The sequence below is a fragment of the Dama dama genome, chromosome 1 (genome assembly GCF_033118175.1).
Source record: "Dama dama isolate Ldn47 chromosome 1, ASM3311817v1, whole genome shotgun sequence".
In the NCBI taxonomy this organism is placed as follows: domain Eukaryota; kingdom Metazoa; phylum Chordata; class Mammalia; order Artiodactyla; family Cervidae; genus Dama; species Dama dama.
Window position 1 is genome coordinate 16,904,030 of NC_083681.1, and position 288,358 is coordinate 17,192,387.

General features: G+C 45.0%; 1 protein-coding gene and 1 pseudogene across 5 annotated transcripts; one reads left to right on the forward strand and one right to left on the reverse strand.

Moving 5' to 3' along the window:
- The first annotated feature begins 2,186 nt into the window (after nt 1-2,186).
- On the forward strand, nt 2,187-2,284 carry LOC133064974 (U6atac minor spliceosomal RNA; annotated as a pseudogene).
- Nucleotides 2,285-74,258: 71,974 nt separating this feature from the next.
- On the reverse strand, nt 74,259-224,019 carry AMOTL1 (angiomotin like 1). Of its 5 annotated transcripts, none has more exons than XM_061143902.1 (13): nt 223,893-224,019; nt 163,655-163,801; nt 158,954-159,887; nt 141,013-141,310; nt 133,670-133,814; nt 132,400-132,489; nt 107,058-107,203; nt 102,022-102,171; nt 96,111-96,301; nt 90,662-90,787; nt 89,410-89,636; nt 81,800-82,075; nt 74,259-80,211 (listed from the first exon to the last, which is right to left on the reverse strand). In XM_061143902.1, exons 1-13 carry the CDS (start codon nt 223,987-223,989, stop codon nt 80,105-80,107), a joined length of 2,934 nt encoding a protein of 977 aa, XP_060999885.1. In that variant the 5' UTR covers nt 223,990-224,019; the 3' UTR covers nt 74,259-80,104. The 5 variants fall into 5 exon arrangements, with proteins under 5 accessions (XP_060999885.1, XP_060999890.1, XP_060999898.1 ...); XM_061143907.1 differs by lacking the exon at nt 223,893-224,019 and adding an exon at nt 195,725-195,870; XM_061143915.1 differs by lacking the exon at nt 223,893-224,019 and adding an exon at nt 195,743-195,868.
- Between the last annotated feature and the right edge of the window lie 64,339 nt (nt 224,020-288,358).

The following is a 288,358-nucleotide window of genomic DNA, read 5'->3' on the forward strand; positions in this document are numbered from 1 at the left end:
TGACTTCAAACAAGCCCCAGTGGGAGAAAAAGCTGTGGATGAGGAGAAAACTGAGATAACAGAAGTGGCAAAGCTCACAGAACATCGACTCGCGAGCCCAGGCGGTGGGCCTGCAGACCAGGCTCCCTACCTCCCTCCAGCCCCGGGAGAGCTGCTCCCTTGCCACCTTCCTATTTAAAGCCTTCGACAAGCAGTAAGGAAAATGCTGGAAAATCAGCTCTGTCAAGATAGCTACAGAAAATGGAAAACGTATAGTCATAAACCTAATAGGAAATGTGGGTAATATTCCACTGCAGGGCATTAATAAAATACAATACATGTAGCAAAACATATGTTCCTGGGTGGGATGACTCAATAAGGGAAGATGTAAGTTCTTCAACCCCTAAAAAACTTTATGAAATTTCAGAAGGTTGGGATATTTTTCATGGATATTCTGACCAAATTGCCTAACATTTTTCTGTTAAAATAAGTTTGTAAGAATAGCCAGGAAAAAATTCTGGCAAGGAAACATAGTGAGAGGGATTTTCTCCACCAGTTAAAAACAAAATGTACAAAGAAACCAAAACAGAAAGAGACATATGTACCCCAATGTTCACTGCAACACTATTTACAATAGCTAGGACACGGAAGCAACCTAGATGTCCATCCACAGATGAATGGATAAGGAAGCTGTGGTACATACACAGAATGAAATACTACTCAGTCATAAAAAGGAATGCATTTGAGTCAGTTCTAATGAGGTGGATGAACCTAGAGCCTATTATACAAAGTAAGTCAGAAACAGAAAAGCAAATATCATGTATTAATGCATATATATGGAATCTAGAAGGAGGGTACTGATGAACCTGTTCGCAGAGCAGCAATGGAGATGCAGACAGAGAAGAGATTTACGGACAGGGGTGGGGGAGAAGAGGGAGAGGGAGAGATGAATGGAGAGTAGCTTGGAGGCACACACACTAACATATGCAAACAGCCAGTCAACGGGAATTTGCCGTATGACCCGGGGAACTCAAACGGGTGATAACCTAGAGGGGTGGGGATGGGCGGCAGGTGGAAGGGAGACTCAAGAGGGAGGGGACATATGTACACTTAATGGTTAATTCATGTTGATGTATGACAGAAATCAAACCAATATTGTACAGCAATCATCAATTAATTAAAAAAAGAAAAAAATTTTAATGTATTAGAAATTTACAAAAATTAGTGTGGTGCTAGCAACAGAAAAGAGAGATGGGAAAAAATGGAACATAAAAAGTCTGAACACAAATGAGGTACATAGAATAATTTTGTAGATAAGAAAAATCTTAACAAGAAAATCAATGGAGTCATTTGCAGCAATATGGACGGACCTAGAGATCATCAGTACTAAGTGAAATAATTCAGAGAAATACAAATATCATATAACATGATATCACATATGTGGAATCTAAAAACAAGATACAAATGAACTTATTTACAAAAGAGAAATAGACTCACAGACATAGAAATATTTAGGATTACTTAAGGGGAAAGAGTAGGGGAGGGATAAATTAGGAGTTTGGGATTAGCATATACACACTACAATATATAAAATAGATAACCAACAAAGACCTCCTGTATAGCACAGGGAGCCATACTCAATATCCCGTAATAGATAAGAATTTGAAAAAGAATAGATACATATATATGTATTAATATAACTGAATCACTTTGCTATATACCTGAAACTAACACAACACTGTAAATCAACTATTCTTCACAAAAAAATCAATGAAGAATGAACTATTCAGTAAATGGTGTCAGTAAAGTTAATGAGTAAGTTAGGTAGAAAATACATGCTAGTGTCAAACACAAGGCCAGAGGAAGACAGACACATTCAGCCAGTAAAGAAAGAAGCCCATTTTAGATTCAGATAATTTAGTACTTTCAAAGTCAGTGGAAGGAAGTAGCCAAGGGTGCAAGCCCTCTGGGCCCCTTGTGCAGGAAAACCGTGAAAACAAAGGAACCAGGTGATGGCAACTCTAAAGCCAGCCACCCTGGTGCAGAGAAGCAACTCAGCCAGCCGCATTTTGTTTCACAGCTTCCAGCTGTGCTACGGGGAGGTGAGGCGGAAAGCCTCAGGCCTCATCAGAACTTGGCCAGGGGAAGCACCCCTTAAAAGACTGAGAATCAAGTGATAAATAACCCAGTAAAAATTCAGGCTCCCAGTGTTGTATGAAAGGAGAGAAGGTTAGCACTCCCCTTGACAAGGATGGAAGAGGCTCTTGGGCCTGACAACACAAAATTCAGGCTCCCAAGACTTCCTGCCAGGCTACAGATCAGCTGCATTTAAGACTTGCCCAGGTGTCTTAATGGAGGGAAGACATGTGCTGTCCTGGGGGCCAGCACGGATCTGTTCCCCTATAGCTACTTCACAAGTCCTCCAGAATAAAGTTCACATGGTTTAAAGATTTAAAGGAAAAAACTAAATCAATGTACTGGTGAAAAATATAGCTAAAATACATGTTTGAGTTGAGATGGACTTTCTATGAATGACATTGAAAGCAGGAAACATTTTGTAAAAAGCTGAATTAATTACTTAAAAAGATTTGGTAGCTCAAAGAACTTAAAATGCCAATATTATGATTGCATTTTCTTACTTAGCAATTTTGTTTTCTTAGAGTTTCATAGTGAGTTTCTTTTCTTCTCCATCGTCTTCATTTTTTAAAAATATTTCATTATATGACATAAGCAGTCAAGTTCTCTTTCTCTTTCCCAGAGCCTTCCAGATGGAGTAGTAGGCCCACCATGAGTGTAATTATAGGTCAGCTTTTCATTCTTTCCCGCATAGAATCCCCTATTTTCAGTGTCCCACGTCTACTTCCTTCTTAATTTGTGCCCCCCTTTTTTTTCATGGAGTACATCCTGAAATAACTTCCTTGGAAAGGATGAGTGAGGGGTAGCATAGCTGAGTCCCTTATGTAGACATCTAACTTTAACCTACCCACCTCACCCTCTCCCCCCGCCACACACACACACACACACAAACACTCAATTGATAGTTTTCCTGCTGTTGTTCAGTCACTAATTCATGTCCGACTCTTTGCGACCCCATGGACTGCAGCACGCCAGGCCTCCCTGTCCTTCACTATCTCCCAAAGTTTGCTTAAGCTCATGTCCATCGAGTCGGTGATGCCATCCAACCATCTCGTCCTCTGTTGCTCCCTTCTAGCTTCAATCTTTCCCAGCATCTGGGTCTTTTCCAATGAGTCAGTTTTTCTTATCAGGTAGCCAAAGTATTGAGAAGTGTGGTTTGAAACAAACTTCTCTTAGAATTTAAATGCTTTGTTCCATGTTCTTCTAAATTTCAGTCTTCTTGAAAATGTTGATGCCAATCATTTTTGTGTTCTTTTATACATGTCCTAGTTTTGGTTTTGTTTTGAATCTCTGCAGTCTCTTGGGATATTCTGGTTTTTTTTTTTCTGTTCCAAAATTCCCCAGTGATATAGCTAGCTGTGTGTCTATCACTACTTATTATGTTTGATTCTCAGTGAGTCCTTTGGCGATTCACAGCCTACAGCTCTAGTAAAATATCTCATCCCTCTGAAAATGCGTTTTCTCCACTTCCTCTATTCTTCTTGTTCAGAATTCCAACTCCTTGGTAAACTAACATTTCTGTCCTTCATTTTTTCTCATAATTTGGTCTCTGTCTTTTTGTTATACCTTCTAGGGCATTTCCTACTATTTATGTTTCAATTATTTCACTGACATTTTTATTTTTTTGCTTAATTTTGGAAATCATGTCCTAGATTTTCAAGATGTCTTTTTATTCTCTGAACTTTCCTTCTATATCTTCATGATTCTCAGCCTTGGCTGCACATTAGAGCTTACCTGGGACCTTTGAACACCACTGATGAGCAATGCTCCATCCAGTTAAATCAAGAGCCTAGGGGTTAACTCCCAGGCAGCCATATTTTTCAAAGCTCTCCAGTAGATACCGATTTTTGTCCTAGTTTGGGGAACATTGCATTATCTTGTTTCCATCTTGACCTAAACTCTTTTTCACCAATATCATATTAATATTAAATATTACATAGTTAATTACCTATTTATCTATTTATTCTATACTATCTACTCATAGATAATCCTTGCCCCGTATTTAACAGGTATAACTCTCAGGCAATAGTCTCAGGCATACAAATATATAAATAGCCATAATTCAATTTAATTTCTATTTCCAGCCTCTTGTTCAGGTTGAAGAAACTCAAACCGAATGGACTAAATTTATTTCAGTTCCAGGTTTAGACGTGAAGTATCTATTGAATCTCCCTTGGGTTACTTACAAAGGAAAGGAAAGAAATGCGTCTGGTCACTCTTTTTAAACCAAGGTACCTCTTGAATAAATTACTAGATGTCAAAATGAAGTGACATCAGCAATATTTTGCCTTTCCTCTCAGCCTTCTTTATGCTAAGAAACAGATGTCATTGGTTCGGATAACACACATATATCAATGCATATATCCTGTCTTTTTAAAAAGTTCTTTTGTGCCTTTGTCTTATCCCTTCTTAGACTGGATTTTTTCCTCTTAAAAGGAGGAACTTCATGTTTTGCATTTAAAGTCTCTAGTACAATGTTTCCCATGTAACAATTATTTTTTCTACACTGAATGCTGTCTTTTTGACAGGCTAGGCCCTGGGACCCTCTATTGAAGTGCTGCAATACTTGAATCTGAACAAATGTCTCCTCGAGCAACAAAATACAAAGAAACTGTAAGGGACAGAAAATAATTGTGTGCACGCACGGTTGGGGTGAATCTGGACAACAAGGTATAAAGAGACCAAAAAGTCCAGCTGCCACTTCAGAAGAGTAGGGAGCCAAAGCAATGTACTACACATGCCCCCTGCATACACCACCACTTAAAGTGGTGGGCAGACCACTTAAACCATCTCTCTAGTCTGACCTGTGGACACATCCCTACCTTCATCCCAAATAAGGAACCAACTCAGCCCCTCTCAGGGAGCAAGCTAACAAGGAACCTGTCACTTGTTCTTGAACCCCTCCTCCTGCAGCAGGGGCCCCAGTAAAGTCTTGCCTGAATGTCGTGCTAGCCTTTGATTAATTTCTACTGATTAAGGAGGCAAAGAACGCTGATCAGTAACATTTGGTACAGGTGTCAGTATGGATGTTCATAAGCTAGTCAGTCTGTGCTCAAAGTAGCTATAATAACATGATTTTAAAGTCAAGCACACACACCCATAGGCACACACAGACACACTTTCTCATAGACACATACACACACACACTCTTTTTTTTCCCCAACCAGTTCCAAACTTACTGCATGACGCTTCTACAAGCTTCCCAGGTAGCTCAGCGGTGAAGAATCCACCTACCAAGCAGTAGACCCATCCCTGGATTGGAAAGATCCCCTGAAGAAGGAAATGGCAACCCACTCCAGGATACTTGCCTGAGAAATCCCATGGACAGAGGAGCCTGCAGACTACAATCCAAGGATCACAGGAGTCAGACATGACTGAACGACTAAACAACAATGGCAACAGCATCCCAATTGCTTTTCCATGGTCCGGGAGGGGGCGTGCTGTCATGGCTGTATCAACTGCTCCCTAAGAAAGGGCAGTGAGAAGGGACTCCCCAGATGCCAGGATAGAAGATGAGGTTGTCTTTGGCAAGGTGGGAAACCAAACTCAGATCTCTGCCTTTTCCTCCTGTGATTCAGGAGGCTCTGGTATTTATACCATATTTTTCAGAATAGTGAGGAAAAGGTACCCTATTATGTTCAGTTCAGTCGCTCAGTCATGTCCGACTCTTTGCGACCCTGTGGACTACAGCACGCCAGGCTTCCCTGTCCATCACCAACTCCCAGAGCTTGCTCAAACTCATGTCTGTCGAGTTGGTAATGCCATCCAACCATCTCATCCTCTGTCATCCCCTTCTCCTCCTGCCTTCAGTCTTTCCCAGCATCAGGGTCTTTTCAAATGAGTCTGTTCTTTGCATCAGGTGGCCAAAGTGTTGGGAGTTTCAGCTTCAGCATCAGTTCTTCCAATGAAAATTCAGAACTGATTTCCTTTAGGATGGACTGGTTGGATCTCCTTGCAGTCCAAGGGACTCTCAAGAGTCTTCTCCAACACCACAGTTCAAAAGCATCAATTCGTTGGTGCTCGGCTTTCTTTATAGTCCAACTCTCACATCCATACATGACTACTGGAAAAACCATAGCTTTGACTAGACAGACCTTTGCTGGCAAAGTAATGTCTCTGCTTTTTAACATGCTGTCTACTTTTATTAGCCCTATTATGTTGTTGCTAGTCACTCAGTCGTGTACGACTGTTTGTGACCCCATGGACTGTAGCCTGCCCGGCTCCTCTGTCCATGGGAGTCTCCAGGCAAGAATACTGGAGTGGGTTGCCATTTCCTTCTGTAATAGTGTTCTCTTATGTTAGCACACTGCTAAACAAATATGCTAGGTTCTAAATATATTCTTAACCCACAACGAGGCATCCTTCAAGTTGATTTATGAGTTAAACCCCAGCATAGCTTGGCCAGAGCTAGATTTGTGTGGGATATCTAGGTTCACAGAGAAGTTCAAGGGCTTCCAGGTGGTACTAGTGATAAAGAACCCACCTGACAATGCAGAAGACATAAGGGATGCAGGTTCAATCCCTGGGTGGGGAAGATTCCCCTAGAAGAGGGCATGGCAATCCAATCTAGCATTCTTGCCTGAAGAATCCCATGGACAGAGGAGCCTGGCAGGCTACAGTCCATGGGGTCACAAAGAATCAGACACCACTGACGTGACTTAGGACGCAAGTACTCAGAGAAGCCCAAAAAATCTTGTAGATTGCCGTTTCTGACCTTGAGAGACTGTTCTAACGTCAGGGGTGAAATTTTATTGCTACTATATTATCTCATTCATACTATAATGAAGGAATCTAAGTGATTTGTTCCCAAAAAACAGTGCTGTAATAAATTTAGGGGAGTTGAGCAGGGCTCTACTGAAGACATTTGGGCAGTTGCTCCAAAGTTATTATGAGCCCTCACAGTGCAGGATAACGGAGGTATGGGCATCAGACCCTGACTGACGCTGCCTTATTGTCCCCTGGCTGCTTCCGTTTTTGAGAGTGCCTTACTTGGACGCTTCTTGGTATGGTCTCCCAGAGGGCTGACCGCTCATCCTTCCTTCCATTTCATAGTCACCTCTATATAAGCCTCTCCTGCCTATTGCCCTTAGCAGCCTCCTCCACCCTTAACACTCTGAGGAAGACTCACACAGAATAGCAAAGGCACAGTCCCCTGAGTTTTGAGAGTTCTGCAGCTGATGGATCATGGTGGTGTGGAGCTGTGTACAGATGGAACGGAGTTGCTCCACTGGGTTACACTCTTTCAGGAAGCCACAGTACGGCTTTATGTGGCTGATCCCCACAACCCCGTCTCTGGGTCGTCTATTTCCGTCTATTTCCCACCATCTACATGTACTTCCCAAGCTTCAGTTCTTTGTTTCCAATCATCTGCTGAGCAGTCAACCAGAATCTCACATTCAACAGACATATCCACCCCAGCACCCCGCCTTCTGCCAACATCATGGCTTTGGGCAGTGCTGCCATTTCTTCATTAATTTCTGTGGCATTTAAATGATATGCATGTAAAAAGCCTAAATGTTCGCCAAATGTTAGTTCTCTCTCCCTCCTTCCCTTCCTTGATTTCTTCTCTCTTTTTGGAGGAAGAGAAATTTCAGTTTAGGGGGAACAATCTCACAAAGTTGCCAAAGACAACACACTCACCCTTAAAAGTAGAAAAGCCAAGCTCCAGAGTCTCAGGAGGAAAGTGACACTCAGAGTTGATACATTTTACTGCCCTTTATTGACCAAGATTCAAGGAAGAGGTGAGATGAGCCGGGTGTGAGGAAGGAAGGAACTGGGTTCATCCTGGCGGTCCTGTCACCAGCTACAAGGGGGCTCCGGTCCAGAGTTCATTGGAACTGATGATGCCCCTTAGGAAACTGGTGAGGCTGTAGAAGACAGGGTTGTTTGAGGCTGTCTAAATCAGAGGAGGAAAAATAAAAATCAAACTCCTTCTCTTGAGTTTTAGTTTTCTTCCCCTTGAACATCACCAAAGGCTGCAGGCCCATCTGTCAGCCCCTGATGAACCACATCTGTCCTCCCATTATCTCCTGAGCTGGGTCATTGGAAAAATCTCATAAAACTTGTGAGGACAGAACATAACCATTTAATAGGCTGTCAGAAGCCCTAGAGCACCAGGGCCCAGCAGCATACCGGGAAAACTGGAAGATCACTCTTGGAGGGCCGGGAGAGGGGGGAGGTGGGAGGGGGCTGTTTGTGGCTTTGAAGTGGAAAAGAAAGAGAAAAAAGATATGTGGGAAATAGAGCTAGAATATGTTTTGCTTATAATAAATAGTGAGGCAGTGCTTTTAGAGGGTGTGTCTAAAAACTCCTTAAAACTGAGCACCTATTGTATGTAAGATGCTGTTCTAAATTTGGAGATTCAAAGGTGTTCAAGACCAGGGCTGGTCTTCTGACCCAGCTGTCTATCTGCCTGGAGTCAGACAGAGGCAGGCTCCAATCAGAGCTCCACTACTTACTTGACTTTGGTTGAGCTGTTTCATTTCCCTGAGTCTCAGTTTGCTGATCTGCAAAATGGGAGTGATGGTCCCATTTGGGAACAATAAGACGTAACATGCGTAAATCTCTTTGCATCCTGCCTGGTGCCTGGAAAATGAACAACATACCTCAGTTCTCTCCTGCCCCGCCCCAACTCCCCCTTCCCTTCCCACCAACAAGTTGTCTACTTACCTTACTGCTGTGCTCCCAGGGCCCAGAGGAGTACTTACTGGCACTCAGAGAAGGTGGGCATGGTGGGTTGTCCAAAGCTGCACTTTGGGAGAAATAAATGAACATGTTCAGAGGAGAACAAGAGAAAAGAAGAAAAATGGGGAACAGAAACTGCTGAAAGAATCCCACATTTAGTCAAGAGAAAAGAAGAGGTAGGGCTTGGTTAGAAGGACAGGAAGCCTGTGTTTATTAGTCTAGATGGCTGTTGTGTGGATGGGGAGGGAGCCTTGATGGTTGCAGACCAAGGCACAGATTTCAGCATGGTGAGAGAGCCAGTGGGGTAAGGGGTGAGTTGGAGGGTGGCGGGTGGAGTTATGAGGAGGGGGGCGTAGGTGCTGCAGGATGGTGAAGAGGAGAAATGACCTTTAACTTTTACCCCTTCCAGCACAGAAGACTCCGATTGTGAGAATCCTACTCTATTAGAAACGGTTACTCAATATCTTGTAATAACCTATAATGGAAAAGAATCTAAAAAGAATCTAAAAAAGAATCTAAAAGAATCTAGCATGTGCTAAGTTGCTTTAATCGTATCTTACTCTGTGCGACCCTATGAACTACTTTAGGGTGGGATTCTCTAGGCAAGAAGTGGCCTGGCCCTCCTCCAGGGGATCTTCCCGACCCAAGGATCGAACCTGCGTCTTGTGTGTCTCCTGCGTGGGCAGACATGTTCTTTATCACTGGTGCCACCAATGCGACTTTGTCATTCACGATGACGATAACCACCGCTTACCTCAGCCCCTGTGTTGGTCTGCTTGTCTGCTGGTAGCTTCTCAGAGGTTCCAGAAGCCCCCCTGCTTCCAGCCCTCGCTCACACGGTCCCTCTTCCCTCGAGGGCCACCTCCCTCCTCCCAAACTGTCTTTCCAAGTCATGCCCGTCCCTCATGGTCCAGCTTGCATCTATCAGGAAGCTTTCCAGACCCCCACAGGGGCAAAAGGCATGTTCCTGACCCTCTGTCCACAGCATTTTCTTTTTAGGTGCATTAGAGATCTCCAGGGCTAACTCCCTCCCACCCTAGATTAGGAGCTTTGGGCTCTCACAGAAGCTTAGTGTTACTTATTCTCACTTCCTGACCCCCTCAAAGTTAATGGATGCTCAATATTTGACTTTTAATTGCCTGAATAAGGCAAGTAACTATACATTATCCTCTCCCCTTTAAAAACAATCAAACAAAAGAAAATGAGAAAGCAAAACCAAAAGTCTGGCTTGCCTGAATTTCTGTTTGTCTACTTCATAACCTCTTCATATTCTGGGTCGATAAAAAAGAGCTATTACTGACCAAAAAAAAAAAAAAAATGTACAGACTCAAAGCTGGAAATTATATTTTGTTCAGTGGCTTTACTGACGACTGTAGCCTGGGATGTCAGCCTCTCACATCACTCTGAGGGACTGTTTCAAAGACGTAAGGGAGGAGCAAGGATATATAGGAGCTTTTGCAAAAGTAAAAAGCAACAACAAAACCCCGGGTAGTAAAGCAAGAAAAGATTCCTACTAATGACACATACTCAAAAAGACAGACGTCTCAAGGTCATGAATCTAGCACTTTTCTGTGTAGGGGGAGGTGCAAGAGTCTGGGCATTTAAAAATCATTCTTTTGAGATGCATCTTAACTACCTAGGGCCAGTATCCTGTTATATTCCATCCCTCAGGGTGCGCCATGGGGTGGCGGCAGGCACCGCATTGGCGGATGGCTGATGGCCAGACAGCCTGTATTTTCTGAAATGGCAGGGGACAGCCTTTGCCCACACTGTGCAACTGTTAACTGCTTAGATTGACTGCCAGGCAGTGCTTCCTTCCTAGTCTTACATCCCCAAATATCACCTTTACTCATTTGTTCACTGTAACCCTGACGAATCTCCAGCAGTGAGGATCACAGTTTTATGTATTTGGGTTCAAGTTCTAGTCCCAGCACATAATAACAGGGTGACCTTCAGTAAGAGAATCGACCTAGGGGACTGTGCCCAGGTTTTCCTCTGTCCCACAGAGGGATGACAAACTCGCTCCCAGGATGAAGTGAGAATCCAATACAATGCCAAGTGCTTTACGAGTGTTGGGAGCTAGTATCGTTAGTATTTGGTGCAATCGTCCCTTCCATGTTGGTACCAAGCAGAGCCGTGTGGGGCTCCTGGGCACAAAAGCCTTTCTGTGTCTCCCATTTCTCTGATTACAGGAAACAGGCTTCTTTCAGCCTCTATGACCTTCCCAGTGTTCCAAGTTCCAACTGGCAGAGTCAAGCAGTTGTTAATTAGGGAAGGAAGAGGCTGCAAGACCAGGGAGAAAAACAGTCTAGAGAAACAATGGTGCTGCCTTGGGGCAAAGTCCTGGTTTCCCATCAAGGGATACACACGACAGTCTCTGAGCTGTTTTGCAGATATGGAAACCCCACCAGGTGGGAGAAGTTATTGGTTAAAAAGGACTTGCTGTTCCTGAGCACAGAGACCCCAGACCAGTTGGAAATAGGATGGCGAATGCGGATTCCCACTTACCTCCCGATCCACGCATCAGAAGAAAGCCCCTGAACTGATCAAGCCTCCTTTGAACCCTTACTATAAAACTTCTCCAGGCGGGGGTGGGGACAGACAGTTTGGAGGGCCTTAGCTTTCTGTGACCCCCTTTGCCTGGCAAAGCAATGAAGCTATTCTTTTTGACTTCACCCAAAACTCTGTCTCAGAGATTTAATTCAGGTACAGACTTGCTTCAGTGTCAGACATCACGCTAAGCATATGCTTGGAAAAGGGCAGAGGTCTACCGAGCCCACGGGCCGTGACACCTGAACAGGAGCTCAGAAAGGAACACTGGGGCTGCTCCCTCCCCACACCCTGTGCCTGCTATCTCTACGAAGCTCGCTTCCTCTCCTGGGATGTCTTGTTCTGAAAAAAGAGAGAAAAGCCTTGTGTCCTGCGAAGCCAAAGCATCATTTTAACTCCCTCTTTCATGTACTTTAGTCCTTACCGAAAAGAAGGAACTGTCCGTTTCCCACTGCGGAAGCCTGAAGGGAGATTAATAGCAATAATAGTTCATGTGGAGATAATGCTCCGTGAAAAATACCCCTCCGTTCTAATTCCTTCATTTCAGAGAGACGGGGCCTGAGAGGCAGTGAAATGGATATGACGATGGCATTCTTGGAGAGATACAGAAATAACTCAATGGCCCCAGATTCCTGTCACTTTCCTTACATGAGTTCTCCATCAAACGGCTTGTTGCAGGAAGGGGGACCCCTTCCGGGGCCTGAGATGGGCTCTTGTCTAACACTTAGACATAACTGATCTGAGGAGACACACGTCCTGACAAAGCAGGACACTGTTAGGAAGGGGAGGTTGGGCGGAGGGCCGCAGGGTGAGGGGAGCCCAGGAGGACTGCGTGGCCGCGAGACTTGTGTCTTGGGTTTTACGCTGATGGTGTCAGTTTCAGGATCCTCACTAAGCAATCGCTCTCAGGGTCCTTCCTGGTGGCACGCATCCCTCGGCCAAGACGGATTCCGGCGAGAAGGGTTCTGGGAGGCTGCTAGGATGTGCGGTGTCTGGTGTCCCTTTTGACCTTTCCGAATTCTTGCAAAGCTTGTCAGCTCTGCGTCTCTCACCAGGACCTCCGGGTTGTAAGACAACTCATGCAGGTGGTTACTACGATGCCTGGTGAGGGTGGGTGGTTTTGGAGTGTTGCCCCCCACAAATTTGCTTTCCTCAAGCCAGATTCTTAGTGATGATTAAGCCAGGCCTGAAATTTGAGCCCACAGCACAACCATGCCTTTCCGTATGCCTGATCTTATTTGAATTAATGGCTTAGATATTCTCTGCCCCTTCCTGGCTGGGCGAGCCCAGGAAAGGCACCAGGCGATGCTCGGCCATCCCCCAGAGGAAGGGAGTAGCAAGGAGACTTTGGCTGTCTAGTCCCTGGCATAGGTAGGTCCTGGCAGCTGAAGAAGCAGTGCCTCTTCTGGAAGAAGTGGGTTGGTTTTACCTGACAGACTTCGTGAGTCCTGCTGAGGCCAAGAGCCACTCTTAGCTGGGTCACTAGGGAGTTCCGAGGTGGTCTGTGCAGACCCCTGTGCCCCACCTGCTTCCGCCTTTCATCTGCCGGTCACTCACCAGCCCTATTTTTCCTTGTCCTGGAGTCCCTCTACCCCTTTTTCCCCTTGGGGGTCATATGTATTTTTGTAAGCACTACCCAGCTTTTCTAGGAAAGAGAGGAAATTATAAATACATTTCAGAAATCATAGGATGTCTTGGGTTGTTTCTTAACGGTCTCTTGTATATCCATTTAAACACAAGTAGATTATAGTCAAAACAAGAGAAGGGTGGTATAGATTGAATATTCGTGGTCCTCCAAAAGCCATATGTTGACAACTGTCAACATGTCTTAATACGCAATGTGATGTATTAGGGGTGGGGCCTTTGGGAGGTAATTAAATTATGAGGGTAGAGCCTTCATGAATGGGATTAGCACCCATTCATTAAGAAGAGGAGTGAGAATGGATACACATATATGTATGGCTGAGTCTCTTTACTGTCCATCTGAAACTATCACAACATTGTTAACTGTCTATCTTTCAATCTAAATTAAAAAGGTTTTTAAAAGGAAAGCATGAAAAAAATTTTTCAAAACATTATTTGTATTGTTTTTATGATAATTATTACAATATTCATTATATTCATCATAATTTTGTATACACCTTGGCTCCCTTAAATAAAATCTCAACTCTTTTTTTTATAGCAAAGGGACTCACCATTACATATACATGTATCCATTCTCCTTAAAACTCCCCTCCTATCCAGGCTGCCACATAACACTGAACAGGGCTCACCGAGCTCTACAGGAGGACCTTGTTGATTATCCATTTTATTTTTATTTTTTTAAACATTTATTTATTTATTTGACTGCATTGGTTTTCTAACTTTATTTCTAACTGGATGATAATTGCTTTACAATGCTGTATGTGTTTCTGTCATATATCAACATGAAATAGCCATAGAGTTTTCCATTTTAAATATAGTAGTGTGTACCTGTCAATACCAAACTCCCTAACTATCCCTTCCCCCCATTCTTTCCACATGGCAACTGTAAGTTCATTCTCTAAGTCTGTGGCTTTTGTAATTAAGTCCATTAGTATCATTTCTTTTTAAGTCCCACACGTAAGGGGTTGCATATGCTCTTTCTCCTTCTTTGTCTGACTTCACTGAGTGACACTCTCTAAGTCCATCCATGTTGCTGCAAATGGCCTTATTTCATTCTTTTTAATGGCTGAGGAATATTCCATTGTGTATATGTGCCACATCTTCTTTATCCATTCCTCTGTCAATGGCCATTTAGATTGCTTCCGTGTCTTGCTTATTGTAAACAGTGCTGCACTGAACGTTGGGGGTGTGTGCATCCTTTTGGACCATGTTTTTCTCCAGGTGGATGCCCAGGAGTGGGATTGCAGGGTCTGATGGTAACTTTATGTTTTAGTTTCTTAAGGGGCCTCTGTACTATTCTCCACAGTGACTGCACCGATTTGAATTTCCACCAACAGTGTAGGAGGGTTCCCTTCTCTCCATACCCTCTCCAGCATGTATTCATCATAATTTTGTATACACTTTGTATCTCCTAGGTAAAAATCTCAACTCTTAAGAAAAGGAAGAGGAATGAGAGAGATGATCTCAGGGCCATGTGAGGGTGGAGCAAGAAGGTCGCTGTGGCAAATGAGGAAGAGGGTTCTTGCTAGCTGTTGTTGCAAACAAGCAAGACGGTGCTCACTGAATCTGCCAGCATCTTGATCTCAGACTTCCCAGCTTCCAGGCCTTTGAGAAATAAATCTGTGCTGTTTAAGCCATATTACTTAGGGTATTTTGTTATAGCCATCCACACAGGCTAACAGAGTCATTTTCCCCCGCTTTTCTTTTACTTCTTTCATTGTGTCAGCTTGGATCCTCTTAGAAGTAAACGCCAAGACAGAATCAGACAGGTAAGAGATTTATTGGGGGGAGCACCTGTGAAGGATAAAGGGGCAGAGGAGCAGGAGTGAGAGGGGTGGGCCGTCAGCCCCTGAGGCTGGAAAGACACCTGGGGAAGGACAGCGGGACGGCAGGAGCTCTGCGTGAGAGCGGAGGGTCTCAGCCAGGCCGATGGGGAGCCCCACTGAAATATTCTCCACTGGCATGGACCGGGGACGTCAGGCTGCGGTACTCATGCTTAGTTTCTGGCTGTGAACAGCCCGGAGAGAGCATGGCCTCAGCCTGAGTGCTTGGGAAGATCTAAGTATGTAGCAGCTGGAGGCTGTTCCCCAAAGACCCTGTTCCAAGGAGGTTCTCTTGAAGGGAGATCCGAGCAGCACCGCTGAGTGGCTGCCTCACCCACAGTGTCCAGCTGACTCACACCAGGAGCTCAGCGTGCTAACTCAGAAGTTTCTCAAAGCTGTGTCCATGTTTCACACCTTCCAGCTCCAGTTCCACATCAATACACAGCTGTTTTGCATACTCCTCTCTAAGAAATTATGTCCCATTTTCTTAGGACTTTGATGCCCTCTCCAGGAAATGACTGTCACAGGAGAGTGGTCAGGGGTGTAGGTTCTGGTGCCAGATTGCCTGGGCCCATAGCCTGGGAACCCCTCACCTACTAGCTGTGCGAACTGGAACAAAGTACTGAACTTTGTACCTCAATTTCCTCATTTACTGAATTATGACAGGACTAATACCTATCTCACGGGGTTGTGAAAAATGCTACCTGTGAAGCTCTTAAAACAGACCTTTGGAAATAATAAATTCTCAAACAATATTAATTAACAACTGAGAATATGATTTGCATATGAATGTGAATAGTATATGAATGTGTCCCCCCAAATTCTTATGTTGAAATCTAATCCCCAAAGTGACAGTATTAGAAGGAGGGGCCTTTAGGAAGCCATTAGCTCATGAGGCAGTTGTGGTTGAGTGACCAAGTCATGTCCAACTCTTTGTGACCCCATGGACTACAGCACACCAGGCTTCCCTGTCCTTCACTGTCTCCTGGAGTTTGCTCAAACTCATGTCCATTGAATTGGTGATGCTATCCAACCATGTCATCCTCTGTGGCCCCCTTCTCCTCTTTCCCAGCATCAGGGTCTTTTCCAATGGCTCTTTGTATCAGCTGGCCAAAGTATTGGAGTTTCAGCCTCAGCATCAGTCCTTCCGATGAATATTCAGGGTTGATTTCCTTCTGTTATGTGAGGACACAACCAGAATTCTGCAACCATGATCATGCTGGCACCCTGGTCTTGGGCCTTTTAGCCTCTAGAACTGGGAGAAGTAAATTTCATTTATTTATAAGCCACCCAGTCTATGGTATTTTGTTACAGCAGTCTGGATGGACTAAGACCACGCATAATTAAAAACAAATACATTCTCAATCAAAATTAATATATTAACATGGTCTGTGTTTCCTTAACAATTTTGTCTTTCAATTTGTCCTACTTGAAACTCCTCATAGGCATTTCAAACAGACTGGCAGAAGGCTTTCAGGAACCCTTCACATCATTTCACATAGTTTGCTATCATCTGTCTGACTTTGGAATCAGACATAAAGTGGTTAGCTTAAAGCTTAACATATAATAAGCACTGGAAATGGGGGAGCTATTTCTACCATGAGCACCATTCAAGGTAGTCTCTGCCTTAAATTTTCTTTTCTTTTACCCAGCAATTATTGAGTATCTGTGGGTGTCAGGCATGGTGAAAAATACCAGGGAATCAAAGACAGAATCCCTGTCTTTGATCAAAGACAGATTAGTCAGACAGATCTTGCCCTCCACAAAACCAAACTCTAAGTGAAGAGAAGTTAGAGGCACAAAAAGTAACTAGAATAAAGGATAGAAAAGCATGAGAATTTTAGCAGACAGCTGGATAAAGAGCAGAAAGAGAGAGACACTGCTTCCACCTGGGCACAGAAGAAACATTCTGGAAAAGTAGATCCTTCACCTGGTTTATAAATGCTACAACCTAGACCCACAGTGCCTGGAAATGAGCTAAAGAGCAGGAAAATGATGAACTTTGTACTTTCTGTCTGCTGTAGCCTATCCTTAGGGAGACCATATATGTCTTCAGGGAGAGATGCTTTACAGGGACCAGCTGCCTCTCAAATTGTATTAGAAATATAAATGGCAGAACTACACAGTGAAGCAGAAATAACAGCAATGAGAGCTTCAAGCCTGTCATCTGCTCCCTTTAAGCATTCTATAATGAATGCTCACCTCAGTGCCTTTCTGGAATTCTGGGAAGACACATCCCAGCCCTTTTCTTTCTCCTGTTTCAGGTCATTAGCAGAGTTGTCGGCTTAGGTGCCAGCACCCTGTTGAGGATGGTGACTGCACCCTGCAGGGGAATTGTCGCCTTTCTCCAGTTCAGCCTGAATTCCATGTTACTCTTTTTTAAAAAAAAATTACTATTATTATTTTGCCTGTGCTTTGTGGCATGCGGAATTTTAGTTCCTTGACTAGGGATTGAACCCATGTCACCTGCATTGGGAGCACAGAGTCTTAACCACTGGACTGCCAGGGAAGTCCCCCATATTACTCTTTTGATTGGTTCACATTCTGCCTTCACAACCTCCACCTCACGCATGTCCCCTACTCGGCTTCTCCTAAGATAAATGCAACCCATGGTCTCACATCACTTGTGTTTCTGCTCCTCCAGGCCTCCTCTGGGAGACTGCCATGGCTGAGATTTCCAGTAAGACGGGTTGGTCACTGGTCACATTTCAATTGCCCCAATTTGGGGTCCATTTTGTGGAACGGTGGGAAACTCCAGGTTGGTTTCACCACCCCATGTTTAATAACCATGAAGGACATGGGACTGACCAGGTGATCTCACTTAGGCCACCCGAATTGATGATGGCCATTCTGATTCTAAAGTAGGAGAAAGAATTCCTTGGCAATCCAGTGGTTAGGACTCTGTGCTTCCACTGCTGAGGGCACAGATTTGATCCCAGATTGGGGAACCAAGATGCAGCAAGCTGCATGGGGAGGCCAAAACAAAAAACACACAAAACCCCCAAACTCCCTAAGTGTGTGTGTCTATTTCTGTTTTGTAAATACGTTCATTTATACCATTTTTTAAGATTCTGCACATAAGCAACATCATATGATACTTCTCTTTCTCTGTCTGACTTACTTCACTCAGTATGACAATCTCTAGGTCCATCCAGGTTGCTGCAAATGGCATCATTTCATTCTTTTTAATGGCTGGGTAATATCCCATCATATATATTTATATGTGATGCATATATACATACAAACATATATATACATGGGCCACATCTTCTGTATCCATCCTTCTGTAGCTGGACATTTAGATTGCTCCCTTGTCTTGGCTTCTGTAAGCAATGTTGTGGTGAACACTGGGGGGCATACATCCCTTGGGACCATGTTTTTCTCCAGTATGTGCCCAGGAGTGGGGTTGCAGGGTCATATGGTAGCTCTATTTTTAGTTTCTTAAGGAACCTCCATACTGTCTCGGTAGTGACTGCGCCAATTTACATTCCCACCAACAATGTAGGAGGGCTTCCTTCTCCCCAGAATTTATTTATTGTGAATTTTTTGATGATGGCCATCCTGACTGCTGTGAGGTGATATCTCACTGTAGTTTTGATTTGCAGTTCTCTAATAATTAGCGACGTTGAACATCTTTTCATATGCCACTCTGCATATGTATGTCTTCTGTGTGTCATCTGTATGTCTTCTGATTTAAAATGGATAAACAACAAAGACCTACTGTACATACACCACAGGGAACTCTGCTCAATGTTCTGTAACAAGCTACCTGGGAAAAGAATTTGAAAAAGAGTAGATCCATGTGTATACCTGAAACCAGGACAACATTGTAAATCGACTATACTTCAATATAAAATAAAAAGTTAATAAAACAAACAAAAAATAAAGCAGCAGAAATGCAGGGAAGCATGTGGTGTCACATGAGGCAAGAGGAGTTTCTGGATTTCTGGCACTCTTGCCCGGAGGTCCCTTTCATTGAGATGGGGAGCCTGGGGGAGGAGTTGATGGGGAAAGGGGAGGGCAGGGGAAAGAAAAGTTGAGTTTTGGAAAGTCCAAGAAGTCTTTTAAATCATCCAAGGGGAGTTGTAGGGTAGACAGGTTTGTTTCTGAATGTGGAGTTCTGAAGCACTGTTGAGCTTAGAGGTATACATGGAGAGAAATGTGAGAACCTTTACGATGTAGGTGTTATTTAAATCTGTGGGACTGAATACTGTCACCAAGGAAGTAAATGTTTATAGAGAACAGAAGAAGAGCTCTAGAAACTTCCAAAGGTTGGGAGTCAGGGAGGAGATGAAAACCCAGCAGAGAGGAGATGAGGCTGAAGAAGGAGCCGTCAGTCCAGTGAGGCAGGAACCATCTAGGAGAATTTGCCCTGGAAGCCACTGAAGGAAGCATTTCGAGTGAAAGGAATGATCAGTCAGGCCAGCTGGCTGATGTCAAGTGAGGGGAGTACTGAGAACTGATGGTTGGATTTAGCAAGACGTAAGTTATTGGTGACCTTGACGAGAGCAGTTTCAGGCAAGGTTGCCCTGACTTCTGGGCCCATTTTCCCTCTGCTTTCTCTCCCCGAGCCTCACTCTCAGCCTCAAGTGCCTGCGAAGTCCTTTGCCCCTGCCCTGATCTTCTGTCTTCAGACACTGCAGAGACTCTTCACCTTTTAGGGTCAGGAACTCAGTGAAAAACCTATCTAAATATGCAATCATCTTCCACATACACATACAATTATGTATTATAAATTCAGGGGTTCACAGACTCCCTAATCCCTGATCCCAGGGTCAGAACAACTTAAGATAGTATACTCTAATGAGTTTCCTTTGGGGCTTCCCTGGTGGCTCAGATGGTAAAGAATCTGCCCACGTGGGGAGACCCGGGTTCAATCCCTGGGTCAGGAAGATCGCCTGGAGAAGGGAATGGCAACCCACTCCAGTATTCTTGCCTGGGAAATCCCATGAAGAGAGGAGCCTGGTGGGCTATAGTCCACAGGGTCACAAAGAGTTGGATACGACCAAGTGACTTTCACTTTCACTTTTTTTCAACGAGTTTCCTTTAGCTCTGGCCACACAGAGGTCTTGAAACCTCAGTTTGTCCATCCCAGGCCCAAACCCCTCTTTAGATTTTTATTCAAATCAGAGACAATGAGAGCTAAGAACGAATGTTTTTATTACAAGCTCCTGGGGAAGCAAATTTAGGACAAACACAAGTAGACATTTATTACAAGCTCTTGGGGAAGCAGATTTAGGACAAACACAAGTAGACATGGTAACCAATTCAAGTAGGTATTGAATGGTATGATTTCACCTATATTCATGCCATCTTAGCTCTGCTTTAGATCTGATCTCATCTGGTAGTTTCCATAGGTGGTCAGGCTAGGGACAGCCACATCCTCTTCATTGAGGATCATAAACTCAACATCTGTGAGAACTGGGCACATAATGACATAAGCTGAAATGCATGGGAAAGACCCAAGAGACAGGGTCTATGGTGAACAGGGAAAGTGGGGACTACATGGTAGGTTTCAAAAAGAGAAGCTGAGGGCTTCCCTGGTGGTCCAGTGGTTAAGACGTCATGCTCCCAATGCAGGGGACCCAGGTTCAATCCCTGCTCAGGGAATTAGATCCCACATGCCACAGCTAAAGATCCCATGTGCTGCAAAGAAGATCGAATATCCCACAGGCTGCAAACTAAGACCCAGAGCAGTCAAAAAAAATAAAAAGGAACAGATGATAATCTCTGGCAAATATTGACATATGAGAATTTCAGCTCATATTGCTGAAATTTTTCAAGATAATGGAAAATATCTTGATTTTTCAAGATAATCTGTAGACCTGATTCCTATGCAGTCAAAATAAACTGGAAAATATGGTCTATAGAAGCTAGGCCATGTCCGAGAGAGAATTAAATTATGTTTATAGATGAGTTTTGGTGTAGAATCTACTTCTTTAGTTCACTGCGACAGATTGTGTTTTCCAAAAATTACCAAAGTCATATTTCCAGTCCCACACAGTTTCCAGGATATTGCCAGTTGTATTAAGTGAACCTGGAACCCAGGCTGGTCTTTGTAGCTGGCTCCACAGCAGACATTTGGACGTATGACTTCCACCACCGAATCATGCAAAGCAATGTGGTTTCCACATGGGTCTCTCTCTCTCTCCTAGGATGCTCACCCTGGGAACCAGCCCTCAGGCTGTGAGTAAAATCCCAGGCCAACCTAGCAGAGGTCTCATTTCCAGAAGTGAACAGGCATCAACCACCCAACAAGTAGGAGAACAAACCTTCAAATGACTTAAGCCCTGAGCCTTGAGGCATCCAGCTGAGGCCATCAAGGAGCAACGACCAGCCGTTCCTGCTACGCCTTGTTCAAATTCCTGACCCTCAGATTCTGTGAGCACAGTTGCTTCACGTCATTAAGTTGGAGTGATTTCTTAGTCTGCCTCAGTAACTGAGTTTTCATTTATAAATATGGAAGTGCTTTAGCAAATCCACCTGAGGAATACACCTTTTAGAAAAATGCTTTCTCTCTGGAGTCTTTTATTTTTTAAGACTTTTTTAAAAAAAAAAATGAAGGACAGTTGATTTACAAGGTTGTATTAATTTTTGTTGTACAACAAAGTGCTTCAACTGTACATATATATATACATACTTTTTCATATTCTTTTCCCTTATGGTTTATCACAGGATATTGAATATAGTTCCCTGATACAGTAGGACCTTGTTGTTTATCCATCCTACATATAATCGGCTGCATCTGCTCATCCCAAGCTCCTACTCTATCCCTCCCCAGCCCCACCCCCTACTCCCTCGGCAACCCGTCTTTTCTCTATGTCTATGAGTGTTTCGTAGGTATAGTCATTTGTGCCATATTTTATATTCTACATGCAAGTGATATCATACGGTTATTTGTCTTCTGCTCTCTGACTTACTTCACTTAGTATGATCAGCTCTAGGGAGTCTTTTTTCAATTTTGATGTCCTTTAGGATTCATGCGCTCCTATAATTCAGACCTTGGGGATCAGGAACTCTAGGAATGGACCCACAGTCTGTATCTGAACAAGGCCCTCCGCCGATTCTGATGCTTGTTCAAGCTTGCGACTGATCCAGAACACTCGTAACGAGGTATTAAAGAGTTACACGGAAATGGCGAGAAGGAGCGTGGAAAGTGAGGCCGTGAGGCTATCTGGTGTTCCTGAAGTAAAGCTCTGGGGGACCATGAAGAGTGGCAGGGGCTGAGGGCTGCAGGAGGAAGGAAAGGCCTGGAGGGGCCGGGCTGGAGCTGACCGTAAAGCTTTCAAGGAGCCCTCAGCTCGGACGTGGCCACTCTGCGGGCTCACTTCAGCGAGACTTGTACAGTCCCTCCGAGTCCACAGCAACCCTGATTTTCCAATGAAACACCACGTGGAGTTGTGTCCAAGAGCGCCGGACGAGCAGCTCCGGCCGAGGGGCAGGGTTGCCCAGGCACTCTGCCTCCGTCCCTGTGGTATCCCTTGAGCTACTTGCAGAAACCACACAGTCAGCTTCCTTGTAGCTGTGATTCTCTAAAGCTATGAACAGGGCGCTTGGTCACGCCTTAGGGCTGAGCTCAGCGGAGGCCACTAACCTTGCCAGGAGCGCGTGGAAGCGTGTTGACAGGGCCGGGCTGCTGCTAAACCCATGTGCGCCTGCAGGGGGCGCCAGCGCACAGGGCCCAGGAGGCCTGGTCCCACCGGGAAGCCGGGTGGGGGTCGGACACCAGGCCAGCCCCACGTGGCTGCGAGGCGCAGGCCGGTGAGGGGAGCGGGAGGACAAAAGCCAAGGGTCAGTCTCCCCCAGGAGGCAGGAGCTGACCCGGACACAGACTCCAGAATAACCACGGGTGCTGGGTCAGCTGGGACAGTTTCTCCAGACAGCCCTCCGTGGGGTGGGTCTTTGGGGGGAACGTCATATCCCTGTTGGCTCAGATGGTTAAGAATCCGCCCGAAATGAGGGAGGCCTGGGTTCGATCCCTGGGTGGGGAAGATCCCCTGGAGGAAGGCATGGCAACCCACTCCAGTATTCTTGCCTGGAGAATTCCACGGACAGAGGGGCCTGGTGGGCTACAGTCCATGGGGCTTCAAAGAGTCAGACATGACTGAGCGATGAAGCACGCACATACACACACACACACACACACACACACACACACACACACACAGAGTTTAGAAAACTAGCCATGATTCTTGATCCTCAGAGAGTTCAGTCCCTCTTACCAAGACATTTTGTTGCTGTTATGAGATGCATCACAGTTACACACCATGATGTTATTTACCCTTCCCCCTTTGCCCTTTCTGGAAACCCTTTCCCTCCCTGAAGATTCCTATCAGGCATTTCCTCTTCCTGGAAGTCCTCCTGATTGCCCTCCCCTACCCTCCTTTCCTGCTGCATGCATTTCTGCTGTGTTACATTGCTTGTGGACTTGTTGCGTTAGACTGAGAACCCTTGGGGACCGGCTCCGTGCATTCAGTGAAAGCCAGCCCCTCTCTACTGCATAACAGACGCTTGTAAATCCCTTCTGAATGACTGCCTCAGTCATCGTCAAGCCCAGCTGACAGTGGTGGTCAGCACAGTGGCCTGGGCTCAGGGTGGCAGGGCAACGGGACATCACACCTGCCGGAGGTGGGGGGCAGCCGTCACATCCACGGGTAGCCTCTGGTTTCCCTCCTTCCTGCTCCAAGAGAGCAGCTGGTGAGACAGGGAAGGCACAGATCCAGAGCCCAGGAAGGTGCAGCATCCCGCTGGTGGTAAACATCACTGCTAACACCATGGGACTGAAGTCAGTTTCACTGGCCCCCAGACCCAGAAGAGAGAATCCTTTTGGCTACAGATTTGCTGGTGACTCTAGAGTTTTCTGCCCAGTTGCTTTCTGTTCTGGCTAATTTGAAGCTCCTTCTCACTGCCCAGGCTCTTAAGGAGGGTTGGTGAAAATCAGATGCTATTGATTAATTTGACTAGGTGGGCTCTTTGCCTTTTTTCCTACATATCCTGGGAGAGATAGTTTCCATCCATAGGATGGATGCTTATCTGAGCTGAGACGAAATGCTTTCTCTTTTATCTGGATATATATTATGGGGGCTTTGCTCTGCATTCAAAAATGAATTAATGTCCACAATGGGGTTTTGTTTTTAAAGCTGGCATTTTTAATATTAACTAAAATGTTCTCAGTAAAGTCCAAGTAATTAATTTGGATGAAAGACAAGTCTCCTCACCCAGGAAGGAGCAGGGCAGTCAAGGACTATTATGGACTGACTCTTTGTATCCCCCCAAATTGAATTGAATTTCTCAGTCTTCCCAATGGCAAGCACCAAGGAGAGGCCATATAAGGACACAGCAAGAAGCCTCTACAAGCCGGGAGCGGGCTCCTCACTAGGAACTAAGTCAGCCAGCACCTTGATCTTCCTTTTCCCAGCCTCTAAAGCTGTAAGAAAATTCATTTTTGTTTAAGCCACCAGACTACAGTAACTTTTGTTCTGCAGTCCCCCAAAAGCAAAAGTGTTAGTTACTCAGTCATGTCTGACTCTTTGGGACCCCATGGACTGTAGTCCGCCAGGCTCCTCTGTCCATGGACTTCTCCGGGGAAGAATATTGGAGTGGGGTGCCATTCCCTTCTCCAGGGGACCTTCCTGACCCAGAGATCAAACCCATGTCTCACGCATTGCAGGCAGAGCCTAAGCTGTGTGAGAAAAGGACAAAGATGGGAGGAAAACAGAGAAGGCTGGAGCCAGGTCCCAGCTCTGAAGCTATCTTCCCCCAATTTTCCCCCAGGGCTTGTGTGAAACCAGGCTCTCTTAGCAGATGTAGCAGGCTGGTTGCTACGGCAACGAGGCTGTAGCTGGGGTGATGCCTGGGCACAGACTCCCTCATCCTTGCCACAGGACCGCCTGCTAACCAGGATTGTCATGTGCTAGGCACACTGTGGCATTCAGACCTACACTCAACCTCAAGTGTCCCCACAGTCCACCCCTCACCAGCAACCCACTCCATACCCCCACGGTGGAACCACCCAGAGCCATGCTCTCTCGGAGCTTTTTGAGCCAAGGAGCAAATAGTATGTGTGTTTGGGAGAAGTATGAGGTCAAAGAGATTGTGCACGAAATTGGCAACTTTCAACTCCTGCCTTTGCTCCCCACCATGGAGCTGGCCAGTGGTTTGTAGGGAGGCTGATAACCTTGAATGTGGCTTTGGCATGTTGCTGGAAGCCAACAGCTGTTCCAAGGGAAAGACAAGTGTCCCTCTCTGTCACCACAAGGCCATACCCTGCACTTCAACCCTGCTACCTGGCCAGATCCCCCCATCAAGGCAGAGAGGAAGGTGGGCCAGAAAGGTTGTGACCATATTTACTTTAAAGAGAAAAGGTTTATGCAACCCCAGTTAACCGTAGTCAAAGCTGTGATTCTTTAAGTAGTCATGTATGGATGTGAGATAGACCATAAAGAAGGCTGAGTGCTGAAGAATTGTTGCTTTTGAACTGTGATGCTGGATAAGACTCTTGAGAGTCCCTTGGACTGCAAGGAGATCAAACCAGTCCATCCTAAAAGAAATCAACCCTGATTATTCATTGGAAGGACTGATGCTGAAGCTGAAGCTCCAATACTTTGGCCACCTGTTGAGAAGAGACAACCCATTGGAAAAGACCCTGATGCTGGGAAAGATTGAGGGCAGAAGGAGAAGGGGGCAACAGAGGATGACATGGTTGGATGGCATCACCAACTCAATGGACATGAATTTAAGTAAACTCCAGGAGACAAGCCCAGTTTATTAAAAAAGAGTTCTAATCCATAGTAGACATTGAGTTCATGCAAAATCTGTCAGAGAGAGTCCCTTGTGCCAGATGCTCCTTGCAAAACAAGCAGCAGATTCTTACCCCATCTCCTGGAGCTGGCCTGCTCCATGCTGAGCTCTCCAGGGAGTCAAAGGTTCTGGGGGCAGGGGAGCAGATGGTGACCCAGACTTGAGGTTCAGGCAAGGAATTTCTTGTTTTCTTGTCCCAAGGGGCTTTCTTTTCCCCGCTGAGACCCGGGTCAGAAGAAACTAGGTCAAATACCAGCAAGAAAGGCAATTTTCAGTAGAGAAAAGGGAAATTCAGACAAAAATATGCTTTCTAGAGCTCAGATCACCTGGTTTGGAGAACTTCAGGGTCCACTTGAGGAAGCCCTGTGTTCTGTTTGAAAGAGGACTAGACCAAGACCCAGGAGAGTGAGCTGTGGTTCTGCTATTACACCTCCCAGCTGTGCAACCCTAGATTAGACAAGTCACTTCACCCCCAAGGACACAGCCTCCCCATCTATGAAACAGCAACAGGCACTGTTCTGCCTGTTTCACACAACAGTCAGAATATGATCAAGTGAGAGAAACTGTGCAGGGGTTCCTTGCGCACATGAGTCATGAACAAAACAGACTTTTCAAGCACTTTGGGAATCCCTCAAAGAAAACATGTGAAAAACAGACAGTAGTAAGTCCACAGCAGGAAGTGAGGGCCACTCCCTGGGCAGGCGCTGGCCGTATCGCCCAGGGATCAGTCTGGCCTCACTGTTCTGTTCATGGGTTCATGCTCAACCAGTTCAGTCCTATCTGACTCTCTGCGAACCCATGGACTATAGCCTGCCAGGCTCCCCTGTCCAGGATTCTCCAGGCAAGAATACTGGAGTGGGTTGTCATGCCCTCCTCCAGAGGATCTTCCCTACCCAGGGATTGAACCCAAAACTCCTGAGTGTCCTGAATTTCAGGCAGATTTTTTTTTTTTTTTTTTTTTTTACCGCTGAGCCACCATGGAAGCCCTGTTCATGCTGGTCCCCAGGTCTGGAGTCACTGACTTGCAACTCCATAGGGAATATGCATCAGTCTCCTCATGGGAGCTAATTTATTGGGCCAAGTCAAGTCAACAGCTCTTCATACTATGGACACGATCGGTAGAGCTGGATTTGGGGCAGAATTGAATGGAAAGGTTCTGTGTCAGCCAAGAAGTCTCAGCTGACAGTCCTGGGCTGAAAGCCAGGCACCTGGTAGGTGAAGCTTCAGATATAAAAGTGATTATTCTAAAAGTGCACCATGTGGAAGAGACCGCTGGCCACTACTGGCCTAAGAACAACAGCTATTGATATTTTTGGTATTTGCTATACAAAGTTCTTTACAAATACTACCTTCTTCAGTTCCCTGAAACCCTTATAAAGTAGCTATTGTCATTTTACCTATGAGAAAACCAGAGCTCAGAGAGGTTAAGTAACTTGTCCAAAGTCACACAGGAGAAAGAGCTGAAATTCAAATGAAGGTACACCTAAGATACCTAAGACTAAGCTCTTAACCATATGCCACTCTGTAGTGGGCCTCAGATTAAGCTGCAAGTCCGGTTGACACATGGGATTCCGGGCCCTACATCAGAAGTATTGGGCTCAGGAGGTCCAGAGAGGATCTGAGATTTCTAAGGATCTGTATTTCTAACAGGTCCCCAGGTGCCGCTGCTGGTGCCAGGGAACAGCGGGAGAGAACTGTGCGCTTTACCAGCCGCCTCTCACACAGCTGGGAGACCTGCAGCCTGCCTGGGGCCAGGCAAGGGAAGGAGCACCTGGTGAGTGTACTGGACCCGCCTGTCCTTCACACCCTTCCTAGAAGCGAGTTTCTGCATGCGGGCGCCTCCCCTAAGCTACCAACAGCAAACACAGGGCCTCTTATGTTTCTAGATATAAGCCCCAAAGAATTGATGCTTTTGAACTGTGGTGTTGGAGAAGACTCTTGAGAGTCCCCTGGACTGCAAGGAGATCCAACCAGTCCATCCTAAAGGAGATCAGTCCTGGGTGTTCATTGGAAGGACTGATGCTGAAGCTGAAACTCCTATACTTTGGCCACCTGATGCGAAGAGCTGACTCATTTGAAAAGACCCTGATGCTCAGAAAGATTGAAGGCAGGAGGAGAAGGGGACGACAGAGGATGAGATGGTTGTATGGCATCACCGATTCAACGGGCATGAGTTTGAGTAAACTCTGGGAGTTGGTTGATGGACAGGGAGGCCTGGCGTGCTGCAGTCCATGGGGTCGCAAAGAGTCGGGCATGGCTGAGCAGCTGAACTGAACTATGTTTCTAAACAATTATTTGCCAGCTTTCACTCAGTTCCTTACTCACCCGATTTCACGATCTATTCAAAACAGTCATCAGCCTTAGAAGCGCCAGCACGTGCAAGGGTCTCTTACAGAATCTCAGAATGGGAAGGGACCTCCTACTGCGTCCTGGGTGGTAACAGACCCAGCACAAGTGGCGTCAGCGATCCCCGCAGCAGTGTGTCCAGCTTCGGTAGAGGGCAGTTCTTGAGCCTGGAGAAGCGTTTCTTTAGAGGCTCTTTCCTATCCTGTTGATTTGTGGGCCATCCTCCGGGGGTTCACATCAAGCTTGTTCACCCCTCCCCCATCCACACATGCTTGATTTCCTGACTTAGCCTCCCATAGCGGGTTAAAGGTTGACCCCCCAAAACATATATCTGAGTTCTAACCCCTGCATAAGGGTCATAGATACAGGACTGTAGTCAAAACCAAGCCTGCATAAAAAGTGGCAAAGATGAGCTTTTCCTATTTTTCAGTTTTCTGAAATACCAATTGACATCAAGTGACATAGTATGGTCTTCAGAAACATACACACACACGTGCACACACACACACACTCCTATAGGACTTCCCCACTGATCCTGGGTCTTCATTGCTCTCATCCTGCCATCACCAGAGAAGCCCCATGACACAGTGGGCAGGCCATTCAACCCCAGCTCACGTCTCTGCCTCGTCACCGTTGAGCTGCTCCCTACTGTAGTCCTTTCCTGTGGCCGCACCTAGACCTGGTCATTACCTGGAACTCTTCTACAAAAGAAACATGACCGCCCCTAGCGGTCAAAACCACACAGTGAGTTCTCATCCCTCCTTCATCCTCCCGGAACTCCCCTTTCTTGTTTCAAGAACATTTTACCTGTTCTTGAAAGTGAAAGTGTGAGTCGCTCGGTCATGTCTGACTCTGCAACACCATGGACTGTAGTCTGCCAGGCTCCTCTGTCCACGGGAGCATCCAGGTAAGAATACTGGGGTGGGTTGCCATTTCTTTCTCCCAGGATCTTCACAAGCCAGGGATCTGTTCTTGGACCTTATCAGATCTCCCCGTCCACGGTTCCTTTATTCTCCTCACTGCTCATCTGTCAGCCCATCTTCACATCCTCCCCTCTGCACTGACCCCGTGGACCATCACTGAATTTCTTGTTACACTCCCAACTCCTTTATCTCCTTGACATTATTTTTGCACTCACTCAGCAAAATTGCAATGCTAGCTGATTTCAGCCCACCTGGTTTCTCCTGTCTTCTTCTCAAACTTCAAAACATGGCAAAAAACCATCATACTCTTCTGCAGACTGAAGTCATTGCTGGTGAATCCAAGATCTCTGAATTCAGTGGCTCTGGTGGTAAAGAATCCGCCTGCCAGTGCAGGAGACATAAGAGACGTGGGTTTGATCCCTGGGTCAGGAAGATCACCTGGAGAAGGAATTGGCAACCCATTCCAATATTCTTGCCTGGAAAATCCCATGGATAGAAGAGTCTGGCAGGCTACAATCCATGGGGCCACAAAGAGTCAGACATGACTGAATGACTAAGCATTCAGCACTCAAGCTTTTTGCAGGTCCCTAGTCATCAGCCCAGTTCCAAGCCACAGCCATTACAGCCAAGACATTGGGGCAAATGAACAAGGTCATCCCTTATTCTGGGCTAGGCAGAGCTTAGGGCTGGGTGCAGGACTGTGAGAGCGGTGGAGGAAAGTCTTTGCAACCTGCACTTCTTCTGCCTTTCTTGGTTCTTTCTATAGCTGCTCTGGAACTTTCCTCCAGCCATGATTTCTACTGCACAATTTTGCCTTTACCTGACAAAGTAAAGTCAATAAAGAGGGATCGCCACAATTTTTATGGTCCTCATTCTTCTCAAAAATAAACTTCTGCTCATTAAGACAATTCCTTCACTTCGTGTTTTATTCCACTCCTCCTTTCTTTTCCTTTAATCATCCTTCTCACCCTTTCAATTTCCATCCCCATCTTTTCACCAGGATTTAAATATGCTCCAGCCCTCGCATTAAAACAAACAAATTTAAAAAAATTTTAAAAAATTAAATAAAAAAATAAAACAAACAAATTCTCTGCCAGTCTTATGTTCAACCTACCCACTGCTCTCTTGCTCTTTTTACCTTCAGCTGGTACAAGTTATAGTATGAATCTTTTCAGACAAGAAAAGAATAGTACAGAGTTCACCTGTGTACCCTATTCACCCAGATTCAAGATTTTGTCATATTTCCAGCCAGATTTCTTGAAAGAGTGGTTGATGTTTACATCACACTCCATCTGTAATCCCTGAGGTCTGGGTCTCTCTCTCTCACCCACCCCAGTGAAATCTCTCTCTTAACTATTTCCATTGATCTGATGGTTGAATCTAGTGAACACTTTTCAGTTTGTAGCTTCCTGCTGATCACTGTGCCCTTTGGTTTTTCTTCCTTGCTTGCTTACGTGTTCTGCTTTCTCCTGTCCCTTAAGTATCCCACTGGGTTTCTTCTGTTTTGTGTTATAAATGGGGGCAGAGGCGGGGGGGGGAGGGTGTTTTGTGCCCCTGATTTGTTTTCAACAAAATAACCTTTTTTTGGTAGTTGATTTATAATATTATGTTAGTTTCAGATATGTATATATATATATATATAATATATATAACTGAATCACTTTGATGATTATATATGTGTGTGTATATATATATATATATATATATATATATGGCTCAGATGGTAAAGAGATCTTAAAGGTGGTAAAGATCTTAAGGACATGGGAATACCAGACCACCTGACCTGCCTCCTGAGAAACCTATATACAGGTCAGGAAGCAACAGTTAGAACTGGACATGGAACAACAGACTGGTTCCAAATCGGGAAAATAGTACTTCAAGGCTGTATATTGTCACCTGCTTATTTAACTTATATGCAGAGTATATCATGAGAAACCCTGGGCTGGATGAAGCACAAGCTGGAGTCAAGATTGCTAGGAGAAATATCAATAACCTCAGATATGCAGATGACATCGCCCTTATGGCAGAAAGTGAAGAGGAACTAAAAAGCCTCTTGATGAAAGTGAAAGAGGAGAGTGAAAAAGTTGGCTTAAAACTCAACGTTCAGAAAACTAAGATCATGGCATCTGGTCCCATCACCTCATGGGAAATAGATGGGGAGACAGTGGAAACAGTGTCAGACTTCATTTTTGGGGGGACTCCAAAATCACCGCAGATGGTGATTGCAGCCATGAAATTAAGACGCTTGCTCCTTGGAAGAAAAGTTATGGCCAACCTAGACAGCATATTTAAAAAACAGAGACATTACTTTGCCAACAAAGGTCTGTCTAGTCAAAGCTGTGGTTTTTCCAGTAGTCAGGTATGGATGTGAGAATTGGATTATAAAGAAAGGTGAGTGCTGAAGAATTGATGCTTTTGAACTGTGGTGTTAGAGAAGACTCTTGAGAGTCCCTGGGACAGAAAGGAGATCCAACCAGTCCATCCTAAAGAAAATCAGTCCTGAATATTCATTGAAAAGGTTGACGCTGAAGCCGAAACTCCAATACTATGGCCACCTGATGAGAAGAACTGACTCATTTGAAAAGATCCTGAGGCTGGGAAAGACTGAAGGTGGGAGGAGAAGGGGATGACAGAGGATGAGATGGCTGGATGGCATGGACATGAGCTTGAGCAAGCTCTGGGAGTTGGTGAAGGACAGGGAAGCCTGGTGTGCCGCAGTCCATGGGGTCACTAAGAGTCAGACATGACTGAGTGACTAAACAACAACAATATTCTACAACATGGGAAAAAAGAATATGCATATATATTCTTTTTCAAATTATTTTCCCTTATAAGTTTTTATAAGATATTGAGTATAGTTCTCCATGCCATACAGTAGGTCCTTGTTGTTCATCTGTTTTATACATAGTAATGTGTATATGTTAATCCCAAACTCCTAATTTATCCCTGCCCCCAATCTTTTTGGTTTTTGAAAACATATATTTTTTTTTTTTTAATTTTTCGATGGTGGTTGGTGGTGGTTTAGTCACTAAGTCATGTCTGACTCTTGTGACCCCGTGGACTGTATCCTGCCAGGCTCCTCTGTCCATGGGATTTCCCAGGCAGGAATACTGGAGTGGGTTGCCATTCCTTTCTCCAGGGTATCTTCCCACCTCAGGAACTGAACCCGGGCCTCCTACATTGCAGGCAGATTCTTTACCAATAACTATGGCTTTATTTGGGCATGTAACTAATATTTTGAAAAGCTTAAATTAAAAATTTCATAGAATTTTTGTGTTGTGTTATTTCAGAGATAGCAAAATGCAACCATTCCCTTTCACTCTTATGTAAAGAAATCGGAGTTCACAGGGATGGAGAGATCCCAGGGTAACATACGTAATGGCGGTGCTGTTGGAACCTATCTTTAGCTGCTTCTTTCTCACTTTTCACTTGAGCCTTTCCTGACAAACATCCCAAAATTGTTTTTAAAACCTCTTTCCCTTGTTTCTAGAGCTCCTATGCCCCTGAATTGCACTTACCTGGCCAATTATTACCATTCTCTAATTTCTTAAGGTCAGGGACCCTATTTTTATTGATGTATTCCCAGAACCCAGCTTAGTTCTGAGTTCAAAGTAGGGCCCAATAAAACTGTGTGGCATGAATGTTCTCCAACCCTTAAACACCAATGTCAGTATAACAGGCCAGTGACCACCCCCACATCACTTCCCTCTTTCTTGTTTACAGATGACCCCAGCTTGGCTATGAGGAGGAGCAAACAGAAACAACCCCCAATTATCCTTGCTAATTGGGGCATGAATAGGGAAAATTCCAGAGAGTTCCCAAAGCCTCATTTAAGTCCAGAATTGCAAAGCCTCTGAAAATAGTAAAAGCCATGCATGCCAGAAGTATGGATTTGTGATCCAGACATTTCTGCTGTCCCTGTTCGCTCAGTTATGCTAAGACCTGCAGGCAGGGAGGAAGAGGAGGCAGTGAAGACAGATTTTCCACAAACCCCCAGGAGCTGAATGGTATTATTTCATGGCATGAATTTTGAGACGAAGAGAAGTCCCTTTGAGGCCCATGGACCTGGTCTCAGGTCAGCTGGTCTCTATAAGGCCAGGGGGTATGGGTCACCATTCCACCAACCTGTTAAATTGCCATATTTTCCCCTCTGCAGATCTCTGCTATCTCCATCTGATGTTAGAGACCCCTGATCATCCTGGTGGATATAAAACTGGGGACCACATGGGAAATTACTGATTCACAACACATAATAAAACTAGTTGTATTTACTGAATACCTAATACATGCCAGGCCCTGAAACAGGCTCTCTGCTCAGTCCTCCAACTAGCCAGTAAAGCGAGCTCACACGCATAGTTGCTTCAGTCATGTCCAACACTCTTTGCAACGCTATGGACTGCAGCCCGCCAGGCTCCTCTGTCCAAGGGATCCTCCAGGGGATCTTCCCGACCCAGGGATCAAACCTGAGTCTCTTACATCTCCTGCATTGGCAGGTGGGTTCTTTACCACTAACACTACCTGGGAAATCCAGCCAGCAAAGCAGCTGTTCCTAATAGCAATGGCACCTCCAACAACCCAAATCATCCTCAACCCTCAATACAGCTGGTGTGCCGTTTCTGAAAGCAACTCTCCTTGGCATCATCTTGTTTGACTTTTACAAAATGCCATCATCTCGGCACAGGGCCTTGTTTCCAATTGGTAAAGAGAAAAACTGAGCCCTAGGCAGCATCTCATCTGGGATCACACAGATGATGGAGTCTGATATGCACCTCCCTGCGCTGTCTGCATCCCAAGTTTGGGTTCCCTTTGCGAGGCAGCTTCCCAGAGGGTGTTTGTCCCCCAAAGCCACAAGGCTGTGCTGACCCACATGGCTTCCTATATGGAAGAAAGAAGCCTGGGATGATTTTATTTCTGTTACTGAGGAGCTCTATGCAATGCAAACTCTCTGAGCTTCTGTTTCTTCATCTGCAAACTGGGGCTGGTAATACCTGCCCCGCCTGGCTGCTTTGTGGTGTTTTGAAAGTATCAGAAGAGATGAGGTAAGGGAAAGCATTTCAAAAGAGAGACAAGTGCCCAGGAGTGTTGTTTTATTAGGGACACAGTGTTCCGAGGAACACCGAATTCCTTTGCTTGTAAAGATTTTAAGGTGACCTTTAAAGCAGCCAGCTGGGTTCTTAGTTCACGGTAGTTTAGACCATTTGAATTCAGAGGTTTTGAAAGTGCAGATGAATCCAGAGAGAAATATTTGCAGGCGCAGTTCCCAGAAACGGAGGGGAGAAACCAGAGCTCCCAGCAGGGGTGGGGCTGGGGTTCAGGAAGCAGGCCCCGACCGGCTCTGCCACTAGATTCTCATCCTCGGATAGGGAGACCCTTGCCACTCCAGGGGCTTTTTCCCACAGTGACTTTCCACTTCCTCCTGCGGGGGCAGGGGCTTCCTCAGCCCCTCCATCCTGGCCTGGGTGTGGGGAGGAAGCCGGAGGGTCTGTGTGAGGAGTGCCCGCCTGCGGGGAGGGGGCGTGGGAGAGGGGAGAGAGGGACTCTCACTGCCGATGATCTTCCCCCGTATCATTCCACCGTGTTCCCTTTATCTCATGTCATCTGTTATACACAAAGGCCGTAGGAGGGAGATAGGCCAGTTTCCCTTTGAGAAATGAGGAGATGGAGGGTTGGGTGTAATCTGAGAAGGATGCCACAGCTCTGCAGTGGAGGAGCTGGATTTAGAACACAAGTCACAGTCACAGCCATTGCTTTCTCCCGAGGCACCTTCTGCATGTTCCGCTCACGGACGTGCAAACCCAGCACTGCACGTGGCCTGGCGGGTAACTCGCTGAACGTGAAGGCGCATGCTCCGTGCCCCAAGCCCTGTGCTTACCTCTTCGATCGTTTTCCTAATTGCGTTCTAGTTGATTTACAATGTCGCGTCCATTTCCGCTGTCCAGCACAGTGATTTAGACGTATGTATACATCCACTCTCTTTCATGTTCTTTTCCTTTGCGCTTCATCGGAGAATGTTGAACATAGCTCCCTTCGCAGTAAGTCCCCTACCTGCAAATCTGCAGACTTTCAGAGACCGTGAACATGCGTTCACAGGTTCAGTCACGTAAGTCAGTTCTATCTGAGGAGGCACTGTTAGCTTTGGAGACACAGGACCCGAATGTAGAACTGTACATGAAGCTTGCCGCAGCCATTCAGAATGCAGTCCAGGGTTACTGTGTCATCTACAACGAGAAATAAAGGAACCAGCACCCAAACATCACTGGATCATTTATTTAAGAAGGTAGATAGAATCGACTCCAGCAAGGGACCAGAGCTGTGGCATCAACGTCAGGCGTGAGTGAAATGATAGCTTTTCCTTGGTCTCCTTTTGATGACGATCCTTCAGCTCTGCCATCTCCCACCCCTTCTCCCTCCTCCAGCCTGTAACTCTTCTCGATTGTTCACTCGATGCCAGCCCCTGGATGCCAGTTGTTGTGCTGTGCTACTGTACTTTTCAAGATACTGTACTATAAGATTAAAAATGTTTTTTTTTAATCTATTATTCATGTGAAAAGAATTATAAACCTGTTACAATACAGTACTACATAGCTGAGTTAGTTGAGTACCTAGGCTAACTTTGTCAGGGTGTGTGTGTGTTCAGGCAAGAACAGAGGAGTGGGTTGCCATTTCCTACTCCAGGACATCTTCCCGGCCCAGGGACCAAACCCACGGCATCTCCTGCATCTTCTGCATTGGCAGGTGGATTCTTTACTGTGCCATCTGGGAAGCCCCTAACTTCATTGGCCTTATGAACAAACTGGACTTACATGGGTATTCTTGATGAGGAACTCATTCATATGTAGGGGATTTATTGTACCTCTTCAGTCTTACCCTCTGGCTCCCCTGTTTTGAATATCTGGCACAGCCACAAAATCCCCAGACACCCCAAATATGCCTGCTTGTCTTTTTCGCAAGGTCCCCTCAGTCTGCAACTCCCCTCCAGCCTGCCTCCTACAGCTCACCACATCACTGTACCACATGCCAAGGGCCTGTCAACTCCCTACCGTTAAAAGATAAACTGAGGCCTATTAAACAGCACCAAACCAGCAGTGGTTAGGAGTGCTCCAACAATAGCAGGGTAGAGACTTTTACAGGGAAAAGAGGGAAGCAAAACAAGGACTTTTTTAAAAAAAATTTTTTTTTCTTTTTTTTTTTTTGTCTCTCTTTTTTTTTTTTTTATTAGTTGGAGGCTAATTACTTCACAACATTTCAGTGGGTTTTGTCATACATTGATATGAATCAGCCATAGATTTACACGTATTCCCCATCCCAATCCCCCCTCCCACCTCCCTCTCCACCCGATTATTTACTTGTTTTTGGCTGCACTGGGTCTTCCTTACTGCCTGCAGGCTTTTCCTAGTTATAGTCCACAGGCTTCTCTTACTGCAGAGGCTGGGCTCTAGGCATGTGGGCTCAGTGTGATAGTTGTGGCTCAAGGGCTACAGACCACAGACTCAGCAGTTGGGGATCACTGGCTTAGTTGCTCCACAGCATGTGGAATCTTTCTGGAGGGAACCCATGTCCTCTGCATTGGCAGGCAGATTCCTAACCACGGGACCACCCGGGAAGTCCAGCAAGGACATCATTGATTGGTTATAGCTTAAAGTCCAGTTCTCTCTGATTAGCTGTCCTTGGGTTTTGATTTTGTAACCTTGAAGCCTCTACAAGCTTAGATTTTGGCTTGCTTATGTAGGCAACCATGACATTAGAGCCACTTAGGTCTAATAGCCTCAGGGGTTAATTAATTTAACATGACTCATCTTTTAAGACATAGCTCAAGTGTTGCTACCTCCTTGATGCCTTTCTTTATCCCAACCATCCATCCAAAGGTGGCATTAATCTTCCTCCTTCGAGCTCCCCACTGTGATGTGTACAGATTTCCACTACAGTATGAATAATATTTTATTGTCCTTTTTTTTACAGGTCTATCCCCCCCACCCATCAGATTACAAGCCCTTTAGAACAGGGACCATCTATTCATTTTGGACTTTTCACAACTTTTCATAGTGCCTGGGACTTAGTAAATGCTATTTTAATTTTAAAACAGGTGTTAGTGCACAAATACTATACTAATATGTTGCCATTATAAACATTCTAAGCAATAAAGATTATGAGCAATAAAAATCATGAGAGTCCTCCTTGACCCCAGTTCAATCTCTCTGCTCTTCCCAGAATAATCAGTGTATTAGTGCATCCTTTCAGGCCTTTTTCTATGCCCTTACATATCTGCAAACATGGAGAAATACACAGTTTTGAGAAGGTAAATAAAAATAAGATTATACCAGCAATTATTTTACATTTTTTTCTCATTTAGAAACATATTCCAGAGCGTCCCTCATGGTCCAGTGGTTAAGAATCTGCCTGCCAACTCAGGGGACACTAGTTCAATCCCTGGTCCAGGAAGGTTCCATGTGCCACGGAGCAACTAACCACGGTACCGCGCCACAGCTATGGAGCCTTCAAGCTACAGCCCATGCTCTGCAGCAAGAGAAGCCACTGCAGTGAGGACCCTGCTCCCCACGCAACCAGAGAGTAGTCCCTGATCCCAACAACTAGAGAAAGCCCGTGCATAGCCAAAAGTAACTTAAAAATAAATAAAATTATAAAAATAAATAAGTAAAATTATAGTCCAGACATCTTAACAACTCGATATGCATTAATCTATCCATTCTGTTTTAACTGCCAGTATTTTGCAATATAATTGTACCACACTTGATTTAGCTAGTTCTTTATTAGTGGACATTTATATGTTTTCCAATATTTACTACAATGAATATCCCAGGACTTACCTCTCAGAGTACATGATTGAGTATTTCTCTATGTCAGTAGCTCTCAACCAAACTATATAGGGCTCACCTGGGGAGCTTTTAAAAAATGAATATAGTTGCAAACATCCTCAACAAAATATTAGCAGATCAAATCAAACAATGTATTAAAAAACTGGTTGAACATTCTAAAATCAACTAATATAATCATATCAGTATAAGCAGGAAAAGCATTTGGCAAAATCCGATACCCATTCATGATAAAAAGTTTCAGAAAAGTAGGTATAGAGAGGGAAGCCTCTTCAACTTGACAAGGAATATCTGCCATATTGTAAATCAACTATTCTATTTTTTAAATTTAATAAAAAAGAATATCTACCAAAAATTTGGGCTTCTCACTTGGCAAAGAATCTGCCTGCCAATGCAGGAGATGCAGGATTGACCCCTGGGTTAGGAAGATGCCCTGGAGAAGGGAATGGCAACCTGATCCACTATTCTTGCCTGGAGAATTCCATGGATAGAGGAGGCTGACAGGCTACAGTCCATGGAGTCACAAAGTCAGACATGACTGAGCACGCACACAACAAAAATCTATAGCTGATATCATACCTGATGGTGAGAAACCAGATGCTTTCTCTCCGTGACCAAGAACAGGGCAAGGTTGTGCCCTCTCACCCCTCCTTTCAACATTGTCCTGGAAGTCCTGGAATCAACCAAAAAACTCCTAAAACTAATAAAATGACCATAGCAAGCATGCAGGACATATAGTTAATTGCTTTCCTATATACCTGCTAATGAACAATTGGAATTTAAAATAAAAAACACAACACCGTCTACATTAGGTTCCTCAAAATAGAAATACTTAGTGATAAATCAAACAAAATTTCTATAAGGTCTATACAAGGAAAACTATGAAACACTGACGATAGAAGTAAAAGAACTAAATAAATGGACACATATTCCATGTTTATGAATAGGAAGACTCAAATATGTTACAAAGTCAGTTCTACCCAGCTCAATCTATAGGTTCAGTGGAATCGAAATCAGAATCTCAGCAAGTGATTTGTGGTTTGTTGTTCAGTGCCTCAGTCTTATCTAACTCTTTTGTGACCCCATGGTCTGAGGCCCCCCAGGGTCCTCTGTCCAAGGGATTCTCCAGGCAGGAATACTGGAGTGGGTAGCCAGCCACTCCCTTCTCCAGGAGATCTTCCCAACCCAGGGACTCCTGCATTAGCAGGGACTCCTGCATTAGCAAGTGGATTCTTTACTACTGAGCCACCAGGGAAGCCCTCAATGAACAATGCTAAAGTTATTACTAACAGGCTAAAGACTGAGAATATCTAACACAGCACTGAGGAAGAACGAAATAGGAGGACTGATACTACTTGATTTTAAGGTTCAGCTACAGTAATCAAGACAGTGCCGTACTGGTGAAAGAACAGACAAATAGATCAATGGAATGGAACAGAGAGTCCAGATAGAGACCACACAGATATGGTCAACCGCTGTCGAATAAAGAGCAAAGCAAGTTCAGTGGGGGAAGGATAGTCTTTTGAGCAAATGATAGTGGACTAACTAGATAGCCACATGCAATGTAGTGATACATAGACTTTACATCTTTCACAAAAATTAACTCAAAATGGAACATAGACTTATAAAACACAGAACTATAAAACTTCTAGAAGATAATAGAAGAGAAAATGTAAATGATCTTGCATTTGGCAATAGCTTTTTAGATACAACACCAAAAGCACAATCCATGAAAGAAAAATCTGGTAAGTTGGACTTTTCATTAAAGTTTTTAAAATTTCTCTGCAAATGACACTATTGAGGGAATGAAAAGACAAGCACAGACAGAGAAAATCTCAGCAAAACGCATATCTGATAAAGGACTGTCAACAAAATACACAAAGAACTCTTAAAACTTAACAATGAGAAAACAACTTAATTTTAAAATGGTCCAAAATTTTGAATGGACAGCTTGCCAGTGAAGACATACATATGGCACATAAACATGAATAACTGCTCAACATTAGATGTTGTCAGTGGCTTGCAAATTAAAACAAGATACTCCTGCAGACCTATTAGAATGGCTTAAATCCAAAGCAATGGCAACAGCAGATGCTTGTAAGAATGGGGGTACCACAGAAACTTTTGTTCATTGCTGATGGAAAGGCAAAAGGGTGCAGCCATCTTGGAAGACAACTTGGCAGTTTCTCACAAAGCTAAACATAAGCACGCCTTATGATCCAGAAATCATCAGGCTCCAAATATTTACCGAAATGAGTTGAAAACTTATGTCCACACAAGAACTGCACATGAATATTTATAGCCGCTTTAAACTTGGAAGCAACCAAGATGTCCTTCAATAGGTGAATAGTGTGGCATATCTGTATAATGGAATATAAGGCAGCCATAAAAAGAAAGGTGTTATCAAGCCATGAAAACCCACGGAGGAACCTTAAGTGCTAAGTGACAGAAGAAACCAATCTGAAAAGTCGATACATCATCTGATTCCAGCGTTATGGCATTGTCACCGCCACCGCCATCATCATTGTGTGTGCATCCCCCCACCACGTCCAGAAAGTACCTTCATACCAGGGGTCTGAAGTGACCCTCGCCACAAGGGCCTCACAGAGCAGGTGGGGCAGAGGTCCTGATCACAGGGCGCAGATGGGGAAGCTGTGCTTGGGAGCTTGCCCTGCCTGAGTCACACAGCTGGAAACAGCATCACATCTTTTCATCCTAAAGCTAATACCTTAGTTCCTCCAGTCCAGCCTCCTGGGCCTTGATGGACCTTGGAACACAGTGCTGGGGGTGGGGCAGGGGGATGGGGTGTGTAACTATGGGACTTGATGTGTCACTGTGGAGAGGAGTGTGGAAGAGGGGGTTCTGACAAGTTCATTCAGTGGCCCTTGCTCTTTCTGGGCTCTGGACCAGCTCTTTCCTCCCTCAGTCCCTCCCCATATCTTTCTCTGTTGCAGGCATTGACACTCACAGCACGCAGAGCGCTGGCAGCCAAGTGCTTATTATTTATTCATTGGAAGTACATCAGCTGGTCCCTCCTCCATCTGCCTGGAGGAAGCAGGTCAAAAGGTGCCAATTAATGCCCTATATATCCCAGGGCTGGATTCACTGGCTACAGAGATGCCCACTTGCAGAAAGCAAAAAGAGGACATTTTTTTTTAGATAGAAGAGTGGCCCTGAAATATCCATAGATGAATGCAACAGAGATTTGCTGAGGAGTGGGTACAGAGGGGTGGGAAATGGGAAAGAAGTGAGTGAATCTCTAGCTTCTGGTCACCATGACAATGACGGCATCTTAAAAGAAGCATAACTGATCGTTGTAAGTAGAAGGGGTTTTTGTTTGTCTGTCTTGTTTTAATTTCTTCCCTAATGCTGAAATAAATGAAAGGAAAGGTGAGTCTACACCTCATCTAGGCATAGAGTGTTGGGGACAAATGTGGATCTGAGCCTGGAAGTCCCTTATTTAGTCACCCTGACTCAGAACATCCTTTAGCTTGTTGGTGGGAACCATAAGAACCCATGCTTCAAGTGACTATGGTCGGGGGACAGGCAATGGCTTTTTTCAGAAGAACTGATAGGGCTTACCCTCCAGCAAGGAAGATGGGTACTGTTCACAGTAATGAACAGTACAGCAGCTCTAAGAGACCTGTAGTAGGCTGAGTGATGACCCCCTAAGAATGTCCATGCCCCAATCCCTGGAATTTATTAATATGTTAGCTTGGCAAAAAGTACTAAGCAGGTGTAAGTTCAGAATCTTAAAACTGGAGAGATTATCATTGTCCTGGTGACCCAATATAATTGTAGGATCATTTTAAGAGGAAGTAGAAGGGTATGTGTTAGAGAAGATGAATGCAGGTAGACCCGGGTTCGATCCCTGGGTCTGATCCTGGGATCAGGATGGAATGGCAACCCACTCCAGTATTCTTGCCTGGGAAATCCCATGGACAGAGGAGCCTGGTTGGCTAGAGTCCATGGTGTTGCAAAGAGCTGGACACAACTGAGTAACTAGCATTTTCACTTTCACAGGAGGATAAGATGTAACAATGGAAATGGAGGAAAATACAGAAATATGACAACAGAAGCAGGGACCACAAGCCAAGGTATGCAAACAACTTCTAGAAACTGGAAAAGGCAAGAAAAACAGACTCTTTCCTAGAGTCTCCAGAAGGAGGCAGCTCTTACAACACCTTGATTTTAGACTTCCAACCTCCAGAACGATAAAAGGATAAATGTGTGACGATTTAAGCCACTAAGCTTGAGGTCATTTGCTACAGCAGCATTGGGGAAATCATGAAGGACTGATCAATAAGGGCAGCAACCATTGTTATAAAAGCAAAAGGGCCAGAAAGCAAGGGCCCATCAGTGAATGAACAGATTCTTCAAACCTCTGTGCGCCTGGCATCTGAAAACAGGGCAAGCCCCGTGGAATGGCTAAAGTATATTAGATCAGGGAAAGAAGGACGCCCAAGAGTAGAGAAAGGGGCTGGCCCTCAAGAGAAGCAGGCAGTGTTGAGAAGAACCGCAGCACAGGGCCCACCCTTCTTTTCCACATAATCGCCGGGATTGGAGGGGGAGGAGGTGGGGAAGGGAAACAAGAACTTCAGGTTTTTGACAGCATCAGCTATGGTCAGGAGTGTCAAGTATTATAACTTTCCTAGCTCATGCAAACAATTGGAGAAGGAAAACAGAACACGTAAGGAGGTAACTGTGGTCAGTACTCACCAGCAAATCCAATCAATGATCTACTTTGTTACATTCTTGATTTTAATGTGATTTGAAACTGTCTATGCACATATATGTATCTGCCTTGTATCTCTGGAATCTCTCTTCCACATGCACAGGTCTCTCCTGGTTCAGGCCATCACTATCTGCCATCTGGGTTACCATAACAACCTCTAACTGACCCTCCTGCCTCCTCTCTTTCTGCTTTCAAATCCAACCTCTGCATGCTTTCCACAACGCCAATCATACTCTATCACCTCCTGAATAAAGCCTTTACATGGCTTCCCATTGCCCTTAGGATAAAAGCCCAAATCCTTCACTTCTCAAGACTAAACGCTAGTGGGTTCAGGTAGGACTTGCCAGCACGGTATCAGGGCACAGAGCCTGGTAGACACCTAATGGGTATCAATAGGGGGCTTCTCCAGTGGCTCAGTGGTAAGGTAAAGAATCCACCTGCAAGGCAGGAGCTGCAAGAGATGCAGGTTCAATCGCTAGGTTGGGAGGATAGCCCGGAGGAGAGCGTGGCAACCCACTCCAGTATTCTTGCCTGGAGAATCCCATGGACAGAGAAGCCTGGCAAACTACAGTCCATAGGGTTGCAAAGAGTTGGACATGACTGAAGTGACTTAGCATGCGCACACACGTATCAATAGGGGGCCTTGTAAGAACTTCAGTGACTCATCTTTTTTACTTCCTTTTTCAGACTACTCCAGCCATACTATGTCTCTCAATTCCTTGAGAGATCTATTTCTCCTCCAGGTCTTTGTATACACCCTTCCCCATTTCCTGGGTCTCCCATCCCTTCTCCCTTATGTTGCAATGTCCTACTCATTCTTGGGGCTCATTCTTGGGGATTTAGTTTAAACATCCCCTATTCTCGGAGACCTGCCCTGCTCTCTAGGCTAAGTCCTTGTAGTACAGATTCTTGCAGTATCTTGAGCTTCCTCTCACATGACACTAATTATACTTTACTTGTTTGATGATCATAGACTTTATGCTTAATGACAGGTCTTCTCAACCTCATCACTGTTGACATTTTTAGCCTGATAATTCTTTGTTGTGGGTGCTCCCTATGTATTGTAGGATGTTGATAGCAACCCCCTCCCAAATCATGATAATCAAAAATGTCTGCAGACACTGCCAAATATCCCCTGGTGGGAGGGAAATTGCCTCACTTCGAGAGCCTCTGCTCTATGAAAGTAGGGTCTACAACTTTCTTGATGACTTAGGCACTTCTGATGTTTAGCAAAGTACCTGGGCCGTAGCAAGCACTAAGAGGTACCTTAAAAACGGGACTTCCTACTGTTGGTGGGGCAAGTGGCTGGGTTGCGCATGTCTGGATCTGCACTCGCTCCCTGCATTGTCTGTTTCTGGATCACCCTTATCATCCAGACTCCATGCGGGGAAATATCAGGACACGGCAGCGATGACTTCCTTGAGTCATGGTGGATCTGCTGCCATAGAAGTTTTAGGCTCGGGACACTCACAGAGTCACTGTCTTCGCAATGCCGATGCTGTCAGCTGCCCCGACTTCAACTGTTCTGACTCTTGCCATTCCTCTTTGCAACTGCGCAGAGTCACACATTAAAAGGGAATGTTGGAGATGACTGTAACCATCCTACTACCTTCTCCCATGCCTGGATCAAAACAAGTGCTCCATAAATATTTATGGAATGAATGAATAATGCTTCTGAAAACCACCTCTTACTAAATGCCTAGAAATATGCTCATCCAAAGTGTCTGCTGCAGCGGCAGTGGGAGAGGTTGCCACTGCCCCATTTTCCAAGAGCCTTTGTTCTTTCGTGGACATCAAAACTGTTCTTAATGCAGTAGCTGGAGCAAAAAAAAAAAAAAAAAAAATCAAAAACACCACACATGTTCCTTTCAATACTTTGTCCCCTCTTTTCAATTTAACTGTTTTATCTTCACTGCATGAATATTTCAAATGAGGCTTGAAAACTGGGAAGACCCATAAAAGCAGAATTGCTACTGTTTCATGTGGAGTAATAAGTTATTCAAGGTTTAAAACAAAAAGAACCTGACCGCTGCCCTGGTCCTAATGTTCCCTAGATATAACTATCTTTAAATGGGTTCAGTGTAGCAAAATTGCATTGGAAAGCAACAAAGAGAAACATAAGATCAAGAATTCTTTTGAGAGGCTCACTGAGACAGTTCCATGGCTAGGAGTCCCTTATTCCTAGGGGCAGCAAACCTCAGTTACACCATTGAAACAGTGGGACAGGAAGAAGGGCTCAGGTTTCAGGCCTTTTTTTTTTTTTTTTTTTTTTTGCTGTAGCTGAAGATCATCAGAATTAAAAAAGAAAAATTATTCAGAATAAAATAAAAGTGCACATGCCCCATCTGCCTGACTAATCACTCTATGATATAAGGGCCACAGGGGTCCCTCTAAAAAATCCAGCTTGGTTCCTGGAACACCACTCTCTTCTGGTTTTCCTTCTACCATTTTGGTTTTCCCTTCTCTGTCTCCCCTGAAGGCTGACCTTCCTCATTCTATCCTCCCATGGAGCTCCTCAAGGCTTCAGCCTAAGTCCTTTCAGTACAGACTCCACGTGATCTCCCCCGACAACCTCAAACATATTTACAGGTTTAATTCCCACCTATGACCAGGATATTTACTTCTCTAGCCCAGGTATCTCCTCTGACTTCCAGATGCATTCATTCAGTTGCTTCCTTGATGTCTTAAATGCCATTTCAGTGGCGTTTCAAACTCAGTTCAAAATGAACACGTGATCTTTACTTTTTTGCACTGTCACTTGTGTTGGCCAATGGCCCTGCCAGCTGTCTGGCTGCACAAGCCAGATTCAACTGTCCTCTCTAACACAGTCCTCCTCCTCCAGCCCCATGTCTATCACCGAGTTTTCCTTCCATCTCCATCATTACTACTCAGGAACAAGTGACCACAACATTACCTCGATTATTACAACAGCCTTTCAACAGATTTCCATGGACCTTTCGGTTCTTCCAAATAATTCCAGTCCACTGAATTGCAGATCTAAGTAGCTCCCCACTCCCAACAACTTTAAAAAGTCAATGGCTTTTCCCAGGAGTCCCAAACTCTCCTGAAGATAAAGATCACCTGGAAAATCTTTGAAAACAGTTTTCAGGGGCCCAATACAGATCTATTGAGTTAGAATTTCCAGAAGAGATGTCTAGTAGTCTGGTTACTAAACAACAATTTCAGTGATTCTTATCCATTGGGAAAAAATTTTAATTCCCCACAGAAGCTGTAAAGTGTCTCCGTTTTACGAACGCTCTCTCCTCCCCTTCTTTAGTACTGCCTTTCACATCTACCTGCAAGCCTTCAAAACTGGACACATTTATTCCTTCTTGGGGCTGGGGGTGGAAGGAGAAGTCAGCACCCGGGATACAACTGAACCAGACTTCTCTGGGTTTCTAGAACTCTCCAGAGAGCTTGTCCTTCTGCCCTCACTCTCCCGTACTCCTGTATGAAATACAGAGCTGACCAATGCAGAGATGACCTTCCCACCAACTAGAGCTGTATCTTTTCCCCTACTGCTCCTCCTCAGCTCGACCACCCTTTCTTTTTGGCTCAGAGAGTTCAGTTCAGATGCCTCTCTCCTTGCCTTCCCGGTCGAGGGGCTGGAGTGACTTTTAAGAGAGCTCTGTAGAGCTTTCTTCCCTTTGGGGTACTGGCTGAGTGAGGAAATATCTTAAGAGACCACCCCTCTGTTGGGATATGAAAGTGAGTGTTAGTAACTCTTTTTTGACCCCATGAACTGTAGCCCACCAGGCTCCACTGTCCATGGAATTTTCTAGGCAAGAATACTGTAGTAGGAAGCCATTCCCTTCTCCAGGGGATCTTCCCAACCCAGGGACAGAACCCAGGTCTCCTGCATTGCAGGCAGATTCTTTACCATCTGAGCCATCAGGCATGTGGTTGGGGTGGAGCCCAAGGAAGTGGCTTCCCCCAGTGAAAAGAGGATGGTAAGATGGGACTGGTCCTGGGGGCAGAAGGATTTATGCAAGAAGGAGACAACCTGTACTGCCTGTAAGATTTGGTGAGATTCTGGCATCTTTGTACCTTCCCTGTCTTTACTCCTTCTAATGTCTAGCCTAGTGTGTGGGATTAAGCCTGGGATTCAAACCACCTAGGTTTGACTCTCAGCTCAGCCACTTACTAGTAGGGTGACGTCACACAAGTTATTTAACTCTTCTACACCTCCATTTCCTTATCTGTAAAATGGGGATATTGATGCATATACCACAAAGTTGTGAAGAGTAACTATGTTATACTCAGAACATGTGAAACAGTGACTAGCCTAGATGAAGAGCTAAGATTTCATTATTTCTGTTATTGCACCTGTATTCCCATGACTAGCAATAATTATCAAGGGCATCAACAGAAGAGACGCCGGGGTCCACTGAGGCTCCACCGTGTCTATCTTGCCTAGGGGCAAAGAGTGTGAGGAGCAGAGAACATGGCCAGGGGACTAGTCTGAGGAGACTAGTCAGAGAAAGATGAGGCCCTGGAGTGGCCAGGAGGAAGAGGAGACCCAGGTTAAGCAGAAGTCTGGGGGTCAGTGAAGGTCTCTGAGATAAAGGGGTTCAGAGTGCGAGCCTTAGAATCTTTCAGATCTGCACTCAAATGCCTGAATGGATATGGATGGACTGTGCCTCAGGTTTTTTTTTTTTTTTAAATATATAATGGAAATAATATTAGTATATACTAAATACTGTGGAAATAAAGACCACCCAGATTGGAACATACGGAGGCCATTATTCAGTTTTCTATAACAAGGGCCAGCCACCATCAGCTGGGCTTGGTAAAGAATCAAATGCAGGCAGGGGAGTTAGAAGGTCTGTCAGGGGTAGAAGAGAAGGCTTCAGGTGAGCGCTGACTGGAGGCTGTTGGCCCCGGGAAGCTGGAGGCGGGCTAAGGAAGCAGATCCTCTTCTGTGATTGGTTAGGGTGGAACATTTGCCTTTCTCTGATTGGATCAGAGTTGGAGGTGGAAGCTGTCAGTTACTAAGTTCTAACTATTTCGGGCTCTTTTGCTACTGGGGTTGTGGTTTGGCCTCTGGGGCTGGTTGCTGTAGAGTTCTATCTCCAGATAGGGTCAAGTGATTGTTTGTTTATTCAGCCTCTCAATATTAACTTCTGTTTATAATTATCAACGACCAATTCTACTCAAATGACTAAAGTGCTTAGCAGAATGCTTGGCACATTAGTGTTTAAGCAATCTTGGGAAAAGGAAAACATGGTGAAATGAGTTATTGAGAACATACAGCTAGGAACCACATAAATCAAACATTGTGAAATCAAGCTTAGTGTGTTTCACATTGGAGAGGTGGATGGGCTGGACAAAATGCTTTTCTAGCTCTAAGATTCAAGGATGCCAAAGGGAACATGTGTGCCTCATTGCATGAGCCTTTATTTGATTGTCGACATTGCCCAGTGGAGAAAAGCCTATTCATGTCTGCACTCACCCCCTCCTACAGCACCCAGCTCCTAGCAGACACTCAGGGAGCATCACCGCCACACTTAACCCTTGACCAGCTTGGGCTGCGCTCTGTCTCACCTTTTTACTTGCAGAAGGAAGCTTGGTCCTGCCAAGAACAACCTAAATGACACTGGACAAGTCATGGCTCCATTTGAGTTTCCTTCTCTGTGATGTGGGAATAGTGATTCCAGCTCACTCAACTCCACGGGGCTTGTAATGAGGATGCAGTGAATCAGTGTGCCTGAGAGCACTTTGTACACTGTCAGGAGGGGCTGGATTATTAATGTGTATTCCTTGTCCTTCTCTGTGCTCTCTTAGACTGAATTCCCAGCATGCTACCTCTCTGACCAGGAAGTGAGGCTCTGGGAAGAGAGGATCAGGGAAGGCCAATTCTGAGAATGACATGAAAGACATCAATGAGGTTGAGGTCGTGGGTGTGATAGGCTCAGGAGCCAGTTAACTCCCCCACAAACGGGACTTCAGTCATAAACAAACATGGTAGAAACCCAGGAAACTTAGCGACGGGCAGGGCCTCACTTTCAAGTCCTCCAAGCCAGGCCCCAGCCAGGGCAAGGTCATGTATCCAGGCATCCCGACAGGTGGCCCCAGGCTACCCTGGGAGCACCTCTCCTGATGGGGAGCCCCAGCCCCTTCTCTTTCAGGGGTGTTCTGGTTATCTAAAAACTCCTGCTTAGGGCGTAGTCAAGACTGTTTCTCTCTTAGGCCATGCTCGGGCCACCGTGTCTGGAGTGGCCCAGGTTGAGTACATGTTCCTCACTGCATGGCAGTCCTTCCAGTGTTTCTGAACAATTGTCCTTATCTTTAACGTCAGCTGAAGAGGAATGCTTACACGGCACCAGCCTGGAGCTGCTGCATGTGGGAAGGTTGCCCAGGCCTGGCCAGGTTCCCCATGGAGGGAATCTAGTTTAAGCTCAAAGCTCATCTGGTCTAGAACAGTTACACTTCCTGACCCAAAGCAAAGGAACAATCACACATTGAGAGGGAGCCATTATCCTACCATGAGCAGAAATCAAGAGCTTTATGCAAAGGGCATAGAAAGAAATAAATCTCCTTAGAACATAGATCATATTTGCCACAAAATGTGAACTCTAATCAGTAACAAACGCAACACTTTTCAACATTTTAGTAATAAGCACTCTGTTACAGAGAAACAGCTGCTCAGAGCATGCTAGTGGGGGCAAGAATAGGGCAGAATAGGCCCATGAAGAGATGTTCAACATTGCTAATTAATAGAGAAATGCAAATCAAAACTGCAATGAGATATCACCTCACACAAGTCAGAATGGGCATCGTCAAAAAATCTACAAACAATAAATGCTGAAGAGGGTGTGGAGAAAAGGGAACCCTCCTACACTGCTGGTGAAATGTAAATTGGCACCATCACTATGGAGAACAGTATGAGAGTTTCTTAGAAAAATTAAAAATACTGGAGAAAACCATAATTCAAAAAGATCCATGTACCCCATGTTCATTGCAGCGCTATTAACAATAGCCAGAACATGGAAGCAGCCTAACTGCCCACTGAAGGAGGAATGGATAAAGAAGATGTGGTGTGTGTGTATATATATATATATAAATTATGGGAGTGGGGTGGTTTTTGTGAAGGGGAGAAGTGTGGCAGAGAAACGTGTAGATTAAAAGAGACTTAAAAACATATCACCCAAACACAGTGAGTAGACCTTGCTTGGATCCTCATTTACCCCAGTGGTAAAAAATTAACATCTATTACATTCTGAGACAAATGAAAGTGTGATATTTCATTTGATATCAAGAAACCTTGAAGTTTCTTCAGGTGACATTAGTACTGTGGTTTTATTTTTTTATTCTTTTGAAAATGTTATTAAAGTATAATTGATTTACAATGTATTAATTTCTGCTACACAGCAAGAAATACATATATACATATGTATCAGTTATACATATATATTCTTTTTCACATTCCTTTCCACTATAATTTTTAACACAGGATATTGAACATAGTTCCTTGTGCTATGCAGCAGGATCTTGTTGTTATCCATCCTATATATAATAGTTTGCATCTGTTAATCCCAAAGTCCCAATCCTTCCCTCCCCCACCACCCTTCTCTTTGGCAACCACATGTTCTCTATCTGTGAGTTTGTTTCTTACATGTGTTCATTTATGTTGTATTTTAGGTTCCACATATAAGAGATATCATACAGTATTTATCTTTCTCTTTCTGACTCTCTTCACTTAGTATGGTAATCTCTAGGTCCATCCATGTTACTGTGAATGGCAGTATTTCATTTTTTATGGCCAAGTAATATTCCATTTTTATCTGTACCACATCTTCTTTATCCATTCCTCTGTTGATGGATATATGTTGTTTCCATGTCTTGTAAATGGTGCTGCTATGAACACAAGGGAGCATGTATCTTTTCCAATCATAGTTTTGTCTGGGTACGTGCCCAGGAGTGGAATTTCCAGATCATATGGCAACTCTACTTTTACCCTTTGGAGTAACCTCCATACCGTTTTCCATGGTTTTATTATTTTTTTTTAAAATATCCTTATCTTTTAGGGGTATATCCTGAAATATTTACGGATTAAAGTACATAATGCCTGGAATTTGCTTCAAAATGATATGAGAAAGGGGAAATTAATGAGGATACGGGCTGTGAATGCAGCCGTGTGGAGTAGCTGGACCTCTCTCAAAAGTGCAATGGTGGAAGGCGCCAGGCCTTCCCAAGGCTCGGGAGGCCTCCGTCTCCTCCTCAGAAGGAGCCACGGGCCGGTCCCCGCACCGGATGGAGTGAGCCATCCTTCTCAGGAGCGCCCTTCTCGGGGGGCCTTCCCTGGAACCCCTCCCTCTCCCAGGAGGGGCTCAGGCCTCACGCCTGGGAGCCCCACGCACCCTCATCTGCCAGCCCACCCTCCGGAGCAGAGGTCAGGGCAGACTCCCATGTAAGCGCACCTCCACGGCCCTTAGGATGCAGTCCAGACCCCAGGGAGGCGCCCCGAGGCCCTGCGCCCTTTGCCGTCGCCTGCCTGCACGCCGGCCCTCCCGCCTCACCTGGCCCGGTTCAGCTCCTGACCCTGTGCTTCCTCTGAACGGCCACACACGCCGTTCCCTCCACCTGCTCCCACCGCCCGCCCAGCTCACATTTGTACCCGGGGTTTGTCCTTCCCGTCTTTTGGTTTGCATGTTACCTGTTCTAGGGTTTGCATGTTACCTGTTCTAGGAAGCCTCCTCCCCAGGCAGCCACGAGGCCGGCAGACCCGGATCCGCCTTCCGGGAGGCTCCTGCTGTCATCCAGGCCGCTGCGCGGGGCTGGGGAGGGGGCAGGCCCAGCAGTGTCAGCCCCACCAGGGACCCCGTGACAGGCTGCCTTCTCTCCAGAGCCCCCCACCCGGCCAGCCGCGGCTTGCTGAGGCGACATCGCAGTTCAGTTTCTTCCCTGGCCCCATCCTGCCTCCTCACCTTTCTTTCCCAGGAGTTGACGCCATGCAACATCCCACACCCCAAACTCCATCTCAGCATCCTCATCCCAAGAATCCAGCCTGCCATCCCGCCCCTAGCCCACACCTCTGCTGATCCCGACTCTGGGTAAACACCTCTTCTAGCTCATCAGAGCAACACCCACCCTCATCCCATTCTTTCAGGCCACCCCTCCCTGCAGCATAATTGTCCATGTAAGAGTCTTTAGCCTCTGCTGGATCAGAAGCTCCGTCTTGCAGGCTCACCTTGCTGCATTCCCAGACCTAATACAATTCCCAGTACTTACATTCAGTCAACTCACAGAAACCCCAGAGAGGAGCGAATTGGAAATCAGTATGAGAATCCCACTGTTCATGAAATGCATAAATGACTCCCCCCGCCCCCCTGCCTTTTTTGAGATTTTGCACTGTGGTCTAGAAAGCCATTGTTAATGAAATGAAAGCATCCACATTTCAGAGCCATGAGAGACTTTAGAGAAGAAGCACCATTTTTAAAAAATAGGTGGATTATTAAGAGAACCATGAAAGATGAGTTATGCAATGGACATAGCTATCCTTTGGATCTATTAATAAAGAACTTTGTCACCTGGGCAAGACACTTGAAGACACTGTCCTATAGATAGGTTCAAAGAAAAGTTTTAAAAATACTCATAAAGGCTGAGCAGTGGGTGGGAACTGACCTCCCCTGGGATGTGGAGGGCCTGAGGAGTGGCGCAGGTATGCTAAGTCTTCCTTAACATTTATGGGGCTCTCTGGGGCCATTTTAGACCCATTTTTCAAAAGGAATCTGCAGTCAGAAAGAGGCTGCCTGGATTCTCTTGCTGAGTAGCTGCAGGGTCATCAGAACACAGAGAAAAAACTCCTCTTCTCTCTTTCCCATGCCCTACAAGCAGATGAGCCAAGTCTCCACAGAACAAAATGAGTAATAAGAATATCTGGCCTGTGCTGACTGCTTCATATGCACCAGGCCTGTGCTGTGAGTTCGATGGTGGTTGTCTGAGTAAGCAGCCTGCAGGTTGCCAGCAGCAAACCTGGGAGACAAATGTTATCCCCAACCAGACGGCAGAAGCTGAAACTGAGAGACGAAGATGCCCAAAGTTTGTGGGAACATCAAAATCAAGGTTTGAATCCAGGGCTCTTTGATCCCATATCCCATCACCTGAGCCACCGATGACATCACCTCACCAAGATGGTGCCTGTCATAGGGACCGACTGTGCCGCCCTCTGGGGGAGAGGAGGTCCCCGAGGGCAGAGGGGCAGCTGCTTCACTAGGCTTATGCTCTGCTGTGTCGGCAAAGACCCAGTTTATAAAGGCCCAGAGCCCACCTTGTAACTGCCTTTCTGAAATGTGCTAAATGTATGAAAAGTTCTGGGACCAGATCCAGCATGGGGGTGGTGGGGTGGAGGCATGGCGGTGAGGGTGGTTTTCATACACCACGAAGCAATTCTCCAAACACCAGCTGGGTGTCCTACAATTTAACCCAATTCTGACTGTTTCAGATTCCAGTCTAAAGGCTGCATCTCCTATGAGACTGCCACCCACTCTCCACCTACTGAAGATGCCAGTGGCAAGCCCAAGCACCTACAGACTGGAACTTTCACAGGCGTGTTTAATCTGCTAGAGTGAACTTTAGATGCCAGACACAAGTCCAGATTGTTACCTATGCTTCTCATCAACTGGCTATAAACTGGAAGTTGCCACAACCCTGTTTTTGAGTTCTATTAGTTTGGTAGAGCAGTTCATGCATGCGTGTGTGCTAAGTTGCTTCAGTTATATCTGGCTCTTTGTGACCCCAAGGACTGTAGCCCACCAATCTCCTCTGTTCATGGGCAAGAATACCAGAGGGTGTGTTGCCATTTCCTCCTGCAAGGGATCTTCCTGACCCAGGGATCAAATCCGCCTCTCTTATGTCACCTGCATTAGCAGGCGAGTTCTTTACCGTAGCATCACCTGGGAAGCCTAGAGCAGCTCCTAGAACTCAGGAATCCTGTTTACTTACTAGATTACCAATTTATCTCAAAGGATATTAAAGGATACAAATCAATAGTCAGATTAAAAGATAGATAGGGTGAAGTCATGAACAAAGGAGCTTCTGTCCTCATGGAGTTTGGAGCCTGGCATGGGAACTATTGCCATCCTAACTAGATTAAATATTCTGCTCCCTGAACATGTATGTTTTTCCATAGGTTTGCTTTCATTTCTTTCAGGAGTGTTTTATAGTTTTCAGTGTACAAGTCTTATAATAATCTTGTTATATTTATTCCAAAATATTTTCATCTTTTGGATGCTTTATAAATGGAATTGCATTGTTAATTTCACTTTCAGACTATTCATTGCTAGTGTATAGAAATGAGACTAATTTTTCATAGATTTATTTTCTATCCTGCATATTAGTAAACTTATTTATTGGTTCTAATTTTTTTCTTTTTCCTGCTATTGCTGTGAACTCTTCTGGATGTTCAGTATACATGATTATGTTATCTGTGAATAAAAATTTTACTTTTTTCTTTTCAACTTGGATGCATTTCATTTCTTTTTCTTGTCTGATTGCCCTGGCTAGAACTTCCAATACAACATTGAATAGAAGTGATGAGATGAGAGCAGACATCCTCGTTTTGTTCCTGAACTTGAAGGAAAGGTATTTAATCTTTCACCATTAAGTATGATGTTAGCTGTGGGTTTTTGGTAATTGCCCTTATCAGGTTGAGAAACTTTCCTTTCTATTCCTATTTTATTATGTTTTTATCATGAAAGAGTGATGCATTTGTCAAATGCTTTTTCTCCATATATTAAGATGATGATTTTTTATCTTTTATTCTATTAATATGGTTTATTACACTAATTGCTTTTGGAATTTGAACCGATCTTATATCCCGGAGAAGGGAATGGCTACCCACTCCTGTATTCTTGCTTGGAGAATTTCATGGAAAGAGGCAGACTTCAGTCCGTGGGGTTGCAAAGAGTCAGATACAAGTGAGAGACTTTCACCTCACTACATCCTGGGATAAATTAATTATGATATATAATCCCTTTTATATGTTGCTGGGATTAGTTTTTTTATTATTTTGTTGAGGATTCTGGCTTTATATTCACAGTGAATATTAGTCTGTAGTTTTCTTTTTTGTAACGGCATTGTCTGGTTGTGGTATCAGGGTAATATTGGCCTCATGGAATGAGTTGGAAAGTGTTCCCTCCTGTTCTGTTTTTGGTGGGGGGAGGGTGGAAAGAGGTTGTGGAAAATTGGCATTAATTACTTTTTTAAGCTTTTGATAGAATTCTCAGAGAAACCAGGTTTTCAGTATATTCACAGAGTTGTGCAACCATTGCAGCATTCTAATTTTAGAGCATTTCTGTCATCCCAAAGAGAAGCCCTGTGCCCATTAGCAGCAACTCTTCCTTTTTCCCAGCCCGAGGCAACTAGTGCCCTACTTTTTGTCCCTATAGATTTACCTATTCTGAATATTTTATACAAATGAAATCATGCAAAAATATGGCATTTATGACCAATCTCCTTTACTGAGCATATTGCTATCAAGTTTCACCATCCTTGTATTAATACTTCATTCATTTTAATTACTGAATAACATTGCTGTATAGATATACTAAATATAGATATACTATACTATATTTTGTTCACCGTCAAATGTGAGACATGTGGGTCATTTCCACTTTGGGTTACCATGAGTAATTTAGCTATAAACATTTGTGTACAAGTTTTTGTGTGAGTTAGCAGTTTTTTTTTAATACAATTTAAAAATTTCATCCAGCACTTTGTTTTTGTCAACTGAACTGCCAGAAACAGAAATCAAGTTGTGCTTTTTCCCACTCAATTTGTGCTGCCTTTTTAGCCCTTGCCCTGAAAAGCATTTGGTGTCCCAGCATAAAGAGAATCTCCAGCAGCCATAACTGAGGGCTTTATGCAGGGGAATGCAGGAAATCCGCCCATCCATAAATACCACTCATTAATTAACAGTTCTGAGCCTCTACTATGTATGGTCCAAGCCCTGTATGAGAGGCTGAAGATGCAAGAGAGTATGAGACAAATCTGGCTCCTACCTCAGAGCACTTTCATTTTAACAGAAAACAAACCAGCCAACTGCAATACAACTTGCTAAGTGCATGAAAAGGGAAGAACAGGGGGCTACGGGAGGGGATAGGAGGACTCAGACCGCGTGTTGAGAGGGCAGGAAGATCTTCCCGGAGGCAACAGGAGCCACCTCAGTTGTGTGTTTGTGAGGCAGGAGGTTGACAGGCGAATAAAACTTCCTTGCACTGTTCACAGCCTCTTATCCAGAGACCCTGATGCAGAAACATATTTGCACAACCCAGGCCCGCCTCCTGGTAGGACGATGAGCTTAGTACTGTGCTTGGCCGAGACATAGCAGGTTCTCTCTGTGTGTGCACTGTGTATTTGTGTGGGACACACGCACACACAAAATGAACGAGTCCATGCCAAAGTGAACTATGTCCCCCAGGGTGACTGTGATCCCGGCGTCTTCCTAGGCTTACAGACTGCTGCATGAAAAATTTCTCCTTCAAGGGCCGAGCAGAAATGGGGAATGTGAAGTTTGTTCTTCAGTTCTCTAGGCTGCAAGACTGTCCCACAGAACTTTCTGTGATGATAGAAATGTTCTAGATCTGTGCTCTGTAATACGGTAGCCATGAGCCACACGTGGCTACTGATCACTTGAGATGTAGCCAGTGTGACTGAAGCACTGAATTTTTAAAAATTTTAATCAGTTTAAATTTAAGTAGTTCCATGTGGCTAGACAGCATACAGAACTACCTTAACGTTTATTTATGGATGCAGTTTTCACCTCCTTCTCCTTTACTGTCTCTTTTGATCCTCACAATGATTTTATGAGCAGCACACACCAGAAGTCATTAATCTCATTTTACAGATAAGAAAACTGAGGCTAAACTGAGGCTAAAGAGTTGCCCCTGCTAAAGACTGAGGTTGGCCTGGAGGCCTGGGCTCTTGAACAATCTGAGAGACAGAGAGGCTCTCGCCCTCTAGACATCAGAAGATGACCAGGAAACCCAAATAATATCTCACCTCATTGCTATGACTGTTTAAAGAGTGAGGCAGGTGCTGGAAGCCAGCATGGGGCTGGCAGAACTTTCAAGTCCCCATCTTAAGAGAATGGTGGCCTTTTCCATGGTGAACCACTAGAGGGGTTCAGAGCAGCAAGTTCCGATAACAGGTCATCTCCTTTATTCTAGACTTTTCAAAAGTAGAACAGATGGTCAACTTCTTGGTGATATTTCCATGTCATATGTAGGAACTGGCTCCCAAATATCTTTTCCTGAGATCCAAACGCATTGATTAGATTCAGGTTTTTTTTTTCTTTTTGGCCTAAAGTTATTTAGAAGCAACTTCCCTGGTGGCTTAGAGGGTAAAGCGTCTACCTGCAATGCGGGAGACCTGGGTTCGACCCCTGGATTAGGAAGATTCCCCTGGAGAAGGAAATGGCAACCCACTCCAGTACTCTTGCCTGGAAAATCCCATGGAAGGAGGAGCCTGGTAGGCTACAGTCCATGGGATCACAAAGAGTCAGACACGACTGAGTGACTTCATTTCACTTTTCCAAAGAATCATTGTTGTTGTTCAGTCACTAAGTCATGTCTTACTCTTTCTGACCCCATGAACTTCAGCACACCAGGCTTCCCTGTTCTTCACCATCTCCCAGAGTTTGCTCAAACTCATGTCCATTGAGAATCATTGAGGCTTACCAATCATTCTCTGAAAGTAGATTGAATAGGAGAAAGAATAGGAAAGCAATGAGTGGGGTAGAGTTTAGGGGAGGAACTGGTCACTGAGAAAGTAGGAGCAGAGGAAACTGATGGCAAACCTCAATGACTAACCCAGCTCGTCTCCCAGTGTGGAAAGAAAACACACGAGGCCTTAAAAGGATTCCCATATCCCCCTGTGGCTGGTGGGGAGGCTGGGGGGGCGGTTGCAAGTCCTCCTGGGACAAGACCCCAGCTTCTGATTTTGAGTATTTCCATCTTATTCCAAGAAGCAAAACTCTCCCTCTGGGTCTTAGGCAACAGCTCTTTCTTGTTTCCCCACTTAAACTTGAGAACAAGTTAGACAAGGGGGCCACACGGACTCCATTCTATCAGAAACCAAGCTTTCGTGAGCCCAGTGACCTGCCCAAGGTCACTCAGCTGGTAAATGGCAGAACCAGTGTAGAACCAGGACTGTGTGACTTGGCCTGACCAGTACGGCTGTATCGGTTGGGCACTAGTCAATTGCAGGAAATGGATGCATTTAGGCACCTCCCTAGATATACATGTTTACAATCATAGGTTTCCAGCAAATGTGCAAATGTTAATCAAAAGTCTTGAGGGGGGATGCCTTTGTCTAATTTGCTAAAGGGGCCATTCGATCTTTCAGCATGCCTGGCATGGCTGCAGTCACTGCTTTATGAGGAAGTGGAACCATGATGGGTGGTTCCAGGAGCCCAGAAGATCAGCCTCCAGGGCTGGTCCTGCTCAGCTGGCTCCTTCGTGTACCTCTGCTCACCCTAATTCTATGAGGGTCTATGTTAACTTACTGAATCCCACCCAGGCCTTTGGGTAGATATAGAGGCTGGAGGTCAGTGCAAGATGCCCTTCAGTGAGGAAGAATTTGCTAATAATAATAATAATTGAAAATAGACAAGAAATAAAAAGAGAAATAAAGGAAAGAAAGAAGGAAGGAGGAAAGAAAGAAAGAATGAAAAAGAAAGAAAGAATGAAAAAGAAAAACCCATTTCTTCTTTTTTTAAGATTTTTTTTAATATGGACCATTCTTAAAGTCTTTACTGAATTTATTACAATATTGCTTCTGTTTTATGCTTTGCTTTCTGTCCACGAAGCATGTGGGATCTTAGCCCCCGACTAAAGATTGAACTCACATCCCCTGCATTGGAAGGTGGAGTCTTAACCACTGGACCACCAGGAAGTCCCACCCATTCCTTTTTGACCAGGAAAGTAACAGAAACACTCCCAAGGAGCTTGGAATGTGGAGGCAGCCAGACTGTGGCCAATATCTGCCTCCATCACCTACTAGCTGGCTGACAGATAGTAGGTCCCTTACCTTCTCTGAACCTCCGTTTCTTTATCTGTCAATGGTAGATAGGGAAGGGTCACACTTTTTCAAAAGGTGTGAGGATTCAATGAAATAAGGCACACAGAGGGCTTGGCATGGTGCCCAGCAGTGTCTGGGCCTCATAAGTTTCAGCTACCACCTTGGCTCGTGCATATCAGATCAGCAGTCAAGGTTGTGGACTTGGAGGGCTGTGGGCTAGGAATGTGGACGTCACGGACCCAGAGCCAAGAAACCCTCGGCCATCCTGGTTGACCTGGAGGAGACTGGGAATCTGGGAAGTCCCACCCCAAATTCATCCAGGAAAGTTGTTGAGAGGGATGACCTCTCCTGGGTATGCCAAGAATGCAAGGCCCTGACTGTTCTTTATGTAGACCAGTTTTCAGGGTTGTATTTGCTGCAAGCCCCCTTGAGGGTCAGGGTAATGTCTCCCTCTGGACAAAGAGGAGGCTTGCTTACCAGGCTCTCTGAAAGCATGGCTGCCTCAAGCTCAGTGATCTCCAGCTTTGATGCAAGGCCACTGCACGGCCCGCATCCACCTGGACCCAGCTGCATGGTCCTGTGTGAAGTCATCCCTGGTGGCCAGGGGACATGGGAAATGCCAACATGATTCTCATGCTGCTTTCTGTGCTGTGAATAGCAAAATCATTTGTCTCTGACTCAGGGGTGCCATGCCTTCTGCCAGCCTCCCTGGAACAGTAACAGGCTAGCTTATTACCTGGGAAGTGGGGCAAAACCCCAGACCCAGATGGGAGGGTTGGGAGCCTTCTGTTTGGGAGGAAGGACTATGGAGATTTGTCATTTAATAATTCTTTAATTTTTAATTTTTTCATTGAAATACACTTGATTTACAATATTATATTAATTTTAGGTATACAGTAAAGCAATTCTCTCTATATTTACATGTACACATATATGCTTTTTCAGATGATTTTTCATTATAGGTTGTTACAAGATATTGAATACAATTCCCTGTGCTATACAGTACATCCCTATTATTTATCTATTTTGCATATAGTGGTAAGTATCTGTTAATCCCAAACTCCTAATTTATCTCCCTCCCCCAACCACTTTCCCCTTTGGGAATCATAAATTTGTTTCTATATCCTTGAGTTTGTGTCTGTTTTGTAAATAAATTCATTTGTATTTTTTTAGATTCCACATAAAAGTGATATCATATGACATTTTATCAGTACTTCGCTCAGTATGATAATCTCTAGGTCTATCCATGTTGCTACAAATGGTATTATTTCATTCCATTCTTTTCATGGCTGAGAAATATTCCTCTGTGTGTGTGTGTGTGTATACCACATCTTATTGATCCATTCATCTGTCAATACAGCATATGAAAGCTCTATTTTTAGTTTGGTTTTTTTTTTTTTGGTGTGGTTTTATTTTTTATTGGAGCCTAAGTGCTTTACAATACTGTGTTATTTTCTGCTGTACAGTGAAGGGAATCAGCTCTATGTATATACATATCTCCTCCCGCTTGGCCAGCTCACCCACCTCCCTGCTTCCCACCCACGTAGGTGATCGCAGACACTGAACTGAGCTCCCTGCTTTATATCAGTTTCCCTCTAGCTGTCTATTTTACATGTTAGTGGATATATGTCAGGCTTCCCCAGTGGCTCAATGGCAAAGAACCTGCCTGCCAATGCAGGAGATGTAAGAGACACGGGTTCAATCCCTGGGTCTGAAGATCCCCTGAAATAGGGCATGGCAATCCACTCCAGTACTCTTGCCTGGAGAATCCCATGGAAAGACGAGCTTGGTGGGCTGCAGTCTATGGGGTTGCAAAGAGTTGGACACGACTGAGGCGACTTAGCACACACACAGGTATATGTGTCTATCCTAATCTCCCAGTTTTTCCCAACTTCCCCCTCTCCTCTGTGTTTACACTTGTCCTCTATGTATGCGTCTCTGTTCTTTCCTGGAGGTAGGTTCATCTGTACCATTTTTCTAGATTCCACATGCATCCGTTAATGTATAAATAAGATATTTGTTTTTCTTTTTCTGACTTACTCCATTCTGTATGACAGACTACAGGTCCATCCACATAACAAATGAACTAATTTCGTTCCTTGTTATGACTAATATTCCATTGCATATATGTACCGCGTCTTCTTTATCCACTCATCTGCCTGGACATCTGGGTTGCTTCCCTGTCCTGATGTAAACAGTGCTGCGATGAGTGTGGGGGCACATGAATAATGGTTTTCTCAGGGTTTATGCCCAGTAGTGGCATTGCTGCTGTAGTGGCATATGGTAGCTCTCTTTTTAATTTTTTAGGGAACCTCCACACTGTTTTCTATGGTGGCTACACCAATTTACATTCCTACCAATAGTGGGAATGTCCACAGCCTCTCCAGGATTTATAGAAATTCTTGAAGCTGCATCTGATTATCCAACACACTAGGGGCAGAAGAACACACTGAACTTGTATGGACACACCTGCCCCTCCCACAAATATCCCCTTTGGCATCAGCATGGTCCTGGACAGTGCCTCATGACTCAGGAGGCAAGTGAGTTGCCTGGGAGGCTGGCCACCCTGGCCCATTGCTGGCTGTGTCCCAGATGGCGCCGCTGGGCTTGGGGAGGGAATGGAGTGAGCCTGCAACTCTTTATTGATTCTGGAGTGTGCAGACTGTCCTGCCTCCTAGGAAAGGTCTGAGGCTGAGTGGCTCGACTTCCAAGAGATTTCCAAATTCTACGTCACTGATCTTAAGCATTATTAAAGAAGAGCTGAAACTGGGAATTTGAAATCACAAACATCAAAGGTCTCCTAGTTTTGTTTTATGAACCATTCTCTGTGTGTACTTTGCTGCTAGCCGCCTGGAATCCTTGTGGGAAAGATGAAAGATAAAAACAAGTAAGCAAACAAATGTCAGAAAGCTCACAATCAGATCTCTTGTGGGAGACGCTGGCCAACTTCAAAGGAGGTGAGAGATGGGAGGGATGGAGATTTTGAGAACATGAAAGTGACGTGCTTTGTGAAAGCTGTGTGTAAACAGAAGTTTTGTAAAACTCCCACTTGAAATGCACGGTGGGGTGGAAGGGATCATTCCTCATCTCGGGACTCAGGGGCCTGTGTCTGCTGTCAAGAAGGTGGAAATGTAAGGTATAGCTATAGTCTTTAATGCTGATTCTTGCTTTTCAAAAAGGAAAGGAGAAAAGGGCAGATTTAGCTGACAAGGAAGCCTGCAGAGTTGATATCATAGAAAGACGGGAAGCATTCTCATATTTGAAACTGTCAGAGGTCTGACAATGGGGGTGCACAGTGAAGACACCCCGAGGTCTGGTTTTGAGGTGTTTGGAAGGATGCCACGCTCTGGATTCTCCCTCAAGGTGGGTGTGGGGGGCAAGCTGCCTGGGCTGACCCAGGAGGCTTCCTGTGCCTACCTTTCTTGGGACCCTGAGTGATGGGTGACTGCAGGGACACAAGTCACCAGCTTGGGCAAGAGGAGAGATGATTTGGCACCTCACCGAGTCACCAGAAGGACAGGAGCACAGCGGGGCTGGGACAGCAGGAACGAAGGACAGGAACCCAGCTGGGAGGCGCGCAGCCTCTTCTCTCTGCTATGATCTCTCAACTCTGCTTCCAGACCACTGGGCACCTGTCCACCAGACCCCAGCTCTGCCAGCAGAGAAGGACTGCAGCCTGGCTTGAGCTGAAAAGGTTGCTGCAGAGTGCCGGGGAGGACTGTGGGCTTCACCACCAGAGAGCTTTCTTTCTTCTTAAAAGCAAAAGTGGGTTGGGCCAAGAATGGAGGACACAGGTGGTAAGATGCTGACAATTATTGGTGGCTTCATCTGTAGCTCATCCATAGCTCCTTTGCTAACCCGAAGCGCAGGAGCCTGAATCTAGGGTCTCCGGCCCATAGGGGATACAGTTGTGTGGGCCCTGACTCAGGGCATCGGTCACACCTCTGTGTTTGGGGCCAGCTCTCTGCACTTTCCAGCGTCTATGAAGCTGCACAACGTCTGCAAACTGCTCTCCTCCTCCGCTGTCTCATTGGTTGGCTTATCCCTTGCATCTGGCTGGACAGATCGACTCCATCTCCACCCCAACAAGGCCAGTAAAACCAGCTGCTTCCTGGACTCCTGCGGAAAACAATGCATGACCCTGGACCATGAGAACTCACCAAGCAGCCCTTGGCACCGGCCTGCACACTAAGAACAATAGCTGGCATCTCTCACGTGCTTTCTCCTGGCCAAGGTCTGCACCGGCTACTACCCGGGGTGTCTTATACTTCTGATGGGAACCTTATGAGAAAGAGACTGTATTCACATGTTACAGGTGAGGATGCTGGGGTACTGGGAGGCTGAGTGACGGGCCCAGGCTCACAGCTAGTAAACAGTGGGGCTGGTTTCCACTCGACCGATCTGACTCCAGAGACGGGCCTTCCTGACCACTCCATGGCCGATGGTGCCATTGAGAGGGGAGGCTATCACTTTATTTACTCACGTCATCGTGTTGCTGGATGGCAAAGGGATTCATACCAAGGAGGTGGGAAGTCCCTTGGGGGTGATGTCCTCTCTGCACAACGTTAATGAATGATTTGACACCCAATAACAGCAACAATAATAATACCTGGGAATATTAAATTACTTAATGCACAGTGCCCGGCCCTTGAAAAGTGACACTGGTCAGCTCCGCCTCCTTGGTGGCTGCCCTGACGACATGGGACGCGCCTGTCACCTGGCACCCATGACGCAGACACAGTCCGAATCCGACTGGTCCTATTCAGCTCATCAATCACCTGCCCTTCTTCCTGGTGGAAGCGTTCTGGAGCAGAACAATGACTCTGAAGTCTATCTTCATGCTCTCCTTCCCGTGGCTGAAGCTGAAGCAGGGAGCGCACACGGGGCCTTGGGGCCATTAGATTCGCAAGCAGAATCCAGCTCCGTCCCTTCTTGGTGTATGATTTCGGGCAGACCTCTTAACATCTTCAAGCCTCAATTTCCTGATATATAAAATGGGCAGGATTTGGGTAGAGGGGAGAGGAAGGTGAGAAAATGTATGTAAAACTTCAGGATACTGGGTCGGGCAGGTGCCTAGTGAGACAGACTTTCTTTTCCAAAAGAGTCATGGTAATAGACAGATCTCCAGGCACTTGTGGGCTTCTAGAAGCTTGCCATTTCCACTTGAAGACATCAAGTCTACCCTGCCCCCCACCTGCCCTTGAACCCTGGCAGATTCTTGTAAATGCCTGACAAATAGTTGTGGCAGAGAGATGCTGTGTGACATCTGGGGCCAGGTCATAAAAGGCAGAATGTCTTCTCTCTGGTCCCCTCTTCTCATGTGCAATTGACACTCAAAACTACTAGGTCAAAGGTCCATTCACCCTGAGGTCCACCCATCCTGCATGCTGGAAAGAACCTTGGAGAGACCACAGTGGGAGATGCCTCTGGACTCCCCACTCTTGTAGCCTCTATGCTTTTGAGCCACGCCAGCTGAGCCAAGAAGAGCCAAGCAGAACTACTCCCACCCCTACCCTAAGTCCTTCCCAAATTGCAAAGTTTTGAGCAAAATAAACCGTTGTTTTATGCCACTAAGTTTGAGAGTAATTGTGACATGGCCATAGAAATGGAAACACCCAGCGTCTTTACTGTCCCTTTATCACTGTGAGGACTTAATGCAGCCCTTGGTTACTTTCTTACAACATAGCATCAATGGGATCCCAGCATATAGCTTTGCCAGCTCCCAACACCGATGACCACAGGACCAAAGCCAGTGTCTTTGGCAAAGCAGACCACTTGTTTCATCCCCACTGGCCCCTGCAGCCCAGAGCCACAGTGTCCAGAGCACACCTGCCTCTGTGCCCGCTGCCCCTTTGCCCTGACCTCAGCCTTGTCTCATTTTTCTCACTCATCCACATTCCACTCACGCGTCACCTGCCTTTCTGTTTTCCTGCTCTTTCAAACCAACAGAACAATCTGTACAACCCGTGAGTTTGATGTTCATTATACGTGGTATTGTGGTCCCCTCTGGTCTTTTCACCCAGACTATGAGCATGGGGTGTGGGGTGCGGAGATCAGGTATAGCATCTTGTTTATCTTTGCATCCTTCCTCTAATGCAATAAGGGTTCAGTTTAGTTCAGGGCAGTTCAGTCGCTCAGTCATGTCTGACTCTTTGCAACCCCATGGACTGCAGCACGTCAGGTTTCCCTGTCCATCACCAACACTGGGAGCTTGCTCAAACTCATGTCCATTGAGTCAGTGATGCCATCCAATTATCTCATCCTCTGTCGCCCCCTTCTCCTGCCTTCAATCTCCCCCAGCATCAGGGTCTTTTTCCAGTGAGTCAGTTCTTTGCATCAGGTGGCCAAAGTATTGGAGCTTCAGCATCAGTCCTTCTAACGAATAGTCAAGGTTGATTTCCTTTAGGATGGACTGGTTGGATCTCCTTGCACTCCAAGGGACTCTCAAGAGTCTTCTCTAGCACCACAGTTCAAAAGCAGCAATTCTTCAGCACTCAGCTTTCTTCATGGTCCAACTCTCACATCCATACATGACTACTGGAAAAACCATAGCCTTGACTAGACGGACCTTTGTCGGCAAAGTAATGTCTCTGCTTTTAAACATGCTGTTTAGGTTGATCCAAGAATGAAGTATCTTTTAATTTCATGGCTTCAGTCACCATCTACAATGATTTTGGAGCCCAAGAAAATAAAGTCTGTTGCTGTTTCCCCACCTATTTGCCATGAAGTGATGGGACTGGATGCCATGATCTTCATTTTTTGAATGTTGAGTTTTAAGTCAACTTTTTCACTCTCCTTTTACTTTCATCAAGAGGCTCTTCAGGTCCTCTTCACTTTCTGCCATAAGGGTGGTGTCATCTGCATATCTGAGGTTATTGATATTTCTCCTGGCAATCTTGATTCCAGGCTGTGCTTCATCCCGTCCGGCATTTTGCATGATGTACTCTGCATATAAGTTAAGTAAGCAGGGTGACAATAAATAGCCTTGACGTACTCCTTTTCCTATTCCAGTTTGTTATGTCCAGTTCTAACTGTTTCTTCTTGACCTGCATACAGATTTCTCAGGAGGCAGGTAGGGTGGTCTGGTATTCTCATCTCCTGAAGAATTTTTCAGTTTGCTGTGATCCACACAGTCAAAGGCTTTGGCATAGTCAGTGAAGCAAAAGTAGATGTCTTTCTGGAACTCTCTTGCTTTTTTGATGACCCAACAGATGTTGGCAATTTGATCTCTGGATCCTCTGCCTTTTCTAAATCCAGCTTGAACATCTGGAAGTTCTCAGCTCAAGTACTGTTGAAGCCTGGCTTGGACAATTTTGAGCATTACTTGCTAGTGTGTGAGATGAGCGCAATTGTGCAGTAGTTTGAGCATTCTTTGACATTGCCTTTCTTTGGGATTGGAGTGAAAACTGACCTTTTCCTGTCCTGTGGCCACTGCTGAGTTTTCCAAATTTGCTGGCATATTGAGTGCAGCACTATCAAAGCTTCATCTTTTAGGATTTAAAATAGCTCAGTTGGAATTCCATCACCTCCTCTAGCTTTGTTTGTGGAGATGCGTTCTAAGGCCCACTTGACTTCAGACTCCCGGATGTCTGGCTCTTGGTGAGTGATCACACCATCATGGTTATCTGGGTCACTAAGATCTGTTTTGTATAGTTCTTTTGTGTATTCTTGCCACCTTTTCTTAAAATCTGTTCTGTTGGGTCTATACTGTTTAAGCGTGCTTCTCAGTATGAATCATGAGGGTTTTTTTTTTTTTTTTTTTTAATACTCTAAACTAGGTGTTTTCGGCTTGTTTTCTACAATTAGCGTATTTGGCTGCTTTGAGTCCTAGTCACGGCATGCGGGATCTGCATTGTGCCGTGTGGCTCTTTCATTGTGTGCAGACTCTGGTTGTGGCGCACAGGCTTAGTTGCTCTGTGGCATGTAGGGTCCTAGCTCCCCGACCAGGGATCCAATCTGTGTCCTCTGCATAGGCTTCACTGCTCTGTGGCATGTAGGGTCCTACCTCCCCGACCAGGGATCCGATCTGTGTCTTCTGCATTGCAAGGTGGATCTTAAGCACTGGCCCACCAGAGAAGTCCCAAATCATGAGCTATTGTGATGATTTGGGACTCAGTCTGCTACTTGTGGTCCCCGCCAGACTGTCATGGGAGGCGCCACTCCAGCTCTGTTTCTCAAATACAAAGGGGCCCTGCACCTGCCATCAGCTCTCTCATCCCTGGGACAGGCCTGTTATCTGTTTGCACATCCTGTCTTGCTGTAGGGTCATGCCCATCTCAGCTCTGCTATAAGGCCATAGGTTTTGAGGCTGTCAAAGGAACAGTCCTCAAGCATTGTCTGCTGTGTTCCCACGATCCTGGACCCCAGTCTCCTGGATCTGACACTGGGAGAAATCCCAACCTCCGAGCCTGGAAGGATGTCTCTGTGAAATCTCTTGGCTCTTTAGACACGTGAGTTACACGTGACGCTCTTCTTGGGTGATGCCCTGATCGATCCACTCCACACCCATCACATCTCCATTTATTGCTCCCAGGCAGGAAAGTGTGCAGAGGTCTGAAAAGCCCCGATGCCCACGCAGCATCAGCACAGATGGCTCCATCTGCCCCAAAAAGCGCTAAACGGGCTGTGGAAGGGCCCAGTTCTGACTCAGCTGGCACTTCACCATGGCCTTGGGAAGGTGCCCCAGTTCTGTTCTCGTTCTCCCAGCTGTGTAACAAGGAATCACATGGCCATCCCTAGGCAGCTTTAATAGCATATAACCAAATAGCAATAGGGGGTTCCCTGGTGGCTTAATTGGTAAAGAACCCGCCTATCAGTGCGGGAGATACAAATTACGCAGGTTCAGTCCCTGGGCCAGACGACCCACTGGCGACATAGCACCCTGCTCCAGGTATTCTTGCCTGGGAAATTCCATGGACAGAGGAGTCTGGCGGGCTACAGTCCTTGGAGTCACAAAGAGTTGGACTTGACTGAGTGTGCATGCACTCCACTCCAAATGGCAATAAAAGACATACTTAGGTTCATTTTGCACAGAGTGGGAATGTTACTAAGTAGAGATTTCACATTTATCAGCTACTCATTGGCTGTCTGGTATTACTCTACAAAAAGCAAAGGTGGATGCTGTTTGTTACCAGAAGCTCTAATGCAAAGGGCTCTCCTCCAGCTCACTGTGATGGCCTTGATTGAGAGACACAGAGGACTGAGCAATTGGTGGCTCTGCCCTTTCCGCTGTGTTTATTACTGAGGTATGACGTCAGCTGCACTGTCGGGACAGCCTGAGTGCATGAATTCACTGGGAAAGGAGAGCAGTGATCAGACAGCAGGAAGAAACGGGAAAGGGAATTTTGTATTTTTTAAGATATAAACTATTGACTTATAATTTAAAAATTATTACTATTTGGCAGCAGTGCATGACCAAATGTGGGATTTTAGTTTCCCAACCAGGGATCAAGCTCAGACCCCAGGCAATGAAAGCATGGAATTGCAACTACTGAACTGCCAGGGAATTCCCAAACATATATTTTTTTTTAATTTTAAATAAAGACAGTGCTTATGGCTATTGGCTCCAACTACCTCCCTTCCAGGTGAAATGAAATTGAGAAAGTAAATAGGGAAGTGAGAGGGGAGGGCAGGGAGCACGCCTGGCTCCTCCCCTCCGTGGCTCTCCCGGCTCCTCCCACTTCCTGGCTCTCCCGGCTCCTCCACCTCCGTGGCTCTGTTGGAGAGGCTGGGACAGGACAGCTGATGGGCCCTGCTGGTGGCCATGAAGCTTGCAGACACAGGAGAAGGGGGAAGAGAAAGAGAATCTGAACGATGGACAGATGTATATGTATAACTGAATTACTTTGCTGTACCCCCGAAACTGGAAGGACTGATGCTGAAGCTGAAACCCCAATACTTTGGCCACCTCATGCGATGCACTCATGCCATTGGAAAAGACCCTGATGCTGGGAGGGATTGGGGGCAGGAGGAGAAGGGGACGACAGAGGGTGAGATGGCTGGATGGCGTCACCGACTCGATGGACATGAGTTTGAGTAAACTCCGGGAGGTGGTGATGGACAGGGAGGCCTGGCGTGCTGCAGTCCATGGGGTCGCAAAGAGCTGAATACAACTGAGCGACTGAACTGAACTGAACTGAACACCTGAAACTAAAACGACACTGTAAATCAACTGTATCCAACATAAAATTAAAAAATTTACCCCCCACTCCCCAAAAATAGAAGAGGGAAAAGATGCAGCCCCAGCTGGGGATGGCAGTAGCTGGCTGGGAAATCAGCCAAATCCTTGCTTCCCAATTGCCAAGGGTGATGGGGTCTTAACAGGTCTGTCCAGGAAAGCTGGTTTACACACCCCAACAACGATGTGCAGGGAGCAATGTATTTCTTGTACCCAGAATCTCAGTTAGACTTACAGGCAGAGGCTGCCTGATATAAGGGAAGATTTTGACTTGTAGGCACCCAAGCCTAGGCTCAAATGCCACCCTGACACTTATCTGGGTAAGTGTGGACCCTGGTTACTTGCAGAAGCTCTCTGAATCCCCCCTTACTTGCTATTCTGAGGCCCCAGTGCAGTGACTGATAAATAAAATGCTCACCCAGAGAAGGTGATCAGTTCACCTCAGTCTCCCCTCCTCTTCCTTCAGGAGAGGAATCGCTAGAGGAATCTCTACCTCTGGCTTCCCCTCAGGATCTGAGATGTGCTAGGTGCATAATTAATTTTCAGTAGTAGCATGATTAAGTGAGGAGTTCCCTGGTAGTGCCGTGGTCAAGAATCCCCCTGCCGATGCAGGAGACATAGGAGACATGGGTTTGATCCTTGGTTGGGAAGATCATCCGGAGAAGGAAATGACAACCTATTCCAATATTCTTGCCTGGAAAATTCCATGCACAAGAGGAGTCTGGCGGGCTATAGTCTGTGGGGTTGCGGTCAGACATAATTGAGCAACTGAGCCACACACACACACGCATGCACAATATGGTAAGTGAATCATGAACTGGGCTTCTGTTTACAGGCTATTCCTAAAGCTAAAGATTTGAAAAATCTGATATACACTTTACAAAATGAAAGAGCCAGGGGCAAGACAGGAATCAATGTCATCAACATCACTGGACAAAGTCAGACTGGGCTCATGTTGAGCTGGGTTACGCCAGGAAAATGTTTTTCTCGGGGCCAAAGGCTAGGACACTGGATGGAAAATGAGCCTGTCAGAGCTGGCAGCTTTTCTGGATAGACACAGAGCAGGCCGGGCTGGGCCTGAGCCACCAGCTGGGGCCATGGCACTGTCAAGTCCTTGGGATCCCAATGTCACCAGACAGGAATCACCAACTGGGGCTTGGACGGGCACATGGAAATGTTACAAGGCCTTGGAGGAACTCGGGGGCAGCATTTGGCCAAGCCTGACACATACTGCAAGTTTGGGCCTGCTTCTTAGCTCTTAGCTCTCCCTCAACTGGAGAGGGAAATGGCAACCTACTCCAGTGTTCTTGCCTGGAGAATCCCAGGGACGGAGGAGCCTGGCAGGCTGCTGTCTATGGGGTTGCACAGAGTCTTACACGACTGATGCGACTTAACAGCAGCAGCGGCAGCCCCCTCAACTGCTGGGAAAATGCTATGGGGTAGCTGGGGGAGGGGCAATGACGGAACATAGACGTCAATAATCTCCCCTCTTCCATACAAAGGAACACTAGGCAGCCACCAAAGATGACAGGCATATACACACTGGTAGAGAAATCTGCCTGGGATCTATTAGTGAGTGAATAAAATATGTTACGTGAAATAGCATGATTGTAATTTTAAAATTAATACTTGTTCACATGTATCTGTACACCTACTTATTTGGCTGTACACAACTGTCCACAGTGGTGACTTACAGGCATTTAGAGGGGGAGGTAGCTTCTATTTTGTGCACTTCCTTATGGGATTGATTTTGTAACTAATGTGCCTGTTTTTTTCAGCACAATTTTACTCTAGCTTCCCTCTTCTGGTTTCCCTGAAAACTATCATTGAACACATGAAAGCAGCAGCTTGGGAGAACTCATATTTGGTTGAAATGTTAATTAGCATCTCCTCTGGATACAGGGTGGCATACCAGGCAGCTCAGAGGTAAAGAAACTACCTGCCAATGCTGGAGGCGCAGGAGACGAGGGTTTGATCCTTGGGTCGGGACGATCCCCTGGGGAAGGAAATGGCAACCCACTCCAGTATTCTTGCCTGGAGAATCCCATGGCCAGAGGAGAATGGCAGGCTGTACGGTCCATGGGGTCACAAAAGAATCGGACATGGCTTAGCGACTAAACAACAACAATCTGCCACTCACAAACTCTAGAATTTTGGGCAAGAGACTTAGTTCTCTGCCTCTTAGTTTTACCTCCAATGAAATGAGGATCTAGTAACAGTGTCGGCCTCAGGGTGACCATAAGAATTCAACGTCCTAAGGTAGGAGTGGGTCACAGGAGCATGTGTGGTCAGTAGCTTCAGCCTTGTCCCAGTCTTTGCAACCCCATGGACTGCAGCCCGCCCGGCTCCTCTGTCCATGGGATCCTCCAGGCAAGAATACTGGCGTGGGCTGCCATGCCCTCCTCCAGGTCACAGGAGCATGGGGTGCAGAAAAACAATAAATAAGTGTCGGCTAGTCCTCATTGCTCTGGTGTCCCTGTCAAGGATGGAGGGGGGTGAGGTGGGAGGCAGGGGCTCATGCCGTTGTCCACATGAGAGATGAGGTCTTGAGCTAAGGCTGTGAGGATGGAGACAGTGAAAGCGGGGAGACAATCTGGGAAGGTGGAGTGCGCAGGCAGGAACAGGGGAGGGAGGGGCCGGGGTGACTTGGGTTCCCAGCAGAGGTGACGGAGAGGATGCGACAGCCAGCAGAGCAGAGGGGGATGGGAAGGCGCCAGGTCTGGGGAAACCCACACAGAGGTCCATCAGGAACAGCCCATGAGTTCATTTGGCCAAGACTCAAATGTACTTCAGTTTTACATCAGCATCTCTGGACCCCGAGTTCTGGGGGCTAAGGACCTGTCTGACAAAAAAAAAAAAAAAAAAAAGAGTGGGATCCTAGCCTGAGAGTGGGTCTGTGACCACACCTAACAGTGAACGTCTTACGTCGCTCAGTCACGTCCGACTCTGCGACCCCACGGACTGTAGCCCACCAGGCTCCTCTGTCCATGGGATTCTTCAGGTAAGAATACTAGAGTGGGTTGCCATGCCCTTCTCCAGGGGATCTTCGCGACCCGGGAATCAAACCCGGGTCTCCTGCATTGCAGGCAAATTCTTTACCATATGAGCCCCCAGGTCCCTTCTCCCTGGTGCTGCCCCCTAGGTGTACCTGCATCAAAACACACTCAAGTTGCTCTGCATTAAGTCCTTACCTTATGAAGAGACCAGAGGCTTGAATTCAGTTTGTCCATCCACACAGGCCTCCCCCTGGAAATACATTTCCAAAAGAGCCTCAAAAATGCTTCCCCCGCTCCCCAACTAGCCATTTGCCTACCAATTCTCTCTAGAACTATTAAAAACAAAATCCAGAAAACCACCCAAAATAAGACCAGTTAAAGTCAAAAACCATGATGTAGTACAGGGGAGAAAGACGAGGACTTAGAGAAGTCTGCCCAGGCTAGACTGGCAGCCGGGCATGCACCGTGCTTCTCGGAAGTGCTTCCTCATCGGAAACTCTGGGGTGAAGAGGCACCCACCTCCCTCAGAGGTTGCAAAGGAGAAGCAATATTCCAAAGCCAACCCAGTAAATGTCAGGTCCTCCCTCCCTCAAACAATCAGGGGATGGAAACCAAGCAGGATTTAAGCTCTGTAGTATGTTTCCAACACAAGGACTAAGGTTCACATTGTGTGTGCTCCGTCATGTCCTACTCTTTGCAGCTTCATGGACTGTAGCCCGCCAGGCTCCTCTGTCCATGGGATTCTCCAGGCCAGAACACTGGGGTGGGTTGCCATTTCCTCCTCCAGGGGATCATCCTGATCCAGGGATTGAACCCGTGTCTCCTGCACTGCTGGGTGGATTATTTCCCACTGAGCCACCTGGGAAGCCCCAGGATTTGGCGCACTGCTGATAAACTCTGGCTACCTCCTGTGGTCAATAGATTCACTTTATTTTACTCCTAATTACCCAACTACATAGTCTGCAAGCCCTATACTCTGTCCTCACACGAAGAACTTGGGAAGAGTCACCATTTGACAGGAAGCCACATCAGATGGGAAGGGTCTCCTTCTGGGGCTCCATAAGGGGAGTTTGGAGGGAGACAGACTCGCCAAGAGAGGACATCTGCCTGCCAGGAACGCGGTGGCTAAAGGGAGCACGTGGGAGACAGGGCGGTGCCTGATAAAAGGGCACTGGAAACAGGGAAACGGCAAAAGCTCCTCTTATTTCATCATCACTGAACTCTCTATATTTTAAGAAAGGCATTTCAGAGCTCCTGGTTTATTTCTCATTTGGGACCTGCCTCCTGACAAGATGAGCCCAGGCAATCTAAAAGGCATCGCTACTATTCCCTGAGGTGCAGAGGCCCTGGCCCAGGATTCAGGACAGAGGCCAGAGCTTGCGGGCTGACTCTCTCCAGCAGCAGACACGGGGTTAGGGCAGGGAGATGGCAGAGGGGGACGCCCAGCTCAGGAGCCCCCCTCTCCTCCTCTGAGCCCCAAGGCATGCGGGTCCTCCAGCTGTGACTCCCGAAGTCACGCTGGGAGGTGGAGGCTGGGGGCTGCCCAGTTTGCCCTTTATTCTCCCGCGTCACATCTGCATGCATGCGGGGGTCCAGAGGTCCCCACAGAGAAGAGCTCCTTTGGGTGGAAGGCAGGACAGGTAAGAATGCAAGCACTCAGCCCCTACCTACATTTTATTGCAAGTGCACGGGCTCCTGGTCAGATATACCTGGGTTCCAATCCTGCCATGTTTCACACGTGACTTGCCCGAGGTTTTTGAGCCTCAGTTTCCTTGTCTTTAAAATGGGGCCAACCAGGTTGCTGTTTAGACTGAAGGCAGGAATGCGTGCAGGCCACAACAGCCATCACTGCAGACTAGAGGGGGGCCCCGCGCTCTCCCCACACTCACACTGAGGAAGCCTTTGCCAAGCCTGGGTTGGGGGGTGGGCTGGGCAGGCAAGAGAGGCTTCCGCTAAAAGACAAAGGACTAGAGAACAAACAGGGCGCCTCGTCCTCCCTGATAGTGTTCCCAGGCCACTGTCCCCTCGGGACGACTCTGCACCCGGGGACTCTCCCGGCATCTATTCTGAGGCCCCCACCGTTTACCACGTGACTTCTATCAAAGCCCCCCACACTTCCCATGACCCTAAGAAACTAACAAGGCAGCAACATCTGCCACGTCCGTCATGGGGTGCGGAGACATGTCTGACCCCAGCCCAGACTCAGGGCCCAGGCTACTCAGGTTAATTCCTGCGTAACGCTGGTCGCTGGCAGGCCCTGAGCCCAGGGCCGTCCAAAGGGGACGCTGAGATGCCATCCAAGTGGCCACTATCTCCTGGGCCCACGTCCCCGTGTTTCCTCTTTCCGTATTTGTCTGGAGGGGTGGGTGGTGGGTGGACGGCAAGCTCCAGTGGCCTGGATGACTCATTTCCTCCTTGGGATCAACAGCAGGAGTTCCACAAGGAGGGGTGGTGCTGGAGGGGTGCAGTGGGGGACTGGAGGCCTCTGGAAGCAAAACAGCAAGTGAGGCCGCCTCCAGAAGTAAAACGAGATGAAATTCAACCCACACTGACTGAGCGCTGGGTACATAAGTTCCTGGGAAAGGAAAAGAGCAAATGAGAGGGAAAAAAACTGTTTTGTTTTTTTTTAAATCCATTTATTATATACAATATTAAGGCACAAATTTAAGCAGCAAAGGATAGGAAAATCTTTGGCTGACCAACAGGATCAATATTTGCTGTGGGGGACATACCGTCTTCCTGAATTTCCCTGCTCTGTACACAGACCCATCCGGCCGTTACAGCTCTGGGCTCCCCGCCCCCCAGGACAGACCAGCCATACAAAGATGCCAGAATGTTACATCAGAGTCTGCTGGACAGAACGCAGCACTCGCAGCCGGCAGAAAGCGCGGTGGCACCCAGGCCAGCGGGGTTCCGGCCGAGGTGGGTGCCCGCCCCGCCCCGCCTCACAGAACATCCCAGATTCTGCTCCGCAAAAGGGGGAAAACACCTTAAATCAAAGAAAACCACTATGGGCCAGTCTGTTTACATCCCGGTTTGTAATAAATACTTACAGGTGTCTCTATGTGAACAGAATTCTAGGTAAACCACACGGAAACATACCACTGGGCAGCAGAAATTCAGGAGCTGATACAGGAGAATGCTGTATATGGACTCCATTATACTGAAAACAATACTTTAATTCTGTGAAGAAGCAAAGTTTCACGACAAAGAAACACCCCGGTTTTGGCCTAATATGACAATAACATGCACTTAAGTCTAACACGGTTTTACAGAATTCCGACTGGAGGCAGATAGATACTCATGAATGTGTGCTTACATCCGTGTGTACACAGAGGTGTGAACACGTACAAGGCGTGACAAGAGAGCAGCTTTTTAAAAAAATCCATTGGAAGTTATATGTACTAGTGATTACTGTCTTCCTTTGAAGTGGTCACCCTGAAAGGAGTCCAAAGACGCAGCATCCCCAGGAACGTCTTAGGGACTTTTTTTTTTTAAAAAAAGAAAGAGCCAAAAGGATGTAACTTACCTTCATCACCCATCTTTACTTATCCAACTGAGTCAATGACTTGGGTTTATTTCCAAACTTAAACCCATCCTCAAAGGATGACGATCCCTCATCTCTAAGGATAACCAGAGGAACATACCAGGCCCCCAAATCCATCCTCACAGAGGTGTTTACAGAATGTTTCTACTTGGATAGCACCTCAGTCATCGACAAGAGTTTCACAAGGTAGGGTGAGATGAAACACTTGGATCTTCTGGATATTAAGAAAAGAAACTCAACATACAATCTTAGAGCCACATCTCATATGTATGCACTGACAATATATACAGGTCTTTTTTTTTTTTTTAATGCATGTCTTTAGATACCTTTAAATTACCAAACAAGAAAAGGGGTACTACTTAAAAGTGAGAGGAAAAAAAAAAAAACTGCTTATTAGGTCCAGAAGAAATCCATTTACTGAAGTGCTAACCTTTTCATGCTCCCAGCTGATCAGCTTCTGGTAACTTCTTAATGACTCTGCCCATCTTCCATGGAGCCACACACCAGGGACACCCACTGAACAACCCTCATGGTGAATGAAGACATTCTAAACACACTGATTAATTAGCAGCAAAAAAAAAAAAAAAAAAAAAAACAGAAGAGAAAAAATAACATTTGTAAAGCCTACACCGCAGCTGCGTCGAGCTTAGGGATAAGCGGGCAGTTGTGGGCAGGATGTTCTGTGTTAAAAGACACTCTGACTCCCTCATATCAGAGCCACAGTCCTCCCTGGCTCAGGAGGAGTGTGAGATCACAGGGGGCACACAGAAGCATGCCCACCGGCGCCAGGGCACACACACTGGCTGCAGGACTTTGTTTTGGAAGACACACCTCTCTGCTCACGTGAGCTCCCTGCCTCCAAACCTTGCAACCCGCCACCTACTCTCCATGGCCTCCTGGAACCCTGCCTCTCCTGACATCTGTGTTCATACCAGGCTCTGGGACTCAGGCTGCAGTGGGGGGAGTTTCTATTGCCATCAGCTACCAAATGGAGAAGGAAACGGCCACCCACTCCAGTGTTCTTGCCTGGAGAATCCCATGGACAGAGGAGCCTGGTGGGCTACATGCAGTCCATGGGGTCGCAAGAGTCAGACATGACTTAGAGACTAAATCAGCAGCACTGCAGAGGACAAAGCAGGAGACATCTCTAATTGTCAGCACTCAGCATCACAAGGTCAAAGCCACGAGACAACAAACAGCGGGGACGGCTGACTGTTCTGCAGGGGGCATTCCGGCACGCCTGGATACCCAACCCAAGTCCTGTGTAGTCAAACGCACACATGGGTCCCAAGGAGCAAGCTCCGCAAACCAGAAAAGAGAAAGAAGGGCCCCCACTCTCTGCCTCCAACCCAAGTCCCGGGAGGGACACGGCAGCCGCAAACTGCGTGTCCGCTCGGAGCAGGCGCAGCGCGACGCCGTGGCTGGCCTCCAACCCGTGGGAAGCCGAAGACAAGCTGAGAAGACAACGTCAAGGAAAGGCTCTGCACACATTCGGAAATCAGTGCCAGAAAGCAGCAACATCGCCTGCTCCACACGGTACCCCGGGCGGCACTCGGAAACTGCCAGACGACACACTCAAGGAGGCAGGGTGACCCCGGCGGGCCGTCCCCCAGGGCCAAGGCCTTGACCCTTCACCCTGAGACAGGGCCAGGAGTTCATGATCAGACACCACACTGGGACGTTCTGCAGGAGGCCCAGCCTCTGCATTACATGCAAGTAAGAGCTTTATAAAGCAGACTTTGTGGCCCAGTGTAACAGTACACAGACTCCCATCTATAGCTGTGTTTACAGGCAGTCCTAGCAGTTCGGAGGGTTGGGGGGATGAAGAAGGGAGCTGCGTGTGTGTGCACACATGCACAGACACATAAAGGGGACGGAGCGGGTCAAGATGCAACCCCGAAAGACGCTCATCACCCCCAAGTCAGCGGCAGTCCGGCCTGCTTCTGCGCCAAGGCTGCTCTCCCAAACCCTCGGTCCAGACGCCGGTCTCTCCTGCGGAAGGGACTTGGCCTCTCTGAGCCCGTTTCCTCCTCTGTGAAATAAGGGTAAACCTGCCCCTGCTCCTATGTGGTCCGAGGATGCACCAAAAGGACCCAGCGCTTGCACACAGTTGGCACTACAAAATGGAGCAAGGATTCTTTTCCGAAAATCCCATGAGATCGTGTGGCATCAACTGCAAGAACGCACAGTGGGAGTTCAGTATCTGCTTTCTCCTAAAGGCGAGCAAGGCTTCGAGAAATCTACGGAGATGAAGAGCAGTGAGGCCCTCGCTGGGCCGGAATCTGCCATAAAAGAAGAGATTTCAAAGCTGTCAGACCCTTTTGTTGCAGAGGAGGCAGGTCAGAAGCAAAAAAGGTGGAGAGACACTACAGCACAATTGAAAAATGGTGACGTCTGTGCATTGTGAGAGTTACCAAGCCTGGCAACTCGGGAGACCGAAGAAAGCCAGTGAGCCTCGTGCCTGCGCTGCCAACGAGATGTGCTGGGGCCTAAAGACAAGGCTCTGGCTCCCACCCATTTCTGGGGGACACAGCTCACATTTGGGGTGGCCCAGATATGGACAGCAGTAGGGGGGCCCTCCTATTTCTAGATACTAATTTTTTCCACTCTCAACATTAATCAGGAGCCAAAAGGTCCTTAAGAGAGTCGGCTGCCATCAACTGAGCCTCATCACTTGTCGAAAGTGAAAGAGGAGATGGGACGGGGAGCCCTCTGCCCCCCAACTCCCACGTGTCCATACTCGCCCCGCCCCTGCACCACCCATGAGGTTCGCTGCTCCGGCGGAACCCGGGACTGCTCAGCCCCACAGAGCCGCTCTGGCTCCTCAAGCTGCACAACCCTCAGTGATGCTTAAAGTGGGTCCGCAGAAGGCAACACGCGTGACACACGAGTCCCCCACAGAGCAAGGCTTGAGGTGCATCCCTTCTGCCCCCTCTGACCAGCAGGCAGCTCTGAGAAGCTCCTGGGCAAAGCCAGCAGTTTCCTTCCCTCCACCCACACTCATCGCCCTCTTCTACCACGTGGATCTGGGGAGGCTTCACCCAGGTTACAGGGCTCCCCACAGCGGGCACTCGTGGTAAAGAACCCACCTGCCAAGGCAGGAGACATAAGAGACACAGGTTCGATCCCAGGGTGGGGAAGATCCCCGGGAGGATGGCATGGCAACCCACTCCAGCATTCTTGCCTGGAGAATCCCATGGACAGAGGAGCCTGGTGGACTATGGTCCACAGGGTTGCACAGAGTCAGACATGACTGAAGCGACTTAGCAGGCAGGCAGGCACTCAGGTTATGCTCCAAAGACCAACCCTACAAGGAGCCACCTAAGCCAACTTTCTGAAGTGAGGCGGTCTTCAGGGCCTCATTTGGGTGGGATTCGAGAAAGTCTCAGATGGTGGGCATGAGGACCCGGGGCGACAGAGCTGCTGCTCCCCTGGAGGGAGCAAATTCATCAGGACCCCACAAGGGCATCCGATGGCCTGACTAGCCTCTCTCCACTGATCCTGCACCTTCCAGGTTTGTAAAGGAAGCCGACGTCTGAGAAGTCAGATGGGAAACTGTAGAGCACAGGGAAAAGAGGGCCACGACCGCACTCATTCCTGGCTCTTTGACCTGGTGCTTCTGTCTTACTTTGGACCAGCTGCTTCGAACTAAACCCTTGAACAACCCGACCACACTGTCTCGATACTGGCCTGTTAGGTTACGAAGCAAGTCCCCAGCAGGGCAGACCCGACAGAATCTGCGTGCTCATGAACTACATCCAGAAGGGTTCAAGGGGCTGGCAGAGCAGGGGCCACAAACAGTAGCGAGTGGGACAGGGGAGATTCTAGATGCCACCAAGTCAAGTGTCCCTTGTTTCCTGGAGTGCAGTCCTGAAAGCCCGACCTCAGCGGAGCAATGAGGTGGAGACACCGAACTCCACGTAAGAGCCGATGTGAGGGTAGGAAGTTGCGGCGGCAGGAGCTTAGTGCAGGACGCCACCGTGGCCGTGAATCCTGTCTCACTGGAGCTGACCGAGTTCACTGTCAGAACGTCAGCTGCTGCAGCCCAACTCCTCCAAGGCGGAGGAAGCTGCCAGGAAGCCACCAAAAGGCTTTGTCCCACTAGTCACTGTGCATGATGACCGTTCAGATACTGCTCTGGCAAACCCCAGACCGAAGGAACACTGCCAAGGCTTAGGAAAAAAAATGAAGGAAAAAAGGGTAAAATGAAAGAGGATGAGGCAGAGACAGAGATGAACTCAGAGAAGTGAGGGGGGATGAACCCCAAGACCAGAAAGCTCCCATCCTGCTGAGAATATACTGCTCAGTGCAGAAAAGCCTAGAAGGCCCCAAACCTCCTGACAATCCAAACCAAAAGGTACAGAGGTGTAGGTGGCCTTTTAAACCTCCATCACCCTGGACATTTCTCCTCCCTGCCACACCCACATGCATTCACAGGACACATCATGGAGGGCACAGGTGATATGACGTTATGTCAAGACAGACTGCGAGATTTCTAGGAGGTTCTTCTCAAAACAAGCTAAGAGGCAAGGAGAATGGGTGTATTCCAAGGAAGATCCATGCTCAGGTTTATCTGTTTATAACCAGACCATGGGTGTACACAGACCCTTCCCGAGAGGTACATTTTTCTGTACAATGAAAAAATTTCATTTCCTATTTCTTCGTTTCCAAACCTACATGCATCTTCTCTCTTCCACCATAAGCAGTAATCCACGGCAACCTCTTCATCTTCAGTCATGTAGGTCTCCTATTTTTGTTTTAACATTTATAAAAAGTGTTCTCACTAATCGGAAATCCTTATCTGCTCAAACCATCCCTGATTTCCCATCCGCAACCTTCGTGATCTTTCTTTCTCTTTGCCATGTTTCTCACGCCTCGGTGTTCCGCTGTTAAATTCTACAGGGAGCCCAGGGTTAGATGAGAACTTCCATCATCTCCCCGTCGGGGAACTCAGGCTTGTGGAGCAAGTTGCTGACGCGGCCTTTGTGGTCAGGTGACTTTCCGTGGCCGGGAGAGTTCTCTGCCAAACAGAAGGGACATATCAGCGGCCCGTTCCCCAGGAGGACCACAGGCCTTCCCAGCTCTCTCTAAAATGGAACCACTTCATGTACCACCCGTCACCACTGGTGCACACAGGTTAGGGCCACAGAGCCCAGCTTTGGTGGACCAAAGCTAAATGCCTGGGCCTGGGATTCGGACACAGAGAACACAACCAGAACGTGATGGGAGAGGTCTGAGCGGGTAAAGGGGGTGTTAGGACTTTGTGCGGGGACCTCACCCACCCCGCTCCCCTCCTCTCCTCTAAATTATCAAGTGCCTACCATGAGGCAGGTCCCTCCCCGGTTCCCTGCCTTCTTGGCAAACGGGCATCCCAAGAATTACATCTCCAAAAATTGAAAACATTATGTGTACTTGTTTATTTTGGAAGATGAATACAGGGAAGCCTATTGAGGAAACAACTCATTTATGCCCAGGAGCCCCCACCTACTCCAAAGGATTCCTGAGCAGAGGTATCCTCACCCCATGACTAGAACAGTCCAAAGCCAAGTCTACTCTCTCCAAGGACATTTCTGGACTCATCGCAAAACTCCTCCCAAACTGTCATCTCTTAAATGTTTGAAAGCAACTCCTCAGAACTGGCCTGAGTGCTAGGCCAGTTCACCTACCTTAAATCTACCTTCTGCTTCTAACCACGAAAGACTGAATCAGTGTCTGCTTCAATCGACACTGAATCCTTAATGAGTAAACACCTTGAAGGCAACATCTCTGTACCTGATGCTCTTGATGGACCTGGTACCAGCTCCCAAACATACTGGGGGCGGGGTGGGGGGGGAGGGGGGCTGATTCCTTAACATCCCTCGAGGGTCTGTTTGCACACCTTCTGGGGAAGGGCTAGCTATTAAACATATGCTAAAAGGACAAATGCAATTTGTGTGCTCTTTTAAATAGTAATAAGTTAGGAGTCTCTACACACATTTTAGGGCTTCCCAGGTGGCGCGGGTGGTAAAGAACCTGCCTGCCAATGCAGGAGACATGAGACTGGGTCAGGAAGATCCCCCGGACAAGGAAATGGCAACCCACTCCAGCATTCTTGCCTGGAGAATTCCATGGACAGAGGAGCCTGGTGGGCTATGGTCCATGGAGTCGCAAAGGGTGGGGCACGACAGAAGCGACTTAGCACGCAAGCACACATATTTCAATTCCAGAATAATAAAGAGCCTGCAGAGTCTAGGGCGTCCCTGGTGGCTCAGTTGGTAAAAAATCTGCCTGCACTGCAGAAGACCCAGGTTCGATCCCTGGGTTGGGAAGCTCCCCTGGAGAAGAGAATGGCAGCCCACTCCAGTCTTCTTGCCTGGAGAATTCCACGGACAGAGGAGCCTGGTGGATTACAGTCCGTGGAACTGCAAAGAGTCAGACACGACTGAGCGCCTAACACTTTGCGGAGCCTACATGCATTATAGAAACCATACCATAAGATAAGCCCTAAGTGAGAGTAGGTTGGTAGCCCGGCTCCCTCCCCAGCTCAATAGAAGCCCCTCCCCGCCCCACTCCCACACAAACAGGACAGGGAGCTCTGTGGAGTGTGACAGCAGGCGGAGACCCCCTACCCAGTTTCTCTGCTGCGCCCTTGGCCGCTGGGTGCTTCAGCACGGGGCTGTTGGAAGGGGTCCCGCTGAGCCTGCTGCGCGTGGGCAGAGAGGCCACGCCGGGCCAGAAGAGCTCGGTGCTCTTGTCGGTCTGCGTGCTGCTGTCCTTGCTGCCCGTCTTGGCGTGGGCGCTGCCGGTCGACGTGCCAGGGGCTGGCGGGGACAGCGCAGCGGCAGAGGGCGTGGGCAGCACGGGGGTGGACGCGTGGTCGTGGTGCTCCTTCCCCAGCAGCAGCCCTGCGGATGGAGGAACAGCTTCTTCAGCACCAGCCCTCAAGAAGCAAGACCCATCGGCTGGGCAGGGATACAGACGCCAGCGAAGAGAACGGAAGGAAGGACGTCTGCACAATGCTGGGGCGCGGTGAACTGGAAGATCAGGACCACACACCACCTAGGTGGCGCTAGTGGTCAAGAATCCGCCCCAGTGCAGGAGACTTGGGTTTGATCCCTGGGTGGGGAAGACCCCCTGGAGGAGGGCATGGCAACGCGCTCCAGTATTCTTGCAGGGAGAATCCCATGGATGGAGGAGCCTGGCGGACTACAGTCCACAGAGTTGCAAAGAGTCAGACACGACTGAGCTTACACACACGTGTGTAATAGAGGCGGCTAGGGGAAACCTGCTGTAGAGCCCAGGGAGCCCAGGTTCGTGCTCTGTGGATGGGACGGGGGTCGCGGGGGGAGGGACTCCTCCAATGAGCGCTGAAGAATTGATGCTTTTGAACTGTGGTGTTGGAGAAGACTCTTAAGAGTCCCTTGGGCTTCAAGGAGATACAACCAGTCCGTCCTAAAGGAGATCAGTGTGTTCACTGGAAGGACCGTTGCTGAAGCAGAAACTACAATACTGTGGCCACCTGATGTGAAGAACTGACTCACTGGAAAAGATCCTGATGCTGGGAAAGACTGAAGGTGGGAGGAGAAGGGAATCACAGAGAATGAGATGGCTGGATGGCATCACTGACTCAATGGACATGAGTCTGAGTAAACTCTGGGAGCTGGTGATGGACAGGGAGGCCTGGCGTGCTGCAGTCCATGGGCTTGCAAAGAGTTGGACATGACTGAGGACTGAACTGAAATGAATACCCCAAATAAAAAGCAAAAACAAAAAACCTAGCATGGGGCAGGGGAGGAGCTGTCGCATAAACTGGTTATAATGTAACATGACAAATGATAGGATACTATTATTCTCAAGATGCTATGGAAAGAAGGGAGAAGAGGTACCTTAGAGGCAGAGTGTTGAGGGGTGGGGGCAACTCCTGCAAGGCTTTCTGGAGACGATGCTTTCTTTCCGTATGCAGCCCAGGAGGGCTAGTCCTGAGCAGTGGCGGCGTGTCTAAGAAAACCTGAAGGCTCCTCTGCTCCTAGACACAGCCCTGTTGGCCTGCTGCTCTGCTTAACAGCCCCCAGCTCCACTCCTCTCTGGGTAATGAATTGTCTCCCTAGGCCCCGGGTCAAAACAAACACGCCTCCTGGTCATGGCAACAGAGTTGTGTACAATATTCCCCAGAGAGCTCCTTGTGATGAAGAGCCATGTCCTCCAAGAGGCAGGAAGCCAGCTGGGTTCCTGGGCAGAGTTGCTCAGCCCTCTCCTCCCCACCCGCCCCAAGACCAAAGCATCCGGGGTGGGAAGAGGGTGGCCGGCTGGGCAAAAGGGAGGCGTGATGTGCCCCGTTTCCTCAATGTCTTTCTGCAAAGCTGGACAGCACAGCAACTGTTCTAATAGTGAAATACAGCCCTCGTTCAGAAAAGTGCCAGCACTCCACACCAGCCTACAGAAAGTGCAGTAGGCACACAAGTGTCCGGTCATTAACGAAGTTCACACAGTCTCCTTGCTAGGGCTATTTCAGGGTGCCCACTCATAATGCAACACAACTCAATCCAGTCTGTCTACAGGGATGCTTCTCAACATGTTCACACACATATCAATTATTTGGATATAGTTAAGATGAAGATTCAACTCAGCAGGGGACCTTGAGCTTCTGTTTCTCTAATATGCTCCCAGGAGATGCTGGTGGTGCTGGTCCACAGACCACGCCTTAAGGAGCAAGAAGCCTTGATTAGGTGCTTCCCAACCTCACTTCATATGACGTAGGTCCTGTTGCTGTCTTTTGTCTTATAGAGAAGGAAACGGCTGCTTAGTGAAATTAGCGTCTCACAGCCAAGAAGTAGCAGAAATGGCGTTTGAAGCCAGAGGTGCCCGCCTTTAAGTCCACCCTGTGTCCTTTTCCGCATCATCACCCTACCCCTGCGTGGAGAGCCAGTCTGGCAAGAGCCATCACAAAGGGATATGCTATTACCTCTGCCTCCTTCCAGAGGCCCTCAGACAAGAGACTGTGGAAACGCTGTGGGGCCCGTGCAGGAGATCTTTGGGAATTGAACGTGTGCCTCCGTCTGCAGTGGGGAGGGCTCCACTCTGTCTTGTGACATGTGGACACTGATCACAATAACGGGAGAATATGAGTGCGGAGAACACAGGAGCTCTTCCTGTAGCCGGGTCCTCCGCTCCCAGGCCCGGCACATCAAATGCTAGGGGTACGGGCACAGCCCCCAGGGAAATGCCTGCCTGGCTGGACGTCACAGACGGGCCTCTGCCAGAGAGGTTTCTGTGTGAGCTGAGCACATGCCGAGTCCCCTACCAAGTCCACCTGAGCACCACTGCTGAGGCTGTCTACACGGGGAGGGGAGCTAAGGGTCCTTGGAGGGTCTTTGAAGATCCCAGCTGCTGTCCACATGCCTCCTCTTTGAAGTGCATTTCCTTGAAGGGCAAGGGCTACAGAAGTAACCCATGGGGGGACTTCAAACGGAGATAGCGGCTGGGTGCCTGATTCCGCCCCAAGCCTGTCAGCTTCCTCCTGGAAGCTCTCATCCCCTTTGGCATGAAGCAGCCAGGCTCCTCCAATGTCCTGGGCTGACAAAAACAGGCTCTCGGCTCCACAGATAAACAAAACACACTCTGACCCAGGGAGATGCATCAAAGAAGGGCCAGGCCCCTGGGGCTGCAGAGTGCCAGGGACAAGAGCGGAGGACGTGTGACTGGGAGTGCTGCTTGTGACCCAGGCAGCTCTGTCTCATCCTCTCTGACTCAGCGAGCTGGGCCGCTGGTCCCCATCACCCCAGGAAACCGGTCCATGGCTAAGACCGCGTTTGCAGAATGCTCTTCCAAACACTGCCTGTGCAACAACAAAATACCACCAGCAGCCCCTTATGCAAGAGCACTGCTTGCAAAGTGCTTTCTCTCCAGTATCTCGTTTTATCCTTGCAATGACGCCACGGGATATAGCAGGGCAGACACCTCCAGACACCACCCAGCTTTTCTAGACACAGAAGCAGACGTGGAACAGTCCTACCACTGGCCTGGGGCAGAACCAAGTTCAGAGGCCTGAAGTCTCTAAGTTTTGCTCCCACTAAAAGTTTGTATAGTGTAAGACACTTTAACTTTCAATAATAATGATAATGATAATGATTATGATGTGAGTCAACTCATGGCTAACAGTGACTCTGGTGGGGTGGCCTTTGCTTCCACCACCAAAGTATGATTCATTATCCTTCCCACGCCTCCACTGGAGACTCCTGGACACTCACAGGCAGGTCTGGCTCAGTCTCTTGTGGGGTCACTGCTCCTTTCTCTGGCTCCTGGTGTGCACAAGGTTTTGTTTGTGCCCTCCAAGAGTCTGTTTCCCCAGTCCTGTGGAAGTGCTGTAATCAAATCCCACTGGCCTTCAAAGTCAAATTCCCTGGGGGTTCTCAGTCCCTTTGCTGGATCCCCTGGTTGGGAAATCTGGTGTGGGTCCCAGAACTTTCACAACAGTGCGAAAACTTCTTTGGTATAACTGTTCTCCAGTTTGTGGGCTGTCTGCTCGGTAGTCCCATTGTGGGGCTCACATCCCACACCTCCCAGGTCTGCTGCAGCCAGAGCCCCTGTCCCTGAGGCAGGCAACTGGTGATCCATGTCCCGCCCATCAGAGCAAGACCCCCCAGCAGATTCCCCCACAGCCAGTCTCTCCCATCAGGAAGCTTCCGCAAGCCTCTTATCCTCATCCATCAGAGGGCAGATAGAATGGAAACCACAATCACAGAAAACTAAACAAACTGATCACATGGATCACAGGCTTCTCTAACTCAATGAAACTATGCTGTGTAGGGTCACCCAAGACCGACAGGTCATGGTGAGAGTTCTGACAAAACATGGTCCACTGGAGAGTGAATGGCAAACCACTTCAGTATACTTCAGAAGAATACTGAGAAGAATCACATGAAAAGTCAAAAAGATATGACACTGAAAGATGAACTCCCCAGGTCAGTAGGTGCCCAATATGCTACTGGAGAAGACTGGAGAAATAGCTCCAGAAAGAATGAAGAGGCTGAGCCAAAGTGGAAACAATGCCTAGTTGTGGATGTGACTGGTGTTGGAAGTAAAGTCCTACGCTGTAAAGAGCAATATTGCATAGAAACCGGGAATGTTAGGTCCATGAATCAAAGTAAAATGGAAGTGGTCCAACAGGAGATGGCAACAGTAAATACTGACATTTCAGGAATCAGTGAACTAAAAAGGACCAGAATGGGTGAATTTAATTCAGATGACTATTACATCTACTACTGTGGCAAGAATCCCTTAGTAGAAATGGAGTAACCCTCATAGTCAACAAAAGAGTCTGAAATGCAGTACTTGGGTGCAATCTCAAAAACGAGACTTTTTTGGTTCATTTCCAAGGCAAGCCATTCAATGTCACAGTAATCCAAGTCTATGTCCCAACCACAAATGTCAAAGAAGCTGAAGTTGAACAGTTCTGTGAGGACCTACCAGAACTTCTAGAACTAACACCAAAAAAGATGTCCTTTTCATCATAGGGGACTGGAATGCAAAAGTAGGAAGTCAAGATACCTGGAGTAACAGGTAACTTTGGCCTTGGAGTACAAAATGAAGCAGGGCAAAGGCTAACGGAGTTTTGTCAAGACAATGCACTGGTCATAGCAAACAGCCTCTTCCAACAACACAAGAGAAGACTCGACATATGGCCATCACCAGATGGTCAATATGGAAATCAGATTGATTATATTCTTTGCAGCCAAAGATGGAGAAGCTCTATACAGTCAGCAAAAACAAGACTGGGAGCTGACTGTAGCTCAGATCATGAACTCCTTATTGTCAAATTCAGACTTAAATTGAAGAAAGAAGGGAAAACCACTAAACCATTCAGGTATGACCTAAATCAAATCCTTTACAGTGGAAGTGACAAATAGATTCAAGGGATATGATCTGATAGATAAGAGTGCCTTAAGCACTACTGACAAGGGTTTGTAACACTGTACAGGAGGTGGTGATCAAAACCATCTCCAAGAAGGAGAAATGCAAAAAGGCAAAATGGTTGTCTGAGGAGGCCTTACAAATAGCTGAGAAAAGAAGAGAAGCTAAAGGCAAAGGAGAAAGGAAAGATATATCCATTTGAATACAGAGTTCCAAAGAATAGCAAGGAGAGATAAGAAAGCCTTTCTCAGTGATCAATGCAGAGAAATAGAGGAAAAAAACAGAATGGGAAAGACTAGAGATCTCTTCAAGAAAATCAGAGATGGCAAGGGAACATTTCATGCAAAGATGGGCTCAATAAAGGACAGAAACAGTATGGACTTAACAGAAGCAGAAGATACTAAGAAGAGGTGGCAAGAATACACAGAAGAACTATACAAGAAAGATCTTAATGACCCAGATAACCACAGTGGCATGACCTCTCACCTACAGCCAGACATCTTAGACTGCCAAGTCAAGTGGGCCTTAGAAAGCATCAAGATGAATAAAGCAAGTGGAGGTGATAGAATTCCAGGTGAGAATTTTCAAATTTCAAATCCTAAAAGATGATGCTTTGAAAGTGCTGTATTCAATATGCCAGCAAAATGGAAAACTCAGCAGTGGCTATAGGATTAGTAAAGGTCAGTTTTCATTCCAATCCCACAGAAAGGTAATGCCAAAGAATGTTCAAACTACTGCACAATTGTACTCATCTCACACACTAGCAAAGCAATGCTCAAAATCCTCAAAGCTAGGTACATGAACCGAGAACTTCCAGATGTCCAAGTTGAATTTAGAAAAGGCAGAGGAACCAGATACCAAATTGCCAACATCCGCTGGATCATTGAAAAAGCAAGAGAATTCCAGAAAAACATCTACTTATGCTTCATTGACTACTTTAGTCAAAGACTAAAGCCTTTGACTGTGTGGATTACAACCAATTGTGGACAGTTCTTCAAGAGATGGGAATACCAGACCACCTGACCTGCCTCCTGAGAAATCTGTATGCAGGTCAAGAAGCAACAGCTAGAACTGGACATGGAACAATGTACTGGTTCCAAACTGGGAAAGGAGTATGTCAAGGCTGTATATTGTCACCTTGCTTATTTAACTTACATGCAGAGTACATCATGAGAAATGCAGGGCTGGATAAACCACAAGCTGGAACCAAGACTGCCAAGAGAAATATCAATAAGCTCAGATATGCAGATGACACCACCCTTATGGCAGAAAGTGAAGAGGAACTGAAGAGCCTCTTGATGAAAGAAAAAGAGGAGAGTGAAAAAGCTGGCTTAGAGCTCAACATTCAGAAAATCAAGATCATGGTATCCGGTCCCATCACTTCATGGCAAATAGATGGGGAAACAATGGAAACAGTGACAGACTTTATTTCTGGGGGCTCCAAAATCACTGCAGATGGTGATTGCAGCCATGAAATTAAAAGATGGTTGCTCCTTGGAAGAAAAGCTATGACAAGCCTAGACAGAATATTACAAAGCAGTCATATTACTTTGCCAACAAAGATCCATATAGTCAAAGCTATGGTTTTTCCAATCATCCAGTCATGTATGGATGTGAGAGTTGGACCATAAAGAAAGCTGAGCTCTGAAGAATTGATGCTTTTGAACTATGGTGCTGGAGATGACTCTTGAGAGTCTCTTGGACAACAAGGACATCAGAGCAGTCAATCCTAAAGGAAATCAGTCCTGAATACTCATTGTAAGGACTGATGCTGAGGCTGAAGCCCCAATACTTTGGCCACCTGATGGGAAAGTCTTTTCATTAGAAAAGACTCTGATGCTGGGAAGGGGAGGACAGAAAATGAGCTGGTTGGATGGTATCACTGAGTTGCTGGACATGAGTTTGAGCCAAGTTCTGGGAGATGGTGAAGGACAGGGAAGCCTGATGTGCTGCAGTCCATGGGGTCACAAAGAATCGGACACAATTGAGCAACAGAACTGAACAAATAAACTGAGACTTGGAGATTCCTGCTTTCTCAAGGGGGTCTGAACTCCATCGGCCAGCTGAGGTGCCTCAGTGTTTGTGTGACTCCTGCTCTTCAGAGGCTCACGTGAGGAGTGGAGGGACTCACCTATGTGGGGGTGGGGCTTGCCTGGGTGGAAGTCGGGCTCACTTACGGAGGGAGGGCCTTGCCTGAGGGGGTGGGGCTCATATGCAGAGGGGCAGGGCTTGCTTGGGGAGGGGCGGGGCTTGTTGAGGGGGTGGGGCTCTGCAGAGGGGCAGGGCTTGCTTGGGGAGGGGCGGGGCTTATTGAGGGTGTGGGGCTCACCTATGCTCCCCTTCCAGGTCTTCTCCTCCTTTCTCTCCTCAGCCAACTGGCTGCTGGTGAGCGAGGTCTGGCGGGAGTGAGTCCCGGTGGCTGCTGCAATGGATGGCACCGAGCGGGCAGGTCTCAGGCTGGAGGAGTCCGTCTTCCCGGCATCTTTACGGGATCGCTGCTGGAGGACCTTAATCATGGCATCCTTCTCTATGATTTTGGCATGGAGATTTTTAATACTGTGTAAGAAAACAGAACAGTCAAGATCAAAATCCATGGGATAACAGGGATATTTGCACTTCTCTCAGGACCCCACAGACTTTAACTATAATTCCAAGGACAGAGTTAACTGCCGCCTATCTTCAGTTTACAATCTCCAATTGTAGAAGACTGACCTTTTGTAGTACCTGAAAAGGGGGCACCTTCTCTGGCCCCTCAGGAGGCTCTGGGACCCCAAGGACACACTGGCAGGACCTCCTGGCCTGAAGTGTGTCTAGGAGCCTGGCAGTGGGAAGGGCATGAGGAACTACGGGGAAACACACACAAACTCAAGCCTCACGGGGTGGGCTGCTCACGAAGAGTCAATTTCCCTATTTTCTGAGGGGAAAAAAAAGTGGACAAGTTTTTTGTGAGAAGATGACGTTTTCCTCCCTGAAGGTCAAAAATGAGAATCAGAAGACACGTGAGTTCTTTTCACAACCCAGATAGTAACTTGCTGAGCTTATCAACGACTCAGCCATGCAGTCCTATTTTCACATCTGCAGAATGAGAAGCTCAGCTTCCCAGGGCTCGATGGGGAGGACTGGGGATGGGCGGCAGGCTAGCTCTGAGATGTCACAAAGCCTGCTGGAGGACTTCTTGTTTACTTCAGGAGAAAAACACATCAGCTATATAGATATTCTTTATTACTGGCTGGAATATATAAATACTGGCTCAAAAACTCTGAGACTCTGGCATATGATGTTTCCCTCTGTCCAGCTGATACTGTCCAGTAGGCTGTAGAGACAGACACCCAGAAAATACATGGGCTTCTAAATTCTTGCTCTGCATCTGACATGAAATTAGATCCCAGAAACCTCGGGCTCCAGGCCCCTTGTTAACAGGACTTTTTCCTTGGAATGTGGACTTGGAGGACTCAAGCTTAAGGCTGTCTAGAATGGGAATGGGCTGGAGATGAGTGCGCACAGCGGGCTGGTGGCCCCACCGGGCTCTCGAGGCGGGTGGCAGGCGTGGGACCCAGGGGCTGGGCACGGCCGTCCCTTACGTGTACTCCATGTCCTGACACCGCCTGGTGGCCTGCACCACCTCCTCCTCCTCCTGCCAGATGTGGGCCTCCAGCGAGCTCTCGCCATAGCTGCCGTTCCTTGAGTGGTTGACAATCGTGGTGTCCCTGGCAACACAGGACACACACACAGACTGATGTCAGTCAGTTCTCTCCCTAAACCCCTAGAACGGAGCTAGTATCTAAGGAAAATAAAATCCCAAATTCCAAATTCCCTGCCCCTTCTACCAACGACCCCGAATCATAAGTGACATGGTGCGTGCTGAATGCGGACACTGTACACTCTCAGGTTTAAGGGCCAGTGTCTACTAACGTGGGGACACTGGATAGTATCATGTCAGTTAGCATGTCCTTGCGTGTGCTCTTTCACTCCTTTCTTACTTTCTCAATCAGAGTTCAGGTTTTATTCTGTTTCTCCCCCATTTAGGAGCTATCTCAGTATTTTACAGGAAATGGGGACTCAGGAAATCCCTGAAACAGAGACTGCTCCTCCTGGACAGCAAGGCTCCGGCTGGAGTCCCCTCCACGCTTGCATTCGGCTCGCTTCTCCCGTGAGCCCCTGCCTAGGATTCAGGTCCGTTCAGCGCAACAACTGTGCTGGGCAGCAGGACACAAAAATGAAGAAGACACACCCCGTGTCCCGGGAAAGTCCAGCCGAGGGGGTGGATGAGGGGAGGGACAGACAGAGGGAGGCTGCAAAGCAGTGCAGCTGGCAGCAGATGCCTGGCTGAAAACAACCGGTCAAAGGGGACTGCTCTCCTGTCACTGGTTCTGTCAATATAATTACTCCTCACGGGGCTTCCCCGGTGCCTCAGACAGTAAAGAATCTGCCTGCGATGCACGAGACCCGGGTCTGATCCCTGGGTCAGGAAGATCCCCCGGAGGAGGGCATGGCAACCCACCCCAGTGTTCTTGCCTGGAGAATTCCACGGACAGAGGAGCCTGGCGGACACAGTCCATGGGGTCACAAAGAGTCGGACACAACCAACACTTTCTCTTTCAATGGTGATTAGTAAAGATAAGATAATTGTGTCATCTAAGTCAGGGGTCCTTAACCTTTTCGGCACTCGGGACCAGTTTCATGGAAGACGATTTGTCCACAGGGGTGGGGTGGAGTGGGAGAGGGTGGATGGCTCAGGCAATGATGTGAGTGATGGGAAGTGACAGATGAAGCTTCAGTCGCTCGGTCGGTCGGTCGCTCCTAACAGGCCACGGTACTGGTTCTCGGCCTGGGGGTTGGGGACCCCTGAATTCTAAGAGATCTAAGCATGTCTGAGGCTGAAAGGCACAATCTTAAACTAGGAAGTGAATCTTTAGTAAGAAGGGATGCAGCTTCACATCCCTGTAGCTTCACATTACAGTGTTAAAATCTTAAAGCTCTTTTCTAGAACACCTAAAAGTAGCAAAAAGGGGGGCCTTCTTGCATGTATGCAGGAGGGAGTGTTTCATCATGCCCAGACCTGGGTGAAGCACATTATCCCAGGTATCTCATGTAGCTCTCTCAGGAACTTGGGCAGTAAGCATTATTATCCTCATTTTACAGATGAACAAATGAGTGAGTTTGGAAGAGCACCCAGTTAGTGAAGGCAGATGGATTCAAATTCAGATATCTCTGACTCCAAAGTCCATGCTCAAAAAAAAAAAAAAACAAAAAACAAAGTCCATGCTCTTAACCACTTCACACTCCTGAGTGTCCCGTGTCTTTATGAAGAGGCCTCAGCAAAGGTACACGAATGATAAGATAAACCAACAAAAAGGGCACACGGGAGAATGCGGCCAAGTGCAAACTGACTAAAACAAATCAGAATTGCCTAACAGCACAGGGAGCCAGCAGAGCGCTTTACACATATTGACCCAATTATAAATTCACTCCATGGTGCTCAAAACTCATCAATACAGGGAATTAGAGCCAGAAACATTTTCAACTGATTTATTTTTAGAGAATTTACTGGAAATAGATTAAAAAAATTCATATTTATACTATCAAGAACAGGAGGTACAATTAGATGAATACAACTTAGAAAGTACACACACACAACTCTCAACAAAATATTACATTGCTTTGAAATGTTTAAAAAGTTTCAAAACTTCCCCACCCACACAAAACAGCCTAGCCTCTCAGACTTGTGATCACTGGTGCCAAAAATGCATCAAGATGGCAAAATCACACTGCCTATAAACATGAAGTATGCAGCAGTGGCTGCAAAGTCACTAAGTTAATGGCTGGGAATAGTCATTTTTGCCAGTTCTTACATAGCCATTTAGCATCTCAGCAATAAGAGCTCAGAATTTTGACCTTTCTAAAAAGTTCTTCATTTTCCTTTCCTCCCTTTTTGTTAACAGCAAAGCCATGCTAAACTATAGAGGTTTTCTTTGAAAAGAACAGTAAGATAGGAGTTACAAATACGACCTCCTCTGAACTGATTTTTCCTAAGACTGGGGGAAGCAGTGGTCAGTAGAAGGGAGGGAAGTTTCCCACAGAATTATTAGATGCTCAGTAATCACATGTAGAAGCAAAAAAAAGGGGAAGGGAGGGACGGTGGAAAGAGTCCCCATCCACCTACGAATCCATCCATCCGGGACTTTAAACAGAGCTAAGGAAGAGAGCAACAAGGCTGGGTAAATCCCACGGGATTATTGTCTGACAGCAAGAGGCGTTTCCCCTGCTCGAAGGACGACAGACGGCCAAGGCTGGGGCTCACATGGTGGGCTGGGGCTGATTGTGGGCTCTGGCTGGTTCATCTCACAACACTCCTCCACCCCCGTCCTGTGCCCTCCGAGCAATCTCATGCCCCAGACCTGTTCCATTCCCTACTTCTGACTTTACTTTCCAGTCCCATTTGTCTCCAGAACCCCTCTTTTTTTTTTTTTTTTCTTTTGATTGCTGTTTAGTTGCTAAGTCCTGTCCAACTCTTTCACAATACCATGGACTAGAGCCTACCAGGCTCTTCTGTCCACGGGATTTCCCAGGTAGGGATACTGGAGTGGGTTGGCATTTCTTTCTCCAGGGGATCTTCCTGACCCAGTGATCAAACCTGAGTTTCCTGCATTGACAGGTGGATTCTGAGCCATCAGTGAAGCCCTCCTGGGGATTCCAAGTGTGCATCTAATGTGATAAATCAAGAGTTGAGACAACAATGACCCATAACAGCCTTGGGTCATTCTTCCAAGGCAGCGCTATTGGGGTTTCGGTGTCCTCAGCCAGGGGAATACAGTCTGCTTCCTTGCACATCACCAGTCAATAACTGTAATTTCCATTTCATAAATTAGGTAATTTCTGAGTAAAGTAAGTGATGCTCAGAAAGGCCTTGTGCAGTCTCACACCTAGAGTAGGCAAAAAGCAGGCAGTGAGAGCCGTGACTGGCAGAACGCACAGCCTTGCAGGTCAGCGCAGCGAAAGTGCATGCAGGTGAGACAGAAGGGCTGAAAATGGATGTCCTGCCTGCCCACTTGGTGTTCCTTCCATCAAAACTCATGCAGAGAGACAACTCCCAGGGCAGCCACTGACAGGCAGATGTTAGACTAAACTGGCAAACAAGGCCACATCTCACCATGCAACTTTATGATGGGCTGTTCTCTGCCTCGGGATCCAGAGGTGATTTAGATATTAGCTCAGAAAACAAAGAGCTGAAGATAAAAACATTTTAGTTATGTCAAAAATCAAGAAATGTTTCCAAGGGTTTCACCAGTGTCACTCACACATTTCAAGGGCTGGCCTGAGGCTGCAACTTCCTCCAGGGCTGGAGCTGCAACTCACTAAGAGATTGATATGTATCCTGAATGCCTAGTTCTACTCCCAAAGACACACTCAGAGGGGACGCTGTGGGCTGGTTTCCCTCACAGCACAGACATACAGAATCAACACTTGAGCACTAATAAAGGATCCCCAAATAGTCACTTTCCACTTGGGTCTGCAGGTGCAAGTGTGCTGAGCGCCCAGAGGAGGCATCTGTGCCCATGTGGGTAGCACTGGTCTCTGAGTTCCTGGAGGTGCCACGGGGGCATTCAGCTAGCAATTCTCTACCTGGGTAATGAACATGACAGCCCACGCTCAGCTCATAAAGTATCTCCCCCGAACCACAGAACCACAAGGGACCTTCTCTACCTCATTCGAGAAGAAATCACACAGCCCAAGAAGTGGAGGGCTGACTAACAACAGCGTTCGCTTCTCCTGCCTGGTTCACAACCTACCATCCCCAATGGTGCAACAACAACCCTTATTTAGTCCAGTTTTATGGATGCTCCTTCAAAATCTGAGGCTCTCTGCTAAATATGCTGACTCAAATTTTTGGTAAATTCTAGACAACTCTGAATTCAATGCCCAACATAACTTATGGGCAGAAAGGAGGGTGGTGAGAATCCAGACTAGTAGAGCAGACAGCCTTGCAGGCCAGTGCAGCAGAAGTGCATGCAGGCGAGGTGCAGCAATTGAGGGAAACGACCTGCTCATTCAGACAAGGGTAGAAGCTAAGAATTATCATGTGAATTATCGAGCATTTTGACCTAATTTTTAGAGAAAGAGTAAGGCTGTGCACCCACAACAAAGGAAATAAAGCAAGAGAGGTAGTAACTGATAGCCACGGAAAACCATTTCAAACCAAGTGAAATCAGGCTTTAAGCTCAACAAATTTCAATTTGACGGGTGGGCCCACCACTTACTACCACTGTGTCTCTCTAAGCCCCAATTCTTCACCTGCAAAATGAGAATAATAATAGTCCTCACTCTCAGGGCTGTTATGAGGATTGCATGTTCTTGTCTGGCCCATGAAACATACCCACTGTTAAAAAAGAGCATAAAGTATATGATAAAGTAATGATGCTTTTTCAGTATCATTCTTCAAAGACCTCATAGTACTCTGCTGAACTGATGGACTTTAAAGTACTGAATGACTCCCACTTGCTGGGCTCTACTCTGTTTTAAATGTATTGATGTTTTCAACCACAATGAGATGAACGCCCTTGGACCTGGGTCTTCAGGCACTTATACAATGATTTCCCTGAGAAATGCTGAGAACCAGAATTGTGGAACCAAAGCAGAGGTGGTGGTGTTCAATTGCTAAATCGTGTCCAGCTCTTTGTGACCCCATTTGTCCTCATCAGGCACGCTTCCCTGTCCATCACCAACTCCTGGAGTTTACTCAAACTCATGTCCACTGAGTCAATGATGCCATCCAACCATCTCATCCTCTGTCGACCCCTCCTCCTCCTGCCCTCAATCTTTCCCAGCATCAGGGTCTTTTCCAGTGAGTCCTCCAAAGAAGAGGGATAGATTACCGAATTCATTCTCCAGAAATCTTACACCACACCTTGCTCTCCACCTAGCAGTACAGCCACTTTGCAATTATTTTTAACCGGTCCCACTCCCTGGGATGCACCCGTGAACCCCTCAGGACACCCTGCGCTTCTTTCCACTGTGTTTTCCGAGCCTCACCTCTCGGCGGCGGCGGTGGCCGCGGCACTCATGGCGAAGTGGCGGATGGCGCTCTCCTCCACGTACTTCTGCTCCCATTTGGTCATGTCAGCCTCCAGCGCCAGGATGCGCTCCTCCTTCTCCCTCACGAGTTCCATGAGCGCCGGGGCGTTGTACTCCGGCAGGCTGGCCGGCTGGCTGTTGCCGTGTTTCTGGAGAAGCAGAAGAAATAACACCTCGATGCTGAACCGCGCTGCCAAGGAGACCGCGTGTGGGCAGAGCTCCCCCGGCGAGCGGTTCACGCAGGTCCTGCGGCGCGTTTCACACGCATCCACACGCCCTTGCCTCCTCTCCAGCACAGATGACCCTAACGGGTGGATCTCCACACCAGTCAACCGCTATGTCCGGTTCCTCTAGCTCATTTAATTCTCCTGGAACTCTACCAAACGCACAATGTGATCCCAATATTGCAGACGGGAAAACTAAGCTGTTGAGGGAGCTTGAATGCACTGTTCTGTGTCTCTAAGGCCACTCTTAAGCAGGTTCAGGATTTAAATCAGAAGTCTGTCTGGCTACATCCAGCTTCACCTGTCAGGAAGTGCCTTTGTCCAAGGTCTCCCAGTTGATTTATCCCAAGAGTAAGAACTAGAAAGAAGACTGGGCCTCCGGGTCTAGGGCATTTTCTCCAGAGTTCAAGGAAGTGATTCAGCTGTTTGCTTCCCCTGAGGCTGGGAGTCAGAAGGGAGGCCCAGGAAGTGGGAGTGAGGTGCCCCGAGGCAGTGGTTCTCAACCTTTTTGGCACAGGGACTGGTTTCCTGGAAGACAGCCACAGACTGGGGGTGATGATTTTGGAATGATTCAAGCACATTACATTTGTTCATTGTGCACTTTATTTCTCTTATTATTACATCAGCTCCACCTCAGATCATCAGGCATTAGACCCCGGGGCTGCGGACCCCTGCCTTGAGGGCATGCTTGCCCAGCCTCACCACTGTCCGCTGGGAAACAGAAATTAACACCTACCCCACGTGGAAGCCAGGCAATCAAATAGGACAATAACTAGGAAAGCACTTAATACACTTTAAAGGGCTAAACAAAGTGCTACCGGAAAACCTCTGATGCAAGTTAAGCTCATTTCCCAGCCCCTTCTCTCCATCTGGGTCCATAAAAGAGCCGCCTCTCAGTTTCTATCCAAATCCCTTGTGTTGCATCTCAGGCTGGTGACCTGCTCAGGTTAAGAGCTATTTGAGCAAATACATGCATTTCAACACTCAAGTGTTCAGAGATAGCACAATCTAATGGGTAAGTATGTTGGCCAGAAAAACATACGAAGGGTCAGGCAGGCCAGCTTCTGTAGCCCGTTCAGCTATTCACCAGATATTTACTAAGCATGCACTCTGTAAAGGGGATATCACAGGGAACAATGCAGAGAAAATCTCTGCCCTCAATGTATTCACCTGGGAGAAATGTCCTAATTAGCTCCTTGATCTTGAGCTGGTCTCTCAGCTGCCCTGGACCTCATTTGCTCTTCAAGAATATTTCCCCTAGACTCCCCTTGTGGCCCAGTGGGTAGGAATCTGCCTGCCAATGCACGGGACACGGGTTCAATTCCTGGTCCTGGGAGATTCCACATGGCATGAGGCAACTAAGCCAGTGCACCACAACAATTGAGCCTGTGCTCTAGAGCCTGAGAGCCACAGCTACTGACCCCATGTATTACAGTTACTGAAGACCACGTGCCTAGAGCCTGTGCTCCGCAACGAGAAGCCATCCCAACGAGAAGCCCACGCACTGCAACCAAGAGTGGCCTTCACTCATTGCAACTAGAGAAAGTCTGTGCGCTGCAATGAAGATCCAGTGCAACCAAAGCAAAAATTTCAGTACATTTTTAAAAAAAGAATATTTCCCCTTCTCTCTTCTACTTCCTAAGACCACTTGAGCTCTGTTCAAGAAAGAGAAGATTGTGAGTTCTAAAAATTTTAATTTCCCTTCCCTTTTTACCGTTACTCTATTTCACTTTCTCCCAACTTCTAATGATGCTTGAGTACTACACTTTGCCTCCCAAAGTAGAGGGAGATGACTTCTAAAAAAGAATCTGTTCGTGGAGAGCTGCTATTTCCTGCTGGTCCTAGCGTCTTGACCTATCTTCCTCTTCCCTCTTCTCAGTCCAGCCACATTTGTCACTTTTTATTTCAGTGGCATTGGAAAAGTTGGAGCAATCTGGGCACCAAAGATGCCTGCCCTGGGCGATCAAACGACTCTGAAGGAAATGATGAGAAAAAACAGCAATGACAGTTATTCTTCCTTCATCAGTTGCCAAGTGTCAATCACTGTAAGGATTTTGTGCAGATTCTCTTATTTGTAGTTACAAGAATATGGTAAGTATAATTTATGTCCCCCATTTTAGAGACAAGGAAGTGAAGGCTCAGACAGACTACTTTTTCAATAGACAAAGGCAGGATTCAGCACTGGTCAGCCTAACCTCAGAGTCCATGGTCTGAACTGATTTACGATTCCGTGCCACTCTGCTCACCTCCAGTCTAACCATCCTTCTGGAAGGTTCCAGGGCACCCTGCAGGAGTAACGGAGCTCCTCTGGGCCTCGGTGTTGTTAGAGGGCTGGGCGGAGAGAGTCAGCAGTGTCTTGGCGTGTGTCTAAAGGCAGAGCCCTTCTGCGGGGTAGTTGATTCAAATGTGCTCTAAGTTGTTCTCTCAATGGTCCTTTCAGAATGACTCTCTATGGGGAAGGTGGGCAGTGTGACCTTATTGCTTTGTTGAAGAGAGAGATGACCGGGAGCTTTATTTCTTTTGTGTAACCTCCGTATGCCTTCTGATGGGGTCAGATAAATACTTCCTTCAGTGGCACTGGGGTGAAGGAGCTGGGTGCAGCGTGGGCTGCCCATATCCTGGGCAGGCAGATGCGTGAGCTCCTCACAGTGAATGAGGTGGAAGCGGATCAGAGTATGAGTTCCTTGGGTGACCCTGCACTCCAGAGTGGATGCTGGTAATCCCTGGTGGGGGTCAACAGAACTGTGATCGCCACACTTCTTCACAGACTCCAGGCAGGAATCGGACCAATCTATATAGTATCTGCCACATGGAACTATTAAAACCCCAAGGTGTTCTGGTGGATTTCTTTGTGACAACACTTTTGCCTTTTCTGGTTATAGAATAACATATGTGAAGTGTTGGTAAGTCGTGTCTGACTCTTTGCGACCCCATGGACTATAGCCTGCCAGGCTTCTCTGTCCATCAATTCTCCAGGCAAGAATACTGGAGTGGGTTGTCATTCCCTTCTCCAGGGGATCTTCCTGACCCAGGGATTGAACCTGGGTCTCCTGCATTGCAGGCAGATTCTTTACTGTCTGAGCCACTAGGGAGTAAGCTCACTGAGAAAATGAAGCATTAAAGGAAAAAAATTTTTTTAAATTGTCTTTTTAATGGGTAGGGAAAAGTAGGGAAACCCTCAAGTTCCTTTCACAACAGAGGAGACGGATTAACACTCTCATTAAAAAAACAACAAAACCCCCCCTGTAATATTAATGTAAAGAAGTGCTGGGCAGTTCTGCTTAAAGATTGTTTCCCCTTTCTCTGGTCTCATGTCAGCCACACACAGCTGGGGTCTGCTATCCCCTCCAAAGACAAGTCCAAACTGTAAGCTGCATAATACTTGAAGAGTCCCAATTCTGAAACTTTCATCCTCCCGGTGTGTGCATGCAAAGCTAAGTCGCTTCAGTCGTGTCCGACTCTTTGCAACCCACTGGACCCACCAGGCTCCTCTGTCCATGGGATTCTCCATGGAAGAATATTGGAGTGGGTTGCCATGCCCTCCTCCAGGGGATATTCCCAACCCAGGGATGGAACCTGCGTCTCTAACGTCTCCTGCATTGGCAGGTGGCTTCTTTACCACTAGCACCACCCAGGAAGCCCTCTGTCCTCCCCAGGTAGCCTAAATCTGGCAGCTGACTTTATGTACAGTGGGAACGTTGTGTTTGCTGGTCTAAGGAAAAAATTGATGTGACTGTGCAAGGGTCTAAGTGTGCATATGGGAACAGGCCTCTGTGGCAATAGAGATATTTCGAAATAATGTTAATTTCACATTTCTTCTGGATATATAACAAGGATAATGGAGTTGAGTCTGGTTTCTTTCTTTTTTTTTTTTTTTAAAGAAAAAGACATCGTGCAAAACTAAATGTTGTTGATAATGTACAGGAAGATATTCTTATACATTTCAGATAAGAAATTGGTACATTTACTTTGTAGAGCAATTTGGCAATATCTAGCGATGTTTAGCATATGCATTCGCTATCCAGAAATTCCATTTTTAGGTATATCCTCTTGGGAAACTCTCACATTCTTTAGCAAGGAGACATGTAAAAAGGCAGCTCATTAGAGTAGTCTATAACAGCAATACCACTGACAAAAATCCCGAGAGTAATCAGTGGGGGAGAGATGGTTGAGAATACTTAGAGGAGAGTCTGGTTTCACGGCACTCAAAATAGAAGATCCAGGGGTAAGTAATTTAACTGTAGGTGTGGGTGGCACACTAACTGGAAAGGAACATTCTTTTTTGCTCTAAGTACTGAGATGTGCCTATTCTGTCAGCCAGGAACTCATAAATACCCACCAGGTGCCGGCACAGTACCGGGCACCAGAGAGCCTACCCTTCAGTTGGGAAGCTTAAGATCTCAATAACTGAGCAACAGAGAACAGCCGAAGGGTGGCCCTGAAATGCTGGGGAATGTGGCACATGTTAGACAGATGGGAAGTCCAGAGACAGACTCACTTCCTCCTAAGAAGCCAAGTTGGTGGGGGCCAGGGTGGGCTCTTGAATTTTCTGGGCAATCTCGCCAACACCTCCATTGCCGGCCAAGTACACATGCGCAGAGGGAGCTGTGTGCGCTGCCACGAGAAAGGGCTGAACTGGCCTGAGCATGTGCTTTCAAGTGTTTTCAAGTGTTTCAACCATAACCATTACGCACTGTCCCCTAGATAATTACATGGAGCCTTGTCTCGCATTTCCCTGGTTCCAAACTTACAGCACACCCTTCACCAGCTGCACAGAGGGTTCGGCCCACAGCGCTGGCTGATGACATGCCAGGAGTCCCTGACCAGCCTGTAAAAGAATCTGGCCCAGCTGGAGGATTTCTGTCCTTGTCGAGGCCCACATGGACCCTGGGCTGGGGTGTTTTCATATGAGCTTCTTCATAGCTGCATTATAGGAACAGCTGTTACCCAGGGAAACAGGGAGCGGCAGAAGGACTAAGCACCTATGGCCAATACTAGCTTTCGGGACTGTCCTGACTCCTTTTGTCCTTGACCTCTGAAAATTCGCTGATGGTCATGTCCGCCTTATCTCACCCCCATTCTAGGTGTCCCCCACCCTGACTCCCACCATATCTACACCCTTGAAGACACTAAGAGCCTTCAGGCTGGCCTTCCTGACTTTGACACCTGATCCTCCAGCCCCTCCTCTGACACCACTGGAGGGCTCCTCCCTTGATCCTACGCGGAGAAGAAAAGAATCCACTTTCCCAACCTGAGCAAACGCCCTCCACAAACTGGCAGTTGCCTCCTGACCAGCCAGCTCCTTGGGCAGGCTCCCCCTGCTGTGCTGGACTCACCGCGTGTCTCACACCTCTCTTCTCTAGGCACTTAATTCCTCTATCCCTGATGCTTCCCGCAGAATGGCCAACAAGCTCATCTCTCCGAGTCCTACTCAAAGTTGTCTTCTGTGAAGCCGTCTATACTTGCATCCCCCTATGCCCAGCCCCCAGGGGTGACCGCTTGCTTTCTCTAAGGACCTCTGTCCCTCCAAGGGACTGGACGGCCGAGAACAGACGCTCTCACTAGCCCTGAGCTCCCAGCGCAGAGCGCAGCCCGCCGGCAGCAGGCGCCGCTCCACGCATGCGCCGCCCCGCCCCGCCCCTCACCTGCTGGGTCCGCAGGGCGTCCAGCTCCCTCTCCAGCCAGGTACGCAGCCGCCGTTCCATCTGCTCGCGCTTCTCACACGCCGACTGCAGCTGGGTCAGGGCCTGCTGCAGCTTCTCGACTTTCTCCACATATGCCTGCTTCTCTCGGAGCTGAGCAGAGTAAAAAGAAGCACGGGATTTAGACAGTGATTCTCGAAGCTGGGGTGGAGGTGAGGGCAGGGGGAGGAGAGAAGGTCAAAGTACCTGGAGATGCTTTCCTTTCCCCACTCCTATACCTAAGCCATGCTGAAACAGAAAAGATTTAGGCCAAGGCCAGCAGTTACACCTAAAACGGCTGGGATGCTCTGAACTGAAGACCCCAAGAGGGCACTGGCTTTCGGTCATTTATACAGCTCTGAGCTCAATCCTTGGTTATTGCTTAGTAATTACAGCTTGTACCGGCATTGGAAATGAGGTTAACAAAGAATTTTTAAGTGTCATGAGTAAATGATTATTCGATAATGTTACCTGAAAAATCTAGAATCAAAAGTTATATACAACATCATCACAACTATGTCTATCATCAATGTATGAAAAAAGGAAATGAAAGCATTAATTGTGTTTACCTGTATAGCAGAATAATAATTTCTCATCTTCTTTACTCTTCTGTATTTTTCAGATTTTCTATAAGTATCAATTACTACTGTAACAGAGATTGTGTCTGTATGTATATATGCATGTGTATCCATTTGTGTATAAACATTTCTTATTATAGATATTTGGAAGTAACTTTCTCCTAAAGATTTCCGAGCCCTTTACGGATGAACAGCTGACAGCCCTGGAGAGAAGGAAGGGCCTAATGAACATGCAAACCATACAATAACTGAGGAGAGGCAGATTAAGGTAAAAATGATTTATGTAAATGTCATGTCAGGTATGGATTTAGAACCATCAATCAACAGCTTCAAATTCTTACCCTCAGAGTTTGTTTTCTCCCAATTAGGTGTCTGGTCCGTGTTCATAAATTCCAGGCACATTTCTAACTTGCTGGGGATTGGTTGGGGCCAAAAATCAGACTGAGGCATTTATCTGATCTGGTCCTGGGTGAGAAGACACCAGATGCTATTTCCTGTCACTCTGCACCTCGGTGTACAGACACTTGGCAGGTGGTTCAGATCCTGAGTTCAACCCGATTGCACTGGCATTGATTAAAGTACTTGCTCCCTGTGAAGGTCGGTGTCTGACTTCAGCAGGCAGTCCTGCCGGGACCAATGCCTGTGTCCTAGCCAAAGCCACTGTGATAAAGAAAGGAGAGGCTTCTGACCTTTTGCAGGGAGTGCAGACAGCAACAGCCTTTTCCACACCTGCTCTTGGGCTCAGTTTTCCTCTGGCTTTTCATTCACTGTGACTTTGGTTGCTTGACGACCTACTGACTGCAGAAAACCCTCATCTGATAGAATATCTTGTGAGTACTGTTCATATACCACTTACCATGTCCTGGATTGTATACTGTTCTGAGTGTGTAGCCCCTAAAATACTAATATAAGTACCACAAGATCTGTCTCCCTGGGGCAGAGTGCGCAGTATGTCCCCAAGGCTTGGGACAGTACCTGCCATCCAGTTCAGTAAATATTTGTTCAATGAATGAATTAATATTAACTCTAACTAACTGCAGGATTCCTGAAGACATGGTTCTCTCTCATTCACCCTTGTAATAATCCTAAGCCCAGCAAGGAGTATGTAATGATGAGGGTGATTAGTCATAACAGTAATTAATCACCCAACATTTTGCAAGCACAGCATGCCAAGCCTTGGGCTTTATATGCAGTATCTCATTTAATCCGCCCAGTGACAGTAGAAGGTAAACTCTTACTATCTCGATTTAACAGATAAGAAAACTGAGGACTGAATAGGTTAGTGATTCACTCAAGGTCACACAGCTGAGTTACCCGTCCTGGGATCAGGATTCTAACTCACGTGGTCTGCCTTTAATGTCCAAGCACTCAAGCATTGTGGAAAGTTACAGTAAGCCCTCAGTGTGAGCCATCTGAACTGAGTTAACACCCTTCTTTCTTTTTTTTTTTTTTTTAACTGTTCCATACCAACCTTCTGTAGATTGGCAAATTATTAATACATTTGATAATTTCTAAAAGCATGTGCTTCCTCACAGTATAATCTTTCAATGTGACACAAAACATTTTTTTATTTTTCTTTTTTTTTTCATTTATTTTTATTAGTTGGAGGCTAATTACTTTACAATATTGTAGTGGTTTTTGCCATACACTGACATGAATCAGCCATGGATTGACATGTGTTCCCCATCCTGAACCCCGCTCCCACCTCCCTCCCCATCCCATCCCTCTGGGTCTTCCCAGTGCACCAGCCCCGAGCACTTGTCTCATGCATCCAGCCTGGGCTGGCGATCTGTTTCACACTTGATGATATACATGTTTCGATGCTATTCTTTCAGATCATCCCACCCTTGCCTTCTCCCATAGAGTCCAAAAGTCTCTTCTATACATCTGTGTCTCTTTTTCTGTCTTGCATATAGGATTATCATTACCATCTTTCTAAATTCCATATATATGCATTAGTATACTGTATTGAACACACTTCTTTAATAAGAACAAGGAGGGATACTGGAAGCCAGACACATGAGTCATTTTGGAGAAGTTATGTACAATCAGTCAAGCAAAGATCTTGTATAAATATAATGACAAGGGAAGATCCATAGTGGCGATTATAAAGAACCTGTCTTCAAGGAGTTCACAACTTTGGCTCTAATAGAAATATTAACAGAAAAAGGTTAAAAAATAATCATTTTTCTTCACTCCACACATGGAGATGGGCCCTTGAGAAATGATCTTAGTTATACTGATAATGCGTCCCAGCCTCCACTGCTCAAAGCAGACCTCCTGTCCTTCAGGGGTTAAGGTCACTTTCTGTAGCAAATGTTTTCCTATTCAATGAGCCGCTTGGTGGTGACAGGGAAAGCTTTGGGGCTGTTGCCTGAGATACTCATGCTAGCATTAAAACTATACATGGGGACATCCCTGGTAGTCCAGTGGTTAAGATGCCACACCTCCACTGCAGGGGGCATGCGTTTGATCCCTGGTTAGGGAACTAAGATCCCACATGACACATGGTGTGGCCAAAAAATGGGGCGGGGGGGGGGGGGGGAATTAAGTATAAGTTGCTAGGAAAAAACTGTACATAATACTTGTGGGGTTTAACAGGATAGGTCTAATGGACAAAACCCTATTGACTTAAATAAAATGGGAAAAAGTGGAAGCAGTGACAGATTTTATTTTCTTGGGCTCCAAAATCACTGCTGACTGCAGCCATGAAATTAAAAGATGCTCGCTCCTTGGAAGGAAAACTATGACAAACCTAGACAGTGTATTAAAAAGCAGAGACATCACTTTGCCAACAAAGGTCTACATAGTCAAAGCTATGGTTTTTCCAGTAGTTATGTAGATGTGAGAGTTGGACCATAAAGAAGGACAAAGAAGTGATGCTTTTGAATTGTGATGCTGCAGAAGACTCTTAAGAATCTCCTGGACTACAAGGAGATCAAACTAGTCAATCCTAAAGGAAATCAACCCTGACTATTCACTGGAAGGACTGATGCTGAAGCTCCAATACTTTGGCCACCTAATGGGAAGAGCCAATGCGCTGGGAAAGACTGATGCTAGGAAAGATTAAGGGCAGGAGGAGAAGGGGGCAGCAGAGGATGAGATGGTTAGACAGCATCACCAACTCAGTGGACAGGAATTTGAGCAAACTCTGGGAGATGGTGGAGGACAGAGGAGCCTGGTGTGTTGCAGTGCACGGAGTTGCAAAGAGTCTGACATGACATGACTGAGCAACTGAAAAACAACTACTACTGACTTAACAATCTTTGCCTTTAACTGCTTCAGGCTTGAAGTTGAAGTTTGCTGAGACACTGGAGTCACTTGGCACCAGGAGATGTTTTTGGAAGGAACAGTTTTTCATTTTCAACAAGAATAAAAGCACTTAGATTAGTAACAATACTGCATGCTGTGTGTCAAGCACCAGCTGTGTTCTGGTGGAGGGTATTTCAGTCATGTGTCTCTCTGACTTCCAGTTCCTGCTCTCCACAGCAGTCTGTTCAGCTCAGCCCCACCACACAGGGGCTTGTGCAGCCGACTCCTCTGTGCTGCGCTATCTACAGCCTGGATCCTGGAACTGGGGCCTCAGGAGTAGCCATTCTCCTTCCCTGGTCAGGCTTAAAGGAAAAGTTCTTCCCTGGTGGCTCAGATGGTAAAGAATCTGCCTGCAAGGTGAGAGGCTGGGGTTCGATCCCTGGATCGGGAAGATCCCCCTGGAGGAGGGCATGGCACTCCAGTATCCACTCCAGTATCCTTGCCTGTAGAATTCCGTGGACAGAGGAGCCTAGTGGGCTACAGTCCTTGGGGTTGCAAAGAGTCAGTCACAACTAAGAGATGAACGCTTTTACTTTCTACTTCTCAAAAGTTCACCTAAAGGCTTGATTTCATCAAAAAAGCACTAAGCCCATAATGCTTGAGCAGCATCAATATTTCCTGGACTGGAGGGGCGGGAAGGGTGGTGGTCATTGCTAACTGAGCCAACTTCTAAAAACCGGAGACAGGTTTGCAGAACACCACTCCTACCCCACCCAGTCAGAAGACTGAGCCTTTTTTATGCACGAGAGAACCCAAAGACACAACACTTGAACTGTTTTCTTAATTGAGTCTCTTTTCTCCACAAGCACCAGTGGTTCCCAGTCCTTCCATTTATTTCCAGCCCCTGGACACCTGCCAGGCAATGGGCGGCAGCCTGGGTTTATCGCTGAGATTGGGCTCTTTGCTGACGGTATTCACCACTGCCTCTCATCTTTTGCCCGACTCTGGGGTGAATCAGCTCTGTTTTCACTCATTTTTATTTGAGAGGTCGCCTACATTGCTCCCCTGGAGTTGGCTCTGGTTAGAGTTGCTGGGTTAGGAAACGGACATGGAGGCCCTTGGGGCTCTGGGCACCACCCCCTGTATCCCCCGATCCTCCCGTGGGCTCACCTCCTCTTCCAGCTTGATGACCCTGGCCTGGGCGTTGCTCAGAGCCTGGTCTAGGATCTCGATGTGTCTCCGGTGGTCCTCACTCGCGGTCCGCACAGCCGCCAACTCCATCTCTAACTTCTCCTTTTCCTTCAGGAATTCCTTGTCTAGGAGGGAGACAGAAACAAAACGAGCTCTATCAGAAAGCACTCCCCGTCTGGGCTCCCCGCCAGTCTACATCTGGCAAGGATTAGGAGTTGAAAAACATGCACAAAGTGGAGGGTGGAATTACTGCTTCTGCTTCTTGTTCATAGGGGTGCTGTGTAAGGCAAGGATTTTCTCAAAAACCACAGTTAACTCTAGATGTATTCCAGGTCACAGCTCCAGAGACAAATAGCACACACAGATCTAGTGAGTCCATATTCTCAGGGGTTCACTTCTGCACAACATTTGCTTTAAGGCTTCAAATTAACCTTGGGCCTATGATTTCCTTTTCGGCTCACAAGTTCTCCCACTTCTAACTTCTAAACCAGTGATGGAAAGGCAGGCAATACTAATGATAACACTAACACTCCCATTCACTGAAAAATAAACCCTGGTCCAGGAGGTTCAGTTTTCGCTCTGAGGCCAGGCAGCAGAGGGGAGCTTCAACCCAGGCCTCCAGTCTGTGGCTGGGTCCTCTTCCACATAACCCAGCCTCACCTTTTCTCTTGGTTCTGCTCAGGAGAGGAAAGATGAAGTGCTCTGGATGTGTGCAAACAGCCTTCCTCTCCTCCGCTGACGCTGTAACTGAGGGTGATCACCATTTCTTTGCAGGTGGCAAGCAAAGGGTGCCTCCCACTTGCCGCTTCCACCTGGCCCTCCCGTAGCCTCATCCACCGTTTGAGAAGCAGACAGGGCCCATTGTGTTATGAGGTCAGTATTATCTACTGAAAACATCTCTCCTGTTACAAAGCAATGCAGACATACCTTGGAGATACTGTGGGTTCTATTCCAGACCACCATAATAAAGCAAGTCACATAAATTTTTTTGGTTTCCCAGTGCATATAAAAGTTATGGGCTCCCCAAATGGCACTATTGGTAAGGAGCCTGCCTGCCCATGCAGGAGATGTGAGAGACGCAGATTTGATCCCTGGGTCCGGAAGATCTTAGATTATACTGTAGTCTACTAAGCACGCAATGGGCTTCCCAGTGGATAAAGAATCCTCCTGCAATGCAGGAGACACAGGTGATGCGGGTTCAATACCTGGGTTGGGAGGATCCCCTGGAGAAGGGCAGGGCAACCCAATCTGGTATTTTTGCCCGGAGAACCCCATGGACAGAAGAGCCTGTCGGGCTAAAGTCCACAGGATCCCAAAGAGTCAGACACAACTGAAGCAGCTGAGAAACAGCACGAGCGTGCAGTAATAGCACTATGACTAAAATATAATCTTCATACTGTAATTAAAATATACTTTATTGCTAAAAAGGCCAAAACAAAACAGTACTGTCAAAGATCATTGATCACGTCACCATGACATGTATGATAATAATGAAAAAGTCTGTGATATTGTGAGAATCACCAAAACATATCATACGGACTGGAGTAGACACTTTTGGAAAAATGGCACCAAGAGACTTGCTCAATGCAGGTAACTACAAACCTTTAATTTGGGAAAAAAAAAACCAAAAAGGCAACAAAACAAAGTGCAATAAAGTGAGACATGCCTGTATATTTTATTTTCAAAGTAAATTAGAATATTTAGATATGTTGATTATAATATGGAGAAACCTGAATGGACTTAATGTGTAAAATTAAGGGACTGGTTAAATAAAGTACAGTAAACCCTACAATAGATAGGATGCTGCCATTAAAACTAAATAAGAGAATATTAGCGATGAGAATCTTCATTATTGAAAAAAGGTGATGACAAAACTCTGTGCACACTCTTCCATATTTGTAGAAAATAGGGCATTTAACAGCAACAACAATAGTTACAAATTGACTTCTCCATACACGGGATTTTTAAAAGTATCTTTGATATCAATTTCTCATTTAAATGATTTCTTCTCTGCAATCACTCTCTGTGCTTTTTCATTCTTTTAACTTTACTGAGGCTTTCAATGACCAAGTCAAAGATCTCTCTTGGTAAATGTCACACAGCACCTGAAATTATGTTGGTCATTTTCAAATATCTTTTGATATTGATTTCTAACATAATTCTACAGTGATAAGAGAACAGACTCTGTACGAGTGCAATATCTTTAGACCATCAAATTTTTGCACCTTGTTTTATGTCCCTGGATATGTTCCAGTATCTCCTGATTTATAGTCTATGGGAACTTGAATAGAATTTGTATCCTACTGTTGTATGAAAAATATATAAATTTTAATTATGTAGAATTGTTTCATAGTGCTTTTCAGGCCCACTATATTCTACCTCTCTATATTCATTCTATTGGGCTTCCCTTGTGGCTTAGATGGTAAAGCATCTGCCTGCAATGCGAGAGACCCGGGTTCAATCCCTGGGTTGGGAAGATGCCCTGGAGAAGGAAATGGCAATCCACTCCAGTACTCTTGCCTGGAAAATCCTATGGATGGAGGAGCCTGGTAGGCTACAGTCCATGGGGTCGCAAAGAGTCAGACATGACTGAGCGACTTCACTTTTCACTTTCATTACTTTTGGAGAGTTTGACACTGAAACTCCAACTAAAAATCTTAATTTATCTACTTAAAAAATAATTGTAATACATAGTGGAACTATATGTAACCTTGTTCTGTATTTTCCAAGTCTCCTGTAAATGTGTTATCAACTTTCATAATTTAAAAAATAAAAAAGAGTGGAAAAAAAAAGAAATTGATTTCTCTGTGCCCACACCACTCAAATGCCCCATACTGGTCATCTAGTCCTCCTAGCAAACCAAACTGAAACACTAAGAACCAAAGTCTGAAAGCTGTACAAGCTTGTGGTTTCATTCATTCATGATTTCCTTGGATAGCCACTCATTCATTCAGCAGAGTCATCAAACATCAAGGACTGTTCTTACAGGCACTGAAGCAGTAGAAGGAATGCTGCTCGTAAGAAGAAGGGAAAATGTGGTTCTGAATATAGGGCAAAGACATTTTAGGGCTGTTTATTGTTGTTAATCTGCTCTGTTGTGCCCAACTCTTTGAGACCCCATGGACTACAACACGCCAGGCCTCCCTGTCCATCACCAACTCCTGGAGTCTACTCAAACTCATGTCCATCGAATTGGTGATGCCATCCAACCATCTCATCCTCTGTCGTCCCCTTCTCCTCCTGCCTTCAATCTTTCCCAGCATCAGGGTCTTTTCCAATGAGTCAGCTCTTCGCATCAGGTAGCCAAAGTATTGGAGTTTCAGCTTCAGCATCAGTCCTTCCAATGAATATTCAGGACTGATTTCCTTTAGGATTAACTGGTTTGATCTCCTTGTAAAGGGACTCTCAAAAGTCTTCGCCAACACCACAGTTCAAGAGCATCGATCTTTCGGCTAATACTCAGTAAACAACTCACAATTTTAAAGCCAGGAGAAATCACAGGAAATGTCCCCATCCAGTTCCGCCCCCTTTGCTTAACGCATGAGGAAAGGGAAGCCCCGGAGCGAAGGCACTTGCCCAGTGTGCCCGCCAGCTGCGGCAGAGCCAGGACAAAGGCCGGTCTCCTGATGGCTGCTGTGATGTCCTTCCTGCCTGACCGCACTGCCCTTGCCCTGTGAGCTTATGTCAAGGGAATCAGCATGCAATGGAACAGTTTTGGATGGATAGAATGAACGAACAGACTTGTAAAGACAGCACTGGCTGTGATGGCAAGAAACAATGGCGTGTCTCGGAAACAAAGTGAGGCCACCAAGATCCTGACCCTGAAGAGAGCATTACTTTTGGGCTCTCATATCCCACTGCAATGACCAACTGCCTTCTCCCTTCTCCCTTTCAGTGGCCATGAGATGTTACTTCCCAGTGCATGCAGGAGGCCTAAACAAATGGGCCAGAAGCTCCGGGCATCCCCACCCACAGCCCCGGGCAGACCAGAGCATTTCACGCCTTCTGTGCAAAATTACTGACATTTGAGCACTAGGTCCCTGGGTTGGACAACATCTGAACAGGCATGGTGCCCACTGGCCTTGTCCAGGCTCTGGAGGGCACCCAGGGGTTAGTTTCTCAGCAGGCAGACTTGGAGATGAACCACCTAAGTTCAGAGTTTCTGCCTTGTTATCAACCTAAGCTTAACAGTTTCTGTCTTTGTTGAGGGCAAAGACACATCAGGTTTGATCAAAGGCAAAGTCTAGAAGCCACAACTAGAGCTTCTTACAGTTTGCAAGTCGATGCTCACAAACACTGCTGTGTCACAATGACAACTATGACAACTCCTTAGATTTCTGGATTAATGAATACCCCTCCTCTCCCCCGCAACACATACAATTGCAGCTTGTGCTATTCCCTTGATTGGCAGTATCAAACTGTGGATATGGAACGGACTTTAGCATCTGAAAGAACTGGATTCAAATCCCAGGTTCACCACTCTCCAGCTCTGAGGCCTTGGGCGAGGTATAACCTCTTTGAGTCTCAGCACCCTCATCTATCAAACGGGAAAGATAAAAGCTACATCCCGAAATTATTGTGATGAGTCTGTTGACTAAGATGATGCAGATAAAGACTAAAAGGACAGAAATAGATAGATCTTTATCTCTTTAGGTCATTACTGACTCTGTGAGCCTAGACCACTGCCGGGCTCAGTAAACGTTGTTGAATGAATAAATGAATGAACGAATCTCTCAGTTCAGTTCAGTTCAGTCACTCAGTTGTGTCCGACTCTTTGCGACCCCAAGAATCGCAGCACGCCAGGCCTCCCTGTCCATCACCAACTCCCAGAGTTTACTCAAACTCAAGCCCATCGAGTCAGTGATGCCATCCAGCCATCTCATCCTCTGTCCTCCCCTTCTCCTCCTGCCCCCAATCCCTCCCAGCATCAGGGTCTTTTCCAATGAGTCAACTCTTCACATGAGGTGGCCAAAGTATTGGAGTTTCAGCTTCAGCATCAGTCCTTCCAATGAACACCCAGGACTGATCTCCTTCAGGATGGACTGGTTGGATCTCCTTGCAGTCCAAGGGACTCTCAAGAGTCTTCTCCAACACCACAGTTCAAAAGCATCAATTTTTCGGTGCTCAGCTTTCTTCACAGTCCAACTCTCACATCCATACATGACCACTGGAAAAATCATAGCCTTGACCAGACGGACCTTTGTTGACAAAGTAATGTCTCTGCTTTTTAATATGCTATCTAGGTTGATCATAACTTTTCTTCCAAGGAGTAAGCGTCTTTTAATTTCATGGCTGCAGTCACCATCTGCAGTGATTTTGGAGCCCCCCAAAATAAAGTCTGACACTGTTTCTACTGTCTCCCCATTTATTTCCTATAAGGTGATGGGACCAGATGCCATGATCTTAGTTTTCTGAATGTTAAGCTTTAAACCAACTTTTTCACTCTCCTCTTTCACTTTCATCAAGAGGCTTTTCAGTTCCTCTTCACTCTCTGCCATAAGGGTGGTGTCATCTGCATATCTGAGGTTATTGATATTTCTCCAGGCAATCTTGATTCCAGCTTGTGTTTCTTCCAGCCCAGTGTTTCTCATGATGTACTCTGCATATAAGTTAAATAACCAGGGTGACAATATACAGCCTTGATGTACTCCTTTTCCTATTTGGAACCAGTCTGTTGCTCCATGTCCAGTTCTAACTGTTGCTTCCTGACCTGCATACAGGTTTCTCAAGAGGCAGGTCAGGTGCTCTGGTATTCCCATCTCTTTCAGAATTTTCCACAGTTTATTATGATCCACACAGTCGAAGGCTTTGGCGTAGTCAATAAAGCAGAAATAGATGTTTTTCTGGAACTCTCTTGCTTTTTCGATGATCCAGCAGATGGTGGCAATTTGATCTCTGGTTCCTCTGCCTTTTCTAAAACCAGCTTGAACATCTGGAAGTTCTCGGTTCACGTATTGCTGAAGCCTGGCTTGGAGAATTTTGAGCATTACTTTCCTAGCGTGTGAGATGAGTGCAATTGTGTGGTAGTTTGAGCATTTTTTGGGATTGCCTTTCTTAGGGATTGGAATGAAAACTGACCTTTTCCAGTCCTGTGGCCACTGCTGAGTTTCCCAATTTGCTGGCATATTGAGTGCAGCACTTTCACAGCATCATCTTTCAGGATTTGAAACAGTTCAACTGGAATTCCATCACATCCACTAGCTTTGTTTGTAGTGATGCTTTCTAAGGCCCACTTGACTTCACATTCCAGGATGTCTGGCTCTAGGTGACTGATCACACCATTGTGATTATCTGGCTCGTGAGGATCTTTTTTGTACAGCTCTTCTGTGTATTCTTGCCACCTCTTCTTAATATCTTCTGCTTCTGTTAGGTCCATACCATTTCTGTCCTTTATCGAACCCATCTTTGCATGAAATGTTCCCTTGATATCTCTAATTTTCTTGAAGAGATCTCTAGTCTTTCCCATTCTGTTGTTCTCCTCTATTTCTTTGCATTGATTGCTGAGGAAGGCTTTCTTATCTCTCCTGGCTATTCTTTGGAACTCTGCATTCAAATGGGAATATCTTTCCTTTTCTCCTTTGCTTTTTGCTCCTCTTCTTTTCACAGCTATTTGTAAGGCCTCCTCAGACAACCATTTTGCCTTTTTGCATTTCTTTTCCATGGGGATGAATGAATCTCTACTGGGTGCCAATTTCATTGCCAACAGTACAATAAATGGCAGCTCTTGTCAGCAGTTAGCATTTGGTCTCCTTGGGATCTCCTGACAGCCTTTGCTATGCAGCGGTCCACTTCACCTCTGAAGCCACCACTCACCAGATGGCTGGTACTGACCTTGAAGGTCTCTGGCTCCCTTCTCTGCCCAGGGTCCCTGAATCTCACAGTTGGCGCATCAGGACAAAGATGTGGGTACTGGGTGGAGACTGCATTAGCTCTGGAATTCCTGGGTTCAGACATCTCTGCCCTGAGTTTGATGATCTTAAACTTCAGGCTGAAGTAATGTTAGTGTCATTCACACTGGCTCAGAACTCCTTGTCCTTTGACAGGAAGTAGTGCTCTCATTTTAAAAATAATGTCCATGACAACTCGTGTTTGTGAATGGCTACTGTGTCCCAGGAATGGTGACTTACATTATTCCCTTTAGTTATTCCGTTCGTGATCTCTCCTTTCAAATTACTCTACGAGGGAGGCATTGTTATGATTCCCATTTTCCAGTGAAGGATAAGTAACATGCCCACAGAGGTGATGCTTGTCAGTGGGAGAGCCAGAACCCTCATCACACCTCTTTAATGCATGTTCACAGGCAAAGTGCCACATGCCTCCACTGTACAAGCATGAGGGATGAAGACCCCTGGAATGACAAAACCGGAGGTGTGGGAGAGCATCATCGCTACCCAGCTCATCATGGCACAGGTTTAAGTATGTCACGGGTCATATCGTCATCTCAATATACAGCGATTGATACCACACGTGTATCTTTTTGCAAATATTAATTATCTGCTATGTGGAGGATTCAGAGTACTGGACAAAAGCATGAATCTTTTTTTTTTTTTTTTAATTAACTTTTAATGGAGCATAGTTGTCTTATAATTTTTTTTTAAACACTTAAAACTTTTTATGTTGTATTGGGGTATAGCCAGTTAGCAATGTTGTGGTAAAGAGTGAAGGAACTCAGCCATACATATATATGTATCCATTTTCCCCCAAATCCCACTCCCATCCAGGCTGCCACATAACACTGAACAGAGTTCCATGTGCTATTCAATAGGATTTTTTTGGTTATCCATTTTAAATGTAGCAGTGTATACATGACCTTCCCAAAGTCTCTAGCTATCCCTTCCTCTCCGGCAGCCGTAAGTTCGTTTTCTAAGTCTGTGAGTCTCTTTCTGTTTTGTAAATAAGCTTATCTGTATCATTTCTTTTACATTCCACATATAAGAGATACCGTATGATATTTCTTTTTCTCTGATTTGCTTCACTCAGTATGACACTGTAGGTCCATCCATGTTGCTGCAAATGGCATTATTTCATTCTTTTCAATGGCTGAGTAATATTCCATTGTAAACAGGTACCACATCTTCTTTATCCATTCCCCTGTCAATGGACACTTAGGTAAACAGTAAACAGTATTTTTACTGGTAAACAGTGCTGCAATGAACACTGGGGTGCACGTATCCTTTCAGATCATGTTTTTCTCCAGGTATAGAAGCATGAATCTAGAATCCTGTACAGTTTTGTGACTCAGAGTAAATGAACATCTTTGTGACTCAGTTTCCTTGCCTTTAAGGTAAGGATCCTACTCACCTACTCACCAACAGTACCTATTTCAACATGCATATATCAAATGTCAACTATGACATGCTATGGCTATTCTTCTTGTCCAAAAAGTGTGATAAATTCTCGGGCTACAAGGTGAGTAGGCCAGAGCACCCTGCTCTTAGTCGGGTGGGAAGAGAGGCAGGGACACAGGCAAAGGCCCTGGGACCAGCTGCTCTAAGAGATGCTGGCGCAGGTTCTATGACAACTCAGGGAGGACCCCTGCCTCAGATCCAGGGCAGGAGGAAGAGGGGGTGTCAAGGCAGTGAGCCTATGTGGTGGGGTCACTGTGCCCCTTAATCCCCTGGAGACACAGGGACGAGGTATGTCAGGGCCATCTGAAAAAGTCATCTCTTGGGAGATGCCAAGGGTGAGTCCTGTAAGTGAAACCTTCTCACAGGAAGGTCCCTCCAGTTTATTAGCGAAGGCCCTCGGGATGGAGCTCGAGAAAGACCAGCCTCACACTGAACTTCTGGTCGAGCTCCAAGGTATATACTGAGAATTCTTAGAACAGGCAAGTTGACACAAGGGAACTCATGCCCAGAATGGTCTGTTTACTCAGTGGATATGAATTACCCTCGACTGTGTGGAGTGGGGCGTTGTTTAGCCTGATGGCTCCGGTCCCATTTACACAGAGCATGCCTGCTAGCACACTGTTGACTCTGGAAACCACAGCGATGGCATGGGCTTTGTAGCTGGCCGACTTGGTACGATTCTGGCACCTTCACAGGCTGGCTCAGTTTGGACACGTGACTTCCCCTGTGCAGACTCCATCTCCTCCGATGCAACTAAGAAAACCAATTTTGCAGGAATGTTGTGAGGATTAAAACGATGACCTAGGTGGCTCTAGTGGTAAAGAACCCACGTAGGAGACATAAGAGTCATGGGTTCACTCTCTGTGTTGGGAAGATCCCTGGAGGAGGGCATGGCAACCCACTCCAGTATTCTTACCTGGAGAATCCCATGGACAGAGGAGCCTGGCAGGCTACAGTCCACAGGTCGCACAGAGTCGGCCATGACTGAGTGACTTAGCACATAAAATACCTACCGTGGGGCTTGGCACTTAACAGACACCTCACCCCACCCCTCCAGGTTGTCACAGAGCACGAGGCTGGGCATCCTGTGTTAGATAGCAGCTTTCCACTCGCTATCTATTTAACATATGGCCAATCAGTTAGTCAGTTCAGTCGCTCAGTCGTGTCCGACTCTTTGCGACCCCATGGGCTGCAGCATGTCAGGCCTCCCTGTCCATCACCAACTCTTGGAGTTTACTCAAACTCATGTCCATTGAGTTGGTGATGCCATCCAACCATCTCATCCTCTGTCGTCCCCTTCTCCTCCTGCCTTCAATCTTTCCCAGCATCAGGGTCTTTTCAAATGAGTCAGTTCTTTGTATCAGGTGACCAAAGTATTGGAGTTTCAGCTTCAGCATCAGTCCTTCCAATGAATATTCAGGACTGATTTCCTTTAGGATGGACTGGCTGGATCTCCTTGCAGTCCAAGCAACTCTCAAGAGTCTTCTCACAGCACCAACTTCAAAAGCATCAATTCTTCAGCGCTCAGCTTTCCTTATGGTCCAGCTCTCACATCCATACATGACTACTGGAAAAACCATAGCTTTCACTAGACAGACCTTTGTTAGTAAAGTAATGTCTCTGCTTTTTAATATACTGTCTAGGTTGTCATAGCTTTTCTTCCAAGGAGTAAGTGTCTTTTAATTTCATGACTGCAGTCACCATCTGCAGTGATTTTGGAGCCCCCCAAAAATAAAATCTGTCACTGTTTCCACTGTCTCCCCATCTATTTGCCATAAAGTGATGAGACTAGATGCCATGATCTTAGTTTTCTGAATGTTGAGTTTTAAGCCAGGTTTTCCACTCTCCTCTTTCACTTTCATAAAATTTAACATATGGCAGTGTATATTATATGTTTCAATGCTACTCTCTCAATTTGTCCCACCCTCTCCTTCCCCTGCTGGATCCATCAGTCTTTTCTCTATGTCTGTGTTTCTATTCCTGCCTTGTAAATAAGTTCATCAATACCATTTTTCTAGACTCCTTATATATGCATTAAAATAAAATATTTGTTTTTCTCTTTCTGACTTACTTCACTTTGTATAACAGGCTTTAGAGTCATCCATCCCACTAGAACAGACTCAAATCCGTTCCTTTTAAAGGCTGAGTAATATTCCACTGTATATATGTGCCACAACTTCTTTATTCATTCATCCATTGATGGACATCTAGGCTGCTTTCAGGTCCTGGCTATTGTAAATAGTGCTGCAATGAACACTGGGATACCTGTGTCTTTTTCATTTATGGTTCTCTCACGGTGTATCCTCAGTAGTGGGATTGCTGGGTCATATGGTAGTTTTTTTCCCCTAATTTTTTAAGGAATCTCCATACTGTTCTCCATAGTGACTGCATCAATTTACATTCCCACAGCTGTGCAAGAGGGTTCCCTTTTCTCCACAGCCTCTCCAGCATTTATTGCTTGTAGATTTTTTGGATGATGGCCATTCTGATCAGTGTGAGCAAATACCTCATTGTGGTTTTGATTTGCATTTCTCTAATAAATGTGCTGCTGGTTTTTAATGCAGAGCTCCAACTTACGGCTGGAGCTGATGAAGGGAGCAAAGCTACAACCTGACCCTTCTCAAGCAGGAATTAATTTCCTAGGCCTTTCTTTTTTAAAATTTATTTATTTTTAATTGAAGGATAATTGCTTTACAATATTGTGCTGGTTTCTGCATAACATGAATCAGCCACAGGTACACATATATTCCCTCCCTCTTAAACCTCCCTCCCACCTCCCACCCCTTCCCACCTCTCTAGGTTGTTACAGGCCTTTCTTGATATAAAGGTTTTTTGAGAAGTTTTCCCCTAAGCCCAATATAGCTGGAGGGACAGTGGACTCTGGCTACCACCAGCCTGACCAAGGGGTGACTAATTCACTAGAATGCTTGGAAGGCAAAAGAGAGGTCCCTTTCCAAATATCACATGATGTAATTTATATGTGGAATCTAAAAAAAAAAAAAGAAAGATACAAAAGAACTTATTTATAAAACAGAAATAGAGTCACAGACATAGAAAAGAAACTTATGGTTATTAAAGGGGATGGTGCTTGTGTGTGGGGAGGAGATATTAAAAAATTAGGAGTTTGGGATTAACACATACACACAACTGTGTATAAAATAGATAACCAACAAGGATGGACTGTATTGCCCAGGAATATACTCAATATCTTACAATAACCTATAATGAAAAAGAATCTGAAAAGGATGATATATATATATATATATCATATATACATATACACACACACATATATTTATGTATGTATATACATAAAGTTGAATCACTTTGCTGTACACTTGAAACTGATACAAAGTTGTAAATTAACTCTATACCCATCTATATAAAGAGACAAGTACATCTTTACCTGGAGACAGCTGTCACAGTGGCTGCTCAGACAACTCTCCACTGGAAAAATGTCTACCATGGCCCCTGTTTCGCAGGGCTAAATTCTGAGCAGCTGCATCTGCATGACAAAGCCCTTCTCATTCCCCAACCCCACTCTCCATGTGACAGGAGCAAACCTGAAGGGCCCCGGGACCCGAGCCAGGCCAAGCGAATCATCTTGTCTGGAACTGCATGAGGGGGCGCCTGGGTGAGGGGGCTGCTGACACAGACCAGCAGCCCAGCTCTGAGGCCAGGGACCACATCGCGCATGTGCCTCGGACAGAGCGCGCACACACAGAGGGCGAAGAATCAAGCAGACGGCGAGGCCATGGTGAGAAGGGAAGAGAGAAAGGGAAGTCCCCCCAAACCATCTGCCTTTGGGTTCTCACAGACAGGCCGGCCTGGGCCCCTGGCCCCTGTGAAGCGTGTCTGCACATCTCGCCTAGGGCCTCCTTCACATACAAAAGTACTAAAAAAACAAAACCAAAAAAACCCAAATCCAACAATAATAGTTCTCTTATCCAGGGCTAAAAACCTTTCTTTCTGTAAAAATAAAATCTTTCTTTTTGTAACCAAAAGGTCACTAACACACTCGCTGTTTTTTCTTTACACCTCTGTTCCCTCCTCCACCACGAAAGGACTTGGATTGCAAGGAGATCCAACCAGTCCATTCTAAAGGAAATCAGTCCTGAGTGTTCACTGAAAGGACTGGTGCTGAAGCTGAAACTCCAATACTTTGGCCACCTGATGCAAAGAACTGGCTCGCTGGAAAAGACCCTGATACTGGGAAAGATTGAAGGCAAGAGGAGAAGGGGATGACAGAGGATGAGATGGTTGGATGGCATCACCAACTCAATGGACATGAATCTGAGTAAGCTCCGGGAATTGGTGATGGACAGGGAGGCCTGGCATGCTGCAGTCCATGGGTCGCAAAGCGTCGGACACAACTGAGAGACTGAACTGAACCGATTTCTTCCTCCACCAAGAAAGGATCTGGTAGTAATGTCTCAGGACAGGCTGCCCAGGACTCATGGCACCAATTCTGGTAACTGGACACTGCTCCACCATGCTGATAAAATGGACTCCTTCTTCTGGAAAGACATCTGAATAATTATTTGCCTTATTATCCCTTCCTAAAATGTCCCCTCCTGTTTCAGGATCCTTTGGCCATATCCTGGCACCGTACCTTGTAATTCTGAGCAGACGTGGCAGAGAAGCCTATTCCAAGGGTCGGCTATGATTCACGGAATAACTGGAGAATCAGATCCACTTTCAAGTCCTTTCTACTGGGGTTATGAGAGTGGAAAGACAAGAGGAAGGTACTCCAAGTACTTCACTATAAGCCAAGCTATTTAACTTCATTCTGCCTCAAAGATATTCTCTTAATGCCCTCGGAAGCTATTTCTTCCATCTGCCCTCACTCCCTCACTCCAGTTTGAAAGCCACACTGACACATCCAGAAAATATAATCCAAACAGAGCACTGTTTACAGCAGGTAAGAGCAATCTGTTCACAAGAGGTTTATCTGATGCAAAACATCTAGAGATGATCTACCTTTAAAAGTCACACTCATTCATTCAGAAATGCAAAAGTGATAGAATACAAATATCCTCCTGGTTTGGCTTTTTGCTGTCTTTGTAAAATGGGCTGATAAAAGTTTTTCAGGTAAGGAAGCTTATTATCTCAGACCAGGCTGTTGGGCTCCCTGCCATCCTCGTACGCGCATGCGTGTTGCCATGGTTCCCGGAGACAGGGGTTCTGAGTGGGCGGCTAAATAGGTCTGTGAACAAACACAGAACACTCTAGCCGGGGTTTGTTTTAAATGGCTGAGAGTGAACTGTTTCAAAATGAATTCTGTAATAAGAAAGATTAAGGACCAAACTGTTCTGCAGAGTCCTGGGAGGAGGGGGGGCGGGGGTGGGTAGAAAAGGGATGCTGGCTCAGGTAGGAAGGAAGGGGCTCCTGACAAATGCGCCCCTGTCCTAACCAGAAACCTGTTTCGGCTTCCTGCGTTTTACACTCTGGGCTTCCAGATAAGCGTTCTTTTCTTCTTTCTTTATTTTGGCTGCACCACTCAGCATGGGGGATCTTAGTTCCTCCACCAGGGATCAAACTTGCAACCCCCTGCAATGGGAGCATGGAGTCTTAACCACTGGGCCACCAGAGAAGTCCCCAGATACAGTCTCTTTAAATAAGACCTCTGAGGTTGAAAGCCAGTAGTTCAGACATTACAAGGGAAACACAGATTTGTGGAAATGCCTGCTGTTAAAAGGTAGGGAAGACACTTGGAGAAATGAATCAATATGGGATAGTGAGGCAAAGCCTTAAGCGTGAAGGATTCATTCAGTCTTCATTGCCCAAAGCTGAAAATAGAAATTTTTCCCTTTTACAAATGGAGAAGGAAATGGCAACCCACTCCAGTACTCTTCCCTAGGAAATCCCATGGACAGAGGCGCCTGGTGGACTACAGCCCATGGGGTCGCAAAGAGGTGGACACAACTTAGCGACTCAACGGCAGCATCATGGCAGCAAGATTACTCTAACACACAAACCAGTTTCCAGGCCCACAGTGAAGCCTACACGCTGATTCCTGCAGTAAGGAGACCTCTCCTGCACACTACACTTTGAGGGGGAAAGCAGTTCTTTCATGAGTCTTGACAGTTTTCTACTTGTACTCCAGGGACAGTGGCCAACGTCTGAGTTGATCCTTCCACCTCCTGGACTTACTTTATCCTGTGTCTAAATCCTTCTATCTTTGTAGGATTTTAGGGATCTAAGATAGTAGAAATGTTTCCTATGGGAAGAAATATAAAAAGTTTAGGCAACACCTCACCGAATGAGTATTCTATTAATACACAATCAAATTCTAATGCAATCTTTAAAATGAAATTCAAAAATGATCCTTTTCAGATGCTTTTCCCTGGAAAGTAACAAACTCAAACCACAAAATCTGTTGATCTAATTGAGGAAAACAACACATTTTGGTCTTATCATACTCCATTTATCTGTTGCTCTTTAGTATCCAGAAAGTGAGTTTAATAACCCCAAAGTGCTTTTTATAGCACCCAATATAAAATATCTCAGACATGGATTTGGTAAAATATCTGAATAGCAGTAAAAGCTCTCTCAATATAACTTTTTCTAATCTAATCATTTTAGTATTGCATTTTTATTTTAGAAACAATATATTTTCAAGTATAATTCATAGATTTTTTTTTAACCTGCTTAAATATATACCCAACCTGCAAACTTACTCAGCGAAACCTTCTATATTTATACATCCATTCACCCAGTTCAGCCTCCTCATGTGCTGTTTGACCTTCCACTTTATATTTTTAACATGAAGTAAAAACGTACTGCCACTTCTGTGTCACTGCAGACAGCATAATAAATTATGCAATGCATTAAAAATGCCAGGACACATAGGGCATTTGATTTTGACTATACACCTATGCATGAATCAATTGTCAACGAAACCTGATGGCTTATACTTTCTATAATCTTCACAGAAGACCTTTTTTGCCTTCTCCTTCATACAAAAAGATAAAGAACAGACACATCTGTTTCCAAGTATGACAAAGTCTGAACCTATCAGACAATTTTGCTGCCCCTGCAGAAAACAACCACAAAGCCTGGACATAATGCAGAGACCAACGACCTGAAGGGAGTAAGATGGGAGGCAGGCAGACAGATGGCGTGGGGAGGCCTTTCCCTGCAGAGGTCAGAGCTGCACATGCTCGACCTGCACTGGGGCTGGACTGTGACCGTTGTCACGGTCCCTCACACTGTACACTTAAATGTGTGAACTTTACTGTACGAAAATATAGGTATATGGTATTTTGACTTAATTTAGGGCCTCCCCGGTGACTCAAATGGTAAAGAACCTGCCTGCAATGTTGGAGACCTGGGTGTGATCTCTGGGTCAGGAAGATCCCCTGGAGGAGGGCATGGCAACCCACTCCAGTATCCTTTCCTGGAGAATCCTATGGACAGAGGCACCCAGCAGGTGACAGTCCAAGGGTTGCAAAGAGTTGGACACGACTGAGCGACTAACACTTCACTTTCACTTCAAGGCATTACTATAATACATAATAAAACTATGCTTTCTAAACGGGACCTCTGAATGGCAGATACGGCTTAACACCAAACCCTGGGTGAGAGAAGTAGATGCTGGGGAAACTGTTCTATGTGCGAACAGAAGTGGTTTAATTTTCTGATCAGGGAGAAAGAAATGAGTCACCTGCAATTACAGATTCTCCCTTCCTTTAGCTTCTGCGAGCTCTTCCACTGTCAATTTTGTAACTTGCTTTGAGCAGATCCTTTTCTTCTTCTTTCTACCAAACCAGTCTTTGTCGGCAAGAAGCAAATTAGAAGCAGATGCAAGCTTATTTTTAATGGTCCAAGACCAAATTTTCTGGACTTAAAACACTTTGTCCCCTCAAAGTTCTTGGATTCTATTAAGATACAACCGTATATTCTGTTTCTAATTCATGAACCAAAAATAATTTCAAAAACTAATTGTAAGAAACCACACCCCAGGGTTACTTATTGTAATTTGCTTATTTTTTATTCTTATCATCCAGAGAACAAACAGTTTAATTTCATAGACATTTTGAGGAAACTTTTAAGATTCTAGGCTGGTCTCAACAATTTTCTTGTTTTAGTATCTGAGGAGATATACTGAACTAGCCAGCAAGGCTTTTTATTATAATTGGCTCAGGTTCAAACATTTTAAGAAACATAAAATGTTCATTCCAGTAGCTAGAACTCATTTAAGATCACTTGAATACACTATCATTAAGTCACAGTACTGGGCTAAATAATTTGCAGTTAAGAATTCTAGTACAAGAATTACTTATGTTTGCTTACTAAGCTAGATTCTTCTCTGGGTAAAAAATGTGAAATTTCTCATTCTCACAGAGCCAACAGAGATGACCTTCGGAGGCTGGAAAGGAAAAAAATTAAGAAAAAGGAGGTCCTTATTCTTATCATGGTCTTGCATTAAGTACTGAGGGGGCCTTGGACAAATCGTTTAATCATCTTTGGTCACAGTTTCTTCTTTAATGAAGCATGGAGGCCACGCTAAATGAGCTCTAAAATCATTGGGAATCCAACCCTGCTACCTGTCTCCAACGCCTGGTACACAGGAAGTGGCTCTCGAGAATCAGGACGCCCTGGGTCCAAAGCCTGTCTGCTCCACTTACCTGCCTGTATGGCCATGGACAAGTTCCTTAACCTTCCTGAGCCCTAGTCCCCTCATCCATTAAAGACCTGTAATACCCACCTCACAGGGCTGCTTGCAGGATGAACTGGGACTGCACGCCGACAGAGGTCAGCATGGTGCTTGGTGGACAGGAAGTGCTCAACCCGGGGTGGCCACCTTACCATTTTTGCATGATCTGAACCAGGACCTGAAGGCTAGATTATGAGGGAGCACACTTGCAACTCCACCTAAAGGTAAGCTCTGAACCATCAGATGAACAGCCTCTGAAATCAGTCACTCATAATGGCCATCAGGTGGCTTTTAACGAGCTCCAGTTCAGAGGATACACACGCCACTGATAACCAGACTCAGGCCATTCAGATACTCCTCAACCCAAGAACTGTAGACCTCACCTCACAGCAGGATGCTTATGGGAAGATTAATGGCCCTGCTGGGAGAGGGACCCCTAAGATCTTGGTACCCAGGAGACTACCACCGGTGGCTAACCAGAGGGCTATCCTGCCCAGCCCCGTTTCCACCATTAGCTAATTACGGATTCCCACTGGGCTAACAAAGGCTTGTAACTGCATTCATATGTGTCTCAGTTTATCTCATGTGAAATAACCACGTTCACCTAATTAGGAATGAAGTAAAAGATGACTTAAACCCTACCAGGAAAAGAAAATAACAATTAAATCCTGATTTATAAATTTGGACAATTAACAAAATAAGATCTAAGAAATATTTCTGAAGTTCTTTATTTTCCATCCTCCTTTTTTGTTGGGGCTTCTTCTTTCCCTTCCTCCTCCATATGCATGCATGCTAAGTCGCTTCTCCATAACCAGTGCCTAAAACAAAAGTCCACACACTATGGCCTGCAGGCCGAATCCAGCCCACAGCCACACCATCTGTCCATGGCTCATCTACAGTGACTTTCAGACCACAGGGATGGAGTTGAGTAGCTGTGGCCCCCAAGCCTAGACTTATTTACATTCTGTCCCTTTATGGAAAGAGTTTGCTGACCCACAGTCTAGAACACAGCTCAACCATAGTAGGTAGCTAATAACTGTTTTGGACAAAATGATAATGGTCATCATTTCATTCAACATCCAGTAAGTGCTTATTAAATGCTTCCAAGCACCAGGCACTGTGCCAGCTTCCGGAAACACAGTAATCTGGGACTACAATGGTGAGAATGACAGGGTCCATGCCCTCATGGTGTGGACAGTTTAGAAAGGGAAGGGAGAAGATGGTCATCCAAATGGTTCCTCATTTACAGTATGGTGAGTGTTTACAAAGGGAACAGGGGACTGGAGGGATATATAAAAGGAAGACTGGGTCCTATCTCAGGCAGCCTTCTATGAGTAACTGCCATTTAATTTGAGCTGAGACCTGAACATGGATTTCCTGGCTCTGAACTGTCAGCGAAAGTGAAGGGTCCCTGATGCCACATGAAATGCAAATGGGTTTCAGTCTGTGCTTTTTCCATCCATCCATCTAGCTATGAGTGCAAGGAACACAGATCATAGTGAAGTTTAAGACACTTGATTTTTCAACTCTCAAACAGGAATAGTAAGCAAATAATTTAAAAACCAATGACGTGAAAATCATAAGCCACGTTCACTTGTTAGAGACGACATCAACACGTGACTGAGAGACAGTTCTACCATCAGCTCTGGTTCTTCAGGCACAGAAAATCAGCCTAAATTGAATAATATTAATTTTCACACTTGGGGAGAAGATTTGATGGAATGTAAACAGACACCCTGCAGGCTGGATGCACTGTTGGTTGTCATGAAGGTTTGAAGTTTCTCAGTGCTGCCTGTCAAGGTTGATCAAGTGGTTTAAGCAGTCACACACTCTGCTTTCAAAACCTAGCAAGGCTCGGCAGGCCACACAGGCATTCCTTGGGAACATGGCCCATTTTCCCACCCTGAAAACTGGCAGGTTCTTCCAGAGAAGGTGGAGGAAGGATGCACAGGAACAGGAAGAAGCGTTGCAGAATAAACGTGTAGCCTTACAAATCCATAAATGCAAGTCTGCAGAATAAATGCATAAAGTCTTTTTTGCATTTCCTATCACTGATGAGCCCACAAAGCTCTGCTGGCTGAATTGGGAGATTCTGCTCTCCATTTCTTTAGGTATAGGGAGATTAAGTATCTAAATTCAGGTCACTGAGCATGTTAGTGAGAACCCAAGAGATGGAAGATGTGGTGACTGATCCGAGATTAGGTTGCTTGAGCTCGTGCCTATAAAACCTCTGTTTTTTAGAACTGCATTTTTAGTCCTAATAAAGCAAGGAGATCAAACCAGTCAATCCTAACGGAAACCAACCCTGAATATTCATTGGAAGGACTGATGCTGAAGCTCCAATACTTTAGCCACCTGATGCGAGGAGCTGACTCATTGGAAAAGACCCTGATGCGGGGAAAGATTGAAGGCAGAAGGAGAAGCGGACGACAGAGGATGAGATGGTTAGATGGCATCACTGACACAATGGACGTGAATCTGAGCAAACTCTGGGAGATAGTGAAGGACAGGGAAGCCTGGTGTGTTACATGGGATCGCAAGAGTAGGACATGACTGAGCGACTGAACAACAACTAAACGCAGAGGCCATCTAAAGGTCATCTCCCTAGAAGGAAAATCAGTTAATTTAGGGCAAGAAAATTTTCTCAGTTTAAGAAATGTACCTTAGCAGGCTTTCGTGGACATTCCCTTCCTCTTTGCCCAGGAGCTGATCTGTGGTGTCAGGCATGGCCTATGGACTGGTCTGTGCAAGAATATGGCCAGCTTCCCCCAAAACTTTTATACACCACTGTCAACTCTCAGCTTCAACACGACCACAGCAGAGTAAAAGAGGAGTCAGGGAACCAACTACATTTTAGTACATAGTAGTCATTTTCGTGAAAAAATACTACTATTCCTGGAAGTAGAAGGAAGATTCCCTTTACCTGGATATCTTCCTACTTGAAAAAGCAAGAAAGGAGGGGAAGGTGAAAGGCAAAAAAAAAAAAAAAAGAAAATCAAGCATTTTTAAGTTGCTTCTATTCTCATTAATAATTTCACCTAATATCTTGAAATAACTGAGCAGAATCAGAGGTAGCTCCTAACATGGGTGGGAGATACTGAGCTAAAAAGAACATTTTGATACTGATGTGCTGTGATGAAAATTTCAAGCCTGTTCTGACAAGGATTTCCCACTGTTACTCCTTCCCTCAGTAAACATTTATTGAGTGCCAGGTACATAAAGATCCAAAGGGTTTTAATGAAGGCTGGGGCTGGATGTTGACAAAGAATGCCTGTAATTCTCCCATCGAGTGGAGGAGAGTCACACTAAGAAATGGTGCCCACGGAAAACATAGGCAAAATAAGTGCTGCAGGATGGGCTTCATGCCCAGGTGGCAGCTGCAAGCACCAACGGGCCCACAGAGGAGGAGGGAACCCAGTGCATCCACACGTGACAACATCTAGCCTCTCCTTCCTGATGAAGCCTGATAGAAACCCACATCAGCATGTAATGAAACATGACGAGGACTCAGAATACGCTCCCCGTGCTCTATGTGGGTCAACAGAATTAATATTTATGTCATTGTGATTTCTGCTTTGTTTCACATAAGCCCTTAGAGGAAATACAAAAAGACGGATTTTCTTTTAGGAGATTATTTTTGCCTCTTTTATGTTATAAAAGAGACAGAAAATCAAAGTATCTAAAGTAAGACTTAAAGATAAGATGATGATTGTTAAGACAAATTGAAAATGGAAAATTATTGTTATTTTTAAAACAGTGGTCCCACACTTTTTTTTTTGGTTCATTTTTAAACCCATGAGGATTATAAAGGAAATCAAATCCTATGAATTACTCCTAACTTATTTATACCCATAACTTAATAAACAAATAAATGAATGTTCAAAAAATATTTTTTTTTCTTAGAGAGGGACATTTAACAGCCAGAATTTAACTTATATAGACTTCAGTTTAACCAAATATGCTGAACCCATGAGGCCTAAAGAATCCCAAGGCGCGGATGGGGAGAAAAGTCTCTGGCCATCCTGTAACACACATGGGTTTTATCCTGGAATAATACAAGCTGCCAGAGCTCATCAGCTCCTCCTCCACTCAAGAATATAATAAGATCTCTGCCAGTCTAGTTTCCCCACATCTAATATTTTATTTTTGGCTTTCTGACCTACTAGTATGGGCTTCCCCAATGGCTCAAGCAGTAAAGAATCCACCTGCAATGTAAGACACAGGAAATGCAGGTTCCCTCCCTGGGTCAGGAAGATCCCCTGGAGGAGGAAATGGCAACCCCCTCCAGACATACTAGTGATAGAAATTCTGCAGAGTTACTAATTTTCAGTAAGAAACAGATAACGCATTTCACTTATTGACAAGACAGAGCTAAGAACGATGACAGATATTCCTGGGGAACTTCCTTTTGTGGACAGTGGTCTATGTTTGCTCCGTGTGTGTGTGTGTGTGTGTGTGTGTGTGTGTGTGTGTGTGACAGATGAGTAAATGGGGAAACCAGGAATCTCAGTAAGTTTAAAAAGCTAAAGTAGCCAGTTTCACTCAGCCAGATCAAAAAAGAAATTGGCTAGATGCCCTGTTTTTAAGGAGTAATTTGGCTGCAAACATATTTGGAAAAACAAGTAAGTAAAACCAAAAAAGGCTTCCTAGGTGGCTCCATTGTAAAGAAACTGCCTGCCAATGCAGGAGACTCAGGTTCAATCCCTGGGTCAGGAAGACCCCCTGAAGAATGAAATGACCAACCACTCTAAGATTCTTGCCTGGGAAATTGCTACAGACCATGCACTCGCAAAGAGTTGGACACAACTGAGCGACTGAGCACACACACACACAATCAGAAAAAACACACACACAAAATTTTGAATTCCTCGAAAGAGAACAATGCAACATCACGAGGTGATAGAGAAAAACACTCCCCAGAGTCTTAAAACTCCTAAGCACTTCATTCAGAGAGATTTTTAATTCAGACAATCTCATGTCTGAGAGGAGCACAATTATCACTCTATTGAATGCTTATTTCAACTTGTAGAGCTATGTGTAACGACCCAGGCAGACCACCCAGGCCTTTCTCAGGCTCCAACAAAGAGCAGAGTTATGTCTTTAAAGGAAAACTACTCTGGGCAGCAGGGAAACTTGGAAATCAGGCCAGGAAGGACATCCCCTTCCACTGGTTGGGACTTTACAGAGGTCCTCCCCACTGCTCATATTGCAAGAATGCCTTGGGTGTTTTGGGACCTGGACTCTGAGCTTCAACTGGAACATGGAGCAAAACCGTCAAACATGTTATTCTCTATCTTCCCCTTTCCCTCTAACTTTTCCATTGGTCAAGGTGCTTGTCAGGGCCTTCCCAACTTAGCCTTAGCTCCTGGTAGGCAGGATCCAGAGACATCACTACTATTTGCTATTCAGTCAGTTTTACCTTTCTCTTAGCCGAGTATTAGAATCTCCTTGCAAGGCTTATCTGAAAAACATGGCTCCTCTTGAGTGTATACTCCGTGTTTATAACTATGATTCCTAGGCATTGAAAAGTGTTCTTATAATAGACTTTCTAAAAGACTATACAGATAATGGAACACATTAATAACTGTGAAGAGAGTGATTTGTGCCTGCCATTCTGTGCCCACGTGTGAAAAGGAAGGCCTGACAGACAGCGCCTCCCGTCACCAGCCTCCGGGCTACGTCTGCACCTTGGCCATTACAGCTGCTTACTTAGCTGTGGGCCGCAGTAGGAGATGACTCAACGCACGCAATCCTCCACTTGTTACCGAGTCCCCACGTCTCCTCCTCCTCCTCCTGCTGTTTATTGGTAAAGGATGACCATACACCCAGTGGCTCGAGTCACACTTGTTTCACTCTCTGGCATCACTCAGTTGGTCACCAAGTCCTCTCATTTGTCAACTATTGCTCTGTCTCCTACCCTCCACTACTACTTCTTAGTTCAGATACAAAATTATCTGTTAACCAGTCTCCTTGCCTCCAGATTAGTTCTTCATCAATTTCCCTTCTTTTGTGCCTCCTTAATTAGCTTCTAAAATATAAGCCTCACAAACAATGAAATCATAAACATACGTGAGGAAAACACAGGTGAAAATGCTTATAATTTTGGAGTGGAAAAAGCATTTCTAAGCATGACCTAAAACCTAGAAGGCACAAATATAATCACTTGAAAAATCTATAAGATAAAGGGCACTGTATTCAAAGATACAAAAACAACTGGGGAAAAAATATCTGCACTATATATGGCAGGAAACATGCTAATTTCCTTCATACAAAGAGTTCTTCCAACTCACTAAGAAAAAAAAAAACTATTTATAAACTTGAAATAACATCTTGAGTCCATCTCTTGGCCACTCCAGGAGAGGAAAAGCTAATGCAAATAATTATAAAGCTGGGAGGAAGGCATAAAGTGTCCTGCAAAGACTAGGTAATGAAAAATTGGTTAGCTATCAGTGTTAGCAACCCTGCTTCAAAGGCCCTGCCGAGACGCAATTACATCACACGTCAACACTGAGGCACCTTTCAGCAGTTGAAAAATGCCCCTGGACTCTCTTGTTTATACCTTTGGAACAGCAGAACATATTTGCACGGAACAAATCATTCCTTGTAAAGCTGGAAGGGCCTCTTTGCCTGCATTACTGATGCTTTAGCTTTGAGCCAGAAGGTTAAAGTTGTCGGGAATATTTCTGAACTCACACAACACCAAAACCTATTAGTCCATCAGCATAGCCTGGGCTGGGAGGCTACAGCAAATGCTCATCTGATGAAACTCACTGACTTTTCCATTTTGACCTGAACTACGTGACAAAATAATATCTCCTAACAAGAAGGCAGAGTATCAGCAGAGTGACATTGCTGACATAATGGCACAAGACTCCTTACTCTACCGAGGAATATGATCATGCAAAATTAAGGTGTCAAACCCAGAGGAATAGGGTGGGGAGGCAGATGGGTGGGAGGTTCAGGATGGGGAGGAAACATGTATACCTGGGCCGATTTATGCTGAGGTATGGCAAAAATCATCACAGTACTGTAAAGAAATTATCTTCCATTTAAAATATAAATTAATTTTTAAAAATTAAGGTGTCAAAATCCTAAGTGCTAATAGTACAGATGACTCATTTGTCAAATGGATGTTCAGATGAAATGGTAAATCCACTGCATCTATGAGTAGAAATAACTTTTGTTAGGAAAGTGAATATCTCAAGAGGCTTATATATATACAGCTTTGTATATAAGTCTGGAGCACAGGCCAATTCACCTAATGCAAAGGAATCCGATGTAAAAACTCAAGACTGTATGAGTGTCTATTTGCCAAACAGAGTTTTAAAAATGAAACTGAGACTCAAGCTGAAGTTTGATCATGAGAAAATCTGGGAAAAGGTGGAATGCAATTGTGAGTAAATTTGAGAAAAACAAAGAAGAAACATTAACCCCAATGAACAGTATTGGAAATTAGAAAATGTATCCAAGTATTTCTCAGCTTTGAAAATGTAGACCTGTATTGAGGGATCCAAGCACCAGAATACACTATCACTATACAGTGGATGGCCAGTGTTTAAACAAGACTTTTTGCTGTTAGAACTGTCTTTAGCTGTGAGCTTAACTCACAATGCTGCTGAGAATTATGACAGAGAAATGAATTCAATTTTTTAAACAGTTCCCCAAAAAAGACAGCTGGATTTTTATGTTTCTGATTTAGACAATGAATTTGTAAAAATTCAAGCCTCAAATGATGCTTTTTCAAAACCCATTTGCTTCTGTTATTTGCCTTTGGTGAAATTAATAGAGTATTTCCCAGTAAATCTAGAGGAGGAGGAAGCCATTTTATTTCTGGCTGAAATGGGATCACTGGGTTCACCATCAAGCATCACCAATGAAGACCCATGCTGGGAACATTTACATATATCATGCTGCCAGGGGCGGCCAGTTCAGAAATGCTCAACCTACACGCACACAAAACATGACAAAAGAGCGAATCCCACCACAGACCTCCTTCCTTTTCCATGAAGGATATGAAGAATTATGCCTTACTTCAGGTGGTGAATGCCAGGGAATACTGCAACAGTGCTATTTCTTAGAGGGTATTAGAAGCTGAAGGGCAGGAGGTCAGAATAAACGGTTACTGAAATACTACAATCTCGGCTTTGTCTTAGGCAGACCCAAAAGGGCCTCATCTTTGGCCCAACAGCTTATATGTCAAGTTAATAAACAAAAAGCAAGCAGCACAAATCTTACTTAAAATGAACAGGCTTCTCTCCTTAGGCCCCGAGCTTTTAAAACCACGCAGTTGGGAAAGATAAGCAAGGAGACTCACTCTGGGAAGCATAAAGCCCCTCGGCTGCCCTGTCTTCGTGTCCGTCATACTCCCGGCTGGACAGCTGTCTGTTGGCTGTCTCCAGTCGATCTGGACATAGAGAGGAGATGGTTACAAAGAAATGCATGTGGATCTAAGTCATCCTGCAACTGACAAATGACCTGGGTGCTGAGAGCTGGTAGGGAGAGCTGCCCAGGCAGGAGCCCCAAACTGAACAACTCCTGGGGAGGAACAAGATGTTCCGAAACATCAAAAGGAAAGTCTAGTGGCCATGCTGTGCCTCTATGCAATCTAATGCCAAGGGGTGCACCAGTGGCAGGCAGTTAAGAGCAGATACCTGAAAGCTCAGCAAAGTCCTCACAAAGGGCTTGAGTCCCCCTGGCCTCAAACCCAGCCCTCATCTAAACTTGACTGTCAGTTCTCTGTAGCGGGGAAACAAAAAGTTGAAAATAACAAATAAATAAATACCAGGAAACAAGTCAAGATGACTTAATGGATGAAGACTCTACTCCGTGAGTTCTAGGTTTGCTCATGCCATTTGGTCAGTCTTCATTTATTCAATTAAATAATTCAACCTAACAAGGTTTTATTGAGCATACATCATACCCAAAACTGAAGGGTTTACAGTAATAAAAAAAAAAAAAAATGTAGGTTCCAGCTACAGACTCCAAGTACACTGAGTCTTTTAACATGAGAGAACTGAAAAAAATGGCTTGGCTGACTAAAGTGAAGTACAAGTTCATGGGTCAAATCAATCTGCACATGGGAGGTTGTCAAGATCCTGCAACATGGGACCCGAGCTTTCAGGAAGTTGATATATGTTTACTCTTCTCATAACCGTGGGTTTGTTTTTTCTCCAAGAGGGACACGTGTCTGTCTTCTACACTATATACTGAGCAAGTGTTAAGTGCTGGCTTTCAAAGAATGCAATCAAATGCTTCAGCTTGATATGGTAAGTGTTGTGCATGCAACACTGGTCTTTTCAGACATTCCCATTCACAACATGAATCATGCTAGGTGCATCTGAAGCAAGAAGGAGCTGCAAACATACTCCCTCCCTTTCAAGGACTCATGCCTAGAGGTTGTTGCTTCTCAGCCTCAATGCTGCACTGGACAACCTATAAGGTGAAAAGAACACTTCTGCTCTTTGGGGCCCCTTCCCCAGGAGGTTGGGATTTACAAGGTTATCTAACACAACCTGGACCTGAAGTTAGACTGTCAGCTACATGGGTCGAGGGTGTTTAGGGCAGGGAAAATGTGAGTGATGTACCTCGGAGGTCTCTGTTGAAGTCATGGAGCCTTCGAATCTCGCCTTCGAGTTTGTTCCTCATCGCTTTGTCCAGCGACTCTCGCTTGGTGGTAGACTTGACCAGGCTCTCATAGGCTTCCGAGATTCTCTGAAGTTCTTTTTCAAACTGAAAGAAAGAAACAGCATGGAAGTGGAACATCTGACATTCTCACCCATGACTTAGTTATACCTATTCTTGGACGTTCCCAGTGTGAAGGCTGTATCTTTAACAGCCTTTCTGCACCTCAAGTATGGCTAGCAAATCCTGCAGTCGACTTCACTCCCCCATGTCCCCCAGGGCCACGTTAGGATCCTGTGAATGACAGACTCACAAGTCTGGCAGGACCATCTGATACCAGCTGGTACATCCGACGTCTGTCAGTACAACGTCCATCAGATGTCTGTCAGGAAGGGGTGAATTTAAACATAACTCATACTCTTATACTTTGTATGGTAATTTATAACTATTATTTTTCCCAGGTAACTTAAGAAAAATATTAAAGTACAAGAAAATGAAAGGATCACAGCTAGAACCCAAATTTCCTGACTCTAAGTACAGTGCTCTTCCTGAGACCCTCGTCCCTGAAGGAATATAAAAGCCACATGAAGAAAGGTTTCATAGCTTAGTTTTGTTACCCTTTGTCTATGAAATTATCTATATAAAGGACTAATGGATTCGCATCTAAGCGTAAACCAATCTGCCAAGATTGGTTCTCTTTATGTGAAACACAGAGGTTTCTTTTTATGTGAGGGGACTGAAAAGACATGAATTAAAACCACCTTTTCTCTTTTGTATTTCACTAAATCCAGGGCTGTCACTGGTAAAGTCTTTAATCTATGGCATATATAAATCTATAACAAGTAGCTGAAACTGTTATAACAGGAGTATAACACAATAGCATGTTTTAAAGTAGATATTAATAAATCCCATTTTATCGCTGTGCAACATACACGCAGGGAAAAAGTAAAGTGAAAGTTGCTCAGTCGTGTCCGACTCTGTGGACACTCTACAGTCCATGGAATTCTCCAGGCCAGAATACTAGAGTGGGTAGCCTTTCCCTTCTCCAGAGGATCTTCCCAACCCAGGGATCGAACCCAGGTCTCCCACATTGCAGGCACGTTCTTTACCAGCTGAGCCACAAGGGAAGCCCAGAAAAAGTAAAGAGTGCCCGCAATCTTGGCTACTAAAAGTCGGAATCAGAGGCAAAGTGGCGGGGTTGAGAACTCTAGCACCCCTCCTGGGGCACAAAGAGGCCTGCACCGCGTTTTGGTCTCTTCACAGGAGAGCTGTGTCACCGTAAGGCAGGCACCCTGACTGCCTGAACCCCAGCTGCCCAGATCAGAGAGTCCCTGCTTAGATTCCTGTAACGACTGATAAACCACTACCTACCCTAACAGACACCTATCACACACTCACTGCGTGCCCGGGTGCCCGGGGAACAGACCTAAGACAGTGTCTAGTCTTGCGGGCCCCTCAGGCCCCTCATGTCTGTGTGTAGGCACACACGCCTCTCCAGTGCAGTCTGACAAAAGGTGTGGTGACTTAATGCTGTGTAGCCTAGAGACAAAGTCCTTGATGTAGCAGGGGTAAGGAGGGGTTTCTTTAAAACAAGATTTCAGAGAAAATGCCAATTAGAATGAGTCCTGAGGGATGAACAGGAACTTGCCAAGCAGAAAAGAAAAGGCTAAAGGGCTCTGGCATCCAAGGCAGAAGACAGGGAGGGCTTGGGCCAAGACAGAGCCACCAAAGAGTGTCTGACAGGCAGGTCATCTGGGGATGGGAGCAAGGACGAGAGGCGGGAGCGAGGCAGCCCAGAGGCAGGGCTGTGAAGAGAAGGATGGGGGTGGGAGGACAGCAGAAATCTCACGTGAGGCTTTACAGAGTTCAGACTAAAGGACGGGGCTGCCGAGGCAGGAGGCAGGAGAAAGGAGTCCAGGTAAAAGCCACTGTGAACAGTTCAGGGACATGTGACAAAGAGTGAACCCAGATGACCAAAAAGACAGATCCCAAAGACACTGAAGAGTAGGCTCAGTTGGCCTCCGTGACGGGTCTGGACGGGCACGGAGAAAGGAACCAAATGCAGTCACAGCTCAGAAGACCGAGTAACGAGAGTCAGCCAAGATAAATGATGATAAGGCACACACGTTTACCAAAGAAAGGAAACCAGTCTAGGTTTGGAGATACCACGCCTGTAGGGCCTGCAGAACAACAGGGCAAAGATTTCCAGCTAGCCGAGGAGAGACAGGTCTGAAAGTCGGAAGGGCAAAGTCGTGCCACTATGTGCAGAGGATAGGTGAGGCCACGAAGGGGAGACCACTCAGGGAGATCACCAGAGGCTCCCAGGGCCGAGGATGGCGCGCTGATGCTGCAGGAGACGGTGGGACAGAAGGACCCGGGAGAGAGCCCCACACAGGGATGCCACAGCAGCCAGGCAGCCAGAGACTAAAGAAGACAGAGTGTGGTCACTGCCCCAGAGTCTGCAACGGAGCCAAGACACATCAGAGAAGAGGTGGGTGAAGAGGCTGCGGGGCGTCGGGCCTCCTGCTCGGTGGCCTCCAACCGGGGCGGGCCGAACACCGAGGCTCCCTTTGGCGTGGCTGTTTCCAAAGGCCTCCTAATACCACAGTGGGTTCCTCCACAGTCCCCTTATTTCAACGAGGCCTTTCTATCTCTTCCAAAGATATCATGAATTATTGGTCATGTGGCAGCAGAAAGAACAGCCTGTCCTGATTTCTGCTCATAGTCCTACCACAAAATTATGCTCCTTCCTTTTAATTTTGTTTTCAGAAGAGATGGCTCCAAAACATACCACCACTTCAATGCTAATTTTGTCTGTAAAAGGTGGCCTTTGCTTTCAGACAGATGGGCAATGCTGCAGGGACAATCCCCAGTAAGATGGGGCACCAGTGAAGCCTTCTTCAACTAGGCCACCCACAGGAACTTCCCTCCACCTGATTTCATATACTCTCCTATGTTATATTTATTGGACTGGAATGCTGATGCATTCTGTGTCTCTGATTTGATTGTCAACTCCTTGAGAGCAGAAATAGCCCCACAGCCCTAGACTTGTGCCCTGCCTCATGACAAAAGTACCAACTGCATAATTAACCTTTAAACCTCTTACAGAACTACAACTACATGTAGGAAGTTAGCAGAATGAGATTGTGATTCAACATCAGAGAGAATTTCCTAACAATCTCTTCCAGAAGTCTACCCAGTAGTGAGCGTCTCTGCACTGGAAGCATTCAAGTAAAAAAATGAATGACCTCCTTTCAGAGACATGAGGTTTCTAAGGAGCGGGAAATTGGACTAGAATCACTTTAAGAATTTTAAGTCTAAAGCTCTGTGGTTTCTGACTGCACACTTCTTCAGAGCCTCAGGTCAGAACATCTTAAGGCTTTCTTAATGTCACTTCCTGGGTGCTGCTAGTGGTAGAGAATCCGCCTGCCAATACAGGAGACATAAAAGACAAGGGTTCGATCCCTAGGTTGGGAAGATCCCCTGGAGAAGGGCATGACAACCCACTCCAGTATCCTTGCTTAGAGAATCTGATGGACAGAGGAGCCTGGGAGGCTACAGCCCAGAGGGTCGCACAGAGTTGGACATGACAGAAATGACCTAGCACATACACGCGATGTGTGTCAGAGGTGAAAGAAGTTGGACAGGTTGGTCTTGATATACAGGCCATCTGGGTCAGTCCTAAGTCTGAGCAGGAACGTATGAAGAGAGTTTGCCTCCATAGCTCCCAGCCTCCCTTCCAGCAAAGACGTCAGAAGCTCTTAGGGCAGGCTGCAGGAGACCTGGGAATCTCTGAGAAGCAATCCCTGGCCCAGAAACGGAACTCCATGCAGAGTGGAAAGCTTACAGTTTCAGCAGGGGCTACTGCCATGAAGCAAAGGGGCAGAGAGGGGCTGTGAGAAAGTCTCAGCCCTTCCCAGTTTAGAGACTGGCTTGTTCCCAGACACCTTCACATGCACAACTCAGGGACCTATAGGGTTGAAGACAGGCCTGCCGTCCACGCCTCAGACTGCCCGGTCACAGCCACTGCTGCTTCACTCACAGAAAAGAGGGTCTTTACTAAAGCAAGCCCAGAGGAACCATCGACGTGTGGCTTTTGAAACATCCACCTACACCCCGGTGGCTTCTGAGGCCAACCTGCTCAGCAGCCCACAGTCTGGTCCTGCTGGAAATTCCGTGCATGAATTATGCTTCAGGGAAACTGGGAGGAAAAAAAAGCAGAATGAGTGACCAAAAGGAAGTGATGAAAAACCGCCACTCTCTCTGGGGGTCCGCAGTCCTCATTCCAACACTAACAGGGATAATCACCACCCTGACCCTCTCTGGAAACAGGGTCTTCATTTCCAGGTGGCTGTCTGGCAGCCTCTGAGCTCAGTCGTTTTTTCCTGGTGTGTTCCTGGCATGCCGCACATAGGCTAAGCCCTGCAATTAAAAATTCATGTATTTTTGGTTCTGCCCTGGAGATGAATCTCCGCGAGTGCTCCCGAGGCTGTGAAGGATTCCAGAATGGGAGCTCCTGCCAACACAGGGCGGCCACATCCTACGACGTGGCATGACCCAAAGTGGGGGTCTTCATCCCCGAGGAGTACAGTCACCTCACTGGACAAGCCTCTCCCAAGACCTGAGGCTCAAATAAGAGACACAGCTTCAGAGACACATGGAGCGGTGAGGCCTGGAGTAGGGCGACCTCAGGAACACAAGCCTTGAACCACCCAGTCATGATTTCAGGCCGCTCTTGTGTCTCTTGGTCCCAGTTGCCGAGGAGATCTACGGAACTAGTGCTGAACATGGCACGTATCCATCAAAATCTGAGTTTTCAAACCAACAGTTTCAATTAGATACATGACTAATTCGTGATTAATGAAATGTAATATTTACAGAACCATTCACAACATTCAAAGGACTGAAGGAGTTTGGGATTTCAGAAAGGGTACAGCCTTTGATTTTTCGCCTTTCCCAGAAGTTACCAAAATGCTTTTGGCCGCGAAACTTAAGGATCATACCCGTGCAGGGAAATTGAGTCCCTGGGAGGCTGATTTTGGTTTTCAAAACCAGAAATGGTTATCGACATCAAGAGATGTGTGTTACAGGCCAATAAAAATACATTTGAATTTTTAAAAAGTCAATGAAGAATAAGAACTCCCAGTTTCTGCATCTTCCCTGTAACTGTTCAAAAATATTCATGGAAAAGAGGGAGAATGACACTCGGCCCTCAGCAGAGTCTGCACGGCTCCTGGAAACATCTGCCACTGGGTTCTCAGAGAGAGAGAGAAAAAAAAAAACTGACTGACTTCCCAGGAAGTGCTGAGGTGGCCCGTCCCAATTTTCAGCCTGGACCAGGAAAGAAGCTGCCCTGGGCGGCGTGAGAGGCAAGCCGAGGCCCGAGCGTGACTTCCAGGCAAGGCCAGGAGCCTGCACATGGGCTCGGGCATGACTGGCCCAGGGCGGAGGCCGCCATCTTTGGGCAGCCCACGGGTCCCGGCCCCTCGTCTGTCGCCTCCAGTAAAGGCGGTCAGACTTCTCCGAGCCAAGCCTGGTCTTGACTTTGGGGAGCTCCAGACCCTCGCCACGGAAGCTCCACACAAACGTGCTGGAACAGGTCCCGTCTGTGAACAGTTGCATCATCCCACCCACGGCACCCAGCCGACGGCTGCCAGCCCTCGGGGGAATCAGAGGGGCTGGCGGCTCCGACACCTGGACCAGCAGAAAGGCCAGGCTTTACGGAGAGGTCAACACTGAGCAATGACCCCCGTGGGCCAGCCAGGAGCAAGCCCTGGCATACGGAACCAAAGGGCAATGCTGCTGTGCCCAGGGGCGTTTACATTCCCACCTTTTCTCTCTGCAAAAGCCCCAACCTGCCCAGACAGAGCACACAGGCCGCTTTGCCCCCAGAAAGGAAACTCTGGTGCCCCGTGGCTCTGCTGCCTGAAACCATCCGATGACTTTTGTCCCTCACCTGCAGGGCCTTGCCACCTGCAGCTTTTCAGGTGCTGGCGGGTGGGTCATGGTGAAATCACTGCCTGTAACAGTTCACTCTCGCTAGATGTCTCCCTCTTGACTTTGGCTCTCGCCATAATGCCCTAAGAGTGAAGGCTGCCATGTGCCTAACGTTCCCGTGACAAAGACACGGGCTGGAATTCTGCAGCATCTCCCCACCTGCTGAGTCACAAGCAGAAGGAGAGCATGCCGGAACGCACACTCTGCCCTCGGTGCTGAGGCATGACTGCTTTTCTTGCAGAGACCAGCTAATGAAACCAGCACGGCAATCACCAGGTTCCTGCGTGAAATCCCAGATGTAAAGGAAGAACCTGCCTCTCTCAGCTTACTGCTCCGTATCCCTCTCGGTGTCCCCTCTCCCACAATGTCCGTTTGGGGAGATGCTGCTCAGCCGCTGAGTCCCTGTCCAGGGGCACCACTCCTGTCTCTCCTGTAGCCCCTTGACCTTCTACTGTAGGTTTAGCTTGGGTGACTCCACCCCCCCCCCCTGCTGTTTTTACATAATCACAATAGGAAAAGATGTTTATCAGTTTTCACAATCAATACAAGATAATTACAACTGCAAACCATAATGGGAACATGATTAACCTAACAATATAAAATAATTACCATTTGGCCGGGCGGGGGGGGGGGGGGGGGGGGCGGCGGGCATGAGGCAGAGTGATGAGGTTAGTGGAAGTACATACATGCCCAGGTTTTCATCTGCTCAGCCAGCCTATATCTTTTGGTTGGTGCATTTAATCCATTTACATTTAAGGTAATTATCAATATGTATTATCCTATTACCGTTTTCTTAATTGTTTGGGGTTTATTTTCTGTAGTTAGGTCTTTTCTTCTCTCGTTTTCTGCCTAGAGAAATTCCTTTAGCATTGGCTATAAAGCTGGTTTGGGGGTGCTGACTTCTCTTAACTTTTGCTTGTCGGGAAAGCTTTTGATTTCTCCATCAAACCTGAAGGAGTGACTCTCCCTCTTTTGGAAGATAAGCTCCTCCAAGGGAGGCACCCTGGCATATTTATTTTTGTCTTCCTAAAGTCTTACATGGTGCCTGGCATAAAGAGGTGTGGAATTAAACGCTGGCCAGCGAGTCAGTGAATCAACCCCCTTGAGCCGTAAGGAACCATGTCCCTTTCAGAGAGCCTTCGCTCTGGCCTCATCTCCTGTTCCTGCCGTCTGGGCTCTGTGTCCACTTGCTTTCTCCCCCTTGATCTGCTCCTCTCCGTCCTGCCTTAGGTCCCGCTCGCCCCGATCCGATCCGTCTAGCTGGAATACCGAGAACCTTCCCTGCCCCGTCCCCGGGGCAACCCCCTACCTTGTGGAGCTTATCGGCGTTGTCATAGTAACCCTGCAGCTCCTGGTGCAGCACGCGGTTCTCCTCCGTGAGGATCTCCACCATCTGCTGGGCTCGCTCCACGATCGCGAAGGCGTCCGGGCCAAGCTGCTGGCTGGGCGAGGCGGCGGGCGGGGGCGGCGGCGGCACGGCCCCCAGGGCCATGGGAGCTGCGAGCGGCAGGGGCACGGAGTGCAGCGGCCCGCTGACCGAGGAGTTCTGCGAGGACACCGGGCTGTGCTGCTGCGCCGTGGACGGGAAAGGAAGCTGGCATGGGCGGCTGCAAGGGAACAGACCAGGGGTCAGAGTCCAGGCCACTGGCTGGGGCTGGGGTAAAAAAGCCCACAGCACAGGCACTGTGGGTGGTCCCAACCCACAGTGATGCCAACGGGTCAGCATCAACGCAGGGTCCAGCTGGGCTGAGAGATGCAGCTTCAACCCTCCATCCCACAGATATTCAGCACTCTCCCTCTGAATCTGCACTGCTCTGGTCATCAGGGAAACGGTGGACCAGACAGAGAAGGTCCTCCCCTGCTCTCATGAAGCTTATATTCTTGGAGAGAGAGAGACGGGCACACCACCGAGTGATGAATACACAAAGCTGAGTATTGAAAAGCAACACCTCTACAAGAATCAACCCGAGGGACAGGGACAGGGAATCACTGAGTGGCCAGTTCATAACAGAGGGGTCAGGGAAATGGTCTCTGAGAAGCGGACGCCTGAGCTGAAGTCTGTTGACAGACATGGAGTAAAGAGTGGTTGGGGGCAGCGGGTGGAGAAGCGGGGAAAGTTTTCCAGGTAGACGGATCGGGGGTGAGCGAGACCTAAGGCAGGATTGAGAGGAGCAGATTAAGAGGAAGAAAGCAAGTGGACACAGAGCCCAGGCGGCAGGAACAGCACAAGATGAGGCCAGAGGGATGGGCATGGGCCTCTGGGAGCCAAACCTGGGAGCCAAGCTCTGGGAGCCAGACCTTCCCATGGAGTGTGGAGGGGCAGGGGAGGAGCTGTCTTCATGCGAGTAGGGGGGATGTGTTTTGGCAAGGATGGACCAAAGGTGCCCGGTGAGGAAACCCGGGAAAGACTGAAGGCAAAAGGAGAAGGGGGTGACAGAAGATGAGATGGTCAGATAGCATCACCGACTCCATGGAAACGAGTTAGAGCAAACTCTTCAGGAGGCAGTGCAGGACACACAAGTGAGCTGCCATCCGTGGGGTCACAAGGAGACAGATATGGCCTAGTGACTGAACAACAACAACAGCCAGGTTAAGAAAAACACAGATGTCCCTTGATGGTTCAAACTTTGGTACTAGCTTCTTTACCTGAACCCATGAATTTTCATATCCAATCTCCCCTCCCAAAGGATCCCCACCTCCTGATTCTGTTAACTGGTTTCATAAAAAATCCCTGTATTTTCTTCCAGCCTAAGCCAAGGGCTCCTAACAACAACACTATAGTATAAACAGCAAAGACAGTCTTGGCATCTAGTTCTCCAACCATGGCTATCTCTCTTCTGCAGACTTGGGGAAACTGGTGTTCTTGTTTACCCCTTCAACCTTTAGATCTCAGTCTGAGAACTGGGGCACTAAGAATTATCAACAACCCTCAAATCCCTGACTTCGTTATATCAAAGGGTTGAGCTCCTTCTAGTCCATAACAGTTTCATGTGTTACCTCTGTTCCTTGTGATCCTCCGGGGCCAAATCTCTCAGAGCTACCTACCTTTATCCTCAGAGGTCATCTGACCTTATATTTCCTTTTAAGTATATTTGCTGCAATGTTTTTGGGCCGTGTCACCCTCCATATCTCTCACTGTGCAAGTGTATCTTAGAGCATTAAGCATCCTCTGAATGCTGACTTCTGCAGCTAAACGTCAAACTCTAGAAGAAAGGGTGTCACCTTGGCCCTCCCTACATGGAGATGCAAACACCCCTAAAGATGATGTCAGAAGAAATCCAGGGATCCCTCCAGAGTGACTAACCACAGGCTCTGTTCTGGTAACCAACATCAGAGTGCTCCACCAGGCTCCCAAGTTAGTTTCCAACTAGATCTCCTTACGGTTTTGATCTAGGAGCCCATCCATTTCATGTTAAAATAGCTGGGATCTAAGTTCCCTAAGTCAAAATAGGGAACCATGGAGCTCAAGGTGGTTCTTTACTCCTTAAAGGCCTCTGACTTCAGAAAGGAGTGCTGGGGGTGGGGAGGTGTAAAGCCTCCCCCTTCCCTCCCTTTCCACAACTACGATTACGATATGACCTCATTAGAAATAAAACGTTTCTGCATTTTGATGAATTTGTGCCCCTTCTACACTGAAATATATGTGGATGTGTTGTCCCGTGTGCATGAGGATGTCTGTGTGTACGAGGTCCGACTCCACGGTGAGAGTGAAATGCCCTTGGCTGCCTTTCACAATGCCCAGCTTTCATCCCCATCACAGGGACTCCTATCAGTTGTGGACCCAAATCACCACAGGTCCTTTGTGAATAAGTGCATACCAGCAGCCTGGCCAAATCCTACAGTGTATTTTTCATGCAAAGAGGTTACCTTGACAAGAGACAAAATATCACAAATTACACTGCCTCGATCCAAAAGCAGACACCAATTCCCATCTGCAAGTTCTCCCTGCCCCCTTCATCCACCACAAACAACAAGCATGGTGGTGTGTCTCTTCGAAGCTGAGGTGGGCACAGAAGAAGCATCAGGGTCCCAGCAGGACTTGCCCTCTGACCCTTTACGCAGGGGCTTCAGGGTGGGGCTTCTACCTTTTGACATTTATTGGGCTCTGGCATTTGGAACTCACAGTCAAGGACGGGCCTATGTTCTCGGTCATCTTCCGTTATATAACAAAAAGGAAGTTTTCATAATGCCAGCCTAAGTCATCCATGATGGTGACTAGCCACCTGAGTGGCAATGCAGGAAAAAGGTTCTTGCCAAGTTCAGGGACAGAAAGAATGGGTTTTTCAAAATAGGAAGTCTTTTATGATAAGTAGAGAACACTGGCTTCAAAAAATAACCCGGTTACACACTCAAAAATTCACATTCAAGAGGCATGGTATTACAACGGACGATGTGTAGCCAGGAGAGCAAACCACTGTTCCTTGGCTCCGCTCCTTAGCCACTGGGGCGGGTGGGCTCAAAGGTCCGTACAAGGCAGATCTGGATGAGAGTAAATGAAGGGGAAAGAACGGTGGTGGGGGGTGGGGGGAGACACAGGAAAATGTCACACACCATCATATCAGTGCTATGAATCAGGATATCCTTCACTTCCAAAGATAATGCTACTGATCGGCCACCATTAGGATAAAGACGTCTTCGCAATGGGGACACAGAAAAAAAAAAAAAAGAGGAGACGGGAACCAATATTTATTGAGAAACTACCTTGTATAGAATTCTATGCTGTGCTGTGCTTAGTCGCTCAGTGGTGTCCGACTCTTTGCAACCCAATGGAATTAGCCAGCCAGATTCTTCTGTCCATGGGAATTCTCCAGGCAAGAATACTGGAGTGGGTAGCCATGCCCTCCTCCAGGGGATCTTCCGACCCAGGAGATGAACCGGACTCTTATGCATTGCAGGCAGATTCTCTACCAGCTGAGCTAGCAGGGAAGCCCAGAATTCTATGCCATAATCATCTATATGACTATAGTTTACTTCCTCTATTGGGATTTCCCTGGTAGGGAAAGGGATTTCCCTTTCTCCATTCTCTGGAGAAAGGAATTCAATTCTTCAGTGCTCAGCCTTCTATGGGATACAAATGATGCTAATTATAATTATAGTGATAATAGCTAACATTTGTCCAATGCTTCATTTGTGCCCAGCTTTATACATATTAACTCCTTGAGTTCTTTAACTTAAGCCAAGTGGTTGTATGGACCCAGGATACCGAGACACATGATGTCAAGTAACAGCTCTGCCTTCACAGTCTAACAGAGGAAGTAAGTGAAACTATTACTTTTGAATTGTGGTGCTGCTGAAGACTCTTGAGAGTCCCTTGGACTGCAAGGAAATCAAACCAACCAATCCTAAAGGAAATCAACCTTGAATATTCACTGGAAGGACTGATGCGGAAGCTGAAGCTCCAATACTTTGGCCACCTGATGCAAAGAGCCTACTCACCGGATAAGACCCTGATGTTGGGAAAGATTGAGGGCTAAAGGAGAAGTGGGAGACAGAGGATGGGATGGTTGGATGGCATCACCGACTCAATGGATGTGAATTTGAGCAAAGTCCAGGAGACAGTGGAGGACACAGGAGTCTGACATGCTGCAGTAAAGAGTCGGACACAACTCAGTGACTGAATGACAACAACCCAGAGCTTAGCCCTGAGTGTGGCTTTCATGAGAAATCCAATATTTTTTTTCCGTTACGGCTAACATTCATCGGGCACTTTTGACTCCAGCCACTGTAGTATGCACTGCTACACGCATCATCTCACCTTGACCTTCATAACTGCCTTATAAAATAAGCATCACTATCAAGTCTCTGTTTAGGTGAGAAAACAAGGCACAAGACGGTATGTGCTAAGTCGCTTCGGTCATGTCTGGCCCTTTGCGACCCCATGACCTGGAGCCCACCACGCTCCTCTGTCCATGGAATTCTCCAGGCAAGAATACTGGAGTGGGTTGCCATTTCCTTCTCCAAAACAAAATAGAACAGAGATAACAGAAAGATAAACAAGATGCAAACACAGGCTTTGGGATTCCAGAGCCTGCAGCTCATTCATTCCCTGAACAGTGCGGGGGAACACAAGGAGGACAGGCAAGGAGCCCTGTGACCCCTGCTGCCAGGTCCCCGCGGCCCAGTCTGAGTGACCACCCTGTCCCTGACTCACACCCTAGCGAAAGCATCAGAGCTTTCCGCAGGTTCTAGCCAGCTTAGGGGGAGCATGAAGGCTAGAAACCCGCCCCTGTGTTGATCTCTTGGACTGTTACTTACCTATTGTCTTTCACAGGTTACTGTCTCTTCTACAGAAGCATTCAACTAACAGTATGAAGGGTCTACACCATCTGCCAGGCAGCACAGTTCATCACCTTCTTTATCCTCACACACCAAGGCAGGACCACCACCAGGCTCTGCTCCTTTCTCATGGAATCAGAGAAATCTTGGAACACTGAAGAAAGGGATCTTTTCCCACCTGCCACCAAACTATTAAATACACCTGAGCAGGGCTGAAAAAGCCTCTTCGCCCCAAGTCCACAGTGAGGTATTAGAAACAAGAATCAAGGAGCATTTAAAGAGCCACATCTGGGATTTCCCTGGTGATCGGTCCAGTGGTTAAGACTTAGGCTTCCTGGAGAAGGAAATGGCAACCCACTCCAGTACTCTTGCCTGGGAAATCCCATGGACGGAGGAGCCTGGTGGCCTACAGTCCATGGGGTCGCAAAGAATCAGACACGACTGAGCGACTTCACTCACTTTATGGCTGATTCATGCTGAGGTTTGACAGAAAACAGCAAAATTCTGTAAAGCAGTTTTCCTTCAAAAAAAAAAAATTAAATTAAAAAAAAAAAAAAAAAAAGACTTCACCTTCCAATGCAGAGGGTATTGGTTTGAGCCCTGATCAGGGAACTAAGATTCCACATGCCTCATGACCAAAAAAATTAAAATATAAACCAGAAGCAATACTGTAACTAATTCAATAAAGACCTTAAAAATGACCCACATCAAAAAAATTTTAATAAAAAAACAAAGAGCCACAACTATGATTCAAAATAGGGTCATACAGGGAATATATATATATGGGCTGATCTTCCATCATCAATGACTTGGACCATGACTTTAAAAATGACCCACATCAAAAAAATTTTAATAAAAAAACAGCCACATCTATGATTCAAAATAGGGTCATACAGGGAATATATAGTGGTCATGTATGGATGTGAGAGTTGGACTGTAAAGAAAGCTGAGCGCTGAAAAATTGATGCTTTTGAGCTATGGTGTTGGAGAAGACTCTTGAGAGTCTCTTGGACTGCAAGGAGATCCAACCAGTCCATCCTAAAGGAGATTAGTCCTGGGTGTTCATTGGAAGGACTGATGCTGAAGCTGAAACTCCAGTACTCTGGCCACCAGATGGGAAGAGTTGACTCATTGGAAAAGACCCTGATGCTGGAAGGGATTGGGAGCAGGAGGAGAAGGGGACGACAGAGGATGAGATGGCTGGATGGCATCACCGACTCGATGGGCATGAGTCTGAGTGAACTCCAGGAGTTGGTGATGAAAAGGGAGGCCTGGTGTGCTGCAATTCATGGGGTTGAAAAGAGTCGGACACGACTGAGTGACTGAACTGAACTGAACTAAACTGACGGCCCATTATTAATGACTTGGGTCCGTGGCACATAGCCTGACCCAGAATCTGCACTCATTCCTTGCTTCCTAATTTACAACCCTGCCCGACTCACAATCCTGACAACCAACCACCACTGGCCTATGTCATGTTTTTGTTCTCTTGAATTTTTATTTAAATATCATTTAATTTTTCATGCATTATTTATTCTTCCTAATTAGTAGCACGCATGTTTTCTGAGGGTAGAAAATTACGACTTACACTAAATTGGTACCCAGTACATTTTTGTCAATTGATTTGGCCCCAGAGCCCAACAGCAAGTTAGGAGGTCATATTTGCTTTATGAACTTCAACAATGTTTTATTGAGGGAGAGACCTCTGATATTTGTATTTGATCTGCATAATATAGTTAGAATCTCCAGCCATGACACTGCCAATTTAGTAACACAGCTCCATGTCGCTTCCTTTCTCACACACAAAATGCAGCTCAAGACTGAAGTGATAATGTAATGTGGATCAGGGACGCAAGATCACTGGTGACAGCGACTACTCAACAGTCCTTTGCTTCTCTCTGCACACAACAAGCCTTCATAAATTAGCTTGTTTACATACTCTCTTAAAATTTTTTTTTTTTGGCCGAGCCTCAAAGCATGTGGGATCTCCAACCAGGGATCAAACCCATGACCCCTGCATTGGAAGCGTGGAGTCTTAACCACTGAACTACTAGGGAAGTTCCCATAAATAAGCTTGTTTAAACATCTGTATTTACATTACACCTAATGTACTAAATATGCCATGAATAGCACTTTACCTTCACTGTCATTTCACTCTCACAAGCTCGGACATTCCCTGCTCTCACAACACATATTATTATTCTGTTTTTAAAGTATGCAAACTAAAGCTCAGAGGATCAACAAATCAGAGATCTCAGTCTTTACAAAGCAAAACAATGGGCAATGAACTGGGGGTTGGAGCTCACATACCTCTACCAGACCAGGGCTATCACCCCATGCTGGCACAAGACTGCAGTATTCCTTAATATGGGATGCTTTTCTCTGCTTCTTTCTAGCCAGGTAACCATGGGCAAGCTTTTAATTTCTTCTTCACCTTTAAACGGTGATAATGATAGGATCTACTTTACAGAGTTGTTACGAGAATTAAGTGAGGCCATGTATATGAAGCAGTGCACATAGTGTCTGTCATTGGGAAAGGACTTAATAACTGCTAGCCTGTGTTATTATTATTACACTGCTAATGGGTGTCAGGAGAAAAGCAAAGGATCATGCACCTTTGGGTGTCCCTTCCTCTTAAAACACACTGTGTGGAGAATCCCAGTCCCTAACAGTAAAGCTTCAGCCTGGAAGCAAAGCAAATGCTGACACCATAGAAGCTTCCATTTCTGAAGAGATTTCTTGCAATGCAATGCAGAACAGGAGTATAATGTCAAGGGGATGCACATGCCTGTCGGGACATTCGCTCTTGAACACAGACCCTCACTTTCTTCTAGACCTGTACTGTCCAGAACACTAGCCACAAACCACATGTGGCTACCGAACACCTGAAATGTGTCTCGTCTGAGCTGAGATGTGCACGAAGTATAAAAGGCACATCAAAATTTGAAGACAGTACAAAAAAAGGTAAAATATCTCAGCAATAGTTTTTTATGATGATAACCTGTTGAAATGATAATACTTTTGATATAATGGGTTAAATAAAACATGTACCTAAATGTACGTTTTAAAATGGATTAACTAACTGTGTGGAAGTTCCTTAAAAAAACTAAAAATACAGTTACCGTATGATCCAACAATCCTGCTCTTGAGCATATATCCAGTAAAGACAAAACCAATTTGAAAAGACACACGCCCTTCAATGTTCACAGTAGCACTACTTAAAATAGCCAAGACATGGACGCAACCTAAGTGTCCACCCACAGATGAATGGATAAAGAAGACGTGATAAGCGTACATAGTTGCATATTACTCAGCCATAAAAAGAAAGAAATGCCATTTGCAGCAATCTCTAGGATGGACCTAGAGATTCTCATACTAAGAGAACTCAGACAAACACAAATATATGATATCACCTGTATCTGGAATCTTAAAAAAAAATGAAACAAATGACCTGACAAAACAGAAATAAACTCACAGACACAGAAAACAAACTATGGTTACCAAAGGGGGGACGGCTTTGGGTGGGTGGGGGCGGTGGATAAATCAGGAGTTTGGAATTAGCAGAAACAAACTACTATATATAAAACAGATAACAAAGTCTTACGGTACAGCACAGGCAACTATACTCAATAACAGAAAAAAAAATTTAACGTAGTAAGTTTACTGTATAAATGAATCACTTTGCTTTATAGCAGAAACTAACACAAACAACATTGTAAATTAACTATATTCAATTTTTAAAAATGGGTTAACTAAAAAAAATAAATAAATAAAAATGGGTTAACTAAAACATGTTTTTAAATTAATTTCACCTGTTTCTTTTAAACCTTATAAAAATGTGGCTGTGAGAAAAATTTTAATTAGATATCTGGCCCACATTATATTTCTTTTTTAAAGGATGTCAACACCTTTAGTTTAGCATTTTATTTAGCATTTAAAATTTTTTAATTCTCATTGGACTATAGCTGACTTACACTGTCATGTTAGTTTCTTCTGTATAGCAAAGTAAATCAGTTACATACACAGGCACACACACACATCTAAAAAGAGTGGAGAGATATATATGTATATATCTCTCCACCCTTTTTTAGATTCTTTTCCCATATAGGTCATTACAGAGTATTGAGTACAGTTCCCTGTGCTATACAGTAGGTCGTTATTAGTCATCTATTTTATACATAGTGGCGTCTATACGTCAATTCCAATCTTCCAATTTATCCGTCCCCCTCCCTCCTCAACAATACAATCCCATTGCTCATCACTGCTCTAGTCCACACTACATGTACACCAAAAGGCCTCACTTTGGAGACAATTTCAGAATTCAGTGAGCAACAGAGCAATTCACACAAACAGACCAATAGTCCTTACTCTGCTGCTGCTGCTGCTAAGTCGCTTCAGTCGTGTCCAACTCTGTGTGACCCCATAGACGGCCACCCACCAGGCTCCACTGTCCCTGGGATTCTCCAGGCAAGAACACTGGAGTGGGCTGCCATTTGCTTCTACAACACATGAAAGTGAAAAGGGAAAGTGAAGGCGCTCAGCTGTGTCTGACTCTTAGCGACCCCATGGACTGCAGCCTACCAGGCTCCTCCATCCATGGGATTTTCCAGGCAAGAGTACTGGAGTGGGGTGCCATTGCCTTCTCCAGTCCCCACTCTACTAACACCAGATCTACAAGCATCACTGGTGATCAGCAACCTATATTCAAAATACTAGACTATATGTTCTGGGGGCTTCCCAGGTGGCTCAGGGGAAAGCATCCGCCTGCCAATACATGAGACGCAGGTTCTGTCCCTGGGACGGGAAGATCCCCTGGAGGAGGAAGCAGCAACCCACTCCAGCATTCTTGCCTGAAGAATCCCATGGACAGAGGAGCCTGGCGGGCTACAGTTCCTGGGTCACAAAAGAGTCGGACATGACTTAGTGACTAAACAACAACAACAATATGTTTATCTACAATTAGGGCATTGTGCCAACATTTAATATGGCTGCATGATTGACAAAAGTTGTCCAAAATATAACAGGAAAAGAGACATCAATGGATAAACAGATGAAGGATGTGATCGAGTGATTCAAAAGAGAAAATGCAACAGCTAAAAAAATTTCCCAAAGCAAAGTTATTAATACACAACTGAAATCAAAACAACTTTTTTCCATTTATCAGTATTAACAATCAGCTCAATGAGTGTTTACTGAGCTTCAAAGCAAAGATTCTTTAAAATTCTCAAGGCGTGATAAATATTAGGACTTGGCTTGAGTAAAAAATTACAGAAAAATGACTACAAGGAACAATGACAGAAGGTCAGAATGACTATCTCCAGATGACAAATTCATGGATTTTTTTTCACTCTTCATATTTTCCTATTCTTTATGCAATTTCTACAGTGAACATGGGCGGCTATTCAAAAAGTTCTGTACTAATATATAAGTTCATTACAGAAAAGTATATATTAGCCACGAGGGCTTCCTTGGTGGCTCAGCTGGTAAGGAATGTGCCTGTAATGTGGGAGACCTGGGTTCGACCCCTGGGTTGGGAAGATCCCCTGGAGAAGGGAAAGGCAACCCACTCCAGTATTCTGGCCTGCAGAATTCCATGGTATATAGTCCATGGGGTCCCAAAGATTTGGACATGATTGAACAACTTTCACGTATAGAAAAATTAGAAAATAGAGATAAGCCAAAAATCAGCACTGTTATTTTAATAATTAGAGGAAGTAAACAAGATAAAAGAACTTCAAAATGAGGTGAAAATAACAAATGGCTTCTTGGCTGTGAAGAGGTTCAAATTTAAGACTTCTCACTCAGTAAAAATACCTCTTATTTATCTAGAGGTTTCCAATTTAGAGTATTTTCTTATACTTTCTGATTGTGAAAGCAATAGTGAACAGAGAATTTAAGAGTGGTTTTGGCTGGATAATGGAACTGCAGGTAATTTCTATTTCCCTTCTGTATCATTTTTTAGGGAGTGGGGAAGTGGGAGTTATCTTATTACTAGATTTTTGAGACTGAAAGTGTTTCATTAGTCTAAGGAAGAAAATCAGTTACTTTTAGGAAACATCAGCTACAGCAGATTGCAGATAAGGAAACTGAGGCTCTGAGAACTTAAGCAGTTTGCTACAAAGTGGAAGAGCCAGGACTTAAAACCCCTCAAATCTTCTTCTCCCAAACCCACAGCTTTCCCACCTGGACCCCTTTGGTGGTGTGACACAGGACTCTGACGTGTTCAGACTGAGACTAGGCTCTTGGGTAAACTAAGATCCAAACTATTGCTAGGCAGGAGGCATATGGACGATCCTCTTGTTTGGAGAAGCCACGCATTTAATGCACTGCAGCTGGAGTTGTGTTACATTTCTTGAGAAAGCAACCTAAACTTGACCCCAGCATTCTGAAATTCCCACACCGCAGAGCCACTCCTCACAATAAACAGGGCATTTTACTTGGCTCATTCAGCCACAATTCAGCTTAAAAATTGTACAAACTCGTAAATTTTAATGCTGGTATTCAAAACACATGTTTAGCTGGTGGAATTTAAAAAAGACACTCCCTGGCCTCATTTTTGTTAAGAGCAACGCATGGTGGTTAATCCAAAAGCTTTGGGTCTGGCTCACCTTTTAATACCACATAGCAATTCATTTTCGTTAACTATCTAAACTGCAAATCAGCACTTTGGAAACACACTCAGTCTGAAAATCCCCCTTCCTCCTCCATCCATTTCCAACTCAGAGTGAGAGGGGGCCACCGAACATTCTCTGTTGCACTGTGCGGCCCATTTGAGACCTCACACCCACCCAGAGTAAAGCTGCTCTTCAGCCCCAGTCTTCGCGCTTATTCACTCGGTAAACTGCATTCTGGCCACACTGCTGGCTCAGCGTGGGTTCCTGGCGAGAAGCATGGGTTCTCTCTAATCAGCCACATGGGCTCCAGGACTCTGTCCTCTTCGCTCCCTCCCTACCCCCTGCACTGTCTTTTGACATGTTCCCAGGGAGCATGGGGCTTCCCTGGTGGCTCAGATGGTGAAGAATCCACCTGCAATGCGGGAGACCCAGGATCCACCCCTGGGTCGGGAAGATCCACTGGAGGAGGGCATGCCGACCCACTCCAGTATTCTTGCCTGGAGAATCCCGTGGATGGAGGAGCCTGATGGGCTACAGTCCAGGGGTCGCAGAGAGCTGGACACAACTGAAGCACCTGAGTACCACAGAGCATCAGGAACTTTGACTCTGTGCTAAATAAAACCAAATCAGGAGGTTTTTTTAGAGGAAAATTCATAGTGAATTTTCTAAGGAAAACATGTGTGATGTGGGAGGCTAAGCACACCACAGGGTCCCTCCATGAATTCGGGAAACCACGAGCCCCCTGAACTGATGGGGCCGGTGAAGAGACGAAGCAAGCGTGTTCTGTGGAAGGGGATCCATGGCACCACTGGCTCTGACGTCATCTCTCTTTTTTTTTAATATTTATTTCGGGGATCTTTGTTGTGGCATTTGGAATCTTTAGTTGCAACATGCAAACTTAGCTGTGGTGTGTGAGATCTAGTCCCCAGTATTCATTCGTGCCTTCACTTCCATTAACGGGACAGACCAGTCAGTCCTAAAGGAAATCAATCCCGAATATTCATTGGAAGGATTGATGTGGAAGCTGAAACTCCAATACTCTGGCCACCTGATTTGAAGAGCTGACTCATTTGAAAAGACCCTGATGCTGGGAGGGATTATGGGCAGGAGGAGAAGGGGACGACAGAGGATGAGATGGTTGGATGGCATCCCCGACTCGATGGACATGAGTTTAAGCAAGCTCCGGGAGTTGATGGACAGGGAGGCCTGGCGTGCTGCAGTCCCTGGGGTCACGAAGAGTCGGACACGACTGAGTAACTGAATAACAACAACAATAAGAACAAAGTACAGACTGTAAAGCCAAGTCATGACTTCTGGAAGTGCTGTTTCCCCAAAATGTGTCAGTCAATGCTTCTTTTTCTTTTTTTTTAAATCTTAATTCTTCATAGAACAACCTGTCCAGTTCTCACCTGGTCCTCATTTATGCTCATTTCCACTTTCAGGAGAAGGAAGAGGAAGAATGGGGCAGGACAGAGCTGACCTGCATCCATGGCCGCCTCACAGTCCCTGGAGGCCCCCACCAGCCACCTCAGCAGGGCCAGGTCACCCGAGCCCTTCCCCAGCCTCACTAGCTTCCTCACGAGAAAAGACAAGGTTTGGCCACCTGAGGCAAAGAGCTGACTCATTGGTAAAGACCCTGATGCTGGGAAAGATTGAGGGCAGGAGAAGGGGACAACAGAGGATGAGATGGTTGGCTGGCATCACCGACTTGATGGACATGGGTTTGGGTGGACTCCGGGAGTTGGTGATGAACAGGGAGGCCTGGCGTGCTGCGGTCCATGGGGTCACAAAGAGTTGGACACGACTGATCGACTGAACTAAACCGATGAAAGTCAAGGAGACCTTGACTAGTGGCCTCTCCATGGGGTTTCCCACAGGAAGAGACCATAACCTGCCACACATCTCCCATGGTCTGCGGATCAGAGCAGGTGAGAGAATTCATGAGCTATGGTAAATCAGTAATGAAGGTCAGAACTCCAGGTTCTTACTCATCCTAAGCTCTGTGCTCTTCAGACCTTTCCATCTCTAGACAAAACGCAGTGAAGTCTTGACAGTGTGTAATGGGTGGGATGAGAGCGCTGAACATACTGAGCCCGCTTTTGCAGCGCGAGGCCAGAACACGAGCCCAGGGATCTCAGACAAAGGCCTCCCTGACTCAAGGGTCGTCCATGATGCACTGACCCAACAGCCGGCAGCTTCCGAAACCATCACCGTTAATGACGAGTTGATAGCCTGTTATGCACAAAGGCAGGTGACAGTGAAGTTAAAGGGAGACCTGCTCTTCTCTGGGTTTCCCAGGTGGCTGAGTGGGAAAGAACCCGCCTGCCAATGCAAGAGCCACCAAAGGGACGGGTTCGATCCCTGGGTCTGGAAGGTCCCCTGCAGGAGGGCATGGCAACCCACCCCAGTATTCTTGCCTGGAGAGCCCCATGGACAGAGGAGCCTGGTGGACTGCAGTTCACAGGGCTGCAAAGTTGGAAATGGCTGAGCACGCATGCAATGGCTCTTCTTTTGGGTCAAAGATAGCTTGAACATCACACCGTGCTGAGCTTCAGATCCAGTCCTTGGAGCTCAGGCCACACTGAATGCGTCTGAAGCACGGCTGGTGTGGACACAACTCTGTTTACCCTGCTAGCCAAAGGCTGCCCTGGGGGAGCCACGCTGGCGAGCTGCGGCCAGGCTCACAAAGGCACCTTGTAGCTCTGGGGCTGAGCCTCAGTGGTCTGCCTGTCACATCTTCCAGGGCATTTTGATGTGTCATGTGGACCCAGCTGCCAAGTCCAGCAACCAGCTCAAATCCTTCAGACAGTTCTTCTTTTTGACGTCATCACATCAAAACACATGATGCCCCGCCCACAAATACCTTGGCAGCCCTCCAGGATAGCTTCCTCCTCGCCCTTCCTGTCTTCCACTCACAGCATACCTACTGCCAAATGACAAAAAGCAGCAAGACCCCTTTATGCCCTGCCACGTAACACAGAATAAAGCCCAAGAGAAAGAAGGAGACTGGGAATATTTCCACTATCGATCAAGCTCTAGACGAAGAGCTAAATGATTAAGGGAAAAAAAAAAAAAGTGAACTATCACAACCCAAACTCTGATATGCTTCTGCAATCACTACCATGGATTATTTAACTCTGGCAAATCAATGTGCTAATAACCACAGACTTGAAGACATATTTTTCCTCTTCAAACCTGATAGCTTTTACATTTCAATTTCTCTTTGGCTTTAGGAATCATAAAAGGGTGAGAACAAGAGCTCTCCCAGGCTGCACTTGGATACCCCAGTGGGGTCACTGTGTCGGCTGCGTCCTGCTGCCTGTCAGGGGCCTGCAGGTCGGTACATCGCTTCAAAACTGCCACTGCCACCGAAGGCAGGGAAGCGTGTCAGCAGCTGCCAAGTGAGTGACAAGCCAGCTCACTCTCTCTGCCAAGGCCCAGTCACTCTCTTTTCAGAAGCTGTACAGCCAAAGTAGGCCCTGCACCCAGCCATTGGGGTCACTCGGGAAAAGCTCAGCTCATTTGATTTAGAATCTGATAAATAAAGCCTCTGGGGAGAATGAAGACACAGCCATAACAGGCAGTGACCCACTTGTCTTCTCTTATGCTCCACACTCTCCCCAGGCAGAGAAAGCTCAGAAACATTTAAACTCTAGCAATTTCCAAATGGGTATCTCCAGAGCCAACTTCTCTCCTGAGACTTTGCTTTCCAACTGCCTTATTTCCAACAGTGTCCATATCTAATCAATCATTAAATGATGTCAACTCTATTTCTCTTAGCATATAATACTCCTCCACACCTATGGCCTCAAACCTGGGCTACCCTCACCAGGTCTTATCTGGACACAACCGACCCCATCTCTGGTGGTCCTCATGGCCTCTAGGTTCCTCTTCCTCTAATTCATCATTTGCTGCCATTGAAATCAGCCTAGTAAACATCAACACAGTCTTTACTGAAAAACACTGGTTCTTGCAATTGTTTATGGATAAATTCTGAACTCTTTAGTATGACACTCAAAGATCTTCATCAACTGGTCTCAATTTCCTTGTGCAAAAACAGTTTCTGCCACTTCCAACCCCGCCATGGTCTGTATGACTGCAGCTCATGCCAGACAAAACCTCCTAAGCTTTGGTCTGAAGAAATGGCCTTTCCCCTGCATAGTACCTCCTGCTACTTCACCTCTACCCCACAGCTCTTATTTACTCTTCAAAACCCAGCTCAAAGGTCACCTCCTCCGTGCAGCTCTCCCCAAGCCCTTCAGCTGTGAGTCATACTGCTCTCTCCAGTTCCCGAATGCTCTCTGCACCTTTCTATCCTAAAACAGCACCCTGCAGCCCAAAGATCTGTTCAGATGCTGGCTTCCCTGAGATGATGCTGGGAGGACCCTGAGGGTGGAAACTGTATCTTTATCTCTGAACTGAGTACAGGGCTGCACAGACTACACACGCGATAAGTGTTGTTGAATCCATCAGTCGCAGGAATTAGGACGATGGAGGGAAAAGGTTTTGAGGGTCGGGATACCTGAGCCTCACTCCAGCTGCCTCAGAGTTGAGTACTGCAGGAATTGAGTTTCTCATCTCTTGAATAAACAGAGCGTCTTCCCTGGTGGCTCAAACATTAAAGAATCTGCCTGCAATGTGGGAGACCCGGGTTCAATCCCTGGGTCAGGAAGATCCCCAGGAGAAGGGCATGGCAACCCACTCCGGTATTTCTGTCTGGAGGATCCCATGGACAGAGGAGCCTGGTGGGCTACAGTCCACAGGGTCACAAAGAGTTGGACACAACTGAGCAACGAACACTTTCACTTTTCTGTTGAATAAAGGGGTGAGGCTATATGATTTCTAGGTCCCTTTAGCTGCTCTGTTCTAGAATTCAGACATTTTCCTCTGAAATCTACAATGAAGAAAGACTGTATAAAACCCCATGGTAATAACATGTTCCAGGAGTTTGGACACTCTCCACAAAGCCAGCCAGGAAAACCACTGCTCCTCTAGACCACTAGGCCAAGCTCCCCAGGGACAGCCCGCAACAGAGGCTCCGCCCCAAGCTCAGAAATCCCCACCCGCTTTCTGGGACACCTGGATAAAATCCCAGGTGACCTCTATTATATTTCAATCTATATATTTTGGCCAAAACACTGCTTAGTAAATACTGTGCACAGACAAAAAAAAAAAAAAAAAAAAACTGATGACAAAAACCTAATATGCCTTAAAATAATGAGTACTAAAACATGAGTGAAACCACAAGGCTTACTGTGGAAACAGTATGAAGGTTTCTGAAAAAACTAAAAATAGAACTACCATATGACCCAGCAATTCCACTCCTGGGTATATATCTGAGAAAAATAAAAGCATTAATTCAGAAAAACACATGCATCCCAGTATTCAGAGCAGCATTCTAGGTGGCTCAGTGGTAAAGAATCTGCCTGCTAATGCGGGAGACACAGGTTTGACCCTTGTGTCGGGAAGATCTCCTGGAGGAAAAAACGGCAACCCACTCCAGTATTCTTGCCTGGACAAGAATCCCATGGACAGAGGAGCCTGATGGGCTACAGTCCACGGTTACAAACAGTTGGACACAGCTGAGCAACTGAGCATGCACGCATGCAAAAGTGTTCAAAGGGGCACAGATCAAAAACCGTGTATTCACAGATGATGCAACTTCACAGAAGATAGGAAAGCAACACAGGTATCATCAACTGATCAATGGATAAAGAAGATATGGTAGATACACGTGATGGAATACCACTCAGTCATATTAAAGAATGAAGGTTTGCCATTTGCAGCAACACAGATGGACTTGGAGGGCAATCTGGAACTGAAATAGGTCAGACCGAGAAAGACAAATACTGTTTGATATCACCAATATGTGGAATCTAAAAAATACAACAAACTAGTAAATGTGATATAAAAGAAGCAGACTCAGGCATACTGGGAACAAACTAGTGGTTACCAGTAGGGAGAAGGCAAGGAGGAGGGGCAGTGAAGGGGCAGGGGATTAAGATGAACAAACTATTAGCTATAAAATAGGCTACATGGATACACTGTAAGACATGGGGAATATAGCCAATATTTTATAGTAACTATGCTGCTGCTGCTGCTAAGTCACTTCAGTCATGTCTGACCTTGTGCGACCCTATGGACAACAGCCTACCAGGCTCCTCTGTCCACAGGATTCTCTAGGCAAGAATACTGGAGTGGGTTGCCATTTCCTTCACCAACAGTAACTATAGGAGGGCATAATCTTTAAAAATCATGCATCGCTCTATTGTAATCTGCAAAATAGTAATAATATTATCTATCAACTATACTTCAATTAAAAGAATAAATTTTTAAAAATCTTCTGGGCTCGATAATCACCTCGTTACCCCGTACTCTGGGGGTGGCTGGTACCTCAGGACGGCCACTTCTGTCCTCGCAGGCTGGGGCGCAGGGTACGGCTTGACCATCTCGTGGAGCAGCCCGGGGTGCTGGTCACTGTAGAACAGTCCATGCTCCTGGGTCTTGCTGACCGGGGACACCATCTGCTTGGCCTTGAAGGGGTACTCGGGTGGAGGCCCTCGGGGGTCCAGCATCTTGGCTGCAGGCTGGGCTGGGGAGGGTCCCCCTCCCGCCTTGAACGCCTTTCCGTTCCCGGGGCCGGGGAGGTGCTGCTTGGCGCCGTTCCTCTCCAGCGACAGCTGCATGATCCTCTCGCTGAGAGAGCGGACGTGGCCCTGCTTGAGTTCCTTCAGCGCCTCGTCCTTGTGCGCCTGTCCGCTGTTGGCACGGCTCACCGTCGGCCTGCCCTCAGTCCGGGCCTTCTGGCTGGCGCCCCCGGCCATGTAGTAGCCGTGCCCCACGGCTCCCGGTTGCTGCTGCTGCGGCGGCGGCGGCGGCTGCTGGCCCCGGAAGAACTGGGACTGCGCCTTGGCCTCCTCGTAGGTGGGCAGCTCCTCGTTGTTCTGCTGAGGCTGCGCGGACCGCACCTGCTTCTCCATCACCGTGTTGTCCACCTGGTGTTCCTGACCCTGCGGCTCCTGGCGTGCTGACTGGTAGACCATTGGTGGGTCTTCTTGAGCGAGGTTTTCCGTGGAAGAAAAGCTGTTGGTGGGGTGGGCTGGCCCTGCACTCCCTGTGGCCTGGTGCTGAATGGCCAGCAAGTTCATGTTCTCGGTCGGCGTGCCATAGCGCAGTTGCTCCTGGATCAGCCGCTGTAACACTGTTCCCGCTGCCGCATCTTCCGAACCTCTCATCTCCACCTCTGGGATCCTCGGGAAGTTCGGGGGGTGGAAGTTACAGAGAGGATCCTCAACTGGAAGATACACATGGGAAAAACGTGTCAGGCTGTTCCACGTATATTGTGAATAATGACCTTTCTAATGATAGAGGCATTTAAAGAGCTCCAATACCCCATCGCCCCCATGTACCCTGAAGTTTGTCCCAGGAGCATCTCTCCAGCTCCCACTTCCTCCCCTCACCTCCTGCTTCCTTCTAGACCTTGGTCAGGCCTTCAAGTTTTCCCTTTAAGCTCTCCACTGACCCCTTCTCTTCATCATATAAACAGTCTTTCCCATCTTAGAAGCAAACAAACAAAAATCAGAACAACAACAACAAAAAAAACGGGATCACCTTCTCACAGCCCAGTGTAAACCTCTAAGTGCCAGCCTGCATCTCTTCTCTCTTCTCTTCTAACTGTCCTCAGAAAGCAACCGACACTTGGTCTCCACTTTCCAAATGCCCCAGCCACGGCCCGCCCTTAGAGCTCAAGTTCCAGCAACATTCCAAGAACACAGAGTTCCCAAACATGCTAGCTCTCTCTGGCCTCCAGGTCTTTGTTCCCATTCATCCCCCTGCCTGGAAAGATGCATCTCACCACATCTTTCTTGGGAAATTCCTATATGTGCTTTGAGGGGTGGCTCCAAAGCTACTTTCTAAGTAAACCCCCTCCTGCTGCAGCCCAGCAGGCTTGAGCTCTCCTTCTCTAACGTCCAGGCTCTGTTGTTATACATCTCAAAGACTGATCATCACAGTTGTTGTTTAGTCACTAAGTTGTGTCAGATGGCACTTATTTATATACACAAGTCTTTGAACATCTTAAAGGCAAAGATCATGGCTCCTCATCTGGGTCTCCCTAGCATACAACTCTATGGTTTTTCCAGTAGTCATGTATGGATGTGAGAGCTGGACCACAAAGAAGGCTGAGCACTGAAGAATTGATGCTTTTGAACTGTGGTGTTGGAGAAGACTCCTGAGAGTCCCTTGGACAGCAAGGAGATCAGACCAGTTAATCCTAAAGGAGATCAACCCTGAATATTCAATGAAAAGGCTGATGCTGAAACTGAAGCTCCAATACTTTGGCCACCTGATGCGAAGAAGTAACTCACTGGAAAAGACCCTGATGCTGGGAAAGACTGAAGGCAGGAGGAGAAGGGGGCGACAGAGGATGAGATAGTTGGATGGTATCACTGACTCAATGGACATGCATTTGAGCAAACTCTGGGCAAGCAGTAATGGTTCTGTGTTTTTGTTTGTTTCTTTTTTTTTAATTAATTAATTAATTTATTTTACTTTACATCATTGTATTGGTTTTGCCATACATTGACTTGATTCTGTGGTTCTGTGTTTTTATATAAATGAAGAACACATCATTTCCCCCAAAACCGTCTCTCTTCCCCAACGTTGCCTTTTTTCTGATAAATGGCATCCTCATCATAAGAGTCATCCAGATAGAAAACACAGATACAATTTTGACCCTTGTGTTTCCTTTCTCCATTTTTTTTTTTTAAATTGTTGAATTGTGGAAGTACTTTATTCATTTATTTACCTATGTGTTTGGCCATACCGCATGGCATGTGGGATCTTAGTTCCCCAACCAGCAGTCAAATTCACGTCCCCTGCATTGGAAGCATGGAGTCGGAACCACTGGACTGCCAGGGAAATCCCCTTTGTGCCCTACAGTTAATCAAGTGCCAAGCTGGTTTTTCAGTCTACAGTAAAATAAGAAAAAATGAAGGTGGTGTGATACTCTTACAAGATATATAAATACACACATAATCAGCATATACATGTGTGTATACCTAGATACAAATAAACTGAGTCTACTGCCTTCTTTTAGCAGGGGCTGCTATCAAGGACTATATTCCTCTTACACTTTTTGGTATTAAAATATGCGAAAAGGTGACAGTAAATGACATTGAGTGTCTCTGTAGCAGCAAAGACTGCAGCCCCAGCTTCCACGCCCTCAACCATTCCCCAGGTTCCAGCTCCCCTAACCAGCTGCTGAATGTCCTCAACAGCCTAACATCTGGCCTTGTCTCTGGCCTTTTCTTTCAATCAACAGTGTATTTATTACCTGTCTTCTGCTACTAGAATTCTCTCGCACCAGGGGACAGACAGCCTTATCTGTTAAAATCATATACTCTGAACTCAGTGCCTAGAACACTACCATGATACACAAAAGGCATTCAGGAAAGAACTGTTGGGGGGCGGGAGATATATTAGAAGTTTGGGATTAACATATAAAACACTACTATATATGAAATCAGTAAACAACAAGGACCTACTGCATAGCACAGGGAACTATATTCGATATCTTGTAATAATCTATAATGGAAAAAAATCTGAAAAATAACTGACATAATACAGATATATAGATATACATATAACTGAATCATTTTGCTATACACTTGAAATTAACATAGCACTGTAAATTAACTATACTTCAATTTAAAAAATGGTTTAAAAAAAAAAGAGAAAGAAAGAATTGTTGAGTAAAGAACTCTACCGACTGGTTCCTGAAGCTCACCTCTGATCTACCCCTCGTGACCTCAGGCAATTACTTGGCTTCTCTGAACCTCTCTCTCCTCTGAGATCAGGCTTCACATCTACTTCACAGGATGGTATGTGGAGTAAATTCAAACTTACTGCTCATTTTCAGAGAAGGTGCACCATAACTGAGATATAAACCCGAAGTTCAACAACTTTGCAACAACAGACCACTAAAAGTCCACCCAAGATGAACTGCTGAATAACTGTACTAAGTGATACACAATCCTAGGAAAGCAATTAACAGCGTGAGTTGAGTTGAGCCATCACTCACTCCACAAATACCAACTGCCAACCTGTGATATTCAGGCATTCTGACAGGTGCTGGGTTAGGAGAGTAAAGAAGACAGTTCTTACCCTCAGGGCTTGATGAACAAGCAAATTCAAATAAAAAAGTCAACACTCTAAAACAAAATGGATAAAAATTCAAATAAAAACATATTTCCAAATGAAAATGATTTTTTTGGATGAATAATAAAGGGAATGGGGTCTCATTAGGCACAGAAACTACTGAATCTCCTTTTCATGTGCACATCTGGCAAGAACCTGAAGATCCTTCTTTAATGTGGTTTTGAAGATTCATTCCTTCATGGTGTAACCAATCTCTTAAACCCTTAAAAATAGGCAGGAAATATTTACAAAGGAAGTGGTTCCTTTCCAAATACAGTTTAGAATTTCTCTGAATTTCTGAATTACCTGCAAAAAGAGGTATAAATGAAAGCAGAGAAGAAAAAAGAAATTAAAGATTCTAGGAAAGAATACAAAAGAACATTTAGGAATTAGAGAAAAATTAGGCACTCAGTGGTATAATTCTGAAGTTCCTACATACTCAGGAACTCTCTCTGTTGAGTGAATCACATATTATAATAGTCTATTAACACCAGCAGTAAAGAATCCGCCTGCAATGCAGGAGCCGCAGGAGACAAAGGTTCGATCCCTGGGTCAGGAAGATCCCCTGGAGGAGGGCATGGCAACCCACTCCAGTATTCTTGCCTGAAGAATCTCATGGACAAAGGAGCCTGGTCAGCTACAGTCCATAGGGTTGCAAAGAATTGGACATTGCTGAAGCAACTTAGCATGCACGCACGCACAATGTTAAGCAAACATTAAAAATAAGGCACTGACCAATAAAGAAACAACCAGTATTCCAATATATTGCTTTTTAAAAAGAGGATAGAGAAAAAATTATTCAGAAGAGTGAAAAACATAAAATCATTCTGCTTTTCCAACATGAGTGCCAGTGAAAGAACTTACCAACTTTTTCTCTGATGCCACTGTTTGTCTCCACTGTCAAAGACGCTTCATGCCTCCCAGGATAGAGCTGAAAGTCTGGGAAAAAGTAGCTGGGGTCTTCCAGAATCTGGACGGGACTGCTGGGGCTGTAACAGGCCGGAGGGGGACCTGGGGCAGAGAGCAAAGTGCACCTCAGTGTCAACGAAGTCCTCCTCGCCATGTGACTCACACCAGCCATTCTCCCCCACGCCTTTCCACTGGCAGGGGCAGCCCTGTCTTTTTGACTCATAAAATTCCAAAGTAACTATTCAGAATCATCACAAGTCTGGCACCCACCACAAAGACCCGTGAGGTCATAATCATAATTTTCAAGACACACTGATCAAAGTCAGGGGCCCTTTCATACAACCCATTTCCAAAGACAGCGCCATGAGCACCCACACACATCAAGTCCCCTGTGGAGCTGGACAAGCCATCAGGTTCAGAGCAGTCAAAGGGAAGGGGGCGGGGAGGCCAGAAAGGGAAAACTAAAACGGAAAGAGCAGCTGTCTCTTGGAGCATCTCGCAGATGCAGAGAGGAGTGGTCATTTTGCCCGGCCACATGTTAGCAAGGGCTGGTCGCAGCCCAGCACAGCGCGATCGGCCCCACTCTGGGGGTTCTGGAGCCTCATGCAGCAGCGTGAGCCCGGGTCATGGGTTCTGGCCCTCTGCCCAGCACTGGCCTTTCGGATCCCACGTATCTGCCTCACAAACAAAGCTGGACATGCTTCCTGTTACAATTAAACGTGACACTGGGTTCAATCCTGCTGTCACTGAACATGAGGTACCACAACATGACACTGATACAGCACAAACAGCACTGAGGGAGCACTCAGTGTGGTTAGTGGGAGCACTCAGTGTGATGAGCGGGAGCACTCAGTGTGGGGGCAGGGGGAGTCCCAGCTCCACCCTCTCTGCACTGACTTCTCCCCATGGGCACCAAGTTGAAGGCTCTTTATGGCAAAGGTAATTTAGTCATGCTTTTTTTAAAAATCAAAATCCCTGCCTCCAAGATAATTCCATTAAGAAAAAATACTGTTTTTCAGTCACCATGTCAAATGGGTCATTCGAAATTTCTTGCCAGGATGGTTACCCATCCGTTTCCCATAAGGCCAAAGCAACTAATTATTCCGAGAGGTGGTAAGATGGAAATTTACTCATCCTCTTCCCGAGTTTCTCTCCCTCAACCCATGAAACAACATTTGGACGTGTGCTCACATGTAGCAAAAGGCTTTCCTGGTGGCTCAGTCGGTAAAGAGTCTGCCCACTACGCGGGAGACCTGGGTTTGATCCCTGGGTTGGGACGATCCCCTGGAGAAGGGAAAGGCTACTCACTCCAGTATCCTTGCCTGGAGAATTCCATGGACAGAGTGGGCTACAGTTTATGGGGTCACAAAGAGTCGGACACGACCAAGTGATTAGCTGTCTTTCTTTTCACATGTAGCATAAGCATGTCTGGACTACTGGGAAAAAGAGAAAAAAAGATTTCGACAACTAGAATATTTATCTTACAATGTTAAAATAAATAATGCAGTTGTGAGTTAGAGCGTAAGGTTGACTATAATCTGAGTATGAATGACATACTATATAAAGATCAGCCTAAAATGACAGGCCCAGCGCCTCTGACAGCATCCGTCAGCACTCTCTTTTTGGCCAACCCGCAGGGACTACCATGGAACGAAACTCAGTCCCTTCTGGGCCTCACCCTCTACATCTATAAGTCTCAAAGTCGAGAGTTAAAATTAGAAATCGTCAATGGCCTGGATCCAAAGGCAAATCCTAGGTTGGCTTCTAATTCAGACAGGTGGAAAATGTTGGTGGAAAGTTGGAGAGACGCACGGAGCAACCTTGGCCGCCCAAGAGGACCCCCTGGGGAGCTCTCCAATGCCAGCACCCTGGCCTCACCCAGACCTGGCAGTCAGCGGCCCAGGATAGGACCTGGGCACCTGCATTTCATAAAGCTCTTTGTATGATTCCGATACGCAGCCACAGGTGAGAAGCCCTAAGCCAGAAGGAGAACAATGTACCCGGATAAAGAAACGGGAAAGCACAAACACACCGGCTGCACCCGCGGCCCCTCCCCCACCAAATGAACATCGGGGCGCAGCTGAGGACCCACACGCTTCGGCCAAGAGGAGAAAGTGCGGCAGATACACACTACTGCATAAAAGATAGATACACAGCAACATGTTATATGCAAAATAGATACACAGTAGGTAAACTATACAGCACAAGGAGCGTATCCAATACCTTGTAATAATCTATAATGGAAAAGAATCTGGAAAAAAAAATATATATATATACACAAAACTGTATCACTTTACCGTACATCTGAAAATAACACAACATTGTTAAATCAATTACACTCCAATTCAATTCTTTTTTTTTTAAGTGTGGTATTCTCTTACAGCAGATCTGGGTCAGGAATGGCAATATGCCAGCAGATTACAACTCCAGGCCCTACTATCAAACTGTACTATCAAATTGACTACAAATTGTAAGTGATAACAGACAGCAAACTGCCAATAAAGTTGAGGCATACCTAAGAATATATATGCACATTGTATGGGTGTATAAAGGAGTGTGTAAGGGATGTGAGTAGGAATGGATACATGCTTTCAACATGGATGTCAGTTACCACGCGACCCAGCAATCCCACTCTGGGCATATACCCAGACAAAACTCTAATTCAAAAAGATACATGCACCCCGTGTTCACGGCAGCACTGTTCACAACAGCCAAGACCTGGGAACAACCTAAATGCCACAGACAGATGACCGGATAAAGAAGATGTGGTGCACGTAGACAATGGAATACTACTCATCCATCAAAAGAACAAAGCAATGCCATTTGCAGCCACATGGATGTAACTAGAGATTACCATTTTAAGTGAAGTTAAGTCAGACAAAGACAAACGTCACATGATATCAATTATGTGTGGAATCTATGAACAGAAACAAGGTCACAGACATAGAGAACAGGCTTGTGGCTGCAAGGCGGAGGGGGCTGGAGGAAGGGTGGGGTGGGAGGCTAGATTAGCAGATGCAAACTATTATATCCAGAATGGATAAACAAGGTCCTACTGCATAGCACAGGGAACTACATTCCATAGTGAATCATCATGGAAAAGAAGATTAAAAAAAGAATGCATGTGTATGTATAGCTATATGTACACATATACCTGAATCACTTTGCTGTAGAGCAGAAATTAAAACATTGTAAATCAACTATCCTTCAGTTAAAAACTTCTCTTAAAAGTAAATTAATTAATTGCGGGGGGAAAAAAGAACCCTGCACCAAGTCACCCCTATCACCATCAGACTGGTATAAATCGCTTTTCCGTACCTTATCCAATGGCCTGCCAAGAGCTCCAGGGCTCCAGGGCACAGAGCGCTGGGCAGAGGGCAGGACTGGATGGTGGGCGTGAGCACCGGGGGCATCAAAGACGTGCCCCCATCACCATTTCTCCTGCAGGCTTCACTATTAAGAACGAACGAATGCACTTCACACTCGTGCATGAACACACGCACCTATGGAGACAGAAGGACAGGATGCCCAATTCCTTACCGACAGTCATTTAAGACGCGGTAGCCTCCACACTGAGTCCTGCTCCCACTCTGCCCCCCTCAGAGGGGGAGAGAGAAGGCGGCCCAGCAGATGATCAGGACAGACCCTGCAGACAGACCAGGATCATCACTCCACTGAGCCCAGAGATCCCCCGGGGCGGGGCGGGGCGGGGCGGGGCAGGGGGTGGGTACTGCCACGCTTCACTTATGTTCCCGCACTGGGAAGACAAGGGAAAATGACAGTAACATGGATCACAGGCTCTGAACGAGTTTCCTGGGCCGTGCGGCAAAAATGAAAGAGAGACATCATCCCCAGGCCCACGTGCACGTAATCTTTCCCTTCCTGTTCAGTTCAGAATCTTCATTAGGAACTCTGGTCGCGTAATTTGCATCTGTTTTCCTATGTAAAAACACAGTGTCCATAATCTAACCAATAGGGTCAAGGGTCTCTGAAATCAGAAACTGGACGTCAGCATCCGTCATGAGCAGAAACGCAGTTTTCCCTGTTAGCACTTCTCCAGGCCTGGGAGCAGGAGCTGCAAGAAAGCAGAGGAGACGCCTGGACACCACCCCTTCCCGGCGAGTGCTGCAGGGCCTGGCTGGGGCCCAGGGCATACGGAACAGGGCAGTTTTCACGGGGGTCCATGAGACCTGGACCATAAAGAAGGCTGAGTGTGGAAGAACAGGGGCTTTTGAAGTCTCTTGAGAATCCCTTGGATTGCAGAGATCAAATCAGTCAATCCTAAAGGAAATCAACCCTGAATATTCATTGGAAGGACTGATGCTGAAGCTGAGCTCCAACACTTTGGCCAGCTGATGCAAAGAGCTCACTCATGGAAAAGATCCCGATGCTGGGAAAGATCGAGGGCAGGAGGCGAAGGGGACGAGAGGATGAGATGGTTAGACAGCATCACTGGCTCAATGGACATGAATGTGCACAAACTCCAGGAGATGGTGAAGGACAGGGAAGCCTAGCATGCTACAGTCCTTAGGGTCGCAAAGAGTTGGACACGACTGAGCGGCTAAACAACAACAGTGGCTGAGCAAGGATTCTGCTTCTGTGTAATCTTTACAAGGAGCTGCCTCTAGGGGTTTCAAAAAGTCAATCTTCACATACGGTTCTCTTGGCTCAGGAACCCGCAGTTACCTGCTTTCAAACCACACTTTCATCTAAGCACCACCAAGGACACAGCTTTGGTCTGCATGGGGAAAGTGGCAGGAACAACAGAAAAAAAGCTCAGGGTCTCCCTCTGGGCAGGGGGCCCCACCTGAAGGAAAACCAGACATCTGTTTGTGCTGCACTCCACAGACGGTGAATTCTGCAAGTCCAGTTTGAGGGTCCAACCTTTCTACCCTGATTGATGATGACCCATTTCACCCAGAATAGTTTCTTTCTCTTTGCAAAAACTATGTCATTTGTCAACAAGAAGAATCCTTTGCGTCTCTATGAGCGTGACTGCTTCTGGCTGGCTTCTAAAGCACTGAAAACTTCCTTCCCATTATGGCTCTACACTCAAACTTTCTTTGTAAATGTCCAGAGGCCTTTAGGCAATGCGACCCTGAACAAGGCTTTTTTCTGCCTCACTCCATAGTAGTGATAACAAAGGCCTCCTTGTTGAGGGGGAAATGAATCAAGGTAAAAAATGAAGTGAGTTTCCTGGCAGAAGCGAGAGACACAACAAGAGCCCTGATCACCTGCTCATCAGCTTCACCTTCACGGTTAACTAGTTTGTTCCCTAAGACCAGATCCAGGATCCACAAACAGACCAACGTCACAGGCTCGGGAGTCTCCTTCAGGTGTAGATAGCAGAGGACACACACAGCTGGGAATCACCCGTCCTTACTTAAACTGCACAGCCAGCTTGTCAATCCCCTGTACATAACCATTTTGGCTATAGCTTCAAGTTCAAACTCTGCTTGGTTTTCAAGGCCACTACACTCAGATCCTTCCTTCAGCTGTCACCAGTCTCGCTGGTCCCCTCGGCATTCCAGCATCCCATGAACATGCCACCCTCATTCTCCAAGGCCCCGTTTCACACTCCCTTCCCGAGGTCTTCTAAAGTTCACCCCAAGGCATCTACCTCTTCAGGTTCCCTCTAGAACACCTCCCCCTACAATGGCCTGCCTGCCCCCAACAGCCACGGCAATTATGACCGAAAGCACACAACTGAGAGCTTAAACTGCCCAGCAGCTTGCGGCAGTCATTTAATAAAGGCTGGTGCATCCAGCAATTCCACTCCTGGGCATATATGCAAGCAGAGCTGTGATTCAAAAAGAGACATGCACCCCAATGTTCATTACAGCATTCTGTACAATTGCCAAGAGATGGAAAAACCTAAATATCTATCCAGAGACAAATGGCTAAAGATGATGTGATATATATGTGTATATGGGGCTTCCCCGGTGGCACAGCAGTAAAGAATCTTCCTGCCATACAGGAGATGGAGTTCAACCCCTGGGCTGGGAAGATCCCCTGGAGGAGGGCATGGCAAACCACTCCAGTATTCTTGCCTGGAGAATCCCAGGGACAGAGGAGCCTGGCGGGCTACAGTCCATAGGAATGCAAAGAGTCGGACACAGCTGAAGTGACTGAGCATGCATGCATATATGTGTGTGTGTGTGTGTGTGTGTGTGTGTGTGTGTAAATAACGGAGTATTATTCAGTCGTTAAAAAGAATGAAATACTGCCACTTGCAGCAACATGGATGGACCTAATGATTATCATACTAATTAAGCAAGTAAGTCGGAAAGATAAACACCAAATGATATCAGTTATATATGGAATCTAAATACGACACAAATGAACATATCTACAAAACAAAAACAGACTCACAGATACACAGAACAGCCTTGTGGTTACCAAGTGTGGGGGAGAGATGGGGGAGGGAAGGACTGGGAGTTTTGGATTAACAGATGCAAATACAGGATGGATAAGCAAGATGCTACTGTATAACACACAGTGAACTACATTCAATATCCTGTGATAAAACCATAATGAAGAATATATATGTAGAATTGAGTCCCTTTGTCATAACTGCAGAAATTAAACACAATACTGCAAATCAACTATACTTCAATAAAATTTTAAAAATGCATATAGGCTGGGGCCAGTGTCCCGGAAAGCTTGGAGGTGGGCACCATCCAAGTCCTTGCTCCTTTCTGTAATGCGGCCTGCGTTCTCTCGCTGCCTCCTTGCTGACCGATGGAGAGACTTGGCATATCCTCTGGGATGCTGTCACTGCCAAGTTTAAAGAGGTCCTTTCAAAGTGGGTCTCTGAGAGCTCCCGACGATTCCCAGGCCCTCTCAGTGTCCTAAGAGGAGGAAGCACTCGCTGTCCCCTCTGTAGCTGGCAGTGATGTTCTGGGGTCTGCAGGCCAGGTTCCTCAAAGCCTTCACTCACTGAAAAAAAAAACCCCAAAAAACCTCCCAGGTGTCACTGCGCCCAAGTGCAAGACTTTCCGCCAGGTCCACGTAAGCCAAAACCACCTAATGCCTTCAAAAACAACTTTACCAATGAGATGAGAATAACCTCCTCTAACTTTATAACAGATTTTAACCACAGGCAACAGAACAATTCTGCGGCCTCCACCATCCTTTTCAAAGAGCTGAGGAATTTACTGAGTGGGCCAGCGTCCTCAGAGTCAAATGTAAGCAACCAAGCGTTCCGATCCTGGCAGGACTGGAGGTTTCCCGGGGGAGTCGAATACTCCACTCCAGGAGACAGATGCCCTAGAAACGAGGTCTTAGGAGGAATCTGGAGACCCCATGGCCAGTACCAGGAAAATAAGGGCGGATCTGTTCACAGGCCCTCATGTGAAGCCAAGCTCCCTCCCTGGGGTAGCCAAGTCACACTTTTGAACCTGAGGCCTGGGGGAAGACAGGTCCCAGCACCCCTGGCATGAACACCTGCACACATTGTAAAATAAAATGGGAACCTCCAACACTAAACTGAAGGCACATACCTGAAGAGGCCTTCCCACTTACTTTTCCCCAAGGAACCAGTATTTGAAACCCAAGGTGGGAGCGGGGAAGGCTTCCAAACTTCCCAGCCTCTACAGGGTATGGTCATCCTGGGCACTGAACTTGAATTGGAAGCCTTGGACCAATCCAGCCATCAAAAGGTACATGTACACTAAACACACCTATTTAATTTAGACTCTCTCAAGGTGGAATTTGTGATGAATAACTTTCTCTAAAGTTGTGTGAAGTATAGCTCTGTAATGCTTATTAAAAATATCTCTGAGATATTATCAGTGTGAACCAAAATGCGAATGTATGCCTAACCTTTAAAGTAACAGCTGAGTTCAACAAGGCACTGCGCTGGGAGCTATAAATAACAAAGAAATGAGTAAGACTGTCCTTGGCCTTAGGATATTATGATTTGGTTCTAGAGACAAGGTGCACACAGCGATCCAAATTTCACTGCAGAGTAAGTGCCCTGTTACAGGGACACAAAGTTTTGGAGACTCAGGAGTAACTCCTTCCTACCTGTTGATTGATGGAGGTGATTCGGAAGCTGAAATGACAGGGTTTTAGAAAGAGACTCCTAAGCTGAAGTGGAAAAAAGGAGGAGGCTGTTAATCCAATTCAGGGTGAGGAGAGGGTGCTGGTGAGCAAAGACGAGCCCAGAGAGGTAAAGGTAAGGCACAGGTACTAAGTGACCGAGGCGCCTGGTCACTTTAAGCGACAGGGAGTTCACTGGTGCCTGTGTACAGGTAAGGACGACGGCAAAGCTGCATCTACAGATCCAGGATCCAGCATTTAAGGGAGGTTTTCAAAATCCAATAGTTATCATATGATCCAGCAATCCCATCCCTTGGCATATATCTGGAAAATTCAAAAAGATACCCGCACCCCAATGTTCACCGCAGCACGACTTATAACAGCCAAGACACGGAGGCAACCTAAACGTCCATCAACAGGGGAATGGATAAAGAAGATGTGACACATACGTGCAATGGAATATTACTCACCCATGAAAAGAACAAAATAATGCCACTTGCAGCAACATGGGTGGACCTGGAGATTATTATACTAAATGAATTCAGAAAAAGAAAGGCAGATCCCAAATGGCATCACTTACATGTAGGATCTAAAACATGATGCAAATGAACAGAGAGACTCACAGACATGAAAACAAACTTATGGCTACCAATGGGGAAACAGGAGCAGGGGAGGAATAGATTAAGAGTTTTGGATTAGCAGATACACACTACTAAATATAAAACAGATAAACAACAAGATCCTACTGTCCAGGGAATTTTATTCAATATCCTTTAATAAGCCATAATTGAGGGACTTGGCTAGTGGTCCAGCAGCTAACACTCCATGCTACCAATGCAAGGGGCCAGGGTTCAATCCCTGGTCAGGAACTAGATCCCACATGCCCCAATTAAGAGTTTGCACGCCACAATGAAGATCCCACATGTGCAAATATGGCACAGCCAATTAAATAAATATTAAAAATAAACCATGATTGAAAAGAATATGATAAACAATATATATATGAGTGTGTGTATTTATAACTGAATCACATTGTTGTACACCAGAAGCTAACACAACATTGTAAATGAAGTGTACTTCAATAAAAATAAATAAATAAAAGCCCTAGCACATTATAAACACTACAGAAATGGAAAATAATTTAGAATTGCATGGTTCAGCTTTCAACTATTACCTATCATATTCCTGATAGTCAATCACCTCTAATGAAATACTAAATTAAATAGTATTGGAGAACTCTGAATTCACTGTGTAAGCCTTGGGGCTGAGTCTACCTCCTGTTACAGAAACCAAAAGGTCCCCACTCTGTTCTAGCAGTTAGAAGGACCTAGACCTAGCCAACTGATGTTCCAATCAAAGACTCAGAATCTCGAGGAAATGACACAAAAACAAAGGGCGTTGCCAAAGTGTCTATAGTAACAGAGCCCCAGGAGTTTAAGAGCAGCAGTGGTGTCTATGGTGACCGCCAGCATCACAAGACAAGTAGTCTAGCCCTGCCTGGGTTCCCAGTATATCTTCACCTAAAGATACCCTGCTCACTTTCTGAGCCTTTCCATTAATATGTGAGCTGCCCAAGGTAATTCCAATAAATTCTTCTATTGCTTAAGTTGGCCACCTGATGCAAAGAGCTGACATTAGCAAAGACCCTGATGCTGGGAAAGACTGAAGGCAGGAGAAGCGGACGACAGAGGGCGAGATGGTTGGATGGCATCACTGACTCAATGGACATGAGTTTGACCAAGCTCCGGGAGATGGTGAAGGACAGGGAAGCCTAGCATGCTGCAGTCCAAGGGGTTGTAAAGAGCTGGACACGACTGAGCAACAACAACAAATTGCTTAAGTTAGCCAAAGTTACTTTGTGCAGCTTACAATCAAGAACTTCTGATATACATATATCATATGATACCACTTATAGGTGGCATCTAAGAATATTATACAAATGAACTTATTTAAAAAACAGAAAAAGACTCACAGACATAGAAAACAAACTTACACTTACCAGAGGGGAAGGGGAAAAGGGATAAATTAAGAGTTTGGGATTAAAATATACACACTACTATATATAAAATAGATAAACAACAAAAGACCTACTATATAGCACATGGAACTATACTCAGTACCTTGTAATAATCTATAATGGAAGAGAATGTAAAGAAATAATATATTTATACTTATATGTATAACTGAATCACTTTGCTATATATCTGAAACTAACACATCGTAAATTAACTAAATTTCAATAAATTTTTTAAAAAGAACTTCCGATACCTACCTTATTAAAAAAATTAATTGTTCTGACACCTATTCTAAGAAAATAACACTGTTAATATCTAAAGTACTACATGATTTAGCACAATCTCATGTCTATTAACCCAAATATCTTTTGCACAAAACCTAGAGTAATACTTGCAGTTCCTCCAAAGTTTTCTCCATCTGGAGGGCCTTTCTCCCTATATGAGTTGAGTCAAGGAAACTATTAACTTCAGCACACACTTAACACTACAATATATACCCTGACTATCCGAATGTCTCTGGAAGTCCTCCTCTAGTGCCACTTCCTCCAGGAAATCATCTACCCCTCCTCTCCCAAATTTTTACATGCCACTCGCCTGTGTTCCCATCACAGTTCATGCACACTTATACCACAATATATTAAATTCCCTGTGTATTTAATTTTTTTAGTCCGTCCCCCTAATAACTTATAATTGCTTAACAGCAGGGGCCATGTCTTATTCACCTCTGTATCTCCAGTTTCTAGCAGGAATAAGACCACAGTAAGTGCTCAAACACATATTTATTGAATCAATGACTCATCCGCACACATTCACGATAAGTGAACGTAGCAGTCTCTAGCATATAATGGATACTCAATGAAAAAGGAAAAAAAAGGGAAAATGTTAGTCACTCAGTCGGGTCCAACTCTACAACCCCATGAACTATATATTATATAGCTTGGCAGGCTCCTCAGTCCATGAAATTCTCCAGGCAAGAATACTGGAGTAGGTAGCCATTCCCTTCTCCAGAGGATCTTCTTGACCCAGGGATCGAACCCAAGTGTCTTGTATTGCAGGCTGATTCTTTACCATCTGAGCCACCAGGGATACTCGATAACTATATATTAGTGGAATTAAGGTACATGTAAAAATAACCAATTACAAACATATTCTCAATTCTACAGAGCTTAACTCAAAGGTGAGTTGACTCTTTCAAACTACTAAGGAAACCAAGGCTTGGTAAAAGCTACTGGGGAAAAAAAAGACAGCCATCTAGTGCTAAAACAGGTTAATTTCAGGCATGTGCGCGTGCATGCTTAGTTGCTCAGTCATGTCCGACTCTGCACCTCCATGGACTGCAGCCCCGCCAGGCTCCTCTGTCCATGGGGATTCTCCAAGCAAGAATACTAGAGTGGGTTGCCATTTTCTTCTCCAGTGGCTCTTCCCGACCCAGGGATCGAACCTGCATCTCCAGCATCTCCCACATTGGCAGGTAGATTCTTAACCACTGGACCACAAGGGAAGTCCTAAATTTGGATTTTAATATCAAATTCAAATACTATGTAAATATCTTGACTCAAATGGCACATAATATTATAATTCATATTTCACATTGATGTATTTGCTGTTTAACTTACTTAAAACTAGAAGTATCTGGACTTAAGAGATTCTTTTCCTCTAGTGTTTTTTTAAAACCACTTTATTAAGGTGTTATTAACATGTGAAAGGCTATACATATTTAATGTATGCAACTCAATGAGTTTGGGGATAAGAATACACCATGAAATCATCACCACCATCAAGGTCATGGACATATCCATGACCTCCCAAAGTTTTCTCTCACCCTCTCTGTTGTTTGGTGAGAGAGTGATGTGTGCATGTGTATGTGGTAAGATCTTACATTAGACCCATTCCTCTTAGCAAATTTTCAATATGCAATACAGTACTGTCAGCTCTAGGCACCCTGCTGTATAACAGATCCATCTCTAGAACTGATTTACTTGGATCAGTTTCAATAAATAAGCCTTATATTAATTGAATGACTGAAATTTAAATCATCTTTAAACATACATATTTGCTTATCTCAGGACCACAAAGGGATTCCTTCAGGTACCCTGGCTCACATTTTGTTCCTGGTGAGGAAGAAAAATTATTACTAGCACGTAAGCTTCAAACGTGTTTCTATCACTATATGCAGACAGTAAGTACTTAATGTTTGGGGAGCAAAGGAAGACAAACAGGATGAAAAGCCTTAAAATAAACCCCAAGACAGAAAATAAATGCACAGTTGTGCTCCTCATAGCTCCCTCTCACCCACACTGTGGCGAGAAGGGCAGTCCAGTCACGCCTGGCCCTATTCCTTCAGCTTTCCGGCTCTTACACACGCATGTGGCTGCGGCTGAATGACACCCAGAGGCCTGCCAGGCGGCAGCGTCCCGTGGGGACTGGGACTCTCAAGAGGTAAGTACATCTCATCACACTCACCCAACTTCACAAATCAACATCGGCTCATGAATGAACTACACAATCTAAGCAACCAATATCCCCCCACCAAATTAAACATCCCTTTGGTAATAAGAATTTAACCATTCAACCAGGAGCTACCATTTATTGAGGACCTATTAAGTGCAAAAGACTCTTGAGTGTTCCTGAACTGCAAGATCAAACCAGTCAATCCTAAAGAAAATCAACCCTGAATATTCATTAGGACTGATGCTGAAGCTGAAGCTCCAATACTTTGGGCACCTGATGCAAAGAGCCCACTCACTAGAAAAGACCCTGATGCTGGAAAAGATTGAGGGCAGGAGGAGAAGGGGATGACAGAGGATGAGATGGTTGGATGGCATCATGGACTCAATGGACATGAGTTTGAGCAAACTCCGGGAGATAGTGAAGGACAGGGAAGCCTGGCGTGCTGCAGTCCACACGGTTGCACAGCTGGACACGACTGAACAACTGAACAACATTAAGTGAACGGGTGATATAAAGATTACTAAATTTAATTATCACAACCCTATTCCCATTTTGTAGACAAGGATACTAGGCTCACAGTGGTTAAGTCATGCCCAGGGTCACAAAACTAGCCAGCAGAACAGTCCCTCAGCCCCTGCAACAACAAAGTTCTTACTAAGCAATCCTGCCTTCCAAAGATCAGTCAATCATGCACACAATTTTTTAAATCAAATTATAGTTGAGGTACAATATTATATGTTACAAGTGTTCAATACAGTAATACACAATTTTATAGGTTATACTCCATTTTTAGTTACAATAAGATATTGGCTATGTAAGCTAAGTATATCCCTGGAGCTTATTTTAATCATAATAATCTGTACCTCTTAATCCTCTCCCCTACATTGACCTCCCCCCTGCTTCCCTCTCTTCCCACCGGTAACCACTGATCAGGTTTCTCTGTATCTGTAAGTCTGCTTCCTTTTTGTTATATTCACTAGTTTGGGGTATTTTTTAGGTTTCACATATAAGTGGTATCATATAAAGTATTTGCCTTTCTCTGTATGTGTTATTTCACTTTGCATGCCCCCCAAGACCATCCATGTTGGTGCAAATGACAAAATATCGCTCCTTTTTAAGGTTGAGTAGTATTCCCTTGTGTATATATATCACATCTTCCTTATCCATTCCTCTGCTGTTGGACACTTAGGTTGCTTCCACATCTCAGCAACTGTAAACAATGCTGCTATGAACACTAGGATGCATGTATCTTTTTGAATTAGTCTTCTTGGTTTTTTTTGGATATATACCCAGGACTGGGATTGTAATGTATACTTAATTCTTTTTTTTTAACTGAAGTCTAGTTAACTTACAGTGATTCAGGTACACAGCAAAGTGCACACTTGATTCTAAGTTCTCCTTTCCTGCCTAATTTCTTATGTCAATATTAGAGAAGTTGTAATGAAATGTCCTTGCTTGTGAACAATGGGAAAAGGCTCAGAGAAAGCTTCCTTCTCTGCATATATGCCTGCATAAATGCCCATATATACAGGCAGGTTTGTGCTATTTCTTATAAAAGCTCAGAGTTAAAGAGAGCAAGCTGCTGCCAACCACTGGAACACCAAGGCAGAGGATGAAGCCGCCTCTCCCACCTCTCCCATTTAGCCATCTATTATTTTCATGATAGTGTCTCCACTTTGACAATGAATTCCAAACCTGTGGTGCGTCAAAGTACTCAGGGACGTTTTTAAAATGTCACCTCCCAGTCCCCACGTCAGACCTGTAACATCAGGATCACCTCAGGTGTGGACCAGAAATAAATTTTGGAGAGCCACACTTCACAATTGATTTGAATGCAGAATCAGGGTTGTGAAGCTTGGACTTCTCTGTCATACAAGATCTTGTACAACACACGAACTGAAAAGTTGTGGTAAGCTGAAATTTTATAAATCAATCACATTTTAAGTCAAAACATGTTAGATTTATGAACCAAAATGATGATGAACAATTAAAAGTGACAACTTTTCCTAAAATTAGCCAACCAACTAATCTGCATTTACTCCTTTAAAGTGAAGAATTCTTTGCATAAATTTGTTACTTTTTAATATATTTATATTTGAAGTTGATAGTTTTGGTGCCCCGTTATTTCATCACTGCTAACCTGAATGACTGGTTAGCATAAGGGAATATGGCTATTTCAGTTACATCTAAAATATTGTTATAAAGATACAATAACAAAGCGATCATACAAAAAATACATCTAATTCAACATGATGAGAAAAAGCCTGGGAAACTGCCTACCATATTATACAATAAATATGTCTACCTCTGAAACTCGAAAATTACATGGCTAACTGTCACCAAGCCAAACATGACAAGCATCTATCTAATTACAGGGAAGGAAGGCATAGAAAGTAACATTATTGAGCACAAAACGGTACAAACATTACCTCAGATAATTCTCACATCCTTGAGAATTAGGTTTCATTACCTCCTTTTTACCTAAACAAAAACAGGAATGACACTCTGAGTCACAAAGCTCAGAGCCTTAAGGTTGACATGCAAACTCACCTTGGACGGTTCCAAAGTACATCACAGAATTTAAATGATATTTTAAAACACGTAGGTATTTGCGATAGCACCTGGATGTCTGACAACTCCTTTGAGTTACAAAAGATTACGGGTCTGTGATCTGGATTAGCAGCACCGTGCAGAATCACTCGCTAATTCACTCATCTTCCCTGTTGACTCAGTGGTACATAACCTGCCTGCCAATGCAGGAGATGCAGATTCAATCCCTGGGTCGGGAAGACCCCCTGAAGAAGGAAATGGCTACCCACTCCAGTATTCTTGCCTGGAAAATTCTATGGACAGAGGAGCCTGGCAGTCTGCAGTCCCTGGGATCACAAAGAGTCAGACACAACGTAGCGACTAAACAATGCATCTATACATTCCACAAAGATCTATGACGTTGAGTATCTGCCAGGGCAAAAGAGTGCCCAGGACGAGGCTTGAGACAAACATGCCACGCTTGTGAGAGAGACAGCTTTACAAAGTGGAGGACTGTCCACCGGTACAGAAACGAGATGACGCAAGCAGGTGGACGGCGGCGTGGGGCAGTGAGTGGGGGTCAGGTCCCCCATCCCTCTCAGGGCACACACCCTGGATCCACTGGGCCACACTTACCTCCTTCCTCTCTTTCACCTGCGTCTCTGGGATCACGGACAATGCCTTTCACAGAATCTGTCAAGAGCTACAGAGCTAGGTCCAGAAGAATGCACACACACTGAATTCATGGAGTTCACATACAATAACGCCAGTAGAAAAACCACAGTTTATTTTTTTAAGGTCTGTGACATTGCTTTTATTTCTGCTGTCCAATTTCCCTTAGTTCACATCTCATGGCTTATTTTTTTTAGCTTTTAACTTTGTATTGGAGCATAGCCAATTAACAATGCTGTGATAGTTTCAGGAGGACAGCAAAGGGACTCAGCCATACACATACATGTATCCGTTCTCCCCCAAACTCCCCTCCCATCCAGGCTGCCACAGAACATGCAGCAGAGTTCCCTGTGCTACATAGTAGACCCTTGTTGGCTACCCATTTTAAATATGCCGAGTGTACCTGTTGGTCCCAAACTCCCTAATTATCCCTTCCCCGCAACCTCACCCTCTGGTAACCATAAGTTCATTCTCTAAGTTCTGTGAGTCTATTTCTGTTTTGTAATAAGAACCCCCAATTTATACTAGAACAGAGGGAAACATGCTGCAAAATACAATTTCCTGGAGGCAAATGAACGACATGTCTTGCAAAGAGGGAAATGGAAGTAACCAAACACTATTGAAAATGTCCTACATGAAGGGCATTGAGTAACTCACACGAACTCATTTAGTCCTCCTAATAGCTCTATGAGGCTTATCCTCATTTCTCAAATAAGGAAACTAAGGCACAGAGAATAACTCGCTAGAAACTTACATAACTCAGTTCAGTTCAGTCGCTCAGTCGTGTCTGACTCTTTCCGACCCCATGAATCGCAGCACGCCAGGCCTCCCTGTCCATCACCACCTCCCGGAGTTTACTCAAACTCATGTCCATTGGGACGGTGATGCCATCCATCCATCTCATCCTCTGTCGCCCCCTTCTCCTGCCCCCAATCCCTCCCAGCATCAGGGTCTTTTCCAATGAGTCAACTCTTTGCATGAGGTGGCCAAAGTACTGGAGTTTCAGCTTCAGCATCAGTCCTTCCAATGAACACCCAGGACTGATCTCCTTTAGGATGGACTGGTTGGATCTCCTTGCAGGCCAAGGGACTCTCAAGAGTCTTCTCGAACACCACAGTTCAAAAGCATCAATTTTTTGGTGCTCAGCTTTCTTCACAGTCCATAGTAAATGGCAAAAAAGCCCAGCTGATCTGGCTCCAGAATCTATACTCTTTGCCACTCATAAAGGGAAAAAGTGCTCCCTTTTACACTTTTAAAAGTTACTGAGGACCCATAAGTTTTTGTTTCCAGAGGTCAAATCTACCCACATTTACTGCATTAGAAACTAAAACTGAAAAACATTAAAATTGATGTTAATAAAATACATGTCAACCATTTAAAAACAATAAACCCACTATAAGTTATACACTAGGAACACTCATTTCTAAAACAAAATGCAGTAAGAAGAATGGTATTGTTTTATAATTTTGCCAATTTCTTTAGTGTTTGGCTTAACAGACGACAGCTGGACTCTAACATTTGCTTCTGCTGTCAATCTACTGCTACACAATTTTTAGGCAAAGTAGATGAAGAAAATCTGGCCTCATTCAAATACACCGTTGGAAAAAGTATTTTAATACCCTTCTCTTATATTTGTGACTATTCTTTGAAACCAAAGAATAGTCAAATACCAAATAGTATCAAATACCAAAACACAAGAAGTGATAATTCTTTAAAGGTAGCTGCAATGTGCATTATAAAACCATATCACAGACATTTCTCCAAAGAAAACACAGAGATGGCCAAAAGGCACATGAAAAGATGCTCAACATCACTAATTATTAGAGAAAAGGAAATCAGAACAGCAATGAGGTATCACCTCACACCAATCAGAATGGCCATCATCAAAAAGTCTACAAATAATAAACGTCAGAGGTGTGCAGAAAAGGAAACCCTCCTCTACTGTTGGTGGGAAAGTAAACAGGTAAAGCCACTATGGAGACCAGTTTGGAGGTTCCTCAAAAACTAAAAATAGAGCTACCATATGATCCAGCAATCCCACTACTGGGCATATATGCAGAGAAAACCATACTTCAAAAAGATACACATACTCCAATGTTCACTGTAGAACTATTACAATAGCCAAGACATGCAAGCAACCTAAATGTTCATCCACAGATGAATGGATAAAGAAGATGTGTGTATATATATGTATACAATGAAATGTTGTGTGTGTTAATTGCTCAGTCGTGTCTGACTCTTTGCAACTGACCGTAGCCCGCCAGGTTCCTTGGTCCATAGAATTCTCCAGGCAAGAATACTGGAGTGGGTTGCCATTTCCTTCTCTAGGGACAACGGAATGTTACTCAGCCATAAAAAAAGAACGAAATAATGTTATCTGCAGCAACATCATGGACCTAGAGACTATCATACCAAGGTCAAGTAAGTCAGACAAAGATAAATATCATATGATATCACTTATATGCCCAATCTTAAAAAATGATACAAATGAACTTAGAAAAGATTGAAACAGACTCACAGACTTAGAAAACAAACTTATGGTTACCAAAGGGGAAAAGTGGAAGGGAGGGATAAACTAGGAATCTGGGGATAATAAATACACACTACTATATGTAAAACAGATAAATAACAAGGACCCACTGTATAGCAAAGGGAACTATACTCAGTATTTTATAACCTATACGGGAAAAGAATCTGAAAAAGAATAAACAGAACTGAATCACTTTGCTGTGTACCTGAAACTAACACAACACTGCAAATCAACTACATTTCAAAAAAAAAATAAGCTTTTTAAAAAGCCATTTCAGGTGAATGTTTCCTGGATATTTCTCTATATTCTGTTATGTCAAAACCTATCAGTCCACCTTTCACTTTGGAATTTTCTTTATCAATGCAGGATTTGCTAACATCATACATTGGTCATAGGAAAACAATGGTTCATTGAACAATGCAAAATCTTCCATACATGGAAATATTTCAAGTAAGCAATATCAACAAAATCACATTTGTTAATACACCACAGATCACAATCATCAGAAAAGTCACATATTGGGTAGCTGTCAAGCTCACGGTTGGCAAATGCAAGTTTTTCAAAATTCTAATTTGCATTTGAAAGCTTGAGTTTTACCAGCAGTAACAAATACTGTCCATTGATTTTCTTGATGTCTCCCTTTATTCACTTTTGAGAAAACAGCAGCTACCAAACACCTAACTCAGAATAACCATAGTTTGTCCATTGTTCTTTCAACTAAACCTGAGACAAGCTGCTAGTTACACTCAGGACTTGACTGCTTGTCCCACAAGGACACTTCTTCCCTTTGCAACAGAAGTACTTTATGTGTATTTCCCACTTGATCACACAACACTGAAAAGATGTGCTTGAGCCTGGAGACTTGATAGAACTGATCATTTGTACCCCTTTGACAAGAACATTCTTAAGTGAAATGGGCTTTCTGTATCATGTTGGTTAGAAGTGGTGGGGTTTCCAGTACAGTCGGAGGCCACTGCCTTGATTCATATCGATCTGCCTGCAGTTTTACCCACTGTTGCTTCTGTACCATCAGCACAAACATCAGTACAGTGGAAAAGACACACATCTAAGTAGTCTTATTATGAAGATAGTTATTAGGTCTCAGAAACCCCCCTGTGTTCCACACGACACCACTTTGAGAAACACTACTCTGTTCTATAACCTCTTCCAGGAAGAGATGTGAAACTTAAGGATAACTTTACAATGAAAATGGCTGCAAGCCAGTCATACCTGAAAATGAGGTACCTCCCTGCCCAGGCAAAGAAAGATGCCCACCGCACTCAGAAGCTGGTGAAACTTACAGAGAAGACACACACAGGCCCTTTGATGCAAAGCCCTGCTTGAACTCTATCAGATGGACGAATCCTGCTGATTAAAGGGAATGCATCTGAAGAGAGAGAGCAGCCTCTCTAGAAAACACCTGCACAGGAATGTATTTTCTTGCCCTTGAGGAATTCTTATAAAAAGAAACACAAATCAACAATGATATGTGATTGGCAAAAAGGCTCCGTGAGATTACTTTTAAGAGGTGGGGAGTAAAGAAATTGTAATAACTAGCCCAGCAGGAAGTCAGGCAACCCTTGGACAAAGGGAAGGATGTAAGAAATGATGACTGAAAGGAAAAGAGAACGGTGCTGTCAAGCCAAAAGACCAGAGTATTAGAAAGATTTAAAGAATAAAATGATGAAGGAGAAAATATCCACTAAATGGAAAGAAAGGATGTGCTACACTTTTCATTTTATTTTGGCAAATCTGCTTCTTAAACAATGTGTATTGATGCTTAAACAATGTGAGAATCCAGGCTCTGCCATATATTAAATTACCTGAACTGGAGCAAATGAGTTAACTTCTTGTTGGCCATTACATTGGTATTAATAATTGGGGATAACAGGACCTACTACATGGGGCTGTTATAAAGCTTCCCTGAGACAATGGCAAGGGCTACAAGCAGTTGTTCCAGCACAAAGTATATGTTCAATACATTTTGGCTCCTTTTATGAGAATGGGGAAATGGAACAAGAATCATGGCTGTTGGATGGACCTAGAGATCATCATACTAAGTGAAGAAAATTGGAAAGAGAAAGACAAATATCATATGATATCATTTACATGTGGAATGTAAAATATGACACAAATGAACTTATCTCAACTTAAATGAACTTCTCTATGTCAGATGTAGAGAACAGACTTGTAGTTGCCAAGGCGACCGGTGGAGGGATGGATTGGGAGTTTGGGATAAGTGGATGCAGACTAACATAAAAGGCAGAGCAATTTCTACCTTGTTTGCTGGGACACTCACAGCTGGAGCTCTGAGCCACCATGTAAGAATTCTGACTAGCTTGATACCGAGAGGAAAGGCCACTTGCAGGAGCTCCAGTCTGCAGACCTAACCTGAAGTGCACCCCAGCCCAGGAGCCAGGTTAATGAATGAAGGAGTCTCCAGATGACCCAATCCCAAGTCATCCAATCACCTCCGGCCTCTTCTCAGCACAGTGGACAGAAACAAGCCGTCTCTACTAGGCCCTGCCACAGTCCAGACCCATGGCATTGACTGTGCACCTTACTTCTATTATCATTACTTTATACAGCTGAAATAATTATCCAGCTCACCATACTGCAGAATCAGGGGGGAGTCCTGAGCTTGTTTCCCTGAAACTAGACAGTCCCATTTGGAGGCGACGGGAGACAGTGGCAGCCACTCCCCAGGGCTAGCCTCATCAACACAGATTCTCAGACATTAGATTCTCCAAAGGAACGGGCAACCTACATCCCTCACATGCGCAGTTCACAGTAGGGTTCCTGCTCCTCTGAGAATCTAATACCACAGCTGATTGACAGGAGGCGGAGCTCAAGAGGTAATGCAAACGACGGGAGCGCCTGTAAACACAGATGAAGCTTTGCTGGCTCACCCACCGCTCACCCAGTTCATAACAGGCCATGGACCACTATAGGTCCGTGGTCTGGGGGCTGGGGACCCCTGCCTTTAACAAACCTCCAACTTCTTACCCTCACAATCCCCACTGTCTTCAAGGTTTTGTGTAAACGGTACTGTGCTGCTGGTTACAGTACTTTCCCAGGTGCCTTCATCTAAGCCTACTGTGATTTCAGAAGACATTTTCTTTTCCTCTCTTAGTGAAAGAAACATTAGCTCACTTCTTTTTGCAGAAATTGGAGTGGAGTTAGGTGTGTCCTGCATGGAGTTTAATGCACGAACAGATGTCTACTGCATCCACAAGGTTCCATGATTCTGAAAAAGAACATTTCCTAGTCTCTGTTTCTATCCTTCCTCCTTCTGGATCCATCCCTCAAAGAAGACCCCAGAGAGGCCCTCTTGTCTGCCCTCACATCTTTTTCTTTGACAATTAATGTCTCATCCTTCAGTGTATAAGGAGATCTTGCAAATCAATATACAAAAGTTTCACATAAATAGAAAGTTCTCAGGAAAAGATACAAATACTTTATAAATGTATACAATGATGCTAAATGCCACTCATAATAAAGAAAAATTAAAAACATGTTTTTTTGTTTCTCGGATGGTAAAATTTGAACAAAACTGACTTGAGAATTTATGGGAAAAAAATAGAACCTCTGGAAGGTAACTTGGCAATATCCATTAAAATTCAAAATGTACTCATATATGGTTATCATTCTAGGAATTTATATTAGATATATATTAGCACATTTGCAAAGAGGTAGGCACAAAGCTATTAAAGTACTGCCTGTAATAGCAAGCACTGAAAACAAAGCTAACATCCCTAAAATGAGGGTTGATTATAAATTAAGAGTTCATATGAATGAACAAATTGCTCTCACATCTTTCAACCCGATTGTCCCCCCTCACCAGGATGAACAACCTGGTGGCCGTGACACTAGGAGCCCGTCCCTCGGGAAACAGTCTCACGGGAGAGCATGACATTCTCTCCTTTCCCCAGACTGCCCATCAGAAAGGCTGACTCAGGAGAAACCTGGTTCTCAGAGCCCTTCAGAGCACGGCTCCTGTGAGGAAGGGCAAGGCGGGCCCACACCTGCTCCGGGGCCCCAGCCCCGGGCCTCAGCTCCGGAGCAGCCCTTAGGGCTGAGCAGTGGCCGCTGGCAGGGAGATGCCGGGGGCAGGCAGGGAGGTGCCGGGGCGCGGGGCGTGTGTGGGCCCCCCACACCGCTGAGGGCGCAGGGCGGGCCTGAAGACAGGACACCCCCCATCCCCGTCTGGCTCTGCCTGTTCTGAGAGGGGTGGGTGGGGACCGGGTTCATCGGAAGAGGAGCGAGACAGCAGAGCGGGGACACCCATCGCGTGGCGCCCACACGCGCCCAGGTCACAGGAGTCCAGCGAGCAGGGCGGCGCAGGCACGTGAAGGAAGGGGATGGATCCTGGGAACTTCTGGGGCCCTCCTGGTGACTGAGCGGGTGCGGGTGAGGAAGGAGAGGCCCTCGACAGTTCACGGAACACCTTCAAAGGCAACAACAGCCAGAATGACGCAGTGGGGAATGGCATCCGAGCAAGTCCAAACCGGCGCCCCGAACCAGATGAGCGAGCCCCCCGCCTCCCGCTGGCACCGGCTGGTGCGACCGAGGTGGAGGAGGCCAGGCTGACAGCGCAGCCTACCCAGGAGAGGAGCTTCTCGGGGCTAAATCCCTCCCCAGGAGAGGGCATCTCAGGGCTAAATCCCTCCCCAGGAGAGGACACCTCAGGGCTAAATCCCTCCCCAGGAGAGGGGCATCTCAGGGCTAAATCCCTCCCCAGGAGAGGGGCATCTCGGGGCTAAATCCCTCCCCAGGAGAGGAGCTTCTCGGGGCTAAATCCCTCCCCAGGAGAGGGCACCTCGGGGCTAAATCCCTCCCCAGGAGAGGGCACCTCGGGGCTAAATCCCTCCCCAGGAGAGGGCACCTCGGGGCTAAATCCCTCCCCAGGAGAGGGCACCTCGGGGCTAAATCCCTCCCCAGGAGAGGGCACCTCGGGGCTAAATCCCTCCCCAGGAGAGGGCATCTCGGGGCTAAATCCCTCCCCAGGAGAGGGCATCTCGGGGCTAAATCCCTCCCCAGGAGAGGAGCTTCTCGGGGCTAAATCCGTCCCCAGGAGAGGGCACCTCAGGGCTAAATCCCTCCCCAGGAGAGGGCATCTCAGGGCTAAATCCCTCCCCAGGAGAGGGGCTTCTCAGGGCTAAACCCACCCTGACACTACCATTTGTTTCTCTCAAGGACCAGATTCCTGGAAGAACCCCACAAACAAATCAAAGCCTCTAGGAATACCCCGGAGAAACAGTAGGCTCCCCCCCCCCCTCACAACCCCCCGCCCCGCCCCGCCCTGCCTTGACCGCAGCCTGCTAAGTTGGTAAGCTCCACGCCCAGATGCCTCACTGACCTACCTTCCAAGTGAAGAGTCTCAGAATCGCCAAGGGGCGAAGTGAGATTCAAGCTGACAGAGGAGTGTCCCTGTGGTATTTTCTCCCCGTCAGTCCACACCAGATCCCCAAGGGGGAGTGGTACGTTTCACTCAGAAACATGTCCTGGTCCCAGGATATGAAGCCCAGTGAGGCTGCCTTCAGACAAACAGGGTTAGTATCCTTCTAGAATAGCACTGGCCAGTGGAACTTGCTGTGATGATTGGAAATGGTTCTTGGGCACTTGAATCGTGGCTAAACTAAACTGAAGGTTTAGTTTCATTTAATGCTCATTAATTTGAGAGGCCGCATGTGGCTAATGGTTACCGTGGCCGGAGGAGATATAGAACTTAAAAAAAAAAAATAGGGGCCAGATTAAGCCGCGGGGGGGGGAGGGGGGCGGGGAAATCATGGAATTCTATTTCTCTACTGTGAGGAAGTGAACTTCCTTAACAGTGCAGCATCTGCTCAAGCTTTTTTCCAGCCCTGAAGTCTTCTCTGGTCATGACAATTATATAACAATGTGCCTCCAACACATCACAACTCGGAAGGCCCTTAGAGACCTGAGCCCAAACGGTCCACTGTAGGAAGCCACTCCACAACGTCCCTGCCATCTTTACCAGGTGCCCCCAGCAGCAGTGGAACTCAGCATTAGTCCAGCCCCAAAATCCTAGGATACTCTTTCAAAGGGAAATCAAGGATGCTCAAAATAATAAAAAATAAATTTTGCATCATGCTTTACCTCTTATGTGGTCCTTTCACATGCATTATCTCAGGTAAGCCTCACCTAACGCCAGGATATAAGCATTAGTAACACATTTATTTTACAAGTGAATTAGCCAAGGCAATATAGCTGGCACATGGTCAACATGTACCCTAACCTCACATGTCTTCCAAGGAGTAAGAAGTCAAAAGACAATGGAAAAGTCATGGTGGTGAAGGGGGAAGTCGTGGAGGAGGGATTAGAGGATAGAACTGGGCACATCATCCAGGAGCCACAGGAATCAAACTGACATTAATCTCAACTATTAAACAGGAACAGACTCAGTTCCAAAGAGTAAAGCACCTCAGTCTAGGTCTAATTTACGGGGTGGGGGGGAGGCTATGCCCTAAAATAGTGCTTCTCAAAGTGTGGTCCCTGAGCCAGAACCAGCAGCAGTGGCCCCTGGAAACTTGTCTGCAGCGCAAATTCTGAGGTCCTCCCCAAGCCCTGTTGAAACAGAAACAGCCAGTGGGGCCCAGCAGTCTGGCTTGAAACAAGCCCTCCTGACGATTCCCATGTCCACCCACGTTTGAGAACCACTGCGCCACAATTCTACATCTGAAGCCCAGGCCATTTCCTCTGGTCAAGTAAACAACCTGGTCATCAAGGGAAAGGAAAGGGAGCCGCCGGGAGTGGAGTTTGAGACACGTCCTGGTGACATCAGCCCTGATGTACTGTACTTTGGGTAATAAAGGACCATAGCTCAGTCAGTAAAGAATCTGCCTGCATTGCAGGAGACCCAGGGTTCGATCCCTGGGTCAGATCCCCTGGAGAAGGAAATGGCAACCCACTCCAGTATTCCTGCCTGGAGAATCCCATGGACAGAAGAGCCTGGCGGGCTTCATTCAGTCCACGGGGTCGCAAAAGTCAGATAGGACTTAGTGTCTTAGTGACACCACCACCAAGCTCCGATCTAGCTCGGGACCGCACACACCTCCTGTGGTCAGGGCACAGAGGAAACTGTTCTTTACCCAGAAAATCTTGGTTTAGGAGCTTTCCTGTTGGCCCAGTGGTTAAGAATCTGGACGCGAGTTCCATCCCTAGTCTGGAAGCTAACTACATGCTGGGGGACAACTAAGCCTGTGTGCTCGGCCATGAGTGCGGTCAAAAATTTTTTTTACATAAATAAATTCTAAAAAAGAAATTGGTTTAGAAGTAGGGGAAAGGTATATTCTATAGGGTATACTAGATTGTGAACAGAGTATCCTAGCTTCTAATCTCAATAAATATTTGCAAACAGCAAGGTCTTACTGTATAGCACAGGGAATTATATTCAATATCTTATAATAAGTCATCATGGAAAAAATATGAGAAAGAATATATATATATAAATCACTTTGCTGTACAGCATAAATTAACACAATATTATAAATCAACTATACTTACATAATTTTTAGAATAAATAGTATTTAGTACACAACTGTGTTCCCGAGGGTGAAAAGAAAAAGTTCTATGGCTTTTTTTAAGCTTCGATGATTAAGAACTGGTATTTCAGTTTCTCAGAGAAAGAGATGAGCATATACAAAAGAAAATCATTTGTCTCCTGCTATTTTAAAATACCAATAGGCATTTACTGAATGTGCCCAGCATTGTGCTAAGTACTATATATGCATCATTTCATTTCCCCTGCACCCTCCTCCTCCAGGTAAGCACTATGACTGTCTCCACTGTCTGTGAGGCTGCACTGGTCACATTCACTGAGATCACACAGCTAGGAGGTGGCAGGGCCAAGAAGCAAACCAAATCTATCCGACCTAAACAATCCAAAATACTACTGCTTTTTTCACTTTGACACATATTCTAACTTTCACTCTATTAATCTTACTCATACTCTTCACGTTATTTAGTTTTAAGTACTTCCTTTTAAAGGCTAGCATGCTGTTCAAAAGAGTCCTCAACCACTCGGTTTACCCAGAGTCCTTCAGCCCGTGCTCAAGAACCAGGGTAACTTAGACGGAAGAATTCATGCCGGTAAAATATTCAAAAACTAGAAGGAAATGGCAACCCACTCCAGTATTCTTGCCTGGAAAAGTCCATGGACAGAGGAGCCTGGTGGGCTACAGTCCATGGGGTTACATGACTGAGCATGTGTGCACGAGGGTGGAGGGAGATGGGTTGGTAGCAATAAAGTGGTAGAACTAAAATATATATATATATTCAAAAACCAGACCAAAGGCAAGAACCCACTGTCTTCTCACCATGCTGGGGCAACATGCCCAGGGAAGCCCTCCCTGACCACCGGATCAGAGTGGGAACTCCCAGAGCCTTCTCTTCTCTGGGTTCCCACACACGCCTCGCTCTTCTCTATTCTAACAGTAACACCTGGGAATGTCCGCACACCACTGCACCAACAGTGAGCTTGGGAGAGTGGGAACTATGTCTGATTCACGGGTGGGCTTCCAGAGCACTAAATACACAATCGACACCTAAGATACAGTTGATAACATGGATAGCAAGACATACACATCCTTAAGAGGGTAAAAGGGAACTGCAATTTGAAGACGTAAAACTATGAGACTTTAAAAAAAAAAACCAGAAAATCTTTGGGAAATTAACTTAGGCAAAATGTTCTTAGATGTGACAACAAAAGCACAGTTCATAAAAGCAAAAAAAAAAAAAAAATCAATAAACTGGATATTAGCAAAATTTTTCAAACTTTTGTCCTCTAAATGATCTTGTTAAAAGTTCAAAAAACAGGCCACATGTTGGAAAAAAATACACACACAAGCCACATATCTGACAAAGGATTCATATCTGGACTATATGCAGAATTCTCAAAGCTCAGTAGCAAAAAAAAAAAAAAAAAAAATATATATATATATATATATATATATATATACTTAGAACATGGGCAAGACAGGAGCAGACATTTCACCATAAAGGACACACAGATGACAAATAAGCACATGATGGTCCAACACCATCAGCCATTAGAGAATGCAAATCAAAAGCATGATGAGACTAGAACATTTACTGGGACACTAAAATAATAAGCAAATGGTGGTGTGGATGCAGAACAACTGCACCTCTCACACACTGCTGGTGGGAATGTGAAATAGTATAGCCACTCTGGGAAAGTCGGACGATTTCTTTAAAAAAGAAAAATACTAAACATACGCTTACCATCCAAAACCCAGCAATTGCAATCCAAGGCATTTGTCTTAGAGAAATGAAAACTCTGTCCTCATCAAAACCTGTACATGAATGTTCACAGCAACCTCAACTGTAGCAGCCAAAAACTGAAAACAACCTGGGTGTCTTTTGGTGGGTAAATGCTTAAACAAACTGTGGTATATCAACACCAGAGAACACTACTCAGCAATACAAAGGAATGAACTAGTGATGATGCAACGGTTTGGGTGGATCTCAAGGGTGTGATGCTGAGTGAAAATGGTAATCACCAAAGACCACATACCGCAGAATGCTATGTATGTAACATTCTCAAAATTACAGATGGCGAAGGGGTTGAGTAGTTACCAGGGTTAAGAGATGGGGCGGGGCTAAGGGAGGCGTGACTACAAAGGCGTGGCGCAAAGAGCTCGGAGGTGACGGAACAGCTCCGTATCGTGACTGCGCAAGTGGCTACAGGAATCCACACATACGAAGGATACACACACACCCCCACCTCCCCCACCCCGACATGTCCGCATTTGGTGAAGTGGTGAAAACTGGTGAAGTCTAAATATGGTTTGGATTGGACCAACGTTTATTTTACTGGTTCCCCTGCTCTGCTCTGGTTACGTGAGATGTTACCAATGGGGGAAAACTGGGTGAAGTAAACACGGGACCTCTCTACGATTTTTGCAACTTCCCATAAGGCTACAATCATTTCAAAACTAAAAGTTAAACAAACAAACATGGGAACTACAGGCGTTTTACTTAAAACAAACAAAAATGGAAGTGTACATGGCTGCATGACTGGCCAGTGAAGTCCCAAATACAGACTTAAACACACAAAGTGAGACCACTGGCTTGATTTTTTTTTTTTTTTTTTTAAGTTAAACCCAATTCTCCAGAGGCTTACAGGGGATACATTTCCTAACATGTTGGAGCTACTCCCCCATCCCCCAATAAAGGGAGGAAAGATGCCTGATGTGTGACCCACTTCGGGAGCCCAGGAGTCTGGTCCTAACAGCCTGGCCTGAATAGACCCTAAAGTTTCACAACCATGGAGGCCAAGGGCCCACAAGTCAGAGGAGAACTGAAAGCGGTGCCAACACACAAGCCCAGGCGAGGCTCCCTTTCAGAAAATGCCCTGTGCGGCTCTACCCACGATGGCCAAGATTTAAATTCTGCCTTCCTTCCGAGACAAAACAAACCAACAAAATGAATTAAAAAAATTTTTTTTGCTAAGGAAACAAATAAAAACCTCAACACCCCCAGACTATTTCCAACAAACCTTATAATTAAATATGTCCTCTTCCATGACCTCCAAGCTACCCCTTGCTTTTCAAGTATTCCACTGCCTAGTGAATTCTGGGACATAAGAACCTACCAAAATTAATGAAAAACTAGGAGGAGAAAAATTATTCAAAACACTAGAGAATTTACGGATCTAAGCTTCCATATGCATTTAAAATGCAGACAGATACTTGGAAGCGGTCAGCAGTTGGGGGGAGGGGAGCCGGACAGGAGAATGCTACTTTGTAAGAATTTTGCTTTTCAGGACTATTAACAGGTCTTACAAAGCTACTTCCTTTTTCCTTTACTGGCCTGGAAAATCAGATTTTTACAATTTTCACTAGCAATCCCCTCCTAAGTCATTTTTTTTTTTCCTTTGAAAAGCTTTATGTCACAATATTTTATCATTTTCAAAGCATTTTCACAAATTACTAAGAAACACAGCACTGGTACCCATGGGCTGTACTTTTCCACAAAACTCTCACCAGCCAGACTGCCATCTAATTTCAGTTAGTTCGGCCATGTTTTCCCCCAGGCACTGGATCCACACTCCTCCACAGGGGTAGACATCAAAAAAAAAAAAAAAAAAAGCAGAGTACAGAAGCCTTCCAGACAAACCAGTCAAGGGCAGACACTCTCAAGTCTAATCAGCAGAGTGCCTTCCCATAAAATCACTCACATTTCTGCATTCCTGTGCTTTTCTTAAGGACAGCACTTAAAAATCTCATTTAAACTGAAAGTCCTCCATTAGCTTCCATGAAAAGATGTATTTTTAAGTGCTTTGATCTCCACCTGTCCTTCTGTACATTAGTATTCTTCACCCTCCACCATCTGCACTGAAGCAAAACACCAAGACTTGTGCACATTTTAAAAAGAAGGGAGAAGGAAGTTAACAGCACCTTCTCAGGACTTCCCTGGTGCTAGAGCAGCTAAGACTTCCTGATCTCAAAACCCGGGACCCGAGTCCATCCCCACTCAGGGAACTGTATCCCAGTGCCACAACTAAGACTGCCTCCCCATCTAAGTCAAAATAAAAAATTTTTTTTAAAGAGCGCCTTCTCTCATCCTATCCTACTTACAGAGTTCACAAGGGTTTCCTCATTTATCTTGAAAAAACGTATCTCACAAAAGCAAAGTGTATCCATCCAAAAACTAAGCGTTCGCCCACACACCACCAGGGAGTAGAGGCAGGTGGCTCTAAAATCTTCTCTATGCCCTACTCCTTTTTATTTTGATCAAATCAGTGGTTTCCAATCCTCTGCTCCCCTGCAGAACAGCTCAAAATGTGTGAAGTACTGTGACCATATTGCTTCCATTAAAAGCATTATAGTAAATGATCAGAGCACAGTCCTGGGAGATAAACATCACACTGGTCTAGATGCTTCAAGAACTTGCCATCTAGAGAGACCCCAACCCCTACCATGGGTTATATGTCCAAGGAGAGCTGCGGGGTCCAGGAGAGGTGGGCAGTCAGGGGAAATCTTAAGTCAGTCTAGCAGGGACACACTGGCCAGTTTTGGAAGCAGAGAGAGGAATGACTATTCAGCATTTCAAGTCCAGACTTTTCACTTCCCGAAAAGGAAGGACTTTTTTTTGGAATAGGAGCTATGAATAAGCCCTCTATTCTGGTTGCATTTGCTTATAGCAAGTACCCTTATTGTTTGGGGTGGTCCAGAGCATCGTTGGGGATCATAACGGGCCCTCCTGACTCCCTACCTCCAGGGCCTGTTGTGGGTGGGGGTGTGTGTGTTTAGTCGTTGAGTCAGTGACTCCTTCCGACCCTTTGGACTGTAGCCCGCCAAGCTCCTCTGCCCTTGAGATTTTTCAGGCCAGAATACTAGAGTGGGTTGCCATTTCCTTCTCCAGGGGATCTTCCCAACCCAGGGGTGGAACAAAAACTCGATCCTCCTAACACGCCTCGGAGGAAGGAAACGGGCAACCATGTCCACACTCCACCAGGACAGGCAAAGGAACTAGGAACTGAGGGACCGACAGTAAAAAGTGTTCGGTCCCAACCGCCAAGTCTCCGAGGCCGGCCCATCATCAAGACCATGTCTACTGAAGCCCCAGTCCAGGTGCTCCACACACCAGCCGGGCATTTTCCAAAGCACGTGCCACCTGGGGACAGTAAACCAACACCGAAGTCAAAGATGCAAAACCCCTGAAACAAAAAATGTAAAGTCTTTACAGCCACCAATCAAGATACTAGAGGGCAGGGCGTGGCGAGGAGCGGGAGCTGCGGGCTGCCAGCCGGGTTCTCAGCCCGAGCTCCTAAGCGGGAAACCTGGAAAGGTCGCCGCGGCGGGGGCTCTGGAGGTGGGTGCGCGCCAGCAGATCGTCGGTTCGGCCGCCCGGCCCTCCAGCCCGGCTGCCCACGGGGCACGTCCGGCCCCTGGCCCCGCGCGGGGGCCCGGCTCTGCCCAGCTGTCATCAACCGAAGTGCCAATCTCCCTCCTGACACGGAAGTCCCATTCCAAGAAAGGCCAGTGCCACTTGGAAAGTTTAATGTTTCCCCCACCCCGAAAACAGATGCTTTTGAAGCAACAGTAACAGCAAGGGAGAGAAAGGATTCCAACTCCCCAGTTTCGGCCAAGGAAACTTGTCCGCGGAGAACAAAGAAGGAGCAATCGGAGAACAAGATCCGAGGCTGGGGCGTCCCTTCGCCGCCCCCACCCGCCAGGGCCGAGACTTTGGGGCCGCAGGAAGGTCCCGCGTGTCCGGCGGGCGGGCGTGCGCGCCTTTGTCTCGCGCGCCGGGAAGCGGCCGCCGGCCACCCCTTCCCTCCGCCGCTTCCCTCGGCCGCTGGGGACCCGCGCGCGGGCGGGTCGCGCGGAGCGCGGCCATATGGCAGCGCCCCTCCGTTAAAGGCCCGCCCCACCGCTCGGGCGCCCCTGCACCCCGGGTCCCCGGCCGCGACGGCCAAACGACTCCCAGTCTGGGGCCTGCAGAGTGGCGCGGAAACGGAGTTCTGATTTTTTTTTTTTTTTTTTTTAAGTAATCTGGGTAAGGGAGATCAAGATTCCGGTGGCGGGCACTCTCGGTCCCCGGCGCCAAAAAACAAGCTGCCCAAGTCGCTCCGGAGCCGGGCCGTCTTCAGCCCGGAGCACCCCCGGAAAGGAGCCCCCACCCCCCCGCCCCGGTCCGGAGTGGTTGGGGGCGGAGAGCATATATTAGATCCGCAGGGTCCTCGGCGCTGGAGACTTGGGGGCGCCCCTCCCCGCACCCCGAGCGGGGACTGGTTACCTCTCACCGCAGACTCACAAGTTCCCCGGCGCAACTTTGCCTTCCACATGAGGCGATCATGGCCAGCTCAGCTCCGCGGCTGGGGACGGCGGCCGCCGGGCAGCGCGCTGGGCACGGCGTGGGGGCAGCCTGCGGAAGCGGCGCCCGGCGATCGCCCCCATTCACACGGGAAGCGGAGACCTGCCCGGGGCTTCCCCTCCAGCCCCAAACCCCAGCGCCGCCTCTGGGTCCTAGAGCGCCCCGCGCGCCCGCGCCGCCGCCCGGGGAGGGTGGTCCGGGCTGGTCGGCGTAACCCTACACTCCACCCGCGCCGGGCGCCCGGCCGCTGGGCCCTAGAGCCCGCCTGCACCCGCTCGCCGCCCCTCCCCGGGCCCCGGAGACCGCCGGCTGCAACCGCCCGGGGCTCCAGCTCGAGTGTCCGCCTCGGAGTGAGGAGGGCGACGGCCTCTCTCGATTCCGTCTCCTTCCTGCGACTTTCTCTTCCTCCCCACCAGGCCAACTCCGGCCGAAATCGTTTTCCCGATCTGCCCTCAAAAGTTCAGATGAGGTCTCTGTAGGATTCTTTTTTTTCTTCTTAAGAAGCATTTTCAGATGAAAAGTAGCCAGTTTTCTCTATGCATTGCCCTGGTCTCCAGGGCTTCTATCACGCACTGGGATCGGGCGACCGGCCGCTACGATGGGCTCCGTTGACAAGTAGAAAGGCCAAAGCAGATTCTACAACCCGAGAGCCTACAACCCGTGGTCATAACCCCTCAGGAAGTGGAAGCAAAGAAAGGAACTCTGGAAAAAGGTTGCCGATTCCGCCTCACGTCTTAAATCAGGCTACACTGAGTTAACACTCCTCAAGCTCCTGTAATATCCAATTACACATCTCTGGAGCCTTGATCTGGGGACCCTGAACCCACTCACATCTTGTAACATTTCTCCCTAGCTTCCAGGAGCTGGCTCTGCGGCTCAGCACAGGAGAGGCCGGCTTCTGAGGAAGACTTACTAGGAGAGTCAGGGCATTCCAAACCTCTCCCCTTGTGCTCCTCTCTAGACCAAGATTCTTTCAGGGATTCCGGCCTGGACTGTGGCAATTAACTAACCAGTCCACCAGCAGTTTTACCCCTCCACTCAATCCTCGTGGGTTCTATGCCCTTCTGATTCCAGTCTATTCTCCTGATACACCCCTGATGTTCAGGAACCTCTGCTCTCAAAATTTGTTGTTGTTCAGTCACTAAGTTGTGTCTGACTCTTTGTGGCCCCCATGGACCACAGCACGCCAGGCTTCCCTGTCCATCACTAACTCCCGGAGTTTACTCAAACTCATGTCCATTGAGTTGGTGATGCCATCCAGCCATCTTATCCTCTATCATCCCCTTCTCCTCCCACCTTCAATCTTTCCCAGCATCAGGGTCTTTTCCAATGAGTCAGTTCTTCACATCGGGTGGCCAAAGTATTGGAGTTTAGCATCAGTCCTTCCAATGAATATTCCGGACTGATTTCCTTTAGGACTGATGGGTTTGATCTTACAGTCCAAGGGATTCTCAAGAGTCTTCTCCAACACTACAGTTCAAAAGCATCAAGGTGCAATAATATATAACAATTATTTACCAAATACCTATCACATTTAGAATTTGATACCCTAGTACTTGATAACACACAAAAGAAACAGCAGCTAACCAGCACTTCAAGGATTTATTTATTTAACAAAATATGCCGCCACAGAGCAGGAAAGCACTGAAGATACTTGGAAAAACTGGAGAGGACTGAGTACATGCAGGAGAAAGGAGAGCCGTGAAGGGTTCTGGAGCTCAGTGCCACTGGCATTGTATGGATTTAGCATAGGCTGGGGCTTCTTCAAATCAAGCTTCCCTGGTGGTTCAGATGGTAAAGAATCTGCCTGCAGTGCAAGAGACCTGGGTTCGATCCCTGGGTCAGGAAGATCCTCTGGAGAAGGGACTGGCAACGCACTCCAGTATTCTTGCCTGGAGAATCCCATGGACAGAGGAGCCTGGTGGGCTACAGTCCATGGGGACACAAAGAGTCAGACATGACTGAGCGACTAACATAGGCTGAGGGAGAATGATGTATAGAAAAAGGAGGGAAAGTAGGAAGGAAACTAAAATGTATTAATTGCCCACGATTCGATATCACTATATCCTGAGAGACAGCAGAATTTAATAGTTATAAGTATCCACTGGAATGAAACGGAGATGGATTGGTGAATCAGTTCCACCATTCTATCTGCAGATACTTGGGCAAGTCACCTAACCTTGCTAAACCTCAGTTTCTTCTTTTTCAAGATGAGGGAAATAGCATCAAACCTCACGAGGTGGTTGCAGGGACTGAATAAAGTAGTAAATATAAAATAGCACAATGCACGTAAGTGCTGAACACACATTTGCTATTATTTCAAGCAACACTCCAATAGCCCTGGAGATAGGAAGCCCATCGGGGAAATAGCTGCAGAAAACAATGACATGTGAGGTTGGGCACAGGAGATAGAAAGGAAGAAAGATACCGAATCTTTGAAGATGCCAAATACAGGGAAGATAACCAAATCTTTGAAGCAACATTTTATTCTTTTCATTGACTGGACAGCTATCCTGGGGGAAAGAACAAAGCAATCAAGTTAACTCGGATTTTGTGGCTGGGCCATAGAAAGAATGGATCATTCTTGGAAGATTTATAAACCAGTTAATCCAATGGATGGACCACAGATGGAAGAAGAACTGAGAGGGAGAACTGGTTTGAGAAAGATGTTGTAGGGCTTCCTGTCCTCTGAGCAAGAGGAACTAAGGCACAAGGGCCTTAGCTGAGAAGTCTGGAACAGAATTATAGAGGAAAAGAGATGAAGCTGTGAAGATCAGTTTACTTGGAGAAGGCCCCTAACAGAAAATTCAGGGAAGAAGGAGGCAGAAGAGGCAGGAACTGGGGAAGTAGAAGAGCTAGGAAGGTTTAAAGACACGTAAGACAGAGGGGGTTTTAAGACGATGCTATCAATGCCACAGACTCTTAGGCTTCTGAAGAAGTGACAGGCACAGTTTGTGGGCTCAAGAATCTGCTGATTCAATCAAGCAGACCACGCCTAGAATTTTCATATTGATCCCAAGTGATGATTAATTTGGTAGGCAAATTTTTCCCCTCCACACACTTTAATTTTCTCAACCATTAACAATCACTACATGAAATACAGAAAATGAATAATCTTCTACATCAAATACATGTGACTATTTTTCAGGAACTAAGACCTGAGAAAAACACTTTAGATTTGATCAAGAAGAGGTCATCAATAACATTTTACAGTATATTTGGTTTTAGATTCCAACTATAATTGGGACCGAAGAGAAACAAGGTATGTTTACACTAAAAACTGAATGCAGCTCTACTAGCAGAAAGGTAGCTAATCAGTCAGCATCTGTGGTTTTGGATCTACATACTCTACAATGCTTTCAAATTGTGGTGCTGGAGAAGACTCTTGAGAGTCCCTTGGACTGCAAGGAGATCAAACCAGTCCATTCTAAAGGAAATCAGTCCTGAATATTCATTGGAAGGACTGAAGTTAAAGCCAAAACTCCTATACTTTGGCCACCTGATGCAAAAAACTGACTCATTGGAAAAGACCCTGATGCTGGGAAAGATTGAAGGTGGGAGGAGAAGGGGGCGACAGAGGATGAGATGGTTGGATGGCATCACCGACTCAATGGACATGAGTCTGAGCAAAAGCTGGGAGATAGTGAAGGACATGGAAGTCTGGCATGCCTTAGTCCATGGAGTCACAAAGAGTCAGACACGACTGAGCAACTGAACAGTAAAACAAGCAGGGCCAGGCTCTGTGCTGTCATCCTACGTAGGCATGTGGCTCATTGAGTGAGTTACGGATCTGAGGCCGGTTTGTCTGGATGCCTCAGCCTCACACCCATGGTGACACACCGGTCTCTTCTTGCCTAATGGCTTTCTCCTCTGAGCACACTACCTAATATTCATTAAACACATGTGTGTGTATGCCAAGTCCCTTCAGTCATGTTCGAGTCTTTGTGACCCCATGGACTGTAGTCCATCAGGCTCCTCTGTCCAGGGGAATCGCCAGGTGAGAATAGTGGAGTGGGTAGCCAGGCCCTACTCCAGGGGATCTTCAAGACCCAGGGATTGAACCTGAGTCTCTTATGTCTCCTGCATTAGCAGGCAGATTCTTTACCAGTAGCACCACCTGGGAAGCCCTTTGAATACATAATCTGACCTATCTAAAACACAAGAAGCAGAGAGTGGATACCACCATGTACAGAGAAAATGAACATACATCAGAAAGCTCAGGAGGAAGAGGAGAGATGTTGGCCACAAACAAACCCAGGGTCAGATCCTGACTGAGACACTCAGTAGCCCAGAATATAAGGCACCTGGCATGTCACAGGTATTTATTAAATGATAATCATTCTAATTGTTATTTGCTATTCTTACAACAGAAACTTTGGGAATATTGAAAGCTCATACTTTTTTGGCTGATTGGTTGTTTCAGGGTTTCTCAACCTTGGCACACGTGACATTTGGGGTTGAGATTTTTTTGTGGTGAGGACTGCCTTCTGCATTGTTAGACGTTTAGCAGCATCCCTGCCTCTACCCATGTGATGCCAGTAGCAACCTTCCCACTCCACGTTGTGGCAACTAATAACATCTCCTTGTTGTTGTTCAGTCACTCAGTCGTGTCCGACTCTTTGCAACCCCATGGATTATAGCACGTCAGGCTTTCCTACCCTTCACTATCTCCTAGAGTTTGCTCAAACTCATCTCCATTGAGTCAGTGATGCCATCCAACCATCTCATCCTCTGTTGCCCCCTTCTCCTCCTGCCCTTAATCTGTCCAGCATCAGGGTCTTTTCCAATGAGTCAGCTCTTTACATCAGGTGGCCAAAGTATTGGAGCTTCAGTTTCAGCATCATTCCTTCCCATGAATATTCAGAGTTGATTTCTTTTAGGATGGACTGGTTTGATCTCCTTGCCATCCAAGGAACTCTCAAAAGTCTTTTTCAGCACCACAGTTCAAAAGCATTTTTTTGGTTCTCAGCTTTCTTTATGGTCCAACTCTCACATCCATCCAAATTATTGCTTTAATCAGATGGACCTTTGTTGGCAAAGTAATATGTCTGCTTTGTAATATGCTGTCTAGGCTTGTCATAGCTTTTCTTCTAAAGAGCAAGTGTCTTTTTTAATTTCATGGCTGCAGTCACCATCTGCAGTGATTTTGGAGCCCAAAAAATAAAGTCTGTCACTGTTTCCATTGTGTCCCCATCAATTTGCTATAAGGTGATGAGACTGTGATGCCATGATCTTTGGCAATTTTTGAATGTTGAGTTTTAATCCAACTTTTTCACTCTCCTCTTTCATTTTCATCAAGAGACTGTTTAATTCCTCTTCACTTTTTGCCCTAAGGATAATGTCATCTACGTATCTGGTAATGTCATCTGATTATTGATATTTCTCCCAGAAATCTTGATTCCAGCTTGTGCTTCCTCCAGCCCTGCATTTCGCATGATGTACTCTACATATAAGGTAATAAGCAATGTGACAATATACAGCCTTGATGTACTCCTTTTCCTATTTGGAACCAGTCCATTGTTTCATGTCCAGTTCTAACTGTTGCTTCTTGACCTGCATGCAGATTTCTCATGAGGCAGGTAAGGTGGTCTGGTATTCCCATCTCTTGAAGAATTTTGCACAGTTTCTTGTGATCCACACAGTCAAAGGCTTTAGCGTGGTCAATGAAGCAGATGTTTTTCTAGAATTCTCTAGCTTTTTCTATGATCCAATGGACTGCCAGGCTCCTCTGTCCTTGGGATTTCAAGGCAAGAATAATGGAATGGGGTGCCATTTCCTTCTCCAGGAAATACTGGCTCCAGACATTGCCAAATGTCTCCTATGGGCAAAACTGTCCCTGGTTGAGAATGTTTGAATTAGCTGAGCAGTTAACGTTGCCCAGTTTACAGGCTCCCAAGTTTCTAACTATATTGATCATTCCATTGAGTTGTTGGGTGAATCCAATTGCATTACTAATATGAGCCAGCCTCGGTTTTGTTCATTCTACAGTTCATGTCATGTTATGACAATTTCTTTCTGTTTCTCTCTTCATGAACAAAAAACCAGTTAGGTTTTATCCTGTTTCCAATGATGGTATAGAGAGTGTCTTTTTTTCCTAAAAACTGGAATCATACTGAGTTTCTAAAACAAGAGCAACAGACAATCACTATTAAAAACAAGGACTGTTAAAACTGGAGATAACTTTGATCAGAATGTTCACACTTAAAGATTCCTTACAGTTACCATTCTGAAAAGGATGCTGGTGTGTTTTATTCCAAAAAACATGTCCTCTATGTTCATAGCTAGAAAGAACAGCGAGAAGAATGGCCCCTCCACAGCCTATCCAGCAGTTCTAGTTCTTCTCTTTGTAGAATATATACAAGACAAGAACCTCTTCCAGGACATCTTGTACTTTAAAGGGCAAAGACAAAGAAATGGGGAAGCTCTCACCATCCTCAAGGGCTCCAGCCATTCTGGATGGTTCAATTCAAGAGAAAAAAATCCTTTTACAGCATAATCTCAGAGTGGGGGTTTTTGTGGTTGTTCAGTTGCCCAGTCATGTCCGATCCTTTGTGACCCCATGAATTGCAGCACACCAGGCTTCCCTGTACTTCACTATCTCCCAGAGTTTGCTCAGATTCATGCTCATTGAGTCGTTGATGCTATCCAACCATTTCGTTCTCTGTTACCCCCTTCTCTTCCTGCCCTCAATCTTTCCCAGCAATGGGGGTGGGGAGTTAAAATTCACATCTTATAAGTGATCCATCCAGAAATCAAAAATTACTTATTGTGCATCAGTGACAGAGCCAGTATTATGCCAAGCAGAACATAATCTTCAGAAAAGTCAAAGGTCAGGAGGGGAATAATTAGAAATAACTAGAAAAAAATTAAGTCCTAAACAGAAGGACTAAATGAAAGAATTAACTGAAAGCACAAGAGTTTGAAAGGTTGTTCATTCATTCATTTACTCAAAAAATATTATCAATTACATTGAATAAGCCACACCCTCCACTAGGTGTGCAAATACCGTACCACAGCCTCTGCTCATTAAAATGTATATAAATCTATAACTACAAACTGGTCTACTTGTGATGAAGAAAAGGAACAGGGTTCAATAACAAAGACTGATGACACGCAGGGTAGCTACTGAGGGAGTGGAAAGGAAGGCTTCTCCAAGGTGCCAAAGAAGAGGACGAAGAGCAGTCCAGCTGAGCGTATCGCCTGTGTGGGGATGTTGAAGCAGGAAGGAGCTTAAAGGAGGCAAAGCAAGGGGAGCCTGTAGGGACCCAGGCCAGAGCACCCCAGGAAGAGTTCCTTAGGAAGGTGACGTGTGTGTTAGTCATTCAGTTGTGTCCGATCTTTGTGACCCCATGGACTGTAGTCTGCCGGGTGGCTCTGTCCATGGGATTTCCCAGGCAAGAAGACTGGAATTGGTTGTCATTTCCTTCTCCATTAGGAAGGCCGAAAGTGAAAGCCACGCAGTCATGTCCGACTCTTTGTGACCCCATGGACTATACGGTCCATGGAATTCTCCAGGCCAGAATACTGGAGTGGGTAGCCTTTCCCTTCTCCAGGAGATCTTCCCAACCCAGGGATCAAACCCAGGTCTCCCGCATTGCAGGTGGATTCCTAACCAGCTGAGCCATGAGAGAAGCCCAAGAATACTGGAGTGGGTAGCATATCCCTTCTCCAGGGAATCTTCTGAACCCAGGAATCAAACTGGAGTCTCCTGCACTGCAGGTGGATTCTTTATCAACTGAGCTACCAGCCTCTTGGAATGGTCCCTTTCCAGTCATCCTTTCCTGGTGACTCAGATGGTGGAGAATCTGCCTGCAATGCAGGAGACCCTGGTTCAGTCCTTGGGTTCAGAACATCCCCTGGAGATGGAAATGGCAACCTAGAATTCCATGGACAGAGGAGCCTGGCAGACTACAATCCATAGGGTTGCAAAGAGTTGGACACAACTGAGAGATTGACACTTTCATTTCCACTTTAGGATGTGATAATGTTATAAGTCTCCAGCAACATGAGTTGCAAATTAAGTGGAAGAGAGAAAAGGAACATCAGAAAATGAGCAATTTGGCTCATCTCACATGCTAGCAAAGTAATGCTCAAAATTATCCAAGCCAGGCTTCAACAGTATGTCAACTGTGAACTTCCAGATGTTCAAGCTGGATTTAGAAAAGGCAGAGGAACCAGAGATCAAATTGCCAACATCTGTTGGATCATCAAAAAAGCAAGAGAATTTCAGAAAAACATCTACTTCTGCTTTATTGACTATGCCAAAGCCTTTGACTGTGTGGATCACGATAAACTGTGGCAAATTCTGAAAGGGATGGGAATACCAGACCACCGGGACTGCCTCTTGAGAAATCTGTATGCAGGTCAAGAAACAACAGTTAGAACCGGACATGGAACAATAGACTGGTTCCAAATTGGGAAAGGAGTATGTCAAGTCTGTATATTGTCACCCTGCTTATTTAACTTATATACAGAGTACATTCTGAGAAATGCTGGACTGGATGAAGCACAAGCTGGAATCAAGATTGCTGGGAGAAATATCAATAACCTCAGATATGCAGATGACACCACCCTTATGGCAGAAAGTGAAGAAGAACTAAAGAGCCTCTTGATGAAAGTGAAAGAGGAGAGTGGAAAACCTGGCTTAAAACTCAACATTCAGAAAACTAAGATCATGGCATCTGGTCCCATCACTTCATGGCAAGTAGATGAGGAAACAGTGGAAACAGTGACAGACTTTATTTTGGGGGGCTCCAAAATCACTACAAATTGTGATTGCAGCCATGAAATTAAAAGACGCTTACTCCTTGGAAGAAAAGTTATAAGCAGCCTAGACAGCACATTAAAAAGCAGACATTACTTTGTCCACAAAGGTCCATCTAGTCAAGACTATGGTTTTTCCAGTGGTCATGTATGGATGTGAGAGTTGGACTATAAAGAAAGCTGAGCACTGAAGAACTGATGCTTTTGAACCGTGGTGTTGGAAAAGACTCTTGAGAGTCCCTGGGACTGCAAGGTGATCCAACCAGTCCTGAATATTCATTGGAAGGACTGATGTCGAAGCTGAAATTCCAATACTTTGGCCACCTGATGATAAGAACTGACTCATTTGAAAAGACCCTGATGCTGGGAAAGATTGAAGGCAGGAGAAGAAGGGAACGACAGAAGATTAGATGGTTGGATGGCATCACCGACTCAATGGACATGAGTTTGAGTAAACTCTGGGAGTTGGTGATGGACAAGGAGGCCTGGTGTGCTGCAGTCCATGGGGTCGAAAAGACACAACTGAATGACTGAGCTGAGCTGAACTGAATTGAATCATAAAAATGTAAGATGGGAACAACCTGAACATGAACTCCACATTGGTCACCTAACCACATGAAAGGTGCAGGCTCTCTAGAGCCTTCAACTGAGTCCTGCTGAGTCCTTCCCGAGGAAGACTCGGGATGCTCAGTGCCTACAGGGCAGTGGTTCTTAAACTTCAGCTGCATGAAAGTCACCAGAAGAGCTTGCTAAAACAGACTGCTGTGCCCCACCATGGAGTTACTGATTCCGTCGGTCAGAGTGGGGTCCAAGAATTGCACTTCTAACAAGCTCCCAGATGATGCTGATGCTGCTGGTCCAGACCACACTTTGAGAATCTCAGGTTTAGAATATTTGGGGACCTACATTTCAATGCACTCAGAATCCCAACCTCAATGAGGGAACAGGTAAGCAATACTGTAGGAGGAGATTGATGAAAACTCAGTTTTCTGTCTGGCGTGGGCAAGTATGGAAGAGCATCTCGGGTGTCCCAGGTGACGCCATGTGTTACCTTGTTTCATCGATACATGACACAGTGCATGGGAGCCATCATTATCCGTGTTTTACACCTGAGGGCAAGAGGCTGGGACAGGTTATGGGAATCTCCCAAGATGACATGACTCTAAAGTGCCAGGGCCACGTTTCAAACCTGTTCTTCAGAGCAGCGCTCTTGATCTTGCCACTACACTTTGTAGCCTCCCAAGCACACATCTCCTCCTCCAGGCTCCCCTGGAGAGGAAAGATGCTTCTCTGGCTCCAGACCCACCACGCCACTGCAAAGCCATCTGAGGCTTACCCCGTGCAGACAGTGATGGATACAGACAGTTGTCTCCTGGGCTTCCCCTGTGGCTCAGATGGTAAAGAATCTGCATGCAGTGTGGGAGACCCAGGTTCATCCTGGGTTGGGAAGATCCCCTGGAGAAGGGACTGGCAACCCAGCCCAGTATTCTTGCCTGGAGAATCCCATGGACAGAGGAGCCTGGCAGGCTACAGTCCATGGAGTCACAGAGTCGGACACAACTGAGAGACTAACACTTTCTTTCTCTCGTCTCTTAAGGGCTGCTAGGGACCTAAACTTGTTATTAAGTTCTTCTCTTTCTTCAGGAGAAGGAATAAGCTCTATTAAGCCCCCACAAATGCACTGCCCAAAGTATGTTACAGGGCTCCCCAGGTAGCGCTACTGGTAAGGAATCTGCCTGACCATGCAGGAGATGTCAGAGACATGGGTTTGATTCCTGGGTTGGAAAGATCCCCTGGAGTAGGAAATGGTAACCCAGCCCAGTATTCTTGCCTGGAGAACCCATGGACAGAGGAGCCTGGTGGGCTGCTGTCCGTGGGGTGGCAGAGTCGTGCACGACTGAGTCCGTGTGGGGTAGGGGGAAGCATGTTACATACATTATCTCTTTTGAAATCAGCAGAAGTGGTTTTCAGTCTGTGGGATGCAGTTAAGTATTTTAAAACACAGGCTGAGGACTGAGATGGTTCTGGGCTTAACTTCCCTTCTGTTACTTATTAGTTATATGACTGGCCAAATTAATTGACTCAAGATCAGGTGTTCTTCTTTTGAGAAAGTAGTTATTACAACAGTATTTGCCTCAAAGGGTTGTGAGAAATTCATGACTCACATGAATGATTGCTAATCTGTTACCCATTTTTTTTTTTTCAAAATATAGCTATTTTAGAGGTATTTTAATTATTGATGTGCCAGACAGTGCCAGACACACAGCTTCTTCTTGACATTTTTTTTTCCTTTTGGCCATGCTGTGTGGCATGCAGGATCTTAGTTCCCTGATCAGGGATCAAACCCGTGCCACCCGCAATGGAAGCACAGTGTCTTAGCCCCTGGACCGCCTGGAAATTCCCTTTTGACATGTCTTGAGTTTAAGAACATTTGGTTGGTGGATCCAGGAAATATGAATGATGGCATCTTGATTTGAGTCTCTCCCACATCTCAACTAGGAAACACATCTCCAGAGACTCTTAGAGACAAAATTGGAAAAATATGAATGATTTTTTGATTAGACATTTTGGGTACATAAAAAATTAAATAAGCATACCCAATGGGTACTGATTAATGGAGTGATATTAACTTGAGTGGGCATCTCTGGAGGCTCTGTGGTAAAGAATCCGCCTGCCAATGCAGAAGACATAAGAGACTCGGGTTCTACCCTGGGTCAAGAAGATCCCCTGGAGGAGGAAATGGCAACCCACTCCACTATTCTTGCCTGGAAAATCCCATGGACAGAGAAGCCTGGTGGGCTACAGTCCATGGGCTTGAAAAAGAGTCAGACACAGCTGAGCAACTAAACAACAACAACAAATTAATTTGGGTGGGGTTTTGAGGTCAAGGGTTCTGATGATCCCACTATGACAAGTACTGGTCGGGTTATACGTGAGGTCAGGCTCAGTTCTTAATGACAAGTTAAAACCAAAATCTCTCAGAAAGCACTTGGTAGAGGTTGAGCAGGATGGGAATGGATGGGAAAACGGAGCATGTTAAAAAAGAGGCCTACAGCCACTGTGGGAAACCATATGCAAGTCTTTTTAAAAACTAAAAATGAAGTTACCATATAATCCAGCGATCACCCTCCTGGGCACATATCCAGAGAAAACCATAATTCAAAAAGATATAGACATCCCAGTGTTCACAGTAGCACTGTTTACTATAGCCAAGAAATGGAAGCAACCTAGGTATCCATCAACAGATGAATGGATAAACAAGTTGTACATATATACGATGGAATATTACTCAGCCACAAGAAAAGTGAAATAATGCCATTTTGCAGCAACACGGATAGACCTAAAGATTATATACTAAGTGAAGTCAGAGAAAGACAAATATTATATCATGTCAGTTAAATGTGGAATCTACAAAATAATATATATGAATCTATATACAAAACAGCAAAAGACTCACAAACAGAAGAAATACATGGTAAGCAAAGGTGGAGGAGGGAACGATAAATTGAGAGTATGGGATTAACAAATGCACACTACCGTATGTAAAATAGATAAGCAAAGACTTACTGTATAGTGCAAGGAACTATATTCATTATCCTGTAATAAACTATAATGGAAAAAATAGAAAAAAGAATATAGATATATATGTATAATTGAATCGTTTTGCTCTATACCTGAAACTAGCACAATATTGTAAATCAATTACAATTTTAAAATTAGAGGTAGTAGGGAGAAGATTAAGATACAATTTGATAGCCATCTTTGAATATCTCAAGAGCTTTCAGAAAGAAAAGAGGAATAGATTTACTCTGTTTGCTATAAAACCTCTAGAGCATTCTTTTTCGAATAGTAGTAGGCAACCCATTACTGAAAATCAATTGAACAAGTTAATCAACATTTTAAATAAATAAAATAGAACAAAATGGAAAATATCAGATGCAGGTAATCTAATAAGAGGTAATTGCTATTCCACAAAACTTCTGTTTTAGTTATATTTATATTCAAATTTGTGTGAGTCTAATATAAAATGTATCCTTATGTTTCGTCATAGTAAAAAAAAAAAAAAAAGATGTGAAAGCTCTAGAAGGGAAAACATGGACAAGTGGATGCAAGAAACAAGAAATCAGGTTTCAGTTTCTTCAAAGAAGCTGTTATAATAATCAGTTCAGTTCAGTCGCTCAGTCATGTCCGACTCTTTGCGAACCCATGGACTGCAGCACACCAGGCCTCCCTGTCCATCACCAGCTCCAGGAGCCTACTCAAACTCATGTCCATTGAGTCGGTGATGCCATCCAACCATCTCATTCTCTGTCATTACCTGCCTACATGGGTGATATCTCTAAACTTGCTTTAGAGGATCCCTTGGTCTCTCATTTGGCAAACAGTCTGGAATGTCAAGTTGACAGTCTCAAAAATAATGATGATAATAATGGAAAAAGCAGTGAAATTCAAAAGAACATGGTTTAACAGCTTTGTCCCACTGAACCCTACAATTCCAAATTTGAGGGCCTTTTACAAGTGAGACAAACACAGGACTCCCCTGGTGGTCCAGTGGTTAAGACTTCGCCCTCCCAGTGCAGGGGGCCTCGGTTTGATCCCTGGTCAGGGAACTAGGTCCCACATGCCCCAACTAAGAGTTTGCACACCACGACTAAAAGATCCAGCATGCTACAAAGATGGAAGCTCCCGTGTACTGCAACTAAGACCAGATTAAGCCAAATAAATAAATAAAAATATTTACAAAGGAAGAGAATTATCATATATATATATACATTATACATATATATATATATGTATCTTATATATATATAAGAGTGGGACAAACAGACCCCACAGGATCTGCACAGAATTTGAGGAAGGGATTAATGAAGTTACAGTCTCACTTTGTAGAGTTTCCATGCCCAAACTGGGCTTGTACCAGGGAGAAGATTCCTCCTCATTCACCTGCACCCCAGCATTCAGAACTCAGTTTCAGGGACCCTAGAGGAGGAGTTGACTTTAGCTGCTGCCAACTGTTCTAACACAGACATGACCTCTCCACGCCCTATATCTTTCCTCTTGCAGCTCATGCTGTGAAGGGTAGCTCTCCTCCAGGAAGCTTGCCTGGCTTCCCCTTGACCTCCATGGCTGAGTCAGGCTCATCTTCCCTGGGGTCCCACGCCTCCTTGAACACTTCCCTTATAGCACTCATCACCATAAAAAGTAACTGCAAACGCTCATGGAGCGCCAACTGTTAATATGTGTTAAGCACATAGTTTGCAGAGATCATCTCATTTAACCCCTTCCCTCTACACTATGAGGGCCTTCCCGATGGCCCAGCGGGTGAAGAATCCACCTGCAATGCAGGACAGACTGGAGACACTAGTTCAATCCCTGGGTCGGGAAGATCTCCTAGAGGAGGAAATGGCAACCACTCCAGGATTCTTGCCTGGGAAATCCCATGGACAGAGGAGTCTGACAGGCTACAGTCCAAAGGGTCGCAAAGAGTCGGACACGACTGAATGAATAAGTGCATCTCTACCCTATGAAGTATTTGCCTTCCCATATCAAAGATGGGTAAACTGAGGCCTAGAAAGCTCAGATAACTTGCACAACATCACACAGTCAGTAGGTGCCCACTGGCCTACAGAAGCCAGAGCTCCTAAATTGTAATTTTTCTGTCTATTGAGCTTTCTCCTCGAGTTAGGTTATCAAGTCTCTGAGGGAAGGATCAGGTCTTATTCACCCTCATGTCTCCAAGCCCAGCCTGCTGTGTCTGGTAAGCTGTAGGCAGTATTATAAATGGGTCAGCCCATATTATAGTCAAACAGGCCCTTGGACAGCAAGGAGATCAAACCAATCAATCTAAAGAAAATCAACCCCGAATATTCATTGGACAGAATGATGCTGAAGCTGAAGCTCCAATACCTTGGCCACCTGATGCGAAGAGCTGACTCACTGATAAAGACCTTGATGCTGGGAAAGATTGAGGGCAGGAAGAGAAGGGGACTACAGAGGATGTTCCCCTTGGATGGCTGGATGGTTGGATGGCATCACCGACTTAATGGACATGAGTTTGAGCAAGCTCCGGGAGATGGTGATGGACAGGGAAGCCTGGCATGCTGCAGTCCATGGGGTTGCAAAGAGTGGGACATGACTTAGCAACTTAACCAGAACAAGCCTGGATGCAAATCATGGTTCTGCCAAGAATCTGCCACTGAGAATCAAGAGTCTAGGTTCTAGTAACTTGCTCCAGAGTTGAGGACAGAGGTTAGGAATTTCAGCAAGAGAGAACAGAGCTGGGCTCAAGCCCTGGCTCCACGACTTCCCAGATGTGACTTGGCAAGTTACTGAACTTGTCTAAACTCCTGCTCTCCATCTGTCAAGTCAGGGAAACAATAGCGCCTACCTCACAGGATTGTTTTGAGATGCCTGACATAAAGTTCTTAGTGAGACACATAATATGGGAAAGGCACTCCACAAATACTAACTCTTTGTAAAGTTAATTAATTAAGTGAGTAATTTGGCTGCACTGTGTCTTAGTTGTGGGATGTGGGATCTTTGTTGTGGTACGCAGGGTCTTTCGTTGCAGGGCACAGACTCTGTTTGTAGTCTTTGGGCTTAGTAGTTGAGGTATGTGGGCTTAGTTGCCCCAAGGCATATGGGATCTTTGTTCCCCAACCAGTGATCAAATCCATGTTCCCTGCACTGCAAGGAGGAGATTGTTAACCACTGGACCATCAGGGAAGTTCCAACTCTTCTTATTATTAATATACTGCATTTTATAATGCCATTTGAACTGGAGTAAATAAATTTTGGTTAACTATTGGAATAAGTATTGCAAGTTTTAGACACAGCTTTTATTCAGGAGATCAGAGCTTGGGAAAAACATGTAAATAATTTCAGGGAAATTTCTTGTATTATTATTCATTTATTTGGCTGCGCAAGGTCTTAGTTGTGACCTGCAGGATCTTGATTGTTCATTGCAGTGTGCCGTATCTTTTAGGTGTAGCTTGTGGGATCTAGTTCTCTGGCCAGGGATTGAACCCAGGTCCCCTGCACTGGGAGCAGGAAGTCCCAAGTACTGGACCACCAGGGAAGTCCTGGGGGAAATTCCTTTTAAAGAATTACTCCAAGAAGAATTTGGGCTTTCTTGTATTTACACAACACTGAAAGAGTTTCCAGAAAAGGAAGAAAAAAAAAATCCATGAGAAGGTTGGGGAAGAGGAATCAGGGCTACCATGTCCAGTTATATAAGCTGCTCACTGCACAAGCGTGCCTGGCTGAGAGTGTGTATGAGAGAGAGGCGTGGAGCCAGAATCTAGCTTGCCCTCTACTCATGAAAATGGGAGCACAGTCTCTGCTTTTCATCCACTTGGAGAGAATGCTTTTTTCTATTTTGCTCTAAGGCACTCTTTGGGCCTGTGATGGCTCTAGCTTTATACCTTTGTGATTGATCCCGTTTGTCCTTTTCTTTCAGAGTTGCTCCCCTGGTGGCTCAGATGGTAAAGAATCTGCCTGCAATGTGAGAGACCTGGGTTTGATCCCTGGGTTGGGAAGATCCCCTGGAGGAGGGCATGTCAACCCACTCCAGTATTCTTGCCTGGAAAATGCCATGGACAGAGGAGCCTGGTGGGCTACAGTCCATGGGGTCGCAAAGAGTCAGATATGACTGAGCGACTAAGCACCAGTACAGATGAACAGAACAGGGGAGAAGAAACAGAATGGAGCGCAGGGAAGGAAAACATACTTGAAAGTGATGAGGGAAGTGAAGGAAGACAGGAACAAAGGAAAGCAGGGCAATGAGGGTAACTTTCTTAAATGCTGGTCATTTGTCAGGCACTGTTCCATGTGCTTTAGATGTGCTGACTCACTGGGTCCCAGTTACACTCCTACACGACAAGGAGAACCACTGGAGGTGGAGGCTGCAGGTGAGCACATGAGGTTAACCCATACATGCATCTGCCCAGGACAGAAACTGCTGGCCACACTCCTTAGTCTATGAAAATGCTCAGAATCTGGACTCTCTCTTTTGAGTCTGCGGTGGAAATGGCTTTTAGAGCCAGAAGGAAAATGTTCTTTTTAAAGGAGACAAGTCTGAGCTCTCAGGTGCCTGACTGGCCCACCACCAGGGCTACATAAAGGACTTCTATTTTTGATCAACAGCAGTCCTTTGGCAGGCAGAAGCAAAGGACCCCTGACAGGTTACAAGTCCCAACTTGTAACATGGTCCCAAAGTTCGACCATGAACTTTCCATATGGGTCTTCTCAGACCAGGTTCTGCACACACCAGCTCCTTCTCTATTTTCTTAAGAACCTGTGAGTGCATGCTAGGTCGCTTCAGTCACATCCAACTCTTTGCAACCCTATGGTCTATAGCCCACCAGGCTCCTCTGTCCATGGGATTCTTCAGGCAGGAATACTGGAGTGGGTTGTCATGTCCTTCTCCAGGGGAGCTTCCTGAACCAGGGACTGAACCCCCCATCTCCTGAGGCTCCCGCATTGCAGGCAGATTCTTTACTGCTGAGCCACCTGGAAGAACCTGAAGTTCCATATGATATTTACTGTTAAACAGGGACCTGAAAGCAGCTCCAGTGTCCACTCATCCTGGTGGTCTTTAAAAGAAACCCTTCGAGGGTGTGGAGAGTAGGAACCCTCCTACACTGTTGGTGGAAATATAAATCAGTACAAGCACTATGGAGAGCAGTATGGAGATCCCCTAAAAAACTAAAAACAGAGCTGAACTTAAAATCCAGCAATCCCACTCCTAGGTATACACCCAGAGAAACTGCAGTTAGAAAAGATACACGCACCCCAGTGTTCACTGTAGCACTACTTACAATAGCCAAGACCTAAGGCTTGGCTTAGGTCAAGACCTAAGACCTTAGGAAGCAACCTAAGCGACCGTCAACAGATAGAGAAGATGTGGTATATATACAGTGAAATATTACTCAGCCTTAAAAAAGAACAAAATAATGTCATTTGGGGCAACATGGGTAGATCTAGAGATTATCATACTAAGTGAAATAAGTCAGACAAAGACCAAAACTGCTTATGTGTGGAATCTAAAAAAATAGTACAAATGAAGTTATTTATAAAATAGAAATAGACACACAGACATGGAAAACAAATTTGTGGTTACCAAAGGGGAAAGGGGGAAAAGGAATAAATTAGAAGTTTGGGATTATACACACCATTGTATATAAGACAGGTAACCAACAAAGGCCAACTGTATAGCACAGGGAATTCAATATCTTGTAATAACCTATAAGGGAAAAGAATTTGAAAAATTATATAATAAATAAGAGAGGGGGAGAGAGCAAGTGAGAGAGCGCTGAATCACTGTGATGTACACCTGAAACCAACACAGCATTGTAAGTCACCTATATTTCAATTAAAAAATTTGTAAATAGATACAAGAAAATTTTCTAGTGCCCCCTCCAAAAAAAAACCCCTCTGAAAAGAGGGTGAAAATAAACCTTGCTACTAGGTGGTCAGTAATCTTGCCTATTCTGGATTTGGGGCTGTAAAGGTGATGGGGGGATGAGAATTAAGCAGAGACAAGAGCATATACATATACAGATTTGATGTTAAAACAACCACACATGTGACATGATGATGAATGCCTGCATCTAGCTATTCTGTAAGGAAGGTGTTTCAACTGACAGCCCGAGACAGCAAAACCACTCCTGAACATCTGTTTCCCCCATTTTGCCAAAGAGCATTCTTTTTTAATCCTTTTTTTTTTTTTTTTTTATAATTTGACCTGTTCCATTTTTCTGGCAGAGGGCCCTGGCAAGGCAACCACTGGCTTTTCTGTCTGTATTCCAACTCCAGATGGGAACAGGAAAGAGACAGCAAGAGGGGAAAGGGAGAGGAAAAGACAGAGGGGAACTGAGGCAGACACAGGGGAGAGGGTATACAGAGATCCAGATGCAGGGAGAAAGGAGAAAAGGGGAGGGACACCCAGGAGAGAGAGCCCACAAGTCCCAGCAGGCCACTTTAATGTGCCCACCCAGGGGCACGACTGATTTGAAAGAAACCCAGACCGACAGGACATAGTCCAGAAAGATCATCCAGTACAAATGTGACCCAGAAACCTGTAAGCACAGCATTCTCGAACAGATCAAGCTGGTTATTTAACACTCTTTAGAGTCGGGAAGTCTTTAACAATTGATGAAATATCATCGTTTCTAAGTGGTTTGTGTTTAACATTCAGGAATAATTGGACACAGTCCTATATTTTTCTAGTAAAATATCTCTTTGGCAAGGAAAATGCCCTTTCCATTTGCGTGTGTGTGTGTGTGTGTGTGTGTGTGTGTGTGTGTGTGTGTGTGTGTGAATTTTATCCCACTATTCTATACCTCTGCTCTTTTAGCCTAGACAGACAACCATTTGGGCTTCCCAGGTGGCGCTAGTGGTAAAGAACTTGTCTGCCAAGAGACTCTTGGTTCGAGCCTTGGGTCAGGAAGATCCCCTGGAGGAGGGCATGGCAACCCACTTCGCTATTCTTGCCTGGAGAATCCCATGGACAGAGGAGCCTGGCAGGTTACAGTCCACGGGGTCACAAAGAGTCAGACGCAAACGAAGTGACTCAGCACAGCACAGATAACCATTTACCCCCCAGAAGTGAGTCTCATTTTCTCCTGCCTGCTCCATTCTCTCTCCCAAGGAAAACGGCCTGAAATAAAACCTCCCCTTCTGGGCAGTGAGCAGTATCACTTCTCCGACAAACACCAGGGGAACTGGGGTGAGTTTTACACCCAGGGCGGAGTCCACCTGCCCTCAGTTACACTTTCCGACGTTCCCCCGCAGGCTGCCCCTGCCCTGCCCCGAGCTGCACGGCCGCCAAGGTCTGGTTTCCTTAGAAATGGCGGCGGCACATCCGGGAACCGGAGGAGCTTTCCTGTCCCAGGGGCTCCGCGCTGCTGAAACACGGAGTAGGAAGTGCGGGAACTGAATGATGGAAGCTAGGAAGAGTTTTTCTGATTGCCGTTTCAGATCCCATTATGGAAAATTCCTTTGGAATATATTAATCATTATTTGGTGGTCTAAAGGAAAAAATACACACACACACACACACACACACACACACACACACACACGGCTTTGCGCACCTACTATTCATTCATTTATTCAACAAGAACGTATCCTACAGGCATCAACTGTGCAATCAGGCCCTGCGCTAGTTACTTTTACATCATTTATAGCAACCAAATCCTCCTGCATGCATGCTCCTTTGTGTCTGACTCTTCACGATGCTGTGAACTCTATACCGCCAAGTCCCTCTGGCCATGGAGCTTTCCAGGCAAGACTATTGAGTGGGTTGCCATTTCCTTCTCCAATCCCCCTGGGAGGAGGGCAACTTCTGTATTCTCTTCTCCAAGAAACAGAGACTTGCTTCTGGAGCCAGAGATTCTATTTCGAGTGGAAGTTTTGCCTCTAGCTGTGTGACGTTGGGCAGATAACTTAATCCCTCTGAGCCTCTGTTTCCTCCTCCATGAGGTGAAGATAATTCCTTCTGCCTCAGTGAGTTCTTCTGCATTTGAAACGAGCTGATAAACTCAAGGAGATCAATCATGCAAGAGGCTGAGTGCCCAGATTTAGGAAACTGTAACAATGGTGAGCTACTCTGTGATTGTTTTGCTGGAGCCAGGAGGCCAGACCGTGCCTTGCGGTAGGGTGAGGTTTCCTGTGAAGAGAATTGAATTTTCCACAGTCAATCATCCTGAGAAAAGTTAAACTGGAGTGAAAACTCCCTCCCTCTCAGAAGCCGCAGCCGGGGGAGGAGGAAGGCAGGACAGATGGGCTTCGAAGGGTGCAGAGATGTGAGGCGGAATCAAGGGGTGGAGTGAAGGGCCCTGGCCATTTAAAGACCCACTCAGAGCCGGGCATGTGGCCCCTAGGTGAGTGGGGACTTGTGTAGTGACTAGAAAGCCCTGGGCCAACTCTGCAGCATTTGGAGAGCGGTGCCCTCAGCCCTTTGGCCAGCCCAAGGCAGGCCACCGGGAAGCAGTTAGGCTCCGGGCAGGCGAACACCAAGCCCTGGGTTTTGTCATGAGTAGAGGCGGCAGCAGCGATGGCTGTGTCGTGGAGTCACTGGTTTCTGGAGAAAGAGGTTGTGAGCAGTTACCAAGGTGTCTACTGGCCTCCATAAGGTGTATCTGGATTCCACCTCCCTTGGCAAAAGACTAGAGCAATCAGAACTGACTGTGTGGATGTGAACAAGCACCTCTGAGAATTATTGGGCCTAAAATTAGAGGGTAGCTTTAGAAAAAGACTTGATTTGTTAGTAATGTGTGCTTAGCTGCTCAGTCGTGTCCAACTCTTTGCAACCCTTTGGCCTATAGCCTGCCAGGCTCTTCTGTCCATGGGATTCTCCAGGCAAGAATACTGGAGTGGGTAGCCATTCCCTTCTCCAGGGGATCTTCCTGACCCAGGGATTGAACCCAGGTCTCCTGCACTACAGGCAGATTCTTTACCCACTGAGCCATCAGGGAAGCCCAATTTGTTAGTAACATGCACAGGAAAATCCTTGGAATTGTTATTGGGCTATCAATGTGGGAGGCATGATTTAAACTCCAAGCTGGGAAGCTGGGTAGACTGTTTACACCCCTACAGAGCCCAGCACAGGGTAAGTGAATGATAATAAAAGTCTGGGACCTTTCTCCTTATTTCTCCCCACAGGATGAGAGGGAAGAAACTTTGGTTGCAGGAACAGATCTGCAACCTCTTGCTGCATCATCTTAACACAAGGTGCAGAAGAGGAGATGAGTGGCCATATTATTTAATTTATATGTCAAAGACCAGGTCTTTCAGAAGGTTTGACCATGCCTGTAGGGATCAGGGCATTTGCCCAGGGACATGAAACATAGTAAACATTTAATGATGGGTAGGACATTCAGAAGACTCTTGAGTCCCTTGGACTGCAAAGGAAATCAAACCAACCAATATTAAAGGAAATCAACCCTGAATATTCATCAGAAGGACTGATTCTCAAGCTGAAGCGCTAATACTTTGGCCACCTGATGCAAAGAGGCAACTCATTGGAAAAGACTCTGATGCTGGGAAAGACTGAGGGCAGGAGGAGAAGGGGGCGACAGAGGATGAGATGGTTGGATGGCATCACTGACTCAATGGCCATGAGTTTGAGCAAGCTCTGGGAGATAGCGAAGGACAGGGAAGCCTTGTATGCTGTAGTCCCTGGGTTCACAAATAGGTGGACACGACTGAGTGACTGAACAACGACGACATACAAGTGTTTCTTCTAAAACCCATTTGCTCCTCACCACTATGGTCTGCGGCTGGTACTATTATTATCCCCATCATATCAGAGAGTCCCAACAGGAAATGGGTGGTATGCTCTGAAAAAAGCAGTTGAAGGGCCTGCTGGTGAGAGTGTGATGGGCAGGGAGAAGGGAAAACAGGCAATGGGGGAGCAACTGGGGGTGAGCCAGATGGGGCGTGGCTGCCACCCCTCATTCAGAAGGGGAGGTTCCAGAACCCAGCAGGATCAGATGCTGCAGGAGAGTGAGCAGTGGCCTAGACTGATCCAGCCGTGTTATCCCACGGCCGCACAGGAAGGGACTAAGTACCTTGACATCCCTTGGTTTCCACCCTCCCACATCCTCGTGGTACCTTTCACTGGCCAAAAGGGAAGCCAGGGGTGTCCATTCAGAAAGGTAAGTTTTCCAGGGCACTGAGCAGGGTGGTGACGGATGGTAAGTGGGTCTGGAAGAGCATCAGAAGAGAGCTGACACATGAGTTTATAGATTAGGAAACAGAGATATAGATGACGTAACCTGCCCAAGGTCACAGAGCAAATAAGAGGTGGGATCAAACTGAAGCCCACACAGTATGACTCTGAATCCATGCTCTCAACCACTACGACATGCATCCTAGAACTGATTGAAAAGATTACTGGTTATCCAGCAGCTTTTCCCCCCTGCATCTGACTCAGTCATCCTTCCAGTAATAGACTCCACTTACTCCCACCCAGATTTTCCAGCCTTCTTGGAGCAAGGTATGGCCATCTAACTAGAGTTCAGGTCAAAGGAATGCAAATGAAACAATGTGAGCAGCTTTTAGATTATGCCCTCCACTTTTCCTATCTCTTTCCTATAGACAGGAATGTGGGATGTGATGGTGTGATCTGAAGCAGCCACCTTAGCCCACAGCAGGGAAACTCCATTTGAGGTTATCAAAGGATGACAAAGCCACCATATCAGCGCTGAACTGCTTATGCTCCAAGTGAAAGACAATTTAATGTGTTTCTTGTTTCACTCACTGTTATTTTAGCCTTGGTTGTAGCAGCTGAACCAGTAACTTAAACAATACAAAGACCAGGATGTAGCTCAGTCACTATGGTTAAAGCTGTAAGAGACGTGGCCGGCAGAGATGGTTAGTGATCACCAATGCTAGTGCGCTCCTCTTCTCTCTGGCTGTTACTAGACTACATTTCCCAGCCTCCTTCCATCTGGGTGAGGCTATGGCACTAGCTCCCACCTCTGGAATTGAAGGGAAGGTGAGTGTGTTACCCCCAGGCTGAGACAACCATCGGTGAGTGTACCTTTGTCCCGCTCACCTTATTCAGTTGTCTGCCAAATGTATGTAAAGCATCCAGGGAAGGAATCTGATGCTCTAGAGTAGGATGGATGAAAACAGGAAAGGAGCCTGGGGTTCTCCATGACTACATGGATCAGAGCCCCCCGACAACTCAACACTTGACTACAATACAGGCAACAAACAGCACCTTTATGGTGTTAAGTCACTGCATCTGAGCTTGTTTGTTACAGCAGCAGTTCATCTATCTATCCTGACTATTTTCATACGTCCCAGTTGCTGCACTCTGACAGACTGTAAGGACTATTATCCAGCAGTGCCGTCTCATCCCGTTTTAGGAGGGCAAGGGGGTGGGCTGGCAAACATTCACTGTTTTAAAGAAGTTACATAACTGTTACCAATTATTGTAATAAAGCCCCTACATCCTGCTTGAATAAGGAAGGCAAGAATAGCACAAGAAAACCCTTTCTCATGGTACACTGGCCCTGGGGGCACTGGCCCTGGTCTCTCAAGAATGCTATTCCCATGAACATTCCTTTGGGGACTTAGGAGAGTTCACAGGGTCTGAGCAAAAAAGAGCATCAACTGAACACACTGAGGCATTTCAGAGGGTCAAGAAACCCCAAAGGGCAGAAAATTAGGAAAAGTTAAGGAAACAGTGACCCATCCATGTCCATGTGCTTTTCAGTGGTGAGGGAGTGGACTCTCTTCCATTCTTCCTAATGCCCAAATTTTCTAAAGTAAGCACGTACTACTTTTATACTAAAAAGTGGTTTTAAAATTTCAATTTTTAAGAAACAAAATAAACCGATTAAGCCTAAGGAATGAACAGATGAGAGAGATACAGGTCGAAGGATACAAGTGCCCCAAGGCATTGGTATGACAAACAGACAGTTCCATCTTAAGAATATACAACTATGAAAAGACAAAGCATCTCAGAGGTGACCCTCATTCACTCATTCAATAAGCATTTCCTGTACCAGGTACTGGGCTGGCTGCTAGATCTGCAAAGAAGAATGAAGTGGCCACAACCTCATACAGTAGCTGACAATCCTGGCTACACACCAGAATTACTTGGGATTCAGTTTTTAAAACATACAGTGATAAAATACGGATGCTTAGGTCCACACTCCAGGGATTCTAATATAATTGGTCTGGGTTACGACTTGGTCTTAGGACTTTTAATAGTTCCCCTGATTCTAATGAGCAGGGTGGAGAATCCCTAGGAGCAGGTAACAGATGGACTGAGTGTTGAAGGAAGGGTAGGAGCCAGCCAGGAGAGGAAGAGAGAAGGGGAGGTATTATGTAGCCTGAGCTGCATTTAGACTGTCCTGTTGCTCAATGTAAACAGAAGGTTATGGTGAATGGGAATGATGCAAATGATGGACGTTACCCCATGGGTAACCGAATGTCTATCTTCCAGGTAGTAGGAAGTTGATAAAGGTTATTAGACAGGGGCAGACATGATCACACCTGGGTTCATTCCAACTCTCCATGCATTCTCTCTTACCCTCTCCGATGGCCATCATTTCTACCTACACACGGGGCTATAGAAGGACTATGGAGAGACGATGAGGATTTTGCCTCTAGAAAATGGTACCATCACAAGAGAGATGGCATATTTCTGGACTCTCCATCAGAAGACACCTTCAACACAGCATTCATCTCGAGTTAGACTCCTATTTTCACTGCCTTTTCAAAAATTCCTTTTTGTTTTGTAGAGGGAAACAAAAGTTTATTTTACTCACAGGCCTGAGAAACAGGAAGTGTGACGCACGTCTAGGGGGCACAAGAGATGCCTCAGGGTGGTCAGAGGGCAGAAAGTAGGAGTGTAGGGGAACAAAAACCCCTTTTTGGTTACTTAAATTCATTATGTGATCTTGCTGCAACACTGAGAATAAATGCCCCAAAGCGCTAATCATGGCTTATTTGGAGACTGATAGGAAATTTGGAGTTGAAGCAGTCTACCTATTGCATCACAAGAAAGTAGTGGGACTGTCACTGAAGACCCTGGATGGAACACCATTCCACATGCAGCTCCAAAACAAATCACTAAATAATTCAAATGACCTGATCACCATTTCTGAGCATCTGTTTGAAGAATAAGCAAATTACAGAGGAATTTCTAGAAATAAAAATGGTTTCAGTTAATACGTTGGGACAATTGGTGAGAGCTAGTCCATTCTTCATGCACTGGGAATGTGTCTTTTAACTGAATAATAATAAATTAACAGCCATAAGCACTTCCTGAATATCTGCACATAAAACATGTGGGGCTAAGACTTTACGCACACCATTGACCACAGTCATGCAAGGTCTGCAATTAGGTTGAGAGGCTCAGAGCAGTTTTGTCATCTGCCCAAGGTCACAGGTCAGTGCAGTGATAGAATTCAAACTAAGTCTTCATGGCCTCCCTCCATCTCTTCTCCAGGTCCCTGAGATCCTGGCCAAGGGGTGAATCTGTGCTCTTCTGTGCTTCAGAAAGGATGGCTGCTTGACAAGCTCATCAACTGCTGTAGGGTACTCTTTCCTGCTGTGTGTCTAAGGAAAGCACCGAAAAGTATCACGATTCTTTCCAAGGAAAAAAATGCCAGCTCCCTCTTTGACCTGAATAGCATGGAAACAATGCAGTCTCATCCAATGAGCTGCTCTGTCAGGAAGAGGAAGTCCCTCTGGAGACACCATGTACCCAAGCAGCATGGCACCTGGTGTAAACAATAAACACCCAACAGCCACACGCCTCCTTTGGCTTAAGATTTCAGGAGGCTCGAACTGGGTGATGCCTTAGAGGCTGCTTGGCACAACCCCTGCTTTTCAAAGATGAGAAAACAGACTGGTTAACAGATCTACTAAAGCAGGCAAGGGCTTCCCAGGTGGCTCAGTGGTAAAGAATCTCCCCATCAATGCAGGAGACGCAGAAGACACGGGTTCAATCCCTGGGTGGGGAAGATTGCCTGGAGTAGGGAATGGCACCCCACTCCAGTATTCTTGCCTGGAGAATCGCATGGACAGAGGAGCCTGGCGGGCTGCAGTCCATGGGATTGCAAGAGTCGGACACGACTGAGCACAAGCCTATACTAGGAAAAGCATAGCAGCCAGAAACTTGGTCTCAAACTCTGACTCTGTGTTTTATATTATTTTATATTCTCAATCATCTTGCATCCCAGAGCCCAGGAGGGAACCCCGGGATTCCTGTAACACTCTCACCTCCTCATAAAAAACTGGGCTTTCCCCGCAGAGGAGCTGAAGGGGAAAAAATGCTGCTTTCTGAGTTTCTACTACTAATTTGAAGGGCTCCCCCTACTGATTAGCGCCTCAGCTGGGCGTCCAGTCTGTTAGTCCCAAAGGGAGAGATGAAAACAAATGAGGACCAATCACCTGGGCCTTTCATGTACATAAATCATTCTGCAAATTCAAACCTTTAGGTGTTTATACAGGTGGTTTCTCAGAGCAAGGACTGCTCATTCTGCCATGGCTGACACTTATTTATAATTTAAGAGAACCAAGCAGCTTCTGTCACACCGTGAAGCACCAATGCTGGTGTCATTAACACAATTAAACACAAGTGGAGCAGATCACCAAGAATCTGCCCTCTTCAGAAACTGCTTCATGAAAAGCTACGGTTTAGATGTCATTTCCGTTTCATAAAAAGGCTCACTACAGTGCACCTTCAGAAGCTAGTTTTGTTCATGCATTTAATTCGTGATTCCATTTCCAGAGATGTGATTGCCTCACAACTTGTCAGAAACACATTTTTTGAATAACACAAGGTCCTCTTCCCTGCCTCAGAATGCCTCCCTTGATCCAGACCTATTTTGGGTGCCTGGCTCCTAGAAATGGATGAAAGTCCTTGCTGCGGTGGAATTTAATTCTCTTTAGCCAGCGTGGGTCTTGCCGAGGACACACAGACCAGGAGGAAAGGATGATCAGACACATGGTACCCAAGGCTCGGAGCCTCACTGTGGATAAACATTTTTAAACAGCTGTCATTTCACGGAAGGAAGGCGAGATGTTCAAGCTGGTGATAAAAGAACAGCAGGGACAGACTTGACAGCCCAGATTGTTCTCGGCTTAAGGAAACAGAGACTGAGAAAGAAGAAGAAAAACAAAACCGTCAACCACTAAGCTAGCAAATGAGACTGGGTGGCAGGAATGCTCGGAGGTATCCCGACAACGCAAATGTCCTTCTCTTCACAGGAGGAAGTCTGTCTCTGACAAGTGTGTCCTGGCTCACCCACCACAAATCTACACTTAGAATGACAGGCAGAAGAGGATGAAATGCCCTATTCCCAGACACCTGGAGGAAAAACAGAAGTCAAGGACGATCGCAGCTCCCAGGTCTTGAAATGTAATTACCAGAACGTTTTTGGCCCTGGACTTCATTAAATTCAGGTTAGGGAGTAGCCACACGATGTCCTTCTTGTGGCATTTACCGGCTAGCTGCATCCTTCCAGACAGAATGAGACGGCCTGCTTCCAGGGGCCCGCAGATCAGGAAGTTTGCTGTGGCGCGCTCCTGGGAGCATCACCAAAGACCTGGACACACACACACAGACACACACACAGACACACAGACCCACACACACACGACTCTCCCCGCCCCCGCCCCCTCCAAAGCATACGCTCCAGGAAAAAGCCAGTTCTCACCGCGAAAGGAACGTGCAGCAGGGCAAGAGTCCCCCGGCCAGCCCCTTCTCTCCGCCCCTCGGTCTTGGACCCGGGTGCCCACCAAATTTGCGATTCCCAGGCTGGGTTCCGACAAGAAAAGGCAAAAGGGGTAGACTTACCGAACTCCTCCGGGCTGTAGAGCACGGGAGAGATTTCCACAAACTCGTTGTCTGGAGAAAGAAGAAAAGCAGAAAACAAAAATAGAATCTCAACCATTCAGGGCGAATCGATTAAACATCAGTTACCGCGCAGGTCCCTTAGAAAAGCGCGCGTTTCTCTCTCCCAGGGACGGGAATCCGTGAACCCGGGGCCTCACGGGGTTCCAGATGCCAGATCCACTGGGGGTAAGAAATTGTCAAAGAAACTTGGCGGGGAGCAGTTCGGCCCAGGAACCAAGCGTCTTCTGTGCGCAGGCAGGTGCGCGCCAACTTTCCGTAGGTGCGAGCCCATGGATTCCCCGGCCCGGCGCGCCAGACAGCGACCTCCCCCTCTGTCCTCAGCCCGCGGGGCGCATCGCGGCGAACCCCGGGTCTAGTGTCGACGCCCCGGCCCCCAGGATCCCCAAAGTTTCCTGGCGGGTCCCGGAGGCCCGAGAGCGCGCAACAGCGGCGGCGGCGAGCTCCCTGCGCCCACCCGATGGAGCGCCCGTGCGCATCCCCGCTACCCGTTGCTAGGCGACCGCGGCCTTCACTGTCGGCAGTGGCGCGCGCGCTGCCTCCTGACTCCCGGTGGGAGGGCATCTTCCCCACCCCCACCCTCTCTGACCATTTATGACAAACGAGCGCGTCACCAGTTGTAAAATGATTTCTGCATTTTTGTATTATGTCTGTCCTGTTCCAGTGCTTGGGAAATCGTGTTTTTTTTTTTTTTTTTTTCCCTGTGCTTCTCCTGGAGAGATGCAGGAGTTTCAGAGCTTGAATATTCCCTGCAGCAAGCAATGGTTTCCAACGCCCCCAATCCTCTCCTTTGAACCTGAATTCTGACTCCATTCCAAGCAATATTTCTTCCTTTTAAGAGACTAGCAGGGAAGGTAATATGTCTTCAGTGCACAGGTAGGGAAACTGAGGCTCAGAAGTTAAGTAATTTATGGATGACTGCGCATCGTTGTGATAATGTGTGTGTGTGTGTGTGTGTGTGTGTGTGTGTGTGTGTGTGCGCGCGCACGTGTCAGGAGAGCAGAGCCATATTCCTTCTAATATAAAAAGAGCTGAGCTCTTTTTCTACGTACGGAATGTAGAAACAAAAGTTTGGGTCTGAAAGTTTGAGTTGTAGGTCCTAAAGAAATTCATGTCAAATTGCAGGGATCTCCCTCCCTAGGTCAGTGACCCGAATAACTTGTACAGATGCATTATGTGTGTTCTACCAGGATTGACTGACACCTCACTCAGGAGGGCCCTGGGCTATGGGAATGTGCTCTAAAGATGCTAGGAGGAGGCAGAGGAACGAAGGCGCAGACACAGAAAACGGCTGCCTCTTCTCCATCCCCGTCCTTGGACACTGATAGTTGGAGAGTTAACAGTCTGGGCAATGTCGCGGGGACCTTCTGTAGTCTCAGACTGATCAGATCGCCAGCTGCAGCAGCCCAAGGGCCTACGGACCTGTGCTAAGGTGCTCTCATTCTGTAAACCTCAGTCATCTCTGGGTGTTCTACTGACAGTCTACAATTGACTGTGGAGGGCAGAGAGAAGCCACCCTCTGAGGGCCCACGGAGGCATGGCTGGGGGCCAGGGTGAGACTGTCCTCCTTCCCCACCAGGGTAGCCGTTCTTCTTCGTCTCCCTTTTTTGTTGGCTGCCCTGAGAGTGGCTTGAGGGATATCTCCGTTCCCTGACCACAGCCTGAACCAGGATCACAGCAGTGAAAGCCCAGAATCCTAACCACTAGGCCAGGGAACTCCCCAAAGCAACCGTTCTTGAACTGCCTAACTTATCTCTCTGTCCTCTTCTCTGTTTTCCCTACTCCTGACAATATGAGCTCTGAAATCCAAGAAGTGAATGTGCTTGGATGAATGTTTGCACAGATCAAGACATCCCCTCCCATCTCCTGAAAACCTCCATTTGCCCTCAGGAATTCATGGGCTTCCCTGATAGCTCTGTTGATAAAGAATCTGCCTGCGATGCAGGAAACCCCTGTTCGATTCCTGGGTCAGGAAGATCCACTGGAGAAGGGATAGGCTACCCACTCCAGTACTCTGACCTGGAGAATTCCATGGACTGGATCCCAAAGAGCTGGACATGACTGAGCGCCTTTCACTTTCCTTTTCATTCATGGTTCATCAAAGTTTCTTTCAACTCCTCACTCTGAAGGAAACCCAGCTCTCCTTGAAAATAACAGAGCACATTGTCCACGCCTCTTACTGTAGCCGTCTACAGGCCTCTGTGTTATTCTACCTCATTTCTTGAAGGTGTTGGCATCTGGATCACTGTCACTTTCCCCAATACCATTCCCATGATAATTTTTATTTCCAAATCTACCAGTGGATTCTTCTCATACTCTGGTCTCTCAACTCTTCAATGTCCTTTCCCTTCCTACACCTCTAGCTATCCCAGCTTCCTGCCCTCCTAGTGACACCATCTGCAATCTCAACAGCAAGCATTCCACTCTCCTATCACCATCACCCAGCCTTCCAAGTCTTCCAGCTTATTCTTCCTGTTATCCTCACCCAGTGTCTCCTTGACCCCAACAGCTCCTGTAATTTACTGATCCTGTGAACTTTTCTGTGTCCCTTACTCTCCCTCTTGACATTCCTTCCTCTTTTAACCACCCTAGTTTCTAGGTTTACTATTATCATTTCTCTTATATATGCCCTAAAATCCACCTCTCTCTCTGTCTACTAAGTCTTTGGGAAAACCGTACCCCTGATAAAATCTATTTCTTCATCTTGTCTCTGCCAGCACCCAGTGAAACATGATTAGAGAAGCATACCATCTTGCTGACTGGTCTTATTTTCAATATGTGACCACTAATCTCAAGTGGGAAGGAAATGGCAAGCCACTCCAGTATTGTTGCCTGGGAAATCCCATGGACAGTGGAGTCTGATGGGCTACAGTCCCTGGGTGGCAGAGAGTCGGACACCACTGAGCACAACCTTGAGTGGACATCAGTGCAGCCCAGCAATCGCTCTCCGTTCACCTGGTTTGCTTACTATCCTGCTCTCTTGTCACTATGGATGAACCATCCATTGTCCAGCTAAGGCCAGCTCCTCCATTGTGTGTCAGATCCTCCGTGCCCTCTGACATGGGTTTCCCCCGCCTTTCTTCTCTAAGTTGGTGTTTTCCTCTCTTCTGGATCATTCCCATCCATAGACAAATATGCCACTGTTTCTATCTTTAAAAAATCTTTTCCAACTCTACCTCTCTTCCAATTACCGACCTCAAGTCTCAGTGGCAATTTACAACAAAATTCATCAAAGAATTGTTTACACTCATTATTTCTACCATCTTCCTTTAATCTTAAAGGCAAACAGGCTTCTAGTTCATCACCCTTCCAGAGAAGCTCTTGTCAAGGTCAAGACTGACCTTGGCATTGCCAAATTCCAACGGTCAGTCCTTGATCTGAGTAGAAGCCTTTGACTCCCTGATGTCATGAGGAGGTGAGCTCAGGTGGCCTGTTTGCAGGACTAGTCACCTCCGATTCCCCATTGGATCAGGAGGCAACTAGCCTTTGCATTCCAAGAGAGACAGTCTACAGAGGTCTTTGGTATGAGAGCCAAGGTCTAGTTAGGGGTCAACCTGACCTTGACTCTAATACCAGTTCTACTATTAACCAGTAGTTTAATTTCTGCTAACCTTAGTTTTCTATAAAAATGGAGATAATTATTGTACCTAACTCATAAGGTTGTAGCAAGAATGCGATAAACTACAGCATTTAGAGCCTGTAGAATAGAGACTGTCACATTGTGAAAGTCAAGTTCATGTTAGTTATTATTAGATAGTATGCTCTTTCACAGCTTCAGAAAATGGAGATCTTTTCTCTTCTTCAATGACTTCGAGTTACTGAAAGGAATCACTAACCACAGATTATGCTTCCAATTAAAGGCAGTGTACATGGTCCCATCTCTTAGTTTGCTTTCTAAGAGTTTCCTTGAAAGTTGGTTATGTGGAATTAGGCTCAGGCATTCCCCATAGGAAGAGCATTACAAATATTCTACCAGGTGATTAGGTTCCAGAGCCTGCCAGATTGTTCGAACTCACAATGGACTCCCTTTCAATTTGTTTGCTATAAATGGATGACTCATAAACTAAGAAATTTTCTTACAGCCCTTCAGTTATTTAAATTTCCTAATCAGCTGAAAGTTAATGAAAAAATATTTTTCTTGTTTTAATATTTGTTGTTGACAATTTTTCTGAAATATATGATTCCAATTTTCTATCTTAGGAAGCAAAGCAGAGCAAACAATAACATTTCCTGTTAGTCAAACAGTATTTATGGGGAAGTACCATGCTTCTCTGGTGGTTCAAATGGTAAAGAATCTGCCTGCAATGTGGATTCCATCCCTGGGTCAGGAAGATCCCCCGGAGAAGGGAATGGCAGCCCACTCCAGTGTTCTTGCCCAGAGAATTCCATGGACAGAGGAGCCTGGGAGTCTACCATCCATGGGGTTGCAAAGAGTCAGAAACAACTGAGCAACTAAGCATACACACCATGCTTCCAGGATGGGAAGCAATGCATCTGCGAGGCAATTCAGATACAACAGTGGTCAGAATAGGTTCCTGTCCTCATGTTGCTCACCTTCCAGTAGGTTCAGAAGACCTTCCTAACCTTAGGCAACATCTCAAATACCTACCCATAATTGATTGTTATAGGCCTCTTATAAAGAAATGGTTCTGCAAATAAGTTAATCAGTACCATTTTTCTAGATTCATATATATGTATTAATATACAATATTTGTGTTTCTCTTTCTGACTTACCTTACTCCACATGACAGGTACCATTTGCAGGACAGGAGCAGAGATGCAGATGTAGAGAACGAACAGGTGGGCATAGCGGGGGCAGGGAAGGGTGGGGCAGACTGGGAGCGTAGCGTTGACGCATGCCCCCCAGGTGTAAGTAGACAGCTAGTGGGAAGCCACTGTGTAACACAGGGAGCTCAGTTCTGGGCTCTGTGATGACCTAGAGGGTGGGATGGAGGGAAGAGGCTCAAGAGGGAGGGATGTGTGTGTACATATGGCTAAGTCAGTTTGTTGTATGGCAGAAGCTAACACAACATTGTAAAGCAATTACAGGAAGTGAAGGTGAAAGTCGCTCAGTCGTGTCCGACTCTTTGTGACACCAAGGACTATACAGTCCATGGAAGTGTCCAGGCCAGAAGGCCGGAGTCAGTAGCCGTTCCCTTCTCCAGGGAATCTTCCCCGTACAGGGCTCAAACCCAGGTCTCCCACATTGTAGGTGGATTCTTTACCAGCTGAGCCACAAGGGAAGCCCAAAGCAATTATACTCCAATATAAAAAGAAATTGTTCTGCTGGGAAGTTATAAAAGAGAGTACACAATATTATAGGTTGGAGTCTCAGTTCTATCAAATTATTAGGGGAGAAATCACAGGGTTGTTACTAGCTCTCCCAGAGCTTCAGTTTCCTGGCAATAATACTTAATACAGTACTGCCGGGAGAAGCTGAGCCGGTTAAGTGTGAAATAGACCAAGCACAGTGCTGGACACTGTGGTTGCTGAGGAAGGAAGCTTCCTTTCTCTCCCCCACAGAAGGCTTGGGCATGCTGGAGGCCCCTTTTTTTTTTGACTCTCCTAGTGGGGCTTCCCTTGTAGTTCAGTCGGTAAAGAATCCACCTGCAATGTAGGAGACCCGGGTTCAATACCTGGGTCGGGATGATCCCCTGGAGAAGAATGTGGCAACCCTCTCCAGTATTCTCACCTGGGAAACCCCATGGACAGAGGAGCCTGGCGGGCTACAGTCCATGGGGTCTCAAGAGTCAGACACGACTTAGCCACTCAACCACCACAGAAGGAGAGTGGGCTTCCTGCTGCTATGGCCTCTAAAGACAGGGAAGTAATCTCTGATTTTATTTCTCGGGCAGCAATTATTAGAAAGTGGGGCATGTGGAGAGAAAGCAGCAAGAAGGAAGTATTTCTGAGGCTCAGGGTGAGTTATTTCTGGGACTCAGGTTTTTCATTGAAACAGAGTACAGCAGGGGCTGACGGCTAATACCCACTCTTACTATCACCCCCTGCATCGTGAGTTGAACAGACTTATGGGAGCTAACCTGGGAACCCAACCCCTAGCTTTAATATTTCTTCATACATATAAAGTTAATAATATATAATTCATTAATATTAATAATTTTATATAACATATCAAACTTTAAATATTTTAAACTAATTTTATTACATAAGCAAATAATATATATTCAAGGGGAAAGAAAAGGACATTTTGTACCCATGGGTATAAACTGCGAAAATGGAAGTCCGCTTTGCTATCCTTTCTCGATTTCCATCTGCAAACTGAAATACCATCCACAGCTTCTTGTGTGCTCATCAAGATTGCTTTTTAGGCATATTCAAACATGTTTATGAATTATTGAAGCAAGTTAGATATCCTATGATGGCTCCTAAATGAAAGACAGTGCATTTCTACATGATATCTTGGTCCAACCCCAATCATAAACTGAGGTATGACTATTTTCTGGGCAAGAAAGTGTATAAGTGTATAAACAAATCTTCGGGAAAAAGTCTTATCAACTGTTATGTATAGAACAGTGATATCTTGAGCAGTATGCAGGCATTACAAGGGTTCTACTTCAGTTATCCTGGAAACTCACTAAGCAGAGCTCTCATCCCTCCACCCAGGAGCTGTGCTCATGTAGCAACATGGAACATAATGCTAAAATCAAAGGAATTCTTTGATCCATTTTTCTAGAGCTAAAAGCACTGGAAAATGCTTTTGGGGGTGTTTCTAGCAAAGCAGCCATCACTGATATCCTGCATGGTGGGCATGACGGCAGCTGTGTACAAGCCCCGTGCCCCCAGGAGGCTGGGGATGCCAGCAGCACCTGGCTGGCCTTTCCTGCGGTGGGGCCAGGGCCTGCCTTGCTGCAGCGCTGCTTGGAGCAGAGGCCACAGGGAGGGCCAGCCTAGGTGGGCTGCTTTGATACCACAGGCCCCTTGGTCAATGGAGAAAAGGAGGAGATGGGCCTCCTACAGGAGGTGACTTCTTCCCCCAAGAGATGGATGAGAGGTCTAAATGCCACCCTAGCGGGGACTTCCCTGATGATTCAGTGGTTAAGATGCCACGCTTCCAATACAGGGGATGCAGGTTTGATCCCTGGTCGGGGAACTAAGATCCCATATACCCTATGATGCCACCAAAAACTTAAAAACAAAAAGTTAAAAAGAAAAAAGAAAAAGCCACATAGGGAAAAGGTTATTTTTCGGCCAAGGTGTGCTATCAATTCCCTTTGCAAGAAAAAGCTGCATGGATGCTGTAGCCACAGGCTAGGATCTGTGCACAGCCTTCCCGATCCTGACCCCTGGGAGGTCACCGATTTCAAGCATGAAAGACAAGGAGGAGAGAGCTAAACCTTCCCTCTGCCTCCCTCTCCTCCCTGGCGTTGCCCTTGGCTCACCTTCTCTGCAGGTAGCCTTCTGTCTCCTGGAGGCTCTCTGCTAGTTAAATGCAGAAAGGAGTGGAGATGCGAAGCTTGCCCCTGTTCCCCTCTCCACCCTGGGGAGCGAGGGAGAAACTGATTTAGGAGAGAAGAGAGAGGCCGTGGCTGCCTGGTCTGGTCTGACTCTGCTGTTATCCTGTCTCTGCATGCATCCTCATGGGACAAGCGGACAGAGGACAGCAGGGACATATATGCACCCACCCATAGGGTTTCATCAAAGAGAATTTTCATTTAATTGGTCTCAGCATTAGCTCCAGGGCTGAAATGGCCCAAAGGACATCTCTCTTCCCTTAGGGTTTAATATTCTTTTCTTTAAGCACAACCCCAATGTTTTTTTTTTTTTTTTTTAATAATCCTTGATGAAAGGCAGAAAGAAATCATAGTTGCTTCGTTCCCTTTAAATGAAAATCAAGCCTCAGAGAATGCTTTAAGTGTTTGATACTGTCCAGAAGAAAGAAATGGCCCTAATGGAAGAATTGTGGTTGTCTGCGTGCTAAGTCACTTCAGTCATGTCCTGCTCTGCGACCCTATGGACTGTAGTCTGCCAGGCTCCTCTATCCATGGGGTTCTCCAGGCAAGAATGCTGGAGTAGGTTGCCATGCCCTCCTCCAGGGACTCTTCCCCATCCAGGGTTCAAACCCATGTTTCACATCTCCTGCATTGGTAGGCAGGTTTTTGATTTTTTTTTTTAAACCACTAGTGCCACCTATATGTCACTATATGTCACCTGAAAAGAAAAAAAAAATCATTATTCTTACAGAAACAATGCAAGCCAAGAGATGATATGGTACTAAGTCTGACAGGAAGACAAGATTCATTTTGGTAAAAATGCTAAGTATGTTCTCTGAACAATTCAAATACCAATGCAGTAGATGCTACTAACAACAGCGAAGTGTTTTATGAAGTGTATGAACTTGGATCCATCCAGCCCACCTCCCACCCCCAAGTAACACCCCCTGTTATCAACTATGGAATAGAGGTGAAGATTTAAAAGACTCTTCACTCAGCATCATATCAAAGGAAATGAACTCTGGCTGAGCCAAGAAGCGACTAGAAGGTATATGTGGCCATGACTCAGAATAAACCTTTCCAAAAATACACACAGAAAAAGGTCCCTGCAGAGGAAAATCATACACTTCCAGCTTGCATTCAGTTGGATCTATTGAGTGAAGTCAGACAAAATACTTTGTGTTAAGATGAAAGGTAAAAACATTTGGTGTCATTGAAATCTATAACTAAACCATTATAAGTGATGTGAGTTTCTGCTGACATGCAGAGACCATCCTCATCTCCCAGTTTGGACTGAGGCCTGCGAGGGAATCACTTCTTTCAGATGCTGCAAATAGAGTCTACCTGGTGCACAAGAGCCTCTCTTTTTTTCCCACATTAAAATGGTTTTTCCAAGAAACTGTGGCCTTAGCAGTGTAGGTGCTGAAAGGAGAAGCAGAAGCTTGAGTTCTCGCCTTAGTTTTGCCACTAAATCTTTGACAAGTCTCCAGACCCGCCTAGCCTATGATCTCCTCTGTAAAAAGAACTGATGTTTATGACACTTGTTAAAACAAATGCCAATAGGAGACCAGGGATGACAGATTATGTTGTATCAATCTTTTTACCACCCTGTATGCAAGAGAAACAGACACAAAGCTCAACTATACCCAACATATACTCAATTTTAATTTTATAAAATAAAATAATTTTTTTTTTAAAAAAGAAATAGGACTTCCTTGGTGGCCCAGCAGTTAGGAATCCAGTTGCCAATGCAGGAGACACGAGTTCGATCCCTGATCCAGGAAGATTCCACATGCTGTAGGACAACTAAGACCACGTGCCCACGCTGCCACCGTGAGAAGTCCTCACCCTGCCATTAGAAAGCATCCCCACTCACCCAAACTAGAGAAAGCAGGCAGAATCCTCCTGGGCATGTTTCATGGAGTGCTGCCTTCAGGTGGTCTAATTCAGAGCAGTGCTTATTGGAATTAATCATTTGGTTCGATCCCTCATCCAGGAAGACGCCATGTGCGGCAGGGCAGCTAAGCTGGTGGGCCACAGCTACTGAGCCCACGTGCCCTAGAGCCCGTGCTCTGCAATAAGAGAGACCACCGCAGTGAGAAGTCCACGGACTGCTGCTGGAGAGTAGTCCCTGCTCACTGCAGCTGCAGAAAGCCCACACACAGCAACAAAAAGCCAACACAGCAAAAGTAAGCAAATAATAATTTGTTTGTTTTAAGAAATAGACACAAAGGATCAAGCTTCCTAGAAAGGTGATGCTGCCCCCTTGAAACTGACAGGGAAGTGAACTGGATGGAGCAGAGCCCTGGAGAACAAAGACCTAAGTGTGACTGTGAGCGCTAGTGTTGTTTGCCGTGCAGGCTGGACTTTGTATTTGTGTCTTCACAAGCCTCAGTTTCCTCATCTGCAAAATGGGGGTAATAATAACTGCTTGAAGAGATTTCAGGGAGGATGTGAACAAAATGAAATAATGTTCACAGCAGTGCTTGGCACCCAGACCACACTCGGAAAAATGTCCTTCCTCCCTGCAGGAGGGAAGTCCGCCCCTTCCTGTTTTTATAACCAGAGTGGGAAACAGCGCCAGTGAATTTCTAGACACACCTGGCTCCGGCTGCCAGGTTTCCCACACTTCCTGCCTCTTCCCTGATGATAAGTTTAAGCAGGTTGGGTCCCCTGGGGAGAGGGAATGACATCAGGGTTCCCAAACAGCTGAGTGAGCACACATGTAACAGGAAGACGTGTTTTATAGATTCATGGAGAAGGGCTGCGGACACCTACCCTCCTGCGCCAAATCCCCATATGTCTGACGGGGCAGCTGGCGAATCAGAGGAGCCCGCGGCGTGCCAGTCAGAACCAGGGCTCTGGCCCCCTTCTGTTTTGTGTGTCAGGCCTTGCATTTGATTTCATTTGGAAAATGTGTTCCAGGCCTTTAAAATAAATTTGCATAACCACTGGCCCAGGCGCTTGAGGGGATTTTAAGAGTGTAGGCATTGGGAGTGGCAGAGGGACTTTCATGGAGAAATTCTGTATCTCCCCCAGACATCCTGGGCTCTTCCTAGCCAGCTTTCCGGGAGGTTGACCCACCCTCATGGCAACCAAGATGCCCAGATGTTTCATGGAACTGGCCTTGCCTCCAGGCCCATGACTCACCAGGATGACTGAGCCTCCCTGGCAGATAACATGGTTCTCAAAGGACTCTGTGAAGCCAAGAATAAGATCTCAAGGCCTGGACACTTTCAGGACTTTCCCTGGTAGCTCGCTAGAAATGTAAACCCCATTAGCCCACAGTGAGCCTCTGAGATGGAGCAGCTGGCACTGGCCAGTGTTGGGAGAGGGAGGACATGGGGTAGGGGGTGGAGGGAAGATGGTCCAAAGCAGGTGGATCGAGGCCTTGGCAACGCATTAGCTTAGGTGGCCATCGGTGGCTCTTGGATGGTAATCCACACGTTGCGACAGCACTGTTGGTTTTCTGGCCTTGTTAAGAGCTAGTTCTCTTTTCTACTGTGACAACCAAATAAGCAGCAAAAAAAAAAAAAAAAAAAAAAGTCTGTAACTGGGCCCCCAGAGCCTTTAATTGAGAAGGCAGAGTAGCTAGTTTTGAAGGGTGAATCGTCAGGCAATAAGTTGGCACAGCTAAGTGTTAGGCAGACCTCCGTTCAAATCCCTACATTGCCCATGACCTTGAGCAAGTTTCCCAGCAGCTTCAGGCTCATTTTTTTTCATTCACAAAAGGAGAATAAGGTTGTTGTGAGAATGAATAGTGATGGTCTTTATCTATACTAAAAAAAGGTGTAGTGTCATGTCTGGTGTAAGGTATCTATCTAATGAGGGATTACAAATATTTTTTTTGTAATTCATCCAGTTCTGACTTAAGTCCGGCACAGAAGTCTCCCACTGTGCAAGTTTGTTTCTGAGTGTTCCTGAGGTGAGTTTCCTCACCTCATTTCAACATTTCACCATATTTCCATTTTGCCACCCTACTTAGTCCTCTTAGGACCTGCATCCTTCCCCTGAACCCTGGCCTAGGCCTCTGGTGGTGGTGGTGGTTTAGTTGTTAAGTCTTGTCCAACTCTTGAGATGCCATGGACTGTAGCCCACCAGGTTCCTCTATCTACAGGGCTTTCCAGTCAAGAATACTTAAGTGGATTGCCATTTCCTTCTCCAGGAGATCTTTCCAATCCGAGGATGGAATACGGGTCTCCTGCACTGCAGGCAGATTCTTTGCCAACCGAGATACCAGGGAAGCCCAGCTTAATCCAGCCTGAGAACCCCCCTAATCCAGCCGCTCATGAGGACTTTCACATTTCAGCATACTGCTTCCTTGTGAGGGTGCTTCACCTCCACATGACAACACAACCACACTCTGTCTGGACACCTCCAACATCACAGACTGTCTGAACTGGGGCCCGATAACACAGTATCATCTACCCATCCAAGCCAAGCTTTTCCATCAGCTCCAGAGGCTCATCACTTAACCAAGAGCAGTGCCTCTCTGTCAGGCAGATCTAGACACAGGGCTGGTTCCCCTTCCTACACGCCAGCTGCATCTCCAAAGACTGTAGGTACATGATGTGGTGAACTGAAGGAGATGTGTGGTAATGCTTGGAACTGCTCACAGTAGAATTTCTAGCCACCCCTTTGTCACTGTGACCCCTGAGGCTTCTTTCTGCTCTAAACTTCTATGATGGATGATGAAGACAAACCATACCTATTTAATTCTCTCTTATGCCATCCAGCTTTGGTGAACAAAGGGGTCACTGAGCAAAACGCTCTAGGTGTGCCGAAAGCAAGGTGAAGTGATGCCAGAAGCAGTTGTGCAGTGCATCGGGCTGCCACAGTCAATAAACGTTCTCAATGACCCCAGAAATATGCAGGGGACCTAGTCTCAGCCATCATTTGTTCATACATCCATTCATTCATCAAGCCACCCAGCCAGCCAGCCACCAAGTATGTATCAAGTATTTGCCAGGCTGCTTGTGGAAGGGATGCAAAGGCAAATAAAACAAGACATCCGCCCCTGAGAGGCCCACAGGTCATCTAGGATGCAGACAGTGACAATACAGTGTAGCAACTCTGTGACGTGGAAAGCTGCCAGTTCTGTGGCAGCTCTGAGGACGGACTCCTCATTCAGATTAGGATGGGGGTGGATGGGTGAAGAAACCCCAGAAGAGACGACTGAAGCTGGAGCTTCAGAGATGAGCAGGACCTGGCTGGGTAGAAGGTACATACTAATGACAGTCTTTGCAGAGGCTCACAGGTGTGTGAGGGCATGAGGTACTCAGGGATCCAGGGGGAAGTAGATACAGTGATGAGGAAGGGCTTCGTGTTTAGTGAGGAGCAGCAGGAGATGAGTCTAGAGAGGCAGGCAGAGGTTAGAGCAGGAAAGGAAGGCTGTGTATGGAGCTGAGGAGGTTCAACTTTGTGCCATGGGCTGTGAGGAGACATGGCTTAAGAACCTCTAAAAAGTGGCTCAGGTGGCAATGTGACAGGGTGTAGGAGTGAACAGCGATTGGTTTTTGTCTGGACTGCATCCAAGTTTCTTCTCTCACAACCTAAAGCTTCCCTTTGGGGGAACTCCCACTGTGTGCAGTTGTCTTGGTTGGAAGTTATACCCTGATGCAGTGCAAAAGCTAAGCAAATGCTTATTGCTGTCTAAGTTACCCCATTTTAGAGATGGGGCACAGTAGAGAGTGTAGTCTGGTGATTTCTGTGCCTATCTTACTCTCTTTCTTATATTCCCAGTGCTTGGCACATAGTAGCTGCTCAATATTAATTGAGTGAATGAATAAACAACAGCACATGAGAGGCATACCATTTCTAAAAACATCGTGTGAATGCATTAACTTCAGTGGCCTCTGTTTCCCCATCCACAGATTAGCTGCTTCCAAAGTGGGTCCCCATTAGATCTGGGGGACGGGCAATGGGGCAGACCTTGGACCTGACAGAGGACCACTTCCCTGTGTCAAGGGTATGATTTTGACACCTATATGCTCCATGCCAGGACAGTAACAGCGTCCCAAACTTAACACTGAGTTGCGTTAATCAGCTGCTAGGATGTGGACACAGAAGGAAGGTGAGCCCATCTATTCTGGTTATACCGGTTGCATTATTCCCAGTCTTAATCTTTGCAGGGCTGTGGAGAGAAGATGAAAGAGGAGGAGATGGGAGACAGAAAAGAAAATAGTGCTTGGCATGTTAGGTGCTCAAAGCTGTGTGACCATCTTCCCAGCCAGCTAGGGCAAGGGCTCAGTCAATGACAGCTTACATTACTTAACAGTGCTCATCGCAAACCTCCAAGTAGGCATTCTTACTCTCATGTTAAGGCTGAGGAAACAATAGATTTTCTTAAGGCCCCATAGCGTATAAAGAGAAAATTCTGTATCTGAACCTGGGTCTGTCTGACTCCAAAGTCCATGCCTTTGCCTCTCCACCCAGCTGCTTTTGAAAAGGCAGATAGCACTTGGCACATACTGTGAACAGCTGGGTTGACCCAGTGAGTGCATGAGTCAAAGAGGACCGCGTGTATCTGGGACAGTAAAAGCAGCCATACCCCCTCTGGTGTTGGCAAAATGATGAACTCCAGCGTGAGACAGCCAGGTTCCTTCCTCCAGAGGCCATTTTTCACTAAGGTCCATGGTTCCCGCAAGTTTCTTGTATGTGCAGCTCTCTCATCAAACGGAATCTCCTGAAATAATGAGCACGAAAAAATGGAGATAATTGACTACTGATACTCTGCTAGGGAGGGAACATGTTCTTTTTTTTTTTTTATTAGATGGAGGCTAATTACTTTAAATATTGTAGTGGTTTTTGAAAGAAGTTTCTCGTTTATTATGTCTCTTCAGCATGTGAAGATTGTTGTCAAGATTCAGGCATTCATAATAGCCAAGACAATTCCACTTCTGGGCATATATCCAGGAGAAAACTTTTAATTCTAAAAGATATACACACTCCTATGTTCATAGCGGCTCTATTTACAATGTCCAAGACATGGAAGCAACCTAAATGTCCTTTGACAAATGAATGGATAAGAAGTGGTACATATATACAATGGAATATTACTCAGGCATAAAAGAGAGTGAAATAATGCCATTTGCAGCAACAGGGATGCAACTAGAGATTCTCATACTAAGTGAAGTATGTCAGAGAGAGAAAGACAAATGCTATATGATATCACATATATGTGCAATTTAAAATATGACACAATTGAAGGTATCTATGAAGTTGAAACAGACATAGAGGCATAGAGAACAGACTTATAGCTGACAACAGAGGAGGGTCATGGGGGATGGACTGGGAGTGGAGTTGGTAGATGCAAACTATTACATAATTACATATAGAACAGAAAATGGACAAACAACAAGGTCCTAATGCATAACATGGGGAACTATATTAAGGGACCTGGGATAAACCATAGTGGAAAATAATATATAAAAGAATATATATATATGTATATATATGTGTGTGTGTAACTGAGTCACTTTGCAGTACAGCAAGAATTAACACAACATTGTAAATCAACTATGTGTGTGTGTACATGCACATGTGTGTGTGTTAGTCGCTCAGTCGTGTCCGACTTTTTCTGACCCCATGGACTGTAGCTTGCCAGGCTCCTCTGTCCATGGGATTTTCCAGGCAAGAACACTGGAGTGGAATATTCCCTTCCCCTAGGGATCTTCCTAACCCAGAGATTGAGCCCAGGTCTCCTGCGTTGCAGGCAGATTCTTTGCCATCTGAGCCACCCATACTTCAATAAAATATAAAAATTAAAAAAGATTCAGACATGGTCTGAGTGTGAGATCTTCAACAAGTCTAATCGAGTCAAAAAACCATGGTTCCCCTTTTCATTCAGTTAGCATGTTTATGGAGCAACTATTGCATTCAAGGCCTTGAGCAAGGAAATTACTGTATTTAGTTCTGCATGTTTTATAGAATCCTAGAACTTCAGGATAGGATAACAGTTTCATTTAAAAAAACTAAGTATATACTTCTATATGTGACTAAAAAACAGACTGGAAAAACTGAACTAAACTTTGGAGGTAAATCCCATCAGATTGGAAATATGAGTACTTCCCATGATAATGGAAATATGAGTACTTCTCATTTTCTTGCTAATCTTCTGCATTTTCCATAATAGACACGGCTGAATAACTGGAGGTGACTGATGGACCTAATCTGTGAATGCAGCCATTGGGACAGTCACCAGGGCAGAAACCCTATCAGCCTCATTAGGATGGGCCCTGGTGATCACCAGCTGCAATCAGAGCAGCTGGCTTCCTTTGGTCTCAAGAATGTTGTTCACAGTTGCCCTGCAGGTTCCTTCACTGCCAGTCTGTCTGAGGACAAGGCAGACTGATGTGATGGGTTTTGGCCATCTGCCTAGAGAAGGGTGGTACTCCTAGAAAGTTGCAACAAACATCCACAAGTCTCTAGTCAAATACCAGGAAGCACCAAAGATTGTACTGTACTTCATTGGGTCCTGGCTTACTAGGGATTTGTGTTCAATCCAAGCACCCCAAAATTTTAGAGGGGAATTCTAGACCAGAATGGGTATATCTTAATACCATAGGGACAACACTGGATTTATCAATAAATTCAGATTTTAATGCTGACACTGGCACTAACTGGGTGACTTTGGGCAAACCCATTTATGCTCTTGAGGCTTAATTTCCTCAACTTCAAATGAAGGAATTGGGATTAGATGATGTCAAAGGTTTGTGCAGTCTATAATACTATGCTTTTCCATACAAAGGTCACCAATCCAATCACATTAGTAGGCTGAGAAAGCTGTCTTTGGAACAAGATGGGTGCTCTGGGCAAAACTAAAAACATGTTTGGAACAGAAATCCAAACCTGGGCCATGATCATACCAGTTTCTTGTTCAATCACTAAGTTATGTCCAACTCTTTGCAATTCCATGGATTGCAGCATGCCAGGCTCCCCTGTCCTTCACTATCTCCCTGAGTTTGCTCAAACTCATGTCCATTGAGTTGGCGATGCCATCCAACCATCTCATCTTCTATCACCCCCTTCTCCTTTTGCCTTCAATCTGTCCCAGCATCAGGATCTCTTCTAATCAGTTGGCTCTTCACATCAGGTGGCTAGAGAATTGGTGCTTCAGCTTCAACATCAGTCCTTCCAATGAATATTCAGGACTGATTTCCCTTAGGATTGATTGGTTTGATCTCCTTGTAGTCCAAGGGACTCTCAAGAGTCTTATCCAGCACCAGTTTGAAAGCATCAATTCGTTGGCACTTAGCCTTCTTTATGGTCCAACTCTCACATCCATACATCACTACTGGAAAAACCATAGCTTTGACTATATGTACCTTTGTCAGAAAACTGATGTTTCTGCTTTAATACACTGTCTAGTTTTGTTGTAGTTTTCTTTCCAAGGAGAAAGTACTTTTTAATTTCATGGCTGCAGGTCATACAGGTATCATCATTTAATCAAATAAACTAAATACTCAAAAGTCTTATATCTTTACCAATTATAAAATAACATTAATAATAATATTACTCCTTTAAAAGCAACATGTATTTATCATACACTGTTCACTCAAAATCATTTTATTAATCTTGAGAAGTGAGTTGGAGATTATAATAACTTTGACAAAAATGGAACTTTACTAAATCGTTGGAGAAGGGTTTTCAAAGTAGATTCTTCATCTCTCTTGGTCCAGTGGCCTAGATACCCACTTCCCTTCTCCAGGGGATCTTTCTAACCCAGGGACTGAACCCAGATCTCCCACATTGCAGACAGATTCTTTATCATCTGAGCCACCAAGGAGGGGGGTGGAGTGGAAGAAACCCACTAGACCCCAGGAAAGAGATTTGTAAGGTGCTATCTTCTGGATGAGGGAGGTTAGGCTCTCACACCCATACATTTTATTTTATTAATCTGAACTACATAGGTTCATGTTGAGTGTTTTATTAACTTCAACTTGAAAGCCCTGCTGATTTCTCTGATGCTTGAATTTCACACCTCAACTTGGGAAAGTCAAACACATAATGTGAAATGAAATTGCATCAAACACAAGTATTTCAAGGAAGACTGATCAGTCGCATCTGTTCCTGAAATTCTAAAACCATAACATCAGTCACAGGAAGCCCCAGAGCTGCTCACAAAACTCTGGAGGCTAGTGGATATTTTCCTAGCTTCTGGCCATGTAAGACCACTTATTCAGAGTTTTCTATAAAATGTTTAATCTGTAGCCAAATCAAAATTCTATCGAGGACCAAGTCCATGTAAAAGAAGCTAAAAGACAAAAAAAAAAAAAAATTAATGCAAGCATAGGAATAAGAAGTGAAGAAAGTTTTCTGTAAAACAGCACATGGCAGCTCAAACAATAATACATATGATAAGGTGGAGTAGAGGGCATGAGTGGGAAAGTACTGAGAGCTAATTCTGACTTTGAGAAGCTCTTTCTTTTCAAAGAGATAGCTGTACACCCATGTTCACTGATGCATTGTTCACAATAGCCAAGATATGGAAACAACCTATGTGTCTTGTCAGTGGATGAATAGATAAAGATGTGGAAGATACATACAGTGAAATTTTATTCAGCTGGGGCCTCCCTGGTGGCTCAGTGGTAAAGAATCTGCCTGCAATGCAGGAGACCCAGGTTCAATTCCTGGGTCAGGAAAATCCCCTGGAGGAGAACAAGGCAACCCACTCCAGAATTCTGGCCTGGAGAATCCCCATGGACAGAGGAGCCTGGCGGGCGGCAGTCCATAGGGTTGCACAGAGTCAGACATGACTGAAGAGACTTAGCGTGCGCGCGCGCGCACATACACACACACACACACACACACACACACACACACGCAATTCAGCCATAAGAAAGAAGGGAAGTTTGCCATTTGCAACAGTACGGATGGACCTGGAGGGCATTGTGCTCGGTGAAATAAGCCAGACTGAGAAAGACAAATAGTGCATGCTATCATGTACATGTAAAATCTAAAGAAAAAATAAAAAGAACTCATAGAAACAGAGAGTAGAAAAGGCAGTTGCCAGGGGCAGGATGGCAGTGGAAACAGGAAAAGTTTGGTATAAAGGGTAGAAGTTTCAATTATAAGATCAACAAGTTCTGAGGATCTAATTGTATAACACTATGACTATAATTGATAACACTCTATTGTATAATTGAAATTTTTTAGAAGAGTTGAATTTAAATGTTCTCACTGAGAGAAAAAATAAGATAAATATGTGTGAGATGATGGATGTGTTTACTAGATGGGAGAAGCATTTCACAATGTGTACATTATATATATATAAAATCATCATGATGTACACTTTAAATGTCTTCCAATATTATTTGTAAATTATACCTCAATAAATCTGAAAAAATTAAAATAATAAATAGCAAAAAATGGGGAGAGAGACAGAAAGAAGAACTGAGCAGAGCTGGACACTGGAGTCTATGGAATACTGGAGTACTTTGAGCATAATATTGATATTTAATAAATATTGAATGATTCAGTTCAGTTCAGTCACTCAGTCGTGTCTAACTCTTGCGACCCCATGGACTGCCACATGACAGGCTTCCCTGTCCATAATCAACTCCCGGAGTTTACTCAAAGTCATGTCCATCAAGGCGGTGATGTGATCCAGCCATCTCATTCTCTGTCGTCCCCTTCTCCTCCTGCCTTCAATCTTTCCCAGCATCAGGTTCTTTTCCAATGAGTGAGTTCTTCACATCAGGTGGACAAAGTTTCGGAGTTTCAGCTTCAGCATCAGTTCTTCCAATGAATATTCAGGATTGATTTCCTTTAGATTTGACTGATTTGATCTCCTTGCAGTCTAAGGGACTCTCAAGAGTCTTCCAACACCACAGTTCAAAAGCATTGCATGAATGAATAAATGATAATGGCCAGTGTGGGTAAGGACCCCAGTCAGATATTGTATCCTATTAAGCTCCCAAAGGCAACCTATCTACCCCAAGAGAGGGTGTGAAGCCAAATGGACCTTTGGGCTTGAGTTTAGGGCTTAGGTTCTCCAACCACCAGAACTCTTTTTGGAGCTGCCTCTAGAGCAAGCCACCTCCCCAGCTGCCTGAGGGATCTTAATTCCCAAGCAGGGATTGAACCTGGGTGCTGGCAATGAAAGCACCAAGTCTTAATCACTGGACAACCAGGGAATTCCCTGGTTATCCTTGGTTAGTTGATTGCATCTCACATCCAATCAACCACCAAACTTTGTCCAGTCTAACATTTAAATATCTCAAGAATGCAATTTCTACCCTCTGTTTTCATTGCCTCAGCCTTAGTTCAGCCACCATCCCCTCTTACTGAAATACTGTGGTGACTTCAGTGGGTCCCTGGTCTTTCTTTCCTCCAACCCTTTCTCCACACTTCGCTGTAATATTTTTAGAACACAGACTCAAACATGTCCCTCCTTGATCAAAATACTCTAATGATTCATTATTCCCAGGAGAAAGTCTGGACCACTTAACATGGCATATAAGGGCCAACTATTGCAAAGTATTTGCAATCCCTGAATTAGATCCCTTCTTGGATTTTTTGATATTCAGTCATTCCCGGAGCTGAAGCAAGAGTGCTCTTCCTTCCTCACCTTGCAAACTACAATTTATCCTTCACATTTCACCTTGGACTTGGTTCCTTGTCCCCCAGACTGCCCTGTGCTTGCTTCATTACAGTGTGCACCACACTGCACTGTAATTGTCTGTTAATATGTATGTAGAGTTTAGTTCACAGTTTATGTACATAAGAGCAGAGATTCTATTTGTATCCCTAGCATTGGTACAGGGGTTTCACAGTTCAGTTCAGTTCAGTAGCTCAGTCGTGTCCAGCTCTTTGCGACCCCATGAACCGCAGCACACCAGGCCTCCCTGTCCGTCACCAACTCCTGGAGTCCACCCAAACCCATGTCCATTGAGACGGTGATGCCATTCAACCATCTCATCCTCTGTCATCCCCTTCTCCTCCTGCCCCCAATCCCTCCCAACATCAGGGTCTTTTCCAAGGAGTCAGCACTTCCCATCAGGTGGCCACAGTATTGGAGTTGCAGCTTCAAAATCAGTCCTTCCAATGAACACCCAGGACTGATCTCCTTTAGGATGGACTGGTTGGATCTCCTTGCTGTCCAAGGGACTCACAAGAGTCTTCTCCAACACCACAGCTCAAAAGCATCAATTCTTCCGTGCTCAGCTTTCTTTATAGTCCAACTCTCACATCCATACATGACCACTGGAAAAACCATAGCCTTGACTAGACAGACCTTTGTTGGCAAAGTTATGTCTCTGTTTTTTAATATGCTGTCTAGGTTAGTCATAACTTTCCTTCCAAGGAGTAAGCGTCTTTTAATTTCATGGCTGCAATCACCATCTGCAGTGATTTTGGAGCCCAAAAAATAAAATCTGACACTGTTTTCACTGTTCTCCATCTATTTGCCATGAAGTGATGGGACCAGATACCATGATCTTAGTTTTCTGAATGTTGAGCTTTAAGCCAACTTTTTCACTCTCCTCTTTCACTTTCATCAAGAGGCTCTTTAGTTCCTCTTCACTTTCTGCCATAAGGATGGTGTCATCTGCATATCTGAGGTTATTGATATTTCTCCCAGCAATCTTGATTCCAACTTGTGCTTCATCCATGCCAGAGTTTCTCATGATGTACTCTGCATATAAGTTAAATAAACAGGGTGACAATATACAGCCTTGACGTACTCCTTTTCCCATTTGGAACCAGTCTGTTCCACGTCCAGTTCTGACTGTTGCTTCCTGACCTGCATATCGGTTTCTCAAGAGGCAGGTCAAGTGGTCTGGTATTCCCATCTCTTGAAGAATTTTCCACAGTTTATTGTGATCCACACAGTCGAAGGCTTTGGCATAGTCAATAAAGCAGAAATATATGTTTTTCTGGAACTCTCTTGCTTTTTTGATGATCCAGCAGATGTTGGTAATTTGATCTCTGGTTCCTCTGCCTTTTCTAAAACCAGCTTGAACATCTGGAAGTTCACAGTGCACATATTGCTGAAGCCTGGCTTGGAGAATTTTAAGGATCACTTTCCTAGTGTGTGAGATGAGTGCAGTTGTGTGGTAGTTTGAGCATTCTTTGGCATTGTCTTTCTTTGGGATTGGAATGAAACTGACCTTTTCCAGTCCTGTGGTCACTGCTGAGTTTTCCCAATTTGCTGGCATACTGAGTACAGCACTTTCACAGCATCATCTTCCAGGATTTGAAATAGCTCAACTGGAATTCCATCACATCCACTAGCTCTGTTCATAGTGATGCTTCCTAAGGCCCACTTGACTTCACATTCCAGGATGTCTGGCTCTAGGTGAGTGATAACACCATTGTGATTATCTGGGTCATGAAGATCTATTTTGTACAGCTCTTCTATGTATTCTTGCCACCTCTTCTTAATATCTTCTGCTTCTGTTAGGTCCATACCATTTCTGTCCTTTATTGAGCCCATCTTTGCATGAAATGTTCCCTTGGTATCTCTAATTTTCTTGAAGAGATCTCTAGTCTTTCCCATTCTATTGTTTGCCTCTATCTCTTTGCACTGATCCCTGAGGAAGGCTTTCTTATCTCTCTTTGCTATTCTTTGGAACTCTGCATTCAAATGGGTATATCTTTCCTTTTCTCCTTTGCTTTTCACTTCCCTTCTTTTCACAGCTATTTGTAAGGCCTCCTTAGACAGTCATTTTGCTTGTTTTGCATTTCTTTTCCATGGGGATGGTCTTGATCCCTGTCTCTGGTACAATGTCATGAACCTCTGTCCATAGTTCATCAGGCTCTCTGTCTATCAGATATAGTCCCTGAAATCTATTTCTCACTTCCACTGTGTATTCATAAGGGATTTGATTTAGGTCATAACTGAATGGTATAGTGGTTTTCCCTACTTTCTTCAATTTAAGTCTGAATCTGGCAATAAGGAGTTCATGATCTGAGCCACAGTCAGCTCCCGGTCTTGTTTTTGCCGACTGTATAGAGCTTCTCCATCTTTGTCTGCAAAGAATATAATCAATCTGATTTTGGTGTTGACCATCTGGTGATGTCCATGTGTAGAGTCTTCTCTTGTGTTGTTGGAAGAGGGTATTTGCTATGACCAGTGTGTTCTCTTGGCAGAACTCTTTTAGCCTTTGCCCTGCTCATTCTGTACACCAAGGCCAAATTTGCCTGTTACTCCAGGTGTTTCTTGACTTCTTACTTTTGCATTATAGGAGACTGGGGTTTCACAAGCACCCACTATTTGTTTCTTGAATGAATGAATATATGACTCAAAGCTGGTGTTTGGTGCAAGCATGCCTCATTTTAACATGTCCCTTTAGCAAGTATTCTCTTTGCAACCTCATCTGCCTCCTCTGCTTCTCTGGTAATTTCTCCACCTAAAAATCACACCCTATCTGCCTCTGCTTCCTGGCTTTATTCTTACCTTCTCATCTGGTCTAACTGGCTGAGATTCTCCCACTTAAGCTCCCACTTCAGTGTGCATACCTGCTCCTCCACCCGGCATGCCTCTGCCCATTGTACACCCACCTGCTTCCCTTCCCAGGACTGGATGAAACTACACTTCTGATCATCCACAGGAGACTCCTGCCCACTGAATGCAGCCAAGTCACACCTAGACCTCTAACCAATACCTCCAGGGTCTTTTCTGGTGGTGGGGGGTTTAACCTAGAAATACAAATTCATAAAAACCTGTCCCTACTTGATTCTGCCTTAGCTAGCATGAAAGAGCTCCATTTTGTAGAGAAGAGATGAAATAATTAGAAGTACCATGTTTGGAGATTCATGTAGCATATTCCATCATTCAGGCATTCAAGCAGCCATAGGTTCTAAAGAATTTGAACACCCTCCACTCGTTGATAACTTACACTATAAATCAAGGTATATATATATATATATGTTTATGTGTGTGTCTGTGTCTAGTTAGAGATATCAGTATATAAAATAAACTTTTCCATTCATTTGATAAATATTTACTCGATGTCTCCTATATACTAGTCACTGTGCTAAGTGCTTGGGATAGGAAAGGATAAATCTTGCCTTTCCTTCAGAAAGTTTTCAACCTTGAGGGGGAGACAAATATCTGGGCATATTACTACAGAACAAAGTACTAAGTGCAAGCCTTGAGTCAAGCACAGATAAATCAAGGATCTGCAAATAATAGATTCAGGATGTTAGACAGCAGCTGAGGACCTTTAGTCTAACCCTTCCATTATGCATGACTCTTCAGTCTAGTGTCTTTGCAACCTGTACTTCAGTACCCAATAAGGAGTTAATTTTCTCCCAGACAGACCATTGTATTTGTGAACTCTTCTGTCAAGCAATTCGTTTAAAAATTTTCAACAAAATATTGATAGTCAACAAAAATCCTCAGTGCTGCTGAGCCTTTCTGGGACCTCCTGCCCCTTGTCCTGTTCTTCAGAGGTTGTTGAAGATGAGATACTCTTCCTGGAATATCAAGATTTTACCCCTCCAAGATTTATGCCCTCCAAGCTCTGCAGATCTGGGCCTATTCTTCAGTGAGAATCAGAAGGAATATTCCATCTTGGCTTTGAATAGGGAGTATAAATCTGTCTGATTACATCCAGAAAACAAACCAAACTACTAAATTGAAGCACAAGAAGTTTAGAGGTCATGTGATGATGTCTTCCTTCTCAACTAGGAATTTCTAGCTAAGATCTCCATTACCTAGGGTCTAGGTGTCTTTGTCAAAATGGGATGCTATAACTGAGTACCACAGACTGGATGGCTTATAAACAACAGAAATGTATTGCATACAGCTCTTGAGGCTGGAAGTCTGGGATTAGGTTGCTAGCATGGTCAGGTTCTGGAGGAACTCTCTTCCATTACAGAATAGTGACTTATTGCATTCTCACATGGCAGAAGGAGAGCTAGAGAGTTCTCTGGGGAGGGGAATCCTTTCATAAGGGCACTAATTCCATTCATGAAGGCTCCACCCTTATGACCTAATTACTTTCCAAAGGCCCCACCTCCTAAGACCACCACAGTGGGCATTAGGACTTCAACATATGATTTTGAGGGAACACAAACTCTCAGTCCATTGCACAATGTCTAGCCTGGTATTAGCTATCAGAAAACTCAATCTTAGTCCACAAGCATCCTTGTGGACAACAGTAAAATAGAGGGCACTCTCCTCTTGGACTGCCCCAAAGGTTTGACTCTGATGAGTTTCAATTTCTAAACTTTGATGGATATTTTCCTTTTGTTGTTGTTGTTCAGTTGCTAAGTTTTGTCTGACTCTGTGAACCCATGGACTGCAGCACACCAGGCTTCGCTGTCCTTCACTATCTCCCAGAGGTTGTTCAAACTCATGTCCATTGAGTTGGTGATGCCATCCAACTATCTCATCTTCTGTTGCCCCCTTCTCCTCCTGTCCTCGATCGTTCCCAGCATCAGAATCTTTTCCAATGGGTCAGCTCTTTGAAGCTGGTCAAAGTATTGGAGCTGGTCAAAGCTGTGGTCAAAGTATTGGAGCATATTTTTAGGAAATTTAATGAAGTTATAAGATGATGAAGTCCTTTGCAGAACACTCAGTGACTCAGGCTTTTCATCCCTAAAGTCAGTCCATTGAAACCAAGCTCAGAAGTTCCTTCCACCATGAAACTTTCCCAGGGAGAGTTATTTCCTTCTCCCTTTCTGCTTCTCCAAACTTTCTATATTCCTTTAAAGCTACACTTTCCCATTGGATGATAATACTCTCTTTGCAAGATGATTCTTGTCCTTGTGAGAAGGTAATCTTCTTAGGACAAAGTAGTACCTTATCCACCTTTCCATGCCCACTGTTAGCACAATGGCTGGCCAGATTTACAGTCAGGAAATTTTGCTGAATGAATGAAATGGACACACCTACAGCTGAGAAACTCATATGAGTCTGTACCTGCAAACCCTTCCCATAACTCACATTAAATCAGAATCATAACACATGATTTGCCACCATATTCTGCCGTCTAAGCAGCATAAGGCATAGTATACTCTGATGAGGAAAGAAAAAGGAGAATAAATATTTCCAGAAAACTGGGTTCTTGCCTGGTTGGGGATTGCTACTCAACTAAGTAGCCCCAGAAGGATCATTTCATCTTGTTGGAGCTCAGTTTTTCCAGTGTGTGAAATAGGGCTCATAAAGCCCATTATTATTTTTTTAATCAAAGTTTCATGAGAATTGTATGTCAACTAGAGAATCATCAAAACAGCATACAAATGCACAGCACTGTTATTATTCAGCAAATTTGCTTATACATGTCACTTGCTATGAGGCATTGTATTCCAATTTGGAGTTCCCCACTTGGGAGGTGACACAGCATGTGGAAGGCAGTGTTAAATGTAATGGGTAAGAGCATGACTTTGGGACAGATGTGGATTTAAGTCCCAGGGCTACCATTTCCCAGTGATAGGTAAGCAAGGACTGTAATGTCATTGAACATAATTTTTCCCATTTTTCATAGGGGATCATAGCATAGGCTTTGTGGGATTGTTGTCAGGGCTAAATGAGAACTATCTGTAATGTAACCAGTATAGATCCTGGCCAGTAATAAAATTCAATAAATAACAGTAGGTGTTTTTATTAAGATCATTATTAATTTTTGAAGTTGATACATTTCCAGAAGTGACTTGGTTCCATCCACAAACTTCATTCCATGGGAAACAAAGCTAAAGGGTGTGTATGCCCAGAAGTGGTATTGCTGGGTCATATGGCAGTTCTATTTACAGTTTTTTAAGAAATCTCCACACTGTTCTCCATAGCGGCTGTACTAGTTTGCATTCCCACCAACAGTGTAAGAAGGTTCCCTTTTCTCCACACCCTCTCCAGCATTTATTGCTTGTAGACTTTTGGATGGATAGCAGCCATCCTGACTGGCGTGTAATGGTACCTCATTGTGGTTTTGATTTGCATTTCTCTGACACTACAATATTGTAAAGTAATTAGCCTCCAACTAATAAAAATAAATGGGAAAAAAAAAAAAAAAAAAGCTAAAGGATGACAAAGCATTCAGAAGCAGACATTTGCCCCCAAAGGAAAGGACATTTGTAAACAGTGGGCAAGGACACAAAGGCAAACTATTTGCTGTGTGCCAGTCCTGGAAAGGAAGGAGGGAATCGAGGCAAGAAAGAACATCAGAGACCAAGAGGCAGAGTGAAGTTCTGTAAGGACTCTCTGAGGCAGAGTCACAGACAGGGCTGCCTGTCCGGGGGATGTTGGGAAACCACAGGAGAGGATTAAGTGTTTCCATTTGAGAAACGCAGTCAGGCCACAGTCTATGAGGCAAAGACAAAGAGAGCCAGAGTAGGATGAACTGCCACAGCTCTAATTATGAGCCAAGAATAAGATACAGACGTGGGCCCCGCAGCAAAGAGTTGTCATTTATACACAGATCTTTACAGCCAAATATGTGCAGGGGAAAACAGCAGGGTTACCATCTAACCTAGCTGTCCGTATGTCCATAATGTGAGCCATATGTGTCATTTTAAATTTTTTAATAGCCACATTAAAAAAAAAGTAATACAGATGAAATTAATTTTAATAATGTATTTTCTTTAACCCACTATATCCAAAATAGTATTTGGTTGGCCAAAAAGTTGGTCTGGATTTTTCCATAACATCTTAGGGAAAAAGAACTTTTTGGCCAACACAATATTTCAATATGCATTTAATAAAAAAAATTACTAATGAATATGTCAGATTTCTTTTTTTTATACCAAAGCTTCAAAATCCAGTCAATTATAGCACATGCCGCCTGGTACCAGCCACACCTCAAGTGCTCAACAGCCACGTGTGGCCCAGAGCTAATCCCAGGGGAAAATGAATTCCATTCTCTTGACCTCCTAGGCTGCTGTTTAAAACCTTTTAAAAGCCCAGATTCATAGAGCAAGAAAAGACCTTTGGAGATGTACTATGGGCAAGGGCTATCTATTTATTCCTAACAGTTTTTCTTTAACCTCTAGGCTTCAATTTAAGCAGTTTACACCCCACTGAAAACCTCCTCCAATTCAACACTCACTGATGACTGACTAAGTGCTTGGTGCATGTGCTAAGTCGCTTTGGTTGTGTCATAATCTATGCTCCCCCATGGACTGTAGCCTGCCAGTCTTGCTGTCCATGGGTTCTCCAGGCAAGAATGCTGGAATGGGTTGCCATTTCCTTCTCCAGGGGATCTTCCTGACCTAGGGGTCGAACCTGCATCTCCTGTGTCTCCTGCTTTGCAAGCGGATTCTTTTACCACAGAGCAACTGGGGAAGCCCAAGTGCTTGGTCTGGGCAGGTTAATCATGGTGGATGTTCTATCCACTCTCCCATTCTAAGGAAAACTGGCTTACCCACACTTTCCCCCTGCAATCCCAAGGCAGCTTTATGCACCCACCTCTTCTCACTATACCCTCTCTGGCTCAGGGGACCAGAGATGAACAGGCATATGACTCCATGAATTGTTGGATTTATCTCTATTGTCACTGGGTGTGGAAAAGCTTGTCCAACCAGATACTGACCACTGGGGACTAGTTGGGCCAATCAGCGCCTCTGTCAGGAATATGGAGGCAGAATCAGGCTTAGGGAGAAGCATCAGATGAAGACATGCATGCAAGAAGCAGAAACAGCTTCAATAACATTGTGTTTCCAGTTAATTCTTAGGTTTCTTCAGGTTCCTCTTAGATCTATTTTCCAGATCAGGATTCCCAAGGCATTTCATTTTAACAAAGCAATTCTCCAGATGAAAGAATTTGAAAGCCTCCTATGGGAGGGTCTCTTGGAACTCTGTTGGAACCTTTTAGTATCAACCACATTCTGGGCTCCTAAAGCATAGCTGTTTGCTATTTCTAGTTTACCATGAGATTCACATATCTTTTATGGTAATGATAAGTTTATAAGAATCCCTTATGTGTGATGCAGTGGTGAAAAATCTGCCTACCAATGCAAGAGATGCAAGAGACGCAGATTCCATCCCTCAGTCGATAAGATTCCCTGGAATAGGAAATGGCAATCTGCTCCAGTATTCTTGTCTGGGAAGTCTCATGGACAAAGAGTTGGACATGACTGAGCATGCATACACGCATATGTGTGGAGAAATTCTGAGTGAGTCTATACCTTTCAACAAAAAGGCCTACCACAGAGATGGATGCTTCTACATGCATTCAAGCAAAGCTCTTTTCCATCAGTCCCCTCCAGTCTTGTTTGCACTCTGTCCCATGCCTACATTTAGCCTGACAGAGAAATGATAGATTTCTTTGTGTTGCATTCTCAAATAATTATGCTCTGGAAAGGCCTCATTTCAGGGACCTTCCAGGGACCATTCTAAGCTGCACATCATTGGCAGTAGTGATTTCAACCATGACTGCACACCACAACCACCTGGTATACTTTTAAAATATATTGATGCCCACAGCCCTTCCCAGACCCATGAAACAAGAACCTCTGGGAGCACGTCCCTTGACATCTGTATCTCTTAAAAGGTCCCCAAAAAATTCTAATGTGTGACCACAATTGAGAAATACTGATATACAGGATATGCCCTTGTATAGGTTTGGGTTTCTGGCAATCAAATTAGGTATTGTCTTAATTATAAAAGAAATGCATATTTGTTTTCTAAAGAATACATAAAAAGTGGAGAATGGTCCAAAGTGGAAAAGTCTCATTCAATAGAATCCCCAACCATCTCACTCCCTGGAAATAACTATTTTAGCTTCATATGTGCCCTTCTAAAAATTGTCTATGCCTATGCAAATATATGGGGTTTCCCAGGTGGCTCAGTGGGTAAAGAACCTGTTTGCAGTGCAGGAGACACAGGAGATGCAGGTTCAGCCACTGGGTCAGGAAGATCCCTTGGAGTAGGAAATGGCAACCCCCTCCAGTATTCTTGTCTGGGAAAAGCCATGGGCAGAGGACCCTGGTGGGCTCTAGTCCATGGGGTTGCAAAGAGTCAGACATGACTGAGTGACTGAGCACAGCACAGCATGCAAATATAGGTATGAATATATGTATATGTGCACATGTATTTATATACAGAAATATAAGGGTATCTATGGAGACAGGCACACATATATACAAATACATGTGTACATATACATTTTTTCCCTATGTCTCAGTTTTTTTCATACTACTATATTTTAGCTATTAGCCTAGAAATTTGTGATTTAAAAAATAATGGCTGGGGATGTCCTTGGTAGTCCAGTGGTTAAGAATTCACCTTCCAATGCAAGGGATGCGAGTTTGCTCCCCAGTTGGGGAACCAAGATTCCACATGCTGCAGAGTAACTAAGCTTACCTGCTGCATCTGTTGGAACCTACATGTTCTGCAACCCACATGCTGCCAACTATTGAGCCCACACCACAGCTTGAGAGTCTGTATACCACAAGGAAAGGTCCCACATGATGCAAGGAAAATCCCAAGTGCTGCAACTGAAACCTGACACAGCCAAATAAATAAATAAGCTTCGCAGATGACACTGGAGACACAAGAGATGCAGGTTTGATCCCTGGGTCGGGAAGATCCCCTGGACATGGAAATGGCACCCCACTCCCGTATTCTTGCTGGAAAATCCGAGGACAGAGAGGGTAGACTATGGTCCATGGGGCCACAAAGAATCAGACATAACTGAGCACTATCTTATCAGTTGATATAGGTATGTATATATATATATATATATATATGTATATATATATATATATATATATATATATTTAAAAAAATAATGGCAGTGTTTGAGAAGTTATTTACTTTCCCAGATAATACAACAAATTATAAAGCTAAAGTGATTAAAACAGTGTGATCTTATTCCTAGAATAAATAGTTTGTTTGAATAGAATAAAAAACTTAAAAAATAATGAAATTGATTTGGCATATAAAAAATGGTGTTTTAGATTAGCAGGGGAAAAGATAGACTACTCAATAAATTTTATTGGGATAATTGGCTACTTTTAAAAAAGTGGACTCTTTCCAAGTGGTGGTCACTAGTGGATTCCCAATTCTACTAGTTTGAAATGCTACATCGCCAGGTTTATTGGATCTATTTCTGGATGCTTTGGTGTTTTTCCATAATCTCTCTAGTGTTGCACCAGTGTTTTAATTATTATATGTTGTGACATTTAAAAATATCTAGCATGATTAGACTTCCTTCCTGACATTACTTTCCCCCACCCTAAATATTGCCTGGCTAGGGACTCATCACCTGCTCCACATGGACTAAGCAGTCCAGGAGGCACTTGCAATAATAAAGTGAAAGTGTTAGTTGCTCAGTCTTGTCTGATTCTTTGTGACCCCATGGACTGCAGACCACTCACCAGCCTCCTCTGTCCATGGACTTCTCCAGGCAAGAATACTGGAGTGGGTTGCCATGCCCTCCTCCAGGGGATCTTCCTGACCCAGGGAGTGAACCCAGGTCTTCTGCATTACAGGTGGATTCTTTATCACTTAGCCACCAGGGAAACCCAGTAATAAAGCAAGAGCCCAAATAATGCCAAAACAAGGTATCCCATATCAGTATTGAAAGAGCTCTGAAAACAAATTTTCATTGCAACTATAGCTCACAAAAGTTAGCCAGAACCTACACTCTAAGACTAAATAGGGTAGCTGCTACTTAAATAAAATATTTAAGTAGGATCAGATGTCTCCTAACATGTTATCCAAAATGTCCAAAATACAGTTGGAAATCACTCATCATACCAAGATTCAGGAAAAGCACAACTTGAAAGAGAGAAGACAATCAAACAATGCTGACACTGAGATGAATCAGATGTTGGAAATATCTGACAAGAATTTTAAGGCAGCTGTTATAAAAATGCTTCAAGAATAATTACAAATTCTCTTGAAACAAATGAAAAAATATAAAATCTCAGCAAAGAAATAAAAGTTATGGTGGTTTAGGCACTAAGTCATGACTGACTCTTGCAACGCAATGGATGGTAGCTTATGAGGCTCTTCTATCCATGGGATCCTCCAGGCAAGAATACTGGAGTGGGTTGTAATTTCCTTCTCTAGAGGATCTTCCCAACCCAGGAGTCAAACCCGGGTCTCCTGCATTGGAAGCAGATTCTTTATCAACTGAGCTCCAAAGGAAGCTCCTTTAATAGGATACTATGCTGAAGCGCGCAGACTGCCACGGACCGCGTAGAAGCGCAGCCGTGAGGAGCTACCCCTCGCCCAAGGTCAGGGGTGGCGTCCGAGAGCGCCAGGCTGCGACAGCGCAGGAGTGATGCAGAGGAGCTTCCCCACATCCAAGGTCAGGGGCGGCGGCCTAGAGGAGCTACCACACACCCAAGGGCAGGGGCCGTGCCTGAGAGGAACTACCCCAGGCCTGAGGTCAGGGGTGGTGGCCAAAAAGAGCAACCCAACCTCCAAGGAGCGGCTGCTGCGCGGGCGCAGGCGGGCCGAGAGGAGCTACTCCACATTCAAGGTCAGGAGAGGCGACCGTGAGAAGATACCCCTCTTCCAAGGTAAGGAGCAGCGGCTGCGCTTTGCTGGAGCAGCCGTGAAGAGATACCTCACTTCCAAGGTAAGAGAAACCCAAGTAAGACGGTAGGTGTTGTGAGAGGGCATCAGAGGGCAGACACGCTGAAACCATAATCACAGAAAACTAGCCAATCTGATCACACGGACCACAGTCTTGTCTAACTCAATAAAACTGAGCCCCAAGACGGAAGGGTGTGGTGGAGAGGTCGGACAGATGTGGTCCACTGGAGAAGGGAATGGCAAACCACTTCAGAATTCTTGCCTTGAGAACCCCATGAACAGTATGAAAAGGCAAATTGATAGGATACTGAAAGAGGAACTTCCCAGGTCGATAGGTGCCCAATATGCTAATACAGATCAGTGGAGAAATAACTCCAGAAAGAATGAAGGGATGGAGCCAAAGCAAAAACAATACCCAGTTATGGATGTGACTGGTGATAGAAGCAAGGTCAGATGCTGTAAAGAGCAATATTTCATAGGAACCTGGAATGTTAGGTCCATGAATCGAGGCAAATTGGAAGTCATCAAACAGGAGACGGCAAGAGTGAACGTCGACATTCTAGGAATCAGCAAACTAAAATGGACTGGAATGGGTGAATTTAACTTAGATGACCATTATATCTACTATTGTGGGCAGAATTCCCTTAGAAAAAGTGGAGTAGCCATTACGGTCAACAAAAGAGTCTGAAATGCAGTATTTGGATGCAATCTCACAAATGACAGAATGATCTCTGTTTATTTCCAAGGCAAACCATTCAATATCATGGTAATCCAAGCCTATGCTCCAACCAGTAACGCTGAAGAAGCTGAATTTGAATGGTTCTATGAAGAAGTACAAGACCTTTTAGAACTAACATCCAAAAAAGATGTCCTTTTCATTATAGGGGACTGGAATGCAAAAGTAGGAAGTCAAGAAACACCTGGAGTAACAGGCAAATTTGACCTTGGAGTATGGAATGAAGCAGGGCAAAGGCTAATAGAGTTTTGCCAAGAGAACACACTGGTCATAGCAAATACCCTCTTCCAACAACACAAGAGAAGACTCTACACATGGACATCACCAGATAGTCAACACCAAAATCAGATTGATTATATTCTTTGCAGACAAAGATGGAGAAGTTCTATACAGTCAGCAAAAACAAGACCAGGAGCTGACTGTGGCTCAGATCATGAACTCCTTATTGCCAACTTCAGACAGAAATTGAAGAAAGTAGGGAAAACCACTATACCATTCAGTTATGACCTAAATCAAATCCCTTATGACTATACAGTGGAAGTGAGAAATAGATTTAAGAGACTAGATCTGATAGACAGAGAGCCTGATGAACTATGGACAGAGGTTCGTGACATTGTACAGGAGACAGGGATCAAGACCATCCCCATGGAAAAGAAATGCAAAAAGGCAAAATGCTTGTCTGAGAATGCCTTACAAATAGCTGTGAAAGAAGAGAAGCAAAGAGCAAAGGAGAAAAGGAAAGATATACCCATTTGAATGCAGAGTTCCAAAGAATAGCAAAGAGAGATAAGAAAGCCTTCCTCAGGGATCAGTGCAAAGAGATAGAGGCAAACAATAGAATGGGAAAGACTAGAGATCTCTTCAAGAAAATTAGAGATACCAAGGGAACATTTCATGCAAAGATGGGTTTGATAAAGGACAGAAATGGTATGGACCTAACAGAAGCAGAATATTAAGAAGAGGTGACAAGAATACACAGAAGAGCTGTACAAAAAAGATCTTCACGACCCAGATAATCACGATGGTGTTATCACTCACCTAGAGCCAGACATCCTGGAATGTGAAGTCAAGTGGGCCTTAGGAAGCATCACTATGAACAGAGCTAGTGGATGTGATGGAATTCCAGTTGAGCTATTTCAAATCCTGGAAGATGATGCTGTGAAAGTGCTGCACTCAATATGCCAGCAAATTTGGAAAACTCAGCAGTGGCCACAAGACTGGAAAAGGTCAGTTTTCATTCCAATCCCTAAGAAAGGCAATCCCAAAGAATGCTCAAACTACCACACAATTGCACTTATCTCACACACTAGTAAAGTAATGCTCAAAATTCTCCAAGCCAGGCTTCAGCAATACCTGAACTGTGAATTTCCAGATGTTCAAGCTGGTTTTAGAAAAGGCAGAGGAACCAGAGATCAAATTGCCAACATCTGCTGGATCATCGAAAAAGCAAGAGAATTTCAGAAGAACATCTATTTCTGCTTTATTGACTATGCCAAAGCCCTTGACTGTGTGAATCTCAATAAACTGTGGAAAATTCTTCAAGACATGGGAATACCAGACCACCTGACCTGCCTCTTGAGAAACCTGTATGCAGGTCAGGAAGCAACAGTCAGAACTGGACATGGAACAACAGACTGGTTCCAAATAGGAAAAGGAGTACTTCAAGGCTGTATATTGTCACCCTGCTTATTTAACTTATATGCAGAGTACATCATGAGAAATGCTGGGCTGGAAGAAGCACAAGTTGGAATCAAGATTGCTGGGAGAAATATCAATAACCTCAGATATGCAGATGACACCACCCTTATGGCAGAAAGTGAAGAGGAACTGAAAAGCCTCTTGATGAAAGTGAAAGAGGAGAGTGAAAAAGTTGGCTTAAAGCTCAACATTCAGAAAACTAAGATCATGGTATCTGGTCCCATCACTTCATGGCAAATAGATGGGGAGACAGTGGAAATGGTGTCAGACTTTATTTTGGGGGGCTCCAAAATCACTGCAGATGTTGATTGCAGCCATGAAATTAAAAGACGCTTACTCCTTGGAAGGAAAGTTATGACCAACCTAGACAGCATGTTAAAAAGCAGAGACATTACTTTGCCAACAAAGGTCCGTCTGGTCAGAGCTGTTGTTTTTCCAGTGGTCATGTTTGGATGTGAGATTTGGACTGTGAGGAAAGCTGAGCACCGAAAAATTGATGGTTTTGAACTATGGTGTTGGAGAAGACTCTTGAGAGTCCCTTGGACTGCAAGGAGATCCAACCAGTCCATCCTAAAGGAGATCAGTCCTGGGTGTTCACTGGAAGGACTGATGCTGAAGCTGAAACTCCAGTACTTTGGCCACCTCATGTGAAGTGTTGACTTCACATGAAACGACCCTGATGCTGGGAGGGATTGGGGGCAGGAGGAAAAGGGGACAACGGAGGATGAGATGGCTGGATGGCATCACCGACTTGATGGGCATGAGTTTGAGTAAACTCCGGGAGTTTGTGATGGACAGGGAGTCCTGGCGAGCTGCGATTCATGGGGTCACAAAGAGTCGGACACAACTGAATGACTGAACTGACTGATGCTGTAGTAGACTGCATAGTATCCCACTGTATAGAGAGACCATAATTTAATTAACCCATCTTCTACCATGAAAATTTAGGTTATGTCTCAGTACTATGATGAACATTTATATATATATATATATATATATAGTTGTGTGTTTCTATGCTGAAGGATTTTTTTTTAAGTGTGAACGTGGAGCCACTAAATATACAATAACAGAAATTAAAAAACAGAAAGGAAGTAATAAAGATAATATCAGAAATAACTGAAAACAGAAAACACATTAGAGAAAATCAGTGAAAACAATTATCTGATTGTTATGAGAAAAATATCAGGAAGATCAGTAAACCTCTAGCTAGACTCATAGATATGAAAAGAAAAAAGACAATTTACCAGCATCAAGAGTGAAATAGGAGATTTTGCTGCAAATCTGGTAGTCTTTAAAAGGATAGTAAAGAAATAAATGAACAACTTTGCAGTTTTAAATCCAAAAAAGAAATGGACTAATAGCTTGAAAACCATGAATAATGAAAATTCAAGTCAAGATGAAATATCATATAAATAGTTCTGCTATTATTATAAAAATTGATTTTATATTTTAAAAGCTTCCCAAAAAGAAATCTTTATGTTTGAATTGTTTCACTGGAGAATTTTATCAAACATTTAAGAAAGATTTAGCGCCAATTTTACATAATCATGTCCAAAAAATATAGAGAAGGAATCACTTTGTAATTCATTTTATGACTGCTGCTGCTGCTGCTAAGTTGCTTCAGTTATGTCTGACTCTGTGCCACCCCATAGAAAGCAGCCCACCAGGCTCCTCTGTCCCTGGGATTCTCCAGGCAAGAACACTGGAGTGGGTTGCCATTTCCTTCTCCAATACATGCATGCATGCTAAGTCGCTTCAGTCATGTCTGGCTCTGTGCAACCCTATGTATAGAAGCCCACCAGGCTCCCCTGTCCACAGGATTCTCTAGGCAAGAATACTGGAGTGGGTTGCCATTTCCTTCTCCAGTTTATGAGACTAGTATTATCTTGATACCAGAAGCAGACAGCACAAAAAGGGAAAACAGCAAATCAGTAACTCATGAACTGATATGCAAAAATTCTCAACAAAGTATCAGTAAGTTGAATCCAGCAGTTCTTTGTAAAAAATAATAATATACATGACCAGGTAGGGTTTTATTTCAGACATACAAAGCTTCCTCGAATTTCAAAATCATTCAAATGTAATCCCCTTTATCGACAGGCTAAAAATGAAAAAAGATGATCATATCAACTGATCCAGAGAAAGCATTTTAAAAAATTCATCATTCACTCATAATTTAAAAAAAAAATTCAACAAATTAAGAATAGAGGAAAACTTTCCCTACTTGATCAGAAGCACTTACAACAAAATCTAAAATTAACATTATTCTTAATGGTGAAAGAAAGGCTGAAGACTTTTCCTTTAAGATTAGGATTGGGAATAAACAAATAAACAAAAATCTCTTGCATTTCTATTAACAATGAGAAAACAGAAAGAGAAATTAAGGAAACAATCCCATTCACCATTACAACAAAAAGAATAAAATACTTAGGAATATATTTACCTAAAGAAACAAAAGATCTATATACAGAAAACTATAACACACTGATGAAAGAAATCAAAGAGGACACAAATAGATGGAGAAATACACTAAGTTCGTGGATTGGAAGAATCAATATAGTGAAAATGAGTATACCACCCCAAAGCAATCTATAGATTCAACACAATCCCTATCAAGCTACCAATGATATTTTTCACAGAACTAGAACAATTAATTTCACAATTTTTATAGAAACACAAAAAAATCTTGAATAGCCAAAGCAAGCTTGAGAAAGAAGAATGGAACTGGAGGAATTAACCTGCCTGACTTCAGACTATACTACAAAGCTACAGCATCTAGACAATATGGTACTGGCACAAAGACAGAAATATAGATCAATGGAAAAAAAAATAGAAAGTCCAGAGATAAATCCACACATCTATGGACACCTTATCTTTGACAAATGAGACAAAAATATACAATTGAGAAAAGACAATCTCTTTAACAAGTGGTGCTGGGAAAACTGGTCAACTACCTGTAAAAGAATGAAACTACAACACTTTCTAACACCATACACAAAGACAAACTCAAAATGGATTAAAGATCTAAATGTAAGACCAGAACCTATAAAACTTTTAGAGGAAAACATAGGCAGAACACTCTCTGACATAAATCACAGCAAGATCCTCTATGGCCCACCTCCCAGAATATTGGAAATAAAAGCAAAAATAAACAAATGGGACCTAATTAAACTTAAAAGCTTTTCCACAATGAAGGAAACTATAAGCAAGGTGAAAAGACAGGTTTCAGAAGGGAGAAAATAATAGTAAAAAAAACAACTGACAAAGAATTAATCTTCAAAATATAAAAGCAGCGCATGCAGCTCAATACCAGAAAAATAAATGACCTAATCCAAAAATGGGCCAAAGAACTAAACAGACATTTCTTCAAAGAAGACATACAGATGGCTAACAAACACATGAAAAGGTGACCAACATCACTCATTATCAGCAAAATGCAAATCAAAACCACAATGAGGTACCATCTCACACCAGTCAGAATGACTACCATCAAAAAGTCTACAAAAAATAAATGCTGGAGAGGGTGTGGAGAAAAGGGAACCCTCTTACACTGTTGGTGGGAATGCAAACTAGTAGAGCTACTATGGAGAACAGTGTGAGGATTCCTTAAAAAACTGGAAATAGAACTGTCATACGACCCAGCAATCCCACTCCTGGGCATACATACTGAAGAAACCAGAATTGAAAGAGACATATGTGCCCCAATGGTCACTGTAGCACCATTTGCAATTGCTAGGACATGGAAGCAACCTGGATGTCCATAGGCAGATGAATGGATAAGGAAGTTGTGGTACATATACACAATGGAATATTACTCAGCTTAAAAAGAAAAAAGAACACATTTGAGTCAGTTCTAATGAGGTGGAAAAAACTAGCACTTATTATACAGAGTGAAGTAAGTCAGAAAGAAACACCAATATAGTATATTAACACATACATATGGAATTTAGGAAGACAGTAACAACAACCCTATATGCAATACAGCAAAAGAAACACAGATGTAAAGAACATACTTTCGGACTATGTAGGAAAAGGCGAGGGTGGTACAATATGAGACAATAGCATTCAAACATATATATTACCATATGTAAAATAGATGATGAGTGCAAGTTCCAATGCATGAAGCAGAACCCTCAAAGTTGGTGCTCTGGGGCAACCCAGAGAGGGAGGTGGAGAGGATGATTGGTGAGGGTTTCAGGATGGGGGGATACATGTACACCCGTGGCTGATTCATGTCAATGTATGGCAAAAACCACCACAATATTATAAAGTAATTGGCCTCCAATTAAAATAAATTAATTAATTTAAAAAATCACATTAGATAATTTACCTTAGTTAATTTATATGTTGTAGTAGGTAAAGGAAATCAGACTATCTCATTTTTCTAGGAAGCTTGTGACTTTCCCTACAGATTAAAACATTTGATTTAAAAAAAAAAAAGATTGGGAACAAGGTAATGGTGCCTAATTCACTATTTATACCCAACATAGTACTGAAAGTTCTAGCCAGTGCAATAAGACAAGACAAATGAATAAAAGTTATACAGATAGGAAAGGGGAAATTAAAATAATCTCTATCTGCAGATGATATGATGATCTATGTAGGAAATCTCAAAGAATCTATTAATACAAGAAAAAAATCCCAGAACTAAGTGAGTTCAGCATGATTGCAGGATTTAATATCAACACAGAAAAATTAGTTGTATTTTGAAGAGATATTGATCAAAGGATACATTCAGTTATAAGATGAATAAACTGTAGAGACAGAGTGTACAGGGCTTCCCAGGTGGCACTACACAAATCTATCTCAAAATGGATTACAGACTTAAATATAAAACTATAAGGCATTTAGAAAAAATAGGAGAAAATCTTTGAAAACTAGGACTAGGCAAAAAGCTTTAATTCTTCACTCTAAAAGAACAATTTACAAAAGAAAATATTGATAAATCAGACTTGGCCAAATTTTAAAACATTTGCTCTTTGAAAGATCTTATTTAGAGAATGAAGTACAACTTTACAGAGTGGGAGAAAATATTTGTACTACACATCTGAAAAAAAGAAATTTACCTAGAATATATATAGACCTCATGGAACTCAACAGTAAAAACAAAAACAAACAAACAACAACAACAAAAAAACAACAATCTAAAGATCCAATTAAAAAATGGATAGAAGTCATTAATTTGACATTTCATTGAAGAGGACATATAGATGGCAAATAAGTACGTAAAAATGTTAAATATTATTAGCCATTGGAGAAATGCAAATTAAAATCACAGTGAGATATCACTACCCACCTATCAGAAAGTCTAAAATAAAAAAATAGTGATAACACCAATGCTGACAAGGATGTAGAGAAACTCCACGACTTATACATTCCTGAGAGTAATACAAAACGTTACAGCCACCCTGGAAAATAGTTTGGCAGTTCATCCTACAACTAGAAATGGACTTACCATAAGACCCAGATATTGTACTCTCCAGCATTTATCTCAGAGAAATGACAATTTATGTTCAGGCAGAAATTTATGCACAAATGCTAATAATTTTATTTGTAGTTGCCCCAAACTGGAAACTACCCAGATAGCCTCCAATGGGTAAATGGATGACTAAACAAATTATACAACAGCCATGCTGAGGAATACTACTCAGCAGTGAAAAAAGAATCAGCTATTGATACATGCAACAACTTGGATACATCTTAAGAAAATCTTGCTGAGTGGAAAAAGTCTGTCTCCACCATGTAATTACTGAATGACTGCATTTATATAATGCTTTTGAAATAAAATTATGCAGATGAACAACAGGTTAATGGTTTCAAAATGTTAGAGATAAGTGGGATGGATGCAAAGGGATAGTGAAAGATAGCCTTGTGGTGATGATGGGGTTTTATATCTGAATTGTCGTGGTAGTTACACCACATAATTACATCATAAAATGGCATACAATTATATACATGTACACAAATGAGTACATGTATAACATAAAATTCTAATAAGGTCAATAGATTGTACCAATGTCCATTACCTAGATTTGATATTGTGCCATAGTTATTCAAAATGTTAATATTGGGGAGACTGATTGAAGTGTGCACACACTCATGAATCAAGAAATATTTCACTAGAAAAAAATTTTTAAGAAGTACACAGATCACTTCAGTGATCACGTGAATCACAGCCTTGTCTAACTCAATGAAACTATGAGCCATGCCACATAGGGTCACCCAAGACTGACAGGTCATGGAGGAGAGTTTTGACAAAACGTGGTCCACTGGACAAGGGAATGGCAAACCACTCAGTATTCTTGCCTTGAGAACCCCAGGAATAGTATGAAAAGGCAAAAAGAAATGACACTGAAAGATGAACTCCCCAGGTTGGTAGATGCCCAATATGCTACTGGAGAAGAGTGGAGAAATAACTTCAGAAAGAATGGAGAGATGGAGCCAAAGCAAAAACAACACTCAGCTGTGGATTTGACTGGTGATGGAAGTAAAGTCCAATGCTGTAAAGAACAATATTGCATAGGAACCTGGAATGTTAGGTCCATGAATCAAGGTAAATTGGAAGTGGTCAAACAGGAGATGGCAAGAGTGAACATCGACATTTTAGGAACCAGAGAACTAAAATGGACTGGGATGGGCAAATTTAATTCAGATGACCATTATATCTACTCCTGTGGGAAAAAATCCCTTAGAAGAAATGGAGTAGCCATCATAGTCAACAAAAGAGTCCTAAATGCAGTAATTGGTGCAGTCTCTAAAACGACAGAATAATCTCTGTTCGTTTCCCAGGAAAGCCACTCAGTATCACAGTGATCCAAGTCTATGCCCCAACCAGTAATCTGAAGAAGTTGAAGTTGAACAGTTCTTTGAAGACCCACAAGATCTTCTAGAACTAATGCACCCAAAAAGAGGACTGGAATAAGGGACTGGAATGCAGAAGTAGGAAGTCAAGAAACACCTGGAATAACAGGCAAATTTTGCTTTGGAATACAAAATGAAGCAGGGCAAAGGTTAACAGAATTTTGCCAAAAGAACACACTGGTCATAGCAAACACCCTCTTCCAACAACACCAGAGACGACTTTATACATGGACATCACCAGATAGTCAATACCGAAATCAGACTGATTATATTCTTTGCAGTTGAAGATGGAGAAACTCTATACAGTGAGCAAAAACAAGACTGGGAGCTGACTGTGGCTCAGATCATGAATTCCTTATTGCCAAATTCAGACTTAAACTGAAGAAAATAGGGAAAACTACTAGACCATTCAGGTATGACCTACAAATCCCTTACGATTATACAGTGGAAGTGACAGATAGATTCAAGGGATAAGATCTGATAGAGTGCCTGAAGAACTATGGACAGAGCTTCATGACATTGTACAGGAGGCAGTGATCAAGACCATCCCCGAGAAAAAGAAATACAAAGAGGCAAAATTGTTGTCTGAGGAGACCTTACAAATAGCTGAGAAAAGAAGAGAAGCTAAAGGCAATGGAGAAAGGGAATGATATATCCATTGGAATGCAGAATTCCAAAGAATGGCAAGGGGAGATAAGAAAGCCTTTCTTAGCAATCAATGCAAAGAAATAGAGGAAAACAACAGAATGGAAAAGACTAGCGATCTCTTCAAGAAAATTAGGAGATACCAAGGGAACATTTCATGTAAAGATGGGCTCAATAAAGGACAGAAATTGTATGGACCTAACAGAAACAGAGTATATTAAGAAGAGGAGGCAAGAATACACAGAAGAGCTATACAAAATAAATCTTCATGACAGGGGTGGTCCTAAGATGGAGGAATAGGATGGGGAGACCACTTTCTCCCACACAAATTCATCAAAAGATCATTTGAATGCTGAGCAAATACCACAAAACAACTTCTGAATGCTGGTGGAGGACACCAGGCACCCAGAAAGGCAGCCCATTGTCTTCAAAAGGAGGTAGGACAAAATAGAAAAGATTAAAAGGGAGACAAAAGAGTTAGGGATGGAGATCCATCCAGGGGAGGGAGTCTTGAAAGAGGAGAAGTTTCCAAACACCAGGAAACCCTCTCACCAGCGGGTCTGTGGGGAGGGCAACATAACCAGAAGGAAATAAAATAATAGAAAATAAAACCCACAGATTACATGCCTAACTGTAACTCCCAGCAGAGAAGTAGCCCAGATGCTTGCATTGGCCACCAGCAAGTGGGTGCTGAATAGGGAGGCGCGGGCTGCGTTGCTTAGGGTAAGGACCGGGCCTGAATGCCCTGAGGGCAATCTGAGGGAGCTAACATGGGAGCCAAACTGTGGGGGAGAGAGAGAGAGAACTTTATCACATAAAACTCTAACCTAAGGCACTGCCGGCCTGCTCACAAAACATAGGACTGAGCGATACCAGAGGAGAGCTAGCTGGCAGCAGACCGGCCCATTCCCCGCCAGAGGCAGAGAGGCAGGCAGGTGACAGCCAGAGCTGGAAGGCAAGAGGCAAACTTGGCCCCAGAGATGGCATCCCCTACCAAGCTTCGAGCAGGATCCCAGTTGCTAACCAAGTCTCCCTGGGATCCTGGATGGTTGACATCCGTCAGGAGGGTCGCAGCCAGAGATCAGTGCCCCAGAGGAGACACACAGCACACCTGAGATGGAGCTCCCATTGAGCACCCAGGAAACCGAGTGGCTGGGACCTGGGAGGTGATAAGACGCACCCCCCACCTCTTGCCAAGCACCTGGTCGCCTGAGCTGCTCGGACCTGGGACGGGCACAAAACGCAGGCCCAACCGAGTTTGCGCCTTTGTGGAGTACCAGAGAGCCTGAACCTGAGTGGCGTAGATCTGGGAAGTGCATGCAACCCAGGGCCCGCCTCAGACAGTGTAGCCTGAGCTACAGTGTAGCTGAGCAGTGTAGACCAGGAAAGCACACATGCCGTGAGCTGGGACAAACCCAATGTGGCCCAGACATTGCGAGCACAGCCCACACACGCCAGTGATATTTGCAGTGTTCCTCCCTCCCCACAGCAGGACTGAAAAAGTGAACCTAAATAAATGACCACCTTCGCCCCCTTGTGTCAGGGTGGGAGTTAGATACTGGAGAGACTTACAAACAGAGGAAGCCAAAATAAACAAAGAAGAGGGAACGACTTTGGATGTGACAGGTGCAACAGATTAAAACCCTGCAGTTAGCACTGGCTACACTGGAAGGGACCTATAGACCTTGAGAAGTATAAGGTGGAACAAGAAACTATCTGAAACTTAACTGACCACACACTGCGCTCAACAGCTCCAGAGAAATTCCTAGATATATTTTACTATTATCATTTTTAATTAAAATTTTTTAATTTTTAAGTTCTTTATTACTCCTTTAATTTTCATTTGTAAAACCTACTATTACCTTGAAAAAAAAGACCCTATTTTTAAAGCAAATTTCATATTTTTTAATATAACTTTTGCGATTTAGTTTTGTTTTTTTAATAATGTATTTTTGAGAGTCTAACCTCTACTCTAGACTTTTAATCTTTGCTTTTTGGTATTTGTTATCAATTCTGTACCTTTAAGAATCCAATCTTCAGTATCCATTTTTACTTAGGAGTGTGATTACTGGCTTGATTGCTCTCTCCCCTTTTGACTCTCCTTTTCCTCCCCCAAGTGACCTCTATCTCCTCCCTCCCCCTTCTCATCTCTACCTAACTCTGTGAATCTCTTTGGGTATTTCGGGCTGTGAGAAAATTAGGGAACTTATCACAGGCTAGATTGGTCTCTCTCCTTTTGACTTCCCCACCTCTCCTCTTGGTCACCTCTATCTCCTTTCTCCCTCTTCTCTTCTCTATAGAACTCCATGAACCTCTCTGAGTGTTCCAGACTGTGGAGAGCACATAGGGAATTGATTACTGGCTCCTCCTGGTCACCTCTCTCTCCCTCCTCCCTCTTCTCTTCTTCATGTAACTCTGTGAACCTCTCTGGGTGTCCCTCACTGTGGAGACTCTTTTCACCATTAACCTAGATGTTTTATCGTCAGAGTTGTATGGATGGAGAAGTCTTGAGGCTACTATAAGAATAAGACTGAAAGTCAGAGGCAGGAGGCTTAAATCCAAAACTTGAGAATATCAGAAAACTCCTGACTCCAGGGACCATTAATCGACAAAAGCTCATCCAAAAGCCTCCATACCTACACTGAAACCAAGCTCCACCCAAGAGCCAACAAGTTTCAGGGCAAGACATACCAAGCTAATTCTCCAACAAAGCAGGAACATAACCCTGAGCACAAAAATACAGGCAGCCAAAAGTCACACCAAACCCATAGACACCTCAAAACTCACTACTGGACACTTCATTGCACTCCAGAGAGAAGAGATCCAGCTCCACCCACCGGAACACCAACACAAGCTTCCCTAACCAGGAAACCTTGACAAGCTACTCATCCAACCCCACCCACAGGGAGGAACCTCTACAATAAAGAGGAACCACAAACTTCCAGCATACAGAAAGGCCACCCCAAACACAGCAATCTAAAAAGATGAAAAGGCAGAGAAATATTCAGCACATAAAGGAACATGATAAAAGCCCACCAAACCAAACAAAAGAGGAGGAGATAGGGAGTCTAACTGAGAAAGAATTCAGAATAATGATAGTAAAAATGATCCAAAATTTTGAAAACAAAATGTTACAAATAAATAGCCTGAAGACAAGGATTGAGAAGATGCAAGAAAAGTATAACAAGGACCTAGAAGAAATAAAAAACAGTCAATCAATAATGAATAATGCAATAACTGAGATCAAAAGCACTCTGGAGGGAACCAACAGTAGAATAACTGAGGCAGAAGATAGGATAAGTGAGGTGTAAGATAGAATGGTGGAAATAAATGCAGCAGAGAGGAAAAAAGAAAAAAAGAATTTAAAAAAATGAGGACAACCTCAGAGACCTCTGGGACAATGTTAAATGCCCCAACATTTTAATCATAGGAGTCCCAGAAGAAGAAGACAAAAAGAATGATAATGAGAAAATATTTGAGAAGATAACAATTGAAAACTTCCCTAAAATGGGAATAGCCACCCAAGTCCAAGAAACCCAGAGAGTCCCAAACAGGATAAACCCAAGGCGAAACACCTCAAGACACATATTGATCAAATTAATGAAGATCAAACACAAAGAACAAATGTTAAAAACAGCAAGGGAAAAACAAAAAATAACCCATAAGGAGATCCCCCTAAGGATAACAGCTGATTTTTCAATAGAAACTCGTCAGGCCAGAGGGGGATGGCAGGGCATACTTAAAGTGATGAAAGAGAAAAACCTACAACCGAGATTACTGTACCCAGAAATGATCTCATTCAAATATGAAGGAGAAATCAAAGTCTTTGCAGATAAGCAAAAGCTCAGAGAATTGAGCACCACCAAACCAGCTCTTCAACAAATGCTAAAGAATCTTCTCTAGACAGGAAACACAGAAAAGGTGTATAAATTTGAACCCCAAACAACAAAGAAAATGGCAACAGGATCATACTTATCAATAATTACCTTAAATGTAAATGGGATGAATGCCCCAACCAAAAGACAAAGACTGGCCGAATGGATAAAAAAATAAGACCCCTAAATATGCTGTCTACTAGAGACCCACCTCAAACCTAGGGACACATACAGACTGGAAGTGAAGGGCTGGAAAAAAATATTTCACACAAATGGAGACCAAAAGAAAGCAGGAGTAGCAATACTAATATCAGATAAAATGGACTTTGAAATAAAGGCCACAAAAAAAGACAAAGAAGGACACTACATAATGATCAAAGGATCAATCCAAGAAGAAGATATAACAATTATAAATATATATGCACCCAACATAAGAGCACCACAATATGTAAGGCAAATGCTAACAAATATGAAAGCAGAAATTAACAGGAACACATAATAGTGGGAGAATTTAATACCCCACTCACACCTATGGATAGATCAACTAAATAGAAAATTAGCAAGGAAACACAAACTAAATGATACAATGGACCAGTTAGACCTAACTGATATCTATAGGACATTTCACCCTAAAACAATGAATTTCAACTTTTTCTCAAGTGCACACAGAAACTTCTCCAGGATAGATCACATCCTGGGCCATAAATCTAGCCTTGGTAAATTAAAAAAAAAATTGAAATCATCTCAAGCATCTTTTCTGATCACAATGCAATAAGATTAGATGTCAACTACAGGGAAAAAAAAAAACTATTAAAAACACAAACATATGGAGGCTAAACAACACGCTTCTGAATAAACAACAAATGACAGAAGTCAAAAAAGAAACCAAAATATGCATACAAATGAATGAAAATGAAAACACAACAACCCAAAACCTATGGGATTCAGTAAAAGCAGTGCTAAGGGGAAGGTTCATAGCAATACAAGCCTACCTCAAGAAACAGGAGAGAAATCAAATAAATAACCTAACTCTACACCTAAAGCAACTAGAAAAGGAAGAAATGAAGAACCCCAGGGTTAGTAGAAGGAAAGAAATCACAAAAATTAGGGCAGAAATAAATGCAAAAGAAACAAAAGAGACCATAGCAAAAATCAACAAAGCTAAAAGCTTGTTCTTCAAGAAGATAAATAAAATAGACAAACCATTATCCAGATTCATCAAGAAACAAAGGGAGAATAATCAAATCAACAAAATTAGAAATGAAAATGGAAAAATCACAACAGACAACACAGAAATACAAAGGATCATAAGAGACTACTATCAGCAACTGTATGCCAATAAAATGGACAAGTGGGAAGAAATGGTCAAATTCTTAGAAAAGTATAACTCTCCAAAACTGAACCAGGAAGAAATAGAAAATCTTAAACAGACCCATCACAAGTACAGAAATTGAAACTGCAATCAGAAATCTTCCAACAAACAAAAGCCCAGGGACAGATGGCTTCAAAGCTGAATTCTACCAAAAATTTAGAGAAGAGCTAACACCTATCCTACTCGAACTCTTCCAGAAAATTGCAGAGGAAGGTAAACCTCCAAATTCATTCTATGAGGCCACCATCACCCTAACACCAAAACCAGACAGAGATGCCACAAAAAAAGAAAACTACAGGCCAATATCACTGATGAACATAGATGCAAAAATCCTTAACAAAATTCTAGCAAACAGAATCCAACAACATATTAAAAAGATCATACATCATGACCAAGTGGGCTTTATCCCAGGAATGCAAGGATTCTTTAATATTTGCAAATTAATCAATGTGATACACCACATTAACAACTCGAATGATAAAAACCATATGATTCTCTCAATAGATGCAGAGAAAGCCTTTGACAAAATTCAACACTCATTTATGATTAAAACTCTCCAAAAAGCAGGAATAGAAGGAACATACCTAAACATAATAAAAGCCATATATGATAAACCCACAGCAAACATTATCCTCAGTGGTGAAAAATTGAAAGCATTTCCCCTAAAGTCAGGAACAAGACAAGGATGCCCACTCTCACCACTACTATTCAACATAGTTTTCAAAGTTTTGGCCAGAGCAATCAGAGCAGAAAAAGAAATAAAAGGAATCCAGATTGGAAAAGAAGAAGTAAAACCTTCACTGTTTGCAGATGACATGATCCTCTACATAGAAAACCCCAAAGAATCCACCAGAAAATTACTAGAGCTAATCAATGAATACAGTAAAGTTGCAGGATATAAAATTAACACACAGAAATCCCTTGCATTCCTATACACTAACAATGAGAAAACAGAAAGAGAAATTAAGGAAACAATTCCATTCACCATTGCAACGAAAAGAATAAAATACTTAGGAATACATCTAAAGAAACAAAAGACCTATATACTATAAAACACTGATGAAACAAATCAAAGATAACACAAATAAATGGAAAATTTACCATGTTCATGGATTGGAAGAATCAATATAGTGAAAATGAGTATACTACAAAAAGCAATCTATAGATTCAATGCAATCCCTATCAAGCTACCAACGATATTTTTCAGAGAATTAGAACAAATAATTTCACAATTTGTATGGAATTACAAAAAAACCTCTGATAGTCAAAGCAATCTTGAGAAAGAAGAGTGGAACTGGAGGAATTAACCTGCCTGACTTTAGGCTATACTACAAAGCCACAGTCATCAAGACAGTGTGGTACTGGCACAAAGACAGAAATATAGATAAATGGAACAAAATAGAAAGCCCAGAGATAAATCCATGCACCTTTGGACACCTTATGTTTGACAAGGGAGGCAAGAATATACAATGGAGAAAAGACAATCTCTTTAACAAGTGTTGCTGGGAAAACTGGTCAACCACTTGTAAAAGAATGAAACTAGAATACTTTCTAACACCATACACAAAAACAAACTCAAAATGGATTAAAAATCTAAATGTAAGATCAAAAACTAGAGGAAACCAGAAACTCCTAGAGGAAAACATAGGCAAAACACTCTCTGACATAAATCATAGCATGATTCTCTATTACCCACCTCCCAGAGTAATGGAAATAAAAGCAAAAATAAACAATTGGGACCCAATTAAACTTAGAAACTTTTGCACAATGAAGGAAACTATAAGCAAAATGAAAATACAGCTTTCAGAATGAGAGAATATAATAGCAAATGAAGCAACTGACAAAGAATTAATCTCAGAAATATACAAGCAACTCCTGCAGCTCAATTACAGAAAAATAAGCGACCCAATAAAAAAATGGGCCAAAGAACTAAACAGACATTTCTCCAAAGAAGACATACAAATGGCTGACAGACACATGAAAAGGTGCTCAGCATCACTCATTATCAGAGAAATGCAAATCAAAACCACAATGAGGTACCATTTCACGCCAATCAGAATGGCTGCTATCAAAAAGTCTACAAGCAATACATGCTGGAGAGGGTGCAGAGAAAAAGGAACCCTCTTACACTGTTGGTGGGAATGCAAACTAGTACAGCCACTGTGGAGAACAGTGTGGAGATTCCTTAAAAAACTGGAAATAGAACTGCCATACAACCCAGCAATCCCACTGCTGGGCATACACACCGAGGAAACCAGAACTGAAAGAGACACATGTACTCCAATGTTCATCGCAGCACTGTTTACAATAGCCAGGAGATGGAAGCAACCTAGATGTCCATCGGCAGACAAATGGATAAGGAAGTTGTAGTACACATACACAATGGAATATTACTCAGCTATTAAAAAGAATGCATTTGAATCAGTTCTAATAAGATGGATGAAATTGGAGCCTATTATACAGAGTGAAGTAAGTCAGAAAGAAAAACACCAATACAGTATATTAACGCATATATATGGAATTTAGAAAGATGGTAATGATGACCCTATATGTGAGACAGCAAAAGAGACACAGATGTAGAAAACAGACTGTTGGACTCTGTGGGACAGGGCGAGGGTGGAATGATTTGAGAGAATAGCATTGAAACATGTATATTATCCTATGTGAAACAGATCACCAGTCCAGGTTCAATGCATGTGGCAGGGTGCTCAGGGCTGGTGCACTGCGATGACCCTGAGGGATGGGATGAGGAGGGTGGTGGGAGGGAGGGTCAGGATGGGGAACACATGTACACCCATGGCTGATTCATGTGAATGTATGGCAAAAACCACCACAATATTGTAAAATAATCAGCCTCCAAAAATTAAAGTAAAAAAACAAAAATAAAAAAAAAAAGAACTGAAAAAAAAAAAAAAAAAAAGATCTTCATGACACAGATAATCACGATGGTGTGATCACTCAGAGTATGAAGTGAAGTGGGCCTTTGGAAGCATCACTATGAACAAAGCTAGTGGAGTTGATGGAATTCCAGCTGAGTTATTTCAAATCCTAAAAAGATGATGCTGTGAAGGTGCTGCACCCAATTTGCCAGCAAATTTGGAAAGCACAACAGTGGCCACAAGAGTGGAAAAGGTCAATTTTCACTCCAATCCCAAAGAAAGGCAATGACAAAGAATGTTCAAACTACTGCACAATTGCACTCATCTCACACGCTAGTAAAGTGATGCTCAAAATTCTCCAAGACAGCCTTCAACAGTATGTGAACCACGAACTTCCAGATGTTCAAGCTGGATTTAGAAAAGGCAGAAGAATCAATGATCAAATTGCCAACATCTGTTGGATCATCAAAAAAGCAAGAGAATTCCAGAAAAAACACCTGCTTCACTGACTATGCCAAATCCTTTGTGTAAATCACTACAAACTGTGGAAAATTTTTCAAGAGATGGGAATATCAGACCACCTTACCTGCCTCCTGAGAAATCTGTATGCAAGTCAAGAAGCAATAGTTAGAACTGCATACGGAACAACAGATTGGTTCCAAATTGGGAAAGGAGTACAAGGCTGTATACTGTCACCCAGCTTATTTAACTTACACGCAGGGTACATCATGTGAAATGCCAGGCTGGATGAAGTACAAGCTGGAATCAAGATTGCTCAGAGAAATATCAGTAACCTCAGATATTCAGATGACACCACCCTTATGGCAGAAAGCAAAGTGGAATTGAAGAGCCTCTTGATGAAAGTGAAAGAGAAAAGTGAAAAAGCTGACTTAGAACTCAGTAATCAAAAAGCTAAGATCATGGCATCTAGTACCATCAATTCATGGCAAATAGATGGGGAAATAATGGAAATAGTGACAGACTTTATTTTCTTGGGCTCCAAAATCACTGTGGATGGTGATTGCAGCCATGAAATTAAAAGAGATTTTTCTCCTTGGAAGAAAAGCTTTGACCAACCTAGACAGCATATTAAAAAGCAGAGACATTACTTTGCCAACAAGTATAGTCAAAGCTATAGTTTTTCCAGTGGTCATATCTGGATGTGAGTAGTGAACTATAAAGAAAGCTGAGCGCTGAAGGATTGATACTTTTAAACTGTGATATTGGAGAAGACTCTTGAGAGTCCCTTGGACTATAAGGAGATCAAACCAGTCAATCCTAAAGGAAAACAGTCCTGAATATTCATTGGAAGGACTGATGCTGAAACTGAAACTCCAATACTTTGTCCATCTGATGCAAAGAACTGACTCATTTGAAAAGACCCTGATGCTGGGAAAGATGGAATGCAAGAGAAGAGGGCGACAGAGGGTGAGATGGTTGGATGGCATCACCGATTCAATGGACATGAATTTGAGCAAGCTCCAGGAGTTGGTGATGCACAGGGAAGCCTGGTGTGCTGCAGTCCATGTGGTCACAAGAGTCAGACACGACTGAGCAACTGAACTGAACACGGATCAGTTTTTCTTTAAATAGCCAGAATGCTTGCATTATTCTTCATTAAAAAAGATCCACATAACTAGACCAATCATAATGGCAACAAAACAAGTCTGCCTAATGTCAATTCATAGTTTAAGGTTTTAGTAAATCTTAAGGCTTATCTGGTGGCTTGTACGGTAAAGAATCTCCCTGCAATGCAGGATAACTGGGTTCGATTCCTGGGTTGAGAAGATCCTCTGGAGAAGGGAATGGCAACCCACTCCAGTAGTCTTGCCTGGAGAATTCCATAGACAGAAAAGCCTGGTGGGCTACAATTCACAGGGTCGCAAAGCATCGGACACAACTGAGCAACTAACACTTTCACTTTTTCATTTCATTCACAAAGTATAAATAAAGCAGGAGAACTTAACACTCACACTTTGCTCTCAAGAATCATGTTATCCTTCACCCTGATTTTCCTACCAAAGTGATGGCATCTGCAAAGTGGTCTTGACATTTCTGTAGCACCTTGGGCTCAGGATTCCTGCAAAGTCACCCAAACTTATTAAATAGAATGTTTAAAATAATGAATTAAAATGTATTGATCATTGAACTGCTCAACTTCTATGCAGTAGAAGGTCAGAAGACAACTCGTAAAAAGATAAGAAAATATGATTTTATCTTATATTGCTTAAGATACAAGAGAAATTATACAGTCATGCTTTTAAAGCCTTTGGAAATAGACATTTGGGAGAAAATAAGAAAAAATATTGGTGGTAGATTAAACAGTCAGAATATAGATAGTCAGTCTGCATTAAGTCCTCATTGAACACTTATCCTGGGCATGTGTAGTGTGACTGGTTGGCAGTCTCTGGTCTGCGGGGAGACCCTGGCTGTGGGACTTGTGACAGCAGTAACCATATGACTCCAACACTATCACTACTACTGGGCTGACTGCTGGTCGTTCAGCACCATGTATTAGACACCTCCTCAGTTAATCTTCATGAGAACTTTGTGAGATGGTATTATTATCCAGATTTTAAAGAGGAAGAAGCTGAGAAAACAGCCATAAAAAAGAACAAAGCAGTGCCATTTGCAGCAACATGAATAGACCTGGAGATTATCATACTGAGTGAAGTAAGACAGACAGAGAAAGACAAATATCATATGATATCACTTATATGCAGAAACTGAAAAAAAGACTTGAACTTATTTACAGAACAGAAATAGAATCACAGATGTAGAGAACAAATTTATAGTTACCAAAGGGGATGAGGGATGGATAATTTAGGAGTTTGGGATTAATATATACACACTACTATATATATATATATATATAATAAAACAGATAAGCAATAAGGTCCTACTGTATAGCACAGGGAGCTATATTCAGTATCTTATAATAACCTGTAATGGAAAAGATTATGAAAAAGAAGATACATATATAGATATCGAAATAACTGAATCACTTTGCTCTAAACTTGAATCTAACACAACATTATTAATCAACTACTGTACTTCAACAGGAAAAAAAGGACTGAGAAGAGAGATGCCTAGATCCTTTCCAAGGTCAGCCAAGTAGAAAATGTCAGAATCCATATTGGAACTCAGGTCACATGATTTCAAAACCCGTGCTTTGACTACTAATCCCCATGTCCAGACGACAGTGTGTTTTTCAATCCTCCTCTTGGTTGCTCTTTTCTAAGGGTCTCACTTGCTTTACGCCAGGGCTCTGGATATTTTCTCAACTTCACGTTTTTTCTCCCAGAAAATTCCAGGTGGAGGTTGGAGCAGAGCTCAAAGAGCAGGTGAGGGAGCGCTTCCAGCAGAGCTTTGTGTGCACTGAGTTAGATGGGGCAGTGATGGGGCAGATGGCAGGAGGAGAGAGAGAGAGAGTTCTTTCACTGATTTGGCTATAAGGGTAAAACTAGTTAGTAAAGTAATTGAGTCTCTTTGGCAAGCTTTTAAAAATTAATCTGCTAAATTATTTTATTCATTTTATTTATTTTTGGCTTCACTGGGTCTTCATTGCTACATGGGGGTTTTCTCTAGTTTCAGCGAGCAGCGGCTACTCTTTTGTTGCAGTAAACAGGATTCTCATTGCAGTGGTTCCTCTTGCTTCAGGGTACAGGCTCTAGGGCACACGAGCTCAGTAGTTGTGGTGAATGGGCCTGGGTGTCCCGTGGCATATGGAATCTTCCTGGATCAAAGATCGAACCCGTGTCCCCTACATTGGCAGGTGGATTCTTAACCACTGGGCCACAGGGAAGTCCTCTCAGGCCTTTTTAATCAAAATGTTTTCTCTCTTAGTGATCTGAGGCCCGAGACTACACGTGGACAAATAATTCTCTGGATAGACCCCTCTAGGCCTCCAGCACTAGGAGGCTTAATCTAGGCTGGCTTCTGCATAAGCAAGAATACATACCACTTTGTTCCAGTTATTTTTGCTGTGTAACAAACACCTCTAAACTCAGAGGATATGAATTGGCACATTTCTCAGGATGCTGTGGGGTGAGTGGGCTGAGCTGACAGGCTCTCCCTCAGGGTCTCATATACAATGTAATCAGACAGTGGCTGAGTCTGGAGTCATCTGAGGGTTTTTTTCCTATAACCTGAGTGTGAATGGCTGGAAAATCTGGAGCAGGTTGGGTTTCTCTCCATGGAGCCTCTCCATGCAGTTAGCTTGGGCCTTCTCACAGCATAATGGTCTCAGAGTCACCAGCAGTCACACACTGGGGCTGCCTTGTACAAACTTGTAAGAATTGATTCTGTGTATTTCTTCCCAACTCTTGCTTTCAGCGCTGTCACTCTGGTGACTTGAAATCAGCCATGGTGGGAGGGAATATTTATATCATGAAAACTGGTAAACAGTGCAAATCAGGAGAATTCCCCCACCCCCAGAGATCCAGGTTACCAGCACATGATTTTATATGGTGGTTGGCTTCCCCTAGAGTGAATAAGCCAAGAAAACCAGGAGGAGGCTGCAAAGCTTCTGAGAACCTATCTATGGATGCTCCCATAATTCACTTTCTTTTTATTCTATTGATCATCAAGTCCCTAAGGCTATGCCTGATTCAAGAAGAGAATTACCCGTGTCCCATGGAAGAGTAGCAAAGAGATTGTATAATAGAGGACCCAACACATAACAGGCATTCAACAAGTGTTTGATGAATGAATGAATGAGCAAAGTCACTTAAACTCTAATCAGTATCTCCTTAAGTCACCCTGAAAGTGTAAAGCTTTCTGGAAAGTTTTTCGTCAACATCAGAGAGACCAGTGAACTTTAAGTTCCCCAAGAGCCTAAATCTAAAACCGCTTGATATAGATCTATTTACCCTCTGTCTGCCAGTATTCACAGACCTGTTTACTCAAGCCCTTCCCACTTACGTGCTCACCTGGGACTGTACATATGACAATGGCAAATTGCTTGTTTTATTGACGTTTGCATCCTGGGTGAGTTTGCTCTACCTCTCTAAGTAAATTGCAGATTCCTTGAGAGAGTTCACATGTATTTCTTTGCCATTCCTTCTCCCCACCTTACCAAAACTAGATAATCATACATACACATACACATGGATACTTATAACAGATATGATAATTAGAGGTTATTAGCCTTAAAGCAGAAGGAAAGAAGGAAAGGAACTGAAAGCTCTCAATGGCTGTATTTCATAAATGTTCTCATTTGACTCACATTCATCCAGTGAAGGAGGCATTATTATTTCCATTTCCTAATTGAGGAAAGTGAGACTCAAGAAAATTTAACCAATTTGGTCAAATTCACACTAGGAGGTGGGGAGCTAGGATTTCAACTTAGACCTGCATGGGTCCAAGGCCAGAGCTGCATGTGTTCTTTCCCATTGAAATATACACTGCCATCTCCCCCTACTTTTCTTTGCCCTCCTCCCCCCCCCACCTTGAAGTAGTCACAAAAATCATAGAAATGCTAATGCTTTTAAACCCCAGATAGACTAATGGCTGTTTCAAGTTCTGCTCTAGTAAGAAATGTCCTTAAAAAGCTTGGGAGAGGACTTCCCCAGTGGCACAATGGATAGGAATCTGCCTACCAGTGCAGGGGACGCGAATTTCATCCCTGATCCAGACAGATTCAACATGCTGCAGAGCAACTGAGTCCATGTGCTTCAACTACTGAGCCTGTATGCCACAAATACTGAAGCCTGCGTGCCCTAGAACCACACACCACCACTACTGAGCTCACGGGCTGCAACGACTGAAGCCTGAACACCGAGAGCCTGTGCTCCGCAACAAGAGAAGCCACCACAGTGAGAAGCCTGGACGCTGCAACGAAGAGTAGTCCCCGCTCACCACAATCAGAGAGAGCCCTTGGGCAGCAACAAAGATCCAGTGCAAGCAAAAGCAAAAATAAATTATTAACTAAAAAAAAAACTCTGTTTCAAAAGGAAAAAAAAACAGCTTGGGAGAGCAAGAAGCTAAAGTGTCTTACACTAGGAAGGGAGTGAGTCTGGTAGCAGAGAGGTCAGCTAAGCAACTCTTACAATAATACAGGCAAAAAGCATTGATGGGATGGACCGAGGTAAGAGCGTCGGGATGGGAAGATGTGAAAAAAATTTGAAAACTATTAAGAAGACAGATCAACAGACTAGTGATGGTTTGGATTGTGTGGGTGCTGATCAGTCTTTGTAGAATCGCCGCAATGGCTGCTCCGGGAGAATGAGGCTGGAGAAAGGAAGCCGGGATGGGAGGGTTCCGTGTTCGTGGGGAAGATGATAAAGGCTGAAAGTAGCCGTGGAAGTGGGAGAGAGGATGGATCTGAGAGAACATGGAAGAAGAATCTACGGGACGTGCTTCCGAGCTAGACGTGGGAATGTGAGGGCGAAGGAGGGGTCAAGGGTGAAGTCCAGAAGTCTGTTGCGGACAGCCGGGTGCTTTTCACAGAGGTGGGGGACACAGGGCTGGGGGAGGGGGGGCAGCTTTCAGGGAGGGATGGATTCTGGATGTGCCAGGTTTGAGGTGAATGTGTAAGCTGGCGCTGGCAGCTGGAATGCAATTACATTTAAAACAAAACAAGCATCTCTTATCTCAGTGAGATTCTTTGTCTCCCTCAGAGGCTGTAGATGAAAGCATTGAAGCCTGTGTGACGCAGAGTTCTGCGTCAGGTCATAAAGGAACTCTGCAATTCTCAACGTTTTCACTTTACTGTGGTTCATCTCTCTCTCAAAAGCCATTTATCACCCAGTAGGGGCCTCTGTCATCACCATGATGTCTTTATCCAGACTTCCAAAGCTCATGGGAGCGGTATGATTCGATCAGTGGCAGTGACTCACATAACTCATAGAAAGTGTGGCAGGGAGGTTTCAGCGGCCCCTAGGACCTACAGGTTGGCCATACACACACACACACACACATACACGTACACACAACCCGTAGGTTAAAACTCGCATGGACAGGCTCTAAGGCATTTTTGCAAGCTTCTGCCCCACAAAAGAGGACAGGCATTGTTTACACAAGGCCCCTGCATGTCAGGACAGGGAGCCTGGGCCTTCATGCCTGCTACAATCAGAGGAGGAAGGGAAGCATTCAAGCGGGTGAATGAGCAGATGAAGGCTCTCCAGGGAGCTACTGCTTTTCCGCACATCAACTTTCATCATGAAACCCTCTACCTAAAATCCAAAGCCAGTTGGTAGGAAGGAAAATTACATAGGGTCTGCCAGCTCAAGGAGACCACTTGTAGGTGCTTCCTCAGTGTATTCATTGTGCCAGTGTTAGGACACCTGAAACCAAGCGCAGGTTATACTCCCATGCCCACTGCAGTACGAGCTAAGTGGTCACCCAGCTCAGGGCCTGCCAGCCCACCAGGTGGGGACCAGCTGCCTGAGAACCAACTGCCCTCCTCACTCAGAATGTCCTTTGACCCGACTCCAACTTTACCCAGAGATACCCTAAAAAGTCCCCCCTCAAACAAAACTTTCTTGCATGGAAACCCTCTACAAAGGAGCTTCCTTACCTGAGAGAAGGTCCCGGTGCCCAGCCGTGGAAAAAAAAAAACCCAAAAAGCCAAGTTCCAGCAGACGTGACAGGGACTCATAGAGCAGATCTGTTGCTTTTAAAAGAAGAAAGGTGACTTCATCCCTGGTGCCGTGGTGTTTAGAAGAGCAGCGAATGCTGCCTGGCTGAGCCAACTCGGCCTCACCAGCGATGACTCCATCCAAATTATGCAGCCGCTGCCCAGGCATGCTCAGCCTTCAGAAGGTGGATCGCTGGAATCTGGCTTGCCCCGTCATTTTCAGAAAGTTTCAGAAAGTCCAGAAGCACCAATCACCGTCACTGGCACCAGGGGTAGGGAAACCACGCACTTATTTCCCGCCGAGTCATATCATTATCTCCCAAGAATCCAACACTCTAGGGAAGGAAAACAGGTATTTAAACTTCTGAGAGATAGCAATTCTTGGGGAAGAAGGGGAGAGAAGAAGGAAAATCTTTCAAGCAGGATGCGGGTGGGGGGCAATAAGAAGCTGGAAACGATCACCGTGCTAAGAGGTTTGCAGAGCTGGTGGGTTTGTGAGCCTACAATGGTGACAAATAGGTGATGGCCTGGACTTTTCAGAGGGAAAGTATCTAGTTCAACAAAAGGAATGAGTCACTGTAAGAAAAGAAAGGTGATAGTCTTTCTTTCTTTCTTTTCTTTTTTTAGGACTGATATGAACTTTTAATTATCACTGGAAAACTGAAGCTAGGGTAATTTAAGGAAATTTGCCAATAATATGCTGGTAACACTTGTTCTAGAAGACATGACTTCTGATTTCTCTTTTTTTTTCTTTTAAAATTTTATTTTATATTGGGGTATAGCCAATTAACAATGTTGTGATAGTTTCAGGTGAACAGCGAAGGGACTCAGCCATCCATATACATTTATCCATTTTCCTTCAAACTCCCCTCCCATCCAGGCTGCCACATGGTAATTGAGCAGAGTTCCATGTGCTATTTAAGAGGTCTTTGTTGGTTATCTATTTTAAATATAGCAGTGTGTACATGAAAGAAATGGTTGCAATGGTAATGGTATGGGGGAAATGAACTTGAGTTTAAACTTGGGGAAAAGGTGACAGTCTTTTAAATGAAAGTGACTTATTTCCATTTTCTTTTTATTGAATATGGTATCACTCAATCCATTTGGGGTCATCTGTAACATTTATGTATTAGTTCATAACAAGCCCACATTCCACCAAGCTTTGGGAAAAGAGACATTTATGTGTCAGGAATTGTCTCTTTTGTACATCAAAGGTAAGACTGGAGCACTGGGATTTGGAACATGGAATTCAAGGCCATGTCAAGCTACCCAGTAAGCCAGGCGCCTCTGCCTGATGCCACGTCCTTGGGCTAAACTTTGGGCAGACCTTCTTGCTGTGATGCCAGGATGAGACATGGTAATGCTGGTGACCTCTGTTGGAAGTAGGGCAGAGCTTAGCAGCTGGCTGCCTTCCCTCTCACGTCTGTACTTTAGGAGCGTGTACGGTGACTTTGGGTCACTACACACATGTCCAGTTTCTTGCTGAACTATTTTGAGGCATTGGGGAATCTTCCTGTGTCAAGTTTCACTCCAGAGAGGATAAAACAAGAAAAAAAAATTCTTTCTATTGAAATGAAGACATTCAGTTCCAACATCAGAAAGGAGTTTTTGAATTCAGAGATTTAAGCAATGTCAACATGGCCTATAGAAGAAACTTGCAAATCTCTTAGTCTGGGTATAAACATTCAGAGTAGAAGAGGAGCAGAGTTTCATCAATGATAAAGTCAAAAAAGGGCAGGATCCACTTTTATTTGGTTTATCATGGACTCCTCATAGCCTTGCACAGAAAGTAGTACATAGTAAGCACCCAGTAGCCAGAGAGTAAATGGTGTCTGACAATGCCTTCTGTTCCAGATTTTTAGAACAAATCTGTTAAGGATATTTTTTTTTTAATTGAAGCATAATTGACATACAATAGCATAGTAGTTTTATATGTGTTCAGCATAGTGTACATCATTGTGATTTGATATTTATATGCATTAAGAATTCTTAAAGTCCCTATCTGGTAAGCAAGGCAATTGCAGAGAGTGTGAGCCAATGGGCCTTATGAAATGCAAGAGGCGCTTTGTTCTTTGCTTTGTCTTAGTCTCCAGGTTCATTGCCACAGTTAGAACAGAGCAAAGAAAGCCAATTTCTGGATGTAGGAGCCCCCTTCGCCACCCTATTTCCCTAAACATCAAGTAGACCCTGGTGTCTTTCCCCAGGGCCAGGACTCCATCTCACAGGCAATAGGCCAATTCTCCTCAGTGTTCTTTTGTTCTCAACATTCCAATATAGAATGTTCAAACTTACAGCTATGTTGAAAGAATTTTATAGTGAACACCCAAATATATACCATGTAGTTTCTTCAACTGACATATTACAGTATTTGCTTTATTATAGGTTAATTCTCTATCCATTCAACAGCTAATTAACTTTGTTACAAACTTTGAAGAAAGTTTTAGACATTAATACATTTCCCCAAATACTTCAACATTATTCATCAGAGTTCAAACTTTGTTTACAATATTTTTATCTCTTTTCAGATGAAAATCTTGTACTGTGCAATGCAAAAACTGTCGGTATACCATTCGATGAGTTCCTATCAATGCACACACCTTTGCAACCCAGACCCTATCAAGAAACAGAACAGGGACCATCACCCTAGAAAGTGTCTCATGTTCTTTCCCAGCAAACTCTTACCTTAACACTCCTAGAGAGATCCAATATTCTCATATTCTCACCAGAGATCAATTTTACCTATTCTAGTACCTCATATAAATAAAAGCATACAATTTGTATTCTTTTATGAAATTTGTGTTCACTCAGCATGTTTTGGGATTCATCTATCCATATTGTTGGTTTCTTTTCTTTGATGAATAGTATTTTACTGTATGAATATGACAAACTTTTTCAAGTCTCTTGTTCATGGACACCTGGTCCTCAAATTTGGGGTTATTATGAATAAAGCTAACGTGAACATTTTTAACCAACTTTTTGTGGACATGCATTTGTTTAGGTTCAGTTCAGTCGCTCAGTCGTGTCCGACTCTTTGCGACCCCGTGGACTGCAGCATGCCAAGCCTCCCTCTTCTTCCCCTGGGTAAATATCTAGGTATAGAATTGCTGGGTCTTAAAATTGTTGTTGTGCAGTCACTCAATCATGTCTATCTCTTTGCAACCCCATGAACTGCAGCACACCAGGCTTCCCTGTTCTTCACTGTCCGGAGTTTTTTCAAACTCATGTTCATTAAGTTGGTGATGCCATCCAACCATCTCATCCTCTGTGGTCCCCTTCACGTCCTGCCTTCAATCTTTTCCAACATCAGGGTCTTTTCCAATGAGTCAGCTCATCGCATCATGTGGCCAAAGTATTGGCTTCAGCATCAGTCCTTCCAGTGAATATTCAGGGTTGATTTCCTTGCAGTCCAAGGGACCCTCAAGAGTCTTCTCCAACACCACAGTTTGAAAGGATGAATTCTTTGGGTCTTAAAATAGGTACGTATTTAATTTATGTGAAACTGGAAGACCTTTCCCAATGTTGTGACCATTCTTTCCTCCTACCAGCCATGTACAAGAGTTCTAGTTGCTTTACATTCTTCTGACAACACTTGGTGGTGTCAGCTTAATTTTAGCCCTGTTGGTGCAAGTGGAATGGTACCTCACTATGGTTCAATTTGTATGTCCTTGATGACTAAAACGTTGAACATCTTTTCATGTGCCTGCTGGCCAATCCTTCACCATCTTTTATGAAGTGTCTGTTCAAATCTTTTGGCCATTTTAAAACTGATTGTCATTTTATTATTGAGTTTTAGGAGCATTTTGTATGTTAAGAATGCCAGTTCTTTGTCTGACATGTTTTGCTGATATCTTCACCTGCCCTTTGGCTTGCTTATACATTTTATTAATGATGTTTCTTCTTATGAACAAAGACTTAGTTTTGATTAAGTGCAGGTTTATTTTTTTTGTGTTTGTCTCCCCCCAAGTCATGAATATAATCTCCTAATTTTCTTCTAGAAGTTTTATAGCTCTGGCTTTTATGTTTAGATCCATGGTCAATCACAAATTGATTTTTGTGAATAGTATGATTTAGGGCAAGGTTAATTTGTTTCCATATGAATATATAATCATTTCAACACCATTTGTTCATTTCCTAATAGGGTTGTTTTAACACCTTTGTCAAAAATAAAAAATGTCTAAATATGGATCTATTTCTGGATTCTATTCTGTTTTACTCATCTGTTTGTTGATCCTTGTGCCAGCACTGCACTGTCTTGATTATTGTAGCTTCAGGGTAAGTCTTGAATCAAGTAAAATAAGTCTACACCTTTGACTTCTTTTTCTCAAACCTTCTATTAACAGTCTAAATTCCTTACATTCCACAGAAATTTTAGAATCAGCTTGTCAGTTTCGACTGAAAAGCATACTAGGATTATGATTAGGATTGTAATGAATCCATAGTTCAAGTTAGTAATTGCAATCTTTCAATCCATTAATGTAGTGTATTTCTCCATTTAGTTACATCTTCAATATCTCTCAGCATTTTGTTGATTTTCTCTTTGTCATTGATTTTTAGCAGTTTGACTATGATATGCATAAAGGTTTTTATCATTGTTTTGCTTGTTTTTGATATTAACCTTTCTTGGCATTTTTTGTAGTTTTAGAGTCTATAAATATTTGTCTTTTCCCAAATTTATGAGCTTTTCACTTGTTATTTATTCAAATACTTTTCTGTGTTGTTCTTTCTCTCCTCTCCTTTTGGGACTTCAATTATATGTATATAAGACATTTTGATGTTGTTGCAAGGATCTATGAGTCTCTGTACATTTACTACATCTTGTTCCTCGGTTTGAATAATTTCTTATCATCTGTCTTCTAGTTCACCAACTTTTTGTTCTTTCATTTCCTTTGTGCTTTTAAGCACACTTATTGAATTTTTATCTCAGAAATTTGTTTTTCAGTTCTTATGTTTTCATTTGATTTATAAAAATAATTTCTATTTATCTGCTAAGATTTTCTATATTTTCCTTCATTATAAACATTTTCCTTTACGTACTTGAGCATACTTACAATAACTTCCTTAAAATTCTTGTTGGTTAATTTCATCATGCAAATTGCCTTAGATGTTGGTCTCTGGTGATTGTCTTTTCTTTTTAAAATAAGTCATGTTCTCCTATTTTGTTATATGTTGAATAGTTTTGGAGTGTATTCTGGTCTTTAAGAATGACTTGTAGAAAGTCTGGATTTTATATTTCTCTTCTGATGAGTACTGACTTTTCTTTATTCAAATATTTAAAGTGGCTGAACTCAAACTACAAAACTCTATCTCCCCTATAGTAGCTAGAATTTTAATTCAGTTCTTTTCGCTTAGCTGGGACTTTTAAAGTCTTCCTCTTCTGTATACGGTTCACGGTCAGCCATAGATCTAGGCAGAATTTATCCTTAGAGTGTAGGGCTTCCCTTTTCCCCTGCTTATCACACACAGGGCCCTATTCTTAGGCTAAAAGCTGTAAATCAGGGAACTTTACCCGTGCCGTTCTCTTCTTCCAATGGCTCAATCTCCTGTGGTTTCTGCCTGGTTTTTTTTTTTTCTCCTTTTCTTTTTTCCTCTTTAGCACCTTGAATTAGACATTTTTACATTTTGTCCACAGTTTGTATTTGTTATCTATAAGATGTATGGTCCAAGAGGAGCTACATGGCCATAACATTCAATTACCTTTTGAGTCATCTAGTTTACCTTCAGCAAGATAATTCATAGCTTTTTCCTGGGATACTAGTTATGCTTTATTTCAGGTACCACCTCAGATTGAGTGATTATGTTGAAATGGATACTGAGTTACAGCAGAAAAGTATGACATAATCAATAAGCAAAGGAGGGGAGGTGTAAGCTGGATGTTTACAATTTCTATTATGATTATTTACAAAACAATATAATACTCAGCTGTTTGTACCTACCAGAACATCTTCCTGAAGTCTGTACTTACTTGTTTGACTGTTAATCTTCTCTGCTAAATTGTAAACTTCCTGAGAGCAGGGATTTGTATTTGCAAAATTCATATTTATATGACCAGTGTCTGTCATCTGGAATATAGCATGTTCTCAATAAATATTTGCTAAGTGAATGAGAATAGTGTGTGATCAGGACCCATTCCACCTTGATACAATGTATCTCTGAAAAAAGTAGACAATTTAGAAATACCTAATCCAGTTTTTGGGCTTCCCAGGTGGCTCTGGTGGCAAAGAACCCGCCTGCCAATACAGGAGACATAAGAGATGCAGGTTCGATCCCTGTGTCAGGAAGATCCCCTGGAGGAGGGCATGGCAGCTGACTCTAGTATTCTTCAGTGGAAAATTGCATGGACGGAGGAGCCTGGTGGACTACAATCCGTGGGGTTGCAGAAGAGTTGGACACGGCTGAAGTGACTTAGCACAGCACAGCACAATCCAGTTTCATTTTTACCTTAGTCTTACTTTTTAAAATTATGTAACCAATGTGGAGAAATAGAGAACACAGATCAGCAAAAATAAATCAACAAACCCCATTTTTTTCCCTTCACAGACATAACTGTTTTAATCATTTTTTTCCACATAGCTTTTTGTCACCCTTCAGTTCTGTTTCTCAGCCTTGGGTGTATAATCTAATTCTCTTTGAAAAGTGATAATGTTCATATCACATCCAGGACCAATTTAATCACATTCTCAGGGATTGGACCCAGGAGTTAGCATTATTTTTAATTTCCAAGATGATGCCGATATGCAATTAAGAGGACCCAAAAATGTCCCAGCTGGGACTATCAGAGGTTTTTCAGATCTTATTTTCTGTTTCCTACATGATACAGTCCCTGTCTTCCAGGAGACTTCAAAGAAGGCAAGACTTGAAGCAACTAAATATGAAACAACTAGAA

What these genes read in the sequence shown, in the direction of transcription:
- AMOTL1 (XM_061143902.1), bottom strand. Translation starts at nt 223,989, where the DNA reads ATGGTTGAGATTCTATTTTTGTTTTCTGCTTTTCTTCTTTCTCCAGAC. An exon ending in ACGCCCTGCGGACCCAGCAG is followed by an intron (nt 96,302 to 102,021) that starts GTGAGGGGCGGG and finishes CTGCTTCTCCAG; the next exon opens with AAACACGGCAACAGCCAGCC. An exon ending in GACCTGGAAGGGGAGCATAG is followed by an intron (nt 82,076 to 89,409) that starts GTGAGCCCCACA and finishes CTCCATCCGCAG; the next exon opens with GGCTGCTGCTGGGGAAGGAG.